General features: G+C 43.4%; 6 protein-coding genes and 1 long non-coding RNA gene across 15 annotated transcripts in view; 3 read left to right on the top strand and 4 right to left on the bottom strand.

The window, feature by feature from the left end:
- znf407 (zinc finger protein 407) overlaps positions 1 to 42632 on the bottom strand; it is a 427383-nt gene extending 384751 nt beyond the window's left edge. For both annotated transcript variants that reach the window (XM_041189572.1, XM_041189573.1), the window contains exons 1-2: positions 42539 to 42632; positions 15878 to 21363 (exon numbers count right to left, since the gene is read on the bottom strand). In XM_041189572.1, the coding sequence (XP_041045506.1) occupies positions 15878 to 21278 (5401 nt within the window). In that variant the 5' untranslated portion in view covers positions 21279 to 21363; positions 42539 to 42632. The remainder of the gene's footprint in view (positions 1 to 15877; positions 21364 to 42538) is intronic.
- Positions 42633 to 47808: 5176 nt separating this feature from the next.
- On the bottom strand, positions 47809 to 69631 carry LOC121279147 (cytosolic non-specific dipeptidase-like). 3 transcript variants are annotated; one of them, XM_041190129.1, is made up of 12 exons: positions 69468 to 69631; positions 67915 to 68022; positions 65408 to 65551; positions 62695 to 62857; positions 61694 to 61782; positions 59512 to 59709; positions 58371 to 58455; positions 55791 to 55951; positions 54314 to 54478; positions 52701 to 52842; positions 50642 to 50789; positions 47809 to 48136 (listed from the first exon to the last, which is right to left on the bottom strand). In XM_041190129.1, exons 1-12 carry the CDS (start codon positions 69468 to 69470, stop codon positions 48073 to 48075), a joined length of 1470 nt encoding a protein of 489 aa, XP_041046063.1. In that variant the 5' UTR covers positions 69471 to 69631; the 3' UTR covers positions 47809 to 48072. The 3 variants fall into 3 exon arrangements, with proteins under 3 accessions (XP_041046063.1, XP_041046064.1, XP_041046065.1); XM_041190130.1 differs by lacking the exon at positions 67915 to 68022 and having other exon boundaries at positions 69468 to 69629; XM_041190131.1 differs by lacking the exon at positions 67915 to 68022 and having other exon boundaries at positions 69526 to 69604.
- A 9187-nt stretch (positions 69632 to 78818) lies between these two features.
- Positions 78819 to 137890, bottom strand: fam91a1 (family with sequence similarity 91 member A1). Of its 4 annotated transcripts, XM_041189743.1 has the most exons (24): positions 137537 to 137883; positions 123313 to 123397; positions 121215 to 121366; positions 118579 to 118636; positions 116452 to 116519; positions 115554 to 115667; positions 113771 to 113861; positions 109339 to 109401; positions 106935 to 107041; positions 105756 to 105794; positions 104200 to 104312; positions 101560 to 101675; positions 100286 to 100398; positions 99536 to 99622; positions 96559 to 96682; positions 94808 to 94956; positions 91181 to 91315; positions 90941 to 91054; positions 90282 to 90354; positions 89955 to 90107; positions 86959 to 87066; positions 85891 to 86014; positions 83374 to 83443; positions 78819 to 81309 (listed from the first exon to the last, which is right to left on the bottom strand). In XM_041189743.1, the coding sequence occupies exons 1-24, from the start codon at positions 137606 to 137608 to the stop codon at positions 81130 to 81132; spliced, it is 2508 nt and encodes an 835-aa protein (XP_041045677.1). In that variant the 5' UTR covers positions 137609 to 137883; the 3' UTR covers positions 78819 to 81129. The 4 variants fall into 4 exon arrangements, with proteins under 4 accessions (XP_041045677.1, XP_041045678.1, XP_041045679.1 ...); XM_041189744.1 differs by lacking the exon at positions 86959 to 87066 and having other exon boundaries at positions 137537 to 137890; XM_041189745.1 differs by lacking the exons at positions 115554 to 115667; positions 116452 to 116519; positions 118579 to 118636; ... (1 more) ...; positions 123313 to 123397; positions 137537 to 137883 and adding an exon at positions 109504 to 109742 and having other exon boundaries at positions 113771 to 113866.
- A 434-nt stretch (positions 137891 to 138324) lies between these two features.
- Positions 138325 to 200112, top strand: LOC121279389 (annexin A13-like). Of its 2 annotated transcripts, none has more exons than XM_041190597.1 (11): positions 138325 to 138404; positions 164867 to 164942; positions 170251 to 170345; positions 171248 to 171418; positions 172874 to 172907; positions 178272 to 178351; positions 180399 to 180467; positions 184123 to 184224; positions 186845 to 186920; positions 194339 to 194451; positions 198036 to 200112. In XM_041190597.1, exons 4-11 carry the CDS (start codon positions 171260 to 171262, stop codon positions 198153 to 198155), a joined length of 753 nt encoding a protein of 250 aa, XP_041046531.1. In that variant the 5' UTR covers positions 138325 to 138404; positions 164867 to 164942; positions 170251 to 170345; positions 171248 to 171259; the 3' UTR covers positions 198156 to 200112. The 2 variants fall into 2 exon arrangements, with proteins under 2 accessions (XP_041046531.1, XP_041046532.1); XM_041190598.1 differs by lacking the exon at positions 138325 to 138404 and adding an exon at positions 160085 to 160413.
- A 7338-nt stretch (positions 200113 to 207450) lies between these two features.
- Positions 207451 to 221256, top strand: LOC121279023 (kelch-like protein 38). Its single transcript, XM_041189772.1, has 5 exons — positions 207451 to 207613; positions 211386 to 212751; positions 216443 to 216548; positions 217561 to 217846; positions 220286 to 221256. Exons 2-5 carry the CDS (start codon positions 211387 to 211389, stop codon positions 220287 to 220289), a joined length of 1761 nt encoding a protein of 586 aa, XP_041045706.1. The 5' UTR covers positions 207451 to 207613; position 211386; the 3' UTR covers positions 220290 to 221256.
- A 7301-nt stretch (positions 221257 to 228557) lies between these two features.
- On the bottom strand, positions 228558 to 255004 carry LOC121279025. The gene is made up of 3 exons (XR_005943315.1): positions 254899 to 255004; positions 230681 to 230911; positions 228558 to 228698 (listed from the first exon to the last, which is right to left on the bottom strand). It is a non-coding gene; the product is annotated as an uncharacterized LOC121279025 (long non-coding RNA).
- On the top strand, positions 253450 to 277589 carry fbxo32 (F-box protein 32). Of its 2 annotated transcripts, none has more exons than XM_041189773.1 (10): positions 253450 to 253557; positions 253740 to 253953; positions 258778 to 258890; positions 263793 to 263842; positions 264284 to 264376; positions 267752 to 267845; positions 271577 to 271761; positions 274689 to 274871; positions 274980 to 275123; positions 277238 to 277589. In XM_041189773.1, the coding sequence occupies exons 2-10, from the start codon at positions 253841 to 253843 to the stop codon at positions 277325 to 277327; spliced, it is 1065 nt and encodes a 354-aa protein (XP_041045707.1). In that variant the 5' UTR covers positions 253450 to 253557; positions 253740 to 253840; the 3' UTR covers positions 277328 to 277589. The 2 variants fall into 2 exon arrangements, with proteins under 2 accessions (XP_041045707.1, XP_041045708.1); XM_041189774.1 differs by having other exon boundaries at positions 253471 to 253557; positions 253800 to 253953.
- The last annotated feature ends 10769 nt before the right edge of the window (positions 277590 to 288358 follow it).

The following is a 288358-nucleotide window of genomic DNA, read 5'->3' as shown; positions in this document are numbered from 1 at the left end:
CACAAACGGTTGATGGCAGAGATATTGGACAGCACTATACACATGAGCCAGCTGAGGGATGAAAGTAAGTGAAGTGCTTAAAAAGAAGGTACAAGAAGAGATGGGGTGGTAGAAGTCGGTGATACCACTCTCACCATATTAGGGGCAAGAGATGGAATTTTCAGCCTTGCAGGGGAGGCGGGGGGTGGCTTTCCATTCCCACCTCTGAATCAGGAGGTTATGGGTTCAATTCCCATTCCAGAGACATGAGCACAAAAACCAAGACTGACTATCCCGGTGCAGTACTGAAGGATTACTGCATTGCGGAAGGTGCATCTTTCAGACGAGGCATTAAACTAAAGCCCTGTTTGCCCTCTAGGATGGACGTAAACGATCCCATGGTGTTATTTCAAAGAAGAGGAAAGGGGTTATCCCCGGTGTTCTGGCAAATATTTATTCCCTCAGCCAACACCACTGAACGGCTTTTTAGGTGATGTTCCAGCTGAGCTGTGTGCAAGCACGGCGTCACAAGAATTTGGAAGGTACCCTGCTGGCTGCTCACAAGTTGTTCCCTGTAAGATACAACACATGTACAGCCATACAAAAAATGTAAAGGCACTGTGCATGGAAGGCCATGTACAAAACTGAAATTTGGAGGGAGCATTATCACACTACTGCTGATGGAAGCTTACTGTGCACAAATTGGCTATGTTTGCTACATTGCAACTGTGACTACATGCCAAACTACTTTATTGGCTGTAAAGTGCTCTGGGATGTCCTGAGGTTAAGAAAGGCTCTATAAAAATGCATATCCTGCTTTTAGTGCAAGGATATCAATACACAGAGTCCTCCTCCCTCCCTACCACCACCCACACACACACACACACACACACACACACACACACACACACACACACACACACACACACACACACACACACACACACACACCCCCCCGCCCCCCCACCCCCCCCCCCCCCCACCCCCCACAGGGAGTCCATGCACAGTGATGGCCTAATTCGGGATGGACTAAACGTTCAGGAAAGCAACGCAAAGTGATTAATAATCTACAGTGGGGTGGGGAGAAAAAGAGAGATAACCTGAATTAATAGTTTAATCAATTATTTCACCGTTCATTTAAACTGCAGGTTTGCGACAACAGCACAATTTTAGTACACAAAATGCTGGCAAATATCCTGCTGGCCTGGAGGTAGCTTTCTAAATTTTTTATGAAGACCTTTTTTTTCCCAAATAATTAAGACTTCTTTTATGTGTTTTCAATTTAGAAAGACACAAGAGTTTTTTTTAAGCATAAGTGAATAGCACTGTGTTAATAATGAATATTACGGTTGTATTCTACACTTCTTGCACCCTTTAATGAAATGCAATATTCTTATTCCGGCAAGTGTCAAGTGCACTGTAAGTAATGATAAACTTATTCTTTTCCATAAAATGTCAGCAAAACTCAGTATTCAAAATAGTTAATCAAGAAAAGTGAAAATGGTGCAGTAGCAAAAATAAATAGGTAAATAAATAAATGACACTTATTTCACATTTAGACTGACATTGCATTGCATGTGGGGCCATTACTGACCCGTGCCTTTGCTCTTGCTCTGCCTCACGTCATTCCAAGCACAAATTATTTCATGTAGTGTGCTTAGCCGGATGGCTCCCTGGCTGATTCATGCCATGGGTAAAATGTGCTAATGATGACTCCTTGTTTTTGCCGAGGACGACGTGAGCATACAAGATCGATCATATACTTAAGCTGGGAGAAGGCTACCGAGCCAGAGTTATAGTCATTGTGCGGCCAGACCACATCTTGGTGCTCACATGAACATAAGCAGCTACCAAGTTTACCCAGATCCACAGCAGCCAGGTCTAACCAGAACATAAATTACAACAACAACAACGTGCACTTATGTAGCACTTTTAACGTAATAAAATGTACCAAGGTGCTTATCAAGAGTGTTATCAAAGAAAATCTGACACCAAGCCAAACAAGGAGATAAACAAGAACGTAAGAAATAGGAGCATGAGTAGACCATATGGCCTATCCAGCTTGCTCTACCATTCAATACAATCATGGCTGATCTTGGTCTTCAACTCCACTTTCCCACCTGCTCCTTGTATTTGATCCCCTGAGACACTATAAATTTGTCTATCACAGCCTTAAATATATTCAATTTTGGAACATCCACAACCCTCTAGAGTAGAGAATTCCAAAGATTCACTACCCTTTGAGTGAAGTAATTTCTCCTCAAGTCAGTCCTAAATGATCAGCCCCTTATACTGAGACTGTGCCTCTGTGTCTTAGGCTCCCCAACTAGCAGAAACAAATTCTCAGCATCCACCCTATCAAGCCCCTTCAGAATGTTGTAGATTTCAATTAGATCGCCTCCCATTCTTCTAAACTCCAGAGAATATAAGCCCAATTTACGCAGCCTCTCATCATAGGACAACCCCTTCATCCCAGAAACCAATTTAATGAACCTTTGCTGTACCACCTCCAATGCACGTATATTCTTTCTTAGATTTGGAGACCAAAACTGCACACACTACTCCAGACGTGGTCTCACCAAAACCCTGTAGAATTATAGCGAAGATTTTTTTTATTCCTGTGCTCCAATTCCCTTGCAATAAAGGCCAACATGCTATTTACCTTCCTTACTGTTTTCTGCACTTGCATGCAAACTTTCTGTATTCCTTGTACGAGCACACTAAAGTCTCTTTGAACGTCAACACTTACAACTTACACACCTTTTAAAAATAAAATCTGTTTTTCTATGCTTACGACTAAAGTGAATAATTTCACACTTGCCTACATTATACTCCATCTGCCATCTTGTTGCCCACTTACATAACTTGCCTATGTCTCTTTGCAGCCTCTTTGAGTCCACCCCACAGCTTACCTTTCCACTTAACTTAATATCAGCAGCAAACATAGATACATTACTCTTTGCTTCTTCATCTAAGTCATTAATATAGATCATAAATAGCTGAGGCCCCAGCACTGATCCTTGCAGTACTCCATTATTCACTGCTGCTAACATGAAAATTCTCCATTTATGCCCATTTTCTGCTTTCTATTTGTTAACCAATCATCTACCAATCCTAAAATGTTACCCAAATTTCATGAGCCCTTATCTTGCCTATTGACCTTTTGTGCGGTACCTTATGGAAATCCAAATATACTACATCTACTGGTACCCCTTTACCTACCCCTAATTACATCCTCAATAAACTCTAATAAATTTAAATCAAGGCATTGCTTCACCAGGAGCCAATGCAGGTATCAGTGAACTGGGTCTGGTATGAATTTCCTTTCAGCAAAACCGTGTTGACTTGTTCTAATCATACTATGCTTTTTAAGCGCATTGTTAAGGCTTCCTGAATAATAGATTGCATCATTTTCCCAACAATTGATGTTAGGGTAATTGGCCTGTAGTTCCCAGTTTTCTTTCACTCTCCTTTCTTGAAAAGTGGTGTAATGTTTGCCAACATCCAATCTGATGGGACCATTCTCAAAATATGACTAAAGGTTTGATCAAAGAAGTTGATTTAAAGGAATTACAGGATATAAAGAAGCAGAGAGGTTTTGGGAGTGAATTCCAGAGCTTAGGGCCCAGGCAGACGAAGGCACGGCCACCAATGGTGCAACAATTAAAACTGGGTCTGCTCAAGTGGTCAGAATTGAAGGAGCACTGATACCTTGGAGGGTTGTGGAGCTGGAGGAGGTAACAGAGATAAGAAGGGGTGAGGTCTTTGATGTATCTGAAAACAAGGAGGGTTTTTTTTTTTAAATCAAGGCATTGCGTCACCAGGAGCCAATGCAGGTATCAGTGAACTGGGTCTGGTATGAACTAAGTTATGGGTAGCACAGTTTTGGATGAGTTTCAGTTCATGGAGGATGGAAGATGAATGCCCAGCCAGAAGTGTGTTGGTGTAGTCGAGTCTTGAAGTGACAAAGGCATGGAAGAGGGTTTCAGCAGCAGACGAGCTGAGGTGGGGTGAAGCCGAGTGATGTTACAGAGGTGGAAAACGGCAGTCATAGTGATGGCACAGATATGTAAAGCACACAGGAAAAATTCTTGATGTACTGTCGGTTGTAAAGTGTAACCAGCTCTACAAACAATTCAATCAATATCAAACTTTAAACTCCAACAAAGTAGAAAGTCCATGTGTGTGCTGGCAAAGAATTATATTTATGTAGCACTAACATTTAATTGAAGTTATGTCAAATTCAAAGAGATAAGCAGTGATGTAAGATTAAAGACTGAGAATTGGTTCTCTGATATCTTCACGTTGCAAGTATTTAACAATAGTGAGCAAATAAAGAGTGGCTCTAAAATACCGCACCGTGGGGAATTGAGTCTGGGCAAACACTAAGGGAGCCAAACAATGAAAAAAACACACATCAAGGAAAAAAGAACAATTTGTAAAGAAAATAATAAATAAAATCAGACAGTGAGTCAACCCAGAATGTTCTTGTGAATCTCGTGACACAAGCCAAAGACTGGGATGCAGGAGATGGTATCTGTAAAAAAAAATCTTGCCTAAGTCACACATGGATCATTTCCCTAATTTTGTCAAAGAAGTAAAAACACAAGATAAGTTTCAAATTTGTAATTCTGGTGACCTCCATCACCTAGGTCACTTCAGTTCCATTAACTAATTTCATTAGTTTTCCCATCAAGCAAACCTTTTACATTCTCTCTTAAGCCCCAACCCAGTCCTTCCCTTGTACACTTCAATCTGTTCATCCAACCACATTTTATTTCCATCACAGAAAATGTTACTGCAATTAATCTAGTGATCAATTAGATCTCTTCATGCACAAATCCAGTGAGACCAGCTGCGGCGAACAGCTGGGTGGGGATGGGGGATAACAGCTTAAAAGGGAAACAAATAATAACAGCTGTTCTTCTTCAAAGCACTCCCTGGTTTTCAGGGAGTAGTGTTACGTAAGTCTAACGTCATAGTTATTTTTTTTCCCCAGAGCTTTTTAGTTTTAGAAACTGAATCTTAAATACAAGTTCAATGGGGAAAAACCCTAGTAAGCGACTAGATGTTGGCACATAGACTTACAATTCAAAAGGTAACTTGTGTTTACTGGATAAAATCAGATTAAAAGGGTGAAAGTCATAAAATGGCAGGTGAGTTTACTTAGCTAGAGAACTGGGGTGATGACATCCGCAGTTGTTCCAGTAAGAGGTACAAGTCAAACATGTAGTTTCCCAAAATTAAGGAAAAAGCTCAGATATGCAGTGCCAACAGAAACAGTGGAGACCATCAAGACCTTGATTCACCCCAAGAGGAGCCCATCCACAGGGCATTCGTTTGTGTGTGTGTGTGTGTGTGTGTGTGTGTGTGTGTTTTGGCGGTGGGCGGGGGGAGCTGGTGATTCAGGAGATGCAGTGCAGCTTCACCAGAATTATGCCAGGGTTTTAAGAATAAAATTACAAAGACAGATCATATAAACTTGGCCGACGCTCCCTTAGGTTGAGAAAAATGATGGGTGATATAACTTAAATGTTTAAAATGATGAACAGATTTGATAGGGTATATAAAGAGGAGATTTGTTCACTGTGCCACTTTGTTCTGGATATCCCTAGCAATTTTAAGATTAGAACTAAGCCATTTAGGGAGTACTTCAACACTCCTCCACACAAAGGGTAGTGGAAATCTGGAGAACTCTCTACCTCCTAGCATATCCTTCTATTTATTTCTCCCTCATGTGCTTATCTAGATTCTCCTTAAAAATGCATCCTCAGCCATACCTTGTGGTAAAGAGTTCTGCATTCTCACCACTTTCTGAGTAAACTAGTTTCTCCTGAATTCCTTATTAGGATTTATTAGTGATTGTCTTATATTTATGACACATTTTAATTCCCGAGCGTAACAATGAGAGCAGTATAATGAAAAATGTTCTCAAACCTTTGCAAGCTCACATCAATATCTTGGGGTAGTAGTTCCCTGTATGCCTTAAATTCCACTCAAGAACACCATAACTGCACCAATATAATATTTCCATTCCTGCAGCCGTCTTGCTGAATGAGATCATTAATTGAGTGCCTGGTGGTCCCAAATAAAGAGCAGTTCTGTGCTTTAGGCTCACACCCAGGGTTGGATTAACACAGATTTATGAAGCTTGTGTCCAGGGGGTCCCAGTCAGATATGTGACCTCTGCCAGGGGCATAATGCAAACATGTTTCATGTAAGCGCAGAACACTGTGATGCAATTTAAGTTTGCTTCAAGCATAGTATATTGTGATATGGTGTGCTTTATTAGAAATGTGGTTTGTAAACAATCTATAAGCCTATTTCTTAATCCATTTTACCACATTTTTGTGTTATGATACAGGCAGGACGCGGTTATGGAGGCTGCAGAATGGCCTCAAACATTTCATGGTTCCCAGGACCACCCTGAGAATTCTTAATCCTCTCTGCCCATACCAGTGAAGAATCAGATTGAACCTGCCCATTTGTCTTCACACACCAGGCATTTTATGCAGCAAGGAAACCTCCATCCCATCTGTCCAGGCTGGAGTCAAACCCAGGTACCAGTATTGATAAGGTTAAATATTAACCAATTCTACCTCATCCCTGCTCTCACACCACCCCCCACCACCTCCCCAAATCCCACCTCCAAAGACAATATTCCTGAAAATTGCAGTGAAACAGCTCACAGTGCTACAAATACCAATGGGTGGAGGCAGAAAGGAACTGCTGATAGCACCTGAAAGAAATGGTTTCAGAGGTACACGATTATCTAATTGATTTCCTCTTATTTTACAAGGCTCTACAGGGACAGGGACTGCACTGATTTTCCCCATTCTGGGCTTGCTGATGGTTTAGGGCGCATAAAGTTATATATAACCTGAAAACTGGATTCCAATATCTGGTTTTACAACATTATATAAGCACCAACCAAATATTCAGTGTCACTGAAGCAACGAACAGAAAATAAATGAACAGATAATATTTTGAAGAACATTTCTTCATTCAGTTATGGTTTATGTTTTGATCCATAAATAATCTCATATTCCACCTCAAAACGTTGAACTAATTAAGAGACTAATGAAGGACACGGTTTCACAGGGAAGCTAAGAGCCCTGTTATTACAATTTTTCTCCTTTCAACTAAACAATATTCGCATTTACCTCATTGCATTGTCAAAATGTCTTTCAAAAAGTGTTTTTTCCCCACAATGAATTTCAATGACTATTGTTAAGACAGCAAAAATGTTAGCAGTATCCAACAACCAATAGTAAGAGGAATAACCAGTTAATTGCACAAATTGGCTGCCATGTTTCCTAAACTACAGAAGTGTAAAAACTTCTAAATAAAGCGCTTCATTGGCTGTGAAGTACTTAGGGATGTCCTTGTGGAAGGCATTATAGAAACACAAGTTCTTTTTTCTCCCTATCTCCAACCTTTTGGCAATCATCAAGGAATTGGGAAATCATAGCCAGACACCATAACTGCTGTTATAAAAGCAAAATACTGCAGATGATGGAGATCTGAAATAAACAAAGTGCTGGAAAATCTCAGCACGTCTGGCAGTGGAGAGAGAAACAGAGTTAACTTTTCCAGTCCAATATGACTCTTCTTCGTGCAATTCTGAAGAAGATTCATATCAGACTCGAAATTAATGGGACTGAAAGCCAACAACTCCCCAGGGCCTAATAATCTACACCCTAAGGTACTAAAGGAGGTGGCCATGGAAATAGCGGATCTGTTGGTTGTCATCTTCCAAAATTCTGTAGATTCTGGTACAGTCCTGGCAGATTTGGAGGGCGGCAAATTTAACCCCACTATTTAATAAAGGAGGGAAAAAACAGGAAATTACAGACCGGTTAGCCTAACCTCAGTGGTAGGGAAAATACTAGAGTCTATTATAAAGGATGTGATAACAGGATACTTAGAAAATATCAACAGGATTAGACAAAGTCAACATGGATTTATGAAAGAGAAATCATGTTTGACAAACCTACTGGAGTTTTTCTGAGGATGTAACTAGTAGAATAGATAAGGGAGAACCAATGGATGTGGTGTATTTGGATTTTCAGAAAGCTTTTGATAAAGCCCCACATAAGAGGTTAGTGCGCAAAATTAAAGAACATGGGATTGGGGGTCATATATTGACATGGAGTGAGAATTAGTTAACAGACAGGAAACAGAGAGTAGGAATAAATGGTCTTTTTTAGGAGCGGCAGGCAGTGACTAGTGAGTTACCGCAGGAATCAGTGCTTGGGCCCCAGATATTCACAATATATATCAATGGTTTAGATGAGGGAACCAAATGTAATATTTCCAAGTTGCCTGATGGCACAAAAATAGGTGGGAATGTAAGTGATGAGGAGGTTGTTAAGAGGCTTCAAGGCGATTTAGACAAGTTGAGTAAGTGGGCAAATACATGGCAGATGCAGTATAATGTGGATAAGTGTGAAGTTACCCACTTCGGTAGGAAAAACAGAATGGCAGAGTATTATTTAAATGGTGATAGATTGGAAAATGTTGATGCAAAGGGACCTAGGTGATCTTGTACACCAATCGCTGAAAGCAGGCATGCAGGTACAGCAAGCAGTTAAGGCAACAAATGGTATGTTGACCTTCATTGCAGGAGGATTTGCGTACAGGAGCAAGGATGTCTCACTGCAGCTGTACAGGCCCTTGGTGAGACCATACCTGGAGTATTGTGTGCAGTTTTAGTCTCCTTACCTAAGAAAGGATATACTTGCCAGAGAGGGAGTGCAGCAAGGGTTCACCAGATTCCTGGGATGGCAAGATTGTTGTATGAGGAGAGATTGGGCCTACTGGGCCTATATTTCATTGGAGATTAGAAGAATGAGAGGGGATCTCATTGAAGTGTATAAAATTCTGACAGGGCAGGACAGACTGGATGCAGGGATGATGTTTCCTCTGGCTGGGGAGTCTAGAACAAGGGATGACAGTCTCAGGAGATAGGGTAGGCCATTAGGACTGAGATGAGGAGAAATTTCTTCACTCAGAGGGTGGTGAACCAGTGGAGTTCTCTACCATAGAGGGCTGTGGAGGCCAAGTCACTGAATATACTTAAGAAAGAAATAGTTAAGATTGCTAGACTCTAAAGATATCAAGGGGTATGGGGAGAGAGCTGGAGTATCGCTTGAAATAGAGGATCAGCCATGATCATATCGAATGGCGGGGCAGACTTGGAGGGCCAAATGACCTACTCCTGCTCCTATTTTCCATGTTTCTATATGTCCCTTTAAGATCATCTTTCAATTCCCTCTATCCAAGCCTTAAAAGAAATCTAAGTATCTCCAATCTTTCTTCATAATTAGGAACTCTTGCATAAGGCATAAGAAATAGGAGCAGGGGTAGGCCATTTGGCCCCTCGTGCCTACTCCGCCATTCAAATAAGGTCAGTGCTGATAGGATTGTGGCCTCAACTTCACTTTCCAGCTGACACCCCATAACGCTCGACTCATTTGTAGATCAAAAATTTGCCTTTTGCCTTTGCCTGAACTGCTTTTTGAGCTTGCCTTGGGCTCCTTTGTGTCTCACTGAATAAAGCCTGACATGACACTCTAGGTGTCACCTGACTGATATACAACTGCTATGAGGATGATTGCCTTTGACATGTATCCCATTGTTTTGGCTAAATAGGTTAGCATTAATTGAGCTTCATTGATTGCTATCTCCAGCGGTAAGACAAGTTGAGCATCAAGGCTAATACCCCAAATCAAAAGAGATTTCACTCTTAGTTATCTCAACACCACTCATAGAGCACTTGCATTATCCATTTTTAATTCTGGTAATTGTGGTACTTAACATTTGGCCTCATTAAGTTTCATTTGTCATTATTCTGTCCACTTACATATTTCGTTCAACTCACTTTGCTGTTATTGAGCTGCCTCAGAATCAACTGCCTCTCTATAATTGGGTTTTATATTCAAATTGATCAATTTGCCTCGAGCGTCTGAATCCCGTGTAAATGAGAAGGCTTTGTGGTCCCAGTACCAATTACTGGGTCACTCCACTCAGCACTCTTCTCCTGCTCCTCCTCACCCCCACTGCAAAGCAACTCCTCAAAGCCCCTACTGCTTTTTCACTCTTCAACTTCTTAGGCATTCCCAGTTATTTACCCCGAACAAGGTTCCAATAAGGGGTAAGATTATTGCAACACCAACTGCAGCCCAATTTATTTGTTTGGGTCAGTAATAACACAGACAGCTAACTTTGCATCCAGTGCCACCAAACATGTATTTTGACAGGGCTATGGAAAGTAAGATTTAAACTGAGAACCTTCCCCTGAGTGTTCCCTGGCAGCTATTGAAGAAATGATCATTTGGAACGACAGCCAGATACTTGCCTATTTAAAATGTGCATAGACTGCTGAGGACTGCAAATATTTTTCTGGGTAGCAGCAAATAAAACCATTAATCTGCCAAAGTACAAATCAATCAAAAAATAAGCTTTAGATCATTGGAAAAAAGCTGTATTTTACAGATAGTACAGCAATAACTCAATTTCCCCTACATTCTTCGCATTTCTGGGAAGCTTTCCAGAAGCTTCGAGGTGAATTTTACCAAGGCCACCGTACCAACCATGGTATCATAACAACAGAAGATATCACTCTTTCATAATTTGCAGAGATATTCTTATTGCAGAGATATTAACAGTAAATTTTTGTTCTTACATAGAGTTTATGTAGAGTTTACAACACAGAAACAGGCCAATCAGCCCAACCAGTCCATTCCTCTGTTTATGTTCCATACGAGTCTCCTCCCACCGCTTGTCTTCTATTCCTATCAACACATCTTTCTATTCCTTTCTCCCTTGTGTTTATCCAGCTTTCCCTTAAATACATCTATGCGATTCGTCTCAATTATTCCCTGTGGTAGCGAGTTCCACATTCTTACCACTCTTTGGGTCAGGAAGTTTCTTCTGAATTCTCTACTGGATTTCTTGGTGACTATCTGACATTAATGGCATCTAGTTTTGCTCTTTCCCTACAAGTGTTAACACACCAGGTCACTCTATCAAAACCTCCCATGATCTTAAAGACCTCAACTGGGCCACCCCACTCCCAGCCTTTTCATTTCAAGAGTAAAAAGAGCCAGCCTGTTCATCCTTTCCTGATAGATATAACCTCACTGTTCTGGTATAATCTTTGTAAGTCTATTTTTTTTAAAGATTCTAGATCGACATTAGCTACACATGCTGCATTTCTTTAGAGCACCAATGCACCATGCACAGAACACTGCATATTGCTCCCGATTCCCTCTGCTCCAAGCTCTTGACTTGATTATGTTGGAAGGCAATGAGTGAACAGGGGCCAGCCACTTCACATTGGGATAAGTGGGGAACTTATCATGAAAAAAAGTAGAATTGGTGAAATGAACTGAAATTCAAAGAGAACCCTGCTTAAGTCACAGCACACTGGGAATGAACTAGAAACAATTAATTTAAGATATATTCCAGATGAGTATTTAACTGCTTTTGTATATCATTTTTGCAGTGTATTTTCAGAAGTGGTTTAATTTATCTTAAATATTGCCGACAGAAGGAATGAAGAAAGGCTAAAGCATCTATTTTCCTGAGCGGGACCTTTTTGGGACCCATGTGTAGATTCCAGGAACAGCTGGAGTGAGTACCTGACTTTCCTGGAAACAATCACTTGACTGAAGATGACGTACCTCAGGCACAAGACTGGAGCAGATCACCAAGAAGGCAGGGGGGGCAGAATCTTCTTTTCGTCGTGTGGGGCCGGGCCCTGCACACCGATGTGTAAAATGACGCGCAGTCACATCAGGCGTGCGTCCCGAAGTCACCGTGCGTCATTCCGATCTTCAGTTCAGCGGACACACACCGGAGTCAGCTGTGCGCCCCCCGAACTGTCAAAGGGCTGCTAAGGCCATTAATTAACTAATTAAAGTGGTTGTCAGGGCTGCCCGTCCAACCTTAAGGTTTGCGGGGTTGGGGGGGGGCAGACGAAGAGCCCAGGCGGCCTTCGCATTTTTCATGAAACCTCATCCACAGGCAAGATGAGATCTCATGAAGTGTTTATTAATTAAATAAAATGTCTTGTGAAAATTCATAAACATGTCCCAGCTCATGTGACAATGTCATATTAGGGGAGATGCCTGAGCAATTTTATTTTTTATTTTTTCCAATGTTTTATTATTAAATTAATCTCCGAAGCAGATCCATGCCTCAGGGAGATTTTTGCACTCTTTCGCGTGTGCACGAAAGAACGCAGGCCCCCACTCTCCCTCCTCCCCCCTCCCACACAAATCGCGCTGAGTGCATCCGGGTGTGCGTCACGTTGGGCAGGCCTTAATTGGACGGTCAACATAAAATGGCGGCGCGCAGCCAATCGTGAGCAGCCATCAGCTCTGTGCCCGCCCACGCCTGCTTCCCACCAGCCCGCTCAACAGGGAGAAAATTCTCCCCCTAAGTTGGGATGCGCTGATATCCTTTTTAATGCCTCCAGATTTATTTACTCCAATGCCCATCTTCCATGAACATTAGTTCCTCCAAAACTCTGCCACCCATATTCCCAAATCCCATTCGTACACCAACACTCTGCTCCTTGACCTACATCAGTTCCCAATCCAGCAGCACACTTGATTTTAAAATTCACATCTTGTTCTTAAATCCCTCCATGGCCTCACTCTTCCCTTATCTCTATTACTTCCACCAGCACCAACAATCTTCTGGGATCTCTGCACTTCTCCAATTCTGGCCTCTTGCATCCCCCCCCATTTTCGTGTCTCCAACATTGGCGACCATGCCTTCAGTTGCCAAGTCCTAACCCTCCATTGCCACCAATTCATTCTCACAGCATAAGCACTTCCACTGCTTGAAGCTTCCAAGTTTGAATGTCTCTTTGAATGGGCTGACAAGTGGCAAATAACTTTCATGCCACACAAGTGCCAGGCAATGACCATCTCCAACAAGAGAGAATCTAACCATCGCCCCTTGACATTCAATGGCATTACCATCACTGAATCCCCCACTATCAACACCCTGGGAGGGGTTACCATTGGCCAGAAACTGACTGGGCTAGCCATATAAATACCTGGGCTACAAGAGCAGGTCAGAGGCTAGGAATAATGCGACAAGTAATTCATCTCCTGACTCCCCAAAGCCTGTCCACCACTTACAAGGCACAGATGAGGAGTGTGGTGTAATACTCTCCTCTTGCCTGAATGAGAGCAACAAAAAAAAAAACACTGAAGAAGCTTGACACCATCCAGGACAAAGCAGCCCGCTTGATTGGCACCCCATCCACAAACATTCACTCCTTCCACCACCAACGCACAGTAGCAGCAGTGTGTATTAACTACAAAACGCACTGCAGGAACTCACCAAGGGTCCTTAGACAGCACTTTCCAAACCCACGACCGCTACCGTCAAGAAGGACAAAGGAAGCAGACAAATGGGAACATCACCATCTGGAAGTTCCCCTCCAAGCCACTCGCAATCCTGACTTGGAAATATATCGCCGTTCCTTCACTGTTGCTGGGTTAAAATCCTGGAACTCCCTCCTTATCAGCATTGTGGATGTACCCACACCACATGGACTGCAGCGGTTAAAGAAGGACCCTCACTATCACCTTCTCAAGGGCAATTACAGATGAACAACAAATGCTGGCCTAGGAGGTAATGCTCACATCCCATGAATGAAAAAAAAAATCTTGAAGCTGTTCTCTTTCACTATTCCACCACCCTATCTTCTCTTGGGCAATTAGGGACGAGCAACAAATGCTGGCCTTGCCAAATATACTCATATCCCTTGCAAGAATTAAAAAAATGTGGATTTCTTCAATGTTACTTTTCAGTGTATTACAAACCTCACTTCTGTTGTAATTTTTACAAGAAAAATCGGGTAACAAAGGATAGCATTAAACAAAAAGGACGGGAAACCTTCATAAAAAGGACTGCACCCTTTCAAGAAGTTGGAGATTTCCATCAAGGAACAATGAATCCCAGAGCTTGCAGAAGGTGGAGAAGTTGGGAGCGCTAGTATCCCGAATCCATTTATAGAGCACTGCAAAATAACAGCCTAGGAGGGAAACCCCTTGCACAGTATTTCCAGCAATGCTGAAAACATATGAGATGCTTGCTTATCCAGCAGTAGTGTAACAATTCAGAATTCTTTTCTGTCCTTTCTATCCTTTCTGTGCCTTATGGAGGATCTCCTCAGACTTCCCAAGCTTGTTCTCCTAGGACCTGCCTGTACAACATCCCTAGGAGAAGTACCAGTCCTCCTGACACCCTGTCACTGCACTTATCATTCAGGTACATCCATCCTGGAGGATTTAGACAAACATATAAAACAGATTGCCAGGAAAAGAACAGCTGGTCCATCAATCCTATCGCTCAAATCACGATGGTCATAGCATCAGGACTATACACTCACCCGTCCCATTTAATTATTTTAGAGGTGACCCAATAGAGCCCTATAAGTCTACAATGCTCTGAAGTAAATAGGTGGGAGGATCAACAACTAGAGGGCACAGGTTTAAGGTAATTGGTACAAGAAGCAAAAATAATATGAGAAAAAACTTTTTCACACAGCGAGTGGTTAAGATCTGGAATGCGCTGCCTGAGAGCGTGGTGGAGGCAGATTCAATTGAGGCACTTGAGAGGGAATTAGATGATTATTTGAAAAGAAGCAATGTGCAGGGTTACAGGGAGAAGTCAGGAGAATGGCAGTAAATGAAATGCTCAGACAGCCAGTGCAGACACAATGGGGCAAATGGCCTCCATCTGCGCTGTGACAATTCTGCAATTCTGTGAAATAGGTCAAAGTGCCCAAGCCTAAACAGCAGGAGAGTAACACTAAATCTTTCCTCGTACTTGCCAAGTGCATCTGAAGCATAACTGTCATACAACACATTTTGGTAGTATTGCCTAATAATATGATGCTTTGCATAAGCACAAGTCAATATAGTTCATATTTATGCATCATTCATCAGCTTTCTATTCTCTCACTATTCTGCCCCATCCAGATCATCTTATCAAAAAGCTATAACAGCAAGTCCTATACTTGGTGCTGGGAGTGGTTACCAATGCTGCAATTCCTACACACAAAAGGTTGCGGTGTCATTTACAGGTAGTTACATTACTTTAGCTATCACATTAACTTGATCATGAATAGAATTAGCACAAATGGTCAAACAGAAGAAGTGAACTGCATTCAGCAATACTTAACCTGGTAGACATTCCCTGATCTTAAGTGTATCCACTGCAAACATATTTTATATTTTAAATGATAGAAAAAACTTAATGGATAAAGAATGATTAGCTATCAAAACACAAGGGAAATTAAGTGCCAAGAAGCCTGCATTGATTACTTTAAATTATTGGGCTTAGAACATAATGCATCTTTGACTCTCTTTCGGATTTGGTATGCTTTTAGTGAGCTTTAGCACATTTACAAGACTTATGGACCATAATTACAAGGGAATTCAGGTAATAGACACATCAGTTATAGGTAACGTGCCTCAACTGGACAATTGCATAAAGAATTGCAACATGCTCACCACTTGAGCGAACTTATCAATAAGCATCAAATCATATGAACACTTAATCCTGGGCCTCTGAGATCTAAGACTGCTAAAAGTAACTATCAATTTAAAAATGAGTGTTGTGAGAGGGAGAGAGAATTATATTGTGATCTCATTCCAAGGGTAAGTAGCTTCTTGAAGTCATGTCACATCACATACCACAGTTGAGAACCTGAACAGAACTTTTCTTGTGCACAAATGGAATCCAGATTTTTGCACAGACCATCTTTCAGAGTAGACACTTATTGCTGCGATCAATTTTCTAAAATCAACAAAAAATTAAGAGTTGGAGATACGCTTTAAGTAACTAACGTCAACGTAGATATACATACCAGTGTGCGTACGGATGTGAGCAAGAAATGCTAGCGAATTGCTGCTCTTGCAGACCTTGCCACAATACTTGCAGACGTTGCCTTGATTTTCCTGCCGCTCACAGTTTATCTGTTCTGTGTCTTCCACAATGTACTTGTTCACTTCCCTCACCATTTCTTCATGCTTCTGCTTGATGTGCACAAAGAGGTACTGCTCTGAGTCAAAGGCTGTGTTGCACTTGACGCATTTGAAGGTGGCACCGCCTTCTGGCAACTCCTCAATGCTCTCCTGTTCCATTCGCTGGTGGCCCACACTGGCCAAATGCTGGTGCAAATTACTCTCTGTGTAAAATGACTTGCCGCACAGGAAGCAGTGGAAATGCTTTTCCGCAGAAGGATGCTTCATAGCAATGTGAACATTCAACCCATTTACACCATCGGCCAGGAACCCACAGTCTTCACAGCGAATGCGTTTGGGATCCTGAGACAAAGATCCTTCGTTTTTTCTCTTCCTCACAACTTGGGAGGGATCAGTCTTGTAGACTGCAACCGCCCACTCATTTGGCGAGATTGCATCGGCTTCCTGGCTATCTTCACTGTTGTCAGTGCATTCGGATTTTTCACTCCAGGACTTTTTCTTTAACCTTACTATGGAGGCATCAAACTCAAAATGCTTTTGCAATCCCTTACTCTGGAAATCAAGCTTTGTAAAGCTGTCACTAATACTCTCGGTTACTTCTAAGGCATCACTTTCTGTTTCTTGACTCATTTCATTTGCACTTTTCGCATCCCAGTTCTTCTCCTTTAACGCTGCTTCCATTTTATTTTGGGCATCTAAAAGAGTCTCATTCGCTCCAAGATCCTGCTGGGGACCAGTGTCACTCTGCCCAGACACCTCCACTGGAGTTGCCTCCGTGATTTCTTCAAAGTTGCTGTCAATTTGTTGCACAAGGTTAACATGGACGTGTTCCGAATTCTTCCCAAGTCGTTGATGATGTCCATCTTCTCCAGCGCTACATTCAGCACCTTCTGTGGGAGCCGAATGTTCTTCTTGTACTTCTTTACCTCCTGCCAAACCACTGGTATTAGGCTGGTTTTCACCTGGGTCAACTGTTTCATTCAGTGCGCTATCCAAATTAGAGCTCGTTTCCTTTGCCACTTCAGCCGGTTGAACATCCTGTTCATCTTTCTGGCTCCCATCTTCCTGGGAAAGCTCTTGAAAATCATCCTCTTTTGTCTGAGAAGCTTCCACACATAAATCAATGTCATTGTTGTTCACGCCAGTTTTCTGTGGCGTGACAATGTTTACACACCTACTCGAATCCTCCTCAACGGGTGCCTCAGAAGTATTATTTTGGGTTGTTTCCAACACTGCTGGCTTTACTGATTCAGATTTCAACTCCGCAGAATGGCTTTCGGTGTCTAAAGATGCAGTTGAGTGCACGGTATTTGTCTCTAAAGGTCCAGAGTCAGCTTCAGAGGAAACTTCTGAATGGCACACTGCTGGCAGAGTCTGGATATCTTCCTCTTCGTTAGTCATTTCATTTTGCAAGCATTTATCCTGTTTTTCAGCCATGTCAGACGCTGCTATTGTCTGTCCAGAGCCACTGGCCAGTTCATCGCTTTCTGGTGCTTTCTCAGACTCAATGATATGTAAAACAAACTCCTGGGTGGCTTCTTGAGGAACTTTTGACGTTTCCCCCTCTTCGTGCCAGCTCCCTTTATGCATTTGATCCTCACTCCCTTCTTTCTGGTTTCCGTTCTCTGGTGCATCAATCACCGTTGTACTGGTATCATGCCCTTTATCTGGATTCAATTTGACATAGGCCTGACTTTTAAGCTTATGCTTCTCCGTGAATGCGTGTCTCATCATTTCACGTCGAGTGACAGCATAGTAATCACAAGCCATACAATAGTAGTCAAAATCTTTAGTGTGTTTACGTTTCACATGCAACTCAAGGGTAGCAAGGGAGTAAGCCACAAAGCCGCAGTACACACAAGTATTAGCATGGTTTTCTTTCAACCGCTTTGAACTGGATGAACCATCATCTTTTGCTGTATGATTTGATTCCACATCAAGAACTACCACCACTTCATTCTGATTTTCCACTTTCTGTTGATTCTGTGCTGAAAGAAGACCCTCTAAATTTAGATGAGTACAGTTCTCGGTGCTCCTGGACTGGTTCTCCACACCAGGGGTCTCTGGTTCCAACACTTCGCTGCTGTTTTCAACAGTTTCAGCCGTGGGAAGTGTAACAGCATCAGTCTCAATCACTTGTGGGTTACCCTTATCAGGAGATGTAGTAATCTTTCGGCAGACTTCAACAGTCTTGGAGACATCAGCCCGATTTTTGTGTTTCTTAGTGTTGCAGTGGCGATCCATATCCCCTTTGGTGACAGTATAGTAGTTACATGCCTTGCAGAAGTAGCTGTATTGATGACTGTGTTTCCGCCTTATGTGAATGTTCAGGTTTGTGACGCTGGAAGCCAACAGACCGCAATAAGAGCAAGTTCTAGAAATATTCCCTTTGGGGCGCCCTCTTTTACTGCTTTCTGCCGACTGAAGATCACTGCTTTTTTGAACATTTTCCACAATGTTTGCATCATCTTCTGATATTTCCCAAGTCACGACAAATTCCTCTTTGGGTTTTGATGGCTCGAGCACCTGAACACAACCTTTATCTATTTCGGTATTAACATTCCCTAAAGCCCCTGGAGCCTTCATGGTTTTTTGAACATCCTGAACTCCGACAGACACTTCTTCCACACACTCCTCCACCGAGGGACCAAGATTTCTTTTCTTGGAATTCTCAATGTGTCTACTCCGTCTAACATGCTTTTCCATGGCTTCCTTGCTAATCGTGTACAGGCTACACACTTTACAAAAAAAGCGATACTCTTGTGCATGTCTAAGTCTTATATGTTTGAACAGGACCGTGGCAGATCTGGCTTTATAAAAGCAGTTCTTACACTGTAATTGGGGTCTGCTGTGTGTTGAGCGCCTCAATATATTCCCTGCAACTACTCTTGCAATGGAAGGCTTCTGAGGGTCTTTTAACAAAGGGTTTGCTTTCGGTACAGTAGGTTCTTCGTTTGCATTGGATGAAGAGATTTTATTTAGCTCTCGCCCTCTCGGCTGCAGTCTTTCAGTTTGCTCAACCGTGGTATCGGTCTGCTGCGGGAGTATATTTCTTGTATGCTTCCCATTACCCACGTGGTCCGCTAGGTCTTCTTCTGATACAAACTGCAGTTTGCAAGGATGACTGTGAGAAGCCATTTTGTGCTCTTGGCTCACATGGTCCTTGAGAGTTTCTTCATGTGAGGTCACAAAACTGCAGAGCCAGTCCATATTGGAGAAGTTTGTTTGATGCCTGTTACTTTGACAGTGTTTTTCAAAGTCGCCTTTTGTAACACAGGCATAGCCACATGGCTGACAGTGAAACACCATTTCCTTTGTGTGACGCCTCTTGATATGCACCTCTAGGCCCTTTCGGTTCTGAAATAAATGGCCACAGTAGGAGCAAGTGCGGAGGGCTTCACGATCTGCAGGGCTTAGCTTTGATTCAGGATTCTCAACTTTGGAGGCTTTGTTATTTGTTAGATTGGCAGGCGGAGACTCAAGGTTTTGATCCCCTGAACTACTTTCAGCACTGTTTTCAACCAATGTTGTTGGATGAGGAACTTCCGATGGGGCTGATTCTCCTTCTTGATTGCCGCTTGAACAACTTATTTTAAATGCATTCTCATTCTCTAGGCTTCCATCAGTTGGTGAGTTTGCATCACTACTTCTCCCCTGGTCCTCAGGTTTGCCTTCAAGGTGGTCTGATTTCTGGGCATTCACTTTACTTATTGGTTTTACAGCATGATTCTTGCTTCCAAGAATCCTGCCTCTACCTCGCTGCACTTCAGGGAAAACTTCTCTCCTGGGAGGAAGTCGGCCTCGACTTCGACTATTATCCATTGTCAAGAGGTTAGCTCTTCCTCGAAGCTTTCTTGGGGACCTCCTGTTCCCTGCTTCTTCCTTAGAAAATCTGCTTCTTGTACTCCGACTGTGTTCAGAATCTTCCTTGCGACGTGCGCTGCGCAGTCTCAGGCTGATGACATTACCCTTTTCAGAGCACCTTAGTCTTCGATTAACTTGGGAAAGATTAGTCGGTTCCTTTAATCTTCTCAAAGCTTTTCTGGGAGATGTCTTTCCGGCGTTACTATCATTAAGCTCCGTTTGCTCATTTGCTGTTGGTATTTTAACACTGGTTACAGCTTCCGCGCAGAGGTCTTTGCCAGTTCTTGTCGACTTTTCCAAACCCTCAGCGCCTTTAGCATTCTTCTGGGCAAAAACTTTGTTCCTCGTTCTTCGCAAATTTTCTGGCCTCTTGTTTAAGTGTCTTGCGCTTTCTACTTTGTCTTTTGCATCATATTCACCAGAAAGTCCCTTTTTGGAAAGCAAATGTATGTACCCACCCCGAGCAGCAAGGTTCTTACGGCGAAGATGAGTCTTCCCACGGCAGTGGGTTTTCAGCAGGTTTTCATCGTAACATTGATAGCCACACAGGTCACAACTTAATCGTTCTTCTTGTACATGCTTGTGCTTGAGATGCGCTTGCAACGATGCTGCACTCTCAGCCTTGAATTTGCACTGAGGGCAAATGTGTGCCTTGGATCGTTTGGAATGATTCTCTTTAATGTGTTTGTCCAAGTCATAGCGCGAAGGCAATAACTGGCCACAGAGCCTGCAGTTAAATCCTTCCTTTGCACTTGTATCTTTACTTATGATTTTAGCTTGTTTTTTATGGAGAACTGAAGAGACATGCTTTCTGTAGCTCTCCTTGGATGGGCTAGTAACGTTACAAATATCACAAACAAAATGTTTGTCACTGAAGTGGTGCTGGTTTATATCAGTTTTTAGTGCAATGTCATTTTTCTCTGTAAGGTTGCAAGAAGGACATGGCAAAGCTGCTCCAACTTTGGCCTTCTTAGTTCTATGCTGACAATCTCTGGGTTGCCCTTCAGTTTGTGCATTGGCTTTCTTCAAGTCATTTTGCACTTGCCTGGTTTCTGTCCGTGCTGGCTTTTCCTTGGGGGGCAAAGCCAAGCCTTCAACAGTCCCAATATTCCTGCTACCCTGAGCTTGTTCCAAAGTGTCACGTCTCTGTCTTTTGGCTGGGGGGGGCCCACCACCTGGAGTCTTGCCACCCTCTGCTCCACCATGGGCCACCACCTTTCCTTCCAAGGCGGCACGTGCACTCAAGTCCTTGGTGTTCCCTGGCTCTGCACTTGCTTTTCGTCTGCAACGTCTGATCGACCCAGGCTGGGCATTTTGTTTAAGCGCAGGTGCCACTCCATTTCTGCCACTTTGCTCTTCATTGGCTGGCAACTTAACCAAGTCACGCTCAGAATCTATGGATTCTTCATTTAAATCCATTGTCGCGTTTTATGATCAAGGTGTTTCATGTTGTTGGCAGGGAACCATCAGTAGGACAGAACAGCTCTTTCCATTTCCTTTGACCCTAAATATAACAGAGAAAAATCAATGTTGTAATTCAAAGGTATTCAATAGAGAAAAAGTACACAATGTACAGGCCACTCTAACAAAGAAATAATAATGAAAACAGTAAATTTAAGAGAAAGTCTCTTTTTTTAAAAAAAATTGTGATGGCGGCATTTTAATGTACAGAAAAATTACCATTTTGTTCAGTAATCTTTTATCATAATTCTGCTGCTCTACATCAGATACACAGAAAAAATGCTTTAAATCATCATTATACCATATAATATTGGACGCGTACTCAAAAGAAAAATATTAATGCATTTTAGTAAAAAATGACAATAAATGGGCTCCAGTGTGTATCCTTTTACTCATGAGTGTCTTCACATATAGTGCAATAGTGTGTAATTATTGCAAAGTATATAATTGTTAAATTCTGAAGTAAAAAATTATAGGTTGTCAAAAGATTCAAAAAAGGAATCCAACAACAGAGGAGAAGGGAGCTGGTTACTCCCTGGCTACCTATATAATACAATATTTATACAAGTGAGCCCAACTGCATAACTGTGAGAATGTCCAGTATAACGCACCCTTACATTTATCAAATTGAGCTAGTCTGTATTATTACAAAAAGACAGGCAAAAGGTTGCCCCATGACCATCATGTGTGCAAGGGCACCCCATATTATCTATGGCCAATTAAAGTACTGCAAAGTGATTACTCAATCCTCTCGTGACCTTCCTTCATGGCCTCGTCCTTCCCTATCTCTTAATTTCCTCCAGACCCAGAACCCTCCAAGATAACTGAGCTCCTCTAATTCTGGTCTCCTCAGCATCCTCAATTTTAATTGTTCCACCGTTGGCGGCCGGGTCTTCAGATGCCTCAGCCCTAAGCTCTGGAATTCCCTCCCTAAACCTCAGCACCTCTCTCCTCTTTTAAGACGCTCCTTAAAACTATCTCTGTAACCAAGCTTTTGGTCACTTTATTGCCTCCTTACATGGCCCAGTGTTATATCTCGTTTAATAAGCTCTGTGAAGCGCTTTGGGGAGTTTTATTACCTTAAAGGCACAATACAAATACAAATTGCTGCTGTTGGTATGGGTTTAATGATGGAATACCTCCAGAAGCTTTGATAAATCAGACCAAAAGGATGAAATTTGTGCAAATAATTTTTCATTCCCCCATAGCAAAAGCTGGAAAGTAAAAGTAAGACTCGGGAGTCCCATGTTGTCTTTGACGACCTTGACTTTTTCCACTGGCCACTCCTGCATGACAGTATCAGGTAAATGTCAGCGCTTCCATTTTAATCAACCCAAGTCTACATCGGAAAAGGTTGCGATTAAGGGGCACGCACCAAAAGCAACAAGGATAGATAGATGGAAAAGGGTTCCTTGTAGTTGATGTGGCATATACTATTTTTAATAAAGCATCAAATGTTTGAGCTCCTCCAGTTAGGAGGCCAAACGTATACGCTACTGCTTAGAAAGGCTCTTTATAGAACACAGCAACAAGAAAGCTGCCTAAAGTGGCCTTCTATGATACATTAAGGGATCATTGGCGTCCCATCCACAATCTCTTAAAGGGACAGAAGCCCTCTCAATTGTCACAGTTGGATTGGTGAGCTATGGGGGAAGGGAATATAATCAACAATGTTGGTATGATTAAGTCGCAACAAATCAACATCAATTTTCAGACAGCAGAACATCGCTACGCAAACAGCTTAAAAATGAATGGACACTATGATTGCTGTTCATCATTCACTTTGACAAGCTTTTAACAATTTAAAATTATCAGCGACAGTTTACAATATTTTATGGAAAAATACTTTATTTAATAAATGGATTCATCAAATAAAGCAAGTTGGATGGACAGAGAAAGCAGACATCAATCTGTGTAAAAGCTTATATTTGCATGAATAAAGAGAGAGGTGCAGGGCACCACTGCTTGAATTTTATGTGGTGCCGTCTCAATAACATCTAATAGAAAGAAACACGAGGGTACCATTTCATAGTGAAATCAGATAGCCAGCAGGGCTTCCTACCATTCCAACATTAAATTTGCTGCCCATCATAACCACAACATTAGGAAATTGCTGGTCACCAACCAAAGTAGAAAAACTCAGAATTTGTTTACAACCAGCAAGTGGTTGACACATTGATAGAAACGATATGTGGCTGCACACATCAGTAATGGTAGACCCATAGGGTTCTAGGCCAATATTCATCTCTCAACCAACATAACTAAAACAGATTATCTGTTCATTTAATCTCGCTGCTGTTTGTGAGAGCTTGCTGTGCGCCAATTGGCTGCCAGATTTCCTTTATTACAAGTGGGGAGATGATGGCATTATGGTAATGTCACTGCACTAGCAATCCAGAAGCCCAGGCTAATGCTCCCAGGACATCAAATCCCACCAGGGCAGCAACAGGAATTTGGAATTCCGTTAATAAATCTGGAATATAAATCTAGATTCAGTAATGGTGGCCATGAAACTATCTTCCATTGTTGGAAAAACCCATCTGGTTCACGAATGTCCTTTAGGGAAGTTGCCAACCTTAACTGATTTGATCTACATGTCACTCCCGACCCACATCCCTGTGGTTGAGTCTTAACTGCCCTGTGCAATGGCCTAGCAAGCCACTCAATTCAAGGACAATTAGGGGTGGGCAATAAATGTTGGCCTTTCCAGTGATGCCCACTGCCCAAAGAAGAAAGTAAAAAAAGTGACCATACTTCAAAAGGACTTAATTGGCTATAAAGCACTTTGAGACATCCAGAGATCCTGAAAGCTGCCATATCAATGCAAGTTCTTTCTTGTTTAATTCTATTAAACCTCTGACAAATAAGAGCATATTGCTGAGTAGCCTGTATAGCAGGCGCCTTGGGTAAGAGAAAGACTTCCTACTTTTCAAATGGCATAAAAACTTAAGACATTTAAAAAAAAACACATGCAGGCATTTGTGATCTTAATTTCTCCCATGGCATTGTGGGGACAGAAGGAGAAGCACAGAATGGGAAGGAGAGATTGAAGCTTATGTGGCAGCAATGCATGTCCCTGAATGAAAAGGACTGACAGGCACCTTTGATTTTTCTGGTGGCCTTACCAATACGTCCCTACCGAAAAACTCAAAAATAAGGGATAAAAGGCCTAAACTGTGGAAAGCTATACTGGTATGTGTACAGTCACAAACCTCCAACTAATCAAAACAAATTTGCATTTGTATAGCGCTTTTCATGACTGCTGTCTCAAAGCACTTCACAACCAATAAAAGTACTTTTTGAAATGTGGTTAGTCACTGTTGTAATGTAGGAGACACAGCAGCCAATTTGTGCACAGCAAGCTCCCACAAAATGGCGATAATGAGCAGAGCGTCTGTTTTTGTAATGTTGATTCGGGGATAAATATCGGTCAGAACACCAAGGAGAACTCCCCTGCTCTTCTTCAAAATAGTGCCACAGGATCTTTAACATCCAACAGAGTAGGCAGATGGGGCCTCGATTTAACATCTCATCGGAGACAGCATCTCAGATAGTGCAGCACTTAGGGCAGGATTTTACGTTCATCAGGTGTAAAATCACGCGCAATGACGGCCGGCGAGCATCCCAATGTCATCGCGCACTCTCACGATCCTTCGGTCAGCGCGCACATGCGCAAGAGTCAGCAGCGCGCCCGCCAGCAATTAAGAGGCTTATTAAGGCCCTCAAGCAATTAATTAATTTGCATTTTCGCTGCCCATTCAACCGTTCCGTTAGCGGGCAAGAGAATAGGCCAGGTGGCCTTTGCATTTTTCACAATACCTCATCCACAGGTGGGATGAGGTTTCCAACGGTAAATAAAAATCCATTACATATTTTTCACCATCATTTTAAACATGTCCCTCTTCCTGTGACTGTGTCACATTTGGGGACATGTTTATATCATCTTTAAAATCTTTATTTTCGTTTCTCCAATTCTTCAGCTCCCCGAGGCAGCTCTGTCCCCTCAGGGAGCTTTCAGCACGATACCCCCGCTCCCCCCACCGCGCATGCGCAGACTTCTGCACTCACCCTCCTCCCGCCCCATCCCACCAGCCAGGGTGTATTCGCAGTCAGGGGCCGATCGCGGGCGGTGGACCTTTTCCCGGCTGCTCCTGGGGACACCCCACCACGCCTACCCAACAAATGAAAAGTCCTGCCCCTTAGTTATTGTTTTGAAGTGCTGGAGTGGGAATTGAATCCAGAACCCTGTGACTCAAAGGAGAGAGTGCTACCAACTGAGCCGCAGTTGATATAATCTAAAGATACTAATTTAATTTCCCACCTCTTTCCCAATAGCCTTGCAATTTTTTTCTTTTTCAAGTACTAATCCAATTCTGTCCCACCAGTGAAGCAGTGAGGATGAACTGATCAGTTAATCTGTGATTTTAATTGTATTGGGTAACAGAGGAAAAGAAAATTGAACAGATGTCCAAAATAAAATCCAACCAACCAGGCAATGAGACCACTTACAAGCGCTTTTATCAAAAGCAGGTCACCTGCAGACCCTTTTGGGAATCTGGTATGGCAGAGGATCTAGCATTGTGGGGCTGATGGTTAATCCCGATGAAAGATGCCACCCAGTTAACATTTCCACAGAAGCTCAAGTCTCACCAAGACAACAATGTGGCAAATCTTACTGGGGATTTAGCAGAATGCTAAGGGCGCACACCGTTATTAACGTGCAAATCAGATAGCAAATTTAAGGGATGAAGAGATTCGTCATGAGTTATGAATCTCATGGACTTGCTGGTTGACCTATGCTGCTCCACTGTTTGAAGGGACCTCGTCCTTAGCCTCCCTGTTGCTTTTAAGAATTTCCTAATACAATGCCAACTCAGCTCTTTGAACCAGAAATTGGATAATTTAAATTGCTGTTTCTCTTTCTTACATGTAGTAAATTCTTCTTAGAGATTTTTTTAAAAATTTAGTTTATAAAAATCTCACTTTTCCTAACTGACTGTTATTTTTCTCTACCTAAGCTGATCTTTCTGCCTCTCTTTATTTCTCTTTCTACCCAAGTTGGCTCCTGTTCACCTGATTTCCTTCTCCGTTGTTCCTGTTTCTTTCTTAAGTCTTTAAATCTCATTAAGGGGTAGACTGTTTGTCCTGTCATTCACTAAGATCCCAGATGTACCATTGCCCTCACCGCGCAAAAACGTACGTGCTGGGGGGGGTAACAAATCTAATTTAACACGACTCGGCTTCAACAAGATGATGACAATTATATGTTTGAATATTCATATATATGCATATTTTGAAAAATTGCATATAGCACAACATATCTTGTCTGCAAAACAATTTACATTCCCCCTTATTGTCGTGATTCTTGGTAATGCTTTTCTAGCAGCATTTCCTACTTGTATTTTCCTGAGTTAACCATTACAATTAATTTGGAAGCTCTGCCACTTGGTGGAGCTGTGCAACAAACTTCCGAAGCCTTTCACCATTATATATACATATCAATCTCTTATGTTCATCTACTGATAAAGAGCAGTTTAAAAATCTAGCACGATAGTACGACAGCTTCCCGTAAGCGTCACACACTTATTTACTCCCTGTGTCATTTTTGTTTCCTGGCACACACTTTGATAACATTCCAATGGATATGAAACTATATATCCTCCATATCAGTGACAACCCGGGACATGAGAAAGGGGGTAACAAGGAGACGAAGAGGTTGAGAGTGAGGAGATGCGACTGACCAGCATTTATAGACAAATGCCAAGGTATGTATGTAAGCATCTCTGATTCCCGTTCCGACACATCTTATAAAAAAAAATTCTGGTTTCAATCAGAATATTACAGCACAGGAGGCAGCCATTCAGCCTGCTGTATTTGTGCTAGCTCTCTGCAAGAGCATTTCTTCTGGTCCCACTCTCCCATGCTTTCCACTTCACCCTGCAAGTTTTTCACTTCACAATAATTATCCAATTTCCTTTTGAAAGCCACCATTGAATCTGCCTCCACCACAACTCTCAGACAATATTTTCCAAATCCTAACCACTCGATTTGTAAAGATTTTTTATCATGTCGCCATTGCTTCTTTTGACAAATTACCTTAAATCAGCCTCCTCTGGTTCTTGATCCTTCCACCAATGGGAACAGTTTTTCCCTACCTACTCTGCCGGACCCTTCATGATTTTGAACATATCTATCAAATCTCTTCTCCAAGGAGAACTGCCCCAGCTTCTCCAATCTACCTACAGTACTTAAGTTTCTCATCCCTAGTACCATTCTCGTGAATCAAGTGAAATAATTTCTGAAGATTAGTTAAAGTAGTTTGCATTGATGGACAGGTCAATTTCGAACACTTCTCCCTGTCATATATTCAGCAGTTTTGCTCCATTTCAATTGTGACTGCACATCAAAAATACTTCATTGGCTGTAAAGCGCTTTGGGATGTCCTGAGGTTGTGAAAGGTGTGACTGAAATTCAATTTCAATTTTGAAATGGAACAAGGATAATGCACAAGAAAGTGTCCAAATAAAAACCCTCTGAATCCATTCTGGACAAGTTTTGCAACCCACAGATTTGACAAACTTCAGGGGCATTTTAATAAATTTGGCAAAAACATTAAGTGGAAACACGAAAACTGTAGAAGCAATCCCACTATCTATCGACAAAACCAAAGCTACCCCAGTGGGAACAAAAATGTCCTGCATGTGGGAATGCATGTGTGCATGTGTGTGCGCAATGAATATGCCAGTGTCACAGAATAAGCCACACTTAACTTGAAGCGATTTTAAAATCCCAGGCAAAGATATATTTGCCAGCCTATACTTGTTATGTCTATACAGAAATTTAAGATCCAACAGTTCTACGGTACAGTAGCTCTCTGAACGCTGTGCATGTTTACAAATATGGTGCATGCCTGACACCTTGTGGCCGATAATAGATTTAATGTGGCCCACAGCCAAACCACACTTCAAAATAAATACAACATAAAGCCAGTGCTGGATAGTCTTTATTAACCTTTGTGATTTTTACAGAAGGACCTCGAAACGAGATTTATTTTCCTCTGTCGTCTGGCTCCTGTAAGTATAATAGCTCAATATAAATAGGAGAAACTATTCGCCCCAACAGTACGAAGTGAGCTCCCACATCCTCAAGCTTACATCCCCTTTGTTAGAATACTTCCAGAAGTCAGTGTGAGCCAAGATGCAATTCGAAGCGAACAAAGCAAAGCAAATATTAATGAGACAGATAGAGTACCTTCCTCCAATTCCTTGACTGCCTAGGTTTTGGCCCATTCCAACTAGTTTCACGATACCTCATGACCCCATGCCCTGCCCACACCCCCATTCCACCAGCTTGACTATTATTTCTACTGAAAACTTAAAACAAAATGCTGTTTTCACACGAGAAATAGGCAGTACTGCCAACAGATTATGAATCAAGTCAGCTGCTATTTCCTTATATCCTGGGCACGTAGACAGGACATTTCCTGGCTCCGCCAACCCAGCCTGGGAAAAAGAAGCCCAGGAGGTCGGATTTTCACTCCGGGGGAGGGACTGCAGGTTGGATTAGAAGTCAGGCCTGCTGTCCTGGAACAAGTGCAGAGGCTGCCAGAGGCTGCAGATGTGGGCTGGGAGGAAGGCCTGCATCTGTGCTCCAGCACTTTGTTGAAGTTATTGAAAAAAAACATAAAACAACCCATCAGCCCTCACTCCCACACACTCACCATCCCCCATCCATGCCAATCTATGCCACCTCATGCCCTCCATCTACCTCCTATGCCACCCTATCCCCTCTACCCATCTCCTATGGCCCCAATGCCCCCATACCACTCTTTGCCCCTCTACCCGTCCCAGACCCTTCATAACCCCGATTCCAACCCATACCCCCCACTCATCCCTTATAGCCCCATACCAATTTAGTGCCAACTCATGCCTACCACCCTTTGCCCTAACTCCTCCATGCCAACTCATCTAGTATCCACCATGGAGCCATGCTGACATAAAATAGTCTATTGATGGTGTCACTATTTTAAAAAAATCTCTGATTGATAAAAAAAATTCCTCCAACTAATCTCTTTTGAATACAAACATTTCACTCTCCTCAATCTCTTGTGAAAACAAACATTTCCATTTTATAAAAACAAAAAAACTGCGGACGCTGGAAATCCAAAACAAAAACAGAATTACCTGGAAAAACTCAGCAGATCTGGCAGCATCGGCGGAGAAAAGAGTTGACGTTTCGAGTCCTCATGAGTCCTCAAGTTCTGTCGAAGGGTCATGAGGACTTGAAACGTCAATTCTTTTCTTCTCCGCCGATGCTGCCAGACCATTTCCATTTTATATTAAGATAAAGGCAAAATGCTGCTGATGCTGGAAATCTGAAACAAAAACAAAAAATGCTGGAAAAACTCAGCAGGTCTGACAGCATCTGTGGACAGAAAGACAGAGTTAACGTTTCGAGTCCATCTGAAGAAGAGTCAGACGGACTCGAAATGTTAACTGTCTTTCTCTCCAAAGATGCTGTCAGACCTGCTGAGTTTTGCCAACATTTTTTGTTTTTATTTCTATTCTATATTAAGGCTTGGAGCTGTCAATCGAACTGCTCACTTAACAGGCACCCCACTGAGATAATGTTAGGTTGTAAAAATCAGTCATGCAGCACAAATCCTATAATGTTAGTCCTCAGGCTTATGTCAATAGGCAGAGTGAAATTGCAGGCACCAATTATTTTTAAACAGTTTATTTTAAAGTTTAAAGCCCAGCAGAGTTAAATGCTTTGACAGTTCCAATAAGTTTTGGCAGTTATTTGACCTTTCCAGTGAGTTTATGCACTTTTTACACACAATGGCCTGAACTTTTCTCAATCCCAAAGGGCACCTGACTTACCCCAAAGGGTGCCTTACTTCTCTCAAAGCTATCCAAACAAACCCACAAGGTTCAGACCTGCTCCTACCAGGTCTAATCTGCACACTTCAGGTTTAGACACCTATATCACCAACATCACATGAGTGGAGGCAGCTGTTGATTTATACTGCCAGCTGCCTCCAGAGACCACGGATGTGCAATTTAAAACCAGCCTCCATTCCCTCCCTGTGAAAATGGTGGAAGCCAGGTTCGGAGGCGGGATTTCAGATGCGGGCCTCTGCCGGCATTTTCACGTACGAAAGTTCAGGCGTTAGTTCCTCTTCTGAACTCGAGTCGATATGGAGTGGTTCAGGTGAATGGCCTCTTTCTGTGCCATTCTCATAGCACATATATGTTTAAAAGGAAGCTCGCTAAGTACACGTGGGAAAAAGGAATAGAAGGATATGCTGAGAGGATGAGATGGAAAGAGGTGGGAAGAGGCCCATGTGGTGCATAAACACCGGCATGAGGCCATATGGCCTGTTCCTGTGCAAAAAAATTCAATGTAATTCCATATTATCCCATTTCTTGTTTACACATGTCCTAAATGCCCACTCAAACATCAGATTAGGAGATTTATTTTCCCAATACTTACTCGTATTTCCACCGTTTGTATTCCAAGATTCAATTCAGGTGCAAGTAGAAAATAATTTCAGAAAACCACAGACGAATCCCAACTTGAGCATCAATAAAGTTAACAGTACATCTCCACTTTGTGACAAATGGTCCAGTTTTATTATAAAAATGAATTCTCAGGCTGTAGGCATTATTTGCAAGGCCAACATTTATTGCCCATATCCAACTGCTAATTTGAATACAAGGCTAATTCAGAGGTTAGTCAAGAGTTAACTAGGTTGTTATTGCTGGCTCCCAGTCCAACAATGCCTCAATTTTAAAATTCTCATCCTTGTTTTCAAATCGCTTCATGACCTCACCCTTCCTATTACTGTAATCTCCAGCCCCACAACCTTCCAAGATATCTGCGCTCCTCTAAATCTGGCCTCTTGGGCATCCCCAATTTTAATCACACTACCACTGACAGCATTGCCTTTAGTTGCCTGGGCCCTTGCCTCTGGAATTCCCCCCTAAAGTTCTCCACCTCTCTTTCTTTAAGATTGATATGTATCAGTAGGCAAACTTGGTTGAATAATACATGAATAAGCCCCTCCCTATCTCTGTAAAACTCTCCAGCCCTACAAGTCTTCGAGGTTTCTACGTTCTTCAAATTCTGGCCAATTGTGCAACACTCCACTATTGGAGGCTGTAACTTCAGCTGTCCGGGCCCTAAGCTCTAAAGGTCCCTCCCTAAACCTCTCCACTTCTCTGTCCTCCTTTAAGACACTCCTTAATACTTCTTTTGGTTACCTTATGTGGTTCAGTGTCTAATTTTGCTTTTATAATAGTCCTGTGGAGCGTATTGAAATGCTTTATGATGTTAAAAGGTGCCATATAAATGAAAATTGTTGTTGTGGTACTGGAATCATAGCCCAATTGGCTAAAAATGGCAGGTTTTCTCCCCTTCAAGACATTAATGAGCCAGTTGGATTTTTATGACAAACCAACAGCTTCAAGATCATGTTTATGAATAACAGCTTTTGGTTTCCAGGTTTTTATTAAAATTCAATTCAGATTCTCACACTGCCATGCTGGGATTTGTTCCCTAGAGTATTAGTCCAGGTCTCTGGATTACTAGCCCAATAACAATAACCACTAGGGTACACCACTTGCAGTCAATCAGTACCCAGACTGAGATTTCAAAACAATCACCATCCCAAAATTTGGTTATCCAGAGGAACTTTCATCAATTGTTAAAAAATCCTGACTTGAACACACCTTCTCACACCACAAACATTTAATAAAGTTTGCAAGAATCCTAAGTTTGGTAACCCCCATCTTTCAGAATCAGGATTCCATTTAAACATGAACGTCCAAAATTTAAAAGACCATTACTGAAGTGAAGGAGGAGAGAGAAAGCCACAGAACACTGGTACTATTTTCACCCCGGTACCTTTAACATAAGAAATAGGAGCAGCAGTAGGCCATATGGCCCTTTGAGTCTGCTCTGCCATTCAATAAGATCATGGCATACTTCTACCTCAACTCCACTGTTCTGCTCTATCCCTATATCCCTCGAATGCCTTAGTGTCCGAAAATCTATTGATCACTGTCTTGAATATACTCAATGACTGACTATCTAGGCGATCCCCCTCATAGGGCAGCCCCCTCATTCTAGGAATCAACCAAAGATCTATATAATTGCTGCAATACTTCCTTTACTCTTATAATCCAACACCCTTACAATAAGGGCTAACATACCATTTATGTTCTTAATTGCTTGCTGTACCAACATGCTAATTTTCTGTGATTCATGCACAAGAAAACCAAATCCCTCTGAATACCAACATTTTCCAGTCTCTCCTCTTTAAAAAAATATTCCACTTTTCTATTCTTCCTGTCAAAGTGGATAATTTCACGTTTCCCCACAATATATTCCATCTGCCACCTTCTTGCCTAATCATTTAACCAATCTATATCCTATTGCGTCCTCCTCATAGCTTACTTTCCCACCAGCTTCACAACATCAACAAACTTGGATATATTATACCCAGTCCCCTCAACTAAGTCACTGATATGGATTGTAAATAGCTGAGGACAAATACTGATCCTGGCAGGATCCCACTCATTACAACCTGCCAACCAGAAAACCATGCGTTTATTCCTACTCTTTGTTTTCTGTCTCAATCCATGCTAATATATTACCCCCCGCCCCTAATGTGCTGTAACAACCTCTAGTGTGCCACCTTATTCAGTGCTTTTCAAAAGTCCAAATATACTACAACATCTACTGGTTCCCCTTATCTATCCTACTAGTTACAACATCAAAAAACTAGTACGATGGGACCCAAAATATCCTGCTACTACATCAACCCAATCTACATTTTTGTTTTAAATCTTAAATTGTACAAGGCTAGATGGATCCAATCCCAAAATGCTTGTAAATCAACACTTTTAACACTGAACCAGCTCAGGAAAGCTGGCAAATATATAATCTAGTCTGGAATACCAATTACTCTCCTATAAGTCTTTGATAATCTCCAACAATAATCGTCTCCATACAACCAAAAAAGATGCCAAGACAACCGCTCTGAGCTGAGAGATGTAAAATTTACCATGCTATCAGGATCACTCAATGATTCAAATTTCAATCGGCTTCATTACTTCAATCCTGTATTGAGACTTTACTAAAAAGTAACACTCTCCCCAAACTCTCCAGGGCCCGAATCCCAACTCCATTTAGACACTCAAGCCTGACTCCCACTCTCTTGGGAACATCTGTAATGTTCAGATTGAATATAGCGGAATATAATATAGATGTACCTCATGAGCTCTTTTGCAAAGGAGGAGTATTCAGACACTCCATTTCAAAACAAAGTTTCCGCAAAGTGAACACTAGAATACGTTATGCTTTGTAAATAGCTACTCACTAGCTCTGGCATTCTTCCAGGGAAAGGTGTTAGTACAACAATTTGCTTTTGTGGAGCGCCTTTAACACAGTAAAATGTCCCAAGGTGCTTCACAGGTAGGTTATTGAACAAAACTTGACACCGAGTCACATAAGGAGATATTCTGGCAGGTGATCAAAAGCTTGGCCAAAGAGGTAGATTTTAAAGAATGTGTTAAAGGAGAAGAGAGGTGGAAAGGTGTAGGGAAGGAGCTCCAAAGCTTGGTGCAGATGCAGCTAAAGACACATTCGCCAATGGCGGAGCAATTAAAATCAGGGATGCACAAGAGAATTCTGATAAAAGGTCATTGACTTGAAACATTAACTCTGTTTCTCTCTCCACAGATGCTTCCTGGCCTGCTGAATATTCCCAGCATTTTGTTTTTATTTTAGATTTCCAGCATCCGCCATGTTTTGGTTAAGCATTAATTGCTCACCAGGTTATCTGTTGATGGCGTTCCAAGATTTCATTATAACATTTAAGTAGCAATTTGATTCATTCCTAACATACCACTGGTGACCATCTCTTTTTTAATCTCATCAATCCACAGTAAAATCAAACTCGGGTCCTAAAGTTGGAAATTAAAACACTCCAACCAACTTTGCAAAGTTCTCATTAAGTATAAATCATGCCTTGGAATAGAAAAAAGCCAAAGTGCCGAGGGAACTCAACTCTTAGCCAGACTTTGAATCACAATCAAATATACTTGTTTAAATCAGGTGGTTTTCTTCCCCTCCCAATTCTCAGGTGGGAGCAACAATGGAATGTACCTTTCGGGTCAGAATTGGAGAGAGCGAGCTGACCAAGACCTAAGCCCCAAGCTCTGGCATTCCCTCCCTACACCTCTCCGCCTCACTTTCCTCCTTTAAGACACTCTTTAAAACCTGCCTCTTTGACCAAGCTTTTAGTCATCTGACCCAATATCTCCCCATGTGGCTCTGTGTCATACTTTGGTTTATAATGCTCCTGTGAAGCACCCGTGGGACTTATTATGTTAAGGGCATGATATAAATATAAGTAAAAACAGAAAGTGCTGGAAAAACTCAACAGGTCTGAGAGCACCTGTGGAGAGAGAAACAGAGTTAACGTTTCGAGTCCAATATGACTCTTCTTTGTGACGGAGTTGTGGAACAGATGCTGTCAGACCTGCTGAGTTTTTCCAGCACTTTCTGTTTTTATTTCAGATCTCCAGCATCTGCAGTATTTGTGCTTTTATCTAAGTTGTTGTTGTTGTTGTTGACCTCATTACATCAATATTCATTCGTCAAAACTGACTAGTTCGAAATAGTTTGACAAAGCAATTCATTGGTCCCAAAATATTGATGCAAATTTTATATTATATTTAAATGCAGTGACTTAGATAATTCAAAGGGCAGTAAAAGAACAGGGGTGATATTCATCACTGCATTTGTCAGCATGGTTCATTTGTAGCACTCTAGGCCCAAGTCAGAAGAGCTTACATTTATATAAGTTCCCCTCGTGACCTCAGGAATGTCCCAAGCTGTTTCACAGCCAAGTAAGGTATTTCTGAAGCATGGTCCCTGCTCTAACGTGGGGAAATTCAGTTGCCAGCTCGTGCACATAAAGTTCCTATAAGCAATGGAACAAATAAACAAGATGATCTGTTCAGCGGTGTTGGTTAAGGAAATATGTTGACCCAGTATGCGCAAGAAACTCCCTTGCTCTTCTTTGAATAGTGCCATGGGACTGTTCAACAAACTTACTCTGGCAGATACAAATCACATACAAAATGATATTTGCACTTCAGCTAATTTCAAAATAGATGTGTTTTGATAACAGATGGAGGGCGAAAAAAGTACTGTCCAAATTGGCCCATCGAGCCTGCTCCGCCATTCAATGAGATCATGGCTGATCTGATACTCCTCAACTCCTTTTCCCCCATAATCCTTGATTTCCTTACTGATTAAAAATCTGTCCATCTCAGCCTTGAATATACCTAATGACCCAGCTTCTACAGTCCTATGCGGTAAAGAACTCGACAGATTGACTACCCACAGAGAAGAAATTCCTCCTCAACTCTGTTTTAAATGGACGACCCCTTACTCTGAGATTATGCTCTCTGGTCCTAGACTCTCCCACAAGGGGAAACAACCTCTCAGCATCCACCCTGTCAATCCCCTAAGAATCTTACATGTTTCAATAAGGTCGCCTCTCATTTTTCTAAACTCCAATGAGTACAGGCTCAACCTCTCCTCATAAGAAAATCCCTCCCTACCCGGAATCAACCTAGTGAACCTTCTCTGGACTGCCTCCAATGCCAGTATATCTTCCCTTAGATAAGAGGACCTAAATTGTTCACAGTATTCTAGGTGTGGTCTAATTAGTGCCTTGTATAGTTTTAGCAAGACTTCCCTATTTTTATACTCCATTCCCTTTGAAATAAAGGCCAACATTCCATTTGCCTTCCCTATTACCTGTTGAACTTGTATGTTAGCCTTTTGGGATTCATGGACAAGGACTCCCAAATCCCTCTGTGCTGTAGCCTTTCTCCATTTAAATAACATTCAGCTCCTCTATTCTTCCTGCCAAAGTGCATAACCTCATATTTTCCCACATTATGTTCCATCTGTCACTTGTTTGCCCACTCACTTAACCTGCCTGTATCCCTCTGTAGACTCCCTGCGTCATCCTCACCACTTGCCTACCCATCTATTTTTGCATCATCTGCAAATTTGGTAATAGTACATTCACTTCCCTCATCTAAGTCATTAATATATATTGTAAATAATTAAGGCCCCAGCACTGATCCTTGTGGCACTTCACTAGTTACAGGTTGCCATCCTAAAAATGCCCCCCTTATCCCAACTCTCTGTCTTCTATTAGGTAGCAAATCCTCTATCCATGCTAATATGCGACTCCCAACACCAAGTGATCTTATCCAGAGTCTTAAATCCATAATCTAGGCTGACCATCCCAGTGCTAGAACTGAAGGAGTGCTGCACTGCCAGAGGTGCAGTCTTTCAGAAGCAGTGTTAAAACATTTGACCTTCCAGGTGAACATAAGAGATCCCATGGCAATATTCCGAAGAAGAGCAGCAAGGTTCTCCCTGAAATCCTGGCCAATACATAGCCCTCAACAAACACCATTAAAACAGATGATCTGCTGATTTTTCATATTGCTGTTTATGGGAGCTTGTTGTGCATCATCCTATATTACAACAGTGGCCATATTTCAAAAAGAACTTAATTGGCTGTAAAACACTTTGGGACATCTAAAAAGTCTTTCTGTCCTCATGGTCTCTTTAAATACCTCATGCCTGACTTTAGGCCACCATTTAAAATAGTAAGTTTCATTGTCATGCTCGTACTTGATAAATCAGTTAGGCAAAAGCTGAAACGATCTCCCTGCTCATTTTTCTTTCTAACACCATCCCTTATGAAGCGAATCAGGATTTTGCAGCTGCTGTCAATTTTAAGAACAGTGCTGTTTGTGTCTACACATTGTTTACCACTTGCTTCCTGCCTGTCACTTCCTTAGCTTTAATCTCTGAGCTGCAGAAGAAACTATACTTGCAACATGGGCTGGTGTTGCAGCTCGAAGAATCAATTGTTTCAAAGACCTTCTAAATCTCCCATCAGCACAGTTCCAAGTCATGCAGCAAAACGCTACAACCATTTCAAACTGCAAGACAAATAATGAAGAATTTGCATTGAATTTATCCAAAACTTCTCAAGGAAAGTGCTGCAAACGGTGACACGCAGCCAGGATGCAGATGATTGGGTAATCCCACCAATCACCTGGAGCCTGCAATGCCATAAGGGACTGAGATTGATTTTACACATATCAATTTGCATTGCGTAACTGTCCTCCAGTCACTGAATTTTGCAGGAGAAATTACCCAGCTTTTATCGGAAGACATTGCTGTAGTTTCAGTCATGAGTTCTGGTGCTGCAGTCCATCAAGACTCATTTTAAACAGACTTTGCATGTTTCACTGTTTGCTGTAAAATAAACTGCATGTTGAGTCTGGTTGTAAATCCTGCCCCACATCCAACTCACTGACAGTGGTGTCAATAGACCGCCCCTCCCGTTATAACTTTATTATGGGGTGACCAGCACATTTTCTGTAACCTATGAGACACACTACATGCAGAAACAAGTGTGACAATACTGGCACTTAACAAGGTGGCACCAGGTTGTTTGCTTTCTTTTCGTTTAGCTAGCACAGGACCTTGTGAAGGATTCAACACTGACACAGTCATTGACATGGACATCAATAATGAGAGAATTAGCTTTCTGCCCAAGTATGAATTATTTGTCAGCCCTGGCTCCGCAGGTAGTACTCTCACCTCAGAATTAGAAAGGTTCAAGTCTTTTTAAGGGCGTGGTGGTAATGTCACTGGGGTAATAATCCAGAGACCCAGGCTAATGAACTGGGGACATGGGATCATATTCCACCATAGCAGCTGGTGCAATTTAAAATTCAATTAATAAATACGGAATTGAGTCTCGCTAACGGTGACCATGAAACTATCATTGATTGTTATAAAAACCCATCTGGTTCACTAATGTCCTTTAGGGAAGGAAATCTGCTATCCTTACCTGGTCTGGCCTACATGTGACTCCAGACCCACAGCAATGTGGTTGACTCTTAGCTGCCCTCTGAAATGGCCAAGGAAGCCGTGCAGTTCAAGAGCAATTGGGGATGGGCAACAAATGCTGGCCTTGCCAACAACACCCACACCTCACAAAAAAAAGTTTACAAATCTCCAGAGAATTTAGGCTGACATTTCTAGGGCAGTACTGACAGGATGCTGCACTGTCAAAGCTGTCAACTTTCAGATGAGACATTAAACCGAGGCTCCATCTGCCTTCTCAGGTGGTTGCATAAGAATCACATGGCACTAATTCGAAGAATAGCAGGGGAGTTCTCCCTTGTGGCCTGGCCAATATTTAACCTGTTTTTGTGATTTTGATTGAGAGACATCTGGTTATTATCACATTGCTGTTTTTGGGAGCTTGCTGTGTGCAAATTAGTTGCTGCATTTCTTGTGTTGCAACAATGACTACAATGCAAAAGTACTTCATTGGTATATAGCACTCTGGGATGTCCAGAGATCTTGAATGGTGCTATATACAAATATAATTATTGCACTGATACAAGACTAACTTTCCTTGTGAAACCTTTCCTTCAAAATGTAATATAATGTCATCTTGATGAAACCTACCTCTTTGGCCAAGCTTTTGGTCACCTGTCCTAGTAATAGCTCGCTGCTGAATCTGTCTGATGTACAATCCTGCGAAGCACCTTGGAACATTTTTACGACATAAAAGAGGTGCTATGTCAACAAAAATTGTTGTTTTTTTAACATTTTGTCAAAGGTTATATTGGCAATCAAAGCTGTTTCAAAATGTGTTCTGTGGCTGGGCATTATGCAACTGTAGCCTTAACTTCAGGACCTACAGGGTGGAGGCTAGTCTGATACATTGTTTTTTTTCTCCTTCCCCCATCTAGAAACAGGTAATTTCATGGGTAAACGGACAACAGCTTCATCCATAATATTGCAGGAAATATTCTGCAGATATGCAACATTCAAAAAATGTGACAATAGTGAAGATACATCTCATTACATCTCTCTGTAACACTATCTTACATTGTCTTAAGATCAGTTCTTCTGTGGTGCCAAAATTAACTTCCTACCTAGTTCTTAGGTCAATCATACTCTATCACTATCAGGGAAGACTGAACAGGCTGAGGCTGTTTTCTCTAAAAAAGAGAAAGTCGAGGGGATGACCTGGTAGAGGTCTTTCAAATTATGGAAGGGTTCAATAAGGTAGACGTAGAAAAGATGTTTCCACATGTGCGAGGAGTCTAAAATGAAAGGTCAAAGACAAGATAGTCACTAATGAATCCATTACGGAATTCAGGAGAAACTTCTTTACCAAGAGACGAGAATGTGGCACCCACTAGCCATAAGTGGTAGTTTTTATTTTTTATTCATTCACAGGATTTGGGTGTCAATGGCTAGGCCAGTATTTATTGCCCATCCCAAATTGCCCTTGAGAAGGTGAGCCACTTTCTTGAACTGCTGTAATCCACGTGGTGTAGGTACACCCACAGTGCTATCAGGAAGGAAGTTCTAAGATTTTGAGCCAGAGGCAGTGAAGGAACGGTGACATATTCCCAAGTCAGGACGGTGTGTGCTTTGGAGGGGAACTTCCAGGTGGTGGGGTTCCCATGCAGCTGCTGCCATTGTCCTTCTAGGTGGTAGAGGTAGGAGGTTCGGAAGGTGCTGTAGCAGGAGCCTTGGTGAGTTGCTGCACCACATCTTGTAGATGGTACACATTGCTGCCACTGTGCAGCGGTGGTGGAGGGAGTGAATGTTGAAGGTGGTAGATGTGGTGCCAATCAAGTGGGCTGCTTTGTCCTGGATGGTGTCAAGGTTGTTGGAGCTGCACTCATCCAAGCAAGTAGTTGAGGCAAATAGGGTAGATACATTGAAGGGGAAGCTAGTAAACATATGAGGGAAAAGTAGCAAAATTGAAAGCATCCATACCCTAAACTCACTATAAAGGCCTAAATATTTACTGTAAAAATTTGAATGAGATATTTTAAAAAATGAAACAAATATTTTAAACATTATGTGTTCTGACTTATTCAATTTGTTCCGCACAACCTGCAGGATTGGATATGAGACAGGTTCGACATAACCACTCAGCATTGGTCATTAAGAGTGGCCATTTTAATATTAGATTCTGCCTCTCAAAAAGGTATTAAAGAATTGAAGAATTAAAGACTGTCACAGTTTACAGGATACTTTCAAGCTACTCAACTTCTGTTCCAATTGTTTCAGCACCTGAACCCCTCAATTGCAAAGATACCTTGAAATTCTCTTCCAAGGTACTGTTCTTTCTATGACATAACCATCTGAAAATAACATCTGCAGATCCCGCACAGTTATGGTTCAGCTTTTATTCTGGTGCATTCAACATTCAGAACATTAAACATTTCTGCAAATACTATGTTCAACTGGAAAGAAACTGGAATTGATGGCTTTATATGGTAAGATTTTGATGTGTCCCTCAAATACTGGGAAAAACTTGAATTTTTAAAAAGCACAGTCTGATAAAAGCTGGCATATATATCAGCACGAGGGAATCAAGCTTTCAGAAAGAACCAAATTGGAAGACAATACATTTGCAAGTCTTACGAATGAATTTTGGATTTTTTTTTTCCCCCAAGCTTCACTATGCGCATCTTTCCACAGGTGCAAGCTTCATTCAAAAAAAATAATAGAATGACACATTCTAATATTCTATACGTTCTAATGATACAACACAGGAGGCCATTCGGCCCATTGTGCCTCTGCCAGCTCTTTGAAAGAGCTATCTAATTAGTGCCACCCCCTGCTCTTTCCTCATAGCTCTGCAAATGCAAATATTTGCCCAATTCCCTTCTGAAAGTTACTACTGAACATGCTTCCACCAGGCAGTATGTTCCAGATCATAACTCACTGCATTTAAAAAAAAACTCATCTGCTTCTTTTGCTAATTATCTTAAATGAGTTTTGTCTGGTTGCTAAATCTCCTGCCAGTGGAAAGTTACTCTACTTACTCATCTAAACCCTTATCATTTTGAACAAACTTCCTTATCTACTTTGATGAGAACAATGCCAGCTTTTCTAATCTCTCCACATAACTTAATTCCCACACCCCGACACTTACATTTATCTGTGCGAAGCAGGTTTTGAAATGCTGGGCCTGTTCACAAGAAAGTTAGAATTCCAACAAACTAGATGAAATAATTGTTTTTGTTGGTTTACTATTATTCACATCATCGGTTGCAAAAAAACCCTCACGCATTCAAACTCCAAATCTTGGAAATTTGTTTTTTCTCCCTAAAACTGGTTTCCTTGCATCACCACCCCCACATTAATTTCAAAGTATTCTGGAGGGAATTAACTTTCCGTAAAAACAAGGGCTCACAAATGAAGACTTCCCAGAAGTGTACTTATTAAGAAAGCTGCCAAACTTCTGAAAAGAGTTTACGAAAACTTTTAACAATGCAACATAAACTACCAATTTTTTCTTAAATCTTAAATCAACTTTTAGTTAAAATATTTTTTAAAATCTGACAAAAGAGAAACAGCTGTTAATTCCATCCAGAAATTTCTGGAGGCAAAACTGGTCCGTTTTTTTAAATGCAAACAAAAAAGGTTTCAATAAAAGATGCCAACAATATACTTTTATATGATGCTTGGATGCAAAATGAGCATTCTTACTGCACTCAAAATATTTTCTCTGGTAATTGCAAAAGAAAAGTTTGTATAAGTAAATTTATATAACTTGTATGGATATAAATGCTTGTATAAAAATATATTTATATAAACAGAAGTTGTGGTTTGTGGTAGCTACAAATCTGCAGCTTTTATCAGTGAGCAACGTCAAATCGCCACTACTTCCTCGTTCCGGGTCGCCTGCCAGTTTCTCACTCACCCATTGGATTGAGGGCATTGTGACGGAGACACAGAGACAGAGAGGAGAGCCAATTGGAATGCAGAGCTGCCCACACCGCGGGAGGTGCAGAGACCAATCGGGGGACATGGGGGGCGGGACCAGTGCTCCCGGCCCCGCCCACCAGCCCAGGCCGATCCCAGCAACTGCCACTCGCTTTGGCCGTTGGAACGACGGCAGCGCGGAGGCCCAAAAAGCCTCGGGACAGCGGCGCCCGCTGCGTCCTCGCTTCGCGGCCCCGCAAAGCCATAACGCGGAGGCTGCTGTGTTCCTGACCGCCTCGGGAGCCCAGCCGGGCAACGGGGGTTGGGGTCGGGTTCGTGCCGTTGGTTAGACATACCTGTGCGCGAAAACGTAGCGACCGCTCACCATGTACTTAGTCACAAGTGGCCTGCCGTAGCAGCAAGTCGGCGTCACTGAGAAGGAGGCTGATGATGCGGGTCACATGATCTGCAGAGTTCCCCCACGTGACCCGGAGCACGTGCTCCTGATGCTTGGGTTCGACTGCGAGAGTTCCAAATGGTCAATGGCCATGTCCACTGGGCAACTTTGTCCCAGTCTCGTTTAATACAATCTATTAAACTGTTGGAATAATAATATTCCCCTTGTATATTGCCATCTATTTAAGAATTGGAATAATAATATTGCTCTCTTTTATAATCTATTAAACTATTGAAATAATAATATTGCTCTCGTTTATAATCATATATTAAACTATTGAAATAATATTGTTCTAGTTTATAATCATCTAATAAACTATTGAAATAATATTCTAGTTTATAATCATCTATTAAACTATTGAAATAATAATATTGCTCTAGTTTATAATCTATTCAACTATTGAAATAATATTGTTCTAGTTTATAATCATCTATTAAACTATTGAAATAATAATATTGTTCTAGTTTCTAATCTATTAAACTATTGAAATAATAATATTCCTCTCGCTTATAATCATCTATTAAACTATTGGAATAATAATATTGCTCTTGTTTATAATCTATTAAACTATTGAAATAATATTGTTCTAGTTTATAATCATCTATTAAACTATTGAAATAATATTGTTCTAGTTTATAATCATCTATTAAACTATTGAAGTAATAATATTGTTCTAATTTATAATCAACTATTAAACTACTGAAATAATAATATTGTTCTAGTTTATAATCATCTATTAAACTATTGAAATAATATTGCTCTAGTTTATAATCTATTAAATTATTGAAATAATAATATTGCTGTAGTCTATAATAATCTATTAAACAATTGGTACTAATAAAATTGCTCTAGTTTATAATAATCTAAACTTGGAATAATAATATTCCTCTGGTTTATAATAATCTATTAAACTATTAGAATAATAATATTGCTCTAGTTTATTATAACCTATTAAACTACATCCTTTCATCCCAGGGATGTCTAGTGAACCTTCATTACACTCCTTCCAAGGCAAATATGTCCTTCCTTAGATAAGAGGACCTCTACTGTACACAGTCGTCTAGGTGTAGTCACACCAAGGCCAAATACAATAGCAGTAAAACTTTTTCACTCTTATACTCTAATTCCGTTATAATAAAGGTTGACATACCATTTGCTTTCCTAATTATTGCTGTATCTGCATATTAACTATCCACAACTTAAGTACAAAGACAACCAAGTCCCTTTGAATACCAACATTTCCCATTGGTCGTAGCTGGCCTGTATCTTAACTCAATTTAACAATTTTATTCTATAACCCAGGGCTGGCACAAGGTTATTTGCCACCCCAGGTAAACCTTCAGCCTGTGACTTCCAGTCACAGTCATTAATAGAAATAATGCGAGAATATTTTCAGTAAACCTGAAAAGCAAATCACTGACCCGATCAGCGGTAAAGTGTTTCAACGCCCCGCTCCCACCCAACACAGTCGAATGCTCCTTGTGCCAGACCCCTCAATGAAGCTCAAACCTCACCAATTCCAACGAAGACCACCGAAATCCCAGCCAATCGGAGGAGGTTTGGATTTGATTGGGCAGCGCTGCGGTCGATGTGATGCTTGGCAACACTTCATGATGAAGGGAGTTGGAGTTTCTTTCCCTTTGGTTTCTGATGATGAATTGTGGGACAGATTTGTTTAAAACGTTGGCTTTCAGTTCCGATTATTTTAAAAAGCCGGCAGTTTTTTACCATCCAGTCTTTCACAGGATGGTGGCCGGTGACTAGTGGATTTCTGCAGGGGTCAGTGTTGGGACCACAACTTTTCATTTTATACATAAATGATCAAGATGAAGGAACTGGGCATTCTGGCTAAGTTTGTAGATGATACAAAGATAGGTGGAGGGGCAGGTAGTATTGAGGAGGTGGGGAGGCTACACAAGGATTTAGACAGGTTAGGAGAATGGGCAAAGAAGTGGCAGATGGAATACAACGTGGGGACGTATGAGGTCATGCACTTTGGTAGGAAGAATAGAGGCATAGACTATTTTCTAAATGGGGAGAGAATTCAGAAATCTGGAGTGCAAAGGGACTTGGGAGTCCTAGTCCAGGATTCTCTTAAGGTTAACTTGCAGGTTGAGCTGGTAGTTAGTAACGCAAAGACAATGTTGGCATTTATTTTGAGAAGATTAGAATATAAAAGCATGGATGTGCTGCTGAGGCTTTATAAGGCTCTGGTCAGACCACATTTAGAATATTGTGAGCAATTTTGGGCCCCATATCTCAGGAAGGATGTTCTGGCCCTGGAGAGGGTCCAGAGGAGGTTCACGAGAATGATCCCAGGAATGAAAGGCTTAACATATGAGGAACGTTTGAGGACTCTGGGTCTATACTCGATGGAGTTTAGAAGGATGAGGGGGGATCTGAATGAAACTTACAGAATACTGAAAGGCCTGGATAGAGTGGACGTGGGAAGATGTTTCCGTTAGTAGGAGAGACTAGGACCCAAGGACACAGCCTCAGAGTAAAGGGAAGACCTTTTAGAACAGAGATGAGGAGAAACTTCTTTAGCCAGAGAGTGGTGAATCTATGGAATTCATTGCCACAGAAGGCTGTGGAGGCCAGGTCATTGAGTGTATTTAAGACCGAGATAGATAGGTTCTTGATTGGTAAGGGGATCAAAGGTTACGGGGAGAAGGCGGGAGAATGGGGTTGAGAAACTTATCAGCCATGATTGAATGGCAGAGCAGACTCGATGGGCCGAATGGCCTAATTTCTGCTCCTATGTCTTATGGTTTTATAGATGATAGGAACACTTTCCATGCTACCATCCTCTGACATGAACTAATAAAAGGAAAATGACTTGCATTCATATAGTGACTTTTACAACCACCAGACATCCGAATGTGCCTTACAGTCAAGGAAGTGAAGTCACTGTTGTAATGTAGGAAACACAGCGGCTAATTCTGTGCACAGCAAGCTCCCACAAACGGCAATGTGATAATGACCAGATAATGTTTTTTTGTGATGATGATTGAGGAATAAACATTGTCCAGGGCTCCCTTGCTCTTCTTCAAGATAGCACTGTGGGACCTATTACATCCAGCTGAGAGGGTGTGAGTTTAACATCTCAGCTGAAAGACAACACCTTTGTCAATGCAGCATTCCCTCAGTACAACACTGGAATGTCAGCCTTGATTTCTGTGTTCAAGTCTTGGAGTGAGACTTAACCCATGGTCTTCTGACTCAGAGGGCAAGAGTGCTACCCACTGCATCACAGCTGGCATGACAAGATAAGATGTCTCATTGTGGGGAAGTCAGCAAGGGTGCAATAACCACGCAAAGTTTAGGCAATCTTTAGCTGAATGCTATGCTGTTGTTGTTCATATTTAATGGAAAACCTTTTCTACAGGAAGCCATAAAAGCGGTTTCTTACATGGGGAATGTTTTGTGTATATCCAGCACCTTCTGCTTCTGTGTCAGATCCTCAACACTTGCAGTACTTTTCTTTTAGTTGGAACCTTCAAATACCATTAGAATGACATTAAGATAAAGGCAAAATACTGCGGACGCTGGAAATCTGAAACAAAAACAGAAAAATACTGGAAAAACTCAGCAGGTCTGATAGAATCTGTGGAGAGAAAGACGGGGTTAACGTTTTGAGTCCGTACAGTTCTGAAGAAGAGTCATACAGACTTGAAACATTAACTCTGTCTTTCTCTCCACAGATGCTATCAGACCTGCTGAGTTTTTCCTGCATTTTTTTGCCTCCTTTGATTAGAATGACATTGCCTTTCACCCACGCTGATCCACATCTCACAACTCATTTTGTTTCTTTCAAACATTCACATTCACGTTCTTAAGGCAGAGATGAGGAGAATTCATTTCTCTCAGAGGGTTGAGAGTCTTTGGAACTCTCTTCCTCAAAAGGCAGTGGAAGCAGAGTCTTTGAATGTTTTTAAGACAGAGCTAGATGGATTTTGATTAGCAAGGGGCTGAAAGGTTATTGAGGGTAGGTGGGAATGTGCAGTTGAGGTTACAGATCAGCCATGATCTTACTGAATGGTGGAGCAGGCTCGAGGGGCCGAGTGGCCTACTCCTGTTCCTAATTCGTATGTTCATATGTTTGTATTCACGATGTAGGCTGCTTTTCATTTATAAAGCTGTAGATCTCATGATCCTTCCAACTCAGCTGTACTTCCCCAGAATGTGACTGCACTGCTATTCAGTTATTTTATTCTTTAATCAAAGTTGCTGACCAGAGAGTATAGCCACACGGAATCATACAGCACAGAAGAAGGCCATTTAGCTATCATCCCTGTGTCGGCTCTTTGAAAGAACTTTCCAACTAGTCCCTTTTCCCTGTAACCCTACCAATGTTACTTTTTCATGTAGTTATCAGATTCTCTTTTGAAAGTTCCTATTGAATCTGCTTCCACCGCACTTTCAGGCAGCGCCTTCCAGATTCCAATTTGCTGCATTAAAAAGTTCTAATTGCCCCCTCTCTGGTTCTTTTGCTAATTATCTTATATCTGTATCCTCTGGTTTCTGAACCTCCTGCCAGTGGAAACAGTTTCTCCTTACTTACTCTATCAAAACCCTTCATCATTTTGAACGCCTCCATTAAATCTCCTCTTAAATCTCTTTCTTTGTTCTAATCCCAGTCCCAGCCTCTCCATTTATAAGCCCAGATCAAGCAGGTGTCCTTTCCTCAAGGACATTAGTGAACCAGTTGGGTTCTCACAACAATTCAACAGCTGTAATGGTCACTTTTACTCTTACTAGATTTTTAAAAATGTAATTGTATCTACCTGATTGTTTGAGTATGATTGAATGCTTCATCTGTTCAGGATACTTTACAATGTGGACACTGGATAGGTTTGTTCATATGGTGATGATCTTCACATAACAAAAACCAAGTCAGTCGACCAGGTGAGCAATATTTGGATTTTTGACTCTGGATTCTGGGGACAACCAAGATGCCACAGACTTGAAATGATACAATAGGACACTAGCAAACACTTACTCTACGAATCCAGTGCAAGTGATTGATTACCCGTTTAAAATAAATCGCTTAACGTTAATACAGAGAGAAGAATTTCAGATAGTGTTCAAAATCCAAGATTCCTCCTGCGTAATTGCAAAGCTTACGACTTATAAACCCCTGAAATGCTAAAGTATTGCAAATTAAAACACATATTAACATGATTTATGGACTTTTTTCCCATTACAATTGAAAAGATGCAACAGAAAATATTTGCATGGCTAATATCAGAGAATTCATTTTGCATACATGTAATTTCAATTTCTGATTTCCATTTTATTTTTAAAAAATTATCCAGAACCAACTCTAATTTTTTTCCCATGCAATCTCATGTTACTTATTACAATATGCCATATGCTTGGCTAATGAAAACAAAAATCAGTCTGGATATATTATAATGTAGACCATTCTTCTTAAAGCTGTGAAATTTCAGTCATATATGCTGCAAACAACTTTGTGCCACTTATGTAGTTATCCCTAAGAAAAAAGACAAAATAATGTTTAATTACCAGCATTGTAATTAAGTGATTAAGTGTATATCCTAACTCCCGCTCATTCATCATCACTGCACTCGCTGACCTCCATTGGCTCCTGGTCTGGTTTCGTCGGGAATTTAAAATTCTCATCCTTGTTTTCAAATCCCTCTGCGGCCTCGCCCCTCCTGAGCTTTGTCATCTCCAGCCCGACAACCCTCCTAGATATCAGCGTTCCTCCCATTCTGGTCTCTTCAGCATCCCTGATTTTCATCGCATCAGCATCGTTGAGGGAAGGTACTCCCTATGGGGGAAATTCCTACACCCTAGGCCTCAAGAAGGGACATTGGTACCTTTATGGAGGCTGGTACACCAGCTGTGCTGAAGCCCATCATCATCCTGAAAAGTGAAATTGGCTGCAATTTGAGTGTCCAACTGTCCAAGTCAGAAAAGCAGCCTGGAGCCCCTAAGGCAGGTCCAGCAAGTTTGTTCTTCTGGTATCTACCCTCTTATAAAGGGGATCAAAGAGACTAGAAGATCCTATTTCTTGGGATGGAGCATCAGGGTTTATGATTTATGCATGCTGTTGGGTATTCAACACCCAACCATGGTAATATTCTAATAAGGTAGTTCTTTACTGAAAAGAAAAGCAAGAAAGACAGAAAGAAGGATTTGCATTTATATAGCACCTCACGGCATCCCAAAGCGCTTTACAGCCATTAACCTACTTCTTTGAAGTGCAGTCACTGCTGTAATGTGAGAAATGTGACAACCAATTTGCGCATAGCAAGATCCCACGAACAGCAATGCAATAATGACCAAATAATCTGTTTTCGTGATGTTGGTTGAAGAACAAATATTGGCCAGGACACCTGGGAGAATTCCCCCACTCTTTTTTGAATAGTGTCATGGGATCTTTAGCATCCACCTGAGAGGGCAGATCTAAAAGTCTGCCCTCCAATAGGGTAGCACTCCCTCACTGGAGAGTCAACCTAGTTGAGGTGGTTAAGTATCTGGAGTGGGACTTGAACCCACAACCTTCCAACTCAAAAGTGAATGTGCTACCCACTAAGCCCCAGCCAAACCACCTAACCCATCTTATTCTATGGGCTGGAGATCACTGACAGTTATAATTCTGGAGTAATTGCTGGGAGCAAGTTCCAGTGCAATTTCATGGTTGTAATTCCTAATCATGTCACTTCATTCAAAGGTTATTAATTTTTCATTAAATTAGATGTTTACAGCCCTTTGTAATTGATACTAATCATAAAATAAAACCGTCATTGCCCCATATTTGGTTCAAAGACAATTTCATCCCAGAACAAATCATAGCACAGAAGGAGGCCATCGTGTCTGTCTTAACCTTTAGAAAGAACCATCCAATTCATCCCGCTACCCTGCTCTTTCTCCATAGCCCTACAAATGTTCCCCTTTTCAAGAGTTTATCCAAATCTCTTTTGAAAGTTACACTTGTATCTGCCCCCACCACCCTTTCAGGCAGTGCATTCCATGTGCATCTTGTTTTTAAGATTGGTTTTAAGACTTTTAGGCAGTTCAATTTTTTTTTTTAAGTACTATTTTATGAATGGTAGCAGACATCAAACTGTGTGGTAGGGCTTGGCGGTGGGGGGGAATGGTAAAAACTAACACTGAGGAAGAATGCCACATAATACATGGAGACATTAGAAAATTTACAGACTGGGTAGTTTCATGGCAAATGAATAAATTTGCAATGACAGGAAAAGTAGAGACATTACCTTCAACCTAGAGACTAAGAAACTGTATGGGTTAGAAGAAAAAAGGGATTTATAGATACAAATACATTAAAAAGCAACGTCGCAGATTACCAAAGCAATCAGAGATGCCAACAAAGCACCGGGATTTATTCCCAGTGGTGTAGAATTCAAAAGTAGTGAAGTTATTTTAAACTTGCATAGGACCTCGGTCAGGTCACACTTAGAATGCTGAGCACAACTCTGGTCTCCATGGTGTAAAAAGAACTTAGAAGTGCTGGAGAAAGTGCAAAAGAGATTTACAAGGATTGTACCAGAACTGAAAGGTTACAGCTATCGAGGAAAAATGAACAGGCTGGAGCTCATATCTTTAGAAAAGAGGAGACTTAGAGATGATCTGATTGAGGTCATGAACATCATGAATGGGGTGGATAGGGTAGATGTGGAGAGATTGTTTCTGCTTGTGGGTGAATCCAAACTTAGGGGCCATAAATACAAGAAAATTATGAATAAACCCAACAGGGAAATAAGGGGCAATTTCTTTACTCAGGGAGTGGTTAGAATGTGGAACTCAATACCACAGAAAGTGGTTGAGGCAAATAGCTTAGATGCTTTCAAGAGGAAGCTAGATGAGTACATGAGGGAAAAGGGAACAGAAAGATATGCTGGCAGACCAAGATGAGGCAGAGGGAATCAGAGGAGACTTGCTTGGAGTATAAACAAAAGCAGATACTAGTTGTGGATGAGTGGACTGTTTCTAATTCGATGTTTGTTACCTGCTGAGTTTTTCATTCTGGGAATGTGCGCCATCATCAGGGCTGCCAATTGGCAACATCATCACGCTTTTCTGCATAGTATCCTGGAGCGTTCTGATGACAGGAATCGTTCCTCCTTCTCGGATCAGTTCAGCTTCCAGTCCAAACACTTAGCAACAGCAAGAATAAGTAAGGTGCACGGTGAATAATACCATCCTGAAATGTACTTTACTTCACTCAATATCAATAAAGCATGAATTAAACAGAAAAGTTTGATGAGGACGCCGATATGTTCAAAGTCAGGCAGCATCCAGGTCTCATGACACAATAGTAGAATTGCACCCACCACTTTGATTTTATTGGTGTAACTGTGGCTCAGTCTCACCTCTGAGTCATGAAGGTTGAAGGTTCAAGTTCTGCTCCAGGGCCTTAAGCATTATATCTAGGCTGACACTCCCAGTGTAGTACTGAAGGAGAGCTGCATGGTTGCAGGCTTTTGGGTGAACCATTAAACCATGACCCTTTAACCTTAGCTACTATTTCAAAGAAGAGCTTCTGTCCAATATTTACCTCTCAAGCAACAAGATTATCTGGTCATTGCTGTTTGTGGGAGTTTGTTCTGTCCAAATTAGCTACTATGTTTCCTACATTACAACAGTAAAGGGAAGAAGGAAAGTTGCCATAGTCCCAGAGGACCATAGGCTGCTCTCTCATCAGAGAGAGGCGACTGGTGGTGAGTTTAACCTGAGGGTCACCGCACCTCAGGCGAGGGGTGAGGGGTGAGGTCGAGAAGGCAGGGCCTTCTTGGGTGACATCAGCCAGTACAGGAATTGAACCCATGCTGTTGGCATCACAAACCAGCCATCCAGCCAACTGAGCTAACTGACCCCCATTTGACTACATTTCATTGGCTGTAAGGAGGTTGGGATGACAGTCAATATACATGTTGGGATTCGTATAGCTCCATGCACTATAAGATTGGCCTTATCAGCAATCTTGTAAATAGGGCCCTAGCCATTTGTTCACCTTGCAAGCTTGATGCAGAAATAGAGCACATCAAAGCTATCCTGCAGGGCAATGGCTATCCTCATCAGATCACTGTTCACTGTGTATCACGCAAACTCGCAAAAGGGACAAAGGCTGCCACTTTCAGACCTGAAAAATCCCTGATCTACCTCAAATTAGCCTGGAAAGGCAAAGTATCTCAAAAATTTGAACAGCAGGTTAAGGAAGCTGTTTCATGTGTCTGCTACGCCATGGCTATGTGGATGGTATTTTCCACTAACAGGATGCTGCCATCAGTCCAAAAAGACCACATAATTGAGCAAAGTCGTGTAGCATTTCAGTACTGCTGTGATGTCAGGTTCCCAGGGATTGGCTGATTGAATCAAACAGCATGTTCCTTCAGTTGCTTCATAATAGGCAGAGTACAGACCATACTCAACCAGCCCGTGCTCACAAAACCCAAAATAAAATGTCCACTGTTAGATGTGATTCTGCAATTGGGCATCACTTGTTGAACAATCCTGAGTGTGCTAATCACTACACTAACAACCAATTTAAGATAATCAGTCAAGCTTGTAATGTAGCTCATTTACATTTCCTAAAAGTGACATACATTCATACACAGGGGCTTGTTCTCTGAAAACAAAAGGAATATGTTCAAGCCTTGCTTTTTTTCTGAATTACCCAGGAGCTTGGGGAGCCTATAGTTCCCTGGTGTTTTCTCCATGGAAATGCCTCGACCAATCAGAGTCAACATACCAACTAATCAGCACCCATTTCTCCTGTAGTATAAATTGTCATGATTTTTTGAAATTTGCCATTCTTGCATTGTCCTGATGAGTTCAAGACAAAAAGCTTCAGCAACGTGTCTCTCTTTTCAGCAATATTTAAGTTCTGTACTGCCAAGCGAATGTTTTCCTGCTCTTCTTTGAAATAGTGGCAATTGGATCTTTTACTTCCCCTTGGGTGAGGAGAGACATTGTTTCTGTTTTCAGGTGCTGCTTAAGGAAGCAGCAACAGATCCCTATAAGCTCTAGCCTCTTGTTACCTACAATGAACCACTACATTTGCTAACCCTTTTTGATGGCTCTTTGTCCAGCATTGTATTGCTTGTCAGTGACATTTGCAACCCAAGGTTTTGATCCAGCTTCCAAAGCCACTCGCAGTTTGTTGGAACTTCCACGTGCTGCAAAGACTCCATTGAGATACGTTGTCACCTGTAAGAACACTGAATAAATTAACAACAAAACTATGGCATAATAACGACACAATAATCTATCACAGTACATTATCTCATCTCATTTTAAAAATTAGAGATGCAAGTTAACAAGGGCACAAAAATAAAACAGTAAACTGAGCACCCTGGGGAGGGACAGAATTGGAAAGCAGAGAAATTATGTTAAACTTGCATCGAATCTTTAGTTAGACCACACTCAGAGTTTATCAAGAGGTTGGCAGGGTAGAGAAGATGTTTCTACTTATGGAGGAGTCCAAAGCTAGGGGACCATAAATATAGTTTAGTCATTAATAAGTCCAGTAGGGAATTCAGGAGAAACTTATCCAGGGAGGGTTAAGACGTGGAACTCGCCACCATGAGGAGTAGTTGAGGCAAGATGCATTTAAGGCGAAGCTGGATAATTACCTCAGGTAGAAAGGAATAGAAGGATATGCTGATGGGGTTAGATTAAGATGGGCGGGAGGACGGTGGTGTAGAGCATGGACCAGCTGCATCATGTGGCCTGTTTCTGCGCTGCACATTCTCTATAATTCTATGATATCTGAGCTCAAAGCTTGCACGGACTGTTGCAGATGAGTTGGATTTCATGCTGCTGTTTTTCGCTGTCCCAAATCCCAGGTCTGGCGAGAGGGTGGGGTGGGAGTGGCGGTGGGGGAGGGGCGGGGGTCATTAGAATATTCCAAGCAGGCAGCCATTCCTCTTGAGGTGTTGGAGGAAAGAGCTGCAACCTGTCACCCCAAAATGGAAGGATATCCAAAACCCGAACCAAGCTCCATACAAATAAGCCTTCAAACTTACAATTAAGTCCTGCCTCAGTGAACAAACTGGCAACCTTGCTAAGGTGACCAATCATCAGAGATCAACTATCAGGAGACAAGGGCAGAATTGGCGAGATATTCTGAGGAAAGGAAATAGGCACACACTCAATATTCTATTGCAATGTAATGAGGGAATCATTGTGTCCATTCTGTATGTCTTCTTGCTGGGACAAATATACATGCAGGAGAGTTGTGGATTGAAAACTTTTAATGCTTTGATTTGTGCTTTTGTTGTAGTGTTCAACTGTTTGGTCTTTGATTACAAGAGTCTGTTTACTATTGATGTTCACTGTGCTTGATTGGTTAAGCCTGGGTGTGGACTCAGAAAAAAGTAAACAAAGCTGTAGAAAGAGCTGGAAACTTGAGCTGAAGCATGGGGTAGACATTTTAAAGCACTGCGAATAAGACCTGTTACACACATAGAAACCAGCATCATCTTTGCATAGACCCAAGCTATAAAATATACAGCATTTGTTGCACCTCTCTTTTTCTCATTCCCACATCCTCCTCCTTCTCCTCTCTCTCAACTCCTCCATCTTTCTTTTTCCACCATTACTGTGCAGGTCAGTTCAATTTCCCTCTTAAAATCTTGTTGAAGATAAATCAGCATTCCCGACTGACCGAGCTGGTTACCTGACTGCTCAGCTTTTCAGGATCCATGTTGGGCACTAAGCGTATGGAGAATTTTCCTGTCACTTTGGCTGGGATAACAGTTTTAGTTCCAGGTCCTGAGAAAGCTCCTTCAATTCCGTGAATAGACAGCGATGGAAATCGCCATCGATGAAGGAGAATATCCTCCTAAATAATGTAATATAGACACAGTCATTAAAAATGTTAAAATCTAAGGAAGCACTCTCTTTGGATCCAATGGCACAGATGGCTCATGTAACAACAGCGGTACTTACAGCAACTTGCATTTACATAGCACCTTTAACACAGTGACACATCCCAAGGTGCTTCACAGGAGTGATTATCAGACAAAGTTTGATGCTGACCCATGTATGATCAAGAGAGAAAGAGGTAGCTTTTTAAGGAGCGTCGTAAAGGAGAGAGAGAGAGGTAGAGAGGTGAAGAAGTTTAACGAGGGGATTCCAGAGTCTACGGCCTCAGCAGGTGAAGGCACTGCTGCCAATGGTGGAGTGATTAAAATTCAAGAGGCCAGAATTGGTGAACACAGAAATCTCAAAGGATTATAGGCTTGGAAGAGGCTGCAGAGATAGGGAATGAGGCCATGGAGGGGTTTGAATACAAGGATGAAAGTTTCAAAATGGAGGCATCGCTGGACCAGGAGCCAATGTCGGTCAATGCTTTCATTGCTGTTTCAAAGGTACTTCGCACATTGGGGTAGAAATTGGTCTATGCTGTGCCCATTTCTCGAGTCTAAAACAAAAACAAATCTTAGCGATTTGGCAGTAAGCTGGCCTGTGCCCAATCTGCGCTGGCATTGGAGTAATTTGTCGAGTTCAGTATTTGGGTATCTTGAGCTGTCTGTGCTATATTCAATTTGAGAATATGGCCAAGATTTGAAAGAACCTGCATTTATATGGCACCTTTCATGACATTCCAAAGCACTTGACAGGCAATGAACTACTTTTAAAGTGCAGTCACTGTTGTAATGTAAGAATCATTGCAACCAATTTGCACAGAGCAAGCTCCCACGCATAGCAATGTGTTAATGACCAGATAATGTGTTCTAGTGATTTTGGTTGAGGGATAAATGTTGGCCAGGACAATGGAGAGAACTCCCATGGTCTTCTTTGAAATAGTGCCACGGGATCTTTCTCATTCACCTCAGAGGGCAGACGGGGCCTCAGTTTAACATCTCATCAAAGAGACAGCACTTCCAGCAGTGAAGCACTCCCTCAGTACTGGTATCTGGAGTGCTAACCTAGGCTTTTTTTTGCCTGGAGTGGGACCCAAACCCATGACATTTTGACTCAGAGGTGAGAGAGTGCTACTCATTGAGGCCAAATTAGAAAAAGTGTCATTGTTACCCAAAACTCACTTCCCACACTATGATGAGCAGAGGAACCCAATAAATATCCATATAATTTAATTGTTTTTGAAGACTTTATTGGCTTGACAGCTGCTATTTTTAATGTAACTATACCTCGGTTTTATGAAGGAGTTCTGTTGTACCAATGCTATGCTTGAAGGCTTCAAGATTAAATTCAATTGCTTCATACAAAACACGTTCCTCCTCTGTTAGGGGCACAATATCCGAATCAACTCCAGGAATCAGAATATGACCAGTTGAATTCACAAGGCTGTCTGAAATTGGATTATTGAATTAGAATCATAATAGTTTACAGTGCAGAAAGACTCACTTCATCATGACCGTGAAGAATCCTATCTTCAGCTGTCTAAAAATAATCCCACTGCCCTCCTTTCTACCCACAAGCTCAGTATCCTCCAAACATTATGGGAACCAAAGGAAATGGGGAGGACGGGAAAGTGCGGTTGATGTTGAAGATCAGCCATGATCTTAATGAATGGCAGAGAAGGCTCGAGGGGCTGAATGGTCTACTTCAGCTCCTAATTCTTAAGTTCCTCTGCTTCAAATATTTATCCAACTTTCTTCTTTTTACTTCTCCCGTGATCAATCTCTGTGAATAAATTGACCACTTGTCAGCAACCCTTGGATCACAAGAAATATCCATGCCTTTCTCATCGTGTCCAAGTCCTTCATAGTTTAAAACGTAGCTGTGGAAATAGCTCCAACATCTAAAGTCTCTCCTGTGGGTACTTTTCCATCTCTTGTGTCTCCCTGGTGAACTGAGGTTAAGCACTTTCTCTGGTTTCCACGTGCTTCCTCTCTGCAGCTCCCACAGCTACACATAGGACTCTAACTGTGAGCGGACCAATACTTCATAGTCATCCATTATTATCTCTTGTAGGTTTGCGTCTTGATTTTTAAACCCTAAGATGTTTTTTTTTTTAATGCCTTTGTCCAGCTGCATGTTGACTTTCAGGAAAACCTCATCCCTCTGCTCATCCAACCCCTTTCATTAAGTGTATACCCCAATTTCCCAAATTGTATTTGCTCGTAAACTAAATTAAGTCTGCAACCTGCTTTCCCATTTTCCTAACCCATCCATGAAATATTTTACCCTCTCCTTAGCCTCCAGTCTCAATTTTTGCCAGATATTTGTTTTTTTCTGTATTCGTTCACGGGATGTGGGTGTCACTGCCTAGACCAGCATTTATTGCCCATCCCTAATTGCCCTTGAGAAAGTGGCAGTGAACTGCCTTCTTGAACCGCTGCAGTGTAGGAACACCCAAAGTTACTTGGCATACAGGGTTCACTAAAGCAAAGAGATAGAATTTTCCTTCTTCCCTTCTACCACCACGAAAGCACACATTTTAAAAGTAGAGTGCAAATTCAATAGACTAATAACAACTTTGTCAGTTCTGGCAATGTAGAACCACAGAGTGGCAAAGCATGGAAGGAGGCCATTCAGCCCACTGTGCCTATCTTTGGTAGAACTAACCAATTAATCCCATTCGCCCTGCCCCCAACTCCAACATGGGGCAGCCATGGTCAGCAGGAACCAGAGATAATTGATTTTCACTTCCTTAACCAGAGCACAGGGAGGTCTCGTGGGCGGAGGGTAGTGTCCTTACCTCAGGCTTCTGGTCCCACTTCAGGACCACATGGCCACAGATGTGTTCATAACATGGCCACAAAGGTTGATTATCAGCCTGTGAATCCTTCCAATATGCCTGATGGCAGGCGGTAAGAGCAGGAGAGTTTCCTGGTTAGCCATACTGCAGAAGGCAGCAGCAAAGCACTGCAGTACTTTGTCAAGCATAATCAAAAGTGGTTGTCTACACCCTCTCAGGGCACTGGTACCTGAAGGAGGTGAAGCCAGGGCATTAAGGTGTCAAAAACACTGTTCCAACATGCTGGCTCAACATGGGGGAGAAGCTGAACTTAGGACCTCCCTAACTGATGTGATCAGCAGCATTTTGAGTAGGGCTTTTATATTCACTGAAGTATCAAAGTTTCAGAGGATGCCATTCATTGAGTCCTTGGATTTCCACCTGCATTTTGCGCTGAGAACATAGGATTATGGGGGAACAGGAGGAGTCCATTCAGTCCTTCAAACCTGTTCCGCCATTCAATTAGATCATGGTTGATCTGCCTCTTAACTCCATCTACACACCATGGTTCTGTAACCCTTTCTATCCTTCTCTAGCAAAATTCTATCAATCCCAGCTAGGAAATTTTCAATCGATCCCCAGTTTCAATGACTTGTTGGGGGATAGAGTTCCAGATTTCCACTATGCTTTGTGTTAAGAGCTGCTTCCTGGCATCACCCCTGAATGGCTTAGGTCTAATTTTAAGGTTATGACCCCTTCTTCTGAACTCCCCTCACCAGAGGAAATAGTTTCACTCTATCTACTCTTACAATTTTTTTGATGACCATAAACACTTTAATTTGGTTACCCAATTAGGGGAGATGACATGTAGTGTTAATGTCACTGGACCAGTAATCCAGAGGCCCAGGCTAATGCTTTAGGGACATGGGTTCAAGTCCCATCATGGCAGCTGGTGGAATTTAAATTCAATTAATAAATCTGGAATATAAAGCTAGTCTCAGTAATGGTGACCATAACACAACTGTAAAAGTGTCTGTCTCTGAAAATAATACACCTTCATTTTCATCACGTGTAAATTAATTCCTACCTAGGAGAGCTATCAGGTCAGTCATTGCCTCATGTACCGCACCCCCGTACAGACCAGAGTGCAAATCTTGATTTGCACCTTGTACCTAGGGACAGAAAATGCACAGATTACGTAACTGCAACAGAAACCAGCGATCTTTTTTCAAGGGAATGTAAAATTGCGCAGGGTCTACAGCACAGAAACAGGCAATTCAGCCAGCCAGACCATGCCAGCATTTACACTCCATTTGAACTTCCTCTCATCTTTACTCACCTCACACCATCATCATGACCCTCTATTCCCTTCTCCCTCGTATGCTTATCCAGCCTCCCCTTAAATGCATTGAGACAATTTTCCTCAGCATCTCTCTGTGGTAGTGAGTTCCACTTTCTCATCATTCTCTAGGTAATGAATTTTCTTCTGAATTCCTTATTGGATTTCTCAGTGACGATCTTACATTGATAGTCTCTGGTTTTGCTTTTCTTCACTAGTGAAAACATTCTCTCCATGTCTACTGTATCAAAACCTTTCATAATCTTAAAGACTTCCATGAGGTCGCAGCTTTCTCTCTTCAAGAGAAAAGAGATTCAGTCTGCTCATCCTCTCCTGATAGGTATGATGTAGTATACAGCAATAACTTGGAGGAGATGAAGGCAAGGCAGCCGAAGGAAAAGGGTGCACAGGGGAGCAAATGGAGTGGGGAATGAGGAGCAGGCTGGTGATGGTCAAATTAGTGGAGGGATATAGGAGAGAGAGGAGACCGCAGAGGTAGGGAGGGGAGTGGGAAGAGACCACGGAGGTGGGGAGAGGTGAGGCTGGGAATGGGTTTTAAGGTGAGGAAGAGAATCGTGAAGTTGATTCCCTGTTACAGGAAGTCAGTGGAGTTTGGCGCAGGCAGCAGTGATGGAGATGTGGGTTCAGGTACGTGTGAGATCTTGAGAAACATCATTCTGGATGTCTTGTAGTTTATAGGTAATGGAAGCAGAGTACCCATATATATCAAATGAGAATGTGCACAGGGGACATTTTCCCAACAGTTCCCTTGATTTCAGTGAATGCTCAAAATCCCTTTAGTTAATCCAAATTTCTTAGCATTCAATTTGTTATATGGCATCAGAAGTATGCTCCATCAGCGATTGAGATTATTAACTTCCCTTCATACCTCTACAATGAAATAGCATAATCCCCGTGTTCCGTAGGTCAGGGCTGGCTTCTTGCTTAGCCATCCGCTGTCTGATATAACAATGTAGTCTATGTTGGAAGAAAAGGTCTCACTTTTCTCTTTCAAGAATTTATTCAGTCCCTTAGATCCAGATTCCTCCATCCCTTCAAAAATAAACTTTAAATTCACTGGAAGTTCCTGAAATGAAAGCAGAATTAAATGGCTGAGCAGTGAATGTTCTAGAGCTTCCCAGCAATTTTATTCACCTCACCAATGACTCAAATGCAGCTCCAACAACACTTAAGAAGATTGACACCATCCAGGGCAAAACAGCTGCTTGATTGGTACCCCATCCATCACCGACACACAGTAGCAGCAGTGTGTACCATCTACAAGATGCATTGCAGGAATTCACCAAGACTCCTTTGACAGTACCTCCAAACCCAGGACCACCTAGAAGGACAAGGGCAGCAGACCGATGGGAACACCATCACCTGGAAGTTCCTCTCCAAGTCACTCACAATCCTTACTTGGAAATATATCACCGTTCCTTCACTGTTGCTGAGTCAAAATCCTGGAACTCCCTCCCTAACAGCACTGTGGGTGTACCTACACCACATGGACTGCAGTGGTTCAAGAAGGCGGCTCACCACCACCTGCTCAAGGACAATTAGGGATGGGCAATAAATGCTGGTCTAGCCAGCAATGCCCACATCCTGTGAAAGAATTAAAACACAGTCCTTCTCCAGGATCTTCCCCGAGTCAGGTGCAGCACCCTGGACAGCTCACCTGAAGTTTTGCTAGGTGTGATATTGGGAAAGGTAGATCACAACATTTTACACTTGACGATTTGGCCAAAACTGATGAACACCACCCTCCAAGGTATGCATGCAGATGTCGTTTTTATCAATTTGACAATCTGAACTTGGTTGCCTCTCAGCCTGTGATTGCATCATGAATGGTAAGATTCATCAATGAATTAAACTTTGTGGTATCCCAAACTTTGGGCTTATTGGCATTTGAAGCTTTAAGTGTTTTTCTGGCCTTATCTCCTCTTGAGTGTACGTGAATGTGCACATATAACCAGCCCAGGCTGAAAAGCTCTTAAATATTTTGCAGAGTCTTTTCAAATTGTTGCTCAAGGTGTAAGCGGGCCAAAGATGCCTCCAAAAGTAGAGACACGAAATCACAGAGTCTGTCATTATAAATGGTGCAGCATCCAATCCCCTGTAGGATTGCTGGGGAACTGGGCCCAACTGGACTTTAGCCCTTACTGACATTCCAGGCACTCTGAGAAATCATAGAATATTTACCACACGGAAGAAGGCCATTTGGCCCATTGTGTCCGTGCCAGTACTTCCACAAGACCACTTGCATTGTACCTGGCGTGAGGCAGTCGCCAGTCTCAACAATGCCTGCAGGGTCTGGGAACAGAATTGGAGAAAGACATCATATTTTAAAGGTCCTGAGAAGGTAGCACTGCTCAGTAGCAAGAGGATCTCTGTGCTCCTCCAACTCTGGCCTCTTGCGCATCCCCCATTTTCTTGATCTCACTCTTACAGGCAGGTCTTCCACTGCCTGGGTCCTAAGCTCTAGAATTCCCACCCTAAAACTCCCTGAGCCTCCACCTCTCTCTCTCCTCTAGTTTACTCTTTCATTGGATGTGGGCATCACTGGCAGGGCCAGTATTTGTTGCCAATCCTGAATTCCTTTTAAACTGAGTGGCTTGCTAGGCCATTTCAGGGGACAGTTAAGAGTCAATCACATTGCTGTGGGTCTGGAGTCACATGTAGGCCAGACCAGGTAAGGACGGCAGATTTCCTTCGCCAAAGGGCATAAGTGAACCAGATGGGTTCTTACATCAATCGATGATAGTTTCATGGTCGCCATTACTTTCAATTTCAGATTCATTAATTGACTTTTTAAATTCCACCAGATGCCTTGGGCATGTCCCCAGGGCATTAGCCTGGGCCTCTGGTTTACTAGTCCAGTGACATTAACGCTACAAGACGCTTCTTAAAACCTACATCTTTGACCAAGCTTTTGACTGTCTGCCCTACGACCTCCTCACAAGTCTCAGTATCAAATTTTGCCTGATAGTGCGCCTGTGAAGCATCTTGGAGTGTTTTACTACATTAAAGGTGCTGAACAAATGCAAGATGTTGTTGTAAGCAGTACCTACTTGCTTCAGTGCTTGAAAGGCTTCAACAGCATGGAGCCAAGCTAAAACAGGACCTTTGTCATCCGAGGATCCACGTCCATAAAGATTACCTTCAAGGGATTCATAGAGGAGTATTATTATTAAAGGCAGGAAAATTAATTCCACTTGGTCAACCCAATACCTGCACGACTTAATGACAGCAGAATACAACATAAATAAACCAACAACAACAACTTACATTTACAAAGCACCTTTGACGCAATGAAAGGTCTCAAGGTCCTTCACAGGAGCATTATCAAACAAAATCTGACACCAAGCCACACGGCATGATAGAATGAATCACAGAATGACCCAGCACAATAGCACAGCCATTCAGCCCATCCTTTCTGTGCTGGCTCTTTGGTGGAGCTATCTGATTAATCCCAAATAGTTGAAGGAGATATTAGGATGGGTGACCAAAAGCTTGGTCGCAGTGGCAGGTTTTGAGGAGTGTCTTAAAGGAAGAAAGAGAAGTAGTGAGGTAGGAGAGGTTTAGCGAGGGAGTTCCGGAGCTTAGGACACAGGCAGCTGAAGGCACGGCCGTCAATATTGGAGCAATGGAAATTGAGGCCACCCAAGAGGACAGATTTAAAAGAGTGCAGAGATCTAAGAGGGATGTAGGATTGGAGGGGATAGGGAGAGGCGAGGCCATGGAGGGAATTGTAAATAAGTTGAGAATTTTATAATTGAGGTGCTGGCAGACCCCTAGCTAAAGGTAGCATTACCTAAGGGGGATTCTTGTTAGAGGATGTACAAAGTGTTGTATAAGCTGAGTGATGGTGGTTTTGTAGCATCTGTTTGACTTAGTGTTAATATAGGAACAAAGGGCCTCAATACAGTGGTAATCGTGCCTAGAACAGCAAGAAGGTAATAAAATAGGCAAAGAACATTCCTCTTGAAGAAAACGGAAAATAATCATGGTGGCCCAACAACCAATGTAAGTTGAGGTATTGTAAAAATTAGTACCCAGTCACAATACTGACCATCCTTTTCTGTTAGCAGGTATGGGTCTGTAGACCATCCGTCCTCGATTTTCGCAGCTTGAACATCAACATGACCATAAATGCAGACTGTAGTTTTATTTGGATCTTTTCCCAATTCACCCAAAACCACTGGAGGTAATGAAATGATTTTTCCACAGGGAAGCTACAGAGAGCATGGGCATATCACATAAAGCAAAGCAGTAACCAGAAATTAGTCATGAGGTCATTAAGGCACAGAAGAAGGTCATTCAGCCCATCAGATCCATGCTGGCCCTCTGCAGAGCAATCCAATCAGCCCCATTCCCCCGCTCTATCCCCTTAGTCCTGCAAGTTTATATCCTTTTGAAATCATTGATCACCTCCACTTCCACCACCCTCATTGGCAGCAAGTTCCAGGTCATTACAACCCACTGAGTAACAAAGTTCTTCCTCACATACCCCCCTGCATCTCTTGCCCAAAATCTTAAATCTGTGTCCCCAGAATCCTTGCACCATCAGCTAATGGGAACAGATTTTCTTTATCTACCTTATCAAGAACTGTCATAACCCTGTACATCTCTATTAAATTATTAAATAAAATATTCATAGGTAAATGTAATGAGGGAGCAGAGGCATATCAAAGTCAAATTTCAAATTCTGAATAAAATAATTTTTTTGACTTTTTGTTGATCATCTGAGGATTGAAATATTATACCTTACATACCAAATCACAACAATGATTCAATTATTACTTACTTCCCAAGGGACTCTACTCTCAAGGGACTAAGGCTTGATGCTCTGTTATCAAGTTACACAGGATGTACAGCAAAGGCACAGGCCATTCAGCCCAACTAGTCCATGCTGGTGTTAATGCTCCACCTCTTTCCTCTTCGTCTCACCCTATCAGCATAACCTTCTGTTCTTTTCTCCGTCGTGTACTTATTGAGCTTCTACTTTTATGCTTTTCACTTAAAGCACTCCCTGAGGTATGTTATCACGTTACGTTGGTCAATCAGGACGGCTCCTGGCCATGAGTTCTGATCGCAATGTTTGGAGGAAATGCCAGCAAAATGCCAACACAGGGCCTAGAGGGTAAATCATGTGAGGCATCCCTGACCAGTTGATCATATCCCTTAGTGATAATTTGGAGCTACAATAGCAGAGATCCTGAAGGAGATTATGGGTTTGAAAGGCTGAATTTTCTGTAATGTATTTTTGATTCATTCTCAGGATGTAGGCATTGCTGGTAAGGCCAACAGTAACTGTCCATCCTTAGGCGCCCAGATGTAGCAGTTTGATACAACTGCGAGGCTTGCATTTTTTTCCTTTATTCTATCACAAGATGTGGGCATCGCTGGCAAGTCCAGCATATACCGTCCATCTCTAATTGCTCTTCAACTGAGTAACTTGCTAGGGCCATTTCAAAGGGCAGTTAATAGTCAACCACATTGCTGTGGATCTGGAGTCACATGTAGGCCAGACCGGGTATGGCTGGCAGATTTCCTTCCCTAAAGTGCATTAGTGAACCAGATGGGTTTTTACGACAATCGGATGGTTATCATTACCGACACTAATTCCAGGTTTATTAATTGAATTTAAATTCCACCAGTTGTCGTGGTGGGATTTGAATCCATCTCCCCAGAACATTAGCATTAGCCTTTCCAATTACATTACCACTATCTCGCCACCTCACAGTTGAGAGTCAACCACGTTATGGCAAAACAAAAACAGAATTACCTGGAAAAACTCAGCAGGTCTGGCAGCATCGGCGGAGAAGAAAACAGTTGACGTTTTGAGTCCTCATGACCCTTCAGCAGAACTGGGTGAAATTAGGAGAGGGGTGAGATATAAGCTGGTTTAAGGTGGGGTGGGTGGGGGGAGAGAAGTTGGGGAGGTGGTGGTGCGGGGGGGTGTGGTTGTAGGGACAAGCAAGCAGTGATAGGAGCAGATTATCAAAAGATGTCACGGACAAAAGAACAAAGAGGTGTTGAAGGTGGTGATATTATCTAAACGAACGTGCTAATTAAGAATGGATGGCAGGACACACAAGGTACAGCTCTAGTGGGGGTGGGATGGAATAAGGCTAACCGGGCATAAAAGGTATAGATTTAAAAATAATGGAAATAGGTGGGAAAAGAAAAATCTATATAAATTATTGGAAAAAACAAAAGGGAGGGGGAAGAAACGGAAAGGGGGTGGGGATGGAGGAGGGAGTTCAAGATCTAAAGTTGTTGAATTCAATATTCTCTCCCCCCACACCCACCCTAAACCAGCTTATATTTCACCCCTCTCCTAATATTATTCAGTTCTGTTGAAGGGTCATGAGGACTCAGAACGTCAACTTTTTTCTTCTCCGCCGACGCTGCCAGACCTGCTGAGTTTTTCCAGGTAATTCTGTTTTTGTTTTGAATTTCCAGCATCCGCAGTTTTTTTTTGTTTTTATCTCCATGTTATGGCAAACGTGGTCATTTTTACTGACCCCAGCTTTTCAATTTCCAAATTCTCAAACTCCAATGGTGGGATTTGAAATCACTAGATTATTAGTCCAGGCCTCTCTACTAGTCTAGGAACATAACAACTACACCGCCACCCCAGGTTTGGGACCACAGAAATACAGGAGAAAGTGATGGCTTCATATCTTTACAAATATGTAGTATTTCTAAACAGATTGAAAATCATTTCCTTGCATTTTGTTTAATGTGCAAAGGATCCATCAGGTTGAGTTATACTGTACCTCCTCATTGCCCAGATCTGTTAGCTCAATAGTTCCTCCGAGGCCTTTGATTCTCTCACCCACAACCTGCATCATTTGAATCACATCCTCTCTCTTTGTCGGATTGCCTGATTCACTCTGGATTGCTATCCATTCTTTCAGATTCTGCAAATTGAAATTGCTGCATAATTATATACTTAACACTACCAAATCTCTACACATGTGCCTCCCTAACCAGAGGCAAAACGAGCAGTTAATCATTACATCCTTGAACATAGACATTACCTGGATTGTGCTATTCTCCCAGGTAAGGGTCTTGTAGAGTGTTACATACAAACATACAAATTAGGAGTAGGCTAACTTGGCTCCTCGAGCCTGCTCCACCATTCAATAAGATCATGGCTGATCTGATTGTAACCTTTCACCCCCTTGTTAATCAAGAATCTATCTACTTCTACCTTAACAATATTCAAAGACTCTGCTTCCACTGCCTTTTGAGGAAGGGAGTTCCAAAGACTCACTGTACTCTGAGAGAAAAGAATTCTCCTCATCCCTTATTTAAATGGGCACCCTCTTATTTTTAAACACTGATGCCTAGTTCTACATTCTCCCACAAGAAGAAATATTCTCTCCACATCCACCCTGTCAAGCCCCCCACCCCCCAAACCCTGCAACCCCCCGGAAGGTTCTTAAAGGTTTCAATCAAGTCACCTCTTAGTCTTCTAAACTTCAGTGGATACAAACCTAACCTGTCCAACCTTTCCTCATAAGACAGCCCACCCATTCCTGGTATTAGTCTAGCAAACATTCTTTGAACTGCTTTTAATGCACCCTTCCTTAAATAAGGAGACCAATATTGTACTCAAGTGTTAACTTGGCTTGGGGTGGGCTGGGGGGAAATAGTCCCAATAAAACTGATAAAACAATGACAACACAACCAAGTATTAATGGGAAAAAGGTTGTTTTTTTTGTCTTTACACATATTCATAAAATCTTGGACTGTATAGCAAAGAAGGAGGCCATTCAGCCTATCATGCCAGTGCCAGCCCTTTGAAAGAGCTAGTCAATTAATCCCATTCTCCTGCTCTTTCCCCGTAAACCTTCAATTATTTTTCCTTTACAAGTATAGATCAATAGGAACAATTGCAGGCCACTCAGCCCCACAAGCCTTCTCCGCCATTTAATTAGATAATGCCTGATCATTCCTTCAACCCCCACTTTATCTGCCTTAATTTCATATCCCTTGATACCTTTTTCCAATAAGAACTTACCAATTTCAGTCTTTAAAGATTAAGCCCCTTATTCTTGATTTCCCCCATCAGAGAGAAATATTATTTCTGTATCTATTCTTTAATTCTTTTAAACACCTCGATCAGATCACCCTTCAATCGTCTATACTCGAGGGAGTACAAGCCTGATCTATGCAACTTTTCCGCATAATTTAGCCCTTTTAGCCCAGTGTCATTTTGAAGAACCTGCGCTACACCCACTCCGAGGCCAAGATATCCTTTCTGAGGCCTGGTGCCCAGAACTGAATGCAGTCACTCCACATGGAATCTGAACAAGGCCTCACTCTGGACACCTGAGCATATTGACTGGGGAGTGCCGCACTGTCTTTCAGATGTGACGTTAAACCGAGCTCCTGTCTATCCCCTCAGGTGGAAGTAAAAGATCCCATGGCCTATCTTGAAGAGGAGCGAGGGAGTTCGTCCCGGTGTCCTGGCCAATACTTATCCCTCAACCAAAATCACTAGGACACTCTACCTGGTCATTATCACAATACTGTATGTGGGAGCTTGCTGTACGCAAATTGACTGCCACATTTCTTGCCTTACAACAGTGACTGCACTTCAAAAAGTACTTCATTGGCTGTAAAATAATTTGGGATATCCTGAGGTCATGGAATGATCCGCATAAAGGCAAGTTTTGCAACTGAACCTCAATTCTAACCCAGAAGCTGGAGAACTGGAACCTATTTTGTAGAATGTTTACCATTGCAATTGTACCAGCCAGGCATCCCTTGTTCCGACCACCAGCTCCAAATGCACCCTCCTAACCAGGTGATATATTTACAGGTGTGGGCGGAGTTCACCAACCACCCATTCAATGTTAAACATTCAAGTCACTCTGGAGCAGTTGCAACATGTTCATACCCTTAGAGAAGAGGTTGTCCAAATAACACTTTATATCCAAAGCCTCCACCCCATCCAACCGGCCCTGGGTTAAATTCAACCCTGAGGAACCCCAGCACCCAGCTAACTCCTTTCTCCCCCCACCAAAAAAATAAAACAAATAAGGACTGGAACAACCTCCCACAAATATTATAAGATGCCTATGCCCGCTAACGAAAATCTGCAGAGCCTCTTAAATTGATGTGAGCATCAACTGCACTCATTGTGCACCTCCTGTGAAATTTCCCTCGCGAAAGAGTACAGAGGGGAGCTTTACCAAGTACCAAGCACCAAAAGATCACTGACATTAGCCATACCATCCCAATTTGGATAACCATTTGTGTGTGCAGACCTTACCTGGACATAGTCGTCCTGATGTTCATCAATATACTGGAACACCTGGTCCAGAGGAGACAAAGCTTGCAGCGCAAAGTGCAAAAGCAAACTGAAAATGGCAAGTGTAAGCTGTAAAGAAGGTTGCAATGGAGAATTAGGATGCTTGGGTGAGGCTGCAATGGCTATTGTACACAGTCCTTTTCTTGTCCCCCTTGTTAGAAATAATACATATTTCAATGCAGCGAATAAAATAAATCAGAAGGGAGCACAAATGGAAGCACAATTATTAGAATAAAACATATCCCGTAAAATAAGTGCCTAACAACACTGGGCTTAGTAACACAAGCAACAACATTCAATCAGGTGAAACCGGACAAATACATGGCGAATAAAAGGATACGCTGATAGGGTGAAGTGGAGTGGGAGGAGTCTCAGGTGGAGCAAAAAATATCAGCATGGACCTAAAAACAGAAAATGCTGGAAAAGCTTAGCAGGTCTGGCAGCATCTGTGGAAAGGGAAACAGTTAACGTTTGGAGTCCACATGACTCATCTTCGGAGGGTGCTGAAGAAGTCAGACCGATTTGAAGCTTTAACTTTGTTTCTTTCTCCACAGACGCTGCCAGACCTGCTGAGCTTTTCCAGCCATTTTCTATTTTTAGTTCAGATTTCCAGCATCTGCAGTATTTTACTTTTATATCAGCATAGACCAGTTGAGCTGAATGAATTTTACAGCAAGAAACAGGCCAATGTAATAAATGTCTCACAAATTGCAGATTTGCTATTGTCCAATGTTTCACTTCCAATGCTTTTCTCATCACTTTAAAACTATTTGGCCAGATGGGGCTCCTTGGAAATCGTTGCAGCACCAAAACAACGCAAGTCAACAATTGTACATCTTCTCTGGCTTATTTTGCACTTTTAATAGAATTTAATTTAAGAAAAAAATCTTAACAAATAGCTGGAAGATGTTATGAAACGCAGTCCCATCAAAAAAACTCATTCCATCAAAATAAAAGACCCTCTTTATTCCTATTTTATCTGATGTAACCTTACAATAAAGACACGACAATGAAAGCATATTTTGCATTCGAAATGTAATCAGTTAATCCTTATCCCGCAAAGATCGTCTCCAATAACAATGTCAGCCAGAAAGCAAGAAAGATATAAAACATTTGTCATAATAATTTACACAGTCGACCAAACACTGTTCCAGCATTTTGCAGACTTAAGAAACAGCCAAGAAACTGAACTGACATAAATTCAGTTTGGTAAAAATGGGTAAGTTCTCACATAATCACACAGCTGTCATAGCACAGGAGGCGGCCACTCGGCCGGTCGTGTCTGCACCGTCTCTCAAGCTGGATAGCTACACATTTAATGAAAAGCAATTGGGCTAACGTTTCTTAACTCAAGGGTTTAAGCACTGTGTAGAAAAATTGCATAGCTGCTTTGTCACAGATTGCGTTATGCACAGAATGTATCACGAAAATTGAATGCAAATGAAAAGAAAGTTCTATTAATCTTCACGGTTTAAAAAAAAATGTACTAAATGGAATATGAGCAACAGAGTTACCATGATCAGAGGCTAAGTTATTAGCAGAGTCGATCAAACAATCGTTAACGAAACCTGCCTCTCTCAGTCACGTTCGGAACTCTTTCTTTGCTCTGTTGCTTCGAACACTGGAAGTCGGTGAAGGCTAGACGTATAACTGAGCATTCAAACTTCTGCTGCCAACTGGTTTCAACTGATTTTCCCTTGAGGGGAGATCATACTAAACAGGCGGGACGTTGCCAAGGGAAAAAAAAGAAGGCGGCTTTGTGTGAAAATTGCATTTAAAGTGGCCAGAAGGGTTTCACAAAAAAACATTTTAATAGCAGAGAGAGGTCAGTTACATTGTCATAATTATCCTTGAGCGTGAGTGATAGAGTTTTATGTTTTGATGTGATTTATAGCATCACATGATGCGCTCATCGGGCAGTTTGCTAAATATTTTTCCACCCATGAACTCTGCTCCTTTATCTACCAAGAAATGTTATTTCACGAAGCATGAAATTACAAATGATTTCCAGTTGGTGTCACCGGATACCATGTAACTAGTCACATGCAGAAAAAGTTTTCATATTGCATAACAGCTTAACAGCTTTTTTTTATATAGAAATACAAGGATTAAAACGCAGTGACATTGCTGCAAATTGTCAAACCGTTTTGTACTGTTAACTTGACACCAAAATTATATTCAACCATATATTTCTCTGTGCTCGCTGAATTACATTGGCTCCTGATCGAGCAACGTCTAGATTTTAAAATTCTGACCCTTGTTTTCAAATCCCTCCATCGCCTTGCCTCTCCCAACCTATATAAGGTCCTCCAGCCCAAAGCCTCTCGGAAATCTCTGCACTCCTCCAACACTGGCCTCTTGTACATGGCAATTTTAATGGTTCCACCATTGTCAGAGATGCCAGTGCATCTTCAATTGCTTGTGCCCTAAGCTATGCAATTCCCTCCCCACCTCTCTCTCCTGCTTTAAGAACCCACCTTAAAATCTTTTGTCATCTGCCCGAATATCGCCTTGTGATTTGGTGTCTACTTTTGCCTTATAATGCTCCCGTGATGAACTTTGGGACATTTTATTATGTTAAAGGCACCACATAAATGCAAGTTGTTGTTGTTCTCAGCTTGCTTTTCCAAACTCTGGCAAGTTATGCCCCAGTCAAGGAAAGTTGATGTTGATCTCGTGGGTTCCGATATTCACAGTATCACAGAATCATTACAGTGCAGAAGGAGGCCATTCAGCCCATCAAGTCTGCACTGGCTCTGAAAGAGCATTCCACCTAGTCCCGTTCCCCTGCCTTGTCCCCATAACCCTGCACATTCTCTCATTTCAGGTAGCAATCTGATTCCCTTTTGAATACCTTGATTGAATCTGCCTCCACCACCCTCTCAGGAAGTTGTTCCAGACTCCAACCACCCTCTGGGTGAAAACATTTTTCCTCATGTCACACTTACTCCTAGTTCTTGATATTCTCTTGGGTGGGAACAGTTTCTCTCTATTTACCCTGTCCATACCCCTCAGGATCTTGAATATCTCCATCAAGTCTCCTCTCAGCCTTCTTTTCTCCAAGGAAAACAGTCCCAAACTCTCCAATCTATTCTTTATCCCAGGAATCATTCTTGTGAATCTCCTCTGTACTCTCTCCAATGCCTTTACATCCTTCCTCAAGTATGGCACCCAGAACCAGGCGCAGTACTCCAGATGAGGCCTGACTGGTGTCTTATACAAGTTCAACATGATCTCCTTACTCTTGTACTCAATGCCCATATTAATAAAGTCTAAGATACTATATGCTTGATTAACTGCTCTCTCAACATGTGCTGTCATCTTCAATGACCTATTTACATATACCCCGAGATCCTTCTGTTCCTGCACCTCCTTTAGAGGGTCTCCCTTTACTTTGTACTGTCTCGCCATTTTTTCCTGCCAAAATGAATCACCTCACATTTCTCTGCATTGAACTTTATCTGCCACTTGTCTGCCCAATCCACCAACATGTCTATGTCTTTTTGAAAGTTCAAGACTATCCCCATCATAGTTGACAACATTTCCAATCTTCGTATCATCTGAAAAATTTGAAATCATGCCCTGAACACCACAGACTAGGTCATTAATATATATCAGGAAGAACAAGGGTCCCCACACTGACCCCTGGGGAACTCCAATACAAATTTTCCTTCAATCTGAAAAACAACCATTTATCACTACTCTCTGTTTCCTGTCACTCAGCCAATTTCTTCTCTAAGTGCCTATTTTCCCTTTTATTCCATGAATTTTGCTCACAAGTTTGTTGTGTGGCACCGTATCAAATGCCTTTTGAAAATCCATATACACCACATCAATGGTGTTTCCCTTATCAAACTTCTCTGTCACCTCCTCAAAAAACTCCAGCAAGTTAGTGAAACACGATTTTCCCGTAATGAATCCATGCTGGCTTTCCTTAATTATCCTGCACTAGCCTAAGTGACTACAGATTTTATCCCATACTATGGGGCAGAATTTGACGTCCCAACAGGTGGGCATGTGCCCGACCCGATCGAGCGTAAAATAGCGGGCGATGACATTGGGCGAGTGTCCCGACGTCATCGTGCACTTGCGTGATATTTTGATCAGCGGGTGCACTCAAGAATTGGCGGCACGCCCGCCAAAAAATAAGAGGCCGATTAAGGCCATTAATGCAGGAATTGACCTGGATTTTTCGCTGCCCACCCAATGTTACGCTTGATGGGCGGGCAAATTGGCCAAGCAGCCTTTGGATTTTTGAGGAAACCTCATCCAAGGGCAGGATGAGGTTTCCGTGATTAATTTTAAAAAAACGTTTGGGCAGAATTTTTTATCATCAGTCTGTTTAGGTGATTCTTTACGTTTATGTTCAGTATGTTTAGGTGATTCTTGTGGGTGGAATGTTTTTTGGGATTTCATAATGCTTATTTTTGGCTTTAAAATTCTCTGCCTTCAGGGAGTTTTCATTGCGCGCTCCCCTGCACCCACGCTGACTTCAGCGCTCACCCCCCACCTCAGCAGCACTGTGCCTTTCAGTGTGCCTTTCACGCCACCAAACTGCCAGCCAGCATGAAATTGCAGTCGAGCCGATCGCGGGCGGTGGCCATTTCCCAGCCAGTCCCGGGCCCTGCCCACCGTGCCCGCCTGGTGACCCGAAAATCCTGCCCATAGTTTCCAGAAGTTTCCCCTGCCACTGAGGTCGAACTGACCGGTCTGTAGTTGCCAACTTTATCCTTGTACCCCTTTTTGAACAAGGGCGTAATAGTCACGATTCTCCAGTCATTCCCGGAAAACTCCTCATATTGCGGAATGACTTGCACATTCTGTTTTAATCGGGTCATGTTCATTATCCTTCCCAGGATATTGTGTCCAGGATGTCACAAGTTACATAGATGTGCACAAACAGCCGCTTGCAGCAATTTAGGCTCCGGTGTTAGAAATCTGGGAGACTGATCTTACGTTCAGCTTTCCAGGGTTCTCCTCCGTTCAAACTGCAACACTTTACTTTGTTTCTGATCATGGATACAATTACTTAATTCTTTTTGTTACTCCATTTCCTGCTTCACTGTTTTCCTCGCAACATATTAAATCTTTAATAACTTCTGACTGGAAGGGAAATAGGATGACTGAAAACATGTTCAGGTATTGCATCTTTTTTAAATTAAACAAAAGCATGGGGAAACAATAGTTCCCCAGTGCATGTGTCATGGCAACGCCTCAACCAAGAATAGTCAAGTTGCCAACCAATCAGCCCTCTTTTCTCATGCAGTATAAATTGTTGCTCCCTTTGAAATTTGGCATTCTTGTACCTATCCTGATGAGTGCAAGACAAAAAGCTTCGACAACGTCCCTCTTTTCTCAGCAGTACGCAAGCTCTGTATTACCAAGGAAATAGGATTGTGTGTTATTGAGATTTTAAACTAAATATCAGTTTGCATCTACTGAAATTATTATAATCAGTTTTGCATCTCTGGGGCTAGGGTAAATAATAATAGGCATCGACTTGACCAGTCAAGTATTCAAGATAAAAGGCAACAGCAGAAATTCAAGTCAATAATTGTTAAGTTATGTACCTGGGGCATTTCGGGACTAATTTTCCTGATCTTTCATTCTGGGGAGCTGTGGGCAGAAAGGCCGGCAAAAAGGTCAGAGATGTATTTTGTCAAGTCCTGGTCTCTCTTATGTGGCCTCAGCATTTCTGGGGCTTCCTAGCATTCTCCAGTTAGGCAGAGATATTGAGATGTACACAGAAGAGAGAGACAACGGAATGGAGAAATTAATTACTGGAAAGGTGAATGGTGAAAGGTGCAAGATAGGGAGTTGGAGATGAAGACATCATGATTTAAAGAAAAACAGAGATGGAAATGTTGCTGCCTGTAGTTACTCCTACCAGGAGATCTGCTGTCATGGTACATCATGCTCATCTATCTTGCACCATCCTCACACCTCGACTATAGCACGTCTGCAACCACTCTGTGACATCCATCATCCAACTACACCTAGATCGACCCCTCATTCTGCTGCCCTCCACTTTACCCTCTAACAGGGATCTCTGTAGTCCCTCAGCTCTGATCAAATGGCCAAAATACTGAGATTTTCTTTTCTGGATGTCACTTATTAGGGTTCTTTTTGCTCTTGAAATTTCAAGCACCTCTTCATTTGTCATACGAGAGGGAAATGAGAAAGGATTGCAAGAGGCAAGTAGAAAGAACAGAAATACAATTTCGCACTGGCAAGAGAGAAACAGTTGCAGGAAAATCACAATAAATTTACAGCCCAGAAACAGGCCATTCAGCCCAACTGGTCTATGCTGTTGTTCATGCTCCACATGAGCCTCCTCCCACCCTACCACATCAAACTCCATCAGCATATTCTTTTGTCCCCTTCTCCCTCAGACATTTATCCAACTTGACCTTAAAAGCATCCATACAATTCTAGTCAACCACTCCCTGTGGTTGCGAGTTCCACATTCTCACCACACTCTCTGGGTAAAGAAGTTTCTCCTGAATTCCTTGTTGGATTTATTGGTGACTAGCTTACACTTATGGCCCATAGAAATGGAACATTATGGAAGAAATGTTTTACATATACTGATTTGCTGGATGTTTCTAGGTTAAAGAAAAGTTCCTTTGCCATCCCAATCCTTAATGGATCCTGAGTTGTGCTTACCTTGTGTTGGTGACCTGTCAGGTATGTTATGATGTAATATGCAACTTGTGCAGTAACATTCTTATCCCATGACCCACCTTCAGCAGCAAAGTTTGGAAAGAAGATTACTTGACGGAAGTTCAACAAGCTATTGGAAGATTTTGGGAGTTAAGGTGCTGTCTCAAGTTTGCTGATGAAGGTTGTAGGCAATATTTTTATTACTGACTGCATCAGCCTCAAGTGCACCCCCTGGGAGACTCAGTTTGGCAAAGTAAGAGCACTAATGGTTTAAAGTGGAGGCGACACAAGAAAGGAATGAAGATGTATGTCTATTAAGAGCTTTTTACCCAGCGGAATGTTAAACACTGAAGCCGAGGTCCCCCTCCCACCCATACCCCTCGGAGTGACGGACTGAACCAGGAGGGAGTCGCTTTTTGCCTCAAACAAGCAGCAAAGAATTGTTAACGTGTCCAGAGAACAAGAATGTGTAGTTTCAATTCCTTTATCTGGCACACAGCCACTGAACACTGCAATATGATTAATTGCCTCAACAAGTCAGACAATGCATAATAGTTCATAGAGACCATTCAGCCCATTACATTTATGCTAGCTCTTAGGCTAGAAATATCCAAAATTAGTCACCCTGCCAACCACATCTTCCAAGAATGCACTATCAGCCTTTTTCTGCACACTAGCCTTGCCTACAAGTGTTGTTTGTCTGTGTCTGGGACGGGCCAGATTGTTCATGCTGCAGTGGAAGGGATGCAGACTACAGCGGGTCCATTTCAGGATTTAGTTGCTATGCAATGATGGCCACCATGGTCCCAAGATGCTCACAGCAGGCAGCTGTCACATGCCTTCCTGGAACTCAAGTAGCACCAAGAAAGAGAATTGGTTTACCCTTCTGGCACAAATTGGAGGCCTACTGATAGAAGGCAGGAGGCACATCCATATACTATGGAAATGGCTTTCATTGTGTTCTCAATGGGAACTGAGTCAATGCACAAAGAGAAGGGTGTACCGATGATGGGTGAGAAGTAATTTAATGGCCAGAGATAGAAGTGGTTACCTATATGAAAGTGACAACAATGTTGGCCTCCATAATCTCTCAAGGTGTTGCTGCCCCTCTCGACTTATCCCCCTTCTTCCCCTGAAGCCCCCATCATGAGACCTCTCTGTAAAGCAAAGTTGTACAGCAGGAACCCCACAACCCAAACACTCAAGACCTTAGCTGGATTACATTGTAAGGCACAATTGGAATCTTTCAAGTTCCTGCCTTTCAACAATCTAATTGTGCACTAACTGATGGTTCTAGTGGTCGCCATCTGGTGTCCTGGAAATCTCTTTTACACAACAAATGGTTAGGATCTAGAATGCACTGCCTGAGAGTCTGGTGGATGTATTCAACTACAGCTTTCAAAAGGAATTTCGATGTGCAACTGAAGGGGGAAAAAATTGCAGGACTATGGGGAAAGGATATGGAAGTAGGACTAGCTGAAATTGCTCTTGCAGTGAGCCAGTATGGGCTCAATGGGTCAAATGACCTCCTTCTGTGCTATAACCATTCTATGAGGGAGTCCAACTGGGAACACTGGAAGGGGCAGAGGGGCAATTAGACACCCATAGGATAAGACATAAAGGCAGAAAGCAAAGTAGTTATAAGCAGTATAAAAACAAAAGAAAAACTCAAACTAACTGAGAAATGAGCTTCCCATGAATGTTTGGAAAGTAGTTGCTGGGCCCTTCAAATACACGCTGGCCATTTCTACAAGCTGTACTAATTTGACTACCTGTTTTACATGGGAATGATTGCCAATGAGTGTAACTTCCTTTGAGAACTTTGCACAACCATTTGATGTTAAAAGGCGCTATATCAATGCAAGTTTTGTTGTAACAATGGATATCTTCAGACCATTACAATGTAATTTAAATGTGTGCCACAGTAGAGTCAGAGAGATCTGGCGAAATGGATTCCCGCCCCCATTTCCCACTTTCATTCAATGGCTGTTTCAACTTGACCCAACTGTTGGTCTTACTGTTCTTTTCTGTATTGATAGATTTCGAATTTATCTTGACTTTCATATACTGCTGCTTTCCTCATTCAATTTGGAGCCAGATTAACTTACCCTTCTTTCCAGTACCTTGTTAGGTGTCCCTCAGGTGACCATTGCAAACATTGATGCGCTCATTTGAACTGAAAACTCCAATGAAAACACCAGATGAAAATGATCAAACTGTGTTATTTTATGGAATTTGTAAATTGCAAGGAGAGATTACACAAACTAGGGTTGCATTCCCTGCAATTTATAAGGGATATTAAGGGGAAGAGAAGGTAGAGGGTAGATAGAGAAATAATTTCTGCTGGTTGGACTGTCTAGGGCTAGGGGACACCAGCATGAAAGTTAGAGCCAGACCTTTGAGGTGTGAAATTAGGAAGTTTGGGTCACGGGATAAGAATGTTACTGCGCAGGTTACATACTACATCATAACATACCCGACAGGTCGCCAACACGAGGTAAACACAACTTGGGATCCATTAAGGTTTATCCGCAGATCAGGATGGTGAAGGAACTTTTATTTAACCTAGAAATATGCAGCAAATCAGTATACATAAAACATTTCTCCCATAATGTTCCATTTCTATGGACCATAAATGTAAGCTAGTCACCAATAAATCCAACAGGGAATTCGGGAGAAAGTTCTTTACCCAGAGAGGGTGGTGAGAATGTGGAACTCGCTACCACAGGGAGTGGTTGACGTGAATTGTATGGATGCTTTTAAGGTGAAGTTGGACAAATGCCCAAGGGAGAAAGGGATAAAAGAATATGCTGAAGGAGTTTGATGTGGTAGGGTGGGAGGAGGCTCATGTGGTGCATGAACAGCCTGGACCAGTTGGGCCGAATGGTCTGTAAATTTAATGTGATTTTCCTACAACTTCTGTTCCTAAAACTCTTCTGCAAAAGGCAGTTGATGTTAGATGAATTGTTAATTTTAAATCTAAAATAAATATTTGCTAACCAAAGGTGTTAAGGGATAGGGGAAAAAAGGGAGGGCAAATGGAGTTAGGTCACGGATCCACCATGATCTCAATTGATTGGTGGAACAGGCTGGAAGGGCTAAATGGCCTCCTCCTATAAATCCAATGAATAGCCAGAAGATATTTAGGGCCATAATTCTTCACCCATTCCAGAGGACTCCCGCTGCAGTTTTGCAAAGGTCCACTGGAATGGTCACAAACTCCATGGGAGACCCGACTACACTGGGTCCCAACCTCCCAGTTGGAAGTTCTGAATGCCTCTTACAAGGCGATTGATATAAAGGGATATGGCGAATGGGATGGGGGAAACCCCATAGGCCAGGAGCTCCCAGTATTGACTCTCAGTCACAACCTGGCTAACCATTGGTGGAGGTATGCCTGATCTCGTGCAGCGGTACTTTGCCATGCATTTTCCCCCACTGTTTGTATCAGCAACGATTACAGATTATTGAAGTTAATCGACGTTTGGAACATACTGACTTGTATTGTTAGAAGCAGTGCAGAGAAGGTTCACTTGATTCATTCCTGGGATTAAGGGCATATTTTAAGAAGAAAGGTTGAACAGGTTATGCCTACAACCATTGTAATTTAGAAAAATGAGAGGTGATCTTAGTGAAACGTACAAGATCCTGAAGGGACTTTTCAGGGTGGAGTTTCCACTCGTGGGATAGACTAGAACTAGTGAACACAGTTTAAGAGTAAAGGGTCTCCCTTTTAAGCCTGAGATGAGGAGGAATATTTTTTTGCTCAGAGGGTCATGATTTTGTAGAATTCTCTTCCCCAGAGAGCAGTGGGGGCTGGGTCACTGAGTTAGATATATTTTTGATAGACAAGGGAGTCAAGGGTTATGGGGGTCAGACAGGAAATAGGAATTGAGACCACAGCCAGATCAGCTATGAACTCATTGAATGGTGGAGCAGGCTTGAAGGGCTGAATGGCCTACTCCTGCTCCCAAGTCCTAAATCCCCTGTTCCAATACCTTCATATCAAGGTACAAATTAAATGGATTAAAAGTAGGCAATGATGAGAGCATAGCTGGAATACTATGAAGATACAAAGCTATACTTTCAAAACAGTAACCCCGCCACAGCAATAATATTTAACCTGAGAATGCGACAAATCAGTACAGTTCTGTGAGCCACTTCAGGTACACTAGGCATGAAAATAAAGGTGGAAAAACATGAAAATCTTGTTAACATTTATTGGCTATATTCTTCCAAGATAATATGTATAATAAATGTCCAAAGATATTAGCCTTTAACATGAATCAACAGTCTCACCATTTAAAAAAGGTGCCATATTGAAGAGGTCAAATCTCACTGACTGAAGTAGCTTAACTTTTTTCTTTTGCAAAACAAGATGAAAATCTGTAGGAGTATGCAGTGTAAGAAAAAGACAAATGGTCATTGCCTAACATTACGGTCCATTATAGGCATCAATATATATATTATTCAGAGGGTTTCTATCCTTACACCTCATAAATCTTTTTGCAAAGATAATAACTCTCGCATCCATTGCACCTCAAGGCTGAAGGGCACTGCAGAATGAAAATGAGACAAGGAATACTTTTGAAATTTCACTACAAATTTCATTACAAAAAGACAACAAGTACAGAGAGTACATGGTGATTGATTTAATTGATTCACTGCCATTCAGCATCATCTGCACAGCATTGCTGCTCCCAGAACAGACCACAAAAGGCATTGGCTTGACAAATTATCCACAATCTTGGATGCAGATTATCATGACCAAGATGATGAGGGCAATATACAGTGAATGAGCCAATGACACTTGGATAATGAACCTTCCAATTGCACATCAGATACTTTAATACTTTTATAAAAATGAAATTGACTTTTAAGTAGCAGCTCAAACTGCACATAAAAGAGCAGTTTTGCAATGATTTCAAAAGAAAAAGATCTGCTGTTTGTACATTGTTTTGTTGGTTGCAAGAAAGCCTTTATTGGTCACTTCACTGCCCCAAACCATTTCCCAATTTAAAAAATGAGCAAAACTTAAAAATAAAAACTGTTAAATTCAGAATCCCTCCAAATCAATTTCAGCAATGGGATCCTGAAAAAAGGTACAAAATAATCAATGCAACTGTTATTGAAGCCAAAGTTACAACAGATCGATAGTAAAAACTATTTACTGTTATGCAAAAATAGACCCTTACATTAGACAGAATTTCTACCATTAAAAAAGGTACATTTAACTTAATTGAGACCTTTCTCCATTTATCTTCATACAATTTTACATGGGTCTGAATACAGTGAAACTGATATGTTGATACTTGATATCAGAGTCCAGTTTGTCATCTTTCAGAAATCACAAGATCAAGGCAGACTCATCAACGAATGAAGCTAGATGGTGTGGCCATTGAGTGGCTCGCATACCAGCTTAAGTCAATAAATTTGTTCTCAATTAAAGCAGCACAAAACAAAAACAATTTCCCCTTTCAACTGCATTTTTATGACAGCATGTAATAGACAATATTTGTAGCACATTATACACCAGCTAAAACTTTAACATACTGATAATCAGTACCATGAAGATCTTGCTCTCAAACTGTACCCATGCATAACACTCAAGTTTAAAGTGGTACTTGAAATGTATTTCAACATTATCCTTCAGTCACGTGCACAATTTGTTAACTTGCAATGGAGTAGTTTTCAATTTGATTTGGGATTTGAGGTATGTTAACGTATATTTTTTGTCCCCAAGCAGCTGCCACTCAGCAGCTCAAAGGGTGAACAACTAAAAATCTACCATTTCATCCATATGGTTAACACGGTGCTGATAATGGCCAACATTTATGCCTGACTAAGCGTTCACCAGTTTGTAACTGGGCTACTAAACATTGATTCCAACCATCCCTGGGCAGGAGGAAAAGCAGAAAACTGACCTAAATAGTTGCAGCAAAGGTATTGGTCACCATTCCACAGAGTTGCAGTGGATATTAAAGCTCATCTTCTCACTGTGTTGATATTATGGTTTAGGGGGCAAGTGGTTGTGCCAACCCTATTTAAAATAATGTTATTTTTCCAACACATGGGAGTTAAGGGGAAATCACCAAGATATTCTTCAAACCAAAACAAGCAACCAGTCTGTTTACAGTTATCCAAGTGATCATCTCCTTCAGCAGTTTTCACAAGAGATTTAAATCACACAAGAGTCCTTAGGCTTTTTTTATTAAAACATTATTAAGGTGCTATATAACCACATCAATTTGGATCAGCGTGTAAAACTTGGCTGTCCTGTGGGAAACGGCGAGAGTAAATGGCAAAAGAGAGAAAGAGCAAAATAGAAAGGGAAGAGGCGAGGGAGAAAGGTGAAGGCTGACAGAGAGGCAGAGAAAGGCAAGGGAGAAAGGCAAGGGAGAGAGATATAGAGAAAGGCAAAGGGCGAGAAAGAAAAAAAGGCGCAGAGACAGGCAGACACTGCTATTCTGATTCTTGCTTGAGATGAGCGGTATTTTAACAAGACAAAAGGGTTTAATTAGTTTGGTCCTTGTGCAATCTAGCAATACGTAGAGATGAGGGAGACCGTCCAATCCATTCAGACAAAACGCCATCTTTGAAGATCAGATTCTTGGCTGGAAGTGGGACTCCGACATCAGCGGATGATGATTGAGTAAATAAAGTTGTAATACTACCATCTGAGTTGCCAGTTTCCTGAACACAGATCACACAAGAAAACAGCAGTTAGGAAAAGCTAGCTTTGTAAAGCAAACAGCTTTCCAGAAACATATCAATTATAGTCAATGTTTCCTTATCTATGTCAGCTGTTACTTTCTTAATACTTAAACATATTTCAAGTGGTCGGTTTCTGCCCAAGTGCTGCCAACATTTATCGTAACGCACGACCAGCAACACAAACACACCAGCAACAACTTCTATTTATATAGTGCCTTTGATATAATGAAATACTCCAGGGAGCATTATAAAACAAAACCTGATCTCACCGAATGGCCGAACAAGCTTGAGAGGCTAAACAATCATAACATCATCTCCAAATAATAAGTAGTAATTGTCCTAACAAAGATCATCCAATAAATAAATAAAACATTCGAACATACAAGTGCACCATATATTGAAACACTCATTTGGACTTGAACTTACAAAATAAAAACATCACCTCATGTTGCCAAAATTGCTGAAACACACAATGAAATCAATTCCTGTGATTGAGTGACTGATGTTGATCGTATGTAGGTTAATTCCATTAGCCCTTTTTTCTGCCCTCTACTGTTCCTATGAAACAGCCAAGAGTAATATAGCAGAGTAGGCCAGCAATGTTTTAAAGAGCTGTGGTAAATCGGGATGCACCAATTGAATGATTGGATTTTAAAATCCTTGATTAGAGGAGGAAAGTCGAGAACTAGAATAGGAAATGATGATGGATTATCGATAGAATATAGAGGAGTCAAGGAAGACAAGAGTGTGCAGTTTGTCTAATGGATTTATAGTCATGTGGATTCATATCTTGGAGGTGAAGTTACAGACAGAGTATGTAGTATGGTACGTTACATTATACAACCTGGGGCTCTTTTCTCTAGAAAAGAGAAGGCTGAGGGGTGACCTGAAAGAAGTGTTTAAAAAAAGTTTAAGAGGGCAGATGTAGAGAAGACATTTTCACTTGTAGAGGAGACCAAAAGTAAGAGTTATAAATATAAGATAGTAACTAATAAATCAGAATTCAGGAGAAACTTCTTTAGCCAGAGAGTGGTGAGAATGTGGAACTCATTATCACAAGGAATGGTTAAGGCAAATAACATATTTGTATTTAAGGGGAAACTGAATAACTACATGAGAGAGAAAGGAATAGAGGGTTAGACAAAGTAGACGTGGAGCGGATGTTTCCCCTTGTGCGGCATTCTAGAATGAGAGGCCATAGTTTTAGGCTAAGGGGTGGTAGATTTAAATCAGAGATGAGGAGGAATTACTTTTCTCAAAGGGTCATGAGTCTGTGGAATTCACTACCTCAGAGTGCAGTGGATGCTGGGACGCTGAATAAATTTAAGGAGATAGACAGACAGATTTTTAATTAGTAACAGGTTGAAAGGTTATGGGGAGGGGGCAGGAAATTGGAGTTGAGGCCGAAATTAAATCAGCCATGATCATATTGAATGGCGGGGCAGGCTCGAGGGGCTGAATTGCCTACTCCTGCTCCTAGTTCTTACGTTCTTATATACTGATAGGGTGAGATGAAGCAAGGTGCCAGGAGGGTCATGTGGAGCATTAACACCAACACAGGCCAGTTGGGCAAAATAGCCTGTTGCTGTGCTGGTAATACTTTGTCCTACTTGTGTTACTTTTGTATGATTGATTTTGTAAGTATTGAGGTGAGGGATGTTCAGGCTGGACAATGGAACTCAACTTCATTTCAGGTACCCGGTGTCACACTCCCCAGCCCATCACAATTAAATGCAGAATAAAGCTCCCTATACTCTACCTCAGTGTGTCTCAGCCCCAATGTCCTGCACTATTTTCTACAGCCATTCTTTGATATTACCGGTTTAGTACCAATTATCACTCACGTACCAATAACAAAAGTTAGGAGCTGACTTTAGGCTGCCAAACTCAAGTGATTTAAGATTGTTGAAGCCAACAGATAGATTTCCATCCTGAATTTGAACGTTGAAGGGGTAGTGCCTCATTCTTCTCACCTAATCCCAATCATTTTTTTAAAATCAATTTTATATGCACACAACATTGAATGTTTTGGGTAGTTTATACCTGGAATGACTGTACAAAGCTGAGGACCTGCAGAGAGAGTTTCCTACTGGAATGCAAAAGTTTCTGAAGGCTGTAGAGAGAACAGGACACAGTGGATTAATTCTCTGCAAATACATCCATCACCCAATTGCACAGGAAGATCAACATGAAAGGGAATTAAATAATGTAATGCTGTGTTTACAGTGACAAAGTGGAAAACATAAACAAACCGGTTTGAGCCAAGCAAATTAACAGCATTTTGAATTTTTAACCTTTTTGCAGGTTTTGATCATTTTGAATGCTCAGGACAGGTTTCTACCAATGTGTTAACTATGAAAATAATACCGCAAATAGTTAACTTGTACAGGCCCAAAACAGTTGGCATCTCCAATGATAATTTATTTCCTTTTCGACAGTCTTAGCTGCTCTCACTTGGAACTGAACTTCATTCGTGATCACCTTAAGGTTGCATGTTCTCCTCTTCCAAACCATCTATACCCTTCTGCCCACACCAACGTTTTCTCAGGGCTAAAATGCCCAAAAGTGGATTCCAGGTAATTATATTTAAAACTGTAAGTGGAAGAATGGGATCACTGCAGATCAACAGGAGCCTGGCTAGCTTGTGATTCTAAGGTAGAGGGTGTAGTGTAAAAAGGATTGAACAGGGCCCTTCAACAACAATTTGTATTTAACTTTAGGTTAAAGGTAGTAAGTCCAATATCTAAGCTGTGCTCAAAGTCAATGCAGATTGGAGAATTCAGCCTCCAGGATTCCAGCCCCATTGCCGACCTGTGTATCTTTCTAGCAGGGGAGGACTGTATTTATCCACTTGGTCATACAGGGCTGAGAGAAGATTATACGACCATAAGACATAGGAGCAGAAATTAGGCCATTCGGCCCATCGAGTCTGCTCCGCCATTCAATCATGGCTGATAACTTTCTCAACCACATTCTCCCGCCTTCTCCCCGTAACCTTTGATCCCCTTACCAATCAAGAACCTATCTATCTCGGTCTTAAATACACTCAATGTCCTGGCCTCCACAGCCTTCTGTGGCAATGAATTCCATAGATTCACCATTATCAGTTAGTTGATTTTTTTTTTCTTCTCTTCTGTTTCATAGTGTGCAGAAGTTTAAAAAAATGGCAGAAAAATACAGAAACAATTGGATCACCATTCAAAAATCTGATGGAAACTCTGCCACAGTTAAGAACGCGCAAAGTTATTCAACGTGACGCCACTACCTGAACTCACTGCAGGTGCTGCTCGTAAGACCAACTTTATGGACGTAACAACGTAAAACGGTCATGTGCATACGTGGTTGACAAGAAATCGGAGTATACATTTTTAAAAATGGTTCCGGAGATACAGGACTTCAGTTACATAGAGGCGCTGGAGAAGCTGGGATCCTTCTCCCTAGAGCAGAAAAAGGTTAAGGGGACATTTAACAGAACTGTTCTAAGTTGTGTGCCATTTTGATAGAGGGGAGGAGGAGAAGCTATTTCCATTGGCAGGAAGGTCTGTAACCAGAGGACACATTTATTAAAAACAAAAACTGCGGATGCTGGAAATCCAAAACAAAAACAGAATTACCTGGAAAAACTCAGCAGGTCTGGCAGCATCGGTGGAGAAGAAAAGAGTTGACGTTTCGATTCACCTAGTTCTGTTGAAGGGTCATGAGGACTCGAAACGTCAACTCTTTTCTTCTCCACCGATGCTGCCAGACCTGCTGAGTTTTTCCATGTAATTCTGTTTTTGACACATTTAATAAATTGGCAAAAAAGTCAGGGTAGACGGATCTCAAGCATTTCTTCCACCACACCACCCCACCGCCCCGCCCCCCCCATCAAACTCACTGAGCTGTGGTGATAAAGAAAGATTTTCATTTTTATAGTGCAGGACCACCAGAGGGCTTTACAGCCAATTAGGTATTTTTGAAGTGTAGCCACTGTTGTAAAGTAGGAAAGGCAGCAGCCAATTTGCGCACAGCAAGTTCCCACAAACAGCAGTATGATAACGACCAGGTAATCTTTTTCTGTGATGTTAATTGAGGGATAAATATTGGCCAGGACGCCGGAGAGAACTCTTCTTAGAAATAGTGCCAAGGAATCTTTTACGCCCACTGAAAGGACTAGTAGGGCCTCAGTTTAACTTCTCATCCAAAAGACATCCCCCACATTCCAGTGTCAATTTTAACTTTTGTGCTCAAGTCCTAGAGCGGGAATTCAACCCACAACCTCCCAAGGGTGCTACCGACTGAGGCACAGATGATCTGGGAATGCTCTGCTTCATAGGGTGGTGGAAGCAGGTTCAATAGTAACTTTCAAAAGGAAATTGGATCTCAACTTCGGAAGGAAAAAAAAGATTGGAGGGCTATAGAGGAAGAGTAGGGGAGTGGGGCTAATTGGTAGGTCTTTTAGGAAGCCGGTGCAGGCATGATGGGTTGAGTGGCCTCCTCCTGTGACATAGCAACTAGAGCTGTGTTATTATTGCAAAGGCAATAATAAACTTAATGTGCAAAGCCTGAGACAATATTTACCTTTTCTTCCCACATAATTGATGTGTGGCAATTTTCTGACAGACACTCCTGTTCAGCTCTGAAACGAAGAGCGGAATCCCGAAGCAGAGCTCCAGAGGAATCCAATCCTGTTCTGTTACGGAGGCTGGAAAATTAGAACGTTGCAAAAATCAGGACACCAACATTTTCCTGTTCTCTCTTTTCCTCATCCTATGGGTGCCTTGCCCAAAAAGGCAAATTTGATACATACAAGTCACGACTATAGGTGGCAAGGGCTATTTGACCTGTGGGGCACCACAGCCAACTCACATACAACAACAACTTGCATCTTTACACCACCCTTGATGTCTTCAAACATCCCAAGGAGCTTTGCAGGAGCGATTATCGGACAAAATTTAACACCTAGCAACTTAAGATAGTAGGACAGGTTGCCAAAAACTTGGTCAAAGAGGCAAGCTTTTAAGGGCATCTTCAAACTGGAAGAGATGGAGATGAAGAGAGATGTAAGGAGGGAATTTTAAATCATGGGGTCTAGATAGCTGATGTCAATGGTGGAGCAATTAAAATAGGGGATGTGTAAAAGGCCAGAATTGGAGGAGTGCAGAAATTTCAAAGGGTTGTATGGTTGGAGGAGATTACAGAGATAGTGAGGCAGACGTTAGTCACTGGATCGCAATTAGAAGAGGCCAGCTCATTCTTCCCAACTCTAAACCAAGAGTCTGGTCCAGTGGTTGAGATCTGCTTGTGCAGCACAGACCGGGGATCAGGTGTGGGATATTTTGAAATGTATGCCTCAAGGTGATCACAGGGTTCACGTAGCCACGGAGAAACAGGAAGCCCAATTTTTTAAAATATAACATTAATTCTCATGATGTGGGTTGTCAATGGGAAGTCCAGCATTTATTGCCCATCCTTAGTTACCCTTCAGGTGGTGAGCCCCTTCCTTGAACTACTACAGCCTGTGTGGTGAAGGTGCTCCCGCAGTGCTGTAAGGTGGGGAGTTCCAGACCAAAAGCTTTGACAGCATGTCTCTTTTTTCAGAAACACTCACATTCTGTACTACCAAGCGACTACAATAATTTTATTTACCTTCGGCAATTCTTTTGGGCACAGTGTCAGCCATGGGCTCATCTGTTACCAACTCAAAGGATTCAGTACTACCTTGAGCATCAGATCCAGGTGGGGATTCAAATTCTTCTGCAAAATATTTCAATTCACACCATATGTTTGATAAGAACATTATTTATGGCAGTTTCTAGTTAATTTAGAGTGTGAAAACAGCTCCGCTAAGCAAATATCTTTCTGGAGATGAGAACATCCAGTAACGGAGTAGGGTGGGAGAGTTTTGAGGTTCCAAAGTGCATTTTGTGGGATCAAGGTAAACATTAAAAAAAAATCTAACTTAAAGAGGGAAAAAACTTTACATTTATATAGTGCCTTTTACGGCTTCCCAGGAGATCCCAAAACATTTTACAGTCAATTATTACAAAGCAAGCTCCCACAAACAGCAAATTATAATGACCAGATAGTCTGCTTTGGTGACGTTGATTGACGGAGGAGAATTCCCATCTTTTTCTTTGAAATAGTAGCTATGGGATCTTTTACATCCACCCAAGGAGACAGGCAAGATTCAATTTAGTATCTCATCTGAAATACGGCATCTCCAACAGTACCTTCAGCACTGCATTGGGAGTTCTTTATTCTTTCATGGATGTGGGGATCGCTGGCAAGGCCAGCATTTGTTGCTCATCACTAATTGCCCTTGAAATAAGTGGCTTGCTAGGTCATTTCAGAGGGCAGTTAAGAGTCCACCACATTGTTGTGGGTCTGGAGTCACATGTAGGCCAGACCAGATGAGGTTGGCAGATTTCCTTCCCTATAGGACATTAGTGAACCAGATGGGTTTTTACAATTGCTGACAGTTATCATGGTCACCATTACTGACACTAACTTTATATTCCAGATTTAGTCGTTGAATTCAAATTCTACCAGCTGCCATTTGAACCCATGTCCTGAAGGCATTAGCCTGAGCCTCTAGCTTGCTAGTGACATCACTAGACCACCGTCTCCCCATCCTCTCATTCTGTGTGTCAGCTGATATATTGTATTCAAGTCCCTGGAGTAGGACTTGACCCCTCAACTTTCTGACTCGGAGGCAAGAGTGTTACCCATTGAGCCATGGCTGACAACATTCAAGACACCTGAAGTACAACACTGCCAAAATCAGATTTCAGCAGGGCAATTTAGATAACTAAAAAAGCAGGAGATTAGTATTTAGGAAAAAGTTGCTCACCAGCAACTTCAATATATTAAGGAAAGCAACCAGACACACAGACTGCTTACAGTTCTTTGCTCAATAGGAGATCTAAAGATCTTCAAAACACCCATGCCTACATCGCACACCTTGACTCTGTTTTGGCATCAGCCGTCAATAAGCTGGTTAGTTGTGAGCCCAGCTTAACTGAGATCATAATAATGTTAAATAGTTAAGTCTGTTGTAATCCATTGAAGTAATTTAAAGGATATAAAACTCAGGTAATTCACATCATGATAATCTGAAGAGTTTTGTAATCAGGGTTTTACATTGAACTGTGAACTTCTTCAATGATTTAATTATCTGTCAGATGGATTTTGCTGGCTGTGACTGCTGCATCTGGCCACAAAGTCCATTGTTAAATCAACATACGTTAAATGACCGTCTAAAGAAGAATCAGTCGTTCTGTCCGACCATAAATCTGGATAAACTGTGGACGCTGGTCAGTGAACAGACCAGATTAAACTATGCCAAGAAACCTGAAGGGCCAGCACCTGTTACTGATGTTGTGCATGCTGGTTACTATAAAGTCCTGGGCAAAGGAAGACTGCCAAAACAGCCAGGCATCGTCAAGGCAAAGTTCTTCAGCAGGAAGGCTGAAGATAAGAGCCCGTGCATTGATGGCAGAGATTTTATAATATGGATGTGTAAATAAAATGCACAGAATTACAGCATAGTTTAGTCTGGCTGGTACACCAGAGGTTGTGCTTCACACAAGCCTACTTTAATTTATCTCATCCTATCAACACGCCCTACACAATTTCTCTCTCTCTCTCATGTACTTAACTAGATTCTTCTTAAATGCATCCAAGCTATTCACCTTGATCACTCCGCTCTTTACCAAGAAAGTGGTTATCGTGTGGAATTTGCAACCACGTGGCGGTTGTTGAGGCCGTTAGCATCAATGCCTTTAAGAAGCCTGTCAAGGCCCTGTGGGCAGCACTCTCAGTCAGAAGGTTGTGGGTTCAAGTCTCACTCCAGAGGCTTGGGCACAAACCCAGTACAGTACTGGGGGAGTGCTGCACCATCGGAGATGCCATTTTCGGATCAGATATTAACTCAACGCCCCTTTCTGCCCTATCAGGTGGGCTTAAAAATTCCCATGGCATATCTTGAAGAAAAGCATCCTCTTCAAAGAATTTTTCCCTCGTGTCCAGGGCAATATTTATCCCTCAACTAATGACTAAAAACAGGTTATCTCTGTTGTGTGTGGGAGCTTGCTAGGCACAAACTGGCTGCCACATTTCCTATGTTACAAGACTGACCATACTTTGAAAGTACTTCAGCAATTATAGAGTGCTACGGAATGTCCTGGGATCATGAAAGACCCTAAAGCAATGCAAGTCTTTCTTTAAGGGGAAGCTAAGTACCTGAGGGGGAGAAGGGAAGAGGAATATGCAGTTATGGTCAGGTGAAGAAAGAGAGGTGTGGAGTTTAAACACAGACATGGTCCAGTTAGGCCGAATGGCCTGTTTCTGTGCTGCAAATTCTATGTATGTGGCCCCGAGTTCCACATTCACATTCCGAGATGATCAGCCATGATCTTATTGCATGGCGGAGCAGGCTCGAGGGGACGAATGGTCTACTCCTGTTCCTATTTCTTATGTTCTATTCACACCAAAACATTTTATTAATGCGCTATTTTCCAACAATATCACAAAACTTTTAAAATGGATTAAACTATCTCAGTGCTTTCTCTGACTTAAAACAAATTGGTGCACAAGTTCATTTCCGATGTAGTTTTGATCATACTAAGCTGGTGATTGCGTACCTTTCTCATCCAAGTCTTCATTAGGATGCCTTCCATTGGTGCGCTGAACACGAGGGTTCAGCATATTCACAAAACCACACAAATGGTCCAGATCCACTTTCGCCTTCAACACTTTCAAAGCTCGGTGAGCACACATGTTACTCCGGGAGAATTCTGCAGCAAATCCAAGATAAAGCATTACTTGGCTAAAGTGCATCTTAAAACAGAGAGTCATGCGTAGAAGTTGATCCGAAGTAAAAAAGTTGATCAGACACCTTGCAAGTATTTTCCAGCAGTGCATGCATACTTTAATCAGAATTGATAATGGAAGGTACGAGAAATGCTCACCTCCTTTCATCTCTGCTTCATCAAAGGGAAATGGAACATAAGCAGTTTCACCATCACCGTGGATACCATAACCCTATGAACAATCACATATTAGTCCATTTTATTGAAATTATACAGTACTGGTAGCATAGCAATCCAACCTTAGTGGGAGTTAAACTGAATCACATTACAGAGGAGTTGAATCATAAAAGCTATTTCAGATGCTTGGAAAAAACTGTAGTGTGTGATCTAATTATACAATCTTGTAGGATAGAACAGCACTCTAAAAATACATCAAGTAATTTCTTAAATCTGCTTGCTTTGGAATAAAAAAAATACATAACTAAGATTATCCCTCAAGCTATCACAAACTTTGTGTCTCGACATCTAGATACCAAATTTTCTTCCAACTGGACGCAACAGTCTCAAGCCTTCTGAAGACACGCACTAAAGTCTGTTCACAAGATTAATAGAAACCCTTTGTAAAACGCCCTCTATAAAGCCACGTACTTACTGCAAGTACACATCAGTATTGTTAGATTACTGGCACCACTGTCATTAACTGAACATCAAAAAAAAAAACCCAGCACCTTTCCCTGGGTTGGATCACAAGTTTTCTAACAAAGCAGGTCAGTAGGCAAGATGCTTGATTGACGGAAGATTGAGTCAAATGTTTTTACCTGTATTAATACAGCTGAATGCGTCAGTGCATCATTCAGCATGCTGAGCACATTTGAAGTGGGAACAACACCAGGATCATGTCCCCAAGAGGTTATAAGTAATCGATCATAGCTCTGAGGAAATAACCGGAAGAAAACAACAGTGCGTTTTTAATCAATGGTTCTGACGCAGCACAGTAATGAGTGAACTTCACATACTTAAACAGGAAAAAGTTATGAAAGGTTGATTTCTCAAAATACCTGAAAAATTTCTGGAAGTTTTCTGAGCCTTGATCCTTTTGAAAGTAGCAATGATGGGGGTCCTTGTCCAGTAATATGATAGATATAAAGTTTAAACCAGATTGAACTAACCTCTGGGATGGCTGGTCCTATGTGCTAATTGTTTTGAATAACAAAAAAAAATTGATTTATTAAATGAGTGATGTACACTAAATTATTTAGTCATATAAAAAATATAAATCACATGTGGATTATTAATATATCTTTTTCTTTCAGAGGCTGAATAGCTTACTGTGTAGTTTCAGTAATATTTCATGTTACAGTTTTTATTTTACGTTCAAGGCACTGAGACGCCTGTATAAAATATCAATAGGGGCCATCTTATGGTATTCGTTTCAACTCCAGCAAGTTATAACTAATTAGACACAGCTGAATAAAACCTAACAAATCGGTAATTCGACCGTTCACAAACTCCTAGCAAAGGCATTTGCACTGACGGGCATTTAAAGACCAGATTTTTGTTAAAAGACCTACTTCCAAGAATTGATATACGTTGCATTAAAAGGCCTTTAAAAATAAGGTAGCCTGTTCAGAATCGCGCCTCATTGGATAAGATGAATAATTCAGTAGTTCCAGAGTCTGTGACTTCCTTTTGTTGACCCCACAAGATTCTCTGCCTCATTGCAGTCTGCAAGTTACATGCAATAAAAATGCTAACACTCCATTCCTTAATATGTTTATACTTTGACTCACTGGAGACATATCCAAAGAAGCTTTTAAGCTGCAAAAGAGGATTATAGCTGGATTTTGCAATGGACAAAATAAGTAATGCAGATGTTTTTATACCCTTTTGGCAGCCTATTCATCTCTTTTCAGACAAAACATAAGTGTATACTATTTGTATATTGTATCTGTAAAACATTTTTAAGTGTGCCTTAAATTATATTTACATATACAAACACTTGGGGCTGGGGAAGGAAAAAGGCGGTGGGGGGGAGAAAGAGAGAGAGGGAAAAGAGGAGAAAGGGAGGGAGAGGGAGAGAGAGAGAAACGGGGGAGGGGGCGGGGAAATGTGAGTTTGCTGCCTGCTCTCAATTATTTAAATACTTGGGGGGAGGGGGGGAGGAAAGGAGAAAAGAAAGAATTGAAAGTGTAGTTTTTGCAAAACCAATTAATGTCTGATAATTATAATCTTATACATATTGTCTGCTCATTGACACGTTTGAAAGTGATCATGTGACTTCAGCTTTCTCGAGGCTCAAAAGTCCTTGAGTGTTTCAGGAAGTTTTCAAGAAGCTAGAAAAATCCAAATAAATTTTCAAAGTTGAGAAAATGTTTAAGAATGCATGGTCAGAAAGTATAAGAATGGTTAATTTGTGTTTGATCCAGACAGAAGTAGAAACTGCAAGCCTATCACAGCTATAGTTCTAGGCACAGTATAACATCAGATTGCGAATGCAAAGTATATGCAAGGTTATCTGAAATTAAGTGATTACAGCCAAAGAAAGCTGATGACCAGTCATTGCACTGATGACAGAATCTGTTAGGTTTCAGGTATACTGTAATCACCAGTATACCTCACAATGGTACATATCGGAGAAACCTGAATCAGATTTTATAAGGACATTTTTGCCAGGCAGTTAGAAATTGGTGGAAACATAGTCAAAATTAATATGAAATCAAAGAGAGGGTTTCACTGTACATTTAGAAACATTAAATGTAAATAAATAAAAAATGATTCGTACTTAAAGCATGTCTTAAACGAACAAAACAAATTAAATCTTTCAGTCTCCCTCACTCAACTACTCATTTCTGGTTAACGTTTCAAGTACATATGAATCTTCTTCAGAGCTCTGAAGAAGTCATATGGACTCGAAACTGTTAACTCTGTCTTTTTCTCCAAGGAAGCTTTTAGATCTGCTGAGTTTTTCCAGCATTTTCTGTTTTTGTTTAAGATTTCCAGCATCCACAGTACTTTGCTTTTAATCATTTCTGGTCTTCCATTTGTTATTAATGTTTCATTGTAGCTAATCACATCTTTTCTAAACTTCAGCAGCTCCCATAGAGCAAACAAAAATGTGCATTGATAGAGAGAGAAGTGGATGGAGATTCTGGACATCATCATAAAAATATAATAATTTTCATTTCATTACTGGGATTTATTGTAAAGTAGGAATAGTGGGGTCTGGATAGTTTGTGTGTGTGTGTGTGTGTGTGTGTGTGTGTGTGTGTGGGGGGGGGACTTAATTGAATTAAAGACAGCTGGTCTGAAGGCTTTGATGTATCAGAAGAGAAGCAAGGTTTGAAATGCTAAGTAAGTAAACATGGCTGAGGTTTTAGAATGTGAAGTGTAAAGGAAAATTTAAATTTTTGGATAAACCAGAGGGGTCATTTGAATTTCAAAAGAGAGGGTGAAATGTTACACTTAGCCAGAAGCAGCCAAACTGTGTGTTTATTTTTCCCAAAACTTACTGATAAAACTGGCACTATGAAAATTTTTATTATTAGAAAGGTAAAGTCCAAAGGTATATTGAAACAATGAAATTTGCATTCAAAGGAGAACATATGTATAAAGGAGAAGAGGCTATGTATAAGCAGAAGACATTCTAAGATCTAACAAATGTGAAAACCCTCCAGCCTCTTATGTACCAAGCTGTTACCTATAGGAATCAAAGCTAAGAGAATTCACAGTGAATATCCCTATCCAGGGTTGCGAGCTTTGCCTGAATCTGTTAAAATCTATTTTGTTTTTACTGTTACCTTAACAGGGGTATAACTGGGAGTCAGAGTAATTAGGGAAGCTAGGAGTTATAGTAGTAATTTGTAGACCTATGTATGTGCTTAAAATTATTTATTTTATTAATAAATGTTTAATTTAGTTTTGTGAAGAAAACCTCTAAGACTCGGTGGACTTATTACTACTGAATTCAAGGCACATACCTCGAAATAAAAATACAAATTGCAAAATAGTTACGTCAGTTGTTTCAAGTTTCTCCCTGGGATTTGAGTAGCTTAGCATTTACCATTTGGTGTGCAACAAAAACATTCATTCTTACTGTGATGTTCAGTTTGTATTGTGGGCTGTAATTAGTCATATTTTACTGGGATACAATAGAACAAAGCAAAAATATTAGAACTCTGGTGGTGTTTTGTGCATTGTGCGTAGCTGAGCATCTGCAACCTGTATATGAGGCCACCAAATGATGCATGTTGAAGCTGTCATACGCATACACCGGCTTTCCCACCAGATCTTTAGAACTGGCACTCATCTCTGCAATCTATAGGTACGCAGCTGGCGATAGCTTCAACATGCAGTGGTTATAGATGGTTATATTTCTATATAATGGCTATATTACTATTCAGTAATTAGGCTAACAGCAGGGTTAACTAATTGACAGAATCCTAAAACCACCCAATGCTCTTCCTCCTGCAAAGCTTACTTTTGAAGTACGTATCCAATTCCCATTTGAACTCAATCTGCTTCTTCCACTATTTCAACCACACATCATGGAATTATGCAGCACAGGAGTTGGCTATTCGGCCTGTGCTGGTTCTTCTGAAAGAGCTGTCTAATTAGCGATACTCCCTAGCGGATCTAGAAGTACGAAAGGTCATATCGGAAGATCATTCCGTAACTCATGTGCTTACCTGTGGTGTACAGCTGCTTATTGGTCGGATTTCATTGCTAAGTGGTGCCATGGAGACCAACAGAGTATAATTCTTGTTCAGGACTCTGCTGCAAGTTGCAGGATCCAACCCCAACAAGCTCTCGCAACGCAATAGATCTAATGGAAAGCCTGAAACAGAACAATCTCATCAGAAAGTAAAATCTAATTCACAGAGCCACTTTTTGTGGGGGAAAAAAGGCACATTATACATTCTGTATTGGTGCCAGGGAAGATCATTTCCAAAGAATTTAATTAATGGTTGTCTTTTTTTTTAAAAATAGGATTTTTCAGTATAACAAGCATATATATACCTTGTATTTATATTACTTTTGATACTTCCAGCAAAGCTTAAAAGAATCAGAAAATATAGTGCTGAGCATTCCCAACCTCAATTTGGGAGGAATGAAAATTAGACAATCTAAAAAGTAACAACTCATTTAAACAATGTTCTTCAATCAATTAACACTTTTTATTACAATGCTCTTTTGCTTGCAGCATAAAATTGATTGGTCAAGTTTCTGCCAGTCAAAAAAGGGCCGTTTCTTCTGGGACTTCATCATATTAACTAATCTGTTAATCTATTAAACCATTAACTAATGTGGAAATAATGCTCAGTCACTTTTAATCCTCCATAAACTGCATCGCATTCAAAATACTACTGTCCATGTCCTTGTTATTAAAGCCACTCTCCTCTTCCCCCTTGTCAAGTTCCAATGGCTCAGCTTGTCACTAAGGACCAGCTTCAGCATCTTCGTTCTTATCTACAATGCTACCATATCCTCACCCCTCCTATCCTAGTGACCACCTGGAACTGTTCTCCCCCATTTGCACCCTTTGCTCCTCAGATACTCAGATAGGGGAGATGGTGGCATAAGCGGTGACATCACTGAACTCATAATCCAAACATCCAAGCTAATGCCCTGGGACAGGGGTTCAAATCCCACCAAGACAGCTGGTCGAATTTAAATTCAATTTAAAAAAACAATGTGGAATTGCAAGTTAGTCTCTGCAATGGTAACTATGAAAAAATTATCAGCTGTCAAAAAAATTTTAAAAGGGAAGGAAATCTGCTGTCCGCACCTGGTCTGGCCTACAGCAATGTGGTTGACTCTTAACTGCTCATAAAGGCAATTAGGGATGGGCAACAAATGCTGGCCTTGCCAGAGATCCCAGATCCCACATCCCAGAAACAAATATATTAAAAAAAGCTCCCGCCCCCCATCCTCTTTGTTCCATTAACAAGGGCCACTTCTTTTACCCATTATGACCCTGCTCTCAAACACCCATTCCAAACCCCTCTTCCCTGCTTTTGAAAGCCTAGTGAAAGGTTTTATTCTTCAACAGCGGTCACAACCCTGCACTACCCATTCTTTCACCCCCACCCAATACCCACGTTCGTCTCCCTGTAAAGCACTGACATGCTACCAATCTGAGCAGTGCAACTTAAACGCAAGTCTTTACTTAACAACCTACAATACTTGCCTGGCATGAATCGTACCAGTCCCTATTTTAAAGCATGCTACAATGGAATTCAATATTTGCTGATTAACTTTGTAGAGAATTACATGGCTTTTCAATCCTATCTTTCCAAAAATGATAAAGTGACAATTAAGGAAAATGAAACCTATAACAGTTATGTCTTAATGTTTAACCACAGTAAAGTGACCAAGGCATAATTTGGAAAAAAAAAATAACTTTGAGCAATTATTTTCAACAAAGTATAAATCTTACCATTGTTTGGTTGTTCATCATCTGCAACCAGCTCTTTATTATGTCGCAGGAAGAGTATAGTGTTTCTCAGAGTTAGTGCATGATCAAAGTACCTCTGGGCTTCCCCCTCACCAGTGTTTTGAACCTTTAATATTGAACACTCTGATTACTTTGAGACTCTAAACTGCATTGAAACAAAAGTATTTAAAATGAAATGCTTATACTTAAAAGTGTGGTAACAATCAGAACCTCTTGGTTTTCAGGAGTGGAATAGGGAATAGAAGTAGGCCATTCAACCCTTCAAGCCTGCTCTGCCATTCAAAAGGTTTGTGGCTGATCTGAATGTGGCCTCATCTCCACTTTCCTGCCTGCGCTGCCCCACCCTCCCCCCCATAACACACGACTCCCTTGTCAATTAAAAATCTAACTCAGCCTCGAATATATTCAGACCCAGCCTCCATTGGTGTCTGGGGAAGAGAATTCCAAACACTAAAGGCCCTCTGAGAGAGGAAATTTCTTACCTCTGTCTTAAATGGGAGTCCCCTTATTTTGAAACCATGCCCCCTAATTCTAGATTCCCCCATGAGAGGAAACATCCTCTCTGCATCTATTCTGTCGAGCCCCCTCTGAATCTTATACGTTTCAATAAAATCAAGTTCCAATATCATCACAGGAAATTACATGATTTGTTTTTAAACTGATGCTTTGAGGTTTGCAAATCATTACTCCTTCCTTGGTCGTCAATAAAAGTAAACACATCATGAAAATTCAAGTACAGTTGCTGCCGCATATATTGCCCGTGCAAGTGCTGGGCAACTGCTTACGCAAGACAATTTCCCATCACAACGGAAGTCAATTGCAAAGGCCCTATTTGTAACACATTAAACATGCCAGCTATTTCATGAAATTCAATAAGCTTCTTCACCTCCTTAAAGTGCAATTAACTGAAATACTTAAGCCACTTCGTTGACCGTATAAAAGCTCCGCTGATTTCAGGCAATGTTCTACAACTAACTGTTCACCTAGGAGCACAGTGACACAGCAATGCAGCACAATCAGACTGCACCCAGCTTGAAGGGTGGGGTGGGAAACTACTGGTTGAGATTACATTTGTTCACTAGATGTAGGGCACGGTTTTTAATGGTCCTGCCTCTCCTTTATGGTATGTTGATGGCTCTCCATGGTCTTGCTTCCTCTTCACTGTAACCTCCTCTAGCCATACAAGCCTACAGGATAGCTGCATTCCTCAGATTCGGACCCCTTGAACACCCACTTCACTCCACCACTAGCAGATGCACTTTCAGATTCTCAGCTCCAAGATTCCCTCCATAAACCTTTCCAACTCTCTCCTCCTTGAAGATGCCCCTTAGAACCTTCCTCTTTGACCAGGCTGTCCTAATGTTTCTTGATGTGGCTTAGTTTGAAATTTATGTCTGATGATGCTCCTGTGAAGCACCTTGGGATGTCTAACAATGTTGAAGGGGCTGTACAGTGGTAAGTTGTTGTTATTCAGTCTACATAAACACAGTAGAGCTGACAAAACGTGTCATACAATTTTCGGCTGAGCAGCATGGCAGGATTGAGAGTGTCTTTATTTGGCAACTCTCAATTTTGCTGCACAGCTGTGCCTATTAGATAATTTGTGTTAATGACAAAGCAGCCTTGATAAAGCAGAGGAAACTGCTTTATCATAATCAAACTTGTACAGTGTATTATAATACAGAGTTGATAATATTGAGCTCTGTATGGAGGTGCTACATCTAAAAACTTAAGAACTTTTCCAATGAAGAATTTAAGTTTTAATAGTGATTTGTAAAACCTCTCAGAAATAACATTTAACTAACTAGAAAGTCAGTTACTTCCATTTAATACTTTAGTCTCTTCTGTTCTCTACCAACCAGGAAACCAAAGTTATATTTTGTATTGCTTGTGGATCGAAATTCAGGCCACTCAGCCCACTGCATAGCTCTTTCAAAGTGCCGGCACAGGCACAATCAGTCTCATTCCTCCTTCTCTTTCTTCATAGCCTTGTAAATTTTTCAAGTATTTACCCAATTTCCTTTTTGAGTTGTCCCAAACCAGGAAAGCAGTTGAAGGATAGAACTGGATCTAATCTTTACATTATATGTACAGAGGTAAACATTACAAGCATACACCTCCTAATGCAATTCCCCATCACCATGGAAGTCAATTGCAAAGGACCTGTTTACAACACATTAAACACACCAGCTATTTCAAGAAATTCAATAAGCTTCTGCACCTCCTTAAAGTGGAATTAATTGAATTACTTAATCCACTCTGTTGACCAGTGTAAAAGCTCCACCGATTTCAAGCAATGTTCTACTACTAGCTGTTCACTTAGGAGCACAGTGACACAGTAATGCAGCATAATCAAACTGTGTCCAGCTTGTAGGGTGTATGCTACAATGAATTTCAATATTTGCTGATCAACTTTATAAAGAATTACATGGCATTTCAATCCTATCACTCCAGAATTGACAAAGCCACGTTAAGGGAAATGAAACCTATAACAATTATGTCTTAATGTTTAACCACAGTAAAGTGACCAAGACATAATTTGAAAACACAAGTTTTAATCTGTGTCAAGTGAAGCCCAGTTAGTCCCACAATAATTAATAAAATTAAACAGTTAACATAAAATTAACACAAGTTACTTATGAAGCTGCTTCCACCATCCTTTCAGATAGCACATTCCAGATTTTAACTTGTGACATAAAAATGTTGCCTCTCATCCCCAAGGCTCTTTTGCCAATTACCTTAATTCTGTGTCCTTAGAATAGAATAAAAGATTCTATGATTCTTTTATTCTAATCTGTGTCCTTTCATAACTGATTCTCCTGCTATGGGAGCCAGTTTCTCATTTGCTCTATCAAAACACCTCAGAATTTTAACGTACTTCTTCATTTTGAACATCTGGTGACCTACAGATGCTTCAAAGCTAATTGCAGCAACCTCTCCCCAATAACAGTAACCTCACCTTCTCGAGTTCGACAAGGAAGCTGTCCAGTGACTCATCTGATAACTTCCCAACTTCAAACATTGTGACAGCATGGCTCTTTAGGTTCTGTAGGGGAAAAAAACAATGAAACATGAACAAAACTGACACAAAACAGAGACAAACAATTAACATTAAAAACAAGTCAAGCGTTTGCAGTAATGCTGTATAGAAACTGGTGCAAAGTTTACCCAATGTTTCTAAAGCTGTATTAAAGGCTAGTTCATGCTATTTAGCATCTGCAACATTACTTCTGATGCAAAATTTCACATACCTAAGCAACAGTAGCACTATACAACAAATATATCATTGTTGAACTATGACACTTGGTTATTTTTCCTATCATTTTCTTAGATTTGAATTACAACTCTGCAATTTCACATGTACATTATTATGCTGTATCAAATTCTTATTCTTCTGTAAAATATCTCATGGCGCTATTTCGAAGAAGAGCAGGGGAGGTGTCCCCAGTGCCCTGGACAATATTTATCCTTCAATCAACATCATTTAGGCAGATTATCTGGTCATTATCACATTGCTGTTTGTGGGAGCTTGCTGTGTAAATTGGCTGCCACACTTCCCACATTACAAGCGACTGCACTTCAGAAGTACTTTGCTGGCTGTAAAACACTTTGAGATGCTCTGAAAGGCACTGTTAAATTGCAAGTCTTTCTTATATACAATAGTGCTAATCACAATACACTATGAAAGAAAGATGTAAGAAGCCTTTACCGGTGAAAGGTTTCCCATCATTAGGAATGCTGTAAGGGTTGAATCAAACAGGAAGGCAATTCGCTTAGTGTGTCCACTGGGCATACTCAGACTGTTGACGCTGGCAGAGTCAGCTAAAAATCAAGACAATAATGATACCTTAAATCTGAAGTTAAAGTTATAAGCAAATGAAAAAAAAGCTAGGAAAATACTAGAGTGACCTACTAGCACTGATCCACAAAGGCCACAAGCTATGGTACTTTTATTTAATTCATTCATGAAATGTGGGTGTTGCTTGCAAAGGCAGCAATTATTGTCCATCCCCAATTGCCCTTGAGAAGTTGGAGGTGAGTGGCTTTCTTGACAACTGGGTGGCTTGCTAGGCCATTTCAGAGAGCAGTTAAGTGCCAACCACATTGAAGTGGATCTGGAGTCACCTATAGGCCACTCCAGACAAGGACGGCAGATCTCCCCCCATTCCCCCCACTCCCAAACAACACGAGAGAATCATGTCATCACAACCCTAATTGGTGAAGTATGAAACTAGACACTAATACTTTTCTTGCTGATACTTGATAATAGATTTATTCACAGAATACAGTATAATTTATGCAGCTCTAAGTGATTAATTAAATAATGCCCTTCACTTGCGTACCTTAAAAACAAAATTAACATACCATTAATAAATCAGATGGTTTTTATGACAATCCATGGTTACATAGTCATCATTACTGATGTTAGCTTCTTTTTCAAAATTCCAGGTTTGTTTAATTAACTGAATTTAAATTCTTTACAGCTGCTGCAATGGGTTTTAAGCTCATGTGTCCAGATCATTAGTCCAGTAACATAACCACTACGCTAACATAGCCCAGCAATTGCCAACTGTACTACATCACAAAATTTATTTCAGACTTTTTTTGGTCTTCGCTTTAAGGTAAAGCGTTTGAAAGCTTGAAAAACCCAGAAGATTAGAAGGACACTTTGTAAAAGAAAAATTCATCTGTAGGATGTAAGTGTCACTGGCAAGGCCAGCATTTACTGCCCATCCTGAATTAGCCTTGAGAAGATGGTGGTGAGTCACCTTCTTGAACTGCTTCAGTCCATAGGGTGGGTGTAGGTAGGACTATGTGTTTACAGTGCAAACATCCTTTGTCTTTAATTGCAAAATTTTCTTTTAGGTCAAGTCACTACATACATTTTTTGACAATTATCAAATAAGTTACCTAATGAATAAACATTATTCAGTAGCACACTTTGTAAATTTGATAAAACTAACTCAAGAGTCATGCACTAACCTACATCATCTTGACTAGCTGCATCAGTGTCTGTTGTTGACGTTATATCGTGCACAGGGCTCCGGCTTTCATTCCCATCCCATGAGAGCAGCATCTTCTGTGGATCCATTGCACACCTGTATGAAGCAACAAAGTACAGCTTTGGGTGGTGTTCTACTTAAACAACCACAAAGTCGCACGTATGGAATTTGTTATATGTTCAACTTTAAAGAACGTTATTTCATTGAAGAAAGTACATGATAGAAACTGTGCAGGCTGTTTTATGGAAGTTCACTGTAGTAACTGATTATTAGAAATCTGATCCTTTTTTGCATCTCATTTCCAGTGACAATAAGAGCTAAGCACTGGTTTGAAACAATAGTTATTCATATGTGCTGCACTTCATACTCCAAAAGTACGGCTGGGAGGTGCAATACAGACACTATATTCTAACGAAGATCTGTACAAAATTTACAGGCAAAGCTGAGAAAAGCAGAATAGGAAGAGGAAGACAGGAGCAAGAGAACAGGGAAGATCCCGGGCAGGAGAAAAGAGATAGGACTTTTCAAAGATAACCAAGGCTGAGAAATGAAGAACTTTAAGTACTTTGAACACTTAAGTGTACTAAACATATCAAAAGCACTGTGAACTGGGTTCCAACAGCAATACATTAAACCCATTTCTTTCAGACACCTGAAAAACATTAGCTGATATAACATTCCATTTTCATTTATATATCAAACACACACGGATCACTTAGTTGTAAGTAGTTAATAGTATCAGCAGCTTAGAACACTCAAAGATGCAAAATAAAGCAAAGTCTGATCTGTGAACAGAACATGCCAAAAACAGCACTTACCAGGTTTTCCTTTGTCAAATCCATATTCGTGCAAGCAAAAAAATTTCATCAGAATAAACTTCAGGCGTTAAGTAGGAACATATTTTAAAACAATGTAAGCAAGCATCATCCTTACGAAGGCAAGAAAAACCAATAAAGATATTTAATGCGAAATATCCTTCACTTAACAGGCAAAGAGCATTCCAACTGCATGTCATTGATGTAAGTGTTTCTAGACTGCAGCTTTCCTTTCAGAAGCAAAGTAGTTCCTAGGTCTGGTGATAGCCATTTTAATTAAATGATGTTTCAACATGTACAATCGTAAGAGCAACTCTGTGCTCTGCAATATGTTAGTACAGCTCTTTAATGATTAGATTTATAACTAATAGGCATGAGTGAAAAGGCTGGGGCTCTTTTTGCTATAAAAAATGCAGAAGAGTAACCAGATAGAGGTCTTTGAAATTATAAAGTGATTCGAAAGGTTAGACAGAGAAAATATTTCCATTTGTGCAGGAGACCAGAACTGGGGGCCATAAATATAAGATAGTCATTAATTAATCCAATATGGAATTCAAGAAAAATGTTCTCTGTTGAAAGGGTGGCCAAAATGTGGAACTCGATGCCACAGGAAGTGGCTGAGGCAATAGCACAAATACATTTAACAGAAGGCTCGATAAATGCATGCAGGAGAAAGGAACAGATGGATATGCTGATGGGATAAGACAGAGTAAATCAAGTAAAGGGGGTTCGTGTGCAACATAAACATTGGCACAGACTGATTGGTTTGTATGATCTGTTTCAATTCTTAAATTCCGTGATAGATACTGGGCAATGCAAAGCAGTTTGAAGACAGTGAAACTAGTTAAGTGACTTATACGTAATGGCTGTAACTTTAGGAAACCTAAAAAGGGCACAAATTCTTGTATCTCCATAAATTCAATTTTTCATTTTCTCTTCATTCTGTGGCCAATGGAAAAAAGATAAATTCCCTCAAATTTACGAGAGAGAGAGTTGGGATCCCTATTCAGACCTACGTGGGTGGGAATAATTCTCAAAGACGACAGTTTTATTACTAATGCATCAGCAAAAGTAAGAGCAGTAGAGAGTGGGGAGTGGGTGCAAATTTCCGAAAAGTTTGTAACGGTATCCAATAATACTGGAGGGGTTAGACAGCTCTTTAAGATCACTTAGTAGATTAGAGAGCACGGTTTTAAACAAGGTAACCTGGCTCAGGATGGAACATCTTAGTGTTCTGAAGTGGCATTTGGCATAGCAGGTTTCCATCTGAAGCTTGATAGTTGCTTGATTCAGAGGCCTGAAAACTCAGTTATAGCATCTCACTACAGAAGGAACAATAATTTTGAACTTTTTTTTATTATTACTGCTGCACTTTTGTGGGGAAGAAAACAAACTTTTGTCCCATAAAATCTTTTATATGGGCAAATAAGGCTCGTGGAATTATATGGTTTTATAACATAAGCTGCCAGGACTATTAACGTTGTTAAAGGCAATCCCATCATCACCTACAGGTATAGCAGGTGCTGCAGATAAAGGCTGCCACTTTTAAAATGAGAGTTCCTGTTGACAAGCTACAGTTAGGAGTCTTCAGTGCCATCTGAGGTGGTATTGTAGCTCATTATTTTTAAAAGCAATAAAACATTTCTAAATTAATAACAAGTTAACAACTTTCTTTCACTGAGCCAACATGGTGCTCTGTCTCAAATATACCCAAGTTATACTTGTAAAGCAAGTTTTTATTTCTCGCCCTCCTGGTTAAAAAAATTCACAACCTATATAGATTTAGTACGAAAGCCTCCACTTACTTTAATCTGTTCACCGATGGAACATTCCTCCATGTTGGGTGAAGCTGCTCTGCATTTATCACTTGTCCTTTTCTGTGTGCAAAACCCAGTCGACAATACATTGACACTGCATTCTGAAGAGACAAAATGAACTGCAAAATTACACCCTCAAGCAATGATGTTCCACAGGGTTATCACCAAATATAACTAAAGGAAATATCTGGGCCACATAGGTCCAGATTTTGCAGTGAGCAATGAGGTGATGGTACTCGCATCTGACCCCTCAAAAACGCTGCCCACAAAGATCCAATGAGCTCTCTGACATGGACTTCACCTTTTCTGACATAAATTTAAATCTGGCACCAGCTGTAAGTGGGGGGGGGGGGGTCTCTGGTATTCAGCAACTAAGCAGGGCAAGCAGCCAATCATTCTAAAGAGTTCTCAGACAGCAAGCCAGGAAATACACTTTATAATTTTACAGAAAATGAAAATATAGTTTGGAACATACACTTAGCATTAAGGAAGAAGGTGAAATATCAGCTTTTCATTACATTTTTATCATGGACTAGAGAAATTTAACATTCCACAAATATAAAATCAGATTTTTCAGGCCAGAGAGGTTGTTCACTAGCAATTATGACCCAGTGAGCCATTAAAAACTCAAGTTACACCTCATTCAACAAGTTATTACTTTTTCCCAAGGGCTGTCACAGTGAGATAATAGGGTAAGCGGTGGAAATCCATGTCAATTCAGCGATTGCTGGATGATTCCATTTCAGCAGCATATTCTTGTGGGGGAGCAAGGAAACAGTAACAGCCTTTCCAGGTTTGATTGTGTGTGTGGACACGAGAAGTTCCTGTCAGTTTCAGAGAGTAATGGCAGAAAACAGTGACAGCTTTAATGTTATTACAACCACAAAATCCAGGGCATAGCGTCATGCATTAAATGTATGAAATTACCAATATGGATTTGCACATTGTAATTACATCCTCCTGCCAGTGACAGTGCTGCAGTCACCCACTGGTGTAATTACAGCCTGACAAGTTTTACACAAGTAGTTTCTAGTATAAATGTGGGCTCAGGGACGTATAATGGCTAATGTTGACTGGAAATGTTGCACATGTAAGATTTTTAATATATTACTAGTAAGTCTCCTATGGTTTTGCTTGGGGTGAATCAGAGTATTCAATGTTTTATAATAATACAAAGATCTGTACTATTATGTAGTGGGTAACGTCAGGGTCACTGACTCAGAGTGAATGATGAGCGACATTTCATTCAATTGCATGATATTCTGGGATTTTACTGATACTTTGGAAATTCAACCTCACAACTATGTCCATTGGTCAGTGAAAACCATAAAGACATAATCAAATTAGGTTAATCAAACTTTCTACACTTTCGTTCCTTGCAGCATTTTGAAATCTCAAGTCATATCTCTGGAAAAATAATGCAATAACTTAAAACATCACAAGCCAAAACTGGGGACAATTTTAAAAGGTTTAAGATCCACTCAACTCTACCATGCCCAGGGGTCTGAACATTATTTTGCAAATTTGTAAAGCATCATACGCACCTTCACAAGGGACAGGTCTATTTCCAGGACATTCGCCAACTGCAAAACATTAAGCAAGCCATTACATTCTTCAGAGAGATAACCTTTCTATAACACAAAATCAATAAAATATAGGCTCCTGAATTTTTCAAAAGTTTGTTACCATGCATCCTGATGACCGTTCCTCAATCTTGTCACCAACCATGGCCACTTTGCTCCCTTGATCTCTCTCAGATAATGCCATCTCCTACCATTTCCTCGTATCCATCAACACCCATGCCCTCCCCAATCCAAAACCACTCCACACTCAGCTCCAAATGTATTTGTCCTTAGAGAGAACTCTCGAAATTGCTTACAACTGCACTTCCTAAATCCCAACTGCCTAGCCCTTTATAATTTCATTAAAAAAAACCTCCGTTAAGTCTCCTAATTATTTTCCGTGCTTGAGAGGAAATAGTATCAAGTCTCTCTTCAAATTGTAATTATAATTTCCCATCCCTGCCTTTACCCATGTTAATCTGCGCTGTTCACCAACTATAGCCCTTAATGTTTCTTTGATAAGGCAAACAAAACTGCTTTTCTTTAATAAAACCAAAAACACATGGCCTGATTTCAAAGCTCGTACCAAATTTTGCTATTTTCTTCCTTTCAAATGTTACAAGTGTATTTAGTTTCTAGTGGAGGAAAAAGCTGCTCATAACACAAAAGAAACAAGTCAGATTATATGATAATTTCAGGAAAGAGAGCAAGAAATAAATTGTATTCATAAAGTGCCTTTTACAACCTCAGGGTGCCCCAAAGTACTTCACAGCCAATGAAGCATTTTTGAAATTTAGTTGTAATGCAGGAAACGCAGTGGCCAATTTTGAGTACACCAAGCTCCCACAAACAGCAATGGGATCATGACCAGGTAATCTGCTTTTTTTTAACTGAAGTGATGCCGGTCAAGGGATAAATACTCTGAGGGCCACATGGAAGCGCTTCCTTTGAATAGGACTGTGGGGGATCTTTTATGTCCACTCAATGGGGCAGACAAGGCTTCAGTTTAATGTCTCATCTGAAAGATGGCACCTTGGATAGTGCAGTGCTCTTTCATTAACGGAATCTGTCTGTATGTTTTTAAAAAACTGCTTTGTGTCTGCTTGTTTGTACTGGTTAGAAAATACATAGAACAAAGTTTCTTTTGTTTGTCCCCCCTACCTCTGCAACATTGGTATGCTCATCGATAGAAACAAAAATCTTGTAGAGAAGCGTTTCAAAGTAATCACCTTGGACCCGGTTCATCACAAAACCCTCTAATGGTGGAACTGAACATGAAAGGGAAAAAAAATTGTCAAGGTGAATTTTCCAGTACTTAAATAAAACTTAGTCATTTCATAGTACCGAACTTGAGTAACGCTGAAAAAAGAGACATGCTGTTGAAGCTTTCAGTCTTGCACGCATCAGGACAAATGCAAGAATGCCCAATTTCAGGGAGCAACAATTTATATGCATCGTTCCCTGGTGCATTCTCCAAGGCAACTCCTCAACCAGTCAGAGTCAGCTTGACAACCAAACAGCACCGTATTTTCATGCAGTATAAATTGTTGCTCCCTTTGAAGTTTGGCATTCTTGCATCTGACCTGGTAAATACAAGGCAAAAAGCTTTAACAGCATGTCTCTTCTTTTCAGCAAAGCTCAAATAGCTGAAATACTAACTTTGAGATTAGCATTACAAGAAGGATCAGATGTTTCCTCATAAAGCAACGTCATGAGTGACTGCCTAATAAGTAGTCAATTATCTGCTACAACTAATTCTTTACCTTTTCTTGCAATAATATCCCATGCCAAAAATATTTACCTGATCTTCCCATAAAGGATACAATAGTTTCTGCTGCTATCACTCCCTGTGGAAAAGCATTCAGCAATACTCCAAGTAAAGACATTTCCCTGCACCCTGTGACAACTTTAAACTGCTAAAAGTTCACTGTCATGCTTGCAGACTGAATGGAGGTGTTCAGCAAAGCAATCACCCAATCTGTGTTTTTGAGTGGAGGAGATGCATTGTGAGCAGCAAATGCACTATATTAGTATAGAAGTACCACCAAGTAAATCACCATTTCAGCAGAAAGGAGTGATTGAGGTCCGAGAGGGTGGGAAGGTAGGAGGTTAAAGGGCAGGTGTTGCATCTGCAACATGGTTGAAGGATGGGTGCACCAGTGCCACCGGGAATGAAGGAGGAGCGGAGATCTCTAATCAGCACACAGCCAGCAGGGTGGGCCACACCCTAGGAACCTACCCATATTTCTCTGACACATTTCCAGAAGCTGCCTGCTGTAACCAGCTTACACTGCCCCTGCTCTCATCTTTTGTGTCTACTTGTCCCTTTACCACTCCACTTTGCCTTGCACCGAAGCCGTTCATCTCCAACATCTTCCAGTTCTGATGAAGGCTCATCGAGCTGAAAAGCAACTCAGTTTTCCTGCCTGATGCTGCCTGACTTGCTGAATGTTTTCCAACATTTTCTGTTTTTAATAAGACAATCATCAACCTGTTTTTGGTGGTGTTCACTGAGGGATAAATTTCAGCCACTACACAGCAAACTTCAGCTCCTCTTCAAAGAGTGCCATAAGTTCTTTCACATCCACTTGAATATTTACACAGGAGCTCGGTTTAACACCGGATCGAATGAGGAACCTGGTGACCCCCACCCCCACCACAACAATGCAGCACTTCTTCAGTACTGCACTGAAGCATCAGCGCTCAGATTACGGGTTCATGTACGACAAGTGAGGGTTAAACTAACAGCCTTCTGGCTCAAGGCGAGATTGCTACAAATAAACCAAGTTGACACTTACGATCAAATAAAGACTTTGCAACCAAACCCTTTTATGCAAAATAAATAATGCATATGCTTAATGAATTTTTTTTTTAAATTTGTCAAAATAGCAACTCAAGTTGCCTATTGAGAAGATTCTAAAAGAAAGGACATCAATCTCAGGATTCCTTTGATGGATTTTACAATAAACAAAACAAACTGGGTCATGTGGCAACACAGAATGATACAGAACTGAAGGAGGAGATCATTCAGTCCACTGTGCCAGCTCTTTGAAAGAGTTATCCAATAGTTCCACTCCCACGCACTTTTGCCCATTGCCAAATCTTTTCCTTACAAGTATTTATCCAATTCCTTTTTGAAAGTTACTATTGAAACTGAATCCACCAATCTTTCAGGCAGCACATCCCAGATCACAACAACTCACTTCTTAGGCATCCCCTCACCACCACCAACCCCCCGCACCCGCCCCACACCACCCCACCCCCCACCCCCCCACCCCCCACCAACTCATGCTGCCCCTGGTTCATTTGCCAATTAAATCAGTGGCCTCTGCTCATCAACCCTTCCGCCGATGGAAAGTTTCTCCTTACTCCTTCAAAACTCAAGATTTTGAGCTCCTTTTCCAAAATTCCCCATAACCTTCCCTGCTCCAAAGGAAAACAATCCATTGCTTATACACTGCTTAAAATAAGCGATTAATTAATTCATTCACCCACTCAGAACATAAGGTCTGGTAAATTTAATCATATTAAGATGATCAAATCGAACATCAATGAAACTGCTCACCTGCTATGCAGCTGTCATCTGATATTGGTACATCAAGGTAAATGAAGCCTTTGTTATATAAACCTGCAACGCAAGAGGGAAACCAAATCAATTAAGTGCAAACAAAAAAATATGAATTCGCCTGCTTGTAAGTTTTGGCAAAACGCACACAATTTATTTACCAACCTTTTGAATTAAAAATGGCGAGGGTTTTGAATGCTGCGAAGCTGAACATAGCCCCAGCTTTGAGCATTTCAATTATGTATAGCCTGGCTACACATACAGTAGAGCACCCTCTACTCTTCCCCAACAATCTTGATTTCACCCCAATTTCAGAATAGCACTCTACTGCATCAGTGTGACAATTTTCCATCTCCATCAGTTATCCTCTGGTTTTGATAGACAGGTCAACTTAATGCCAATCACTGCTGAAAAAGAGAGACAGGTTTGCTCCATGAGCACACGGTCACCATGAAGACAAACACAGAAAAGTAAAATATTAATGGCACAGAAAGAGGCCGTTTGGCTCGTTGCGCGTGTGCTAGAAGTACATGCGTGAGAAAGGAACAGAAGGCTACGCTGATGGGGTTAGATGAAGTACGATGGGAAGAGGCTGATGAGTATAAATGCTGGTATAGTCCTGTATGGCTAAATGGCTGGTTTCTGCTCTGCAAATGTTTTGCAACTTAGCTGGAAATACCAAGTTCATTTCTCATAGGATTCTTACAGCCAACAGGTAAACAAGACCTTCACTCTACAATAAAAGCAAAATACTGCGGATGCTGGAAATCTGAAACAAAAACAAAAATAGCTGGAAAAACTCAGCAGGTCTGACAGCATCTGCGCAGAGGAACACAGTTAACGTTTCGAGTCTGTGTGACTCTTCATCGGAACTAAAGAAATACAGAAATATGGTGAAATATAAGCTGGTTGAGGGGGGTGGGACAGGTAGAGCTGGATAGAGGGCCGGTGATAAGTGGAGGCAAAGAAGAGATTGCTAAAGATGTCATAGACAAAAGGGCAAAGAGGTGTTGACGGTGGTGATATTATCTAATGAATGTGCTAATGGTGACATTAAGGGTAGAAAGCAGGACAAACAAGTGGCAGATGGCCCTAGTGGGGGTGGGGGGATAGGATCGAAATGGGCTAAAAGGTGGAGATAAAACGATAGATTTAAAAATAGGTGGGAAAAGAAAAATATAATTAATATAAATTATTGGAAAAAGGGGAATCAGAAAGGGGATGGGGATGGAAGAGAGAGTTCATGATCTGAAGTTGTTGAACTCAATGTTAAGTCCCAATGCGGTCTCCTCTACATTGGAGAGACCAAATGCAGACCAGGTGACCGCTTTGCAGAACACCTTCAGTCTGTCCGCAAGCATTACCCAGACCTCCCTGTCGCTTGCCATTTCAACACACCACCGTGCTCTCATGCCCACATGTCTGTCCTTGGCCTGCTGCAATGTTCTGGTGAAGCTCAACGCAAACTGGAGGAACAGCACCTCATCTTCCAACTAGGCCTTCTACAGCCTTCCGGACTTAACACTGAGTTCAACAACTTCAGATCATGAACTCTCTCCTCCATCCCCGCTCCCTTTCCGATACCCCTTTTTCCAATAATTTATATATTTTAAATATATTTTTCTTTTCCCACCTATTTTTAAATCTATTGTTTTATCTTTACCTTTTAGCCCATTTTGTTCCCTTCCCCCCACCCACCCCCACTAGAGCCATCTGCCACTTGTTTGTCCTGCTTACTACACTTAATGTCACCATTAGCACTTCCTTAGATAATATCACCGTCAACACCCCTTTGTACTTTTGTCCACGACATCTTTGGCAATCTTTTCTTTGCCTCCAGCTATCACTGGCCCTCTATCCAGCTCTACCTGTCCTACACCTTTCTACCAGCTTATATTTCACCCCATTTCTAAATTTCTTTAGCTCTGATGAAGAGTCATACAGACTCGAAACGTCAACTGTGTTCCTCTCCACAGATACTGTCTGACCTGCTGAGTTTTTCCAGCTATTTTTGTTTTTCCTTCACTCTACAACCTAGTTAAACAAAAAAAAGAAAAAAAATCCTACTCAGATAGATACAAGGCAAAGTTTGTGCTGGGGGAATAGTTTCCTTGCAATGCCAGCTAAATGCAAGGGTCCAGTGTACAGGGAGAGCCACCCCAGTACATAATGGAAGCAAGTTCATGGCACAAAACACCCCATAGTTCTACATAAATTTGATCTTAATCAGATTTGATACAAGGGACTATCACAAGGAAAAAAATACTGAAGATGTAGTTTTGGTTAAAGCACATTTCTTAGAAAACTGCATCTGGTACATATTGCAGGCCAATACAAGTCACATTCAGATTTCCAGGAACAGGGGACTTGACCAGGTGGATGATGAGAAGGTCTTTCCCCTTGTGGAGGAGTCTAGAGCTAGGGGACACAGTTTAAAAATTAGGGGTCCCCCATTTAAGATGAAAATGAGGAGAACTTTTTTCACTCAGAGGGTCATGAGTCTATAGAATTCTCTTTCCCAGAGAGCAGAGGGGTCAGGGTTGGTGAATCTATTCAAGGCTAAGTTGGGCAGATTTTTGATAGACAAGGGAGTCAAAGGTTATGCAGGGCAGGCAGGAAAGTGGAGTTGAGGCAACAATCAGATCAACCATGATCTTATCGAATGGCAGAGCAGGTTCGAGGCCTACTTCTGCTCCTATTCTTGTGTTCAGAGGACAAGCTACTTCCAGCTACAGAAATTTATGATTCAAGAATGCAAGAGAGGAAGAGATCTTCAGCTTTACTGCCAAAAAACAATGGGGTCTACATAGAGACTGCCAAGTCTTACTGTCCCATGATGAGCATGACAACAAAGAAGCAGAGATGTATGTTAAACATGTATTGAACCCTAGTTACACCATCTTTGGAGAACAATGCACAGTTCTGGTCTTCATGTTATTAAAAAGGGTATAGAGACACTAGAGAGGATTCACAAAATTCACAAAGCCAAAAGATTCACAAATTTGACACCAGATGAAGGGTTATAACCATCAGGAAAGATTGAAGAGAAAAGGTGGAGGTCTTCAAGGTTATGAAAACAATTGATAGGGCAGACATCGAGATGATGTTTCAACTTGCAGGTGAGACCAAAACACGGGATTATAAATATAGGATAGTCACTAACAAATGCACTAAGGGAATTCAGGAGCTATTTCTTTACCCAGAAAGTAAGGCATGCTACCAAAGGGATCTGTTGATACGTAGGTATAAAGCATAGATTTATTTAAGGGGAAGCTAGATACACATGAAGGAGAAAGGTATAGAAGGATATGTTGTTGGGTTTGGAAGATGATGACTGAATAGGGGGAAGCTTGTGTGGAGCCTAAACACTAGCAAGGACCTGTTGGACTGAATGGCTTGTTTCTGGGCCATTAATGTTTAGTGACATTCAGTGAAATAACTGTCTCACTGTTCAAAGTATTAAAAAGATTTTGCAGCATGGAGCACCTGGCCTGCAGCCACAACACCCTTTTTAAAAATTCTTTCATGGGATGTGGGGGGGTCACAGGCAAGGCCAGCATTTGTTGTTCATCTTTTATCGCCCTTGAATTGGGTGACTTGCTGGACCAAGAGTCAAGACATCTTATTTGGAAAGTCCCGGGTATCCTTTAAATATAGCCATTTATTAACACCACCTTCTTCCACCTGGTGTAACTCTTGATAACTATTCATACAACTGGGCAAAAGCAACTGCACTGTTGAATGCTGTATGTGCCAGGCAACAGCTCACAGCCTTAACCTTGCTGACAGTGATTAACAGGTTGAAAACAACAACTTTGAAAATTTTGATGAGGATGGTTCAAAGAAGACTGTTGTAAACCACTCAGGTAAATAACATTCATTTACACTTTTCCCCCCCAACATATTTGAGAATTGTATTAAAGGGGAATGACAGCAGCTGATTGCTTGCATTCCTTCCTGGGACTTTTACAGAGCACACTGCTCTGCAGGCTGAAGGGACACCAATGTTCTGGGGTGGGAGGAGAAAGAGACGAGTGAGATGATACTCATGAATGGTCTCATCTGCAATGTGCATTGAACTGCTGTCTATGAGGATGGTCTTTGTGGGAATTTCCTGATGCCATTAAGCGATGATTCAAGCAATGCCAATTCCAGTTTTATACCTGACCATTACATTTTAATTATGTGAACATGGACCCCTAAATTTCCTTGGACCACCACTTTGCTAGTTTTTTTGCCATTTAAAAAGAATACTGCAACAATCCATTCCTTTATTTGATCCAAAATGGATGACCTCACACTTGCCTGCATTGAAATCTATTTGCCCCGGTTTTGCCCAGCATGTGGATGACTGGGCCATTGGTAAAATTTAAGTTTCAGAGTTCAGCAAGACAGGTTTTACTGCAATGTCATTCCTAAAGGACATACTCACTGAGAACCACATTGTGTTCCAATATTCCAGCCAGCTGAGGTCCCAAATCAATTATTTTATCAATAGAACTCTTCTCGGGCCCTGAACAAATCTAGAGGCAAAAAGACAGCAGTTCTCAAAATGATCTCAACTGAACAAAAAAAATATTTACAATACTACAAGGTTACCAGTTAAAATGCCCCGAGTTGTCAGGTGGCAGCATTGCTAGACACCACACGGACACACTTTCAGATGTGGAAGCAGGGTCTATCTACAATCTGACTGTATGGACAGTAATGCACACCTCAATTCAGGATTAGCATTAACAGAATTAACTTATTCCCAATCTTATTAAGTCTCCTTGAAATTGCTGCATACATTATTTCAGATATGTTGCCAGTATCACATGGACATCCTTCCTTAATAAATTGGTAAAACAATATTTCCATTGATAGACTAAATAAAAGATATCTGACAGTGCTGGAAATGCTTAAAGCTTTGGGGTGGAGGTGGGAGGGCAAAGCGATCATGCAGTACCTGTGGGCCCTGTTATGCTCCGAGAACCATTTTTATCTCCTCTGCTATTTTCTTCGTACCTGTCTCCAGCTCAAACTCACTGCATATGAATTCCAGCTTAAATTTCCCCATTTTAGATCAACCCATGATCGCTGTTGTCTCTGCGATATTCAACATTCTTTCAAGCAACTATTCTCGCTGTTTTTTTTTTTAAATCCACCCCCTCCAGCAGGCTGTCAATTAGCAGCAGCGGTTCACTTTATTTCAGAGCCGGCCCATTCTCAATGGCACATCATCCTTTGTCCCATTGGGCACTTTCAACAAAAACATTTACCTTTCGGGCAGCAAAATAAGCTTCAACAACTTTTGGGTGCCAGCCTGTCGGCCCCTTCTTCACTTTCTTCCAACCTTCCCATTGGACACGTCATCGTACCTTCACTATGCCCTCTGAACTTTAACTCTCTGACCCTGAATGCTCCTCCCTTAGCATCACCTTTTCTTAACCTCCACCTCAACAAATTCCTCACTCAATGCGATGCTGAGCTTTTCTTCTACTCTCTTTCTCTCTCTTTCCCTCCATGCCTTTTTTTTTTTACAGCTGAAACATCCCATCAACAAGTCTTGGGCTTTCTGCTGTCTTCAGTTTCCTTTATCCACCTGCACCCTCCACCCTGGCCCTCCCACCCTCTTGATTTTTATTTTTAAACCGTTGAGATTAAAAGTGTCAGTCTCTCCTAACCTTCACATACTCTTAAATATCTCTCTCCAAACCTGCACCTACCCATTCTCTTAGGTCCATTCCTGGCATGTCAGCAAACCCGCTGACAAAGGAGGCCTTTTTGTTGTATGGGGGAAAAGAGCCAATTGCTTGTCACTGCTGAATGGCAATTCCCCAACAATGCCAATCACCCCTGCTCCAAGACACTACTACTAAGCATCAATCCATCACTCCCCAGTCTGCCACCGACCTAATCTCTTGAAAATCTCTCTCCACATTGCTGCCCACACCCACCACCACTCCTCCTCCCCCCACCCAAGTCACCAAACTCAGTCAACCAAATTCACACAGTGCATTTCTACCTTCTCCTCCTCAGGATAGACAAATTGGGCATCCCTGACAAACCATATGTTTCAGCCTACACCTGTTTCTTCCCTCGGCACTGCATTAGAATGTCAGCCTGGATTTTGTGCTCAAGACTTAGCGTAAATCAATTAGCCACAATAAGTAAAGCACTAGAACTCAGATTACACAATAAATATTACTTGGGTCTGTTAATTTCAACATTACCTTGATATCATCTTCTGTGATGAAACCAGCCTGCACCACCCACCATGGCTCAATAGTAATCTCCACGGGCTTCACTGGTAGCAGGTCACGAGCTGTTTTCCGCCTGAAGAATTTCTGGAATAATGGTTATTTTGCAGAATTAGTGAATACAGTTTTCTCTGCAATTAAGAAAAGCCAACATAATTTACAAACAAAGTATTTACCCACGTGTTATGCATAAATAAAAGCTAGTATCTCTTCGGTGTAGTCTAATACACATTTATAGCATATGCATTCATCGTTCAACAGCACACATAGAATTCCATTTGATATAGTGTGTGCTTGTTAAAGTAAACAATATCAGTGTACGATGGAACACTGTCCTATTTACAACATTCATTATCAGCATCATTTCATTGGATGGCAATATATAAAATGTTTACTTAGTTGAGTGAATTATGAACTAATTTTCTTAATTATTTTATAGCAAACTGTGGTCTAAAATGGGACATTTTACTATTCTCTCCCAGATTTGTTCGTATAGGACCTACTGGTATTAGGATAAGGGAACCCAAATGTGTAAATTAAGCCTAAACATTACTGTTAGTAACAGGTTATCCACATCAACCCAAATTATAGCCACCAAAAAGTTCATTTACTGTTTTTAGCTCATCGATAATGAAAATGCGGAACCTGACAATATATAGTACACTGTTCTTTCACCACGCACCTAGGTTCAAATCCCATGGAAATATTCACGCTGCTTTTAAGGAACATGGTGGGGCACAGAGTTATATTCTGCATCTGGTCAACTTAAACGCAAGAATACACACAATACTGAGACAATTTTCCAATCCAAAAATCACATCTCATCACAGAACAACTTTATATTCCTTCAAATAACAAAAAAAAGACTCACTTTTGATGATCTACATTGGTTCATGAGGTCAATGTACTGATTCCTTCCAATACCTAGAAGTCTCAGACCTTTATGTAAAAAAATTAAGATAACGCTCAAGAAAAGCTTCATTACAATGCAGTTTACAACTACTCCCAACAGGTAAGCTATACTCTCTTCCCTATAAGCCAGCTCTTTGATACTCAAGTTGCCATAGCTTTATTATTGAAATAGTCATAACATTTCACCCATGTTCCAAAAACCAAACAACATGCATTTTTATAGTGTCAGCTGTGGCTCAGTGGGTTGCACTCTCACCTCTGAGCCAGAAGATTATGGGTTCAAGTCGCACTCCATAGACTTGAGCACAAAAATCTAGGCTGACACTCCCATTGCAGTATTGAGAGACTGCTGCACTCTTAGAGATGCCGTCTTTCAGATGAGATGTTAAAATGAGGCGTTAAAATGAGGCCCCACTTTCCCTCTCTCGTGGATGTTAAAGATTCCAATTCTAATTCCAAGAGAAGCAGGGGAACCTCCCCTGTGTTCTGCCTTGTGTCTATCCCTCATCACTAAGATCAGATTACCTGGTCATTATCACATTGATATTTCTGGGATGTGGCTGTGTGCAAATTAGCTGCCATATTTCCTACATTACAACAGTGACTGAACTTCGAAAAGTACTTCACTGGCTGTAAAGTGCTTTGGGATGTCCTGAAAAGTGTTACAGAAGTGCAACTCTTTCTTTTTACCTTTTAATGCAGTAAAGTGTCCCAAGCTTCTTCACAGGAATGCCAAAACCAAGCTGCAATAGGAGATATTAAGACAGATGGCCAAAAGCTTGGCCAGAAGTGGTAGGTTTTATGGAGCATTTGAAAGGAGGGGAGAAAAGCAGAAGTTTAGCAGGGGAATTCCAGAGCTTAGGGCCCAGGCAGCTGAAGGCACGGTGGCTAATGATGCAGCAATGAAAACTGGGGATTTGCAAGAACCCAGAGTTGGAAGGGTACAGAGATCTCAAGAGGGCAATAGATCTTGGGAAATGTCAATAAAATAAATATGCATTTCAGACAAGCCAGTTCCTGAAGAAATCAACATCAACATACTTCATGGGCTTTGTTTCTGCCATTTCTTTGAAATAATAATGCTTTGCTCAGTGCACAAAAAAGTAAGTTCTGGAAGCTCACTTCTTAAAAATCAGTATTTTTTACTGATTTGAATTATTTTTCTAAGCCATTCTCTCTCCAAACAACAAAACAGGTTGATAAACACAAAATGGCATCAATCAGAGTGGACATATGATCTGATTCCAGGCCTCCATCGGTTTGTGAGGAGCCTGCTCCTAGGTCCCTGCCAACAACGGTAACAAGGGTACGTTAGAAACCTCATCCCCAAATCGTCATCAGGTTTGGAGAAAATTGGTCTTGAGTTTATTGTCCACCCCAGCTCCTCGGCATGACACCAAGCACACTATAGAAAACGATAAGCAGAAATGCCGCACTGAAATGTACACTAAAAAGAAAGACTTGCATTTATATAAGCATCTTCCACAACTTAGTTTTCAGAAGTGCAGAATTAGAATTAAATTTCATATACTAATCCAGGGGTATCAGCTTTATAATGGTAATATGAGCAGTTAGAGCAATGTAGCTTCATTATTAATAAACTTATTTATTACATGTTAAAGCTGTAGCTTTTAAAACAAAAAAATCTACCTTAATTAACACTGATTTTGAATATTCAATTGCCCAACCATTTACTAGTGTCACAGAAACCTGCGCTCCTCCAATCTGGCCCTTTTCTCATCCACAATTTGAATCGCTACACCATTGTCAGCCATCCTTTCAGCTGCACAGGCCCTTATCCCCTCCCTGGGCCATTCTGCCTCTCACTCCTTCCAGTTGCTCCTTAAAACTTAACTCTTTGACCAAGCTTTTGATCAGCTGCCCTATTGTCCCCTTAGGTGGCTCAGTATGATAGTAGCTCCTTGTGAAGCGCCTTAGGATGTTTTACTACATAAAAGGTGTGTAAATAAATGCAGGTTGTTGTCACCTGGGGGTTCAGTAGGCAATGCTTGAGGTGAAGAACCTTTGTACATATAACATAAAAGATCAGTTTTATTCAGACAGCAAAAGCGTACGAAAGACTTACAATCAGCAGCTGTGAAGTTAGGTAACGAATCGTAACTTTTTTCACTGTTCATAATATCCTAAAAAGAAAAAAAAATGTTTTTGTTTATTAAATTTGTTTATGCAAAATAAATGACAGCTCCACCGGACTCCGAAACTGAAGGGATGTTGTTGTCGAATTTGTAATTCCATCCCTCCACAGGTCTATAAATCCATTCACAGATTTCAATTAAGCAGCTCCCGAGAACTGACGCAGCTAGCAACTGCTCGTCTTGTCTTCACCAGTTTTAAAGCAGCAGCCAGGGTTTGAAGGTGCTCCAGCTGGTGTTACAGAGAACAGTTACAACTCTAGGACTAACTGTTTCTTTCTGCAGCTCTGGCTTTTGACTCCTTTTGTCAATCTCTCTGACAGCCAGAACTGAAAATCAGTAAAACGTGGCTAACACTGCTAACTAGCTTAAATTCAGAGTTCCTCTCCTTGCAATTTTGTACAAGATAGGATGAAGGCATCAAGCACTTCGAGAGACAGGAACTAATGGGAGCCAATAAACATGGATTTAGAAGATTATGCTGATGGGGTGAGGCAAAGCAGGGTAGGAGGGTGGCTCGTGTGGAGCATGGACACCTGGCATGGGCTGTTTGACTATGTGGCTTATTCCTGTGCCATAAATGCTATGTAAAATCATAGAATGGTACAGCACATAAGGTGGCCATTTGGCCCATTGTGCCTGTGCCTGCCCTTTGGTAGAACTACCAATTAACCCCAGTTACTACAGCCCTGTAAATTTTAAAGTTACATGTAATGCTGCAATTTTTAATCATCAGCATCTTTATGGTGCTAGGATATAAATGCATTAGCACAGCATGTAATGTTCTAGTTAAAGGTAGGTAACCAGAAGTAAACCATTCTTGTACGACTTAAGACTTTGTTTCAGTTGACTTGTTGAAGATGGCAAATGTGAAAGGTTATTTTGGTTTAAGTCACACATTACTATGGTCAAGAAAGCAGCAGGGAATCTGCACACAAACCTCAACAAATACTGCTCTGAATCAGAAATCAGAGTCCAATGGCAATTCTCCAAAACAATTTTCTTTCCCATGTGGTGAAAAATCTTGTCATTATTCAACAACATGCCAGCAGAGAAGTGCACAAACAAAACTAATAGCCAGCCAATTCCCGTAGTTAGAATTACTGAATGATATGGTACTTTCAGGGCATTTATGCCATGGTGCCTATATCAGCTCTTTGGTCAGGCTACTAATTCACCCCACTTGGGTGTAGCACTGTTAAAAATCTGGGCTCCAATGAATGAAACCAATAAGACAGAATTACTGACCACAGCAGAAATGACTTCGGTCAGTGGACTCATAAAAAAATGTCCCCAATTAAATTAAAAAAAACTTGCATTCATATAGCATTTTTCACAACCACTAAATGTCTCAAAGCAGTTTACTGCCTATAAAGTACTTCTGAAGTGAACTGTAAATAAGTTTCAGGTCACAAGAGTCGATGCTTATTCATCAACAAATGCTTATTTTACCTTTTGCTCTCAGGCTTATATAACAAATTTTAATTAACACAAAAAGAGCATGAAGCAGGATCCAGCGAATAAAAAGGTTCCTGCCAATTGGCTACTTTTTTTTTTGTAAAATTTCTTCTTGGAATGCAAGCATTGAAGCATTTACTGCACATTCCTGATTGACCTAGAAAAAGTTGTGAGCTGCCTCCTTTAATTGCTGAAGCCTGTGTGGTGCAAGTACACAGAGTGCTGTTAGGAAGGGAGTTCCAGGATTTTGACCCAGCGACAATGAAGGAATGGTGATATAGTTCCAAGTCAGGAAGGTGTGTGGCTTGCAGGGGAACTTGGTGGCACTCCTATGCATCTGCTGGCCTGGGTTTTCTTGGTGGTAGAGATCACAGATTTGGAAGGTGCTGTCAAAGGAAACTTGATGAGTTGTGTCCTATAGGTGGTACATACTGCAGCCACTGTGCGCTGTTGGTGGAAGCAGCAAATGTTTAAGATGGAGGATGGGGTGTCAATCAACTACTACCACATACCCAGATTATCAAGGACTTTCGTGGGTCAGCTTCAGAACAATGCCAAGGGCAAGCTCCCTGTGAAGTGAGTGGAACTGCACATCACCTACCTGTAAATACACATCGCCACTGTGACAAGGAGGAATCAATGAACCAAAATGGCATAACTCCATGAAGGAAAAGATTCAACATTGTGGCATATACTCTTTTCATCCATCCCCACTTGCTCCAAAAGGTTATTTTTTGGGTTAAAGGAAGAATCAAAGGTATGGGAATATTTCCCATTGACCTTGACAGTTAATAATCCAAGGATGAACCAGAAAGTTTTCGGGTGACAACACCGAACTCCAATTAGAGAGGCACGAATTCCAAACTCAGATGCCACTAGAACTCGTTATCCTCTAAGGGCAAGTTTGATTCTATAGCAGAAACATCTAACAAGCAATAAGGGATTTGACGCTTTGCTGTTAGCAATCTGGGCTCCAACGAATGGAAACAATATTGACTACAGCTGAAATAACTTTGGTTTGCCGTCAAATTCCTAGTGGATACAAGTTTACATCATAAAAATATTCACAAGAGAGTGCACAAATTTAAGCCTCTGAACACTTGAAACTCACCTCCATAATTCCTATATAATAGGAAAAAGGGGTAACTCGTAGTCCCTTTACCATAATGTCAGATAAATGATACGGATACAGCATGAGATGCTCTCTGCTATATTTAAACAGCTCTTCATAGTACTTGCGTTCATCTTTCTTGATGTATCTCACTGTGGGGGAAAATAAAGAGAAGGCAGTCAGCGATGCAGCAGGATTACAACAATAACCTGTATTTATATTGCACGCTTAACATAGCAAATTGCTCCAAGGCATTTTACAGGAGCATCAGCAGCCAGAATCTGACACTGAGTCACTTATTAGGACAGGTGACCAAAACTCTGGTCAAAAAGCTAGGTTTTAAGGAGCGTCTTGGAGGAGAGAGAGGTAGAGGAGCGGAGAGGTTTGGGGAAGAAATCCCAGAGCTTGAAGGCTAGGCAACTGAAGGCACGACAACCAATGGTGGAGCAGTTAAAATCACTGATGCACACGAGTGTGTGCTGGATTGGTCAATAGTCTGACCATGTTTCAGACTGGATAACGTAACACAGTTTGGAACAAGCTCATTTAAGTTTCAAAGAAGCAACCCAAGACATAAAATAGTAAGATTCCAATTGAATTTCCGGCATACATGGATTGGTATGGAAAAAAGCGATTAAGGGACATTTTGCATTCATTCTCAGATATGGACATAGCTGGTAAGGCCAACATCTATTACTCATAACAAAAACAGAATTACCTGGAAAAACTCAGCAGGTCTGGCAGCATCGGCGGAGAAGAAAAGAGTTGACGTTTCGAGTCCTCATGACCCTTCGACAGAACTTCTGTCGAAGGGTCATGAGGACTCGAAACGTCAACTCTTTTCTTCTCCGCCGATGCTGCCAGACCTGCTGAGTTTTTCCAGGTAATTCTGTTTTTGTTTTGGATTTCCAGCATCTGCAGTTTTTTTGTTTTTATCTGTTACTCATCTCTAATTGCCCTTGAGAAGGTGGTGGTGAGCCACTTTCTTGAACTGCTGCAGTTCTTGTGCTGTGTTACACCCACAGTGCTGTTAGGGAGGAGCTCCAAGATTTTGACTCAGCGACAGTGAAAGAATGTCAATATAGTTCCAAGCCAGGATGGTGTGGCTTGGAATGACAATGTAGTTCCAAGTCAGGGTGATTGTGGCTGTGGCTACAACAGCAGATCAGAGGCTAGGAATCCTGAGGCGAGTAATTCACCTCCTGACTCCCTAAAGTCTGTCCATCATCTGCAAGGAACAATTCAGGAGGATGATGGAATACTCGCCACTTGCCTGGATGAGTGCAACTCCAACAACACTCAAGAAGCTTGACACCATCCAATACAAAGCAGCCTGGTTGATTGGCACCCATTCCACAAACATTTACTCCCTCCACCACTGATGCACAGTAGCAGCAGCATGTACCATCTACAAGATGCACTGCAGGGATTCACCAAGGCTCCTTAGTCAGAGTCTTCCAAACCCACAACCACTATCACCTAGAAGGACAAGAGCAGCAGATAGATGGGAACACCAACACCTGGAAGTTCCCCTCCAAGCCATGCACCATCCTGACTTGGAAATATATCGTTGTTCCTTCACTGTCGCTGGGTCAAAATCCTGAAACTCCCTCCCTAACAGCACTGTGGGTGTAGCTGCACCACAGGAACTGCAGTGGTTCAAGAAGGCAGCTCACCACCACCTTCTCAAGGGCAATTAGGGATGGACAATAAATCTGGCCTAGCCAGTGAAGCCCACATCCCTTGCATGAATAAAAAAAGAACTTGCAGGTGATGGTGCTTCCATGCAGCTGCTGCACTTATTCTTCTGGCTGGTTGATGAGGGAACCATTGGTGAGTTGCTGCAGTGCATCTTACAGATGGTACACACTGCCAGCATAGTGCACCGGTGATAGAGGGAGTGAATGTTTAATCTGGTGGCTGGTTGGAGAAATTTGTCTTTTATTAATACAAGTTGCATACTTCCAATACACTGATGCATTGTGTAGGAGCTAGCACTTAACCTCACATGGTCTGATGGGGCAGGGTGAATTAAGTGAATACAATTGAAAGGACTATACATCAGACTTCACTGATAAAACATTATAGTTCTGCTTACCTAGGTTACTCCTATAACGCAGCTGATTGCGGATGCTGTAAAGCAGAACTTGTTTCTCATACTCGTTCTGTGAGTTGCCCAGACTCTGTAAAAGATACCAGAAAGCAGTTCTCATCTTCCTTATTAATTGTCGGAAATTCATAATAGGAATATTGATTCGAATGAAGCCACATCCTATACAGTTATAAAAAATAGGTCACAATTTTGTGTGCTTTTTTAGGTTAACAGAAATGAGATAATGACATGATAATTTGTTGAGGAATAAATATTGGCTAGGACACCGGGGTTAACTCCCCTGCTCTTTGGCAAAAAAGTGCAATGAGATCTTTTATGTCCACCTGAAAGGGCAGCTGGGGCTGCAGTTTAACACCTCACCTAAAAGGTAGCGCCTAAGGCAGTGCAGCTTTCCCTCAGTGCTGCACTGGGAATGTTAACTTAGATTATGTGCTCAACTATATGGAGTGGGGCTTGAACCCACAGCCTTCTGACTCAGAGGTAAGAGTGTGATCCACAGCTGACACTATGACAACTTTATACATATACCACATGACTTTACACATTAGTAAGCTCTTCTTCTGGGCACTCTCTGATTCAAATCAGCTCTAATATTGAAAGAACACAGCACCAAAAATATATTTCAATTTTTAAATATCAAAACATTTTAAGCATGAGCTTTCCCCATGATTGAAACTAAGATCATGATTTGATTACTGCATGTGAATACAATTTCATTTTCATATGTAGAATTGTGGTTAAAGGTTAAAAGCTTTTTGTAATATTTTAGATCCAATCATTCACATAAGTTTTATTTGTAATTGTTAACATCCCAGCTGACCTTACTACTGGACAAGTCAGATCCCAAGGTGGAACCTGGCTTGATAGATCCTAACTTTTATTTTTTGTTTAGCTATGTGCAGAGTGGCTACTGACAGAGTCACAGGAGTCAGCTGATGGTCTTTTAACAAAAGAATAAAATAGTTATAAGAAAAGATGAACTATATTACAATACTCCTTCAACCACAACTATACCTTTACAGATACATATAGAGCCGTAAAGATAAAACAAGTTACAAAAAGCTATTTTACACCCTAATGCTCACAGTAAGTACATAGCCCATGGAAACCAGTAGGCAACCTGTGGTCAGGCACACCACACTCTGAAACCAAGTGATAGATGCCACCCCAAAAAGATGCTTTGGGTCTCTTCTCAACTCCCCCCAGACACTTGTCACACCGTGAGCCAACCGGGCTCACTGAACTACATCTTTTACATGAGGGTTTCCAATCTCCACTATCCAAGAATTCACTTTGGAATCTGCTCCCAAACCGATGCTTTCTCTCAATGCCTTCCGCTAGAGTCCACCTCCAGGGTTTCAAACTCTCCTGATGTTCCTCTCACTTGGATCATCAAGCTTTCTTCCACGCACTCTCTCAGTCGTGCCAACAGAACACCACTGCTTCACATGTCCATAGTAAAGAGTTAGAGACCTTTGGCTGCCCCCTTGAATCTTCTGGCTTCTCCCGAGCCTATATTGCTTTAAATCTGCATCCACAGCTCTCTCCCTTCAAGTTTGGAGCCTTTCCCTCTGCCCCTTACTTTTAACTTCACTTAACATAGCCTTTTCCAGATTCCTGTCCTTCATTTGACTAGAAGATCTTCTTAGGATTTTTTTTTCCCTGTTAGTACCTGCTCCCTGGTTTCTGGTACCTCCTCTTAGAATTTTAATGGAAAATCTGCTCTCTCTCTAGTTCTCTCAGCTGAGTCCAGCCTCTCTGGAATCCTGGTTTCAACTGAACTTAAATTGCTTTTCTGGTTTTCTCTGTCTCTACGGGTCCCGCTCTCTGGACCCCTGTTGCTAGGCAACAGCACAGTTTTTTTTTCTACCTTGTTTTAACTTCCCTTCAAGCGCCATAAAATCTCATTAGAATGCAGGCACACAAACAAAGGCTCAGGCCTGCTGTCTCCACTCTAAAATGAAAATAGATCCCAGGTTTCACATTTTTAACCCACAAATAGAAAAATATACATTAAACTTAGAGCTAAAACTTAAACTTAAAGATATACCTTATTCCTAACCCAAATACACATACAACTTACTTAAACTATCTCTATTTCCTAACAAAATGAGACTGGCAACACCCAAATTGTCTCCTTTACCTAAAAAAAAGTATATTAGATTAATTTGCTCTCTGACTCAGAAAATTGTAGGTTCAAGTCCCACTTTAGGGACTTTTAAGCATAAAAATTCAGGCTAGCACACCCAGTGGAAATGCTGCTTTGTCAGAGATGCCATCTTTCAGCTGTGACATTAAACCGAGGCCCTATCTGCTTTCTCTGTTGACATAAAAGATGCTGTGACACTATTTCTAGAAGAGTAGGGGAGTTCTCCCCAATGTCCTGTCCAATATTTATCCCTCAGCCAACAGCATGAAAATAACAAATGAAATGAAACTGCAGCACAAGGTAGATGGACAGTGAATAAGTAAACATATAGTGTAGCAAACACCGGTGAATTAAGTGCAACCGACACTGGGGAATGAAGTAGGAGTAGGCAGCAGTTAACAGCAAAGGTACAATCAGGCATGCCTGGCACCGGAAGATCAATAAATTCATAATGCAGCAGTCATACCATCGAATTGATAAACAAAACAGAGATGGGCCGCTGGCAGAGGCATAAATATAATGGGAATGAGTCACTTAATTAAGTAGTGAGCAGGCCAGAGAAAAGTAGACAAATTAACATAGCAGCAAGGAACAGTGAAAGGACAGATCCAAAGAGCAAAGAGCAATGTCTCAATAGTTAATGGAACAGTGAGCACAAATCAAGTTAATGGTACTGTGGGTATACCAAACTAATGAAGCACATTGAATTAATAAATTCACAATAAGCACATCAAATCAACAGATTAATGGAACAGCAGTGAATTTAGTAAATTCATAAAGCAAAAAAAATCAATAAATTAGCAATGCAGTAGACACAGCAACAGAAGTTAACAGTGGAGCAGACGTCCGTGAATTAATGCAGAATCAGGCGCCAGTCAATTCCAGGGTGGGGAGGGTGCGAAGGGCTCACGTAGCTACAGGTTTCAGTTTGCGGTTTAGAGGGTGCAAGCAGCAAAGTGGATGGGTCAAGGTTAGTGACTTTATCATGCATCACCTGGGAAAGTCAATAGGGGGGGTGGGCCAGTTAGCCAAACGCCTGGCACAAGCCACTGTCCAAAATAGGCTTGTGGACCAGAAAGTACAGCTGGCAAAAGAACATGGAGGGCCAACATTGGGTGAAGACTGAGATTTAGTCAAATTATTAGATTAACAGGGAAAGAAGCTGGGGCGGGGGGAAAGAGTGTTGAGGAGAGAAATTGCTTTTAAATGGGTCAGATTTCAGTTAATTGATCCACAGTGCCACCTATAAATAAGACATATTTAGAAAGCAACCTCAAATGTAATAAAATATCCCAAGGCAGATTAACGAACAAAATTCAACACTGAGCCACAAGAGATTAGGACAGATGATCAAAAGCATGATGAGAAGTTTTAAGGAGTGTCTTATAGGAGAGAGAGGGGTACAGAGCGATCAGACCCTGCATCGAGAGTATGACTTGACATTCCAAAAATGCATTAACAATGCTAACAGATCATTTTTTACATTGTAAATATCACCACTAAAGTGTAACCAAAATAATTGAAAGAGTGGGAAGTATGGTTTGGGGACATGAAGTGCATGCCATGCACAAGACTTTCGATAATATCAGACATATGCTAGATAAGAAAATACGAGCTAGGGCATTCAGCCTATCATGTCTGGACCAGTTCTCTGAATGAGCAACGCACCAAGTGCTATGTCCCCACCTTCTGCCCGTGACCCTGCACATTCTTCCTTTTCAGATAATAACCCAATTCCCTCTTAAATACCTCAATTGACCTACCTCCATCACACACACAGGAAGTGGATTTCCGATCTTAACCACTTGCTGTGCAAAAAAGTTTCTCCTCGTGCTTCTGTTGCTTCTTTTGCCAATTACCTTAAATCTGTGTCCTCTCATTCTCAATTCTTCCACGAATGGGTACAGTTTCTCCCTACCTACGCTGTCCAGACCCCTCATGATTTTGAGCACTTCTTTTAAGTCTCCTCTCAATCTTCTCTTCACCAAGGAAAACAGTTCCAGCTTCTCCAATCTATCTGCATAAGTGAAGTTCCTCATTCCTGGAACCATTCTTGTGAATCTTTTCTGCACTTACTCTAATGCCTGATCTGCATCTCCAACTGCCCAATTTGGTTCTGTAACCCTCAATATCCTTGGCTAACAGAAATAGGCAGAAAGTCATCCATCTGAAATATTAACTTTTTCTCTTCCGACAAATGCTGCCTGACCTGCTGAACATTTCCAGCATTTTCTGATATTCATTCACTGGTCATGATAAGCAGTCACAGAAAATGGCCAGGCTGTTTTTTTCATTTCGCATTTGCATGCATTGCTCTTTAGTCCAGACCTCTGGATTACTACTCCAGTAACATAACCACTGTACTACCATACCAACATAAGTCCTGAAGTGCATAAATCTATTATTTATTACTAGCAGTGAAATATCATTCTGCACAAAACATACACAACTGATAATATAGAGTCAGAGTCATAACAGCACAGGTGGTGGTCACCTGGCCCATTGAATCCAGGCTTGTTCTGTCGAGCATTCCAGTCAGTTCCATTCCCCCACTCTATCTCCATAGCCCTGCAATTTTATTTCCCTCAAACGTCAATCCAATTTCCTTATGAAATCACTGATCATCTTTGCTTCCACCACCCTTGTGGGTAGGGAGTTCCAGGTCATTACTTCGCACTGTGTAAAAATGTTCTTCCTCATACTCCCCTGAACCTTAAATCTGTGTCACCCATATGTTACAACTGGGATGGGAGGAATGCACGAATTATCAAGCCCCACTACTCCGCAGGCCATACCATTAATTTGAATGTTTAATTTTCTCAACAAAATGGCCAATTGCTTACCTATACTTCTAGTACCCAGCAGAAAAGAGACTCTGAGCAGACTTCTTTCATTAACTCAGAACGATTGATTTATTATAAAACAGAACTCCTTTTAAACAAGTTTCAAGAACTGGTCGACTTGATTGTAATCCGGAAGTGTGACTAACTAACCCTTGTTAAATTCCCCAGTGCGCACACATACACAGACAAACAAAAGACGCACAGAGTCAGGAGGATGGAAAAAAAACATTCTTAGAAAGAAAAAAATTAAAGTTCAAGGGGGTTTGGTGCTGTCGGTCTGAAGTTCCCTCGGATGAAGTGCTGCTGGGCCCACTAGATGTTGGGAAGTTCACCAACGGTGCTTCAGTATGAAAGAGAGTACAACTGGACCAATTCTTCCTGTCTCAGCTGGTAAGACCAAAATTAGCATACAAACTACACTCGGATGAGGATTATCTGGCTACAGGTCCAACCACACACTGTTTCGCAAAGCAGAGAGGGAGAGAGAGCTCGTCAGGGTAACCTTCTGTTCTCAGCCTTTCCCCAACAAGGTTGAAAGTAAAACCACAGGTTTAAACTTAAGGCTTTTTCTTCTGCCATATGATTGCCTCTTTGTCTTCCAGCTCTTCATCAATTAAAGTTCTTTGCAGTTCAAAACAAACAAACAAAACTCCTTCTCAAGTACCATGCAGCTCAGGTGATTGCTTGGAAGAGGCCTGCTTATTGACAGCTCCAAGGTGAACTTATGACCCTTTTAAAAAAACTCGTGGGCAGCCTCCAATGTCCAAATAATGCAATGTCCTTCCATATTTAAAAAGAAAAGTCCAGTTTAAAAAATTTATGATTCCAATACTATCAGCTAATGGGAACAGCTTTTCTTTGTCTACCTTAGCTAAACCTGTCATAATCTAATACAACACTATCAAATCTCTCCTCAATCTCCTTTGCCCAGAGGAGAAAAACCCCAGCTTCTCCAATCTAAAATCTCTGATTTTTAAAAATGTATTCATCAAATGTAAGCATCATTGGCTAGGCCAGCACTTATTGCCCATCCCTAGGGGACATTTAAGAGTCAACCACATTGCTGTGGATCTGGAGTCACACGTAGGCCAGACCAGGTAAAAGCAGCAGATTTCCTTCCCTAAAGAACATTAGTGAACCAGATGGCTTTTTACAATAATCGACAATGGTTTCAGGGTCAGCAGTAGACTTTTAATTCCAGATTTTTAGCAGGATTTGAACCCAGGTTCCCAGAGCATTGCCCTGGCTCTCTGGATTACCAGTCCAGCAACATTACCACTACACCACCCATCCACCCCTCCCACCGGCTCCCCATCCCTGGGGCCATATATATTCTACAACTTCTCCCTTCAACTCTGCAACGAAAAAAAAATAACATCTCTAAACGACAGCAGCTGCCCTCTGTGACTAAGATGTTGTATTATCTAGCAAGTTTTTCCAGCATCGCATCAGGTTTCCATGTTGAATTATGTGCAACCCAACATTACTTACTTCATGCAACGCTCCTACATTCCTCTACATAAGTTTACACCATCAAATTTATTCATCCACAGATTAAATTTAAGAATATATTGTACTCCCAAGATGCAAGCAAAACTTATGTATGGCATTCAAAGCAGACTGTGCTTTTGCTTGCAAAACAGGACAAACAACTTAACTGGTAATTAAAGCAATAGCTGCACCTATTGAAAACAATTCTGCTTCACCTTTTAAAGTTTCCAATTTGCAATAAGTGGATATTGCCTCAACCCTTTTTATAAAAATATGTTCCAATTCCTTTCATCTACATATATAGTTATTGCTCAAGGAAGCAGCACATTATATTGACACTTAACACCTTCAAGCAACAAAATTTGATGTAGAGCAGCACCCCTTTTGAATGATGGAACTGCAGGGGCAGAAAGAGCTATTCTTTGGATATAGGGATACTGCAGGGTGGCTGTGGACGTGGGGAGCAGGGGCAGAGAACGATAGCTTCAGGTAACAGATGCTCTGATCCCTTCTGTTGTGAATATCTAGCTCAGGGCTCATGTGTTTTAAAATAAATTATTCATTCTTAAAACTAAAAATTTCAACTGTAGAAAATGGGCTAAACAATGTAAACAACCTGAGGGGTTATTACATTGAAAAGGTCAGAATAGAAGAGATAGAGCTACAAAACAGCACTTTATGCATAACCCTAACTGAAAACAGAAACTGAAAATGGAAACAGAAAAGGAAAAGGACCCTCCACGTTCCTAAGGAAACAAAAACTGAATCTGAGGTTTAGAAACAAAAACTTCTGGGCAGACCGGTTGAGGCGGTATAAAGGGACACAGAACCATCCAAGGTCAGTGGCAGCTTGGAACTGGTGTGTACAGTTTGCAGCTCACTGAGAAAAGATAGCCAAAGTCAATGACAGTTAGACAGACCTGCACTTAAGCAGAGTAAAAATCTAACTTCATCATTCACTGTGTAGAACGGGGGTGAGGCTTAATCTCACTTTGAATTTTGTGAAGGAACTGAAACTGCAAGATTGCCTAGTTTGAAACTAGTGAAATAATCTACAGTGGTCCTCACAGAGAAAGCAACCAGTAGATTAACTTGGAAGTAAAGGAAAAGTAACCAGAACAAGGGAATGAGTTATCCAGAGGCAAGAGTTAGTAAATAGACATCTTACCTCTGAGAACAGCAGGAACTGATGAGAATTAAAAATAGTTTCCAGAGGACTGTGGCATACTTATGGAGGGTCCCTACAGAAGTAAATAACTTTAAGATTGACGTGTCTTATAAAGAGAATTATTGGGTGCAAGTAAGAAGTAAACCTGAGTGTATAACATATAGTCATAAACCATATCGTTAAATTAATGCTGCTTATTTTGTTTAAGTCTTTTATATACAATAAAGTTTGTGCTTCTGTTTTAAAAAAGGTATAACTGTGGCGTAGTTCTATTGGTTAAAAGGTGGTTTGACGTTAACCGTCCCTAACCAGATCATAACATTATATATACCCATTCTGTGTATATATACACACACACACACACACACACACAAGTTAAGAAAGACACAAAAACTTTCATTTACATAGAACATATGGCACAGCAGGACATACAGCCCATATATCTGTGCCAGCTGAAGAGCTATCATGCCTCATCCCACTTCTATAACACTCATCACCCAAAGAGGTCAAGAAAGTGAAAGATTTTGCATTTCACGATTTCAGGACATCCCAAAGCGGTCTATGCCAATGGAGTACTTTTGGCATACATTGTAACAGTGACTAGGTTTTGATATGACAGTCAATCTGCACAGAGCAAGATACTACAAACAACAGTGTGATAATGACCAGATAACCTGCTTCTCTGACAAAGAGTCATCTGGACTTGAAACGTTAACTGTCTTTCTCTCGACAGATGCTGTCAGACCTGCTGAGTTTTTACAGCAATTTTTGTTTTTGTTTCAGATTTCCAGCATCTGCAGTATTTTGCTTTAATCTGTTTCAGTGATGTTGACTGGGGGGGGGAAGAGCTTGGCCCATCCAAAAAGACAGCACTTTTGACAGTGCAGCACTCTCTATGTATTGATCACCCACATGATGGCACAGCACTCCCTCAGTAGGGTGCTTCCTCAGCACTGACCATCCGACAGTGCGACGCTCCCTCAGTACTGACCCTCCGTCAGTGCGACGCTCCCTCAGTACTGACCCTCCGACAGTGCGGCACTCCCCCAGTACTGACCCTCCGACAGTGCGGCACTCTCTCAGCACGTCACTCCCTCAGTACTGACCCTCCGAGAGTGCGGCGCTTCCTCAGCAGTGATGCTCCGACAGTGCAGCACTCCCTCACCACTGACCCTCTGACAATGCAGCGCTCCCTCACCAATGACTCTCCGACAGTGCAGCGCTCCCTCAGCACTGACCCTCCGACAGAGCAGCGCACCCTCAGCACTGACCCTCCGACAGTGCAGCGCTCCCTCAGCACTGACCCTCCGACAGTGCAGCGCTCCCTCAGCACCGACCCTCCGACAGTGCAGCGCTCCCTCAGCACCGACCCACCGACAGCGCTGCACTTCCTCAGCACCGACCCGCCGACAGTGCGGCCCCCTCTCAGCACTGACCCTCCGACAGTGCGCCCCCCTCTCAGCACTGACCCTCCGACAGTGCGCCCCCCTCTCAGCACTGACCCTCCGACAGTGTGCCCCCCTCTCAGCACTGACCCTCCGACAGTGCACCCCCCTCTCAGCACTGACCCTCCGACAGTGCGCCCTCTCTCAGCACTGACCCTCCGACAGTGCGGCCCCCTCTCAGCACTGACCCTCCGACAGTGCGGCCCCCTCTCAGCACTGACCCTCCGACAGTGCGGCCCCCTCTCAGCACTGACCCTCCGACAGTGCGGCCCCCTCTCAGCACTGACCCTCCGACAGCGCGGCCCCCTCTCAGCACTGACCCTCCGACAGCGCGGCGCTCCCTCAGCACTGACCCTCCGACAGCGCGGCCCCCTCTCAGCACTGACCCTCCGACAGCGCGGCGCTCCCTCAGCACTGACCCTCCGAGAGTGCGGCGCTTCCTCAGCAGTGATGCTCCGACAGTGCAGCACTCCCTCACCACTGACCCTCCGACAATGCAGCGCTCCCTCACCAATGACTCTCCGACAGTGCAGCGCTCCCTCAGCACTGACCCTCCGACAGAGCAGCGCACCCTCAGCACTGACTCTCCGACAGTGCAGCGCTCCCTCAGCACTGACCCTCCGACAGTGCAGCGCTCCCTCAGCACTGACCCTCCGACAGTGCAGCGCTCCCTCAGCACTGACCCTCCGACAGTGCAGCGCTCCCTCAGCACCGACCCTCCGACAGTGCAGCGCTCCCTCAGCACCGACCCTCCGACAGTGCAGCGCTCCCTCAGCACCGACCCACCGACAGCGCTGCACTTCCTCAGCACCGACCCTCCGACAGTGCGGCCCCCACTCAGCACTGACCCTCCGACAGTGCGCCCCCCTCTCAGCACTGACCCTCCGACAGTGCGCCCCCCTCTCAGCACTGACCCTCCGACAGTGTGCCCCCCTCTCAGCACTGACCCTCCGACAGTGCGCCCCCCTCTCAGCACTGACCCTCCGACAGTGCGCCCCCTCTCAGCACTGACCCTCCGACAGTGCGGCCCCCTCTCAGCACTGACCCTCCGACAGTGCGGCCCCCTCTCAGCACTGACCCTCCGACAGTGCGGCCCCCTCTCAGCACTGACCCTCCGACAGCGCGGCCCCCTCTCAGCACTGACCCTCCGACAGCGCGGCGCTCCCTCAGCACTGACCCTCCGACAGCGCGGCCCCCTCTCAGCACTGACCCTCCGACAGCGCGGCGCAACCTCAGCACTGACCCTCCGACAGTGCAGCGCTCCCTCAGCACTGACCCTCCGACAGTGCAGCGCTTCCTCAGCACCGACCCACCGACAGCGCTGCGCTCCCTCACCAATGACTCTCCGACAGTGCAGCGCTCCCTCAGCACTGACCCTCCGACAGTGCGGTGCTCCCTCAGCGCTGACCCTCCGACAGTGCAGCGCTCCCTCAGCACTGACCCTCCGACAGTGCAGCGCTCCCTCAGCACCGACCCTCCGACAGTGCAGCGCTCCCTCAGCACCGACCCTCCGACAGTGCAGCGCTCCCTCAGCACCGACCCTCCGACAGTGCAGCGCTCCCTCAGCACCGACCCTCCGACAGTGCAGCGCTCCCTCAGCACCGACCCACCGACAGCGCTGCACTTCCTCAGCACCGACCCTCCGACAGTGCGGCCCCCTCTCAGCACTGACCCTCCGACAGTGCGCCCCCCTCTCAGCACTGACCCTCCGACAGCGCGCCCCCCTCTCAGCACTGACTCTCCGACAGTGTGCCCCCCTCTCAGCACTGACCCTCCGACAGTGCGCCCCCCTCTCAGCACTGACCCTCCGACAGTGCGGCCCCCTCTCAGCACTGACCCTCCGACAGTGCGGCCCCCTCTCAGCACTGACCCTCCGACAGTGCGGCCCCCTCTCAGCACTGACCCTCCGACAGCGCGGCGCTCCCTCAGCACTGACCCTCCGACAGCGCGGCCCCCTCTCAGCACTGACCCTCCGACAGCGCGGCGCTCCCTCAGCACTGACCCTCCGACAGCGCGGCCCCCTCTCAGCACTGACCCTCCGACAGCGCGGCCCCCTCTCAGCACTGACCCTCCGACAGCGCGGCGCTCCCTCAGCACTGACCCTCCGACAGTGCAGCGCTCCCTCAGCACTGACCCTCCGACAGTGCAGCGCTTCCTCAGCACCGACCCACCGACAGCGCTGCGCTCCCTCAGCACTGACCCTCCGACAGTGCGGCCCCCTCTCAGCACTGACCCTCCGACAGTGCGCCCCCTCTCAGCACTGACCCTCCGACAGTGCGCCCCCTCTCAGCACTGACCCTCCGACAGTGCGCCCCCTCTCAGCACTGACCCTCCGACAGTGCGCCCCCCCGCTCGGCACTGACCCTCCGACAGCGCGGCCCCCTCTCGGCACTGACTCTCCGACAGCACGGCCCCCTCTCAGCACTGACGCTCCGACAGCGCGGCGCTTCTTCAGCACCGACCCACCGACAGTGCGCCCCCCTCTCAGCACTGACCCTCCGACAGCACGGCCCCCTCTCAGCACTGACGCTCCGACAGCGCGGCGCTTCTTCAGCACCGACCCACCGACAGCGCTGCGCTCCCTCAGCACTGACCCTCCGACAGTGCGGCCCCCTCTCAGCACTGACCCTCCGACAGTGCGCCCCCTCTCAGCACTGACCCTCCGACAGTGCGCCCCCCCCCCTCTCAGCACTGACCCTCCGACAGTGCGCCCCCCCTCTCAGCACTGACCTTCCGACAGCGCGGCGCTCCCTCAGCACTGACCTTCCGACAGCGCGGCGCTCCCTCAGCACTGACCCTCCGACAGTGCGCCCCCCCTCTCGGCACTGACCCTCCGACAGCGCGGCCCCCTCTCGGCACTGACCCTCCGACAGCGCGGCCCCCTCTCAGCACTGACCCTCCGACAGCGCGGCGCTCCCTCAGCACTGACCTTCCGACAGCGCGGCGCTCCCTCAGCACTGACCCTCCGACAGCGCGGCCCCCTCTCGGCACTGACCCTCCGACAGCGCGGCCCCCTCTCGGCACTGACCCTCCGACAGCGCGGCGCTCCCTCAGCACTGACCTTCCGACAGCGCGGCCCCCTCTCAGCGCTGACCTTCCGACAGGGCGGCGCTCCCTCAGCGCTGACCTTCCGACAGCGCGGCGCTCCCTCAGCGCTGACCTTCCGACAGCGCGGCGCTCCCTCAGCGCTGACCCTCCGACAGCGCGGCGCTCCCTCAGCGCTGACCCTCCGACAGTGCGCCCCCCCTCTCAGCGCTGACCCTCCGACAGTGCGCCCCCCTCTCAGCGCTGACCCTCCGACAGTGCGCCCCCCTCTCAGCGCTGACCCTCCGACAGCTGGGCCCCCTCTCAGCGCTGACCCTCCGACAGCGCGGCGCTCCCTCAGCGCTGACCCTCCGACAGCGCGGCGCTCCCTCAGCGCTGACCCTCCGACAGCGCGGCGCTCCCTCAGCGCTGACCCTCCGACAGCGCGGCGCTCCCTCAGCGCTGACCCTCCGACAGCGCGGCGCTCCCTCAGCGCTGACCCTCCGACAGCGCGGCGCTCCCTCAGCGCTGACCCTCCGACAGCGCGGCGCTCCCTCAGCGCTGACCCTCCGACAGCGCGGCGCTCCCTCAGCGCTGACCCTCCGACAGCGCGGCGCTCCCTCAGCGCTGACCCTCCGACAGCGCGGCGCTCCCTCAGCGCTGACCCTCCGACAGCGCGGCGCTCCCTCAGCGCTGACCCTCCGACAGCGCGGCGCTCCCTCAGCGCTGACCCTCCGACAGCGCGGCGCTCCCTCAGCGCTGACCCTCCGACAGCGCGGCGCTCCCTCAGCGCTGACCCTCCGACAGCGCGGCGCTCCCTCAGCGCTGACCCTCCGACAGCGCGGCGCTCCCTCAGCGCTGACCCTCCGACAGCGCGGCGCTCCCTCAGCGCTGACCCTCCGACAGCGCGGCGCTCCCTCAGCGCTGACCCTCCGACAGCGCGGCGCTCCCTCAGCGCTGACCCTCCGACAGCGCGGCGCTCCCTCAGCGCTGACCCTCCGACAGCGCGGCGCTCCCTCAGCGCTGACCCTCCGACAGCGCGGCGCTCCCTCAGCGCTGACCCTCCGACAGCGCGGCGCTCCCTCAGCGCTGACCCTCCGACAGCGCGGCGCTCCCTCAGCGCTGACCCTCCGACAGCGCGGCGCTCCCTCAGCGCTGACCCTCCGACAGCGCGGCGCTCCCTCAGCGCTGACCCTCCGACAGCGCGGCGCTCCCTCAGCGCTGACCCTCCGACAGCGCGGCGCTCCCTCAGCGCTGACCCTCCGACAGCGCGGCGCTCCCTCAGCGCTGACCCTCCGACAGCGCGGCGCTCCCTCAGCGCTGACCCTCCGACAGCGCGGCGCTCCCTCAGCGCTGACCCTCCGACAGCGCGGCGCTCCCTCAGCGCTGACCCTCCGACAGCGCGGCGCTCCCTCAGCGCTGACCCTCCGACAGCGCGGCGCTCCCTCAGCGCTGACCCTCCGACAGCGCGGCGCTCCCTCAGCGCTGACCCTCCGACAGCGCGGCGCTCCCTCAGCGCTGACCCTCCGACAGCGCGGCGCTCCCTCAGCGCTGACCCCCCGACAGCGCGGCGCTCCCTCAGCGCTGACCCCCCGACAGCGCGGCGCTCCCTCAGCGCTGACCCCCCGACAGCGCGGCGCTCCCTCAGCGCTGACCCCCCGACAGCGCGGCGCTCCCTCAGCGCTGACCCCCCGACAGCGCGGCGCTCCCTCAGCGCTGACCCTCCGACAGCGCGGCGCTCCCTCAGCGCTGACCCTCCGACAGCGCGGCGCTCCCTCAGCGCTGACCCTCCGACAGCGCGGCGCTCCCTCAGCGCTGACCCTCCGACAGCGCGGCGCTCCCTCAGCGCTGACCCTCCGACAGCGCGGCGCTCCCTCAGCGCTGACCCTGCGACAGTGCGGCGCTCCCTCAGTACTGCATTGGGAACACCAGCCTGGATTCAGTGCTTTGGAGCCGGGTTGGGGGGCGGGGGGCAGGTACTTGAACTCTGAACTTGCTGACTGAGGGGGGGTGTGTGTGTGTGTGTGTGTTTAGCCCCTGAGGCAGGGCTCTTGTCACTGGCTGCCTCCCCCCGGGACCCCGGGCTCACCTGCCGGACATTGCCGGGGAGTTTAGACCACGGGTAGTTCTGGCGGATGTGAAACTCCACGTCGATGTTCATGGCGAGCAGTTGGGCCCGGGCCCCCGGGGTCAGTGGATTTTATCGCTTCCTCCTAATCCATGGCGGACAGCCGTAAGTGAGGGCGAGCGTGGGAGGAAGGGAGGCAGAATGAGGCCGAAGCTCGCAGCCTGCACCCTCCCACACGGGCCAGCCCCACTCGCCAGCTCTCCGCGGCCCCGGCTTCACCGCTGACCCGGCGCTCCACTGCGTGCGCGCACCCGGACGTATTGCGTGCCCGCCAGTGATGCCGAGGCACTTGCGTCCCAAGCCCGTGCCCGGAGCGTCCACACATGCGCTCTCGCTGCCCCTCCGCCGAGCGTCACTTCCGAGCATGCGCTCTAAACACCCGCCCGCTCTCATGCCCCCTGCATGTTCAAGTTCGCGCACGCGCCTTAACCACACCGCCACTCCCACCTTCCCCCCCCCAGCCGAGCCGAGCCGAGCCGAGCCGAGCCGAGCCGGCAAGTCCGCGCTTACGCCCCAACTCCCTCTCCTCTAGCCGATCGTCTGCGCATGCGACAATTCCTTCCGTGCAGCGCATTTGCGCATGCACTCAAACGCCTCCTTCGAGCCGAGAAGTTGCGCATGCGTTCCTCTCCAAGTTCTCCCCTCCACCCCCCCCCTCATATCCGTTCAGCTGATTCGACGGTTGCTTGCTTCCTGCGCATGCGCCTTCCCGGGACGGGGGCGGTTGGGGGAAGGCTGCGCGCAAGCGCACATCTTTTAAAGGGACAGGTCGCTTAGTGGCGACGATGGGAGGAGTGAGTGTGAGTTGGACAGAAAGGCTATTATCTGGGTCAGTATCACTTCGCTGTTTGTGGGAGCTTGCTGTGTGAAATTGGCTGCCATTGGTGACGGTGATAACACTTCAAGAGCCCTTTGGATCGTGCTGAGGTTGTGAAAGGGGCTATAGAAAAGCAAGGCTCAGACTCACTGCGCAGAAGGCAGACACGACATTCAATTGTGGACTGAGTTAATCATAGCTTTCAAACGGGAATTGGATACAATCATTTGCAGGGCTGTGGGGAAAGGGCAGGGGACTGGGACTAGCTGAATTGCTCTTGGAGAGAGCTGGTGCTGGCATGATGGGCTGAATGGCCTCCTGCACTTTAACCGTCCTGTAATTCTATCCTCTGATTCATTCGGCCTATTGCACCCATTTTGACTCTTTAAAAGGAATATCCAATTAGTCTCACAGGTACAACACCTGGCACAATGGAAACAGTTTATTATTAGTGGTGGTTACATATGGGTAACAAGATCTGTACCCATTCAGAATTAAAACAGTGGCTTTAAACACATTGAGCAACCAAGTGTCCCCTTATAAAGTTGAACAACTAACAATCACAGAAACCTAAAAGAAACTTATAAAATGTAAACAATAATTGTGTTGCCATTAATCACTACAAACTCCAATCCTGGTGGTGCCCATGAGTCACGCAAGGTCTTAAGCATACTAGTGGAAAATGCATGCTCCTTTTCCAGGGTCGCTTGAGCACGGTCAAGGCTGAGGGCAACAGGCAGGCAGCCAGTGACAACTACCCCCACTGGCCATGTCCAGCCTGGACCTGCGTGTGGCCACCTGGACCAGGTCCGGCTCCAGGAGCAAACCCATTCATTGGAGGGGGTCCTCCAACATCTATCTCCACACTAAGTGGCCAAAGATCAGGAGATTAGGACTGAGTTGGTGTTAGAATTTAAACAGCAGCCCCTTCAAAGATTACAAGGAACATGAAAGTTATTAAACCAACCTAAGTTCTTGTTGGAGGGTGTTTCTCCATGCAACATGCCCCAACTTAGATCCCTAATATTGCAGAGGAAATTTACCAGAATGGTGCAAAAATATGGGGCTTCGGTTGGAATAGAATTGTAGAATGACATAGCACAGAAGGAGACAATTTGCCCTATAGTACTTATGCCAGCTCTTTGAAAGATTCCACCCCCTTTCTCTTTCCCCTTAGCCCTGCTTTTTCCTTTAAGACTCTGAAGAAGAGTCATATGGACTTGAAACGTTAACTTTTTTTTCTCTCTACAGATGCTGTTAGACTTGCTGAGTTTTTACAGCATTTTCTGTCTTTGTGTCACTTTTGGAAGGTCCTGTGAATCTGCTTCTGCTGCCCTTTCAGGCAACACATTCCAGATCACAACAACTCACCGTATAAAATAATTTCTCCTCATCTCGCCTCTGGTTCTTTTGCCAATTATCTTAAACAATGTCGTTTGGTTACCGACCATCCTACAGCGGGCACAGCCCTCCCCATCTCCAATAGAGAGACTTCTCCCTGAGTCCTCTGCCCAAAGGCACGTCCAACCCACAGCGCCTCAATCTCCACCATGGGTAGGGCAAGGAGGCATGCCCTTAATTCACCCCAGCCAGAAAAGGGATCAAAACCGTTCCCGTCCCCCCACTCTGCCTCCCAAGGAGTCTCAGTCGCTGGGGCAACATACACTTTTCCATGCATGTGGTAGTCTGGGGCTAAGGATGGTGATGGTAGACGCTCCAATTTCTTTACATCACACAGCTGACCAGGAACCTCTCCCGCTCTTATTGCCTGCCATTGGTGTGTATTGGAAGGATTTACAAGCTGCTTGGTCACGTTACTTGAACAGTGGGACTTGAACCCACAACTTCTAGCTCAGAGGCCAGGGACACTACCACAAGACCTCCAGCTAATAGAGAGACTAGAGAACCTAGCAACAGAAGTAGACCACTCAGCCCTCTGAGTCTATTGTGCTATTCAGTTAAATCATGGCTTAACTGTTTCTTAGAATCATCAAAAACATTTTTTAAAAATTGATTTTTCTGACATTGAGCGACAAAAGGGATATTCCACCAGGGGATCAAAGGCTTAGTGTAAGAAGACAGATTTTAAGGAGCATCTTAAACGATGAGAGAGAAGTAGGGAGATTTAGGGAGGGACTTCCAGAAGAAATGGCAATGACAACTAAAGGCATTGCCGCCAACGGTGGGGTGATGAAAATTGGGGTTATATAAGAGGCCAGATGAGGAGTGCAAAGCTCTCAGGGGAGTTATAGGGCTGGAGGAGATACAGAGATAGGGAGAGGCGAGGCCATGGAGGAATTTGAAAACAAGTGAGAATTTTATTTTGGGCACTGCAGCTAGTATCTACGTAGAATTACATAGAATTTACAGCACAGGAACAGACCATTCAGCCCAACTGGTCTGTGCTGGTGTTTGTGCTTCACACAAAGCCATGGCATACAAGGCTATGGGCCTAGTGCTGGAAAATGGGATTAGAATAGTTAGGTACTTGTTTGATAGGTGCAGACCTGATGGGCCAAAGGGTCTTTTTCTGTACTGTAGAGCTCTGTGACTCTAAGCCTCCTCCCAACCTATTGCATCTTGCCCTACCAGCATAAACTTCTATTTATCAAGCTTTATGTAACCTAGTGAGAATGTCTGAAACAGTTTACACATCTGTATCAATACATGTGTCATGGGAATCATTAGCTGGTGCAACCGTGAGTTGGTACTGACTTTTAACCACTGATAGCAGAAATAACTTATTATGCAGATAGCAAAGGTAGTTCATGTCGGTCAGACATTCCTGGTATCTGTGCCTGTTGCTGAAAGTCAATAAGTTGCTTTTACCTCAGTTACACATTTACTAGCTCTGGAACATTTGGGGTTTCAGAATGCAAAAATACCCTACACTACTCAGTGAAAATATAGCAAATTAGCAAAAGATAAACAGGAAGGTAGTTGTACTCTTCCCTTCAGTACACACTGTAAGTATTAAAGAAAACAAAGACTTGCATTTATATGGCATCTTTTCCACCACAAAACATCTTACAGCCAATGAAGTACCTTTCAAGTGTAGCCACTGTTGTAATGTCAGTAACACAGCAAACTCCCACAGACAGCAATTTGATAATAACCAGCTGACCTGTTTTTGCAATGTTGATTGAGGCATAAAAAATGACCAGGACATGAGGGAAAAGGCTCCTGCGTCTTTTATTTGTAATGGTAGCCATGGGTTCTTTTACGTCCACCCAAGAAGGCAGACAGGGCTTTGTTTTAATGTCTCACCTGAAAGATGGCACCTCCAACAATGCAGCACTCCTACTATACTAAGAGAGTCAGTTTTGATTCTTTTCGTGCTCCAGTCTTGGACTGGAATTTGAATCCACAACCTTCCAACTTAGCAGCCAGAGTGCTACCCACTGAGCCACAGTGGACACCTCATAGGCTTGCTGTAGTGAGGAACAGGACATTTATAAGTGGACCTAGGTGATTATTTTTCAGAGATATGAGTGATAATGATGATCTGTTATTTATTATCCTGCAGCATTGTTTTAACAGCAGCAATAATTGCTCTCAAAGCAGAACTGCAACACAACAGGCTCTGAAATATATCCAGCCTGGTGACAGAATCAGCAATTTCAGAGAACTATCAGACCGCAGCTAGAAAATTCCAACCACTGCCCCTTTTCATAGCTTCCTCAGTTCTCTCCCCAACTGTCTTTGCCTCGTTACCTCTCTCTCCTTATAAGTTGCTCCTTTAAACAGACCTCTTTGTCTTAAGCTTTTGGTAACCTGCCCTAATATCTCTTTATGTGGCTCAGTGTGAAATTTTATTTGATGCCACATCTGTAGAGCGCCTTGGGACATTTTACAGAGGTAAAGGGGACATATAAATGCAAGTTGTTTTTGACACATCGCCTTTTAATAAAAAAACAGAAAAAAATGGTCATTCCTGCCGCTTGAGTTTCTTATTAAATTCGACTATTACTGGCATTTTTATATGACCTGCAAGAAGTAATTAGCTATATTTCACATGGGCTCCTGAAAGCTCCTGCTCAGACATCCTTCAGTTTGAGTCACTTAATAAAGTTAGAAAATGAATAAGTGAAATAATTATAGTTTAGAAATTATTGTTTTTATTCACTAAAAGGATTAACCAAGTAAATTGTTTAAGCACTCCCTGTGTAATTAAGCATGTTCATGAACACACAATTTTACTGTTTAGGAATATAGCTAGATAAAAAGGGCCAAGTTAGAAAGACAAACGATTATATCATGCTTTTCACAGCCTCTGGCCATGTGAAAGTGCCTTACAGTCAATGAAGTACCATTGAAATGTAGGAAATATGTCCGCCAATTTGCACACAGCAAGCTCCCACAAATAGCAACAAGATAATGACTAGCTAACCTGTTTTTATTAATGTTGGTTGAGGTCTAAGTATTCACTCAGGCAGCAGGGAGAACTCCCCTGCTTTGCTTCCATATCGTGCCATGGGATCTTTTAAATCCATTTGCGAGGGCAAGATGGCAGGGGGTGTCTTGCTACAACTGTGCAGAGTGTTAGTTAGACCACACCTGGAGTATTATGTACTGTTTTGGTCTCCTTACTTAAGGAAGGATATACTTACTTTGGGAGCAGATCAGGGAAGGTTCACCAGGCTGGTTCCTGAGTTGAAGGGATTATGAGGAAAGATTGAGCAGGTTGGGCCTATACTCATTAGAGTTTAAAAGAATGAGAGGTGACCTTATGCAAACATAAGATTCTGAGGGGGCTTTGACAGGGTACATGCTGAGAGAATGTTTCTCCTTGCAGGGAATCTAGAACTGGGGGCACATTTTCAAAATAAGGGGTCTCCCATTTAAGGCAGAGATGAGGAGGAATTTCTTCTCTCAGAGGGTTGTTAGTCTATTGAATTCTCTTCCACAGAGAGCAATGGAGGTTGGGTCATTGAATATATTCAAGGCTGAATTAGACAGATTTTTGACTGACAAGGGAGTCAGGGGTTGTGGAGGGCAGGCAGGAAAGTGAAGTTAAGGCCATACTCAGATCAGCTATGATCTTATTGAGACATGGAGAAGACTTGAGGCACCAAATGGCCTACTCCTGCTGCTATTTATTATGATCTTGCGATCTTTGATGTCTCATCAGAAAGACAACAACTCTGACTTTGCTGCACTTCCTCAGTCTCAGCTTAGGTTAAGCGCTCAGGTCTCTGGAGTGGGACTTGAACCCACGATCTTCTGATTCAGAGTCGACAGTGCTGGCAAATGAGATCCATCTAATTTGTCTTCTGCCATCCTGGTAGTCACAAGATTCAACCAACATGGAGTTGCTGACTTATCATCAGCAATCAACCTATCAATTAGACTACAAACAAACTCAAACATGACACTAGGACCCCCCCGCCCCAGTGCTGGAGAACTTTGGGAGCATGTCTGTGATATAAAAAGTGCAGCAGGTGGAATCCAGTGGATCTCGATGATCAATTATCATGACCAACACCTTGGGCTGGATTTTTTGTTTCTTGTCGAGGCAGCACTTAGCCTCAGGGAGATGAGTGCACGCTTCCGTGCATATGCGTGAAAGAGCACACTCTCGGCTCAAGGAATCCGCCCCCCCCAACATCCGCACAGGGAGCGCACAACGCTTCCTGGCGGACATCATGCCAGGCAGGCCTTAATTTGCCCGTCCACATAAAATGGCGTCACGGCCCTGATTGTGGGCGCCGATCGGAGGCGCGCGTCCATGTGCCCGCTCCTAAACTTCCCCCCACAACAGGGGAGGGGAAAATTCTGCCCAAAGTTTCTGAGACTGGTGTGATGATGTCGTATTGCCGACCCCACGTCATCACGCCCTATTTTACATTTGCACAGTGGAGGTGGGGGGTGGGGGGATGAAATGGTCTGCCTAATTGGCGGCCATAAAATCCAGCCCCTTGAATCAGGAGTAGCAGCATATTATACCCCAAAGCAATGTGTGGGATCCCAGTACACCTGTTCCCTGAGCCATCTTCCTGGAGAATGGAGGGTGAGAGGCAAAAGAAGTTAAGTTCAAAACTGAATTGTGTCTGTAGATCTTTAGTTCATTTTTAACCTGAGGACATCAGAATGCCATACTGTAAGCTGGTGTTATACAAACGTGAGGGGAATCTCCGAATCGACCTTAGCAGTTTACAGGCAGATCCAATAGACTTAAAACCCACAGGGAGTATTTAAACAATCATCTAAAAGTTAGAAACTAAACATTACAACCATATGGTAAACATGAAATAAACAACACTCGGGAGACCCATTAGTATAAGTGTATATAACCTCGCAATTAACTTTACTTATTGTTACCTTTATTATTTATGAACATAATTACTATTTCCTATTTACATTTTACAAATCCTGTGCCATAAATATAAGATAGTCTCTAATAAACCCAATAGGGAATACAGGAGAAATTTGTTTTACCCAGAGAGTGGTTAGAATGTGGAACCCGTTACCACAGGGAGTAGTTGAGGCAAATAGCATAGATGTATATAAGGGGAAGCAAGACAAATACATGAGGGAGAAAGGAATTAGAGGGATATGTTGATAGAGTGAGGTGAATTAAGGTGGGAAGAGGCTCGTGTGGAGCATAAACACAGGCACAAACCAGATAGTGCTGTTTCTGTGCTATAACTTAATGTATTATTTGGGTGAGTTATTTTCAAAAAGCTGAGTTGTAATTGCTCTTAATCTGGACTGTATCACTGTGCTGTCTCCAACCAGGGAGAAGGAGCACCAACATTGCATCAACTCCTACCCAGGGCTGGGGCTGATGTTTAAAGACCCATATTGAAAGTGCTGGGCCTGGTGAGGCTTATCTTGATGTAAAGTAGATGCAGTGGGAACTTTAAAAAGAAAGAAAATGTAGTCTTTAACAAATTGTTGAAAGCATATTTTATGATTAGTGATCTAGAACCAGGGGACATAGATTCAAGATATGTGGCAGAAAGTGTAGTGGGGACATGAGGAAGAACTTTTTTATTGGGAGGGTAGTGGGTGTCTGGAATTCGCTGCCCAAGTTGGTGGTAGAGGCAGAAACTTTAAACTCTTTTAAAAAGCACCTGGATTTGCACCTAAAGTGCTGTAAGCTGCAAGGCTATGGGCCGGGTGCAAGAAGGTGGGATTAGAAAGGGCACCTGGGTGTCCTCAGGTTGGCATGGAGAAGATGGGCCAAATGGCGTCCTTCTATGCTGTAAATTTTCTATGGTTCTAATTTTACTGCTATTAACTCCCAGCTGATGTTAAAAGTATGCTTTTTGGAGGTTGGATCCTGTTCTAACACGGTAATTCCTTCTTTTGATTTGCAGGAGTTCAAATTATCCACATTTTAAATTAATGTCTTTCTATGAAAACCACTTCACTTCCAGTGGGAGCAATGGGATCCAGAGGGGTCTTGACAGGGTGGATGTGGAGAGGAGGTTTCCTCTTGTGGGAGAATCTAGAACTAGGGGTCACTGTTTAAAAATAAGGGGTCACTCATTTAAAACAGAGAATCACTGAGAGGATCGTGAGTCTTTGGAACTCTCTTCCTGAAAAGGTGGTGGAAGCAGAGTCTTTGAATATTTTTAAGGCAGAGGCGGATAGATTCTTGGTAAGCAAAGGGGTGATAGGTTTATCAGGGGTAGGTGGGATGCAGATTTCAGGTTACTATCAGATCAGCCAAGATCTTATGAAATGGGGCAGCAGGCTTGAGGGGCTGAATGGCCTACTCCTGCTCCTTGTTCGTATGTATTTCTGAAAATCAGACTAGTACTGGGTCTTAATGAGCTTAGTGGGCGAATCTTAACAACGGCGAGGTGTTGGACGGGGAAGCATGTAGCAAATTGGAAAGATGTGTGTCGGATTAGCTCTCTGTTGTTCCCACTGCCAGGAGACTCTCCCGGAAATGGGCAGTAGCTGCCCACCCAGTAGAAACAGGTTTCCAGTCAACCCACCTAAAAAGGCAATTAACCCCTATTTTTGGACACGGTTTGAATTTTGCAAGCGGCGCGTAGGTCCCCCACTGTGTCGGTGCCCCCGGTCCAGCAGATGAGACAAGGCGGCCTCACAGCGGGGAGGTCAGAGTCTCTTTACTTCTGATAAAAGCAAAGTACTGCAGATGCAGGGAACCTGAATTACAAACAGAAAATGCTGGAAAAGCTCAGCAGGTCTGGCATCGTCCGTGGAGAGAGAAACGGAGTTAACGTTTTGAGTCCACTGTGACTCTCTCTTTCCTTTTGAGGCTTTTAAAGAGCTCATCCGCAGCAAATGGCAAGGCTGCTGTCTGCCCGTTTCACAGCCTTGCCATTGAGCGAAGAAATCCCGGACTCGGGTGTGTCTGACGGCTGTAGCAGCGGACATTGCGTCCACTCCACAGGCACAAAAGGCAGCTGCCGTGCCTCCCTGCACCTCCATCAATCCCGCCCTCAGCAGAGTTCTCACAGAGAGGTGGTGGCACGGTGGTAATGCCATTGAGTTACTAAGCCAGAGGCCACAAGCCAATGCTCTGGGATATGAGTTCAAATCCCATCTGGTGGAATTTGAATTCAATTATTAAAAATTAATTAATAAATCAGGAATTGAAAGCTAGGCTCAGTAATGGTGACTATGAAAGTACCATTGATTGTCATAAAAACATACCTGGTTTGCTTATGCCACTTTTAGGAAAGGAAAACTACTGTCCTTACCCGGTGACTCAGGACCCACAGCTATTGTAGTGGACTATCAATTCCCCTCTGAACTGGCCTACCAAACCATTCAGTTGTAGCAAGTAGGGATGCTGCCCTCACCAGCGATGCCCACATCCCATGAAAGAGTTAAAAAGAACCCAGTGGGGGCTGCTGGATTCCATTGGCGTTGGCCCGCAAATGTCCAGCGCTCCCACCTCAGAAACTCGCCTGTCTTCCTTCATTGGATGGTGAATGTGGAGAAGGCCTCCTGATTGGCTATCGCCCCATTGACACACCGCTGATCCGTGTGGGGTCAGGGCCTGGAAATAGCCCCGACACCTTAAAATTTTTAAAGAGGAGATTCCGCCCATTTTTTCAAACTCTGGTTCATAGAATCATAGGGGCCCAATCTTAGCTGTATTAGAGAATGTGTTTGGGATGAGTTAAAATCATGCCCTGTAGAGTCATACAACATAGAAGGAGGCCATTTGGCCCATCCTGCCTCTGGCAGCTCTTTGAAAGAGCTATGCAATTTGTCCCACTCCCTCCCTTCTTTCCCCATCACCCCACAAATATTCCTGTTTCAAGTATTCATCCAATTCCCTGTTGTAAGTTACTATTGAATGTACATCGACTACCTTCTCATTCCAGGTTGTAACGAGTATAATATGGGAACTTGTCCGCTTTGGCAGGGAGAATATTAAGGCAGTATATTATTTAAATGGAGCTCTGCGATACTGAGGGATTTGGGTATCCTGGTGCATGAGTCACAAAAAGTTATGCGGGTACAGCAAGTGATTAGGAAGGCAAATAGAGGCCCAGATTTTTGTCCCCCTGTCAGTTCACAGAGTCAGGAGATTTCCCAGATCTGCAAACCCAACCTATAGAAATGTCTGCCTGCGGGTCAGATTTTCAGTTTGGGGGGTGGTGGGCTGAAATATGAGTCAGGGTGGGAGACCCTGTTGCTGGGTGAGGAGGCGGGCTGGGTGCAATGCCTGCCTCAGTGCTCTGACGTTGTGTTTAAATAAATAAATAATTTTAAAAAACTAAAGTACATCCCTCCAGCCCTCACCACCCCCCCACCTCCCACACACTCCTTATGCCCCTATATATGCCACCTCATGCCTTCACCCAACCCCATTGGCCTCTCACCCAATCCATGTCCCACTACCCACCCCCCTTCCAAGGCCTCTCATACCCTCTATGCCAATCCATACTCCCCACCCACCACCCTTTGCCCTTACCCCCTCCATGCCAACTCAATAGTATCCATGGACACTTCCTGATAGCTTTGATACCTTGGACAACTTGGCAGTTCATTGACAGCGTTGACACTTCCTGGTCAGCTTGACAGCACCTTGACAGCTTGACCTTTCCTGGACAGCTAGACAGTTGTTGGGTGGCTGAACAGTTTCTTGACAGCTTTGACACTTCCTGGACAGTTCCTGGGTGGCTGGATAGTTCCTTGACAGCTTGACACATCCTGGACAGCTGGACAGTTCCTTGACAGCTTGACAGTTACAATGAGTTTGTGCATTAAAAATGCATAATCATGTTTAACTCTAGCAAACTCAAAGGATGCATTACCTCTCTCAAAGGATGCCTTACCTCTCATAAACGGTACCTTATCTCTCTCAGGTGTCCCAGGATCCTATCCAAATGGGTACCTTACCTCTCCAAAGGGTAACCTTAGCTATCCAAAGAATCCACCAAGTTCAGATCTCCTCTTACCTGATCTATTCTGCACACTCCAGGAGTGGGGAAGTTTTGTTACAGTTGTACAGTGTGTTGGTGAGACCACCCCTGGGCTACTGTGTACAGTTTTAGTCTCTTAAAGGATATAACTGCAATAGAAGCAGTTGAGAAGGTTCACTCGACTAATTCTTAGGTTGAAGGTGTTATGAGGAAAGTTTGGATGGTTGTGGACCTGTATCTACTGGAGTTTAGATTGTGAGAGGTGATCTTATTGAAACATATAAGATCCTGAGGGATGCCAAGAGGATGTTTCCCCTTGTGGGAGAAACAAGAACTAGGAGCTACAGTTTAAAAATAAGGGGTCTCCCATTAACGATGAAGATGAGAATTCTTTCTCTCACAGGGCCATTTGTCTGTGGAATTCTCTTTCCCAGAGAGCAGTGGAGGCTGGGTCATTGCATATTTCTAAGGCTGAGCTAGACAGATTTGTGATTAACAAGGGAGTCAAAAGTTATAGGGGGTAGACAAGAAAGTGGAATTGAGGCCACAATCAGATCAGCCATGATCTTATCAAATGGCAAAGCAGACTCAAGGGACTAAATGGCCTACTCCTGCTCCTAATTTGTATGTTCAAGTGTAACTCACTGTGTAAAAAAAATTCTCTTCATCTTCCCCCTTATTGCTTTTCTAATTACATAAATCGGTGTCTTCTGGCTACCGACCGCCACTGTCAGTGGGAACAATTTCTCCTTAGAAACTAAATAGATTTTCCCCAGCACCACAAAATATATAGATCCTTGACCACTGCGTGCTGTAGGCATAGGCTGAAAAAGATAATGCCCTGTCCTGCTGTTGTCACGTTTCAATTCTTTACTCACTTTGCTCCTTTGGAATGCCTCAGAGAAAAGGCCAATTTTACAAATTTAGCCTCCAAATTTAGCCTCTACATTGAAAAGAAATGCAAGAATGGTTCCAGGGATAGGAGACCTCAGTTCCGTGAATAGATTGGAGAATCTGGGGCTGTTCTCCTTAGAAAAAGGGAAGGTTGAGAGATTAGATAAAAGCGTTCAAAATCATGGGGGGGTATAGACTAGAGAGAAACTATTCCCATTAGCGGAAGAGTCAGGAACCAGAGGAGACAGATATAAAGTGATAGGCAAAAAAGCCAACAGTGACATGAGAAACCATGATTTTATGCAGCGAGTGGCTGGGATCTGGATTGCACTGCCAGAGAGTGTGGTGGAGGCAGATTCAATCGCCGCCTTCAAAAGGGAATTGGATAATTGCCTGAAGAGAATATAAATTCCAGTGCTGCGGGGAAAGGGCATGGGAGTGAGACTGACTAAATTGTTGTTGCAGAGAGCCGGCAGAGACACAATGGGCTGAATGGCCTCCTTCTGTGCTGCAACCGTTCAATATTTGAACTGTGTTGATATTTGATATTTGTTGGACTGACTCAGCAAGTTTGTACCAACCTATCGATAGTTTCACAGAAGCCCTTATTGCGGATTGGGATGCATTAAGTGAATATTATCATAACTGCTTGTTAGGTTGCTCAAAGCTGACATTTTGAATATTGATGCAAGATGGTTTATGGTGTAATTTACCCTGATAATGTAGAAACATTCCATTGTACCTTATATTTGATGAATACTTTGTATTGCCTTTTGACTTGCAATTTTTTTACTATAAACCACTGGAAGTTAAGTTATTTTGTACAAAAACAAAAATACCTGGAAAAACTCAGCAGGTCTGGCAGCATCGGTGGAGAGTTGATGTTTCGAGTCCTCATGACCCTTCAGCAGAACTAAGTAAAAATAGAAAAGGGGTGAAATATAAGCTAGTTTAAGGGGGAAGGCGGGGTTGGGACAAGAAGATTTAGGTAGAGGGCCAGTGATAGGTGGAGATTACCAAAAGATGTCACAGACAAAAGGACAAAGAGGTGTTGAAAGTGGTGATATTATCTAAAGGAATGTGCTAATTAAGGGTAGAAAGCAGGACGAGCAAGGTACCGATAGCCCTAGAACCCACGTTGACAGGGCCCTCAACTGTGTCCGGCCCATCTTCCGCGCATCCACCCTCACGCCTTCTCCTCCCTCCCAGAAACATGATAGGGTCCCCCCTGTCCTCACTTATCACCCCACCAGCCTCCGCATTCAAAGGATCATCCTCTGCCATTTCCGCCAACTCCAGCATGATGCCACCATCAAACACATCTTCCCTTCACCCCCCCCCCCCCCCCCCCCGTGGCATTCCGCGGGGATCGTTCCCTCTGGGACACCCTGGTCTACTCTTCCATCACCCCCTACTCCTCAACCCCCTCCCACGGCATCTTCCCATGCAACTGCAGAAGATGCAACACCTGCCCCTTCACTTCCCCTCTCCTCACCGTCCAAGGGCCCAAACACTCTTTTCAAGTGAAGCAGCATTTCACTTGCATTTCCCTTAACTTAGTCTACTGCATTCTTTGCTCCCAATGTGGTTTCCTCTACATTGGAGAGACCAAACGCAGACTGGGTGACCGCTCTGCAGATCACCTCTGGTCTGTCCGCAAGCATTACCCAGACCTCCCTGTCGCTTGCCATTTCAACACCACCCTGCTCTCATGCCCACATGTCTGTCCTTGGCTTGCTGCATTGTTCCGGTGAAGCTCAACACAAACTGGAGGAACAGCACCTCATCTTCCAACTAGGCACTTTACAGCCTTCCGGACTGAATATTGAGTTCAACAATTTTAGATCATGAACTCTCTCCTCCATCACCACCCCCTTTCCGTTTTTTCCCCCTCCTTTTTGTTTTTTCCAATAATTTATATACATTTTTCTTTTCCCACCTATTTCCATTATTTTTAAATGTATTTCCATCCATTGTTTTATCTCTACCTTTTATGCCTTTTTAGATTCCTTCCCCCCACCCCACCCCCACTAGGGCTATCTGTACCTTGCTCGTCTTGCTTTCTACCCTTAATTAGCACATTCCTTTAGATAATATCACCACCTTCAACACCTCTTTGTCCTTTTGTCTGTGACATCTTTTGGTTATCTCCAACTATCACTGGCCCTCTACCTAGCTATTCTTGTCCCAACTACCACCCCACCAACCCCCCCCCCCCCCCCCCCCCCCCCACCCCCCCCACCCCTTAAACCAGCTTATATTTCACCCTTTTTCTATTTTTACTTTGTTCTGTTGAAGGGTCATGAGGACTCGAAACATCAACTGTGTTCCTCTCCGCTGACGCTGCCAGACCTGCTGAGTTTTTCCAGGTATTTTTGTTTTTGTTTTTGTTTTGGATTTCCAGCATCCGCAGTTCTTTGCTTTTATCTTGAAGTTATTTTATGATCTTTAACTGGCCTTTAAGCAATTTGAGCCACTTTGAAGTCTAGTGGGTTACTAAACCCAAGTCCTGTGCAAAATTTGCCATCGGGCATGTTATACAGAGTGGTATGATTTCAGAGGGCCAATGGTTTGTAATGTTTTAATTATTTACTAGCTTATCTCCCGTGGCATGAGTCACATACAGGGACCATTTTACATGGCTCAACTGAGCGGATATACATATCAGGAAAGACTGAACAGATTGGGGCTCTTTCCTCCACAAATCACTGAATTGCTGTGGTGCAGACGGAGGCCATTTTGCCCATCATGTCTGCACTGGCAAACACTTTTTCTAACCTTCACTCATTTTCTACTTTTGACAAAATGGCACGTAGCAGCCCGTTTTTTTTAAAAAATAAGACAGCGATGTTGAAAGATCAGGAAAAGCCCCAAAGCAAGTTAACTACTTCATTACAACTGGCCCCAAGAACATTTTACAGAGATACTATTTCCTATCCCCAAACTACACAAAACATCAAGACATTGAAGTCCCATCCACCATCTCCACAGAATAGCAAGTAGCCAGAAAAGAGAAGGCTGAGGGTTGATCACATAGAGGTCTTTGAGGTTATGAAAGGGTTTGATAAGGGAGACATGGAAAAGATGTTTCCACTTGTGCAGGAGACCAGAATCAGGGCGCCATAAATATAAGGTAGTCAGTCAAAAAAAAATCAGTGAAACTTCAATAGTGAATTCAGGAGAAACTTCTTTACCAAGAGGGTGGTGAGAATATGCAACTTGCTACCACAAGGGGCAGTTGAGGTGAATTGCATAGATACATTTAAGCTCAATAAGACAGAAAGGAATAGAAGGATATGCTGATAGGGTGAGATGAATAGGGGTGGGAGAAGGCTCATGTGGAACTTAAACACCAGCATAGACCAGTTGGGCCAAATGGCCTGTTTCTGTGCTGTAAACTTTATGTAACTCTCTGGATGATGATCTGCATCATTCCACTCACAATTCCTCCACGGGTTTGTCTCTTATTTTAATATATAAATATCCCCCCCCCCCCCAACCCTGACTGTATTAAAATGCCTCTTTGCCTCGCATTTCGTTTCTGAAGAATGGTCTGAACCTGTCAATTTAACATGTTTTCTCTCCACAGGCGCTGAAAGAGCAGAAGGCCATTCAGCTCCTTGAGTCTGCTCTGTCATTCAATTAGGCCATTGCTGTGTGTTTTCAACAGTTTCTGTTTTTGGTTTGATTTCCAGCGCATGTACTGTTTTGCTCCAAGCCATTTTTTTTAATGTAAATCGCTCAGTGCATTTGAAGGTATAACTATAATCTGCCAGATCCATTAAAGCATATCTTGCATATTAATTAGGTAGTTCACAAACAGGTATACACACATTCATACAATAATTGAGGTAAGAATCCCTGATAACAAAGATTTAGTAGTTATGCCTGATCACGAGTGAAAGTGAAACTTAGCACACCCATAGAATTCACATCACAGTGTGGTGTGTTATAATTAATCATTTGTTATTCTTAAAGTTTTGAACCTATTTCGAAGAAGAGCTGGGCAGTTCTACCCAGTGTCCTGGCCAACACTCATCCCTTGCACAACTTCACTAAAAACAGATTATCTGATCGTTATCACATCGCTGTTTGTGGGAGCTTTCTATGCGCAGTTTGGCTGCCATGTTTCCTACATTGCAACAGTAATGACATTTCACAGGCTGCTTGATCGGCTGTAAAGCATTTTGGGACTTTCTGAGGGTGTGAAAGGTGCTACAGAAATGCAAGTTCTTGCCTTCTTAAGCAACTAAGGTACTGTGGTGTGACACCTGGGCGTTTAATAATTTGATGTAATTGATTGGGCGTGGGCACACATTAAAACCGTTCCTGTCTTTGGTACTTGGGCCTCAGGATTCTTTGTAAAGCCATTTATGAATCTGCTTAGCCAGCAGTCATTGGTGTAAAAGTTGGCTGACTATCTTCAGTGTTAGAGAATGTAGGATTAAGGGAGTGGTAGCTGAGGTGAACTGGGCTGTAAGTACAAAAGATATTGGTTTCAGCTTTCCTGGGAGGAGACTGCCTGACTGATTTTTGTCCAGTGCTTCAATGTTGTCCAGTCATTGATTGAAAAAAAAAGAACTTGAATTTATATAGCGCCTTTCACACCCACAGGATGTCCCAATGAGGTACTTTTGAAACATAGCCTCTGCTTGTAAAGCCGTTTAGGTACTTTTGAGATGTAGTCACTATTGTAGTGTAGGATACACTGCATACACTGCAGCCAATTTGCACAGAGCAAAGTCCCACAAACAGCAGTGCCTTTTTATCTATTTTCATGATTTTGATTGAGGAATAAGTATTGGCCAGAACACAAAACATGGTCCAAACTCCACCATTTCCTGGCTACCAGCATGGTGTTGGTGTGCATTTTATGGAACAGTTCTTTTTAGTTATTACTGGAGCCACACCTGACTGAAACCAGCCCAATTACTGTAATGGGCGCTGTTCAAACATATCTTAAAAGCCATTGTTCATCTTATCCATAATTCACATCATCATGAGTAAAACATTAACGACTAACTCAAGTTGCAGCACTTCGAAACAGCAAGTGAAAAATGTATGCACTTATTGCAGAAAATATTGATTTTTGGAGTAACGTTACTACTTAAGAGACAAAATGGGAGGTCAGATTTGAGTCAGCAGATTGTTGTATCTACAAGTGTCAGTTTTATTGTTCGTACAAAAGATTATGATTTCTTGTTATATTTTTTCTAGCCATTTGTGTTCAAGTAAATTTGAACAGTAAACTTTATGTTTAAACTGGTTGGAATGTGGAACTCACTACTGCAGACAGTGGTTGAGGTGAATAGCATAGCATATTAAGATTCTGAGGGGGCTTGACAGGATAGATGCTGAGAGAATGTTTCCCTTGTATGGGGAATCTAGAAATAGCGGGGGAACACAGTTTCAGATTAAAGGATTGCCCCATTAAAACAGAGATAAGGCAGGATTTCTTCTCTCTGTGGGTTGTTAATCTTTAGAATAATCTACCCTAGAGAACTGTGGAGGACAGTTAAAAAGATGGAAAACCTCGCATGTGCAAACACATAGGAATCTGCAGAAAACACGGAATGTAAGATCATAAGGCACATGTGCAAAGCAGAGGCCTATGGGAGACAGGAAAGAAGAACATGCATTTATATAGCGTCTTTCATGATTTCAGGACACCCAAAACGCTTGCAGTGTAATCACTGTTGTAATGTAGGAAACACAACAGCAATTTGTACACAGCAAATCCCACAAACAGCAATATGATAATGACCAGATCATTTCTTTTAGTAATGTTTCTTCAGGGATAAATATTGGCCAAGACACCGGAGAAAACTCCCCTGCTCTTCTTTCAATAGTGTGACAGGAACTATTATGTCCACTGAGAGGGCAGATAGGGCCTCAGTTCTGTCGAAGGGTCATGAGGACTCGAAACGTCAACTCTTTTCTTCTCCGCCGATGCTGCCAGACCTGCTGAGTTTTTCCAGGTAATTCTGTTTTTGTTTTGTCCTCAGTTTAACGCTTCATCTGAAAGATGGCATCTCCGACAGTGCAGCATTCCCTCAGCACTGCACCGGGAGGGTCGGCCTGGGTTTTAGAGATGTGGCCCCACTCACTGGCCAGAAAGTCAGAGGCAAGCCCGCCTCCACCGGCCCAGGAAGCCTCAACTCAATTTTACATTGTTCAGGCAATTCATTACCCGCAGCCATGGCTTCCAAAGCTCTGAGGCAGGATGTCCCATTTCCAAGAGCTGCCAGCCAATCAGCAGGCCAGCAGCTCTTCTGTCCCAGCAGTGCCACTGGGAGAAGTGGCCACTGCTGGGATTGCAGCAGTTCCCAGACCGCCGATGATGGAAGAGACCGATGATGGAGTACAGATAAGTGGGTTCAGGGGTTGACATGGCCAATTAGGCAGGTCCAAGTGATGGGGATGGATTTGGTCATGAGGGCAAGCAGGAATGTCTTCCAGCATTTTGGGCAACACAGTGCCCACTTGGGAGGACTCCCCCCACCCCCCACCCCCCCCACTCCCCCACCCCCCGCCCCTCCCCCAACCCAATCACTGAGTCCACAAAGAAGCCAGCAAGTGTTTCCCGGGTAGTCTTCGCATGTGACAGATTGCTCACCTACCTCTGATATTTTCCCAGTGGTGGTGAGAAGAGGCCCTCAATTGGACATTAATTGGCACCACTGCTTTTATGACTCCTCCCTCCATCTTTTCCCACCCTGCTTTCAGGATGGGGGGGGGGGGCGCATAAAATTCCAGCCAAAGGCCTCTTTGAACCCACAGTCTTCTCACTTAGAGGCAAGAGTGCTAACCACTGACATTGTAGGCAGCTGGAATTGCTTTGAGGTCCTATGTTGCATCATTGGACTTAATTTTCATAGATTAATGAGGCTCCTGCCTAGTGGGAGTTCAAAGGAAAAATGTTGACAGATGGGAACATGGCGCTAAACTGCCCGCTTTATTACCACTTCAGTTTTGCAGGGCAGAAAGAGTTAAAACCCTTCACTGAAGGCAATTGCATGAAGTAATAACTTAGGTGATGTGGTCTTCAAATCAGTCTTCCTTTCTTCATTTTTGGGATGCAGACGTTGCTGGCAAGGCTGGCATTTGTTGTCCATCCCTTGGTGCCCTTGGGATGGTGATGTTGAGCCAATTTCTGATGCAAATGACTGGCTTGCTTGACCTCTTCAGAGTGGCAGTTAAAAGTCAACAACATCTGAGTGGGATAGGTGTCACAAAGTGGGCAGAGAGGATAAGGACAGCAGGTTTCTATCCCATTAGTAATTCACTTGCATTTCACGACAATCGGATAGCTTCTCGGATTTGTTTTTTAAATTGCATTAAAACTCACAACCTTCCCTGGTGAGATTTGAATTCCTTGGTGTCTCTGAATTACTAGTGTAGTAACATACCAAAACCAATAAAAACAACAATCAGCATTTCTATAGCACCTTTAACATGGTAAACTGTTCCACAAGCACCACTTAGCACCAGGCCACATAAAGAAATATTGGGACAGCTGGTGACCAAACACTTGGTTGAAGAGATAGGTTTTAAGGAGAGTTTTGAAAGAGGCAGATGGGAGGAGAGGTTTAGAGAAGGAATTGCAGAGCTTGGGGCCTAAGGAGCTGAAGGTGTGGCCGCCAATAGTGGAACGATAGAAATCAGGGATGTTCAAGAGGTCAGAGTATCTTGGAGGGGTTGAAAGAGGTAGCAGAGATGTGGGGGGGTGCGGGGGCAGGGTTGGTGGTCAAGATCATGAAGGGATTCAAAAACAAAGATGGGAATTTTAAAATCCACACATTTCTGGAATGGAAGTCAATGTAGGTCTATGAGCACGGGGGTGACAGGTGAAGGGGACTTGATGCATTAAGCCATTGAGCCCTGTTAATAATAATAGGTCAGGTTTGCCACTCTTCCTCTATGAATGAAACAATGATTTATTCTTGACATTTTGAAAGCAGAACTCAATAAAAATTAACTGCGTCTCCAAGTGCCTATGCACCTCAAAGTCAGGGCAATGTATCAGGTATTACTTATTAAACCTGCAGTGAGGTCATACCCAATCAGCACACAGATAGATTTTATTGCTCCTCATATAAATATTGCGCCACCAATATCTTATAGTTGCCAGAGTTTCGGGAGAAGATACATAGCTGGGAAAATGGGCAACTCTCATGTAAGTAAGCAAGCTGATCGATCCTGTATAGAGCTCAAAATGTCTGCTGAATCAGAACTTCCTGCTCTTAAATTTACTCAGTTGATTTCTTGGCAGAAAGTTTCATACTATAAATGATGAACAAAAAATCCTAATGTCGATTTAAAATATTTTGTTGGCTCCATCTCTTGCCCTTTCATTCATTTAATTTAAAAAATCCTCTTATTGGAACTTTTAAAAATTGTATTAATTGTTGGGATGTGAGCGTGACTGGCAAGCTCAGCGTTTATTGTTCATCCTTTGAAAAGGAGGTGGTGAGCTGCCTTCTTGAACTGCTGCTGTCCATGTGGTGTAGGTACACCCACAGTGCAGTTAGGGAGGGAGTTCCAGGATTTTGATCCAGTGATTGAAGGAACCGTGATGTAGTTCCAAGTCAGGATGGTGTGTGGCTTGGAGGGGAACTGGCAGGTGATGGTGCTCCCAGGTATCTGCTGCCCTTGTCCTTCTAAACAGTAGAGGTCATGGTTTTGGAAGATGCTGTCGAAGGAGATTTGGTGAGTTACGGCAGTGCATCTTGTCGATGGTACACATTGCTGCCATTTTGCATTGGTGGTGGATGGAGTGAATGTTTAAGGTCGTGGGTGGTGTGGCAGCCAAGTACTCATTGAGAACCCTGCTCACATCTTTAGCATCAACGCACAAGTTACCATGTACATCTCCGTTAGGCCCTACCCTTTCCTTAGCTATCCTTTTGCTCTCACTTTTTGGGTTTTTGGAAACATCTTTGGGTTTCTTTTGATTTTACCCACCAATATTTTTTCATATCCTCTCTTTGTTTTCCTCATTTCCTTTTTTACTTCACCAGCGTACTTTCTATATTCCTGTAGGCTTTCTACAGTATTGTGCTTTTTGTCATAAGCTTCCTTTATCTGCTTTACCTTACCCTGTATGCTTCTGGAAACTCAAGGGGCTCTAGGTTTGGCAGTACCACCCTTTTTCTTTATGGGGACATGTCTACACTGTGCCCATAGAACCTCGCTTTTCAATACCTCTCACTGATTTGACACTGTTTTCCCTTCTAATAGCTCTATCCAGTCCACTTTTGCCAGTTCACCTTTCAACTTTGTAAAATTTTCTTCCCCCAATTTAGAACATTTACTCCTGTTCTATCTTTGTCCTTTTCCATAATGATTCTAAATCTAACTGTATTATGGTCACTATCTCAAAAATGGTCACCCACTGCTACTTCATCCACTTGCCCAGCTTCAATTCCTAAGACTAAATCTAGAATTGTGTCCCCTCTCACAACATTCTAAAAAAAAGACAATTCACCCTATCTCTAAGTGTTAACAGATCCTTTAAAAATTCCAAGATCTGGGTCCGCATCTTCACCAAAGAATAATCACTTCTTCCTTGGGCCATATCCTGTGTACCAAGTTTCGTTGAAACCTGCCCAAGAGATAAAGGCAAACAGGAGTGAAAGCATTCGCCTTCAGTGTGAGAGATGGTGAGCCAATACTCATACTGAAGGCAGTATTTCTAGCTTAATGTGAGATTCCATAAGGCCAATAACAGAAGAAATGGTACAGGTGTGGTCCCATTCTGAACTCCAATAGCCCATATGTTGGAAGATACTGGATCTGCACAATATCAACCAAGTTGGGACATATGATTCAGCCATGTCAGTACGTTTTTCTCTTTGTGTTTGACACTGAATGGTACCAAAGTATAAAGCAACTTTACAACCTAACTACCGAAAAGCCCCAGTGTAAATACTTGTCAACCAAATGTTGTAAAATAATAAAGATAAGGAGCTACCCAAGTTACTATGTAGTTAAGGGTTGTGTACACACGTTCATCTTTTAGACTTCAACTTGGAAATTTTGACATCATCTATGCAGTTGGGTTTAAAGTGGATGTCAAATTATTATCCAATCTTTCTGGACTGTGTATAGTTCCATATTATCAAAAGGATATGGAGACACTGGAGAAGTGCAAAAAAGATTTACAAGAATGTCACTAGAATGGAGGGGTATTAAGGGATGTAGGACAAAGGCACTCATATGGGGGCTGGAAATTCATGGTGCCCCTTGTTTTTGTGTGCAGGTGTCATGCTTTGTGACCTGCCTGCGCCAATCCAGAATTCAGATCGAGGTGGGCAGCACACAACCTTGGGACACCCACCTCATCTAAATGACCGTAGCCCCTGCATGAGAGGATCCCGTGCTTTGGTCTTCTTCCTAAGACTACTGACTGCCTCCATATTCAGCAGGGGAGCCCAGTAGCATTGTTCAGAGAGCATGTGTTGCAGCCAACCTTTTCTTCTTAAAGACAGGCTGTCCCTCTTAAAGGGAAGCTGTGCTGAAGAATATTTCTGCAATTTAAATGATGGCAAAGTGAACACAGGGAAAGAGAGAGATGCCCAGGGAAACAGAGGTAATGCTGGAGGCATTAATGGTGGAGGTGAACAGGAGGAGTTTCCACGGGGAGCCAGGAAGTCTTCAAGGATCACCCTCAGAAGAGAGTGGCCAGGGAGGTTAATTCCCTTTGTCTGGACTTGAGGACCTAGCAGCAGTGCCACAAGAAATCCAATGTCCTCACGTGAGCAGTCGAGGTAAGTGAACGGATCTTTGTATGGTGTCCCCAGTCCAACACCCCATGTGTGCAGGTGGCAAGTGGTGACCCCCGCTCCCAAAAGGCAGGGCACATAAAGTTCTAGCCTGATGTCTCCCCTTGTGGGAAGTCTAAAACTAGGGGCCTCTTCATCATAATCTGTTATATGTTGGGAGGAACTTGTAAAGAGAGACCAACGCTAAGATGGCCAGATCTCATGCTTAATGACATCATCAGGCACTGGGCACACTATTAACATGAAACACTTTTTAAAATTAAAAAGGGGAAGCAGTATAATGAACTATTTACAGGTACCCAACCTATGCAACTTCAAAAACAAATAAACAAATCTCTGAATATTCAGCAACTGGCTTTTTTTCTTTCAACTATATTTATAAATAAAGTCTTACGTCTGGTTAATATTCTGTATCTGATTTGCTGGGAACTTTAGCACGGTGGTTAAAACTTGGGGGTGGGGGGAGGGTCTGATTTTCTGGGGGCCTCACATATGTATAAGGTATATGTATGTAGAAGTATAAGGTTGTCACCAATAAATCGAATAGGGAACTCAGGAGAAATCTCTTTACCCAGAGAGTGGTGAGAATGTGGAACTCTCCACCACAAGGAGTGCTTGAGGCAGGTATTATAGATGCATTTAAGGGGAAGCTAGATAAACACATGAGAGGGAAGGGGATATAAGTATATGTGGAAAGGCTAAGATACAGATTTTTTATTCATTCATGGAATGTTGAAGTAACTGACAAGGCGAGCATTTACATCCTGTCCCTAATTCCCCTTCAGAAGGTGGTGGTGAGCTGCCTTCTTGAACTGCTGCAGTCCATGTGGTGTAGGTACCTACAGTGCTGTTAGGAAAGGAGTTCCAGGATTTTGACCCAGTGACAATGAAGGAATGGCGATATATTTCCAAGTCAGGATGGTGTGCATCATGGAGGAGAGCCTGCAGTTGATGTTGTTCCCATTCATTTGCTGCATTGGTCTTTTGAGGTGGTGGAGCTCATGGGTTTGGAAGGTGCTGTCGAAGGAGCCTTGGTGAGTTGCTGCAATGCATCTTGTAGATGGTACACACTGCTGCTACTGTGCATCGGTGGTGGAGAGAGTGAATGTTTAAGATGGTGGATGGGGTGTCAGTCAAGCGGGTCTACTTTGTCCTGGATGGTGTCATGCTTCTTGCATATGGTTGGAGCTACACTCACCCAGGCAAGTGGAGAGTATGCCATCACACCCCTGACTTGTGCTTTGTAGATGGTGGACAGGCTTTGGGTGTCAGGAAGGCGAGTCACTCGCTACAGGATTTCTAGTCTCTGACCTGCCCTTGCAGCCACAGTACTTATGTGGCTAGTCCAGTTCAGTTTCTGGTCCATGGTAACCCCCCGAATGTTGATGGTGGGAGATTCAGTGATAGTAATGCCATTGAACCTCAAGAGGCGATGGTTCAATTCTCTCTTGTTGGAGATGGTCATTGCCTGACACTTGTGGGGTGTGAATGTTACTTGCCTCTTGTCAGCCCAAGCCTGGATATTGTCCAGGTCTTGCTGCATTTGGGCATGGACTGTGACAGTATCTGAGGATTCGCAAATGGTGCTGAACATTGTGCAATCATCCGCGAACATCCCCACTTCTGACCTTATAATGGAAGGAAGGTCATTGGTGAAGCAGCTGAAGATGGTGGGGCCTAGGACGCTACCCTGAGGAGCTCCTGCAGTGATGCCCTGGAATTGAGATGACTGACCTCCAACAACCACAACCATCTTCCTTTGTGCTAGGTATGAGTCCAACCGGTGGAGAATTTTCCCCAATTCCCATTGACTCCAGTTTTGCTAGGGCTCCTTGATGCCACACTCGGTCAAATGCTGCCTTGGTGTCAAGAGCAGTCACTCTCACCTCACCTCTTCAGTTCAGCTAATTTGTCCAAGGTCAGGAGCTGAGTGACTCTGGCAGAACCCAAACTGAGCTCAGTGAGCAGGTTATTGCTGAGTAAGTGGCACTTGATAGCATTGCCGACAACCCCTTCCATCACTTTGCTGATGATTGCGAGTAAACTGATGAGGTAATATTCGAGAAGGTTGGATTTTGTTTTGCTTTTTGTGGACAGGACACACCTGGGCAATTTTCCACATAGCTAGGTAGATGCCAGTGTTATAGCTGTAGCTTGGCTAGGGGCCCAGCTGGTTCTGGAGCACAAGTCTTCAGTACTATTTTCAGAATAGCCTTTACGGTATCCAGTGCTTTCATCCATCTTTTGATATCATGTGGAGCAAGTCAAATTGGCTGAAGACCGGCATCTGTGATGCCGGGAACCTCTGGAGGAGGCCGAGATGGATCATCTACTCAGCACTTCTGGCTGAAGGTGGTTGTAAATATTTCAGCCTTCTCTTTTGCACTCATGTACTAGGCACCCCCATCATTGAGGGTGGGGTTATTTGTGGAACCTCCTCCTCCAATGAGTTGTTTAATTGTCCACCACCATTCATGACTGGATGTGGCAAGACGGCAGAGCTTATATCTGAGACTTTGGTTGTGGATCCACCTCACTCCATATATTGCCTGCTGCTTCTGCTGTTTGGCATGCAAGTAGCCCTGTGTTATTGCTTCACCAGGTTGACAGCTCATTTTTAGTTTTGCCAGGTGCTGCTCCTGGCATGACCTCCTGCCCTCTTCATTGAACTAATGTTGACCTCCTGGCTTGATGGTAATGGTAGAGTGAGGGGTATGATGGGCCGTGCGGTTACAGATTGTGGTTGTATACAATTCTGCTGCTGCTGATGTCCCACAGCACCTCATGGATGCCCAGTTTTGAGTTGCTAGATCTGTTCTGAATCTATCCCATTTAGCATGTTGGTAGTACCTCACAACACGATGGAGGGTATCCTTAAGGTGAAGATGGGACTTTGTCTCCACAAGGACTATGCAGTTCTCACTCCTACCAATACTGTCATGGACAGATGCATCTGTGGCAGGTGGACTGGTGAGGACGAGGTCAAATAGGTTTTTCCTCTTGTTGGTTCCCACATCTGCCACAGACCCAGTCTAGCAGCTATGTTCTTCAGGGCCTGGCCAGCTCGGTCAGTAGTGGTGCTACCGAGACATCCTTGGTGATGGACATGGAAGTTCCCCCACACAGAATACGTTCTGCGTCCTTGCCGCCCTCAGTGCTTCCTCCAAGTGGATGAACACTGATTCATCAGTTGAGGGGAGACAGCAGGAGGTTTCTTTGCCCGTGTTTGACCTGATTCCATGAGAATCCATGGGGTCCAGAGTCAATGTTGCAGACTCCCAGGGCAACTCTCTCCTGACTGTATACCACTGTGCCACCATCTTGGTAAGACAGGGCATACTCAGGGATGGTGATAGTGATGTCAGGAACATTGTCTGTAAGGTGTGATTCTGTGAGAATGGCTGTTGGTTGACTAGACAGTGCAGCAGCTCTTTCAATTTTGGCACAAACCTACAGATGTTAGTAAGGAGGATTTTGCATGGTCGACAGAGCTGGGATTGCTGTTGTCGTTTCCGGTCCCTTGGTCAATGCCGGGTGGTTGGTCAAAATTCATTCCTTTTAGACTTTGTAGCAGGTTCATACAACGAAGTGTCTTGCTCAGCCATTTCAGAGGGCATTTAAGAGTCAACCAGATAGCCGGGCGTCTGGAGTCACATGTAGGCCAGACCGGGTAAAGGTGGCAGATTTTCTTCCCTAAAGGGCATGAGTGAACCAGGTGGGTTTTTACAATGATCGACAATGTTTTCATGGTCACATTTACTTTAATTCCAGAATTTTATTAATTTAATTTAAATTCCATCAGCTGGCATTTGAATCCATGTCCCCAGAGCATTAGCTTGAGCCTCTAGATGACTAGTCCAGTGACATTACCACTGCACCACCACCTCCCCTCCAATATAATAGGGATGGGAGGAGACTCACATGGAGTATAGACTAATTGGACCAAATGGCCTGCTTCTGTGCTGTAAATTTTATGTAAAAAAAACCCTAACAGTTAATGTTATTCTGTCCTTGTTTGTTGATATTTTTCAATACTTTCCATTTGACATGCACATGCCATTACAGCAAGAAAGGGGAATGATCTGGCAGACTTACCGTGTCTAACAGTTTGTGGGAATTCAGTTGGGAGCAGCGGCAAATGAATAATATCCCGGAGGTTTCTGGGGCTGGAGACGATTACAAAGATGGGGCGAGGGGAGACGATGGAGGGGCTTGAAAACAAGGAAGAGAGTTTTAAAATCGAGGCATTGCCAGCCTGGAAGCCAATGCAGGTCAGCGAGCACAGGGTGGTGATGGGTGACGATGGTTCGAGTTAGCACATGGACAGCAGAGTTTTCGATTATTTAAAGTGGTCCTCCTTTGAGCCATATTTATACCAAGCTTTGTGTATAATTAAGCACCATGTAAGAATGCTAATCATTTATATTTTGTTTTGCAGCCTGGTATTCAATATCATGTGCATTTCAGTGAAGAGGGAGATGCCAAGAGGATAAAAAAGGCTTGCAAAGGAGCAGGTAATCAAAAAGTTCGATCTGGACATTCAGTTTTCACTTGAATTGAGCTGACATCTAATGCTTTGTGATCATGTGCGGTTATATTAGAATAAAAAAAGCATAAGAGTTTAACTGTGGAGACTTTGTCATGGTCCAATTGGGAATTGAGGAAGCATTTTCAGCTGGGAGTGCTCGGACAAAGAGATAGGACTGTTCTGATTCCAGAAAAAGAAGGAACAAACTTGCAGAATGATCTGCCCTCACCTGAAGTTTGGGAGTCCAGGACTGAGGGGGCATAGCCTAAAAATTAGACCCAGACATTTCGGGAGTGAAACTAGGAAATACTTGTACATGGGGTGGGTAGTAGAAGTACAGTGCTCTCTTCCTCAAATGACATTTGCTAATTTTAAGCCTGGGATTGATAGATCTTTGTTAGCCAAAGGTTTTAAGACATTTGGGGCAATAGTGGGTATCTGGAGTTAGGTCACAGACTAGGTATGACCTCATTGAATGAGGGAACAGGATGGAAGGGCTAAATGGCCTCCTTCTCTTCCTATGTCGCCATGTTCAGGATGGTCCAAAGCACTTTACAGCCAATGAAGTCCTTTTTTGTAATGTCTTAGTTATAATGGAGGAAAGGTAGCGGTTAGACAGGCCTCCCTAGCACTTTTATGACAATGAGAGATCACAAGCAAATAGAATGAAAGATGTCCAATAAAACAGCTCCGCAGCTGAGCAACACCATTTGGGTATTATTGTCTATCTAGCAAACAGCCCCAAATGTGTAATAAAAACAGAAGATGCTAGAAAAACCCAGCAGGTCTGGCAGCATCTGTGCAGACAAAGAATCACCAGAAATCCCATTAAGGCACATCCAGCAGGTGGCTTCTTCCATATTTCATTGTTTAAAAGCCGGATAAAGAATTTTAAAGGCACAGGCCCGCCACTCTTGGCTAACGAGAGCTCAGTGGAAGCCTGTCATTCAGGGAAGAAATGAAGATCCCTGTTGACATTTTAATGTAGGAATCAGACCCAAGGGGTTTTGATAGAGAAAATGGTGACAAGATGTTTCCTTTGACAAGTTGGTCAGCAACCAGAGGTTATGGTTTAAAATAACTGGCAAAATAACTAAAGGGGGAGCAAAGAGAAATTCCTTCATGCAGAGGGTTGCTTAGACCTGGAACGCACTACCTGAATGGGGCAATTGGACATGTACTTGAAGAGGACTAATTTGCAGAGTTATGAGGAAAGAGCAGGGGAGTGGGATTAGATGGACCAGCACGGATATAATGGGATAAGTGGCCTTCCTTTCATGGGATTCTATGATGCTATGGAAAAGCAAAGAAACTAGCCCAGTGTCTGACAGCTGAGGCTAGGTAAGGATTTATATTTTCTTTCCTGGTTGGTGATGATAAATGTCCATGTCATTCTGTTCTGGGCACAAGAATCTTCTTGTACAAGATTTCAACATGTGCTTTAAGTGAGGCGCTTATATAGGGAGTCAACATTCCCCAACACTGATGGAATAAGAGAGAGAGAGGTAGGAGAAACCCCTATACTACCAACTACCAGATGGAAACAGGAAGCCAGAGGCCCCCTGTACAAAGTTACAAGGTATTTACAGCACAGAACAGACCATTTGGCCCAATAAGTCCATACTGATGATTATTCTCCACCCAAGCCTTACCCCCACACATCTTCATCTAACCCTATAAATATGTCTTTCTATTCCTTTCTCCCTCATGTACTTATCTAGCTTCCCCTTAAATGCGTCTATTCACTCCAACCATTCTATGTAATAACGAGTTCCAAATTCTCACCACTCTCTGGGTAAAGAAGATTTTCCTGAATTCTTCTATTGGATTTATTATTACTATCTTAGATTTATGGTCCCTAGTTCTGGTCTCACCCACAAGTGGAAACATCTTCTTATGCCCACCCTCTTCATAATCTTGAAGAACTCGATTACCCTTCAGCTTCCTCCTTTGCAGGGAAAACACAGCAATAATATACCAACTGATAAACAACCACAGACCACAACCCATTTGATCAACTGCAGTATTTTATTACCATCCTCCTCTTTGTATCACACAGTGTGCACTCAAAACAAATATTTATAACATTGACCCTGAAATATCTGCAGCCATTGAAAACAAATGACGATCTGCATTGTCCTTTCACCCAATTGTCCAGGGTGAGAAATGCTCATTGTACACTCCAGTATTATCAATGGCTAGCCTGTGTCACTTACTACACAACAGGGAGGCAATAGTGTAGTGGTATTGTCATTGGACTAGTATTCCAGAGACTGAGGGTAATGCTTTGGGGACCTGGATTTGAATCCCACCACAGCAAATGGTGAAATTTGAATTAAAAAAAAATCTGGAATGATGATGACCATGAAGCCATTGTCTGGTTCTGGTTCACTAACCCCCTCAGGAAAGGAAACCTGTGGGTCTGGCCTGGCCTATGTGTGACTCCAGACCCACAGTTCTTAAATACCCCCATTGGGCATGGGCTGTAAATGACACACCATGAATGAATAAAAAAAGTAACAGCACAAAGTGAACTGGTGAATATGTGTCAGCCAAGGGGTCAGTGGGAGCACTCCTGAGTTAGAAGGTCATGGATTCATTGCCCCATTCCAGAAACTTCAGTAAATAATCAGCAGAGTGCCACAATGTCAGAGGTGCCCTCTCCATTGATAATACTGAAGTGTACAATGAGCATTGCTCACCCTGAATAATCAGGTGAAAGGACAGTGCCAAATGTAATTTGTTTTCAGCACTGTAGGTATTTCAGGGTCAATGTTATAAATGATGATGGGACATTAAACCAAAACCCACTTAGGTGGATGTAAATGATATATTTTGAAGAAGAGCAACGGAGTTCTTTGTGGTGTCCTGGGGCCAATATTTATCCCTAAACTAACATCACTAGGGGGGGATTATACTGTCAGTTATTTCAGTGCTGTTTGTGGGTCCTTCCTGCGCACAAACCTCCTCCATTATAACAGTGACTACACTTCAAAAGCAATTCACCGGCTGATCTGGGACATCCTGAGGTTGTGAAATGTGCTTTTTAATTACAAACATTTCATTTAGTTAATGGAAACAAGGACCTTACCACTCTGAACGTTAGCCAACAAACTTAACAAATCTGCATTATAAAATCACAATATTCTTAATTGTTACACAATATCAGGCTTGAGAAAGAAACTGCAGTTGTATTTTGCTTAATGAACTACAGAGGTCAGCAACTGTGCACATAGATAATGCAGTTAATGACAAATATATTTTCATATCTTCCTAAGCCATGCAAAAATTGCTTTTTAATATGCATTATCCATGACTATATATAACTCCTTTAACTAAAATAACTTAGATAAACCCTGTGGTTTATCAAAACCACAAGGCCACCAAACTAATCTCAGTTGCAGCTTTACAGTCTCTGGGCATTTGTGTTGAACAAAATTCTAAACAGAAATACACATACCTTTCCCTTCTTCAGTCAATTCCTAAAATACTCGGAAACCTGAGAACAACTATTTTAAAGGTTAAAAGTAATACTTTTGGATTAATTTCTGACCACTGCTGCCTCCTGCCAGGTCTTGCAACGGAGCTTGGTACCATTTGGAACAATAAATGTATTCTGAATCATCCCAATATTTTCTGTCTCTATCATCTTCCTTGGTGAATTCTTCCAATTCCGGCCTGTTGAGCATCCCTGACATTCATCGCTCCACAATAGGTGGCCGTGCCTTCAGCTGTCTAAGCTCTAAACTCTGCAATTCCCTCCCTAAACCTTTCCACCTAACTACCTCTCTCTCTTTTAAAATGCTTATTAAATGCTACCACTTTGACTAAGATTTCAGTCATCTGCACTAACATGTGGCTTGGTGTCACATTTTGTTTGGTAATGCTCCTGGAACTACATTAAAAGTGCTATGTAAGTACATGTTGTTGTTGGTGTTGTTGAACCTTGTTGATCCTCTCTCTCACTTTCTCACCTCCTTTAACACATTCAGTAAAACCTACCCCTTTGACCAAGCTGTTGATCACCTGCCCCTAATATCTCCTTCTTTGGCTCAGTGTTAATTTTTGTGGTCTAATTATACAGTTGCTAAGGACCTTGGGACATTTTACAATGTTAAAGGTGCTGCATAAATTCAAGTTGTTGTTGTTGGCTGTGCATTCCACAATTTACCAATCTCGACTAAAAGCTTCCTTACAAAATTTTCCAAGTTTGCCTTCCTCTAATTTCCTCTAGTTTCCTCATTCATATTATACTATAAAGTAAAATTTGGAGTTACCCATTTCATCAAGACAGTGTTCCTTTAACTAACGTATGCCAATCAGCCACAAGCAGAATATCTTCACCAATATTTAAACAGATATTTATTTTGAAAATAATTCTTGTGCATTGTTCACCACAGGGTCCCTGACAGGTTGGAAGTTGAATACTCTATTTGTAAAGTTCTAAAACATTGTGATTAGGAATATAGGGACAGGAAGAGGCTATTCAGCCCCTTAACACTGGCTGTTCCGACATTCAATTAGATTATGGCTGATCTGCATCTTAACTCCATTAACCCACCTTAGTTTTGTTACACTTAACAAAAATCTATCAATCCCAGTCTTGAATTTCTCAATTGATCCGCAGCCTTACCAGCTTTTTAGAGGAGAGAGTTCCAAATTTCTGCTACCCCTCTGAATGATTTAGCTTTAATTTTAAGGTTATGCCCCTTGTTCTTCACTCCTCCAGTAGAGGAAATAGTTTTGCTCACTCTTTGGGTAGGCTAGATCCATATTCCTTAGGGTTTAGAAGAATGAGAGGTTATCTAATCGAAACATATACAATTCTTAAGGGATTTGACAGAAATGTTTCCTGCTGACTGGGGAATCTAGAACAAGGATCAAGGGCCAATCATTTAAGACTGAGATGAGCAGAAATTTCTTCACTCAGGGGGTTGCAAATCTTTGGAATTCTCCACCCCAGAGATCTGTGGATGCTCAGTCTTTGAATATATTCAAGACAGAGATCGATAAAGTTTTAACAACCTGAAAGATCTGGGAAGAGTGCAGGAAGGTGGGGTTGAGGTACAAGATCAACCATAAACTTGTTGAATGATGGAGTGCTCGAAAGGCTGAATGGCCTACACCAGCTCCTGTTTCTTACGTTCTTACATTTTTTTTGTTCTCTACCCCATCAAATCCCTTATTCATCTTAAATACTTCAGTTGCACCATCCCTCAATCTTAGTTCTGAGATATTTTTACAATCAGTGTTGCTATTTAACATATCCACACGATTTGCTATCATATTTTTAGGAACAGATGAAGTCACTATTATCAAAATCCTTGCAAGTCGCTCGACAGAACAGAGACAGAAGATAAAAGAGAAATACAGAGCTTTGTATGGCAAAGTAAGTACAATTGTGACAAGGCTCAGATGAAATTTAGCACATTGAGAGCACAATAAACTGATCGTGGAACCAATGGAATTTCACGTTATACTGTGCACTCCTGTTTCATATGCATTTTAAAATTTATTCTTTCATGGGATGTGGGCATCGCTGGTGAGGCCAGCATTTGTTGCCCATTCCTAAGTGCCTTTGAATTGAGTGGCTTGCTCGGCCATTGCAGAGGGCAGTTAAGAGTCAATCACGTTCCTGTGGGCCTGGACTCACATGTAGACCAGACCGGGTAAGGATGGCAGATTTCCTTCCATATAGAGCCTTCGGGAAGCAGATGGGATTTTGTGACAATTGATGTTTTTTTCTTTATTGTTCTTTCACATGATGGGGTCATCACTGGCTAGGCCAGCATTTATTGCCCATCCCTAATTGCCCTTGAGAAGGTGTTGGTGAGCTGCCTTCTTGAACTGCTGCAGTCCATGTGGTATAGCTGTGCCCACAGTGCTGTTGGGAAGGGAGTCCCAGGAATTTAAACCAGTGACAGTGAAGGAACGGCCTATATATTTTCAAGTCAGGATGGTGTGTGGGGTGGATGGTCAACAATTCTGAGACTTTATAATTCCAGATTTGTTGATTGAATTTAAATTCCACCAGTTTCCAAGGTGGGAGATGGGATGTGTTCATGCACTTCAAATAAATGTTACAAAATCTAAATCTGTCTCATTCAGATTTCTTCAAGAAAATAGCCACTGTTCAGCCTTCGTCAGATACTTGTTGTTTAGCTAACGATCTACTCACAAATGTTGGGTATCCAGGGAGACTGGGAAGTATATCAAGTGATTTAATTAGCCTCAAAAAACTGAAAGGAAGAAAAACAGTGAAATATCTTTTTTTTTCCCTCTCTTTTGTAGGATTTGGTAAAAATGCTAAAAGGTGACCTCAGCGGGTGCTTAGAAAAGACAATCTTGGCCTTGCTGGACCGTCCCTGTGAATTTGATGCCAAGTTGTTAAAGGAGGCAATGAAAGGAGTTGGAACTCATGAAGATATCCTCATTGAGATTCTCTGCACTCGAGCTAATTCGGTATGCTCGAATTGAAATGATATTATTTATTTATGAATACATTGTGACTCTATTAAAAGAATACTGCCTTTGCAAGAGATTCCCTCTCTACATAGGGAATCTTGCAGCACAGAAGGAGACCATTTGGTTAACCTTGTCTGTGCCAGCTCTTTGATGAGCTATTGAATTAGTCCCACTCCCCTGCTCTTTCCCCATAGCCCTGCAAATATTTCCTTTTCAGCCCCCGTCCCTTACCCTCCGACCCGTTCTTCATTCCCCACTTCAGTGGGACCTGAAATTTCAGCCCGCTAACTATATCTCTCTCTCCACAGACGCGGCCTGACCTGTTGAGTATTTCCAGCATTTTCTGTTTTTATTCCAGATTTCCAGCGTCTGCAGTATTTTTGGTAGTCTAACGTTTCAAGTCAATGATCTCTCATCATAGCTTCAACACTTCTTCATCACTCATAAGCCCTTTGCTAAACACCACTGTTCAGTCTGAAAGCTTCCCATTGTTTGTCATTTTAAATCTCCGCTCCACTCCCACTCTGACCTCTCGGTCCTCGGCCTCCTGCATAGTTTCAATGAAGGTCAAACCAAACTCGAGGACCAGAATCTCATCTTTCAATTAGGCACTGCACAGTCTTCCAAATTTAACATTAAGTTCAACAACTTCAGGTCTTCATCAGTAGCTGCCTCTAGGCCCATCTTTTGTTTCTTTACCTGTCCCATCACCTCCTCCTTTTGCCTCGCACTGTTGGTTACAGAATGTGTCTGTTGAAGAACTCCTTGTAGTCTTCTGTAGGTTAACAGCAAGCCTTTATTAACTACTTGTAACCATATACAACTATACACTAGAGGGTACAGATATGGAGCTATCTCAATCCTAGGTCTTATCACGTTTCTGGTCAACACCACACTGACCCCAGGTCTAGGTCATGTGCCTTCTTACTTCACTGTGTGGGCAGTACTCAGTCCCACATTAAGCCTGTATATATCAGACCTTTATACCACATGCACCATCATCCCTTATGTCATTTTCTCAGGCCTACCCTTCACTCCATCACAGACCCTTTTGTACTTTACCCGCATCCCTCCTTTCCCACACTCCTCCTCCCCTCACCAATGCTCCTCCTCCCCCAACAACCTTTCGTATTAGCTTAAAAGCTCCTCATCTCTAACTTCATCCAGTTCTCGTTCAGGCATCAACCCAAAATGTTAACTTTGCTTCTCTCTCTCCACAGCGATGGTTGGATGAAGTTAAGATACAGATCAGCCATGATCTTGTTGAATGGCATGGAACAGCCTTGAGGGGCCGAATGGCCTGTTCTTGTTCCTGTCCTCCAAAATACTCTCTGACCTGCTGTGTTCCCAACAATTTAGTCATTATTTTGTAAACCATGTACTCTGCATTTGATAAAGCAGAACCTTTGATCAGCACATGTAAATATTTGCCAATTATAATTTGTTTTGCAGCAAATTGCAGCCATAAAAGAAGCGTACAAGCAAAGTAAGTGTTTCCATTACTTTAAAAAAAAAATAAATTTACGTCTACTTACGGTGGCATAGTGCTAATGTCACTGAGCTAGTAATCCAGAGGCCCGGGCTAATGCTCTCAGCGATATGGGTTCAAAGCTGGTGGAATTTAAGTGCAATTAATAAATCTGGATGTCTTGGGTACTTGTGAACCTGATGAGTTTCTACAACAATCAATGATAGCTGCATGGCTAACTATAGCTACGTGACAGTAATGGGGAAACTCAAACATCATTATTTCTGAAGAGTAACTAACCACCCCTGTGGGCTGCACAGACCAAATTCAAAGAGAGCTATACAAAGGCCGAGAGCCTGTCCTCCCTCCCTAACAGCACTGTGGGTGTACCTACACCACATGGACTGCAGCGGCTCAAGAAGGCAGCTCACCACCACCTTCTCAAGGGCAACTTAGGGTTGGACAATAAATGCTGGCCCAGCCAGCGAAGCCCACATCTCATGAATAAATAAAAAAAAGCTATACAAAGGCCATCTACATTTCATAATCCAGTAATGGTGACCATGAAACTATCATCAATTGTTGTAAAAACCCATCGGGTTCTCTAATGTCCTTTAGGGAAGGAAATTTGTCATCCTTACCTGGTCTGGCCTAATGTGACCCCCAGCCCCACAGCAATGTGGTTGACTCTTAACTACCCTCTGAAATGGCCTAGCAAGCCACTCAGTTCAAGGGCAATGAGGGATGGGCAACAAATGCTGGCCCTGCCAGCGATGCCTACATCCCATGAAAGAACAAAGTAAAATCAATAAATTAGAATGAATTATTTGTGTTAAAGTTTTATTAGAATTTCAAATTTTGTTCACTTTTCCCCTCACATTGCACTGGTGAGAAAAGCCAAGGCCAGAATTTTATGCACTCCCACCCTGGTGGGTTCTGGGGCAGAGAGGGGACCGTGAAGTTGCAGGGATGGGATCCCCCCCACCCCACCCAGGGTTCCTGTCCGCCCCAACCTCACAACGATTTTATGCTGGCACGGGACAGGGCCTCAACAGGAAGTCAGCCCTTGCCCCAGTTGAGGCCCTTAAGTGGCAAAATAAAGAAAGTTAGATCTCTGGCAGGAAGGGGTAGGGGGTGGCGCCTCCATCAGAAACTCCGTTCTAAATGCGGATACCCTCCCTTTAAGGCCCAGTGACCTCCAGTCGTCCCTCCCACCCCCGGCCTATTCCCCAAGGCCCTGATTGCCCCCCCTCACAACTCCCCAGGCCTTCCCTACCCTCCCTACCCTGGGACCCCTGACACAACTTTTTCTTCAGCCCCTGGGACTTAGTCTCAGGCTGCTCCACGCAGTGTCTCTTCTGGCCACTGCAACGCTTTTGCTGGAGGGACTGGAGAGCTACCGACTAATTGATGGACTGGCAGGTCTCCAAGGCGGGATTTCCTCCCGAGTGAGGGTTGTAAGTCTCGTCTTATGCCAACCAGTGCCAAGCCACCGCCAACATAAAAATTCAGGCCCAATAGTCTTTTCAATATACTCCAAAAAAATCCAGATTGCACGTGGCATGTAATTATACAATGGCCTGCCCTCCGTCCTGTCCCCATACACATGTATAGGTGTAGCAAATATGACCTATTTCTAAATTCCAAAGGCTTCCAATGCAAAGGCTGCCTGTGTTTTTCAGATCGCAGTTATACTGCACCAGGGGAAACAAGTTCAAATGGCTTCAAAGTTCAGATCATTAGTGGGGAGAGGCGATTTATTCTGATACTGCCAACATGTCCCTGTCTCCTCTTGTGAGGACAGCTTAGAGACACTGGGCCTGTTCTCCATGGAGAAGAGAAGGTTAAGAGGAGATTTAGCTGAGGGCTCAAAAAAGAGTAAATAGGGAGAAAGTGTTCCTATTGGCTGAAAGGTTGAAAAACAAAGGACACCGATTTAAGGTGAATGGCAAAAGAGCCAAAGGCAACCACACAGTGAGTGGTCAGGATCTGGAACATACTGCCTGAGAGTGCAGTGGAGGCAGATTCAATCATGGCTTTCAAAAGTGAATTGGATAATTATCCGCAAAGAAAAACATTGCGGGGCTACGGGGATAGGGCGGGGGAGTGGGACTAAATGAGTTGCACTTTCAGACCGTCGGAATGGCCCTGATGGGCTGAATGGCCTCCTTCTGCCTTGTAACTGTTCTACGGTTGTGTGTGCCTTAGATGCTGCCCTGTGCCCAATTTTGCAATTCCCTTTGTTGCCCAGACTCTAAGGGGGTGAAATCGATTGGCGGGGGTTGGGGTGGGTGTGGGTGGGGTGGCAAAAGAGCAAAATGAATGCTTTACACTCCTGTCCGATCATCTTTCTCATTGGCTTAAAGAAAAAGAATTCCACCCCTTTAATCTCCGCCATGTCCCTGATTTTAAGGTTGGCAGTGTCGTTCATGACCTCCTGCATTAATGTTCTGCTGGCCAACTAACCTCTGGCAAACTAGAACTAAACTGCACTCAGAGACTTCAAATGCGAAGTGTGAAAGCCTCAATTGCCTGGGGGTTTCACTGTAGTGTCTTCAGCATGCTGCAGAATTGAGTGCGGTGGCATAGTGGTTACGTTACTGGTTTAGTGATCCAGACGAATGATTTCGAGACACGAGTTTAAATCCCACCGTGGCGGTTTGATAATCAAATTCAGTTAATTGAACAATTGTGGAATTGAAAAGTTTGTATCAGTGCAGTAATGGCGACCATGAAATTATCGGGTGGTTCACTGATGCCTTTTGGGGAAGAAAATCTGCTATCGTTATCTGGTCTGACCTCTAGGTGACTCGAGACCTGCTTCAATGTGGTTGACTACTGAAAACAAAAACAAAAACAGAATTACCTGGAAAAACTCAGCAGGTCTGGCAGCATCAGCGGAGAAGAAAAGAGTTGACGTTTCGAGTCCTCATGACCCTTCGACAGAACTTGAGTTCGAGTCCAAGAAAGAGTTGAAATATAAGCTGGTTTAAGGTGTGTGTTTGGGGGGCGGAGAGAGAGAGAAGTGGAGGGGGGGTGTGGTTGTAGGGACAAACAAGCAGTGATAGAAGCAGATCATCAAAAGATGTCAACAACAATAGTACAAAAGAACACATAGGTGTTAAAGTTAAAGTTGGTGATATTATCGAAACGAATGTGCTAATTAAGAATGGATGGTAGGGCACTCAATGTATAGCTCTAGTGGGGGTGGGGAGAGCATAAAAGATTTAAAAAAAAAATTTTTTTTTAAAAATAATGGAAATAGGTGGGAAAAGGAAAATCTTTATAATTTATTGGGAAAAAAAAGGAAGGGGGAAACAGAAAGGGGGTGGGGATGGGGGAGGGAGCTCACAACCTAAAGTTGTTGAATTCAATATTCAGTCCGGAAGGCTGTAAAGTGCCTAGTCGGAAGATGACGTGTTGTTCCTCCAGTTTTTTTTTTTATTTTTTTTTTAAATCTTTTATGCTCTCCCCACCCCCACTAGAGCTATACCTTGAGTGCCCTACCATCCATTCTTAATTAGCACATTCGTTTAGATAATATCACCAACTTTAACTTTAACACCTATGTGTTCTTTTGTACTATTGTTGTTGACATCTTTTGATGATCTGCTTCTATCACTGCTTGTTTGTCCCTACAACCACACCCCCACTCCACTTCTCTCTCTCTCTCTCTCCGCCCCCCACACACACACCTTAAACCAGCTTATATTTCAACTCTTTCTTGGACTCGAACTCAAGTTCTGTCGAAGGGTCATGAGGACTCGAAACGTCAACTCTTTTCTTCTCCGCCGATGCTGCCAGACCTGCTGAGTTTTTCCAGGTAATTCTGTTTTTGTTTTTGTTTTGGATTTCCAGCATCCGCAGTTTTTTTGTTTTTATGACTACTGGAAATGTTTGAGCAAACCATTCCATTGTCAAGGAGGCAGCTCACCACCAGGGCAATGAATGTTGGCCTTGTCAGTGACACCCACATCCTGTGAATGGATAAATAAAAGAAAATGGTTGCAGCCAGTTGTCAGACTACCAAGTGGAGGCCACTTTGCTGAAGTGTTAAAGTTTATGTTTGAATCGACATCCTAATGTTCCTGGAACTTGGAGCAAGTACTTGCGATACTACAACATGACCTCCAGGTGGAGTGTGTTGGTTGAGGGATAATTATTGGCCAGAGCTGCCGGGCAAACTCCTGGAAGTTCTTCCAAAATAGACCCCACGGCCAATCGGAAAGCAAGCAGTCTCTTCACACCCCGACTGGATGATTCCTGACCGCCAGTCAAACAGCCATTTTCCCACTTTGATAATGAATCATCAAAAAAGGGTTTCAAAGGAAACGTAGGAAAAAACACGCACAACCTTTTTACTGCCTGTGTGGCTTTGCTCACAGCAGCCTGCTGGAGTTTAATCCCTGGAGACTCCAGGGCAATCCTGGAGGGCTGGTGACCTGAGAGGTGAACGGGTGAGAGCAGAATTGCAGGGAATAGGACAGATACAGTTCGAGGGCCCTGCCAATCACGGTGGGGCGAATCCTCGGTTGACGGAAAAGTCAACCACGCCAGATGCACTGGTATGGAAGATGGGTTCATCAGTTCCATTGCGACCATGGCAGAGAAACTGGGAGAATGGGATGGAGTTCTTACAGGAAACGGGATGGGAGGAAGCATAGTCTGGAAAGGTGTGGGAGTCAGTGGATCTTGATCATTGGCCTATCCCAAAAAAATGGAGACAGAGAAGTAAAGGAAGGGAAAGGGAGAGTTGGAGATGGACCATGTGAAGATAAGGAAAGGGTAAAAATTGGAAACAAAGTTGATGAAGTTTTCCAGTTCCGGGCAAGAGCAGGAAATGGCATCGATACAGTCATCAATGTACTGGAAAAAGAAATGAGGGAGGGGGCCTGAGCAGGACTGGAACAAAATATGTTTCATATATCCCTCAAAAAGGCAGCCATAGCTTGGACCTATTTGGGTTCCCATAGCAACACCACTTATTTGGAGGAAGTGAATGGAGTTAATGGGGAAGTTTTTCAATGTGAGACCAAATTCATGTAGGTGGAGAAGGGTGGTGTTTGTGGTGGGGACCGGAAGGAAAAAGCAGAGAGCCCTCAGCCCTTCCTGGTGGGGGATGGAGGTGTGGAGAGGTGGGATATCCATGGCGAAAAGAAGATGGTTAGGACCAGGAAGGGTCATGATGTAGGTGGGAAGAGATTAGACAAGGGGAGAAAAAATGGAATTACAAGAGTAAGAGATTATCCAGCTTAGGTCTAGTCTTGACTTGGGTGGACTCTATAAAGGAAAGGACATGATTTTGTAATTCACATCAACCTTCCACCTCAATTTCTACATTTAGCAACATTGCTTAAGCCTTTCTCGTTTGTTCTGGCACAGTGTTTCCAAGTGATCTGGCAATTGATGTTCAAAGTGACACCAGTGGCACGTTGAGGAAATTGCTACTCTCATTGCTTGAGGTAAGTACAAATAACACTTCCAATTGGCTCGACACAGATGTAAAAACATGTCTAAAGCCATGAGCAGTACTTGTTCCTTTCAATGTGCATACTGGGAAAAAGAAACACTTGATAAGTTAAACATCCAACTAAAAGGATAACTTATGAAGTCAACAAGCCATGTCTTTATTAAATTTGAATTTTTCAAGAAATATTCCATTTTACTGAGCATCTAAAACCTCACTGCAAAAATGCACATAGGATAGAATAATGGAATCATACAGCAGAGAAGGAGGTCATTCGGCCCATCATGCCTGTGCTGGCTCTTAGCAAAAACTATCCAATAAGTCCCATTCCCCTGCTCTATCCCTACAGCTCTGCAATTTTTTTCTTCCCTATTAAATATTCATCCAATTCCATTTTGAAAGTTGCTATTGAAGCTGCTTCTGCCACCCTTTTAGGCAGCGCATTCCAGATCACAACAACTCGCTATACAAGTTAAACATCCTCATCTCCCCCTCTGGCTCCTTTGTCACAGTGTGTACAACAGAATTGCAGAGGCTGAAAACAATGAATGGAAAAAGAGAGTGTTGGAAATGCAGAGTAGGTAGATCCTTACCTGAAAGGGCAAGATAGGTTCAGGATTCTAGTGTGAGACCATCAATGGAACTGAGCTCAGCCAAAGGACTCAGTGGCATCCAAGACAATGGGGCCAAAGGATGGAAAACAGCACCTTGGGATTAAGAGGTGAAATCGACAGAATAGTTTCACCAAGAGTCACTCGCTGGTTCTGACCACATCTTATCAGGCAGGGCATGGGAGTGAGGAGGTAGGGGAGGAGAATGGGAAGAAATACATGAGGTGGCAGGGACTGGGAAATTCAGACATTTATGACCAACATTTCATGACCACCAGAGGTCTCAAAGCACTTTACAGCTGATGAAGCACTTTTGAAATGTAGCCACCATTGTAATGTAGGAAATGTGGCAGCCATTTTGTGCACAGCAAGATCCCACATACAGCCACTTGGTTATGGCCAGATAATCTGTTTTTTCAAAATGTTGATTGAGGGATAAATATTGGCCAGGACGCCAGGGAAATGTCTGCTGTTCTTCTTCAAAATAGCACCGTGGGATCTTTTACATCCACCTGGAAGAGCAGACAGCGGCTTAGTTTAATATCTCATCAAATGCCAGTGCCTCTGACAATACAGCAGCCCCTCAGTACTGCATTAGCCTTGCCTTTCGTGCTCAATTCCTGGAGTGGGATTTGAACCTAAAACCTTGTGACTGGGAAGTAAAAGTGCTACCAACTGAGCCTTGGCCAACACTTTGAAAGAAAGAAAAGGGAAACAGAGATGAGTCCAAAATGTGGAATGTGAATAATATTTGGATGATAAGACCATAAGACATAGGAGCAGAAATTAGGCCATTCGGCCCATCGAGTGTGCTCCGCCATTCAATCATGGCTGATAAGTTTCTCAACCCCCATTCTCCCGCCTTCTCCCCGTAACCTTTGATCCCCTTGCCAACCAAGGACCTATCTATTTCAGAGCCTATCTAATCCAGCAGGTAATTAAGAGATTTGATTAAAGCCTGAATTTGTTGAAGTCAGTGTTCAGACTAGAGAGTTCATGATAACACGTGAAGAAGACAAGACACTGCTCCTGAAGCTTTGGCTGAGTTTGCCTGGACCACATGCCTCCCTATGATATTAGCAATAACACACCATGTGGAAAAACATAAGCCCAAGCTCACGTTCTACTACTCTGGGGCTATGGAGCATTGAGTTCCAATCTGTGGCACTGTCAAGTTTAGTTCCGTGCACCAACCACTCATCAAGAAAGAAAATACTTCACGAAAGAAAACTGTTGAATTTTAATCCCCCCTGGAGTTGTGGTTGTAAAGCACTTTGGGACATCCTGAAGTCATGAAAAGCGCTATCTAAATGCAGGTCCTTCATCTTCAACCCAACCCAATCATAGAGAAAAGCTGCATTGTTCATTTAGAATATAATGCTAAACATAGCAATAACCTGGCTAACATTGTTGGTAATTGTGTAAATACAGGCCGACCGAGATGAGGGATTCGAAGTCAATGAAAGCCTGGCTGAACGAGATGCCAAAGAGCTGCATGAGGTAATTAAACAGCATGTAACTTATGATTTTTTTTCTTTATTCTTTCATGGGATGTGAGTGTCACTGGCAAGGCCAGCATTTGTTGCCCATTTGTTGGATCCAGTGGCCTTGGTTTGTCGGGGCTGAAGGATCCAGGTTGCCTGCTTGTTTCAGGGTGTCTGAATTGGCACAGAGACAGAGAACATCAGGAGATCGTTGTTAGAATAAACACATGCTGTTAATTTACAAACTAAATTCAGCAGCTACACTTGTGTGCTCACAACTTAAAACACTGCCTTCACTCTTCAGTGTCTAACTCAAGACTCTCCCACAGAGGTAGCCCGCCCTACTCTGCTAATGGATATTAAGATCATGTGATCTTACATTACAACACTTGTCTTAAAAGTATATTACACATCAGATTACTACATCCCTCCCCCTTTACTGAAAAATACATTTTACAATTTTTTCAATATATCAAGTTATTTACACAGATCAATTATTTACAAAGTCAGCCTCTCTGGGGGTTTCCTTATGCTTATAGAACGTCTCCGCTCTGCAGTTTCTGAAGTTTGATTAGGAACCTCCCTTACTGTCGTCATCTGAGCATCAGGTTCTACAGCAGGTTCCTGTAAATCTCTTTCTTCGACTCTTCCAGGTACAGTTGGCCCTTCAAACACATTTATATTTGGCTGAGTTCTTTCAACAGGGGATGTCGATTCAGTCTTGAGCACTGGTGGAATCACTTCTGGGTATTTGGTTTCCCCTCTTCTTATCTGATCCACATGTCTCCTTATTAATCGATCTTCGACTATCACATGGTAGGAAAGAGGTCTCATTACAGCACTTATTTCGCCGAACAACCATGCTGGTCCTTCTCTAAAACTTTTCACAAATACTTTCTCTCCTACGTTAAATGTTCTGTCCTGACTGTGACAATCATGTCCCATTTTCTGATTTTCCTGCCTTCTTTCTGCCTTCACCCCAAGTTAGGCATCATTAAGCTCAGTCTCGATCGGAGACGGCGCTTCATCAACAATTCCGCAGGTGTGACACCTGCTGTCATATGAGGGGTGGTTCTATAATGGAAAGGAAAACGTGCTAATTTAGTCGCTATAGAATTTCCAGATAATTTCTTCATACCAGATTTAAACGTCTGAATTGCTCGCTCGATGAGTCCATTTGAAGAAGGGTGGTATGGAGATGTTTTCACATGAACAACACTGTTGAGGCTTGTAAATTAGTTAAATTCAGCACTTGTGAATACTGTTCTATTGTCTGATTATAGCACTTCAGGTAATCCATTTATAGCGAAACTTTGTCATTTGTTGTCTATTGTCGCTGAAGATGTAGCCGACCTCACTTTGTATATGTCCATCCATTTTAAATGAGCATCTACGATAAGCATAAACATTCTTCCCATAAAAGGTCCCACATAATCGATGTATACTCGCATGCATGGTCTTCCAGGCCACTCTCAGGGGTGTATCAGAGCTGTTGCAGGTAATTTTTGTACTTGTTGACACTGCACACAATTTCTCACTAAGTTTTCTATTCCTCCATCCATTCCTGGCCACCATGTACAGCTACGTGCTTTTGCTTTCATTTTGGAAATTCCAGGATGTGCACTGTGAAGTTCAGATAACAATGGTTTTCGTCCTTTTGGAGGAACAATCACTTGAGCTCCCCACAACAAAATACCTTCTTGGCTGGTTATCTCGTATCTTCTCTGAAAATACAGTTTCATTTCATCCGATTCTTGTGTTTGTGACCAACCACGAAGAACTTGATTTCTCACTTTGGATAAGACTGGGTCGCATTTGCCCAATCTTTAATTTGTTTAGCACATACTGGTGATGAGTCCAGGAATTTCAATAACAAGACATATTCCTGAGGAATTGGGACATCTTCATCTTTTACTTGCAAGGACAAATGACTGATTGCATCTGCAATTGCAATTTGACTTCCGGGTCTATGAATAAAAGCATACTCACACTGCTAAGATCTTTATAATCTTGCTGAGGCTATAGGAGGTATAGCCTTGTCTTCACCGAATAGGGCTAATAATGGCTTGTGGTCCGTTATGATAGTAAAATGACCATGTACACATTGATGAAACTTCTTAACACCGAAAATGATTGACAGACCTTCTTTTTCAATTTGAAAGTACCTTTATTCTGCAGTATTGAGTGTTCTCGACATATATCCTATAGGTCATTCTGATCCATCATCCATTTGATGGGAAAGCACTGCTCCAACTCCATAGAGTGATGCGTCACATGTTAATATCAACTCTTTCTTCAGGTCAAGATGTATTTGAAGAGTAGAAGATTATAACAACTGTTTCACTTTTGTGAAAACTTCTTCTTGTGGTGTTTGAAATGACCATCTCTGGTTTTTCTCGAGCAAGTGATACAGGGGTGCCAGTTCTACTCATCATTGAATCGCATTTTTGTTTATACCACACACTAAACGATCTCTAAGGGTATCACTGATAGATGTACCAAACTCGCAATGTACAGTTAATTGCTTCAGACTTGCCACATAACAAGCGACTCTCCCCCCACAGCTCTATTTCTTGAGTTAAATTTAAACGGTTGCCTCATCAGCAATGGCTTGGGCTGGTAATGGTTTTTTACGAGGTTCACTAAATTATATAAAACTTTTTGAGTCTGGGGCACTGGCCGCCACCAGATTTCGAATTAGTCTGTATGTCTTACTCCCACATGTGGACAGAAGGATCACGCGCCTCTTCCTCTCCCCCCAAATATCGTTCGCCTGGAAGAAGAACACGAGGTTAGATCGAAAGGCGCCACTCTTCCAAATTGCGGCATGCTCTGCGGGTATTACTTCAATGCTTAGAAGGAAATTTTCTTTTACTTGCAGCTACCGTGCGAGGTATGGCCCAATTTTGGTTCTTCTGAACTCCTTCGTTTTTTTTCCTCGCTTCTTACCTCGGTTTTTTTTTTGTGGTTTTTCACTCTCGTCGCCAGTTTGTTGGATTCAGTGCCCTTTAGTTTGTTGGGGCTAAAGGATCCGGGTTGCACGCTTGTTTCGGGATAACTGAATTGGCACAGAGACAGAGAACATCAGGAGATGGTTGTCAGAATTAACACATGCTGTTAGTTTACAAACTAAACTCAGCTGCTACACTTGTGTGCTCACAACCTAGAACTCTGTCTTCACTCTTCAGTGCCTAACTCAAGACTCTCCCACAGAGGTAGCCCATGCTACTTGGTATTAAGATCATGTGATCTTACATTACAACACTTGTCTTAAAGGTAGACTACTACACCATCCCTAGTCACCTTGAACTGAGTATCTTGCTAGGCCATTGCCAAGGGTAATTAAGAGTTAACCACATTGCTGTGCTGGGTCTGGAATTGCATGATGGAAGGTTTCCTTCCCTAAAGGGCATGCATGAACTACATGGATATTTCCAACAATCAATGATAATTATCATGATCACCATTACTGAGACTAGCTTTAGATTCATTAATTGAATTTAAATTCCACCAACACGGTGGGATTTGAACCCATGGCCCCAGAGCATTAGCCCAGGCCTCTGGATTACTAGTCTAGTGATATTACCACTATGCCACAGTTTCCATTACTATGATGTGATAAGATATGATTAGTGATCATTTTCAAATTGAAAACTTATTCCTGTTCACAGGCTGGAGAAAATCGCTGGGGTACAGATGAACTGGCATTTAATACTGTTTTAACAAAAAGAAACTGTATGCAGTTAAGGGCTACTTTTAAAGCCTATGAAATAGTAAGTATTACTCATGACTTGTGTCAGTAATTGCAAATTTGCCTTCACTTGAAATTAAAATTGTGGGACGATTCAGTAGGTGTGTGGAATTCAGTCCCCCAAAAAGCAGGAGGTGCTCATTCAATTACTCGATTAATAACTTCTAAATCTACAATTGATAGTTTTTTTTTGCTAGGCGTCGATGATGAAAGGATTTGGGGCCAAGTGGGGTAGGTGGAGTTCATATACAGATTAGCCATGATCTCATGATCTCATTAAATGGCAGAGCTGGCTTGAGGGGCTGAATGGCCTCCTCCTGTTCCTGTGTTGTTAAAATTGGCATGACATTCTTGTGACTGAGATGTGCCTACCTTACACAGTCAATTTGTACTTAACACTCAGTCCAGGTGGAAATTTTCCTTGTTACCTTAACTTTGAATTGCCAGAAAAAAAGTGAAACGCAGAAAAGGATATTGGTTAATAAATTGTTGCTGGCATCTATTCAGTTGGTGTCAGTGGTGCCTCAGTTGGTAGTATTCTTCCCTCTGACTCACACGGCCTGGGTTCAAGTCCCTCTCCAGGACTTAAGCACAAAAATTATAGACTGACACTCCAGTGCAGTACTGAGGGAGTGCTGCCCTGTCAGGGGTGCTGTATTTTGGATAAGACATTAAACTGGATCCCTGGCTGCCTGCTTGGGTGGATGTAAAGGACCTCATGGCTCTATTCTGAAGCAGAGCAGGGAAGTTCTTCCCAGTGTCCTGGCTAATATTTATCCCTCAAATCAACATCACTAAAAAAAATTACAGTAACTGGTCATGATCGCATTGCTGTTTGTGGGACCTTGCTGTGCACAAATTGACTGCTGTGCTTCCAACATCACAACAGCTGCTACGATTCAAAAAGAACTTCATTGGCTGTACTTTGAGATGTCCAGTGGTCATGAAAGGTGCTATATAAATGCAAGTCTTTTTTTTTAGTATTATCAACTATTTGACCCCAATGACTGTTGCATAAATTTATGAATCGAAGAACAAAATACTGTGGATGCTGGAAACCTGATTAAATTAAAGACAAAAAAAATGCTGGAAATGCTCAGCAGGTCGGGCAGCATCTGTGGAGAGAGAAACAGAGTTAACGTTTCAGGTCAATGATCTTGCGTCAGAACTGGGAAAAGTTAGAGAATTAAAACGTTTTGAGCAAGTGAAAGTGGGGAGGGTGGAAAAAGAACTTAAAGGGAAGGTCTGTGACAGGGTGCAAAGCAGGAGAGATTAAATGACATCAGGGATGATGGTGCTATGATGTCCATCATTGACCCTTTCCAGCTCTGGTGAAAGGTCACGATTTGGACCATGAACTCTGCTTCTTTATTCACAGATGCTGCCAGGTGTGCTGAGATTTTACAGCATTTTCTGCTTTTGTTGCATTAATTTGCTACCTGGTGCTTGTTGAGCTGTGCACACATCAGTGACTGATCCCCTGTTCTGTGCAGGGGCCATTGACTTCCGGGGTGGGAGCAATTCAATTGGCCTCGAGGTGAGGGAAGGGGATAAATTTTGCACCCTTACCATCCGGTATCATCACTCAGTGTTCCCTGCCGGAAAAAACCAGCTCACTTCCCGGACTCACACTTTGAAGGATCGCCCTTTGGCCGACGTACTGAAAGATAGAACCTGGGGCTGAAATGCCAGCAGCAGTCCCCACCCATGCCACAGGCAGCTTAGAACTCCTGCATGGCTCCCCAGTCTTTGATTTGTCCAAGTTAGGGTTTGGGTTTTCAGGAGCATGATTTGGACGTAGACGCAAAAATAGAACAAGCAGGTGCAATTTAACCAGCGGCGGCACATGTGGCCCACACTTGCGGATATAGTAGATACTTGAACAGGAAAAAGTTGCAAGGTTACGGGGAGGGAGTGGGTAGCGGGACTGGTGAGAGTTCAGTCAGAAGCATTCTTGCTTCTGAAATAGAAGGTTGTGTGTGTGTGTGGGTTTAAGTCACACTCCAGAGGTTTGAACTACAATTGGAAAACAGAGGAAATCTTTCCCTGGATCTATGATCACATGAGATGTTTTCAAGTTTCCGCCTCCCTATGAAATGGGACAACACATCAACACTAGAGATTTACATACACAATGTCTCCTCTCTGTGTGATCTCACAGCACAGAAGGAGGCCATTCAGCTCACCATGCCTATTCTGGCACTTTGAAAGAAAGACTTGTATTTCTACAGCACCTTTCATGGCATCCCAAAGCTCTTTACAGCCAATGATGGGCTTTCACTGTCACAGTGTAGCAGCCAATTTGCCAACAAAAGGCTCTCTCAGTTTAAGGAACAGGAAGAACTCTCTAGTTCATCTCCGAATAGTGCTGTGAGATCATTTGCATCCACCTGTGAGAGTAGGTAGTGCCTTTGATATTTCATTTAAGAGACAGTACCACCACCAATGCAGCACTCCCTCAGTACCGTACAAGGAGCATTGACACGGATTTTGTGATTAGGTCCTAGAGCAGAACTTGAACCCACAACCTTCTAACTCAAAGGCAAGAGAGCTAGCTGTTGAGCCACTGTTGGACCTGCAGGTACAGCTATCGATGGATCATTTAACAGAGGCTGTAACTGTACTTTCTCTTGTTAACACAGCTCCATGGTGCAGCCATCGAGGAAGTCATTAAAAAAGAAACCTCAGGTGATGTGGAGAAGGCCTATATGACAATTGGTAAGGTTTAGAGCAAATATTCATAATAATCTCAACTCAAACACCGTGGGTGGAATCATCCCAGATTTACCAGCGGGCGGGTAAAACAATGTGCAGCTGAGTTTGCAGGTTATCACGCTGTATCATCCCAAACCCGCCGCATTAGTTATGTATTCCCGGGAAACACGCCGTTTCCATGGCTGGCGGGCTCTCATTCTCCCGCTACACCATCACCTCGCCGCTTCATCACACCGGGAGCCATGTTTAAAGTCTGGCCGCACACACACATCTCAGTGTTTCCAGCCCACAGCTACTGCAGGGAAGATGTCCACAAAAGGCAAAAAGACTGCAGCCCCCAGGTTCAGTGACATGTCACTGGAATTCCATTTGGACACCGTGGGGGCCCGCTGTGATGTCCTCCACCCCCACTCTGGCTGCAGGATGGGCAGCAGCATCACCAATCCAGCATGGCAAATGGTGGCAGCAATGGTCAGCGCCAATGCCCTGCATAAGAGGACAGACACCCAGTGCTGCCACAGGATGAATGATCTCATCTGTTCCGCCAGGGTAAGTCACTCTTCTCATCACTCTCAACTCACACATTCACCAACCCATCACACGTCCAAAGGGATCTCACACCTTAAGGGACAACACCACTAACTCTCACACACACCCTCACATCTCCATCATACCCTCTGGAGCTCACATCCTCATCCTGTCCATGGTTCCGCTCACCACACAAACATCCCACACAGTGCCATGTGTCCTGCTCACACTCTCTCCATCTGTTTTCATACAGGAGAAGCTGGTTCACAGCAGCAGGGAGAGGTCTCGGGCTGGGGGTGAAGTGGCCCACATTAGGCCCCTCATGCACTTTGAGGAGCGGCCATTGCGCTGACTGGTAAAGACGTGGACCATGCCTACAGTGACAGTGAGGTCGGTGGTGAACACTGACGTGAGGATCCTGCACCACATCATCCCTCTCTTAACAACTGTGAGTGCTGTCTGTCCTCCTGCCATGCACTAATTATCTCTACTTTGGTTCACAGGGAGCTCTGCCAAGCGACCGATGCCCTCAGCCAGACAGTCCCTCAGCTCCATCCAGGTCCTCACCTCCAGCCAAGAGGACAGGTCGTCCATTGAAGAGCTGGAAATAAGCAGCCTGCAAGACCCATCACAGCGCTTACCCACACCCTCCACCAGCACAGAGACACACACCTCGGTGGGATTTAGATCTAGAGCAGGCTCGGGTTCACAATCAGGTGGTCACCCCATGGACATGTGTCTGCAGCAGGAGGAGGCAGGTTCAGCCGAACTCCTCGGCGCTGGGAGGAATGCTGATGAAGAGACATCTGTGAGGACCAAATCAGATGACGAGCCTCTAGATTTGGCCTTCCAACTCATCGTGGAGAGTCAGCAGAAGGCGGGGGAACATCACGCAGAGCTATCGGGGAGAAGGCGGGAGAATGGGGTTGAGAAACTTATCAGTCATGATTAAATGGCGGAGCAGACTCGATGGGCCAAATGGCCTAATTTCTACTCCTATGTCTTATGGTCTTATTGGAAGCCCTCAGCAGAGCGACACGCAAGTTGGAGGAGTGAGTTCGCCTGATCTCTGACGAAGTGGTGCCTACATATGTGCATACGGAGGTTTCCATGAGGAGGATGGCAGATGTCATGGAGTCCCTGGTCTAGCAGGATGTGGACACGCGCGCAGACCTGCACTCCATCATGGTAGCCATGGGTGAGTTCCTGCATTGGCAATGCCAGAGGGAAACAGAGCACCTTGACGTCTGTCCAGGCACTAATTCCCCTCAAGGAGTCAGGCTGGGGCCCTCGGGACACCCGAGGGGAGGAGGAGCAACACTGGAAACCTCTGGGTTATCCACTCAGGAATGTCAGAGGCTGTCCTCTCCCTCCAAGTCCCCTTTGCCTGTGAGCCCCCTCAACCTCATTCTCTGGCACCGCAGAGGGAGCAGCCGGCCCATGAGTGATCCTGGAGGGAGAGGTGTGTGTGTGGCAGAGCCTTTCGGAGCCTCGTGCAAGCACTGCCCCACGCACGTGGATCATTCACGTTTCACACTCACCTCACACCTCAATGACCTGACCATTTCCAACGCTGCCTGCTGGGGTTCGCTTTCAGTCGTCCACCTGAGCTGACCTGCATCTCCGTCCACCCACTGATCGCACTTCCATGCAGCATCTGATTTCGCCCACAGCGGTTCTCATTTCACTTTCGATTTAGCAAGAGTGGCCTGGTTTCACTGCATTGTGCACTCCCCTGTCTTTTTCCCTCCCCCAGTCACCCACTTCCTCTCCCCCATCACATTTCACCCTCCCCCCCCCACCCCCCAGGTATCACCTTCCAACTCCCCTCCGTGACCTATCAGCCACAACCCCTTTTCCTTTAGGGATGTCCAGCTGAACATGCAGATTCCCTTCTTCCTGTAAAATCCGACCTCCATCCACATTCACCTCCCCAAACCCCTCCTTCCCAGCTCCAGGGTCCCTGTCTGCCTCTGGATCCCCACCAACCACCTTCACCGTCCCTTCTATTATTACCGTCGAACCCTCACACTCACACCCTACCACCTCACTCTGCCCTCGGCCATTCTCATCTTCCTCCATATCACGTCCACCCTCAGTTTGTTCCCCAAGAGGCAGATATGGACCAATCCAACCCCTCCTGTGCATGTTCACCTGCACATCCCCCTGTCTGCATCCCCTTCCCCATTTCACACTCCTTACCCCTTTGCACCAATTCCCACCACACCCCTCACCCCAGAACCCCTTCCCACCAATCCTTCCAGCCCTCCCTGGACTCCCCCCTCTAATTAGCCCCTCTCCCCTTCTTGACTCCTTCCTCCACTCTACTGCTCCCTCCACCCTTACTCCCTCCCCTCGCCACACTCTTTCCTCCCTTGGCCACCCTCCCGTCTCTGCACCCCTTGCTCCACCTGGACACCCTCCCCTCTCTGCACCTTCATTCCCCCCCTCCTAACCTCACCCACCCGACATCTCTTCCTCTCCCAGCTGATCCCCTCTCATCACCCCCCCCCCCCCCCGATCATAATCCGCTGTGAGCATCAATGGCGACTTTCCAGCTTCCATGCGCTGCTTCGCAGAAGAGCCATGTCCATGAGAATCCACCCAGCATGTCATGAATGTTCTCCAGTGTGTGCCATTGCTGACGGGCTCCAGTACCTTCAGCCCCTCTGGATGTCCAGATGTGAGCAAGGCCCTGGCGGGTCAGTCCTGGCTTCAGCACGTCACACGTGTCAAGACGTGTTCTACTCCGGCTCGTTTTCTCACCAACATGGGCGGACGATCCAGCGGAGGGGAGGGTTGTGGTGGGCAGGTCTAATAATGATATGTTGATGTATTACAATGAGGTTCTTGACATCCGATGGTGGAGAACCCGGCCCACCATTGGCAGGCTGAGCGGACGATCGCAAACTGGTTTCATGCCGTCGTGAAACCGATCTAGCCGTGCAGCCTGCACATGCCACCGAACATGCCCCACGCCAGCGGGCACGGAATATCTTGGCCCACGTGTCAAGTTAGTTTTATTTCTTTATTCCTTAAAGAAGTTTTGAAATGATTGGTGCGTAGTCACAGTGAGCATCATAGCCTTAAGTATCGATGCTCAATAAATCAGGGTATCCACACTAATATTCAGCAGCACTATAGGTGCAGGAGGAGGCCATTCAGCCCTTCAAGCCTGTTCCACGATCCAATTAAATCATGACAGGTCTGTATCTCAACTCCATCTGCCTGTCTTGTTTCTCTAATCCTTAATACCCTTGCCTAACAAAAGTCTAACAATTTCTTTTTAACTGCTTGGTTCTGTTATGCTGATCAAGACCATATAAGCACCCACGAATACGGCCAAATTAAGGCAACAGCCAATAAGTTCAAGGGTGGCCTGATACAATTGTGCTTTCCTCCTGATTTCAGAATAATTTATTTTTCACCATTTAAAGAGCAGACAAGTGATCAGAGGATGCAGTTTAAAGTATCAGAATTAATTGGATATCATGTGTCGATCATTCATGGCATTGCACTTGGGAAATCAAGGTTGCTTAATAGTACAGAACCTGAGTACAACTGACAAAAGGGCTCACTTATGCTTGCTAGAAGCTATATATATTCATACACAGGCAAAAGGAATTTGTCCAGGCATTGCACCTTATATGAATTAAACAAAAACATGGGGAACAATAGCTCCCTGGTGCATTCTCCATGGCAATGCCTGGACCAATCAGAGTTGGCTTGCCAACCAATCAGCACCCTTTTCTCACGCAGTATAAATTGTTGTTCCCTTTGAAATTTGGCATTCTTGCATCTGTCCTGATGAGTACAAGACGAAAAGCTTCGACAGCATGTCTCTTTTTTCTTTTAGCAACACTAAGTGTAATCTTCAGAAGTAACCTGTTTGTCATTTTAAAGTCATAGTGGTGATTTTAACCAAACTCACTGGGCAGAAAACCCAAAGGATTGGTTGGAATGTTGATTTTATACCCTTCTAATATTTTATGTTGAAGCACAGAAACAGGCCATTCAACTCATCTGGTCTGTTATTTATTCTCCATGCGAGCCTCCTCCCATCCCGACTTCATCTCACCCTGTCACCGCCTTATCCTTCAATTCCTTCCTCCCTCGTGTGTTTATCTAGCTTCTGCTTAAATGCTTACTACTCAATTACTCCTTGTGGTGGAGAGATTCTTCCGAAGGTCATTAGTCCATGGAATTCTCTTCCCCAGAGAGCAGTGGTCATTGAATACATTCGAGACTGGGTTAGACAGATTTTTGATCAACAAGGGAGTCAAGGTTTATGGGGGGCAGGCAGGAAAGTGGAGTTGAGGCCACAATCAGATCAGCCATGAACTTACCAAATGGCAGAGCAGGCTCAAGGGGCCGAATGGCCTACTTCTGTTCCTAATTCTTGTGTTCTTGTGAGTTCCACATTCTAGCAACTCTCTGGGTAAAGATATTTCTCCTGGGAGGGAATTCCAGGTGTTGAGGTGTCTACAATTGAGGCCACAGCTACGCAATAGTAGGACAAAATGATGCGACCAAGACTAAAAATTGGGTGGTGTGTGAAACCAACTTTGCACGAAATCTCATCAGTTTCCCAATGGGCAGGTTTGACTAAAATTATCCCCAGTGCATTCAGCCTTTATCTTTATTATTAACATTGATTTTATATAATGTGTCAGGAGTGTGATGGAATATTCTCCATTTGTCTGGATGAGTGCAGTTCCAAAAACACTCAAGAAGCTCAACACTATGCATGAAAAAGCAGCCCGCTTAATTGGCACCCCATCCATCAAATTAAACGTTTGGTCCCTCCACCACAGATGCACAGTGGCAGCAGTATGTACCATCTCCAAGGTGCACAGCAGGGTTGTCAAGACTCCTTCTACAGCATCTTCCAAACCCATGACATCTACCGCCTAGATGGACAAGGGCAACAGGCACATGGGAACACCACCACCTGCAAGTTCCCCTCCAAGCCACTTACCATCCTGACTTGGAAACATATCGGCCGTTCCTTCACTGCCGCTGGGTCAAATTCTGGAACTCCCTCCCTAACAGCACTGTGGGTGTACCTACACCACATGGACTGCAGCGGTTCAAGGGGACGGCTCACCTGCACCTTCTCAAGGGCAATTAGGGCCAAATGCTGGCCTTGCCAATGACACCTATATCCCAAGAAATAATTTTTTAAAAGATCTATATTTAAAAAGGAAGCTGTTTAGTTGAAAACCTTCTGTATAATGCAGGCTGGGGAGCTGACAATTACAATACTGAGGCACAGTTGTGTCAACACTGGATGGAGGGTGTGCTGGCACAGGAAGCAGACATAGCTGCTCCACACTTATCGGCATCTATGTAATCACTGTAACAAGATTGCAGAAGAGCTTTCTATTTGGAATGGGCACAAAAAGGTGCCATAAAAAGGATATCAAGGCACTGGAGAAAGAGCAAACTGAGAGGCTATAGCTATTGGGAAACTTGAACAATCGGGGGCTCTCCTCTCTAGGAAAGAGAGGGTTGAAGGGTGACCTGATGGACGCCTTTAAAACGATGGAAGTGTTTGGTAGGGTAGACATAGAGAAGATATTTCCACTTGCTGGGGAGACCAAGACAAGGAGCCATAAATACAGTCGCTTGCTAGTATAGAACTTGAATATTACTGAAAAGAGACACAAGTTGCTGAAGCTTTTTGTCTTGAACTCAGCAGGACAAACACAAGAATACCAAATTTCAAATGTTCGAAATCTGGGTTTGAAATTTGGCATTCTTGCATTTGTCCTGATGAGTGCAAGATGAAAAGTTTCGGCAACATGTCGCACTTTTCAGTAATATTCAAGGCCATAAATATAAGACAGTCATCCATAAATTCAATAAGGCATTCAGGAGAGTAGTGAGAATGTGGAACTCGCTACCACACAGACTAGTTGAAGTAACTATTCTACTTCCATTTAAGAGGAAGCTAGATAAATACATGAGGGAGAAAGGAATAGAAGGATATACTGGTCACGTGAGATAAAGTAGCTTGAGAGGGAGAGGAAGACAAGTGGTGCAGTCAGGAAATGTGCAAGTCATACAAATCGATTAGGGGAAAAGTTAATAAAGGAAAAATTCTGATGTCACATCAATGGAAGATTAAGGGAGTTTCCAGAGAAATGGCTGCTCTTCACCCCTATCATTCCAGAAAGTCCACCAATCCTCTCCTGGATTTATGGCAGGAGATTGTGTGAGTTCCTTGCTGGTGCTCTGGGCGGATATATTTTGGTAGCAGGTTTACTGAATCATTCCCTGCTGCAGCACTGATTTGCTGAAAATACCTGCAAGCCATCAGATTCTGTCGTTCAATGGGTAGCACTCTCACCTCTGAGTCAGAAAGTTCAAACCCTAGTCCAGAGGCTCGAGCACATAGGGCTGATGTTCCCAGTGCAGTGCTGAGGGAGTGCTGCACTGTCACAGGTGCTGTCTTTTGGATGCCCTCTCAGGGGGATGTAAAAGTTTCTTATGGGATTATTTGAGGCAGCGAAGGGGTGTTATCCCTGGTGTCCTGCCTAATAGTTACTCCTCAATCAAAACCTAAAAAAAAAAGATTATCTGGACATTATCACGTTGTCATTTGTGGGACCTTGCTATGCACAAATTGACTGCCGCATTTCTTACATTACAACAGCGACTATGTACCAAATGTACTTCATTGGTTGCAAAGTGCTTTGGGATGTCCTGAGGTAATGAAAAGCACTAAATAAGTGCAAGCATTTGTCCAACCATTATTGATTCTCACGAATATCAACAGAAGGGTTAAGAAAGAATGGAGATACAGCACAGCCAATGTCTTCAGAGAATCTAATTTTTAAATATGAGCCAACAAATCCATAACTCAGCATTGTCCCATTTACATCCACCAGTTCAATGCACAAAGGATTGTCAGGCGTATTTTGCCGAGGTGTTACATGAGGCAATGAAAGGTGCAGGAACCAACGAGGACACACTGATTCGCATCGTGGTATCTCGCTCAGAGGTAATGTGGAGAAATAACTTGGCTTATTATGTCTGATTTTCCCAGCTGAAGTGAGAAGTATGCACAAGAAGAGCTTTCAATGGCCAGTTTGCAACAATCCAACCACCCACATTAAAATGTGAACCGTTACCTTGTTAAATCAGTCCATAGCAAATTGGCCAATGGAAAATCTATGTAGATGCTTCAGAAAATAATTAGTTAACCTCTGATTCTTGAAAACGAATGTTTTAACCAGCCAGCTGTCATTTTAATTCTCTGCCCCACTCCCATGCACTCTGACCTCTCTGTCCTCGGCCTCCTACACCGATCCAATGAAGCTCAACATAAACTCGAAAAACAGCACCTCATCTTTCGCTTAGACACTTTACGGCGTCTGGACTCAACGATGAGTTCAATAATTTCAGATCATTGCCTCTGCCCCCATTTTCTTTCAGGTGGCAGTAGCTGGTCGTGTTTTTGAATTTGCCATTCACACCTCCTCTAGGCCCAACTTTTGTTTCTTTACTTCTCCCATTACTTCCCACCATCTCCTTTGGCTTTGCACCATCATCCCTTTTGCCATTTAATCTCTCCTGCCTTCCACTCCATCACAGGCTTCCACCTGTGGTCTTTTCTCCCCTCCCTCTTCCCCTGCCTCTGTACTCGTTTAAAACCTGTCGCATCGCTTAACTTTTTCCAGTTCTGATGAAAGGTCGTTGACCTGAAACATTAACTCCCCATTTGTCTCTCTCCACTGAGGCTGCCTGACCTGTTAAGTATTTCCAGAAGGTTCTGTTTAATTTCAAATAATGACCATGCTGCGCTGGATAAACGTTTTAATTAAACTTGTGACGTGCAGACAGATACCTAAATGTTGGTGTATAAGTCGACCAACGAAGCCTCGAAAAATCCCTCCAGAAATGGGGTTGGGTGGTGGGGGTGCGGGGTAGACCTATACGTCGAGTACAAAAGTAAACCACCGACATGGGTGTGGGTGGTTTCCATTTTGAAATGTGAGAGAAAAAAACCCCACAACTCTGGTAATTCACACTAAATTAATGCCACTCAGTTTATTGAATAAATTAACTGTACAAAGATACTTTTAACCACAAACAAAGCAATTTGAAATCTGTCCAATTCATTGTATCAGCATCCAAATCCAAGAGTGGGGGATATCTTCAATTCCCACGCATCTTTGCAACACAACCCACATCGCCTGCTTGATCCCTCACGCACCCAGTTATAAGGTACTGGTAAGCAAAGCATGCATTTTTGAGGTTAAAAAATTCAGGCTGAAGACCAATGTAAGTATAGCACATCGTGGCTGAAAAGGGAGGGTTGACTTATACACCGAGCATGTGTAAAAACATGATTGTTGGGGCTTGAAAAATAGGGTGGTCTTATAAGCCGGGTTGATTCATGCGCCACAATTTACAACACATGAAAAACACAGGCAAGCTGGTGTTCCCTACCGTCAAGCCTTGCTAGTTCACGTATGGTTTAGTACTTGGGGCAGAGGTGAAGGCTCCTGTGGGATACAACTCATACCCCACACCTGATTTCACTTATCGCTAACCCCGGGTGACCATGAGGAGCTGCCGTGCTTTTGATGCAGTTTATCTGCCTTGAGCACCTGTCACTTATTCTCCTTAAACCTACACGTTCGTGAATAATTATAATTAAAACAAGATCTTCGGCTCAGCGAGCGGGGGAGGCGGAGCCTGCTCACCGAGGTGTAAAATGACGGATGGTGACATTGGGCATGCGTCCTGATGTCACCGCGCATCATTTAGATTTTCAGTTCAGCAGGCGCGCAGCCGAGTCGAAGGCCTATTAAGGCCATTTAAATGTCAATTAAACTAATAAAATGAGCTGCCCGTCCAACCTTAAGGTTGGTGGGCAGGAGAAGAGACCAGGCGGCCTTCGCATATTTCATGGAACCTCATTCTCCGGCAGGATGAGGTTTCATAAACGTTCTTAAAGTGTTTTTAATATAATTAATGGACACGTCCCAGCTCATGTGACAGTTTCACATGAGGGGACATGTCCTTAAAATTTTTGTGTACCTTTAGTCAATGTTTCATAACTGAGGCCCCCAACTCAGGGAGCCCCCCCTCCCCCACTGCCCGCACAGGGGGTTCTCAGTGCCTACAGGTGCGTGTCACACTGGGTGGGTTTTAATTGAACCGCCCACGTGAAATGGTGGCGTGGACACGATCGGGACACTGATCAGGTCCGCTGCCGCCTGCACCCACCCCCGCTCAACCCCCCCAACGGGGAGGGGGGGGAAATTCTACCCAAGGACTCGTGGTTACTAATATTCTTTACCATTGGATAGCAGATTAATCAGTGTAAATGCATGTAGATATTCACACAAGCCTCTCAAAATAGAGCCAGATCCTCCTGCAAAAGTAAGAGTGTGTTAACCATGTAACGACACACACCTTTATTACTGCACATACTGGCCAGCAAGTTCAGTGGATGATGACAGACACCATGAATAACGAATCCCCAGAACATGTTGCTCAGTTTAAGCAGCTCCACCACTTGCTTTCCACAAATGACGTTTCACCCCTAAGCCTCCTCGTTACTTTTTATAAACGTGCTGTGCTTGCCCATTAGTTGTCCATTGAATTTGCAGCAGAAAGTGAGGGCTGGAACTGACAGTTTTAACTACCCTTTTAACCGCATGATAATTATTAATGCACTGCTGATCAACCTCTCTGGCCCAGAATGGGAACAATTTAAACTGTTCAATCTCATTCATGCAGGTAGTCGATTCTTCTTCGGGATTTCCAAAGTATTAAAACAAAAGCAAAATACTGTAGATGCTGGAAATCTGAAATAAAAACAGAAAATGCAGGTCAGGCAGCGTCTGTAGAGAAAAACAGTGTTAACGTTTCAGGTCAATGACCCTTTATTTTCACAAATGGCATTTTCTGCTTTTATTAATAATAATACATTTTGAAGGCTTTAAATTTGTTTTTCTTACTTTTCCTCTCTGGCCTTTATTCTTTCTCTTATTCCAATCTTTCACTCTCTTTATTTCTCTTTCTGGATCTGATTTGATTCTAATTCATCCAATTCCCTTCTCTGCCATTCTGTTGTTTCTTTCTCAATCATTAGGGTCGGAATTTTTCAGCCCCTCACACTGACGGGACCTTCTAGTCCTGCTGATGTGAATAGAGATTTTAAAGCTCACTGGCCCAGCCGCAGGGAAATCCACCGCGGAGGGACTGGAAAATTCCAGCCTAAATCTCGGTGGTTAAGGAGGCAGAGTGTTGGTCCCGTTATTCACTGGTGCCCTCTCTGCTGCGTTATCTGTTCGCATTCCCAGCAAGTTACAGCACTAGGCATTTTCAAATTGAAGAGTGCAGGAAGTATTCTAAGTAACAACATACAGCACGAGATATGCCCCACTCGAGAGCAAGATCCAACCCATCTCCCCCACACACACACACACACACACACACACACACAAACACCCACCCACCCCCTGCCCCTACCTTGACGAGAAGCTACACTGCCTTTATACAAATTTGTGTTGGTGACATCCTTGGATCATATGATGTAAAGAAGCTGGATTTCATTTCTTCTGTTAACAGGTTGATCTTCCATCCATTAAGGAGAGGTATCAGGACATGTACAAGAAGTCTCTAGCAGAGGCAGTCAAATCTGAGACGTCCGGGGATTTCCAGAAAGTTCTGCTGGCCTTAATAAAATAAGAGGCAATCGAACCTGGGACACTACTTTAAGCAATGTGCCTTACAGTGTCCTGATAATATGCAATGTACAAACCCATGTTGGTTATGAGATTTGACATGGCCATGAGTATGATCCTATCATAAATTATGGCTTTTTGAAAAAAAATTATGAAGTTATTTCTTTTGGGGCGAAAGAATTTACCAATTTTGACAAATACATGAAGGGATAAAATTTTTGTGAGGTATGGGAAGAGAGCTGATGAGTGGTACTAGTTAGTAGCTCTACCAAAGAGCCAGCACAGGCCCCAATGGGCTGAACAGCCTCCTTCTGTACAGTATCATTCTATGATTAGAACCAGTGTGGTGGTGTTACAGATCACTCATGGAATCCGAGTTGCTGTAGCAACATGCACATTGTAGTCTGGAGATATAGATAGTGATGGTAGAGGCTCCAACTTTCTTTCCATCACATGGCTGACCAGGAATCTCCTCCACTCTTACCGCGTGTGTTGGAAGGATTTGCACATTGATACTAAACCTGTCTGGCCATGTCGTGAACACACCTTCCTTGGCCCTCTGATCCTGAGGTGGGACCTGAACCCAGAGCTTCTGAGGAACACACCTCATCACAAGACCTCCTTATAGGAAGCAATGTACGTTGATCCAAATGCTTTCTGTCTTAATAGCATCAGTCGTACTATTTTCTATATTTCAAACCCAAAGTTGTTCATACTTCCCAGAGAAAAAGGTATAATACTGTATATGAAGAAGAAGCAGACTGTCCAATTGGGTTCATCAGGTTAATTTGCTGGAAATTCTGGAATCTGGAGTTGTGAAAATTCAGTTCACCTCGAGGATGGATTCAAAATACTCCCAAGACTGATCAGAGGGACTCAACCTTTTGTCAGGTGTAGCTCTGTAGGTAGCACTTTCATTTCTGTATCAGAAGGTTGTGTGTTCAAGTCCCACTCTAGGATTAAGCTCCCAAATCTAGGCTGGCACTCCAGTGCAGTAAACCAAGCTCCTGTCTGTCCCCTCAATGGATACAGAAGATCCCACGCTGCTTTTTCAAAGAAGAGCAGGGGAGTTCTCCTTGGTGTCCTGGCCAATATTTATCCTTCAACCAACATTGCAAAAACAGTTTCTCTGGTCATTATCACTTTGCTTTTTGTGGGAGCTTGCTATGCACAAATTGGCTGCTGCATTTCCTATATTACAACAGTGACTGCACTTCAAAATTCATTGGTTGTAAAGCACTTTGAGATGACCTGTGGTTTTGAAAGGTGCTATAGGAATGCAAGTCTTTCTTTTAAGGGCCCAATGCAAGATATGTCCTGGGCACTCACAATGGATATGTACTCAGCACAAGCCCCAGCTTCAACCAGCTCATGATTTTCTCAAACAACTTAATCACCTCCCCTGAGAAGAGGTAAGGATGCTTGATGCGGGAAACATAAATGTCACACTGGCGCAGTAGGAGGTGTTGTTTTGAGGCTGCTAACCAATCAGCGCTCTCTTCACATACAATATAAATTGTTGTTTTCCCCTTCATATTGGTATTCATTTGAGAGTCCTGACAAGTGCAAAATGAAAAGCTCAGACATGTCTCTTTTTTCAGCAATACTTAAGGTTGATTGTAGGAGTAGTGTAAAGCGAGTGTTATTCTGAGTCCGGCCTGTTCTATCTCCGGCCCAGGAACGCAAGGATCTCATAGTGCTCGTCCAAAATGCGAAAAGGTGTACCATTCTATCACCTTAATAAGTATCAGATGCTTGGGACCAAAAAACCCAGAAAATCTAGGGGATTTTTAAGACTTGTTTGATTCATAGTTTTCCATAAAAATGACCTTTATGATCCATTGTAATTGTATGGTATAATATATTTTACCTGTATAATATAATTTTCATTTTGACACAATCAGTATAAACAGAAATGAGACCCAGGTTAATAAATTATCTTATGTTTATCATGTCAAAAATATGCTTATTCAAACTAAGTCAGAGACTCTGTTTAACATCCTTTCCAGTCAGCAGTTTATTAATATGTTGTACACACAAGGTGCCTTATTTTCCTGGATTTCACACATCAAACCATGAAAATTTCCCCTTGTCGCTGTAGTTTGAGGTACATGCAACTACAAAGTGGGCCCTTGTCAGCTCTCAGTCCCACCACAGCGCACTTAAACACTGGCCATTTGATTCCATCTCCTTAATTGTCTCAACTTGAAACACACTCCTCAAATCTTATCCTGATCCAGAAATCTTGTGATATAAACATAAGTTGGACTTGTTTAATCCAGGGAGCAATCCATGCAAGGATCGTACATCTAAATATTTATGCAAGCTTGCTTTGGAGAAATAACACACAGATCATATGAAGCAAAGCAGCAAGTTGCAAGGATTCCCCCTCGGTGATTATTCCCCGTTTGCTCTTTTGTCTTCTCCAGGATGACGAAGGGGAGCAGGGAGGAAGGGTGGAAAATTATAAATATATGAACTTTCACTCTGTACATGTATTCCACTTGTCAGCTATTTTGTGAATGAAACTTGATTAAAAAAAACTTATTTTCTGGATACAGTGAATAATATGATAGGAATATGATACAGGAATAGGAGGAGGCCATTCAGACTCTTGAGTCCAAGCCACCCATTCAATCAGATCAGATGTAGCCTTGTCTATAGCCCGCACTCAAGCAAATACTAAGCTAAAAATAATTTTGAAGGAATTCAAAGTTCAGTGCAACTGCCAATCCAGAGAAGACAGTAACAAGAGATCCCTGTAGTTTGTGCGTGAAAATCCAGGACTTCCGGAAAAAGCAGCCATCTCGTACCATGGACACCAACCCACTGAATTCCTCCGAGTAAGAGCTGGAGCTGTTTACGGCTGGAGGGGAGATCACCTTGTACAAGGGGTAGGTATTTTATAGAATGATCAAGGCTGAGGTGATGTCCAGGACTAGTCTTGACCGCCCAAGAGGGTCGAAGAGGAATTTCCCAGATTTTTCTCCCCCAAAATTCACCTGAGTCTCCTTTTAATCTGTTTTTTTTCCTCTCCCTGGAGATCACAAAGCTTTTGGGTGAAGTGGGGAGTGTCTATATTGTGATACACAGGATATGTGGACCAGAGAGTCTTTTCCTGTCCGTCATTGTTCCTATGACAGATTATGACAGCTCGTCTGATTACATATCATTCCAGAACTTACTGTTAGCACAAATATCAGGTCTTTGCCAAAACTAAAATGTCCTGAGGCTGTTCAAGGTGCCCTTTTTTTTATTTGTTCTTGGGATGTGGGTGTCACTGGTAAAGCCAACATTTATTGCCCATCCCTAATTGCCCTTGAACAGGTGGTGGTGAGCTGTTCAGAGCTGAGCAGCTTGCTAGACCATTTCAGAGATCAGTTAAGAGTCAACCATATTGCGGTGGGTCTGGAGTCACATGCAGGCCAGAGTTGATAAGGATAAACATACAAACATATGAACATACAAATTCGGAGCCAGAGTCGGCCACTCGGCCCCTCAAGCCTCTTTTGTCATTCAATGAGATCACGGCTGATCTGATTGTAACCTCAACTCCACATTCCCACCTACCCCCGATAACCTTTCATCCCCTTGTTAACCAAGAATCTATCTACCTCTGTCTTAAAAATACTCAAAGTCTCTGCTTCCATTACCTTTTGAGGAAGAGTTCCAAAGACTCATGATCCCCAGAGGGAAGAAAATTCTCCTCAACTCTGTCTTAAATGGGCGACCCTTTATTTTTAACCAGGTTGGCAGATTTCCTTCCCTATTATTTTGGCAACAATCCAATCATTTCATGATCATTATTACTGAGACTAGCATATTAATTCTAGGCCTATTAATTGAATTTAAAATCCCCCAACTGCCATGTTGGGATTTGAATTGATGTCTCCAAAGCATTAGTCTAGGCCTCTGGATTACACGTTCAGTAACATTGCCATTATGCTACCACTCCCAGCATTTAAGGTGGCTATAGAAATGCCAAGTTCTTTCTTAACAATGTGAGCCTGCTGTATCAGGCACAGCCATGGGAGAAGGGCAGAAAGGACATGCCTATCAAACGGCATGAGAGGACAAAACTCTTTCCAATCTTTCCAATTCGAGCTCTTTTCACATTGCACTTTCTATATCAACAGAGACTTTTTTTCCATTAAGGGCAATCTTGGCTGTAGCCACCAGTACAATACCCTTTCCTGTTAGATCGTAGGCTCTCATAAAGCCTTGATGTTAATGAAATCATCTGTTCAAACCTTTATTTGAAGGGGAGGAAAGAATTAAAACAAGGCACCAGGGAGACCAGGACGAGATCTACAGTTTCCATGACAAACACAGAGGGAGAGCACGGTATGCCATTACCTTCCTGCCCCTGTAACCTCCTCCAGCCTGGCAACTGTCTGGCCCCTCCGGTTGCGGCCTCTTGCGAATGCCCGAATTTCATTGCTCTACCTTCAGCTGCCTGGGCCCCCGTCTCCGGGGTTACCTTCCTAAACCTCTCCCCTCATCTAGGATGCTCCTTTAAACCTACCTCTTTGACCAGGTTTTTGGCCATCCGTCTTAATATCTCCTCACATGGCTCAGTCTCAAATTTTTGGTTGATAGTACTCCCGGAGGAAGTGCCTTTGGGACATTTTTTTTACAGTAAAGGTGCTATGCAAATGCAAGCTGATGTTGTTAAGCCAGTTCTCCACCAATGCCCAGGGATTTCCAGTGTTTCAGCCTGCTGGACAGATCTAGACAGGGCTATCCCATGTAGCGAGATACTACTTAAACTCTAATTCCTGCCAATTGGAGACGAAGCCAGAATAAGAGGCTTTAGCACTTGCATTCAGCCAACCCCCTCAGATTTGAGGAGCTAAGAGGAGGACAAGGCAAGGTCAAAAGGCAAGTGCTTTCTTTTATCAGCCTCCTCCCCCCCTTGCTCCATTAAGAATCTCCAGGAATGGGGAGCTTCTGGCCACTGCTTTCCTGGCAAGAAGCCAGGAGATTCTGCTCCAACAGTTGGATTTCTGCCCCTGTTTCCAGGCTGAAGGCCTTGGGAGTTGAGCTTTGGGTAATACCCTGCTTCCAGACATATCAAAACAAGTCAGATCATCAAATCCTAAGCACTGGGAAATGGAGGGGAATTGGCCTGACCTGGCAACAATCTCTTGGATTTCCTGAGGAGTTGCTATTATAGCTCGGCATTCAGATCAGAAATCGGGATGACCATATGACCGTTTGGGGAAGAGAGTCAAAGCAACAATTTGGATAGCTCCTGAAGAATGCAGAGAAGGGGATTGGATTACCAGGCTCCAAATCGTCTTCTGGTGAGCAGCATTATCACAAAAGATGTTTAAAAAGGACACAAAGCAGGTATAGAGAGTCATTGTCTTTAATACAGTAAAAATAACTGACATAATATGAGGTGAGATCATAACCTGAGCCTTGCTAAATCTCCCTCTGCTGGACGGAGTGTGCTGGATATACACGATAACTACAAAACATAATCAACAGATAAAAATACTGTTGCTGCAAACCAAAAGTTGTTGCTGACTATCACACTGTGATATGGACCAGGGCCATAATGTTTCTTTGCTGCCAATTTCTCTGTATGTGGGTCAACTGCAGTGCAGGTACAGAGTGACTGATGTTATTTTCCATGATGTCTCCTCTGCTATGCTAGGCCTCAGCCAAGACGAATAGTTTCCTGGCACTGGGACCACACAAATACAGTTCCGCTCCAATACTATCAGCACAAATTTTTGAGCCAGCAATCGAATTGGTCTTGCTGTGGGTTGAGGTTATTGAAAAATTAAAGGATAGCCGAAAGTGAACATGATTTTATGAGAGCAGCAAACTTAACTTTTAGTCTCCTCTTTATTACTTTCCAGCATTTATTGGTTGGAAGTTTTCCAAACATGTCATATTTTCATTGGAAGCCAAAGAGCAGAAAATTCCACCAGTTACTTGTTATAATTCTCTAGCTATCTTACTGCAAGTACTGTTCTTATGTGATTTGTTAGACTCCCTGTAACCCATCAACTCCCAACTCCATAAAGCTCCATTCCCCCTTTCTTCCACTCCTCTACATTGTACCAACCTCTGGAACTCCATCCAAACAAATCCAAGCAAACATCCAACGCATTGCGAACTGCATTAACAGAAACGTAGATTGGAATTTTCTGGCCAGGACACTATCAAGTATCATCATCAGACAGGAGAGTTTGTGGCGTCGGGGCCAGAAAGTCTGCCCATAGAATGCACAGCACAGAAACAGGCCATTCAGCCCAACTGGTCCATGCTGGTGCTCAAGCTCCACACGAGCCTCAGTCCACCCTACTTCATCTCACTCTCACACTATCCTTCCATTCCTTTCTCCTTCATATGCTTAGTGAGCTTCTCTTCAAATGCACTTATACTATTCATCTAGCCCCAGAGGTAATGAGTACCACATTCACTCTCTGGGTTAAAACATTTCTCCTGAATTCCCTGTTGAATTTATTAGTGACTGTCTTCTATTTATGACCCCTAGATTTTAACTACCCGACAAGTAGAAACATTTTTAAAAATTCCTCCATGGGATGTGGGCATCGCTGGCTAGGCCAACATTTACTATCCCATCCCTAATTGCCCTTGAGAAGATGGTGGTAAGCTGCCTTCTTGAACCGCTGCAGTCCATGTGGTGTAGGTGCACCCACAGTGCTGTCAGGAAGGGAGTTCCAGGATTTTGACCCAGCAACTTTGAAGGAACGGATATATTTCCAAGTCAGGATGGTGAGTAGTTTGGAGGGAAACTTCCAGGTGGTGATGTTCCCATGTATCTGCTGCCCTTGTCCTTCTAGATGGTAGCGGTCGAGAGCTTGAAAGGTGCTGCCTAAGGAGCCTTGGTGAGTTGCTGCAGTGTTGCTGCATCTTGTAGATGGTACACACTGCTACTACTGTGCGTTGGTGGTGAAGGGAGTGAATGTTTGTGGATGGGGTGCTGATTAAGCGGGCTGCTTTGTCCTGGATGGTGTCAAGCTTCTTGAGTGTTGTTGGAGATGCACTCATCCAGGCACGTGGACTGTATTCCATCACACTCTTGACCTGTACCTTGTAGATATAGACAGGCTTTGGGGAGTCAGGAGGTGAGTTACTTGTCGCACTATTCCTTGCCTCTGACCTGCTCTTGTAGCCACAGTATTTATATGGCTAATTCAGTTCAGTTTCTGATCAATGGTAACCCCCAGCGTGTTGAATGTGGGGAATTCAGTGATGATAATGCCATTGAACATCAAGGGGCAATGGTTGGATTCTCTCTTGTTGGAGATGGTCATTGCCTGGCACTTGTGTGGCACAAATGGCACTTGCCACTTGTCAGCCCAAGGCTGGATATTGTCCAGGTCTAGCTATATTTTGACGTGGACTGTTTGAGTATCTGAGGAGTCGCGAATGGTGCTGAACATTGTGCAATCATCAGCGAACATCCCCACTTATGACCTTAGAATTATGATGGCTGTCACACAATGGTTTTCCTAAACCTTTTAAAAAATGCCTTTCCACATTGTTTCCAATGGCCAAACTTCTGTGGGAACTATTAAAACATAATGTGGAGAGTATTTTAATGTCTCTTTTAGCCTGTGAGAAATTTCATTCACAGCACAAGCAATTCAGAAATGAAACCCACATGAAGTTTGTCAAATCCAGGCATTTGGGAGTGTTTTTCTCTGGATCCCAAAATGGGGTCCACATCACCATTATCAACACAGCAGCCAGAACTTAGTATAGTAAGTTGAATATTTACAAATAAAATATAAAGCAAGCTGCAAATAGCCAAAAGGTCCAAGTAAACATTATCAAAAAGATTAAGCGTTTTCCTGAGTCATTTTGCTGCAATATAAATTGGGAAATACTTCTGAAATAATCAGTACTGGAACTAAATGGTTGATGGAGATGAGAATCCAGTAAGCACTTTGGCCGGGGTCTTGTCACGGGTGGGATGGAAGATTTGGCTGACCAGCAAAAGGTCCGTTGACCTCGAGTGGGAATATCCGGTCCAGTGGCGGGTGGGACAGGAAAGTCTTAGCCTTTGTTCTTAAACGTGTATGCTTTGCTGCCCTCGCAAACTTATCCTAGGCCCATGTGAAAGAAATGAAACAGTGCCAGCTGGCTCAGTGGCTAACACCCTTACTTTGGAGTCAGAAGATCACAAGGTTCTAATCCCTACTCCAGAAACCTGAGCACTGAATCAAGGCTGAAACTCCCAGCGCAGTACCGAGGGAGTGCTGCACTGTCAGAGGTACACCTTCTGGATGAGATGTTAAACAGAAGCCCCCACCTGTTCTCTCAGTTGAATGTAAATGATCCCATGGTAGTTTTCTTCTGCTATCCTGGTTGATATTTAGCTCTTAGCCAATGTATCACTAAAAACAGACTGTGCAGCCATTAGCACATTGCTGTTGTGGAACTATTTCGAAGAAGAGCAGGGGAGTTTCCTCCCCTTCCCTCCCTCAATCACCTCCCCCGCTCCACCCAGTCACTTGGTCAATATTTATCCCTAAATATCCAAAAGAAAACAGATGATTTGGATATTATCTCAATGCTGTTTGTGGGAGTTTGCTGTGCACAAATTGGCTGCTGCTCTTCCGACATTGCAACAATGATCACAATTCAAAAGTACTTCATTGGCCTTTGGGACATTGCGAAAGGTGCTATAGAAATGGCAAATCGGTTGGTCTTTTTTCTTTTTATTACTCTCCTGAAGCTTTAAAAAAAATGATTTTGACAACTGTGCTTAAGAAAAGTTTGGCAGAAGTTCAATTATTCAGGGGGTAGGGGGATGGGTGGTGGCATGTGGGGATGAACTTTCAAAAAAAACTTATTTCAAATTGTAAGAACAGTGATTGCAGAAATCCCCCTCCCATCCTGCACAAATTTCTCCGAATGTTCTGCAAAGCAACAAAACTCCCCCTTAATGTGCTAATGGAAACTGGAGCTCGGAGAAATTAATCCAGGCTTAGCAACAGTTGGCGTTGGTTTCCATTGGATAAGTCGCTGGCTTAAAGTAGGTGAGGGTGCATCTTGCTGTTCATCTCTGCCTGTGCACAGAGCTAAAAAAAACAAGGCCCCCAAAGAGCTGGCATCAAAATGTTACTTGGCTTAGCTCACCCTTCAGTGCAAACAAGTAACTGAAAAGTCACATGTGCTATCAGCTGCAAGTGCACACTACCCTATTAATAGTCCTGGAATGTAGACACTGTTATGCGCCTGAGCGCTCAACTAAATACAAGTATCAAAGGAAGGTTGGCTGCTCATTAACAAATCTGGAAAATATTAATTCGGGAAAATTCACTGCCGTTGCTCAACGGAGGTCCTTCACTTTCCCTTCTCGTGTGCGTGTGTGCGTGTGTGTGTGGCATCAAGTCAGAAAAGAAGAGGGAAATTCAACGCAATACAGAAGACTGTGCTCTGAACCCCACAACCACGAGAAGAAACATCATTCAGGTAGTAGAATAATCTGTTAGAAATTTAGCTAGTGTCCACCCACTGCAAGACCGCATTGAATCTTTCCAGTAACTTGTAGTCTTTGTGTGCTTGTCACTTCCTTGCACACAAGTTTAAAAATGATATTATACTTAAATAGAATTCTTTGGCAGAGTTGGTGAAATGTCTTGTATGGATTTCATGAATAATTGCTCCTGAAATATTTACATGTAAGGTCCATTACACAGAAAGTTATTGTGCTTTGATAGAATGTCTTTCCTGCAAAATTCTGGCTTCAAATTTCCTAGAGAATGTTTGCAATGGGCGAATTATGAGGAGGAGCTGGGCAGGGGGAAAGAGGAGGAGATGGTGGAGTAGTGGTAATGTCACTGGACTAGTAATCCAGAGGCCTGGGCTAATACTTTGGGGACACAGGTTCAAATAAATAAATGCTGGTGTAGCCAGCAATGCCCACATCCCGTGAAAGAATGTGAAAGGAAAAAAACATTGATTTTCGCGATAACCCATCTGGTTCGCTAATGTTCTTTAGGGAATGAAATCCACCATCCTTACCTGGTCTGGCCTACATGTGACTCCAGACCTGCAGCAATGTGGTTGACTCTTAACTGCCTCCTGAAATGGCCTAGCAAGGCACTCAGTTCTAGGGCAGTTAGGGATGGGCAACAAGTTCTGGCCTTGCCAGCGACACCCACATCCCACGAAAGAATAACAAACAAGGCAGGAATTGGGTGACATTTAAATGGTCTTCCTGCCCACATTGCCTTTCCACTTGCCAATGCAATATAAAGAGTGGTACTGGTGTGAAGCAACCATGAAATTCCTCAATGTTGTGCCATTGGTGCTCTTGGCATTTGTGCACTCTGCCAAGTGGCCCTCAGAAGTGGCAATGCCAGCCCTCTCAACAAAACTGTAACAAAACTATCACTTGCCATGAGGCTTAATCTGAAAGCTTCTTCAGATTGACCAACTTGGCTTGAGCTCAGGAGCCAGCCAATAGTTTGAATTTCTCCCCTTCCCCACCATACCTCCCCCAACCCTGTCCACCAATCTCCCAAACAGCAGATCACCCATCTGCACCAATGCTGTCCCAATGAATTCTGAGTCAGAGGCAATGGGTGGAGGTCCTGTCTCATCATAAATATAGCAGCAGAGGAGGACCCCACATTTTCACAATCTTTTTGATGGTAACTTCTGTCCTATTATTGATATCCTGTCTTGTAAATATATCACCGTTCCTTCGCTGTCACTGGGTCAAAATCCTGGAGCCCCCTCTCTAACAGCACAGTGGGTGCACCTACATCACATGGACTGCAGCAGTTCAAGAAGGTGGTTCACGACCACCTTCTCAAGGGCAATTAGGGATCTGCAATAAATGCTGGCATAGCCAGGGATGCCCACATCCCATGAAAGGGTAAAAGAAAAATCATTGTACAGCCATGCCCAAAGTTAGTACAAATCAAATGTCGCCACTGGGGTGCCAATTCCATGATGAAGGCTGCCTTTAAGCTTGATGCAATCAAGCTTTGTCTGGATGAGTTAAGCTCAAGTTAGCACCTCTTGGGCATGAGGGGTAGGGGCCAGACTGAGGGGATGAAGGTTGTGTTGAGGGATGAGGGAGCAGTTGAACAAATCAACGGCTACAGGAGTGTTGTGCCGAAGGGCAGGCTCAAGGGTAGGTATTTGGGAGATTGAGACTGCAATCGTAAGGAAGTGACTTTCCAGGGACAGACACAGACACAATTAAGGATGAGGGTGAGTAAGAGGCTGGAATAGAACACAAGGAAATAGTCAGAGATGGTGTTGTCAGTAGAAGTTGGTGATGTTGAGGAGATAGCTGCAAGCATTTGTAGGAGCAAACCAATCAGATGCTGCAGGGAGTGATATGATGTTGGTGGTGCTGTTTCTTGAGGATGTAACTAGTAGAATAGATAAAGGGGAACCAGCAGATGTAGTATACTCCAATTTCCAAAAGGTGTTCGATAAGGTGCTTATTATGACACAGCCGATGGTAAAGGCTGAGCGGCTCAAATCCCAGAGGGAAACTTGAAACAAATGTCACAACCTATTCTTGCAATTTTTATGTTTCAAGATGTAGGCTTTGAATTCAGTAGTAATAAGACCACCGAGTCTCAAGAGGTTTTTTATAAAACTAAATTAAACATTTATTAATACAAGAAAAATTGTAAGTTCATACATATATCCATGAAATTACCTCTATAATAGCTACAAAAATCCTCTAATTAATCTGACTCTCACTTACACCCCCGATAAGGCAACAGTAAAACTCATAGATTTAAAGAGACCCCAGGCAAAGCACATTTGACCTTACAAATGCAAAATTAGGTTCCTTGCAAGTTAGTTCCTTGCATTCACAGTTGCAGGCATACAGGCTGGTTAGATTTTAAATGCTTCTGCCTTACACACACAAACTCCTTTCTGTTTATACCTGGCTTTTCCTTTGAATGTAAATTTTTTTATCATATCACTAGGCTTTTAATTTTTCCTCTTCTAACAATAACATCCCTTGATTCCGCCAATTTTATTAGTAAGTTGGAAAAAAAAACACATTGCTTGGGACCTTCTAGCTAGGTGTAAGATTTCACCCAATATGTTGAATGCTTTATCTAAAAATGCAAATTGCTCCCTTGACACCTTTGTTTCTAAACTTCCCCATGTTTATCTATTTACCATTTCAAACCTACTTCTTTCTATACATCAAAGCCTCTAGACCAGCTGGCTTTAATCCAATTAAGACACACATACATATACACACATAGACACAGACACCACTAAACTCTATTTTAAAAACTAATTTGCAATAACATTATAGACATTAATTTCTTCATGACAGTGCCACACAAAACATTAATACATGATAAAGGCTCATGGAGGTGGGGATAATATATTAGCATGGACAGGATTAGTTACAGACAAGGGGTAGGGGTAAATGAGGTATTTTCAAGTTGGCAGGCTGTAACTAGTGGAGACCCACAAGGATCACTGCTAGGGTGTCAGCTGTTTGCAATCTATATTAGTGACTTAGACACAGAGACAGAGAATAACGTATCTAAGTTTGCTAATGATACAAAGCTAGGTGGAAAGGTAAGCTGTGGGAAGGACACAAAGATGTTACAAAGTGACATGGACAGGTTAGATTTGCAGGCAACAAGATGGCAGATGGGGTGTTATTTGGGGAAGTGTGAGGTTATTCACTTTGGTCATAAGAATAGAAAAGCAGAATATTTTTTTAAAAGGTGCAACACTTGTAAACGTTGATGTTCAAAGAGACTTGGGTGTACTCATGCAAGGAACACACAGTTAATATGCAGATACAGCAGCTAATTAGGAAAGCAACTGGCATGTTGGCCTTTATTGCAAGGGGATTGAGTACAAGAATAAAGAAGTCTTGCTACAATTGTACGGGTCTTTGGAATACTGTGTGCAATTTTGGTCCCCATATTTAAGGAAGGCCTTGCCAACGATACACATCCTATGAATGAATAAAAAAAACACAGGGTTCAGGTCACAATTGAGTCACTTTTGAGGCTTGTGATAAAATGTAATCTCTGCTCATCCATGAACAACCCATATCCATGATTTTGTGTTTTTATTGCAGGATCACTTACAGAATTTTTATATCATTTGCATGTTTAATTTGCCATTCTTCCTGAGCTACCACAAACAAGCATGTAGAACTGAGTTGTAGAGTTGCAACTTCAAGAAAGAACAATCATTGTGAATTTCAGTGTTTATAAAACCTTCTGTTTTCCAGCATGAATGAAGATAGTCAAGATATGCTTCTCCACAAGTGTTTCCATTTCAAAGAAACGGACCTGTCTTATCAATTATTAAAACAGCTTAATGCCCTACGGCAAGAGGAGATATTGACCGATGTCATTCTTTGTGCTGGAGACAAGGAAGTCCCTTGTCACCGAAATGTATTGGCATCAAGTAGCCCTTATTTCAGGGCCATGTTTTGCAACAACTTCAAAGAGAGCTTCCTAACCCGTGTCCATTTGTTGGGGATCCATGTGGACATTCTAACTCAGATTGTGGATTATGTCTATACTGGAGAGATCACCATAAATGCAGCAAATGTTTTTTGTTTGATGGAGGCAGCTGGTATTTACCAGTACCCCAAAGTGCTTGAGGCGTGCTCATTATACTTGCAAAATCAATTATCGGCTGAGAACTGCCTTGGCATGGTGAGAATGGCCCAAATATTCAACTATGCAAGTTTGGAGAAAAAGGCAAAAGCAATCGCCTTGCAACGCTTCCCGGAGGTTGCATCCTCTGAGGACTTGAAAGAGCTCTCCTGCACTGAACTTGCGGACTATCTGGGAGATGATGAACTCTGTGCCGAGGAAGAGCAGGTTTTTGACACGCTCACAACCTGGATCAACCATGACCCAAAGACCAGGCAGAAACACGTGCATGAGCTCCTTGAGAAAGTTCGACTCCAGTATGTCCACCCCACCTACCTATTTCACTTCATTGCCAATAATCCCTTTGTTCAGTCATCGCCTGTTTGCAGAAGCATCTTGGAATCAGCCAGCCGACTGCTCTTTTCCTTGAGCCCTTCAAACAGCCCTGACATTATGCCCATGTGGTATGTCCCACGCAGGTACCCCTCCCAGGAGTTCCTGGTCATTATTGGAGGGAGGAAGAGTAACCAGCAGATTACAAGAGAGGCATTACTATATGATTCAAGGACGCAGCAGTGGCTGGCACTTTCTAAGCTTCCTCTAAATCTCTACAAAGCTTCTTCAGTGTGTTTACACAGTAATATATACATCCTTGGAGGACTGATCATTGATAATAAGAAGACTGTTGTAAGTGCAAGTGTTTATAGTTTCTCTTTGAAAGTGAACCGTTGGAGGTCTGAAGTAAATATGTTGGTGCCATGCTACTCTCATCAGACGATAGCGCACATGAACTATATTTTCTCCCTGGGAGGGATTGGGCCAAGTCAAGAGACACTGAATACACTACACAGATATGACAGCATTTTCAGCATCTGGGAATCAATGGCACCCATGCCCGTTGCTGTGCTCCACCCAGCTATGGCTGCCAAGAACCAAAGACTCTATGTTTTCGGTGGAGAAGACATTGTAAAGAATGCCGTTCGCCTGATACAGGTATAGCCTTCAGGCCCATCCTCCCCTGGTTGCAGTTTTTTTACATACAGATATGCACGTGTTGGAAATCCAGAGGTCATGAAAGGTGCTATATAAATGCAAGTCTTTCTTTGCTTTTTAATGTAGGAGCAAGGTAATAACCCAAAATATGCCTCTTCATATCCTCTTTCCCTGATATTATTATTTTAGATTGCTTTTGCATTTCACTATAATTGCACCTAATTCCCCTCATATGCTCCAATATTTGCTTCTCCTCATCCTAATGACTAAAATTCTTCATCACTTGCTCTAGCTACCCTCACCTCAAGACCATTGGTGTCAGTTCAGTTTAGGTGCATGAAGATCTTCCCTTGCCTCGGGAACCCTAGTGTCCAACACTAGTAAGCAAATCTGACAATATCACAGGATTGAGTGGGTTTAAGTCACAGATGGAAACACTTCAAGAGAAACTTGCTTAGCCCAGTTGTTTGCAGCAGTATTTATTCCACAGCTCCTGTTTGCTTACAACGAGATTCTTAATTATAGTTTTGATTTATTGGAAGTCACTGCGTTCAGAAAATTCTGGCAATTTGTCACCTCATCCATCAATAATGCTGCTAATCAGACTACACCGAATATAAACATCAAGAAGGTTCATCCAAGGTCAGGTCTAATGAGACTGAAATTAATCACAGATTTGTGTTTTAAACATTAGCATACATTAGGAATTAATGAGTCACTGGCAAAAAGAGGATTTGAAAAAAGAGCCTTAATTGAGACAGAGCCTACTGAGTCAGGCTGATTTGAACCTAAACTAACCGCTGGTTTCCAGAGATAGGGGTCTGAGTCCCGAACAAGTAAATACCTCGGGAGTATTCAGATTAACATTGCACTATGAATATTAGTCTCTGAGTAACACATGCATCATCATCAAGATGCAAGTTATTGGCAAGTTAGATTAAATTTAATATGAGTCGATAGGTTAATCCAAACCAGAAAATGAGACGATCAACATTGACACACTCAATAACTCGTGTACTCATATCACCTGAGAGACTGAGGTGAAATATCAACTGCTGCATCTCCTGTTGTAAAGCCACTGACACAGTGAGGACTTTATGAGAGTTGTGTAAAATACTGACCTGCAATTATTGGAAAGGGAATAGAATGTAAAAGTAGTCAAGTTTTACTGCAGCTGTAAAGGGCATTAGTTAGACAACATCTGGAATACTGTAATAAAAGCAAAATACTGCGAATGCTGGAAATCTGGAACAAAAACAGAAAATGCTGGAAAAGCTCAGTAGGTCTGACAGCACCTATGGAGAGAGAAACAGAGTTGACTTGACTCAAAACTTTAACTCTGTTTCTCTCTCCACAGGTTTGTCAGACCTGCTGAGTTTTTCCGGCATTTTCTGTTTTTGTATCTGGAATACTGTGTATGATTTTGATCTCCTTATTCAAATCCATTAGAAGCAGTACAGAGAAGGTTCACTCAAGTCATCCCTGGGAAGAAGGGCTTATCCTATGAAGAAAGGGTGAACAGAGTGGACTGTACCCATTGGAGTTTGGAAGAACAAGAGGCGATCTCATTGAAACATATAAGATCCTGAGGGGATACTGGGAGGATATTTCGACTCGTGGGGGAGACTAGAACTAGGGGAGACAGTTTAAGAATAAGAGGTCTCCCTTTTAAAACTGAATTGAGGAGGGTTTTTTCTCTCAGAGTATATGGAATTCTTTTCCCCATAGACCAATGGAGGTTGGGTCATTGAATTTATTCAAGGCAGAGTTAGACAGATTTTTGAAAGACAAGTCAAGGGTTATGGGGCGTATGACAGGAAAGTGAAGTTGAGACCACAACCAGATCAACCATGATCTTATTGAATGGTGGAGCAGGCTCGAGGGGCCAAATGGCCTACTCCTGCTCCTAAGTTCTATATTCCTATGTCCTAAGTCATTTATTTGACTTAGAATTAACTGGCACAAATTGCAGGGTATCAGTGTACTAACTCACAGCAATGGAATTGCACTCTCCTCACCAATCCACCTTCAGTTCACAGGTGTACCTGAAAACAGTGCAGCCTTTTAAGAGCCATGTAAGCAGGGGGGTGGGGTTTCACATGCTGTGACTCCCACACTGTCATAGTCCAGTAGCAAGGTCCAATCATGAAAAACAGGGCACAGGTTTCCTGCAGGTAGCATTCCTACAGTGCAATTTCTGGAATCATACAGCTCAGAATGAGGCCATTCAGCCCAGCTTTCCTATTTGAAAGAACTATCCAATTAGTCCCAATCCTCCTGCTCTTTCCCCACAGCCCTGCAAATTTTTCCTTTTCAAGTATTTATCAATTCTCTTTTGAAAGTTACTACCTGCCTACATCTCCTTTTAGGGATTGTGTACCAGATTATTAGAGAAAAAAAAATCCCCTTCACCTCCCCTCTAGACCTTTTACCAATTACGGTAAATCCATGAGCTCTGGTTAATCGTTTCCTGCCAGTAACTGGAAAACATTTTCTCTTTACTTACTTGATCAAAACCTTTCATGAACTTGAACACCTCCATTAAATCTCCCCTTAGCCTTCTCTGCTCTAAGGAGAACAATCCCTGCTTCTCCAGTCTCTCCACATAACTGAAGTCCCTGGAACCATTCTAGTACCTGCCTTGACATCCACCCTAAAGTGTTGTGTCTAGAATTGAATGCCATACTCCAGCTGTGGCCTAATCAGTGATTTGTAAACATTCACTATAACTTCTTTGCTTTTACACAGAGTTACGTAGAATTTACAGCGCACAAACAAGTCATTCAGCTCAGCTGATCGATGCCAGTCTTTACATGAGTCTCTTCCCACCCTATCTCATCTCACTCTATCAGCATATACTTCTATTCTTTCCTCCCTCAAATGAGTTTACCTATCTTCCCCTTAAATGCATCGACACTATTCAACTCACCCATTCCTCGTGGTAGCGAGTTCCACATTCTCACCCCCTCTGGGTAAAAATATTTCTCCTGAGTTCACTATTGGATTTATTAGTGACTCCCATGTACTGGCCTGGGGTGGTGGGTGGTGGGGTGTTACTAGTCAGCTGGTGTGTGGATCAGATTAGCACTCACAGCATGAGGTTTGAACCTTATTCTAGCTGAAGCAGCCTCAGGGCCTACCCCTGCCCCCTGCCCGCAGTTAAAAAAAATCATGGCATTTTACTATGTTTCGGCAACTAACTTATATTTATTTACACTTTCACGGGATGTGGGCATCGCTGGCTGTACCAGCATTTGTTGCCCATCCCTATTTGCCATCTAGAAGGCGGTGGTGAGCTGCCTCCTTGAACCGCTGCAGTCCATGTGGTGTAGGTACACCCACAACGCTGATAGGAAGGGAATTTCTAATAATCATCAAGGGAGTGCCTCCAGGCAGAAGACTGAAGATGATCTTATGTTAATGGTCCCTGGAATCTTCCTCAGAAGCAGAAACAAAATTTCCAAGTTTACCCTATCTGGCCATTTCACGACTTTAAAGACCTTTATCAGGTCACCCAACAACCTTCTCTTTTGAAGGGGAATCAGCCCCACCCAGTTCAGCCTTGATAGTTTAGCAGCAAGCATTTTTAAAAGCAGCAAAGTCAAAGCACCAGGAAGGTTTGGTCCAAAGAGTTTGAATTGTATTTTTCTGCATTACCTTTGAAGTGTTTTAATTCTGTATTGTTATTTAGGTTTACAATATATCAAGGAATATGTGGTTCAGAATGGAGACAAGGATGGTTAAAAACATCTGTGCACCTGCAGCTGTGATTGGCGACAAGATTATTATTGTTGGAGGTAAGATGGAATAGATGCAATAATAGCAACTCAGAAGATTGGCTTTAAGATAACACTTTAGCCCAGAATCTGTTAGGTTGGGCCATTACACAGTTGCTAATGGTGCAGCGAGAGGCAACAAATCATCTGAGACCTCAGTGACCAATGGGATTAACAGTCTATCTCCTTAACCAATGAAATTTAAGGATTGAGAAGGAAACCGAGGAATGATGGAGAAGGAAGTCAGATGAAATAGAGTCACATCAGGTCCAGAAATAGAAATAAACAGAGGGAAAGAAAGATTTGATTAAGAGAGAGAGAGAGCAAAGAGACAATGAGAAAAGTAGGAAAGAAATTACAATTTAAAATTTAAGAAACTTCAAAGAACAATTTACTACCTGCAGGAATGAGACTCAATAGGTTCAATTGTTCCCTTTCCGGGCTGTAGTGGTTGAGTGTCAGTGCATGGACATAAATTCCCTGATTAAAAGAGTCCTTACGTTGTTAAGTGCCAGCCTTCACATTCCGCGGCAAGTTCAATTTGTACTTACGGTGCAAATCCAGCAACTTCCTGAAACCCCACGGGGGGATTGAGGGTCACTTCCTGATTGCACAAGGTTCATGATGGAGTAGCTAAAATCATCCCGCAATTTTGTGCAAAGGTGGAGGCAAAAGAGCCAAATTGCACGATTCTGAAGAAAAGCAGAGGAGTTCTTCACGGTGTCCCAGCCAATATTTAACCCCCCCACCCCCCACCAATCAACACCACCAAAATGGATTATCTGGTCATTATCTAATCGCTGTTTGTGGGATCTTGCTGTGCGCAAATAGGCAGCTGCATGTCCTACTTTACAGCAGTGTCTACACTTCAAAAAGCACTTCATTGGCGGTAAAGCATTTTGGGATGTTCTGGGGTGATGAAAGGTACTATAGAAATACAAGCCTTTCTTTCCCAATATCTTAATTAAAAACTTTACCGTTCAAAGAATTATTGCTTTGTTACTTTTTTAAATGTGGTTTTTGCCCCCTCCAGGATATACAAGAAGAGTGATTGCCTTTGACACAAAGTCAAGCCAATTTGTAAAATGTGCCGATATGAAAGAGAGGAAGATGCATCACGGAGCTACTGTTATAAACAACAAGGTCTATGTTACTGGAGGACGTTACATCACATCAAACAACAACATTGAAGACAGTGATGCGTTTGATTGCTATGACCCGGAGACAGACAGCTGGATATCAAAAGGAAGGCTGCCACAGAAACTGTTTGACCATGGCTGTTTAACACTGCATAGCATCTTCCACAAGTCCCCTACGCTGTAAGTGTTATAACAGTCATAAAGTCATCGGGCAGAATTTTACGTGGGCGGGACTTTCCAGTCCTGCCGAAGTCAACGGACTTTTGAACGGCTCACCACATGTTATGGCCCTAACCCCACCACGACGGGGCTGTAAAATTCCACCCATAAGGTCATTACGGCACAAAAGGAGGCTATTCAGCCCATTGAGTCCACGCTGGCCCTCTGCAGAGCAATCCAGTCCCGTGCCTCCACTCTATCCCCATATCCCTGCAACTTTATTTCCCTCAAGTGTCTACCCAATTTCCTTTTGAAATCGTTGATCATTTCTGTTTCCACCACCCTCGTGGGCCGTGAGTTCTAGGTCATTACCACTTGATGCGTAAAACAGTTCCTGTATCTTTTGCCCAAAACCTTAAATCTTTGTCCCCTATTCCTTGTACCATCAGCTAATGGGAACAGCTTTTCTTTCTCGACCTTATCTAAACCTGTCATAATCTTATACATCTCTATCAGATTTCCCCTCAATCTCCTTTGCTCCAATGAGAACAACCCCAGCTTCTCCAATTCCTTGTAGCTAAAAACTCCTCATCCCTGAAGACCATTCTGGAAAATCTCCCTCCGTATCCTCTCAGGGACCCTCACATCCTTCCCAAAATGTGGTGACCGGAACTGGATGCAATACTCTAGTTGTGGCCTAACCAGATATTTATTAAGGTTCAGCCTAACTTTCCTGCATTTGAACTTGATGCCTCTATTTATAGCCAGTGAAGTAGTAACAGGTTCAGGCAGAAAATGACCTTTGCTTCATCTAGCCTCCCTATGTATAGTATTCCTTTGTTGTCTGTCTTAATAACCCTGAATCCCACTTGTTGATAAGGACCAATCTGGTCCTTTTTCACTTCTTGTTCTACCACTTGTGCCAGGAATCTACCCCACATACTAATTATACTTCGTAAAAAAAATGTTCCGCTTGCACTTACTCGTTTTTTGTGATTCATTTCTAAATATGACCCATTTTGCTTAAATTCTGTACCCAAAAGAAATGCTTAGTGGAATCTAATGTGGAGGAAATGTGTCTTGTTCGAGCTGTTTTACTCATCACTCAGTATTCACCCTCTTTGACTATCAGCCTGAATGTGCAACAAGTGATCCATGGAATATGGGCCAATATTATTTTCTGCCTCAATGTGCCTGAAACGGTCATATTTTTAAGCATGTCTGTCCCATATCCTCTCCGTCTTTCCTTCTCAAGAGAGAAAAGGCGCAAGGTCTTTGTCTTAGTTCTGGGATCAACCGTCTCTCTACCGCTTCTCATAACTGAATATTGTTTTTGAAATAGAATAAACATAGTGTGAATTTACAGAACACAGCCACTGGCAGAGGCAAGCCAGTGTTTATCGGTGCTGGTTCCCAAGCTCAGATAAATGGGGGAGGTTAGTGGCAGGAAGAGCATCGGCTGTAAAACCACCCACCAAATCCAAAAAGAAGATAGTTGATATGAAGGCGATTAACCAGCCACCAGAGAAAAGAAGAATTGAAGGAAGGATTGGGCTATAGTGGGCTTGTGTGATGGAACAGGATTTGCTCACCATACCTGATAGCTAGTATAACAGGGTAATGTTAATAAAAATTATAAAATTGCACCATTTAATTGTATCTGAAACATGTTGACATTTGACCTGATGGGCTACAAAGTGGATGCAGTTGTTCTTTTTAAGTCATTGATTAAAAATGCATTCGCAATCTGCCTTAACTCTTTGCCCAAGAGTTTGGAGCCACGGCTCAGTGGGTAGCACTCTCACCAGCATTCACAAACACAGATGACCTGGTCAGTATCACATTGATGCTTGTGGGAACTTGCTGTACGCAAATTGGCTGCTGCATTTCCTACATTACAATAATGACTACACTTCAAAAGCACTTCATTGGCTGTAAAGTGCATTGGGACATGCTCAAGTTGTGAAAGATGCTATGTGCATGTCTTCTCCTTGTGTCCAAGTGACCTACTCTTCTTGCTGTGCCTGATGTAACAAAGGTTTCTGTTTGGATGGTTGTTTGAAAAGAAAAGTCATGAAATACATTTTTGTGGCGTGGTGAAGATAAAATGACAATTGCTGCGTTATCTCTACAATATCAATACTTGTGTTTTCACTGGCTGGATAAAGACTGCAGGAGGAACTCTTTTTTAAAATAATCCCGATATAATTCTCGAAAAATAATCTAGAGGCAGTACTTAGGGAAACTTATACCTTTAAACTGTAGAAGGAATGGAAGCATAAAGAAAATGAAAGCTGCCTCAATAGAAGCTTCTTTGAATACATTCTGTGCACTTCAGCAAGGTGCGGATATGTCTTGGCCAATATTAACTAATGCCCTTTTTAAATGTGGATGTTTTAAATGGTGGGACTGTATTTCCAAAGCTGTAAGTGATTTATTTTGATGTTTATGTCTTTACAGTTGATTAACTCAAAGATGGACGAGCCGATGCCTCTTCTACTGAGGATCTATCTCTGGCTTCTGATTAGGAGAAGTCAGAGAAAACCAAACAGTTGCTAGTAAGGGTGGGCTGCAAGTTAAAAAGCTCGTCAGAGTCAGCTATTGGATCAAGCAATAGCGTGCAAGATGCAGTGCGAGGAAAATATCTTGACAGCCAGAGTCTCCAGGAGGTCTCCTGAGAAAAGGCTGACATCAGCAAGAAAGCAAGCAGACGTTTCATCCTTGACTCCGCAAAGCACCTCCCATAGTGAGGGGGGAAAATCAGTAATAGAGTTATCCCAGGCTACTGACTCAAGCTCCCCAAGCGAGTGCATCACTTGGTCATAAGGAAAAGCATTTATATAGCACCTTTCACAGACTCAGGATGTCCAAAAGTGCTTATAGTCAATTAATTACTTTTGAAATGTAGTCACTATTGTAATGTAGGAAACATGGAAGCCAATTTGTGCACAGCGAGATCCCACGAGCACATAAACTGTTTTAGAGAAGTTGGTCTTCTTTGAAAAAGTGCCATGGGATCTTTCTTAGTCCACATGAGAGGGACAATAGGGTCTCCATTTACTGCTTCATCTGAAAGATGGTGCCTCCAGCAGTTCAGCACTCCCTCAGTGCTGTACCGGGAGCGTCAGCTTGGATCTCGTGGTTAAGTCTCTGGAGTGAGTCTTGAACAGACAGTCACGTCTGACTCAGAGACTAAAAGCAGTACCCACTGAGCCAAAGCTGACAACAGACTGCCTTGTAACCACATAGAGAAAGAGAGGGGTTGATAACATCATTTAAAAAGAATCAGTATAATAAAAGTGTTGCTCATTCAAATGAGATTAATCATACTGTCTAACTGACCGATTTTTATCTAGTAGAACTGTTCATTTTAAGTTGATGATGCAAGATAGCATTAATTACAGTATAGAGTCATAGAGTTACACAGCACAGAAACAGGCCCTTCAACCCATCATGTCCGTGCCAACCATCAAGCACCTATCTATCCCCTTTTCCAGCACTTGGCCCGTAGCACTGAATGCTATGGCATTTCAAGTGCTCATCTAAATACTTCTTAAATGTTGTGAGGGTTTCTGCCTCTACCACCCCCTCAGGCAGTGTGTTCCAGATTCCAACCACCTTCTGGGTGAAAAAAGTTTTCCTCAAATCACCTCTAAACCTCCTGCCCCTTACCGTAAATCTATGCCCTTTGGTTATTGACACCACCGCTAAGGGGAAAGGTTTCTACCTATCTACCCTACCTATGATCCTCATAATTTTGTAAATCTCTATCAGGTCCCCCCTCAGCCTTCTCTGCTCTGAGGAAAACAACCCCAGTCTTTCCTGTCTCTCTTCATAGCTGAAACGCCACAGGCCAGGCAACATCCTGGTGAATCTCCTCTGCACCCTCTCCAGTGCAATCACATCCTTCCTGTTGTGTGGCGACCAGAAATGCATACAGTACTCCAGCTGTGGCCTAGATAGCATTTTATACAGCTCCAACATAACCTCCCTGCTCTTATATTCAATGTCTCGGCTAATAATGGCAAGTTGCCCATATGCCTTCTTAACCACCTTATCTACCAGTGCTGCTGCCTTCAGGGATCTATGGACATGTACACTAAGGTCCCACTGATCCTCTGTACTTCCTAGGTTCCTACCATTCATTGTGTATTCCCTTGCCATGTTAGTCCTCCCAAAATGCATCACCTCACACTTCTCAGGATTAAATTCCATTTGCCACTGCTCTGTCCGTTTTACCAGCCTATCTATATTGTCCTGTAATCTAAGGCTTTCTCCTCACTATTTACAACACCAACAATTTTCGTGTCATCTGCAAACTTAATGATCATACCCCCTATATTCTCTCCTAATTACTTTTTTAAGTACCTCCCTACACTTTCTATACTTCTCTAGGTCTTCCGCTGTTTTCAGCCCTCTGTATCTGCCATAAGCCCCCTTTTTCTTCATTACCCAATCCTCTCTATCCCTTGACATCCAGGGTTCCCTGGATTTGTTGGTCCTACCCTTCACCTTTACGGGAACACGTTGGCCCTGAACTCTCACTATTTCCTTTCTGAATGACTCCCACTGCTCTGATGTAGACTTTCCTACAAGTAGCTGTTCCCAGTCCACTTTGGCCAGATCCTGTCTTATCATATTGATATCAGCCTTCCCCCATTTCAGGACCTTTATGTCTGGTCCATGTTACTGGCGGTGGTAATGTAGCACGTTTGACAGGAAATGTGCAGTATTGTGCAGCTGCAATAATACTTAAGAAGCTTGACAATATCTAGGCCGTTTGATTGCCATCCCATTGACCACCTTAAACATTCACTCCCTCCACCACCGACGCACAGTAGCAGCAGTGTGTATCATCTACAAGATGCACTACAGCAACTCACCAAGGCTCCTTCGACAGCACCTTCCAAACCCATGACCTCTACCACCTAGGAGGACAAGGGCAGCAGACACATGGGAACACCACTACCTGCAAGCTCCCCTCCAAACCACTCACCATCCTGACTTGGAAAAATATCGCCGTTCCTGCACTGTCACTGGGTCAAAATCCTGGAACTCTCTCCCTAACAGCACCGTGGGTGTACCTACACCACATGGACTGCAGCGGTTCAAGAAGGCAGCTCACCCCCACCTTCTCAAGGGGCAATTAGGGATGGGCAACAAATGCTGGCCCCCTCCCTTATAGTTTCACTGACTAAATGGCAATTTGACAATTTATTATGTGTGCTTGAACCTATAACAACATTTTTAACAAGGAGCAGCTTTCATTTTTATTGAAAATATGTATCTAATTACTGTTTGCATTCAATTTGTTGCATTTTGAATAACTTTGGTTTTTTTTAAATTCTGTATCCAAACCACAGTTTTGGTTTTGTAAAAAATCTAGAAAATATGTTACTGTATACAAATCTGAGTTACTTTCAGGCATCTGGTGATAATAAAAATTTATTTCTTGAATTTGTATTTCCATCTCTTTTGCTAATATTAAGTACTACTTGGCAGTGGTACTGACCAGAATTGACATTCCAAACTCACTCAAACTGGGAAAGAGTTAGGTTCATTTAATAATGTCATTTATTAAAAAAAATTATTGTGCAGAAACAGGCCATTTGGGCAAACTGCTCGATGCTGGTGTTTATGCTCCACAGGAGCCTCCTCCTAACCCTAACCCCTAACCCGAAGCCCTAACCAATTTCATCTCACCCAATCAGTATGTTCTTCTATTCCTTTCTCCCTCATGTGCTTATCCAGCTTCCCCTGAAAAGCATCTGTGCTGTTCACCTCAATCATTTCCTGTGGTAACGAGCTCCATTTTCTAACCACTCTGAGTAAAGAGGTTTTTCCTGAATTGTCTATTGAATTTATTGGTGAAGCATTCGAAACCAAACAGATGAGCTGAGGGCGCACATAGGAATAAATAAATATGATTTGATGGCCATTACAGAGACATGGCTGCTGAAGAACATGGATTGGGACCTGAATATTAAAGAGTACAGGACATTTAGGAAGGACAGGAAGTGAGATGGAGGGGTGGCTCTGTTAGTTAATGATGGTATTAGCACAATAGAGAGGGATGACCTAAGTTCAGGGAACCAGGATGCGGAAATGGTTTGGATAGAGATGGGAAATGGTATAGGCAAGAAGTCACTTGTGGCAGTCATGTACAGGCCCCCTAAATAGTAGGGTGGAGCATAAAGGAAGAAATAATGGGAGTTTGTCAGAAAGGCACGGTGATAATCATGGGAGATTTTAATCCACATATAGACTGGATGGGCAAAGGTATCCTAGGTGAGGAATTCATGGAATGTTTTTGGGATAGTTTCTTCAAGCAGCATGTTCTGCAGCCAACCAGAGAGCAGGTTATACCAGAGCTAGTGTTGTGCAATGAGATGGGATTTATTAATGATCTCATAGTGAAGATGCCCCTAGGTAGCAGCGACCATTATATGATTGAATTTTACACTCAGTTTGATAGAGGAGTGGGTCCGAGACTATGTTTTTAAACTTAAATAAGGGCAATCATGAGGGCCTGAAATTGGCTGAAGTGAATTGGCAAATTAGGTTAAGGGGTAGGTCAACAGAGATGCAGTGGCAAATGTTTAAGGGGATATTTCAAAATACACAGAATAGATACATTCCAATGAGTAATGAGTCCAAGGGACAGACAAATCATCTATGGTTAACTAGAAAGGATAAAGATAATATCAAACTTAAAGAAAAAGCATATAATTATGCAAAGGTAGGTGGAAGGTCAGAAGATTGGACAGAATACAAGGAATAGCAAAGGATGACTCAAAGATTAATAAGGAGGGGAAAATTAGAGTACAAAGGAAATCTAGCCAGAAATATAAAAACAGATAGTTAGAATTTCTATAAATATTTAAAGAAGAAACGAGTTAACAAAGTGAGCGTTGGTCCTATAGAAAGTGAGTCTGGAGAATTGATAATGGAAAATAGGGAGATGGCAGATGAATTGAACACGTATTTTGCACCAGTCTTCATTATAGAGGATACAAGTAACATCCCAGAAGCAGCTATAAATCAGGAAATGGAAGGGAGAGAGGAACTCAGGAAAAGTACAATCACCAGGGAAGTGGTACTGAGTAAATTGTTGGAGCTGCGGGTTGATAAGAGCCTGGGTCCTGTTGGGCTTCATCCTAGGGTTTAAAAAGAAATGGCTAGTGATGCATTGGTTTTAATTTTCCAAAACTCCCTAGATTCGGGAAAGGTCCTATTAAATTGGAAGATAGTAGATGTAATTCCACTATTCAAAAAGGGAGGGAGACAGAAAGCAGGAGACTACAGACCAGTTAGCTTAACATCTGTCGTAGGGAAAATGTTAGAAGTTATTATTAAAGGAGCTACGGCAGGGCACTTGGATAAGTTCTAGGTAATCAGGCAGAGTCAACATGGTTTTGTGAAAGGGAAATTATGTTTGACCAACTTATTGGAGTCCTTTGAGGAAGTAACATGTGCTGTGGATAAAGGGGAACCAATGGATGTACTGTACTTAGATTTCCAGAAGGCATTTGATAAGGTGCCACATCAGAGGTTATTGCATAAAATAAATGCTCATGGCATGGAGGTAACATGTTGGCATAGATAGAAGATTGGCTAGCTAACAGGAAGGCAGAGAGTAGGCATAAATGGGTCTTTTTCAGGTTGGTAAGATGTAATGAGTGGTGTGCCACAGGGATCAGTGCTGGGCCCTCAATTGCTTATATTGTCCTGTCCCCAGAGTGGCAGGGGGGTAGGGGAGAGGGGTGGGGGCCAGCCAGAAAAATCGAGGGGAGCTGCATCGGAATGGCTCCCTGGTGCAGCCCTGCTGTTGAGAAGTTTCCAAGTGGCGGGCAGAGCGGTGAACAGAGGCAGGCGGCCAGTTTGCATATTTAAGGGCCCAATTAGGGGTTATTTAGAGGGCTCTCTGGCATCTTGCAGCCAGCAGAGCCCCCACCCCTCACCCCACTGCATGTGGAGACCACCAGCTTCACGGAGGAGTCCTCCCTGTGGCAGCCATTGAATTAAATCTTGAAGGGAGCCTCCGTGTCGAGGCTTCCTCGTGGTCTCCGACCTGCTTCAGAAGCGACCACCTCTCCTGGTGGGGCTGCCGAATCTCCAGATTTGCCAGCCCTCTTGATTGGGCGGCAGCATTGAGAGCCCGCCCGCCGTCCTTAATTAGTCAGCGAGGGCAGAGGCAGTCAATTAGGATAATAGCCTCCTGGCAAAAAAATCGTTCCCCTGCTCCGCCTCCTAACAAGGGGGGGACCATTTGGTCCCAAAACCGGGGTCCCAAAACCCGTGGGAAAATCCGGCCCAATGTGTCTCTTCCTGATTTAACTGAATCAAGGAGAGTCCCAAATACTGAAGCTTTCTAATGAGGTGAGGACATCTCCGCTATAATGGCCAGGATTTTACAGCCCTGACACGGCCTGTCTCCCCCTGGGGGATGTGGTGAGCCATTTAAATCGCCATACATTTCAGGGGGACTGTAATATCCCATCGGGCTGGAAGGCCCATAAAATCCTGCCCCGTAAGTCTAAGGACCTAATGTTTCTGCTGACATTTATAGACTGATGGGTCTAAGAGAAGAGAGGGGTGCTCAGATATTTGTACCTGACCCCTGTCAAAATAGTGTAGATTGTGCATCTATTACAATTCAATAGCCCTGCTTCATGTCCAGAATATCCAAATCCACCACTTTCAAAGCTGAACCCTAAAGATAAGGTGAATGATCGAGAAGGGAAAAGGGATAAAGCTTGCACTGTCTCAAGGCAACTTCGACCAGCATCTTATCTTTCAGCCCGGCTCTCTGCAGTCTTCTGAACTGAACATTGAGTTCAACAACTTTAGATCATAAACCCTGCCTCCATCTTGTTCTATGTTTTTTTTTTGTTTTGCTGGGTTGGTTTTGTCTTGTCTCTTTTTTTACCCCTTCAATATTGCAATCAGATGGTTTTTAGAAGCTATTCATGCCTCATTTGAGCACAGCCTTTGTCTCTTTACTAAGATAAAAGCAAAATACTGCAGATGCTGGAAATCTGAAATAAAAACTATGGGCTCTGAAGAAGAGTTCTGCTGGACTTGAAACGTTGACTCTGTTTCTCTCTCCGCAGATGCTGCCAGACCTGCTGAGTTTTTCCAGCATTTTCTGTTTTTATTTGTCTCTTTACTATACCCATTGCCATTCACTTTGGCTGTTGCATCATGAAATCTTTTGTCATTTTATCTCCCTTAACTGCCCCCCATCCTATCATGGAGCTCCTCCTCCCGTTTGTCCTGCCCCTTCCCCCTTCCACTGGTTTAAAAGCTCTTACATTTCTATCTTTCTTCAGTTCTGATGATAGGTCATTGACCTGAAAGGTTAACTTTGTTTCTCTCTCCACTTATGCGGCCAGACTTGCTAAATATTTCCAGCATTTTTCTTGTTTTTTTGTTACGCCAGAAGTCCTGCATCCACAGTATTTTGCTTTTGTGGGAGTGAAGGGAACCTGTCGTTGATTAATGAGATCTGTGTTTTCATTTCATAACCGTCGGGATATTTATAACCATCAGATTAAGCCAGGGACTATGACAGCTGATCAGTAAGATGACATCTCTCAGTTTACAAAGCAAATTATTTTTAGCAAAACGCAACAGCATCATGTGAGAAGAGGACAGGAGCTCATGCACAATTCATTGGGTCACAGAGCACAGAAGGAGGCCACTTGGCCCATCGTGCCTTTGCTAGCTCTTTGAAAAAGCTATCCAATTAGTGCCACTCTCCTGCTCTTTCCCATGGTTTTTTCCTTCTCAAGAATATATGTCATACCAGACAAGATGGAATTGAGAGTGCTGTTTGTCAGGTTGGCTGTGTGGTTTCAAAAATGGAGTTCAATAGCCCTGAGAAAGGCCAATTTTATTCCTTCTGTAAATGTATTCAGAATCCTTCTTGACCCACCCAGCCATTTTCAAACTTTTTCAGACGTGGATGCTATTTCAATTGAAATACACCCTTTGCTGAAGTATTTGCAATCTTCTAATTATTAAATCAAATGAGGATTAGCAACCAGACATTGCTACTTTAATTGCTGGTCTTGCTGACTTGCTAAGTGTAATTGTGTTGTCTGAGATTTTATGAATGGACCCATAGTTGGGGTTTACCAACCCTCCAAGTTTGGCCTGGGGTCTACAGGAATTGAAGATTAATTTATAGATCACTGCAGCAAAAAGAAAAACGTGCATTTATATAGCACCTTTCACAACATCCCAAAGCACTTTATAGCCGATGAAGTAACTTTGAAGTGCAGTCACTGTTATAAATGGAAATTCAGCAGTCAATCTGTGCACAGCAAGCTCCCACAAACAGCAGTGTGAAAATGACCAGAAAATCTGTTTGTGATATTTATTGAAGGACAAATACTGGCCAGGACGTTGGGGCAAATTCCTCTTCCTATCTTCGAAAAAGTGACATGGGATCTTTTACATCCACTTGAGAGGGTAGGCAGAGCCTTTGTTTGATCATCATCCTCCATAAGGATTCATTCTCTGATTTGTGGAATTGGAGTGTTTTCAATTAATTAGTCACAAATTAGTTCATTGATTATTATGTTAAATTTACATGTAGAAGCCAATGACCACAATGCTGCCGCATATTGTTTAATGGTCCCACCACTTCTCTGGCATCTCTGGCTTTGGCCTGAAGTATTTTTCGAGAGGACTTACCATTGTATCAAATGTAGACATGTCTTCTGAGAGCTGCTCAAATATTTGCTGGCCTTCTGCTCCAGGACAATGTACGGGTATTGCCTTCTTGTGGACTGCTGCTACGTTTGGATTGTGAGTAAATAGGTCTTGAATCCTGAAATCCACCGATCCAATGGCATGGATGAATCTCCTGGTAAAGAAAGGAAAGGTGCAGGAGCCACTAAATTTAAACTGTTCATTATCCTTGTTGCCAGTTTGTTGTATATTTTAAGTCTCAGAGCTACGTAGAGATGACACTAGTTCCTATGTGTGTAACAGGTTTTATCCACAGTGCTTTAAAATTTCTGCTCCATGCCTAGAGTTCTAGCTTCCAGCAGTTTCACCAGTTTGTTTACTTTTCTCTGACTCCACACCCAAACTTCAAAGTCAAGCACAGTGAGCATCAATAGTAAACAGACTCACATAATCAAAACATAGGCAATGGAACAATTGAACACTACACATGCCAGTGATTCTGAAAAATAACTAACAGGAGAAAATAATAAAAAGATATGTCACTGAGGTGAGTGAGCCAGAGGGCTTCGGACCAAGAGCTAGAAGGTGGGATTCAGCTGGATAACTTTCCCGGTTGGCATGGATATGTTGGGCTGAATGGCCTCCTTCTGTGCTGTGAACCTTTCTGTGTTTCTGTAGCAAGTAATTATGCCATCAGCCCACACAATAAGGGAGACTCCTATTTCAGTTGCACCTTTCAGGGCCTAAGTTGTCCCAAAGCGCTTTATAACCAGTGAAGGATTTTTGAAGTGTAGTCACTACTGTATTGTAGAATTTCAATGTATTATACAGAATGCACAGCACTGTAACAGACAATTGACCCAACTAGTCTATGCCAATCTTTATGCTGAACTTAAGTCATCCTCCTACCCTATTTCATTTAACTCTATCAGCATTACCTCCTATTATTTCTAAATGCACAGTGAATAAAGAAATCTGATCAGATTCTAGGCAAAAGTGTGGGGTCACATGACAGGTGTGCAGAAAGTGGGGTGGCATCCAGTTCTCCATGGAGGTAAAGCTCAGTCAGGACCTTCCCAATCATCTGCTGTCCACTCAGCCAAAGAGCCGTGGAAACTGCAGGAAAAGCAGTGTAGTTGCGTGTTAATTGTAGCTCTGTGGGTAGCACTCTCGTCTCTGAGACTTGCGGTCAGGGGTTCATGCCACACTCCAGAGACCTGAGCCCAAAATCCAGGCCGACACTTCCAGTGGAGTGCTGTAGTACCTATCTTTTAGATGAGATGTTAAACCAAGGCCCTCTCTGCCCTCCCAGGTGGATGTAAAAGATCCCATGCCCATTGTTTTGAAGGTGAGCAGGGGAGTTCTCCCCAGTGTCCTGGACAATATTTATCCCTCAATCAATATCACAAAAACAGATTATCTGGTCATTATTACATTGCTGTCTGTGGGATCTTGCTGTGTGTAAATTGGCCACAGCATTTTCTACATTACAACAATGTTTACAATTCAAAAGTACTTTGAGACATGGGGCCATTTACCAGTATTTCTGTGCCTCCTCTGACAACACTGATTATAGAGATTCAATGTTTGCTTCTACCATTTTCCACACAATTTTGATCTGCAGTTTTACATTGCCTCATTGTTATATTTCTATGGCATTTCTGCCAATGTTCCCCCCTTGGCCTCTTTATCTAAATTGTTATCCCCACAGTGAGCGTTAAGCATTTATTTTTCTTTTTTCCCTCTCTCTTTCATTTCATTGTTCTCTTTTATTCTTGCCTTTCTCGGTTTCTTCTTAACCTATTCTTTTAATAGGATGAAGGCGTCGCTGGCAAGGCCAGCGTTTGTTGCCCATCCCGAATTGCCCTTGAGTTGAGCAGCTTGCTGGGCCATTTCGGACGGCAGTTAAGAGCCAAACACATTGCTGTGGGTCTGGAGTCACATGACTGGTTAAGGATGGCAGATTCCCTTGCCTAAGAGGCATTAGTGAATCAGATGGGTATTTACAGCAACCGACCATGGTTTCATGGTCATCATTACTGAAACTAGCTTTCAGTTCTTCTACCTCCTCTAGCCGTCTTGCTTCCAGGCCTTGATATGGTTACAGTGATGTCTTTGCTCTCAATTGTAAAGCTACTGCAGAAGGTAGTAACTCACTGAATCACACATGTGAGTCGAGCTAGGTGCCTCCTTTAGTTCTCTACTTCAGAGGCTCTCCTGCTGTGGCTTTGTCCGTTGTTTCTGAAGAACCTGGAAATTTGATTTTTATTTATATTGTTGCATTCGAAACCCTTTTCCTTCTTGCCTTTCAGAGGGAGAGATACTTGAAGAGTGGGGTCATCTGGAAGGGAAAGTCTGATCATCGATGAAGACAAGGGAGAGTTTGACCTGAATAGGAGCAGTAGGAAGATTATTTTATTGGAAAGTCACAAATCCAATCCGACAGTACAGCAGACATGCACAGAGGTTAGACCGAAAGATATTCTTTCCAGAGATTCTTTGTGCAAGGAAGAAAGACTTGCATTTCTATTTAACGACCTCAGGGTGTCCCCAAGCGCTTTACAGCCAATGGAGGACTCTGGACTTATGGTCTTTGTTGTAACATAGGAAAGGCGGCAGCAAATTAGAGCACAGCAAGTTCCCACAATATGGTAATGACCAGATCATCTATTTTTAGCTAAAAGCAAAAAAACTGCGGATGCTGGAAATCCAAAACAAAAACAAAAATACCTGGAAAAACTCAGCAGGTCTGACAGCATCTTATCTAAGGAATGTGATAATAAAGGTACAGATAGCCCTAGTCGGGGTGGGGTGGGGGGGAAGGGATTGAAATAGTCTAAAAGGCAGAGATAAAACAATGGATGGAAATACATTTAAAAATAATTTCCTTAGATAATATCACCAGCCTCAACACCTCTTTGTCCTTTTGTCTATGACATCTTTTGGTTATCTCCACTTAACACTGGCACTCTATCCAGCTCTACCTGTTCCACCCCCCTTAAACCAGCTTATATTTCACCCCTTTTCTATTTTTCCTTAGTTCTGATGAAGAGTCATACGGACTCGAAACATTAACTGTGTTCCTCTCCGCAGATGCTGTCAGACCTGCTGAGTTTTTCCAGGTATTTTTGTTTATATTTATTTTAAACTGTTGTTTAAATGATAGATAGTGACCGGGACAATTATCTTCTTCAAAATAGAAGATTTTTCCTATTTACCCTAGAGAGGGGATGGGGCCTCAGTTGAATATCTCATCCAAATGAGACCTCAAACAGTGCTGCACTCTGCCAGCCATGCACTTGCATTATGAGCCTCAGTTATGTGCTCAGGGCTCTGGAGTGGATCTTTAACCCGCAATCTTCCAACTCAAGAGGTGGGGGTGCTACCAATTGATCCATGGCTGACACTAGGTGGGCTAATTATTCTCCTGTGCATCACTTCAGTCTCCTTGGCAAAGCTGTAATCTACAGAACGATTTCTCCTCAACACCAGAGAGGAAGAAATAGTTGTCTTGGTTGCTCCTCACCGAGCTCAGAGAGCACAAGATTGTTTGCCCAGCTTTCCCATGCTACAACTGGGTCTGACTCATGTCTGGGCTCTTGGGCTATCAGCCATTCCAATTCTATTTATCTTGAAATACCAAGATAAATAGTCTGGAGCAGCCTGCTTCTATAATGCCCTGATGGAGATGGAGGTGGTGGTAGGGCAGATAGTATAACAGGTTAACATGCAGCTAATGAGCTTCGCTTGTTATCAGACCTCCCACTATCAGCTGTCATAACTCTACCACCTGAGGACAGCTCTCCTCAATGGGAAAATAAGCTCTCAGTCTCGTTTGCACTCTTTGCGTACATATTCTCATATTGATTGTCAACAACAACACTCTTTGCTCGAGCTTGAGAAGGCCAAAAATATAAACAGAAACCGCAGCAATTGGCAGCAAATGCAGAGAGAGAAAGAGAGTTAAATTTTCAGGTCATGAGTCTTTGGTCAGAAAGGGGTGAGAGTGGGCACATTGTGCTGGTTCTCAATTCCCAAAGGGACAGAAAATATTCTACTGGCCAGACAGGTCATTGCTGAGTCCACAGGGTTTTCATTTACACCAGGAATTCTTTGTTTATAAACCAAGAATCCTTGTCAATAATTCTTCTTAAAATACAAGTACACTTGTTCATCCATTCTTTTGCAAATCTATATATATTTAATAACTTGCATGCACCCCATCCTGACAAGTAACAACATGCTTAGCATTACGGAGTATAACAGTTGGAGCATCATGTGATGTGCTCCAATACCAGCAAGTATGATTAATCAGACACAATGTCAGCAAAACATCCATAAATTACCATCCACAGAAATAAGCAGAAGGGTTGGGCATGTTGGAGAGAAGGCTGTGAGGGTTGACAGGCATATTTTCCTTTTAAGTCTGAATAGACTGGATCTGGACAGAATGCAGAAACTTACAGCGGAATCGTCCCAGATCTGCACTAAGTGCGGTAGCGGGCGGGGAGAAAGGACGTTTTATCCGCTGGCTGCAATGGTGGAGCTTCACGTCAATCCCGCCTCATTGGTCATGCGTTCCTGGGAAACACGTCGTTTTGCTAGCGGGCAGCCTCCGATTCGCCCGCCACGCCATCACCTGGCCGCCTCCTCATGTCGGGCACCATATTTAAAGTGCAGCCGCGCATATACCTCTCAGCCCAGGGCCGCTGCGCAGAAGGCGTGGCCCCGAAAGGCAAGAAGACTGCAGCTCCCCCTTCAGTGACACGTCCCTCAAAAGGCCTTTTAGATGCCGTGGATGCACCCCCCCCACCCCACATTCTTACCCCCGCCCCCCCGCCCCCACTCTGGCTGCTGGAGGGACAACAACATCACCAATCCAGCTTGGGAGACAGTGGCAATGCTGGTCAGTGTCAACGCTGTCCACAAAATGTCAGCCATCCAGTGCAGAAAGAGGATGAATGATCTCATCCGTGCTGCCAGGGTAAGGTAACCATCTCATTGCCTCAAACTCCCACACTCACAAACCCATCACACATTCACTGGCATCTCACTCACTGCCAGCTCAAGGGACATCACCACTCACTCTCTCACACACACACCCTCACATCTCCACCCGGCCTCATCTCCTCTGAAGACTGCCTCCTCAGCCCGTCCAAGGCTCCACTCAACACAGACACACACACACACATACACACACACACACACACACACCTGGCATCCTTCTCATTTGGCCGGGCATGCACCTTCCTCACACTCTCTCTCCATCTGTCTTTATGCAGGACAAGATCGCGCACAATCAACGGGAGAGGTCCCAGACTGGGGTGTAGTGCCAGACATCAAGGTCCTCACTCCCTCCGAGGACCACGCGTTAGAGCTGGCCAGAGAGGGTGTGGACCGTTCCTGCAGTGACAGTGAGGTCGGCGCCAAGCATCCAAGTGAGGATCATACACCAGATCGTCCCTCTGGCAACTCAACTATGAGTCCACTCTTCTGTGTACCACAGCGGCCATGAGTGAATAATCTCCACTTTCTCTCACAGGCACATTTGCCATGTCGCCCTCAGGCAACCTTGGCTCCGACTCCAGTGCTGACAGCACCTCGGATGAGGACCCTGACGACCCATGAGGCAGCACCCTCAAAGGCCCGACACAGCGCTCACTCACAGCCTCCACCAGCGCAGCAACACACACCTCGGTAGGGCCTACATGTACAGCAAGCTCAGGTTCACCATCTGGTGAACACAGCACACAGTCTGTTCCACAGCAGGCGGAGGCAAAGACACCCAAGGTCGCCGGCACTCAGGAGGACTGCTGGAGGCAAGGGATCTGCTGAGTCCGAGTCAGGCGATGAGCCTCTCGGCTCGGTCCTCAATTAGTTGTTGGAGCTGCAGCGACGATCACGGGAACAGCAGGAAGGGATGAGAGCTGCACTCCTCAGATTGCAAGGGACGATGGAGGAGTCCGTCCGCCTTCAATCCAAAGTGATAGCGCCGGCATGCCAACACACCGAGGTCAACACTGGCAGGATGGCGGTCACCATGATGACCTTGGTCCAGGACATCAGTCCTGTACTTCTGCGCGGGGTAAATTCCATCACTGACGCCATAATTGATCTCCAACAGTGTCAACATGAGAGGGGTCCGGGGCAGCCTGATCACACTCCAGCTTCTACTTCTCCTCAAGGGGTCAGCCAAGTGACGTTGGCCACCCATAGGGAGGAGGACCAGCAGCTCGACACCCTGGGGACATCCAGTCAGGTTACCCCAGGAGAGTCTGGCCCATCCAAATCCCCTTTTCCTGTGACCCCAGAAGCTCCAGCTCCACAAGCTGGGGAGGGTGCCACTGCCGCACGGCAGGACCCCGAAAGCAGGCCGGTGCCCTCCAAGTCTCGGCCCTCCAGGGTCATCACAGACAGGGCATCGCAGTCAGGAGGCTGCCTCCACCTCTGCTGTGGATGTTGGGGGAGCACCAAGACGTAGCAGCAGGTCAGGAAGGTTAAGAAGATGTAACTCTTTCGAGTACAAACCCGTTTCCATCTGCTCCTATTCAGATGAAGTTACATTGTTTCATAGTTTGCCATTGTGAGATTTGAACTCTTGATCTTGGGGTTACAAACCCAGTACCAGTTGCACAGCCTGGGCACTGGTGTTAAGCACTTGTACATAATATTCACTATTGTAAATAAACGCGCAAGAATGTCTCCCTGCCTATGTCTCCTTGTTCTAATGAGCAGTGTTTGTGTCACTCAGATGTGAAACCTTGGTCCCTGCAAAAGACCAAGGCAGGTGTCTCAGTCCAGGGCCTCTTCCCTGTGCTTTGTGCGACCTTCCCAGCACACTGATGATGTGCCTTCACTGACACTGGACACATCAGTCATGCCTGCACCTCGATGGGGCTTCTTGTTGCTGCCAGAATGTCCTGGACCGGTGGCACAGAGTTCCATCGTTCTCTCTGTGTGCTCCAGGCGCCTTTGAGATGCGGCTGGGCCCCTACCTCATCAGCATCTGTGTCCGGAGACAGTGTGGTCCTGAAAGGGTTCAGCTCACGAAAGATGCCATAGGGTCAGGAGAAGGTAAAGTTTCTCCATTGCATCTCCATGATATGACCCTGTTCACAAAGCGCAAGTGATCAGCCAGACAGGGGTCAGACATTCACATAAGCAATATAAGGATCTATGGAGTGTCCCCACTGCATGTTGTCATCATCCTCCTGGAATGTAGGGATCATGAGCCTCCGCTGCATCTCCATGACAGGAGCCTTATCACAGAGGGTACGTGTGCTGTCATCATCCAGACAGGAGTCAAAGGTTCACAGATATAATGTCAGGACATATGGGGTCTCCTCTCACTGCGTGTCATCATCATCTTCCACAAATCTTGAGGCTATGGGGGCCTCCCGAGCGTGCCTGCCTCGTCTGGCCAGTGCAATGGCCTCATCGCCATCAGCCTCGCCTTCGAGGGCCTCTGCACCCTCATCCCCATCGGCATCCTCCTCATTGGAGGAGACATGCAGCTCCTCCATCTTCTCCTCAGCCAGTCCCTCTTCCCGTTGCAGGTTGTAAAGGGTGTGGCAGGTGATGATGATGCGTGACACCTGCTGTGGACTGTATTGCAGGGCTCCACCAGACCGGTCCAGGCACTGGAACTCATTTTCAACATTCGGATGGTTTGCTCCACCAAAGTATGAGTTGCAGCATGAGCCTCGTTGTACCTTCACCCGGCTGCAGCCTGAAGCCACCGCATAGGTGTCATCAGCCATGTCCACTGTGGGTAGTCCTTGTCCCTGAGGAGCCATCCCTGCAGACTCCCTGGACCCTGGAAGACCTCAGGGAACTGAGGCCTACTGAGGATGTAGGAGTTCTGGACACTCACTGGGAACCGTGCGCAGGCCTGTAGGATGAGTTTGTGACAGTTGCGCACCAGCTGAACATTCAGCGAGCGCAAGGCCTTGCAGCTGACATAGTTGACCACTTGTTGCCATGGAGATCTGAATGCCAGGTGAGTGCAGTCAATGGCACTCTGCACCTGTGGGAAACGTGAGATCTGGGCAAATCCCAGCACTCTTGCTTCTGGGTTTTCTGACCTCGGGCAAAATGCACAAAGTTATGTGACTTCACCAAGATGGCGTCCATGACCTCATGAATGCATTTGTGGGTGGAGGCTTGTGATATCCCACAGAGGTCACCTGTGGAGCCCTGAAAGGAGCTGCTGGGGTAAAAATTGAACGTTGTGGTCACTTTCACGGCCACTGGCAGTGGATGCCCTCTGTGTCCCCATGGTGCAGAATCCTGAAGCAGGTGGCAGATATGACCGACCAGTTCCCTGGACATGCGCAGTCTTTGGCGACACTGGTTCTCGGTCATCTGCAGGAATGACAAGCGCCGTCTAGTAGACCCTGGGTCTAGCTGGGTGCCAACCAGCGACGGCTCACGTTGGTTCTTCAGCAGCATACACGGGAGCCCCAGCTGCCCCTTCTACCTGAGGGTGCTGCTCCTCCTCTGCCCAACCAGGTGCTTCCGTCACTCTCTGCTCCTTCATTTCCGCTCTCTGTCAGCCAAGAGGCATAAAGCTAGGACACCAAGCTCCATGCTCCTGACGTACTCCTCTTGCAGGATGAAACAGAGAGACATGTGGGTGTACTAAGAACCGAAGTGTGAAGGCCCCTTAACACATCCCAGAGAGTGCTGGCCACCACTTGGATGGCCAGAGATTAGTGCGCTGCATGGCTGCCCCAAACCCCACCCATCTCCACCCCACTCCACCAGACTGACTGGCGGCAACTTCACCCACTGGACTGCAGGCTGTGCTGTCAGCTCAGGCACAGGCATTCTCCTAACCTGCACTGCAAGGCTGCACTGTTAGCTTGAACCATGGGGGACACTGGTCCAAACTGGGATGATTACATTGTAAGGGGCTGTGAGCGCCTCCACCAGTGACCACTCCATGGCCAGTTTTAGCAAGGAGATTGCACAACGTGCTCAGTTGTCCAACTGCTCTGCAGTCCACTGAAACGCTCATTACTCTGCAGTCTGTGCCTGAGGGGTGAAAAGGTCTGGAGCCTTTGGTGGCACTTTGATGCCTCTGTGTTGCTTGAGTGGGCAGAGAAGCTAGAGACCCGACTCCAATCATATCAATGTGGCCGTGCCTGAACTGTCTCAGCGGGGGAGGAATGGTCACTCTATACGAGGTGTCCCTAATGCGTGGCCATTTCCCTCCCCCACACCCGGCACATGCTTGTGCACTACCATCAACCGCTGTGCAGCCCTTGCCCTGGCACCACACCAACAGCCAGCTGGGCAAAAGCGACTTGCCTGTGCCCTCCCCTGAGTGCGCGGCCCCTCAACCTTGAAGTCCAACAGGCGAATCTCACGAGTGCTGCGCAACGTTCCTGTGCACTCACCTCTGAGTTCCCCTCAAAGTGCAGCTCACCAGGTTCATGTCTTATAAATACAGTTGTGAAACACATCAGGGTGCCCGGATGATCCAGTGGGGGATGATTCCGGCGAGCAGGGCTTTTAAAATTATGCAGATGTATTGAAATGAAGTTCCCGATGTGCGGTGGTGGGAAACATGGCCCACCATTGACATGCGGAGCGGACGATTGCAAACTGACAGCATGAAACCAATCTTCGGCCTTCTTGCCATATTGTCCACTCACGCCTGCCATGACGTCTGACACCAAGGGGCACGGAAAATTCTGCCCTACATTTCTGTTAATCCAGTTCACAATGTGTAGCATTGGGTGTTTGCTTGGATTTGTTTGGATGGAGTTCCAGAGGTTGGTACGATGTAGAGGAGTGGAAGAAAGGGTAAGTGGAGCTTTATGGAGTTGGGAGTTGAAGGGTTACAGGGAGTCTAACAAATCACATAAGAACAGAACTTGTGATAAAATAGCTAGAGAATTATAAAAAGTAACTGGTGGAATTTTCTGTTCTTTGGCTTCCAATGAAAATTGTTTGGAAAATTTCCAACCAATAAATGTTGGAAAGTAATAAAAGGAGGCTGAAAGTTAACTTAGCTGTTTTCATATGATCATGTTCACTTTTGGCTCGCCATTAATGTTGATGTCTTTCTAATAATTTTTTTATTACATCACCCCACAGCAAGATTAATTCTAAGAAGGATAGGGTGATAGGGTTAGATTAAATAGGGTTGGAAGAAGCACGAACACCTGCATGAATCTGTGGGTCTGAATGGCCAGCTTTCTGTACTGTAAATTCAAAGTAATTCTCTGTAACTACCTACAGTAAGTACGAGAAAACCCTCAGTTTTGGGTTCTAGGCACAAGATGAGTGAAGTTTTGGTGATTTCACTTACGATATAAAACTTTCATAACAAAAATTTTGATTACAGAAATGAATAGAAATAAAATGTATGTTAGGCCCCAATGTTTGTTGCCCAGTGCTTTGTGGGTTCTGAGTTGGATTTGAATGGATCAACATTTATTGTTAAATTTAAAGGGAGGAGAGAATTTTGTGAGGGCTGTGGAATTAGGGTCTGTCTATTAATCCAATCCCAAGCCAGTTGGTGAAGCATGAAACTGCCAAGACACTAACACTTTCTTTGATAATAGGTTTATTCACAGAATGCAGCATTACATATGTCTGCTTCTTACCTACCAACCCCATGTCCCAGCAGTCTCTCTTTATAAATGCTCTAAGTACTTAATTAAACAATGCCCTTGTATCTTGACAACATAATTAACATACCATTAACATGTTCAACCTTTCTTGGCTCCAAAACAACATGAAGGGCCAGCATTCCATTGCAATCTCTGAAGCATAATTTTAACAGGGGCTATATATTCATCCTGCTGTGTGAAGTGCCTTATATGTAATAACTAAGGAAGCAAAGGGAGCATTAGGGTTAACATGAGGCTCAGCAGTCTGGTTGAAACGTGGGATGGAAGATATTGGACCTAAGCCAATTGACAGCAACATCCAAACAAAATAAGAGAGAATCATGACTCAATGCTTGAAAATCCAAAGATTCATAGCAATGTTCTTTGACCACATAATTGTTAATATGAGTGACAGTCATTTTGTTTCTTTAACTGGACAAAGAATTTCAGCTCGCAAGGATTGATCATCCAGTACCAAGTAACAGATTGCAAACAGAACTGGTTAAAGAACAAAAAATTCGAATTTGTCATGTGTAGATTAAACCTCAAACAGCAGGAATTGTAAACACACTTGACAACTAACAAAGCAGGATGGCTTCTTTCTCGGCTTCCTCCCAGCTGCCCCTCTTCTGAAACTTGCTGGATTCTAACCCACTGCACCTCCACTCCATGCTCCTCCTCCTCTTCTTCCATTATCCTCCTCCTCACCCTCCTCTACCTCCCCTGCTACTCATGCTCTTCCTCATCTTCCTCCATCTCCTCCTCTTCCCCCTCTTCCTTCTCCAGCCACACTGGCAGTACAACCCCAAACCCATTGAAACCAACGAGAAATCTGCCGAACCACCAAATTATTTGTCAGATACAGCAGCCAAAATTTCCCCAAAAAACTCAAAATCAGCTGTTATTTCTGAGTTATGGTGTTTTCCCTCAGCTATTTATTGGACCCTGTGGTTGGTCTAAGGTGTCAGCCATGAGCGAGGTTCCTGAGTGATCATTGAATTTGCTGCGCCGTAGTTGACTGACTTTCCACCAACTTGACATTAGCGATAATCACAGAGACATCAAATCCCCAATAAACAGGGTTCATCGGGCATCACACCATTCCAACAATGGCAGACTCCAATTATTAAAGCAGTCTATTTTGGTTTTGGTTTTAGTCTCAGAACTCAATCTGAATATTCTCACCTATATTACAGTGTTGAGGACTATATCAATCATCTAGCCCAGCATCTTTTAAAACTGCTACACTCGACACCAACATTGTGGATGCTCCTTTATTGCTATCTAACTTTTTTTTATTTGTTTATGGGATGTGGACAGCACTGGCTAGGCCAGCATTTATTGCCATTCCCTAATTGCCCTTGTTCAGAGGGCATTTAAAAGTTAACTACGTTGCTGTGGGTCTGGAGTCACATGTAGGCCAGACCAGGTAAGAACAGCAGATCTTCTTCCCTAAAGGACATTAGTGAACCAGAAGGGTTTTTACAACAATCATTTCATGGTTATCATTAGACTTAATTCCAGATATTTATTGAACTCAAATTCCACCACCTGCCATGGCAGGATTTGAACCCAGGTCCCCGGAGCATTACCCTGGGTCTCTAGATTACTAGTATGGTGACAATATCAGTACGCCATCTGTTATCTATAATGGCTGCTATTTAAGAATTGATTAACTTTGTCCATTGAAGTTAGGCAAGTTCAAGTTTCCGACATGAAGTCTTGGATTAGCCACAATTTCCTCCAATTAAGTATTGGGATTATTGAAGCCATTGTCTTTGGCCCCCACCACAAGCTCCGCTCCCTCATCACGGATTCCATCCCCCGCCCTGGCTGCACTCTCAGCCTGAACCAGACTGTTCTCAGTCCTGATGTCTTACTTGACCCCAAGCTGAGTATCCAACCCCATATCCTCTCCATCATCAGGACCACCTATTTCCACCTCTGTAACAGCACCTGCCTCTGCGCCTACCTCAGCTCTTTTGTTGCTGAAACCCTCATCCATGCTTTTGTTACCTCCAGACTCCACAATGTTCTGCTGGCTAGTCTCTCATCTTCCCCCCCACTCCATAGACGTGAGGTGATCCGAAACTCTGCTACCCATGATCCTAACTCACACCGTCCTTTGATCCATCACCTCTGTGTTCGCTGATCTACATTGTCTCCCAGGCCACCACCACCACAATTTTAAAATTCCCACCCCATATCCCTCCATGGCCTCACCCCTCCCTATCTCTCTTACCTCCTCCAGCCCTGCAACCCTCCAAGGTCTCTGCACTCCTCCAATTTTGCACTCTTGTGTTTCCCCCAATTTTAACCACTCCATCATTGGTGGCTGTGCCTTCAGCTGTTTGGAATTTCCTCCCTAAACCTCTCCACCTCTCGCTCCTCCTTTAAGATGCTCCTTGCCACCTACAATCCTGACCTTTATCTCTTTATGTGATTCAGTGTTAAACTTGGTCTAATATTGTACTTGTGAAGTACCTTGGGAAGGTTTTACTATTCTGTTTTCTGCCTTACACAAACACATCAGCCCCACGAAGAGGATTGTTAACTCAATTAAGAGGGTAATTTTATTTGAACGGATTAAACTATATAACAATAGTTAACATGTCTGGTCAATGGGACTGCTCCTATCTTCTGCCTGAAGATTACATGAATATATACATCACATCTTGCCTGATGAGCCACAGCAGTGTTAGATACGCCCCCTTAAAGATATACCACAGTATTTACTACATTATAGGCACTACATAAATGCCATTTGTCGCTGTATTGTTGGCTCCGACTAGTACCAGCATTTGTAGGCTAGGATGCAGGGAGCTCTGCTTGGTCTGTGTGCTGGTGTGCAAGATTTTAATGTTATCCACAACTACACAGGCAGCAGCAGCACTACACTGAAACCTTGCTGTCATGCCTGGCACAGTTCAGTTCACATGTGAGATCAGTATCTCTATTGTTTACTTCAGCACTGTTCTCAATGTTGCTGTGGAAACCAGATTATCATCAATTCCTTTTAAAGGGTATTATCGTGAGGAAAGAATTAACATAAAAGATTTTTCTTAAAGTTTCAATACTAATGGGACAATCAAATGGATAGCTCTAAGTATGTGAAAGTGTGATTTAATCATGGTATTTTTGATGAATGGGATCTCTGCACATATCTATTAATATGTTAATAATTGTACATTTTCATGGATATGATGAACAACTGGTCTCACTATTCACTGCCATTTCTGAGTGAACGTCATAAAGCATCTTCAAGTCTTGTGCCCATCTTCAAAAACTGCTCACCATTCCAGTATCATCCTAGAATGCAAAGATAACCCTCCGCTCCTTTTCTCTACCGCAAACCGTCTTCTTAAACCCCTTTTCTTGTACATTCCACCTTCACCAGCAATAAGTGTAAGGAGCTCATAAATCTCTTTGTCACTAAGATTGAGGTCATCCATTCAATTGCCTCTGCCACATTACGCCCTTCCACTAGCCACCAATCCTCCCCCCCCCCCAAAAATTTCCTCAAAAAGGACCCTCTTCCTGAACTCACATCTTTCTCTAGTTTCTTGCCTATCTTCCCCATGTTCTCCCTGATTTCATCTTGTTTGTGAGACCCAGCTCCTGTTCCCTCAATCTTATTCCCACTAAACTACTGATCACCCAACTCCCCCTCGTGGTGCCCATGTTACTCAATATTATTAATGAATGTCTCACTTCAGATGTTGTATTTCTCCCTCCTTTAAATCTGCCATTATCACTCTGCTCCAAAAGCCAACCATGGAGCCCACAATCCTTGCAAACTACCATCCCATCTCCAACCTCCCTTTCTTCTTCAAGGTCCTTGAATGTGTTGTCATCTCCAAAATCCATACTTGGTTTTCCTGGAACTCCACGGTTGAATCCCTCCAATCAGATTTCCGCCCTGCCACAGTACCGAAACAGTTCTTATCAATATCACAAAGGACATCCTATGTGACTGTGACAAAGGGAAACTTTCTCTCCTTGTCCTCCTTGATCTGACTCCAGCTTTTGACATGACTGACCACACCATCCTCCTCCAACACCTCCCCATTGTTGTCCAGGTGGATGGGACTGCTCTCACCAGGTTCCATTCTTACCTATCTAATCATAGTCAGAGAATCACTTGCAATGGCTTCTCTTCCTGCTCCCACACCATTACCTCTGGTGTCCCCCAAGGGGGAATCCTTGACTCCCACCAACATGCTGACCCTTGGCAACATCATTCGAAGGCACAGTATTAGTTTTCACATGTACGCTGACAACACCCAGCTCTACTTCACCACTACCTCTTTTGAATCCTCCACCATTGCTAAGTTACTGCACTGCTTAACCAACAACTAGTGCTGGATGAACAAAAATTTACTCATTACAAATATTGGGAAGACTGAAGCCATTGTTTTTTATCCCCACTCCAAACTCTCTTCCTCAGCTTTCTCTCAATCTGGCAATAGTCTGAGACTGAACCAGACTCTATGTAACCTTGGTGTCATATTTGACCCCAAGGTGAACTTCTGGCCACATATTCACACCATCACTGAGACCACCTATTTCCACCCGAATTGCCTGACTCCACCCCTGCATCAGTTCATTTGCTGCTGAAACTCTCATTCATGCCCTTGTTACCTTCACACTCAACTATTCCAATGCTTTCCCAGCTGGCGTCCCCTACCTTCCATACACCTGAGGTCATCCAAAACTCTGCTACTTGTGTCCTAACTTGCAGCAAGTCCCTTCCAACCATCCTCCTGTGCTGAATTATATTGGCTTCTGGTCATCTTGTTTTTAAAATTCTCATCCTCATTTTCAAATCCCATGACCTCACCTCTGTAATCTTCTTCAGCCCCACAACCCTCTTGAGATATCAGCACTCCTCCAATTCTGACCTCTTGACCATCCCCGATTTTAATAGCTCCACATTGGTGGCCATGCCTTTGGCTACCTGGGCCCCAAGCTCTGGAATTGCCTCCCTAAACCTCTCCGCCTCTCTATCTCGCTTTTCTCTTTTCAGACACTCCTTAAGACTCCTCTTTGACCAAGCTTAGATCATCTGTCCTAACATCTCCTTTTCTCTGATTTTTTTTTGTTTAATCATGCCCCTCTGAAGCAACTTGGGACATTCTATTATGTTAGAGTTGTTATATAAATATAATTTTGTCATTATTGTTGCATGCATTTCATGTGTCGTGTTTATTCCATTATGAAATCCAATGATCATGTAAAATTGTCAGGATACAATTACACCCTCCCTTCCAGCAGTGGTGCTATAGCACCTCAGATTTGCATTTTCCAGCTTGTATTAGGATAGCCAGTTCTGATTGGACCTGCCTCCAACTGCACCACGCCCAAACTCCTGCCATTGGTCATCCAAAATGTCCATCTCTTTGGAGTTTTGCCTTCCCAAGCTAATTGGCAAACAAACAGGTTCTCTGTTACCTGATTGGATGAACCTTGACTGTCAGTCAAACATCCCTTTGTCTTATCTCCAATATTTTTATAACTATGAATAAAAGTTTTTGGAGAAAAAGGGAAAACAACACTTTTTTAATCCTCCTGTAATCTTACTCCCTGGTTTTTGCTCACTGGAAATTGATCTTCAGTTTCTGGAGACTCCAAGGCAGTAGGGTTGACAACTCAGTACCATAGAGAAAGACTGAACCAATTCTTTATTTCTATTTCCTGACTGACTTAAGTTTTGCGATTTAGCCATAAATAATTTAACCGTTACATCCACACGCACCTCCTATGTTAAGTTCGTCCATTGTGATTGCCCATATCTTACTGGTGTCATCTGTGATTCCATTGGTAACACTTTCACCTCTGAGTCAGAAGGTTGTTGGCTCAGGTCCCAACTCCAGAGCGTTCATACAAAATCCAAATTGACACTCCTAGTTCAGTGTTGAGGGAATGCTGCACTGTCAGATCTGCTGTCTTTCTGATAACATGTTAAGCTGAGGCCCTTCCTGCCCCATCGGCTGAATGTAAAGATTCTATGGCACTATTTTGAAGAAGAGCAGAGGAGCTCTTCCCATGGTCCCTGGCCAATATTTATCCCTCAATCAACAGCAATAAAATAAACAGATTTCCTGGTCATTATCACATACTGCCTGTGGGATCTTGCTGTGCACAAATTGACTGTAGTGTTCCCTACACCACAACAGTGACTAAACTTCAAAAAGTACTTCATTGGCTGTAAAACGCTTTGGACCATTCTGAGGTCATGAAAGGTGCTACAGAAATGCAAGTCTTTCTTTTTTTAAGAGAGCATGTCAAAGAGTATGTTACGTCCATCAAACGTTCTAGTTTCCTACCTCCTAATATCTTGTCTTCTCTCTTATATATTATTTGTTTTGGGGGTGTGAACAAAATTGGCTAGGTCTCATTTCCCAGGGAAGGCAACAATGAGCTGTTACAAAACCAGAAAATGCTGGAAGACCTCAGCAGGTCCAACATCATCTGTGGAGAGAAAAACGTTTTGATGACTCTTCCTCAGACAATGAACTGTTGTTGGCCTTGTGGTGAAGGTGCTGTTAGGTAAAGAATTCCAGGGTACTGACCAGACGTAGATGAGGCATTACAGGCATGTTACACATCAGGCTGGAGTGTGCTGTAAGAGAACCTGGAGGTGATGCTGTTTCCCATTATGTTGCTGCTTTTTTTCTCCTTCTTTAGAATAGAGGTCACAGGGATGGGGAGATGCTCTCAAAGGTAAACATGGGTGAGTAGGTGCAATGTTTTCTGTTGTCTGTACATAACCACGCCAATAGTGGTGAAGGAAAAAGACCTCAAAATGCATTTTGCACAATAATGCTGCGGTAGGTAATAAAATGTATTTATTTATTGGACTCTACAGTAAATCATTGGGTTTATGTTTTAAATAGCATCTACAGAGCAGGTGCAGTAGGAAAAGTTCCAATGAAGTGAGTCACAGGATGGGACCATGTGTTTGTCTTGTGATTGCCTGTATAGTAATCTGATCTCAAGGAGATGGATCAATGAGTTCAGATCGATTACAAGAATCACAGCAGGATGGACCTGAATTCTGAGAAAACAAGGAAAGGGCAATTCCATTTTACTCTTTTTCCGGGGGTATTTTTAGAAGTTCGGTGATAACGTTTCACATCATGGACAGGCCTTGTGATTGGAGAAATGTTTTTGTCCCCTTTAGGCTGGCAGTACACACGAAGAGTTTTTGAGTGTACACATCCTGCAAAGCAATGATGAAATAAGTGAGATCTGCAGCAGCAGGTGGCATTGCTGACAAAGCTCGGGTGTTTTTACAGCTGCCCCTTTGCAACAAGTTGCCTCACCTAGAAACAAGATCCAAAAAAATACTTCTGGGGCTTCCGTAATAGTTCCAATAACAAGCTGATTAGCTGGGCTAATTAGAAAACAACTGAATCAACGTTCCTTCTACAGTTCAAAACCAAAAAAGTATAACCATAATTTTGGCCTTTTATCAGGGCTGATAATTGCCTGCCCTTTATTTACATTTTATTTTTAACTCAACCTGGCATCCTAGCTCTGTGCCTGAAAAGACTGACTTCAGGACCTTTGTGCGTTTGTGCTGCATATATCCTGGGAGCGGCCACATGCTACAGGGTGGACTGAGAACTATAACCTCATCCATTGTAGCGCCACTTCCAGCTGACTCCTCAACCATTGCACACACTGGTTGAAGTCCTCAGTGCCTGCACCTTACTCTACAAAGTATCCTTCCTGCAAAGGTGAAACAATAACTTACATTTATACAACACTTTTAAAATAATTAAACATTCCAAGGTGCTTCACAGGAGCATTGTCAGACCAGGATTTTGACAGCGAACCACACAAGGATATATTCGGACAGGTGGTTGTAAGGACTGACTGAAGAGAAGCGAGAGGCAGAGAGGTTTAGGAGGGGAATTCCAGAGCTTTGGGCCCAGGCAGCTGAAGACAAGGATGTCAATGATGGAGTGACAAAAATCAGGAATGCAGACAAGGCCAGAATTAGAAGAGTTCAGGGATCTCGAAGCATTCCAGGGAGGGATGGAGCGATTTGCAAACAAGAACCTCTCAGATTGGTGACCTGAGGCTTCAGGATGAACAACTCCTGGCCATCTGCACACAGACATCGGCTTTCTCATCTCTCACGCCCAGTCCGTTTGCCTGTGTGATCAGCGTGTCATACTGCGCACTTTCCCTCTGGTTTTCTGTTTATTGCATCCCAAGTAGATGCCTCTGCGTTCCAGCTTGGTAGGGAACAGGCTTGTGCCCCACAAAGCCTGGCAAAGATGCAGAGAGGTCTAGAAGCTTTGCCCTCTGTTCATTTGGTTTGGTATATCAATGCGAAGGGAGAAAGGAATAGGAGGATCTGTTGATAGGATTACATGAAGATCAAACCCGCAACCTCTACCACCTAAAAGGACACGGGCAGCAGATGCGTGGGAACACCACCACTTAAGTTTGCCTTCAAGTCGCATACCATCCTGACTTGAAAATATATCACCATTCCTTCACTGTCGCTGAATCAGAACCCTGGAGCTCCCTCTCTAACAGCACTGTGGGTGCACCCACACCACATGGACTGTAGCGGTTCAAGAAGGAATCTCACCACCACCTTCTGGAGGACAATTAAGGATGTGCAATGAATGCTGGCCTGGCTGTGAATGAATTTAAAAACAGAGGGATGGGAGGATGCTCGTGAGGAGAACAAACACCAGTATAGACCAGTTGGGCTGAATGGCCTACTTCTTGGCTCTAAATACAATGTATATGCTGTGTAACACAAGAGGTCAAGAAAAGGGATCCGAATGAATGCCTGAGGAACCAAGCTGACATGTTACTTGTGGTAGATAGACTGAAATCAGGGTTTCTTATTATCAGGTTCACATTTACATTATGTGTAGTGTAGCAGCATGAGGAGGAATACAAGTTGAACGTCATAACAAAACTTCTCTTCTTGGTACCTACATCCACTGAGTCCCATCTTCCACATTGAGATCACCAGGATAACACTAGAAGTGAGAAACCGTAGCTATAAGGAGAGATAAAAGCACTGCTTCCACTAAAAGAAAGACAAGAGAAAGTTAGCATGCCTGAGACAGCAAATGGCATGTTGTGCTTTATTGCAAGGGGATTGGAGTACAAGAATAAAGAAGACTTGTTAAATTGTGTGGGGCTTTGGTGGAACCACTCCTAGAATATTGTGTGCAATTTTGGTCTCCATATTACTGCATTGGAGGCAGTACAGTGAAGGTTCACTAGATTGGTCCCTGGGATTGAAAGAGTTGTCCAATTATGAGAGTAAATTGGATCTATATTTTCTGGATTTTAGAAGAATGAGAGGTGATTGAGATTGTGAATATCCTTCACAGGTTAGATGCTGAGAGGATTTTTTTCTCAGGTTAGGGAATCTAGAACATGGGGGCACAGTGTCAGGTTTAGGGCAATCATTGAAGTCTGAGATGAGAAATTTCTTCACTGAAAATGTTGTGAACCTTTGGAATTCTCTACCCCAGAGGGTTCTGGATGTTACATTGTTGAATATATTTAAGGCTGGGATAGACAGATTTTTGGTCTCTCAGGGAATCAAGGGATATGGGGACCAGGCAGGAAAGAGGAGTCAAAGCCCAAGATCAGCCATGATCATATTAAATGGCAGAGCAGGCTCGACAGGCCACAGGTCCTACTCCTGCTTCTATTTCTAGTATTCTGATGAATTTATATAGTGCCTTTCAAAATGTCCTGGCCATTTACTGTAAATGAAGTATTTATGAAGCGTAGTCACAGTTATAACATAGAAAATACAGTAGCCAACTTGAGCGCAGCAGGCTCCCAGTAACAGCAGTTGTGTTAACGAGCAGATAATCTGTTTTTTGATGTTGGTTGAGGGATAAATATTGGCCAGGACTCCAGGGAGAACCTCCCTGCCCTTCTTCAAATTGTGCCATGGGATCTTTCATATCTACCTGAGAGGGCAGATGGGGCCTTGGTTTAATGTCTCACCTGAAAGATGATACTTCCAACAGCGCAGATCATCAAAAAAGTGATGGAAGGGGTCATTGACAGTGCTATCCAGCGGCTTTTACTCAGCTATAACCTGCTCACTGACACTCAGCTTGGGTTCCGCAGGGTCACTCAGCCCCTGACCTCAATATAGCCTTGGTCCAATCATGGATAAAAGAGCTGAACTCCAAGGGTGAGGTCAGAGCAACTGCCCTTGACATCAAGACAGCATTTGACTGAGGGTAGCATCAAAAAGCCCTAACAAACTGGAGTCAATGGGAATCAGGGGAAAAACTCTGTACTGGCTGGAGTCATACTTAGCATAATGGAAGATGGCTGTGATTGTTGCAGGTTAATCATCTCAGTGCCAGGACATCACTGCAGAAGTTTCTCAGGGTAGTGCCCTCAGCTCAACATCTTCAGCTGCTTCATCAGTGACCTTCCCTCCATCATAAGGTCAGAAGTGGGGATGTTCGCTGATGGTTGAAAAATGTTCAGCACCATTCGCAACTCCTCCAATACTAAAGCAGTCCATGGCCATAAGCAGCAAGACCTGGACAACATTCAAGCTTAGGCTGACAAGTGACAAGTTACATTTGTGCAACACAAGTGCCAGGCAATGACCATCTCAACAAAAGGGAACCTTTTCTTGACATTCAATGGTATTACCATCCCTAAATCCTCCACTGTCAACATCTTGAGGGCTATCATTGATCAGAAACTGAACTGGACCAGCCAAATAAATACTGTGGCTACAAGAGCAGGTCAGAGGCTAGGAATCCTGCAGCAAGCAAATCACCTCCTGACTCCCCAGAGCCTGTCCACCATCTACAAGGCACAAGTCAGGAGTATGATGGAATACTCTCCGCTTTCCTGGATGAGTGCAGCTCCAACAACACTCAAGAAGCTTGACACCATTCAGGACAAAGCAGCCCATTTGATTGATACCCCATCCACCACCTTCAATATTTACTCCCTCCACCACTGATGCAGAGTGACAGCAGTGTGTACCATCTACAAGATGCACAGCAGCAACTCACCAAAGACTCCTTCAACAGCACCTTCTAAACTCATGATTTCTACTACCTAGAAAGACAAGGGAAGTAGATGCATGGGAACACCACGACCTGGAAGTTCCCCTCCAAACTACACACTATATCAGCCATTCCTTCACTGTTGCTGGGTCAAAATCCTGGAACTCCCTCCCTAACAGCACTGTGGGTGTACCTACACCACATGGACTGCAATGGTTCAAGAAGGCAGCTCACCACCACCTTCTCAAGGGCAATTAGGGATGGGCAATAAATGCTGGCCTAGCCAGCAACACTGACATCCAGTGAAAGAATGAAAATAAAAGCAGCCCCTCTGTACTGCACAAGGAGGGTTAGCCTGCAGCTTGTGCTTATATCCTGGAATGGGACTTAAACCCATAACCTTCTGATTCGGAAGCGGGGGATGCTACCCACTAAGCCACAGTTAACTGTGTGTACAAGGGAAGGCTGAGGAGATAAGGAGAGGTTTTTAAAATATAAAACATAAATAAGGGAAGATTATTTCCTCTGTTTGTGAAGTAAGGGACAAAGGCCCATTAATTTAAAATCAGCCCTAAGATAGCAAGGAGTGAAACTAGGAGAACGTTCTTTCTGTTTGGAAATGTTATAGCATGGAATGCATTACTGTGGAGAAACCATATTTTCTAAGAGTAGATTTACAGTGGAAATAATTTGTATTTATATAGATCTTTTAATATAGCAAAACATCCCAAGGTGCTTCACAGGAGCGTTGTCAGACAAAATTTGACACTGAGCCTCATAAGAAGATATTAGGACTGATGATCAAAGCTTGGTCAAAAAGGTCGGTTTTGAGGAGTGTCTAAGAAGAAGGGACTAGAGGAGAGAGGCAGAAAGACTTAGAGAGGGAATTCCAGAGCTTAGGGCCTAGACAACTCAAGGCACAGCTGCCAAATTAAAACAGAGAAATTAAAATAGGGCATGCTCAAGAGGCCAGAATTAGAGGAGTGCAGAAATCTCCTAGAGTATTGAGGCTGCAGGAGGTTCACCTTCACCTTATGCCCGAGAGTTAGTTTCAGCTGTTCCCACTGCAATATAGTCACTTTGGAGCAAGTAAGTGGAGATCCCAGATTTTCCAACCTCCTCACAGCACCAGTGAAGCAGCATCTCTGAAGCTCCGATTCAATCTGCTTCCTCTGCACTTTCAGGCAGTATATTCCAGGTCACAACAACTCACTGTGTAAAAAATATCTTCTCATCTCCTCTCTAGTTTTGTTGACAATCAATTGCTGTTTATTTTGGGCTGCAAAGCTTTATATTTTCAATTGCACACTGTTATTCAGCCACGAGCAGTGTTTCATTATTTATTTAATTGCATACTTGACATTGCCCAGAACTCTGCTGCCTGTGTTTTAACACGCACCTCGTCCTATTCGCCCATCACCTCCTGTTCTCTCTGACCTACATTGGCTCCTGGTTAAGCAATGCCTCAATTTTAAAATTCTCTTCCTTGTTTTCAAATCCCTCCAATCACCCCTCCCCACCCAATCCCTGTAATCACCTCCAGCCCTACAACCTTCTGAGATATCCAGGCTCCTTCAATTCTGGCCTCCTGAGCATCCTCGATTTTAATCACTTGGCCATGGGGTTGCCAACTCTGGCTGGACATGTTCCAGGAGATGTCAACAGATGTGACATCATTGAGCGGGTTCGAGGGAGCACAAGAGAGGAAAACACACCAACTTTATTTAGGCCAACAGGACACATTTGCAATTTTGCAGCGAGGGTGAATAACGATTAAAGTTTAGAGGGAAAAAAAGCTTGATCAACTATTGAGGGGCTTGGTGCAAGATCCAACATCATGGTTTCAAACTGGAATATTAAAAGCTGCTAAAACCGAGGAGAAAATAAATGTTTTCTTCTCTCTCTATCTCTGTTTTGAATGAAAAGATCCGAGGTGAAGTGACCTGAACCCCGCTTGCTCCGATCGCACTTGAACAAACACTTGCTGTTCGTGCCCAACCTCTCAATGAAATTCAGACCCCGCCAATCCCATCGCAGCCGGCCAAAATCCTAGCCAATCGGAGTCCTCCTGACATTTGTTTCCCAGTGTAAGGTTTGGATTTGATTGGGTGGCATTGCAGATGGTCCAGATGTGATGTCACTGCATGGCAATGCCTCATGATGGGAGTTATGGTTTCTTCTGCTTCTTGGTGGGTTGCTACCAATGACTGGTGGTCCAGCCACGGCTCAGAAGTACGAATTATGTGTCTGATTTGCTTAAAATATCATTTTAAAATCTCCCGGGTTTCTTTCCATGGCCACTGGGAGATTGATGCCAATTCTGGTAGATTCTGGCCTCTCCAGCAGGGTTGCAACCCTACTCCAACATTGGACTGCATACCAGATGAACTGCATGTGGTTCAAGAAGGGGGCTCACCACCACTTTCTCAAGGGCAAGCAGGGATGAACAACAAAGGCTTGGCCTTACCAGTGACGCTCACATCCCATGAAAGAACAAAGAAAAGGATTGGTGTCTGTGCCTTCAGATCCTAAGCTCTGGAATTTCTTGCTAAACCTCTCCTCCCCTCCTTTAAGATGCTCCTTAAAATCCACCTCCTTGGACCAAGCGTTGGGTCATCTGTCATCCCATGTTTCCTTATGTGGCTGTCTGTCAAAATTTTGCACTCTCATGCTCCTTGGGACGATTCTATTGCGTTAAAGGCGCTATGTTAACGCAAGTTGTTGCAATTCAGCCACAAAGGGCGTTCAATTATTTACTCAGCAGCTCCAAATATTCTTGCGCAGATGACACCCTGCGTCGTAAACTCCTGTCAAATTGGGAGATTCGGCTTCAAGCGGAGCTGGTGGAACATGTTTGTGAGTCCCGTGCACACACACTGACCTCTCCCTAAGCAATAACAAGTTGGTGGAAACAAACATAAAGTAAAACTAGATCTGCATAAGGAGGTGGGGTGAGCTACCAGAGAGGGGCTGGGGTGGGGTGGGGGGGGGGGGAGGAATGGATTTGTGTGGGAGCTTATGATATTGTATATGTTGCCCGAAACCCCCCCCCAACACTGATGTTGTGCAAACCGCAGCGAATCACGCTGTTCCAGAGGCCGAACAGGGGTGGGGCTGGGGGAAAAACAATGTGTCATGTGAACGAGCGGCATGATTTGGGATTGCACTGTGCAACTTGACCTGGAAAGGGGGGGGGGGGGGGGAGGGCGAAGGGAAGGGAGGCGGTGCAACGCTGTCTTCCGGCAACAAAGAGGCTGGATAAATAGCAGTCTGGAGCAACTTTGCAGCTCCCAAAGAGACAAGGAGAGGGAGAGTGAAGGAACCACGTAAACACACAGAACTACAAGGCGAGAGGGATCCAAAGCGGAAAGCAAAAGTGTGTGTGTGTGTGTGTGTGTGTGTGTGGGGTGGGGGGCGGAATAAAAGCGGAGAGCAATTTTTTTGCAGCAGAACACAAAAAGAGGAAGATCGGAGGATGCACAATTAGCATCTCTGCTTTAAAAAAAACACGCAAAAGGAGTGAATTAAATATCTCTTTTCCACCCCTTTCTGCAACAGCATCTGAAGTGGGGACTAAAGTTCCTTAAGTGACGTTATCGCTATTTTATTCTCAACAAGACGCAGCAGCAGCAGCAGCGACTTTGTTCCTTGTTCTGAAGATGCCGTTTTTGGGTCAGGACTGGAGGTCTCCCGGACAGAGTTGGATCAAGACCGACAACGGCTGGAAAAGGTCCAACGATGAAACAAATAATAATGTAACTCCACTGAACAGGTCAGTCAAACTTTCTGTGTCCCCCCCAACTCTTGTGATCGGCGAGAACTCCCTGGGATCGTTTGCATCTTGCCCTCTTTTTCTTAAAATTTTTTTTTAAAAGAAAGAAATTCCGTGTCATTTAAGCGAGGCTTAGATATTGAACGCTGACTTCGAACTTCACCTTCACCGTGAGTGGAGAGGGAACGGGCTGGGAGTTACCCTGGGCAAGAATGGGAACTAAAAGATTGAAACTAAAACGGGCGGAAGAGCTAGTTTTGAGCCGAGAGGTGTTGGAAACCGCGTAAGGAAATGGGGCGGGCGAATGAAGTTGGTCCTGTCGCCAGGGAGCAGCAGGAACATTTGTTAATGGAACAGGAATAGCCTCTGTCTGACAGTAAACGCGCAAGCAGAGTCTGCAATCTCGTGATGGGAAATAATCAACAGTGTGTCGTTTTTATTTTCAAAACTGGGGTTTCTAATTATGGGCTCCACAAAGTGGCTGTTCTTCGGCGAAAATGTGACTGGACGTTATGTCCTGTGTACTCTTGAAGGATCCTGGAAGAATTTGGCAGCAGATTAGGGGTTTGTTTTTTTTTACACGCCACTGGAGAGATGACGTTTAAAGGCCAGATTTCTGTTATATTGAGATTGTGGCTTGGGTCAGAAAGGGCAGCGAGAGCATCATTTAAAATAAAAAACCAAGCTGTCACAGTTGAACAGCTGGATAAACCAAACAGAAACCAGTGACAGCATTACATGTAAACTCGACACTGTTACAGACCAAACAATAATCAGGGGTGGAAAAGTTTTTGAAAAATATTCCTGTGAAAAGTCAGCACCTTTTTGATTTATTTACTTGAAGCCTCTGGGTATTTTTTTTAAGTGATCATACTACATCATAAATTCACCTCTGTTTGAGTTTGCTGGGAAACATGCTGAAAGTGTTGATGAAGGACAACGTACCTTCTGTTTGCTGCACTGTTCTTGTCTAGGATTCAAACAAGCAACTCTTGTCTATCATTGTGTAACCGGTTATGTTCCCTCCGCTTGCCTGGTGACCTGACGATACCTGATCTTTACAAGACCCATGTTGATGAGCTGCCAGAATAGTTGAATGACAGCTGTTCTGGCAGATATATTTTCCTTTGGTCATTCTGGGTTTCTGGGAGTAAGTTGGATTTACTGGGGTAGCAAGGTTCTTGGTGAAGGGGAAAGAGGAGTTGTCAGACAGCTAATGTTTGGCGCTGAGCCAGCATGAGCTCAGATGGCCAGTGTCAGCAGCCTCTTCCCGACGTGGGTGGCATTTTTCGGGCGAGTCGGATCCATGTCCAGACACGTTCCCACTCTGACAATGATCACAAGTCAGGGATGAGTTGGGATGCTCAAAAGCAATGCCCAGACAGGTACCAACAATCAGATCTGGAATCTTCTTGGTTTGCAAAAAGTCAGCCCTAACAACAACAACTTGCATTTGTATAGCACTTTTTGTCGTAAAGATATCCCAAGCTGCTTCACAGGAGTGCGGTCAAACGAAATATGAGCACCGAGGCATAAAAGGAGATATTAGGACAAGTGACCAAGAGCTTGGTCAAAGGGGTAGGTTTTAAGGAGCGAGAAGTGGAGAGGCTTAGGAGGGAAATTCTAGAGCTCAGGGCTCAGGGTTAAAAGCTCCATCCCCAGAAGTTGGGCAATGTAAATCAAGGATGCACAAGTAGCCAGGATTAGAGGAGTGCAGATACCTTGGAGGGATATAGAACCATAACAACCAGTGCTAAATCTTTGACACATCCATCAACTTAAATATTGATTCCTGCCACCACTAACGCACAGTGGCAGCAGTGTGTACCATCTACAATTTGCACCACAGCAACTCCCCAAGGCTCCTTCAACAGCACCTTCCAAACCCGAGACCTCTACCATCTAGAAGGACAAGGGCAGCAGACACATGAGAACACCACCACCTAGAAGTTCCCCTCCAAGCCACTCACCATCCTGACTTGGAAATATATCGCCATTCCTTCACTGTCGCTGGGTCAAAATCCTGGAATGTCCTTCTTAATAGCGCTGTGGGTGTACCTACACCACACGGACTGCAGCGGTTTAAGAAGGCTGCTCACCACCACCTTCTCAAGGGGCAATTAGGGATGGGCAATAAATGATGGCCTAGCCAGCAATGCTCACATTCCCAAGAACATATACAGTATAACACTACATGATGTCCTTTAAGGTTGGTTCAAAAGAGTTCCTAAAATATTACTTTTGAAATACGGTCGCTTTTTTGGCTTTTCCAAAGATTTCTGAATTGTTAAGATTTTATATTTGTCATGATAAAAATCATCAAATACAAGCACTGTTTACAGAACATGCTGGAGTCCACTCCTGCCTCAATGGTGAGGTAGGATTACAGGAAAGGGGTGGAAACCTCTCACTTTATATCGTGCCAAAACATTAAAATATTTTCTCAAGATGATTAATTTTTCCCCACTTTTTTCTTTGGCAAACATATAAATTTACGGAGGAAGCACATTTACTTTGATGCATTGCATGCTGGGCAATGATACTGCAAATATAAATGTTCTTGGGAAGGGTTTTTGGGGGGTGTGGGGAGGGGGTAATTCATGGCGGTGGTGGGGGGACTTTAAAATTTCTGCCAGGCCATCCAGGGGTGATGTCAAGAAGCACTTCTTCACATGAAGGGTAGTTGAAATCTGTAACCCTCTTCCTCCAAAAAGCTATTAAGGCTGCTGGTCAAGTGAAAACACCAAACCTGAGATTGATAGATCTTTTTTAGGATAAGGGTGTCAAGGGTTATGAAACCCAGATGGCCAAATGGAGTTAAGATTCAGGTCAGCCATGATCTGATTGAATGATGGAACAGGCTCGAGGGGCTGAATGGCCTCCTGTTCCTAAGACGAGGGAATACCACAGTTTTTATAATGAGTGACACGATTTACATTGACAGACGAGGACTGATAGGACATCAAATCGCACTTTGAAAGCAGTTGCTTCCTTTCAGTTTGTTTCATTCCCCCTCTCACCCCCACCACCCCCGCTCCCTCCACAGACCCACTGTATGCCAGTCTCTTTTGCATTTCTCGACGTTGGCTGGCTGACTGCCAGGGAGCCAGTTTACAGGCTGCTGGGTAACATCTTTCAAATGTCTTTTGCAGCAGCCTCCAGCTAGTTACTCTGGATAAGTATAGAATGGAAAGAGTTGGCTGGAGCCAGGAGGACCTGTGTGTGCAGTTTTATTGCATTCTCTGTTCTGCAGGGTGATGTTTGTTTTTCAAATCTTATTGAGCTCATTCTACAGACATGGGACTGTCTAAGTCAAGCCGCGGATCAATGTTATAAATAACCTGCATGTGGTTGGCTGTTCAGAACCAGCTTTTCCTGCTGAGTGGTGACTTGTGGCTACAGATTGACATGTCTGTTTAGAATCTTGTACTCCCCACCCACCCCCACCCCCACAATAATAATAACCTTTAAAAACAAAAAGTGCTAAGGATTATTCAAACTATAAGGCCATGTAATTCTTCTTCTCGTCAGAGCAACAAATGTTTTGAAGATTTGAAACTGGTTCTGCTGGTGTTTATGCTTCACACGAGTCTCCTCCCACTCCCCTCCATCTCACCCTATCAGCACATCCTTCTATTCCTTTCTGTCACGTGTTTTGCGTGACTACAGAACCCTCTTCACTTTAACCTCCATCACTTCACAGAACAATTTGTTCCAATCTATAGAGTGCGCCAGTGTGAAATTTCATCCTCTTATATTTGTGTATCAGATTCTGAAGTAAGAAAGGGTTTAACTTGTAGGAACAAAGACTTGTCGAAACAAAAGTTAATTCATCAGCACACAAAGACCTTGGAAATCTGGTGGAAATTGATACAATAGTAAAAGAAAATTCACCTTTTATTGAAACCAACTCTGAAATGGAGCTGGTTAGAGAAAAGGCTGGTCCCAAATTGAATCCACGGAGCTGACATTCAATGCCTTTTACAACTATTAAGTGGCATGGATTGGCAGTTAACTGGTTTGAAAGGGTTTATATTAGTTGGAGCAAAGTCTAGTGTTGCTACCTGAGCAAGTTGAGGCTCAGATGCCACATAAATACCAGTATAGGGTTGGGTGGGCAGTGCAACTCTAGTCACATCCTTGGAGATTTTGTCACATGCCCTCCTGCCTCTAACTACCCCACCCCTACACACCCACCATTGGTCACCCAGCCTGTTTATTATTCAAACCCCTGCTCCTTCCCCAGGCCCATTGGAAAGCAAAAAGACTTCATGTTATCTGACTGGTTAATTTCAGTCAAACAGACTTTTCTGTCATCTCCAATATTTTTGGAACCAAGAAGTGTTCAAAGAAAAAAGAATTTTGATTTTTCCCTGTCTCCCTCTCTGATGTCCCTCTGATTTCTCTCCTGGGTTGGCCTGGAGACTTATCTTCAATTCCTGGAGATTTATCTTCAATTCCTGGAGGGCTGGCAACCCTAGGTTAGGTCAGATGCCTTGTTTCTGGGCAGTGAATTCTATGCAGTTTTCTGCAATTGTGTATCTTTAGCTTAAGAAGTTTGTGAGACGTGTCCAGAATCTCCCGTTCCGTGCTCCGATCAAGCTTCTCTGCACACTCTTGTTCAGAACTGGAGAAATCAGGCTGTGGTTTTTGTATCTTGTGCACCCTTCCTCCCCCACAGAGCAATGAGAAATAAAAACATGTTGATGGGTTTTTATTTCCTCACCATGACCAGAAGCAAAACACATTTCCTCTCAACTTTAATGAGTCATGTTTTGTGCTATCTTACAGTTCAGTTCATGTGTGACCTTTGTCTTTACATAGTTTCTGTGATGAAGAGGAGTTTAATAAGGAGAACTTTTTGAACAGCGTTGGCTATGACGTGATGACAAAGAAGAGAAAGAAGGACCTCCTGAATAACAATACGAAGATCCAATGTAAGTTTTCGTCTGTCTTTGAGTACACTTCAAAATGTTAAAAATGAATGATCTCTTTAAAGCATAACTTTTATCCTCCAAACCCATCCTTTGAGAACGTGGTGTAGTTTTCTCTTTGGATAATGTTCTACCCGCTGGAATTTCCCATAATGGCAGTGGTAGTTGGGGAAGAGTTGGCTACAATGCTTATCCTCCTCCATTAGAGAAGAATTGAGCACATTAATAGGATTCTTTTTTGTTAGGTATTTCAGTTTGAAGAAGGAACCTGCATTTACACAACACCTCAGGACATATCAAAGTGCTTTGCAACCAGTGAAGTATTTTAAAGTGTGGTTGCTCGCATAACAAAGGAAATGTGCCTGCCAATTTATAAACAGCAATGTGATAATGGCCAATTAACTATCCAGATTTGCCCACCAAAATATCACCTCAAGCCATCACAACAGCGGAGGTGTTATGGCTCAGTTGGTGGCGCTCCTGCCTCTGAGCTGGGAGGCCCTAGGTTCAAATCCCATTCCAGGATTTGATGGTGAAGGAACGAGTGTTCATGATATGGCCCTTCGGGTAGTTAATCAAATCCTCCTACACTATCCTCCAAGGAAAAGGGTGTGAAGATACAGAACAAGCAAACTGAACCAGTGTTGTCCCCTCTGTTGCTTGTCTTATTGAAACATATAAGATCCTGAGGGAACTTGACAGGGTGAATGCTACAAGGATGTTTTCCCCCTGTGGAGGAGTCAAGAGCTAGGAGACACTGTCTAAAAATTAGGGGTGTCTGATTTAAGACTCAGATGAGGAGGAATTTTTTTTTTCTCTGAGTAATGTTAGTCTGTGGAATTTCTTCCCCAGAAAGTGGTGGAGGCTGGGTCATTGAATACATTCAAGACTGAGTTAGACAGATTTTTATTGACGAGGGAGTCAAGGGTTATGGGGGACAGACAAGAAAGTGGCTTGAGGCCACATTCCGATTAACCATGAGCTTATCGAATGGTGGCATAGGCTCAAAGGGCCGAATGGCCTACTGCTGCTCCTAATTCTTGTGTTCTTGTGACCTTTTCGTTAAATGACTGCTCTTGACCCCATGACAATCAGTGCCAGAAGCATTTTCATTCCCCATTTGGAGACACCTCCCTTTCAGGGCCACAGATTTGGCAGTCCAGTGCTGAGTGGAACACCAAATCTGCAGCGGAGTCCTACAACTAGAGTTGGACCCATCTGATTTACGTATTCCCACAGGCTTCTGTCTGAGTCGGATATGAGGCTCTGAGACAGAAGGTTGTGAGTTCGAGTTCCACTCCAGAGACTTGAGCACAAAGTCTTGGCTGACACTCCAGTGCAGTCCTGAGGGAATGTTGCACTGTCAGAGATGCCCATCTTTTGGCTGAGACATTAAACTGAGACCGTCTGTGCCCTCTCAGATTCCATGGGACTGTTTATGAGAAGAGCAGGGGAGTTCTTTGCAGTGCCTTGGTCAATGTTTATTCCCCAACCAATGTCACAAAAGTAAATTACCTTGTCATTATCCCTTTGCTGTTTGTGAGAGCTTGCTGTGTGCAAATTTCCTGCCACATTTCCATAGATTACAGCAGTTCTGCGCTTCAAAAAATATTTCATTGGCTGTAAAGCATAAAGTGAAGCCCTGAAAGGTGCTACACAAATGCAAGTTCTTTCTTTGCTATTTTCACTGGGGAATTGCCATGTGAAATATGTATTGTTGAAGTTTTCTTTACCTCCCAGCAGGTGGACAGTAGGGGATGGATATGGAGCTGTCCTGGGGAAGCAGTACTGATTCTGTTGACCTTATCTAAAAATGTTTCAAAGCTCCTGAGAGATTAGGCTGATGGGATTATGTCAGTGTTGTTCCGTCTTGGCTACCCTGAGATTAGATTGCTGCTGTCATGTTCGGTGTTGGGGGAGGGAGAAGATAAACAGGTTGCTGTCAGGGGGTTTAAGTGTCTGGTTTATCAGGCCTGCCACTGCCTTTTGGGTCATAGGCCTGGAACCTCCTCAGAGTTACTCCCACTCTACCACCACCATTACTTAGCCAGAAATGCAATGAGAACTCTGATTGTGTGTAAATGGGGATTGCATACACTTACACCCCAGAAACTCTAAGGATATTCCTGATGTGGCATTTTTAATATCAAGGCCATACGTGGCGTGTACAGCACAAAAACAGGCCATTCAGCCCAACAGGTCCAGACTGGTGTTTATATTCCACACGAGCCTCCTCCCCACCCCTCTGGTCTCACCCTAACAGCATATCCTCTTCCTTTCTCCCTCATGTAATTATCTAGTTTCCCCTTAAATGTATCTATGCTATTTATCTCAGTTACTTCCTGTGGTTGCAAGTTCCACATTCTCGCCACCCTCTCTGGGTAAAGAAGTTTCTCCTGAATTCCCAATTGGATTTATTTATGACTATCTTATATTTATGGCACTAAGTTCTGGTCTCCACTGCAAGTGGAAACATCTTCCCTTTGTCTACCCTATCAATCCCCTTTAAAATTTTAAAGGCCTCCATCAGGTCATCTCTTAGCCTTCACTTTTTCAGAAAAAAGCCTAGTTCTGGTATTATCCATGTAAATCTTTAAATGTACCAAAGGTAGATGGTTTGAAGGGGTTTCTGGTCAGGGCCCTTAGTTTCAAAGGGCTGGCACAGGCACAGTGGCCTAAATGTGCCGTATCATACTATGATTTTTTATTTAAGGGCCACTTTGTCTTAAAGCTTGTTTATGTGTTTTTCTGGCCTGGGTTAATCTGACCCGTGAAATCTCAGGCTGATTTGCCTACCATCCAAGCATAGCCTTATATGCTAAAATATTTGATTCAGATTTTTTTTTTTCAGGCTGTAGTGTAAGGAATGGGACTATGAATGTTGACTTTTTTTTAAAGATTAAATTGTTTTGTATTATAGTCTATAAATCCCAAGTGATAGCAGAATGTTCCCTTCTGTGCAGCGGAGCAGACATGTGATATAAACTCCCAGCAAATACAGCTACTGCTTTACTGAATAACTACTTCAAAGGAAAAATGAATAAATATGTACAAGGGGGATTGAAGATTGGATATAGTTGATCGACTATGCAATGATTCATACATATGTTGTTATAGGATGAACCACCTGAGGAATCCAGTTGGTCAGAGTTGCATTGATGGGTTGTCCTTGCTGTTTTGGAATCATGAAATGGTTGCAGCACAGAAGGAGGCCATTCAGCCCATTGAGCCAAGCCGTGGTTCCCTGCAAGAGCAACTCACCTAGTCCCACTCCCCCATCCTTTCCCTATAGCCCCGCAAAGCTTTCCTTTCAAATGCTTATCCAATTCCCTTTTGAAAGCTATGATTGAATCTTCCTCCTCCACACACACACACAGGCAGTGCACTTTTTTTATTCATTCATGGGATGTGGGCTTTGCTGGCTCAGCCAGCGTTTATTGCCCAACCCCAATTGCCCTTGTTTAGAGGGCATTTAAGAGTGGGTCTGGTCTGGAGTCACATGTAGGCCAGACCAGGTAAGGACGGCAGATTTCCTTCCCTAATGGGATGGGTTTTTACAACAATTGGCAATGGTTTCACGGTCATCGTTAGACTTTTAATTCCAGATTTTTATTGGATTCAAATTCCACCATCTACCGTGGTGGGATTCGAACCTGGGTCCCCATAGCATTTCCCCCTGGATATCCGGATTACTGATCCAGTGACAATACCACTACACCTCCACCTCCCTATACCAGATTCTAACTACTCGCTGCGTTTTTTTTAAAAAAAAAGTCTTTCCTCTTGTCGCCTTCGATTCTTTTCCCAATTACCTTATATCGGTGTCCTCAGGTTCTCGACTCTTCCACCAACGGGAACAATTTCTCCCTATCTACTCTGTCCAGACCCCTCATGATTTTGAACACTGTTATCAAATCTCCCCCCAACCTCCTCTGTTCCAAGGAGAATAGCCCTAGCTTCTCCAGTCAGTCCACATAACTGAAGTTCCTTATCCCTGGAACCACTCTCGTGAATCTTTTCTACACCCTATTTAAAGCCTTTGCATCCTTTTTCAAAGTCCAGTGCCAAGAACTGGACACAATACTTCAGTTGAAGTTGAACGCGTGTCTTATGAAGGTTCATCACAACTTCCTTGCTGTGGTACTCTTTTCCTCTATTAATAAAGTCAAGGATCCCTTGTGCCTTTTTAACTGCTTTCACAAGCCGTCCTGTATCTTCATCAATTTATGTACATATATCCTGGGTCTCTCTGTTCCTTTACCCCCTTTTAGAAATACACCCTCTATTTCCTCATTCTTCCTACCAAATTATATCATTTGCACATCTCTGCAAAGTTTAATATTTTGGGGTTGTACAAGTCTCCGGGGGAGAAGAGTGAGGAAGGTTGTGGAAATAGTTGGATAGCTTCAACAAAGAGCTGGCACAGGCATGATGGGCCGAAGGGCTTCCTTTTATTCTTTGTGATTGGTTAAGCTTGGCCATATTTGAGGGTTTACTTGTGGTCATTCACCGCCGTCAAAAAATGAATTGTTTGGATGGAATGCGGGAGCGGGGTCTGGCAGGGTGTTTGGTGTTGTGCATTGTCTGGAGGAAACGGGCTTGATAAACTGAAACATTGTAAAATAAAACGTTGACGGCAAAAGTGGGCCACTCAGCCCACTGAAACCCATGCCTTGAAAGATTTAGCTTTGTCGAGTGAATTTGTACAGAGCTACACAATAAATGTTAATTAAAATGAGGCAGAGTCAGTTGAAGCTTGTCGATAATGATGTAAAGTCACACTGCAACATTTAACAGTTGCTGGGAACAAATGTTCAGATATATGTTGCTTTAAAATCAATTGGGACTATTGCGTATTTGCTTAGGCTATTCAATAATGACTACTATTTTCACCTTTACCCTCAGATTTCCACCAAGAGACTTGGATTTCTGTTCACAAAGGAAGCACCAAGGAGGTGAGCAGTACCGGGTTGCTTTGATATTTATTCATTCATTTAATGTGGGTGTTGCTGGCAAGGCTAGCATTTATTGCCCATCTTTAATGCCCATGTTCAGGGTCAACCTCATTGCTGTGGGTCTGAAGTCACATGTAGGCCAGACCAGTTGAGGACAGCAGATTTCCTTCCCTAAAGGACATTAGTGAACCAGATGGGTTTTTATGACAATCGGCCATGGTTTTATGGTCATCGTCAGGCTTTTAATTCCAGATTTTTATTGAATTCAAAATGGTGGGATTCAATTTGAATCCCGATCCCCAGAGCATTACCCTGGGTTTCTGGAATACTAGTTTAGTGACAATACCACTATGCCACCACCATAAACAGCAGTGTATTCACCAATCCTGCATTAATCAGATCTCTACTAACAATATTGATAATCTCTTCCTTCTCTTCCAGCGCCATGGATATTGCACCTTGGGCGAAGCTTTTAACCGTTTAGACTTCTCCATTGCAATTCTTGATGCCAGACGATTTAACTACGTTGTGAGGGTAGGTGGTCTTTACAGTTCTATTGTAGTTGAGTTTCAGCTGGATGTTTTCCTTTGATAGGTTATTTCAGCCATGTCTCAATGGGCAGCATTCTTGCCTCTGAGTCAGAAGGTTGTGGGTTTGAGTCCTCACTGCGGTACTTGAGCTCAAAAATGAAGGCTGACATTCCGGCGCAGTGCCAAGGGAATGCTGCACTGCCGGAGGTGCTGCCTTTTGGATGAGACATTAAACAGAAGTCATGAATTCCCTTCTCAAGTGGATGTACAAGATCCCATGGCACTATTTCAAAAAAGAGCAGGGTTCCGGCCAATAGTTATTCCTCAATCAACATCACTAAAACAGATAGTCTGATCATTATCACATTCCTGTTTGTAGGAGCTTGCTGTGTGCAAATTGGCTGCCACATTTCCTATTTTGTAACAGTAACAACATTTCAAAAGTACTTCATTGGCTGGACAGCACTTTCATGACCGGTGGTCATGAAAGGTGCTAAATAAATGCAAGCCTTCCTTTTATTTTTGTTTTATTTCCACCTCATCTATTATTAATTTGCAATTTTACACCATCACAAGGACCACTCGCAGTTACAATGAGTCCTTCGTTGTACAGACTGGAGAAGTAATTCCATCTGATGGAAATTGTACTGATCTGAAATTGAATCGCCTTTTGAAGTGTAACACAAGGCAACAGCGGAAATTGCCTTTGTCCAGCTGCGTTCAATAGGCGAATATGTCAATGTGCTTTCTGAATCTCTAAATGGCGGGATTCAGATTTCTTCAATGCCTTTGCTGATTAATGTCGAATTTAAAGTAATACCTTTAACAAGGAAGGCTGAAAGGGATGTGGCTCTTTTCTCCATGGGTGACTTGTTAGAGATCTTTAAAATTATGAAAGGGGTTTGATAGGGTAGGTGTAGAGAAGATGTTCCCACTTGTGGGGAGAGCAGAACCAGGGGCCATAAGTATAAGATGGTCACTAATAAATCGAATAGGGGATTCAGGAGAAACTTCTTTACCCAGGGTTTAGTGAGAATGTGGAGCTCACTACCACATGGAGTAGTTGAGACAAATAGCATAGATCCATGTAGGGGAAGCTGAGTATGTACATGAGAGAGATGGGAACAGAAGGATAAGGTGATGGGATGAGATGAAGTAGGTGGGAGGAGGCTTGTTTGGAGCATAAAGACTGCATGGACCAAATGTTTGGAATGGGCTGTTTCTGTGCTGTTAATGCCATGCAATTGTATCTAAAAGGTCCTTTTCACCATCAACCAACAGCCTGTAATCCCATGAAATGCTGAATTATTTGGTGAAGGCAAGGATGGTCTCTTTTTTTTGCTATGTATCAGTTGGGAGTTTTGCCGACCTTAATGATACACAAACCTTTGAAACTGATCTGTTTTTGCTGGTCACTATCCAGTTGAAGTGGGGATCCATTACCCGGAGTCATACCAGGACACTTTGCAATAGCAGCCCTGGCTTTCAATCACAAGCCAAGTCATCATGCTGAATGACGAAGCCAGCAGCTGATACAGTATCCCAGTGTGTTGTTGCTGTGGGTTGAAAGGTGTTGATGGAAGTGGAACTGTTTGGAATTCTTGCCATGTTTTTCCCCCTCCCACACTATCTCCAGCCTGTATCTTGTGACTCGTTAACTCCGCTCATCAACAGGTGCCGCTTAGGGTCAGACAGTGAACTGAAAGTTCACTCGTCTCCAGATCCTTCCTGGTTATGAAAGAGCAACAGAGCTGGTGGTGTCATTCAGGTTAAGGGGTTATATTTTGTTTCTAAAGAAAGAACTTAGATTTATATAGCACCTTTCACAACCACATGACATCCCAAAGCACATCATAGCCATTGAAGCGCTTTTGGATTATAGTCCCTGTTGTAATGCAGCAAACATGATCGTCAATTTGTGCACAGCAAGCTCCCTCAAACAGAATCTGATAATGACCAGTTTTTTTTTGTGACAATGGTTGAAGGATAAATATTGTCCAGGGCAGTGGGGATAGCTCCCCTGCTCCTCTTCAAAATAGTGCCTTGGCATCTTTTGCATTCACCTGGCAGAATGAGTCTTGGTTTAACGTCTCATCTGAAAGATGGCATCTCTGGCAGTTACAGCACTCCTTCAGCATGGTGCTGAAGCGTCAGGCTGGCTTATGCGCTTAAGGTGATTCTTCAGTGTCTTGAAGTGTGACTCAAGGTAAGTGAACAGGAGAGTAGATTCTGCCTGTTCTGGATATGAAGAGTCCTGAAGGTTACTTGTCCTATCCTGCCACACTGTTGGAGTGATCCAGCTCTCTTGCCCGATACAGATTGCCTAGTGTTTTGCACTCCCATCAAAAGGGCCAAAAGACAGATTAAAGCAGCAAACCTTTGCCATCAGTGGCGCTCTGTACTCGAGTGACATGAGGAACAATGTAGCCTGAGTGGGGAAAATGATTGCTGATCTTTCTTCCATTACAACTCCTCTGCGTGCACTGAGAACCAGATAATGAATTTGTGCCACAATCTTGTGACTGTCACTGTAAAGTACTCTGGAATGGAGGGCTGACCCATTAGAGATAATTTAATATGAAACCTTGCTGCAGCACCCCCCCCCCCCCACCCCATGAAGGGTGCTTTTTGAAAAATGTTGTACCCTGTATTAGGCTGACCATTAATTACCTCAATCGTCCTAAAGACACATCCTGCCTGTCCATGTCTGTTAATGTGAAATTCCTGTTTTCTACTTCTGAGAAGAGAGACTTGCTGCCTTGCGCCTTTTTGAATTACCTGGGAGCTTGAGAAGCCTACAAATCCCTGTTGCTTTCTCCATGGCAACGCCTTGGCCGTTTGGAGTTGACACGCCAACCAATTGGCACCCTTTTCTCCTGTAATATAAATTGTTGTGATTGTTTGAAATTTGGCATTCTTGCATTTGTCCTGATGAGTGCAAGATGAAAATCTTCAGCCATGTGTCTCCCTTTTCAGCAAGATTCATGTTTTCCTATTTCTATAGTTTAACCATTTTCAGCAACAAACTGTGGAATAATTCGATTACTCCAAGAATTTTGAATCTTGGCTTTGCTCAATTTTCCATTGGCCCAGTACGAACTGAGAAACAGGATGAGTTAATTTTCGGTGAAATATTGCTTCATGTTGAAGAGTTCTAAGCACCCAAAGTTCATAATATTAAACTTTACTAAACAGCCCCTCCTACCATTTCCTGCTACCTAGAAACTTTGACATCTTTACACACGGAGGTCTTGATATAGGACGGATATCTGTAAATATAGAGCTACCGTGGCCTCAACTGTCACACTGAAACAGCTGAGTGACTGGAGGAATAGTTCTGTTGTGCTAGAATGACACCAATATTGTTTTCTATTTGCAGCTGCTGGAGCTCATTGCAAAATCCCAGCTCACATCCCTCAGTGGGATTGCCCAGAAAAACTACATGAACATTCTGGAGAAAGTCGTACAGAAAGGTGAGCTGTAACCACAAACAGCACTGATCTCCACAGTATAAAGCATAGAGAGCCACTGGCAAGGGCACAGAAAAGGAATTTACTAGAATGATGCCTGAACTGAGAGGTTGTGTCTATCAGGAACAATTGAATAGGGTGCAGGTTCTTTTCTCTAGTAATCGTAGAGGCCTTTCATATTATGAAATGGGCTTGATGGACATAGATATAGAGGTGTTTCCGATTGTGGGGAGACCAAAAGGAGAGGCATAAGTAAAAGATAATCACTAATAAATCTAATCGGGAAATCAGGAGAAACTTCTTTACCCAGTGAATCGTGAGAACGTGGAACTCGCTGCCACAGGAAGTGGTTGAGGTGAATAATATAGATTTGTTTAAGGGGAAACTGGATAAACACATGGGAGAAAGTAATAGAAGGATATGCTGATGGGTTTTGATGAGGAGCTGAACAATGGCAAGGACCATTTGGGCTGAATGGCCCATTTCTCTGTTTTAAATGCTTTGTGATAATAAAATGCAAGATTTACAGAGAAATAAATATTTCTAAGCACTAATCTTCTCAAATTAATTCTACTAAAACGGTGTGAAGTGATCATTGAATAAAGAACCAGAGGGGGAGATGAGAGTTATTTTTTTAAAATGCAACGATCTGGAAGGCGCTGCCTGAAAGGGCGGTGGAAGCAGATTCGACCGTAACCTTCAAAAGGGAATTGGATAAATATGCGAAAAGGAAAACATTTGCAGGGTTATGGGGAAAGAGCTGCATGGAGTAAGACTAACTGGATAGTTCTTTCAAAGAGTCAGCAAGGGCATGATGGGCTGAATAGCTTCCTTCCATGCTGTATCATGTGTTCCAGGATTGAAGCACATGAGTGATTTCAGGTTTACAGTCTGACAAAGTGTGTGGTCCTTCTTTGAATGATATGACTTTCTTGAACAGTTGTCTCACTGATGTTGCCTGCATTACCAGCTTGAGATTGGGTCAGGAAAATACTATGCTATCCTATCATGCATTTTTTGGCACATAGTAATCAATTGAAAAAGATGATTTTTTTTTATATAATATTCAAAGTCAAACACTTTGACAATTCCTTAATGTTCAGTCACCTCTTGGCACGTTTTAGGCTGGTGTCTCCTTGAGCAGTAATAGAGTCATTCAATCCCAAGGTGTTATTCCCCATTAATACAATAATTAAAATGATGAGATTGTTCACTTGATCTTTGCTGTGAATTTTATCTCTGCAGCATCTGACACAGGTAACACCTTTTGCAGATCTGTAACCACCAGGGGATCAGAATTCCTCAGGTCACTGCATAAAGGAGTTCTGCATTGTCAAAACACCTTCCAAGCATTCTTATAGTCACATTCCTTGTTTAACTGGGATCCCATTAATCTAATGATGGGAAGCAACTGGAAAATGTTCATATCCTTGCACAGTTAAGGATTCATTAAGGAGGCATTAGGAAATCAGTGAATGCTTCTGGCAAGTCCTTCTGTGCTGATCCACTTGTCAAGAGATAGGGATAAAGAGCAGACTGTAGCTTAGTCTGCATTGATAACGGAGCCATTGGTATCTGCTCAGTATGAAGCGAGTGAGTGCTTTGATAGTCAAAATGCTAAAGGTTATTTTGAGGGAGGATGGTTAGTTTTAAGAACCAATCTTTTATTTTGGTGGTATTCAGAAGTTTTATAAAACAAAAAACAGAATTACCTGGAAAAACTCAGCAGGTCTGGCAGCATTGGCAGAGAAGACAAGAGTTGACATTTTGAGTCCTCGTGACCTTTCAACAGAACTGGAACCAGTTCTGCTGAAGGGTCATGAGGACTCAAAACGTCAACTCTTTTCTTCTCCGCCGATGCTGCCAGACCTGCTGAGTTTTTCCAGGTAATTCTGTTTTTGTTTTGGATTTCCAGCATCCGCAGTTTTTTGTTTTTATTTCAGAAGTTTTATGTCAGGTGGTTGCAGCATTTATATGTCAATCATGAAGTCTTTAAGACTGAGAAGGTGATTATAAATTCCACCAGTGATTCCCATGAAGAACCTAGAACCAACTCTAGGAGGGGTTGGGAAATAAGGAACACCTCACCAGAGGAGGCTGGGGAGGGGGGATGGGTGGAGGTGTGGGTGGTGACGAATCTGAGGAGTTGGGGTGGGGGCGGCGGGGGTGGGGGGGGTGGTGGTTAGTGAGGCAGTGGTGTCTAAACCGGCAGAATGGCCTGCTCGGATCGCTTCACCAACCCACCAATCCCACCCCCTCCTCCTCAGGCCTACCCAGGCCACTCAACCTCCTCAGGCCTCCCTGGACTCACCTGGCCCCCACCCCTCCCCGACAGGCCTGCTAGACCCATCCCCGCCTTGTCGGGTCTGCTAGATACCTCCCCCCACCCCACCCCTGCCCCGGGCCTGTGCCAGACCTGCTACCCTGGACTTGGGCCTGAGAGTGCAGCCGCCTCCCCCTCTCTCCCGCAACCACTCACCTGTCAAAGCCAGAAGGAGAGTGCCGGCCAGTAGTGCTGCTGTTGCTCCCTCATGGTTGGGTCAGCGTGTGCGCAATCCCATCCAGCTCTGGACTGCCCATACACAGCAGCCTAGTGCGCACCTGGAGACACCAACAATGATTGGCCAGCGGCAAAAGGAGACAAGTTCGGGACAAGTGGCATCTCGGGAAGCTCACACTCGGGGATAGGAAGCCAAATTGCGGGACATTCCTGGATAATCTGGATGGTCGGCCACCCTGCTGGGAACCAATCGGGTGGAAATGACCCATTATTTACCACTGCCATGGTGATGCAATTAACATACTTGAATATTTGGCGTGGGTGAATTTTTCTTGAAGTTCTCCAAACTTTTGGCAAAATGACAATCTGACTAACCAATTTCAAACACCTCAGTTTTTAAATTCCCATCCTTGTTTTCAAATCCCTGGCTCTGACCTCCTCACTATCTCTGTAACCTCCTCCAGCCCCAGAACCCTCCCAGATCTCAGCGTTCCTCTAATTCTGGTTTCTTGAGCATCACCTGTCCCCCCGGCTTTGATAGGTGGGTGGTTGGGGGGAGGGGGGGTTGGTTTGCGGCTGCACTCTCAGGCCCAGATCCTGGGTGACAGGTCTGGCACAGGCCCAGGGGTGGGGGGGGAGGGGGCTGGAGGGAGTCCTAGGAAGTCTGACAGGGTGGAATGGCCTGGCTAGGCCTGAGGGGGAGTGGGTGGGGGGCAGGGTTGGTGGGGTGATCTGAGCAGACCATTCTGCTGGTCTAGGCAACACTGCTGCGGCCCCCCTCCCCCCCTCCTCAGATTCCACCATTGGCAGCCATGCCTTCAGCTGCCAGAGCCCTAAGCTCTGGGAATCCCTCGCCTCCCTCTCCGCCTCCCTCTTCTCCTTAAAAATGCTCCTTAAAACCTACCTCTGACCAAGCTTTTGTCACTTGCCCTAATGTCTCTTTATGTAGTTCAGTGTCAAATTTTGTTTTATAATCCTCCTGTAAAGCGCCTTGGGACATTTTATTGCACTGAAGGTGCTATATAAATACAAGTTGTTGTTGGAATTCAGCCATAAGGAATGTTGCATTATTTATTCAAACTTCTATTTCTGTAATCTCCTCCATCCCTACAAATTCCACATCCCCTCACCCCACCGACCACCACCAAGGTACAGTGAAACTATTTTGCTGCATCTATTTTTAATATAAAGAAAATTTTGGTCATGTATTTGTGTTTTTTTTTGTTTTGCCCAGTGCTTGAAGACCAGCAGGATATTCGACCAATTAAGGAGCTGCTGAATAGTCTCTACACGACCCTCTGTGCGCTGGTGAATGGTGTGGGTAAATGTGTACTGGTGGGAAACATTAACACCTGGGTCTACAGAATGGAGGTCATTATGCATTGGCAGCAGCAACTAAATAATATTCATATCATCAGGGTAAGTGATAGTCATAAGCAGCAACTCCAAGAGACAATAAGGAAGGCATACCTTTTCTATTTGGACCTAGATCAGAATCTGCAATTATACATGAAATAGTAATAAAGAAAGACTTGCATTTATATAACACCTTTGAAGGCCTCAGGACTTACCAAAGAGCTCTACAATTAATGAAGTACTTCCTGAAGTGTTGTCACTATTATAATGTAGCAAACGTGGCAGCTAATTTGTGCACAGTAATGTTATAATGACCCGATAATCTGTTTTAGTGATGTTGATTGAGTTTAAAGTAGTGGCCAGAACACTGGGTTAAGGGTTGGGGGAGAGCCCCTCTTGCTCTTCAATATAGTGTCGTGGGACCTTTTATGTCCAGCTGACAAGGCCCCAGTTTAATATCTCCTGTGAAAAGCAGCACCTCTGACAGCATAGCACTCCCTCAGTACCACACGAGGAGTGTTAACTTAGGTTATCAGCTCAAGGCCTGGACTGGGACTTGAACCCACAATTTTCTGCACAGGTGAGAGTGCCACCTACTGAGCCACAGCTATCAAGTGAAGCGTGGCAGAAGTTGCTAGGGCAAGAACCAATCGCTCACATTCACCCATAAGTGTTAAATTTTGTGAAGTACCTTGACCTCTGCACTCGACTTCCCCAAGAGGCGCAGCAAGGAATGCAACACATGGGCCAGGATTTTCCAGCCCTGTTGTAACGGGACCCGCCGCGGGCCATTCAGCGGCACAGCCAAAAGCCCAGTGCCTTTTGGCAGGAGCGCACGATCCCGGAGGCGGGTGGGGGCCAGAGAATCCCACCCACGGTGTGGTGGACAGAATTGGAAAGTCTCAGTCCGTGCTGAAGGAACTGACGGCAAGGCCACTTACCAACCTAGAGAGGGGAGAAAAATATTCCTGAATGCTATTCATTGACTCCCCATTGTGAATGAGCATGTGTGGATATCACGTGTGGATGTAATTGGGAGAGTGTGATGCCTTCCACATTCCACCATCCTGCCAACACCAATTTCTAATTTTCAAACCTGTGGCGATTGGTAGCCTAGAAGAAGTACTGTTTAAATGGCTGTACCTATGGAAATGTACCTCAGAGCATTATTGTTTTGACAACCAAAGGGGGATTCCCTACATCCTGTGACATTGACTCTAGAATCATAAAATGCTTACAGAGCAGGAGGAGGCCATTTGGCCCCTTGTGTCCATCCCAGCTCTCTGCAAGGGCAGCTCAGCTCGTCCCACTCCCCTGCCCTTTGCCCTTTGCCCTGCAAGCGTTTTCTCTTCAGATGTTTATTCAAATACCTTTTGGAAAACTATGATTGGCCCTGCCTCCACCACACTCTCAGGCAGTGCATTCCAGATTCTAACCACTCCCTGTGTAAGAGAAGGGTTTTCCTCATGGCTTAGGAAGGAGGCGGTGCTGCAGTGGAAATGTCACTAAACTAGTAATCCAGACGCCCAGGACATGGTTTCCAAGGCAGCTGGTGGAATTTACAGCAGCTGGAGTGCATTATCCGCCCCTAAAAAAGACATTTTTAAGGGTTATTGGGGTGGGGGTCATGGGGAAGACAGAAAAGTGGAGCTGAAACCACCACCAGGTCAACCATGGTCTTATCAAATGGCTGAGCTAGCTTGAGGGGCTGAATGGCCTACTCCTGCTCCTCAATCCTATATTGCTATGTCTCCTTTGGTAAAATCAGGGTCCTCTGGTTTCTGACCCTTCCGCCAAGGGGAAGAATTTCTCTCTATACCCCCCGTGATTTTGAACATCCCTGTCAAATCTCCTTTCAGCTTTCTCTCCTCCGCTTCTCCAATTTATCCACCTAACTGTTGTCCCTCATCCCAGGAACCATTCTCATCAGTCTTGTTGTCACCCTCCCTAAAGCCTTCAGCAGCCTTCCTAAAGTGTGGTGCCCAGAATTGAACATAATGCTCCAGAGGAGGCCAAACCAGCGTTTTATAAAGGTCTTTAAGACTATGAACTCGATTCTCCGGGGCGGGATTTTCCGCACCTGCCCGCCGCTGGGATCTTGTGGTCCCGCCGCAAGTCAACGGACTTATGGCTGGGACGTCACCTCGCCCGGGACAGGTCCCGCCTGGGACAGGGCCAGAAAATCCCGGCCTCTGTTCCAAATTCGAATGGAATACATCAAGGCAAAATTCAAAATAATACCCATGAAAGCAATGGACACAGCAAGGCAGGGGATCCCACTTTTACCAGATCCTTCCTAAAGCAGTTGATTGACTGCTGCAGCCCCTCAACCGAGGACGCTCAGCTCTGTAGGCTGTAGTCTGTCAAAATAACCTATTTCAACTGTAGCCTCTGAACCATTTGCTCATTTACACTTGCCATACTTGTAGGCCTGTTGAACAAGTTTGGCAAATTAATTCCCTGGTAATTAATGTTCTATAGCCTTATTTTATAATAATATCAATTTGTATTTCTATACCACCTTTAAACTTTGACCCTGAGCCAGATTGGGAGATATTAGGACAGGTGACAAAAAGTTTGGTCATGAGAGGTAGGTTTTAAGGAGCGCCTGGAAAGGAAGAGAGAGGGTGGCGGGAAGGAACTCCAGAGTTTAGGGCCTTGGCTGCTGAAGACATAGTCACAAATGGTGGAGTGATGGAAATCAGGGATGATCAAGCGGCCAGATCACAGCACGAGACCTTGGAAGGCTATGGGACTGGAAGGGGTTTTAGAGATGGGGAGAGGGTGTGAGGAGACCTTGGAAGGATTTGGAAACAAGGATGAGAATTTTCAGATTGAGGCGTTGCTGGATCAGGAGCCAGTGTAGGTCCATTGAGCACCATGGGGTGATGATTGAACGGGACTTGTTGCAAGTTAGGATGCGATCCTGTATTATACTATGCTTGAGATCCTTAAGGCACAATTTATGTTCAACATGTGTTGTTTTGCAGCCTTTGTCTACAGGGCTGACCCTCACAGACCTACCAATGTGTCTGCAATTGAACATCATGGAGAGGTTGTCTGATGGAAGGGACATAGTCAGTCTGGGACAGGTGTCTCCAACTCTGCAAGTGCTGAGCGAGGACCGCCTTCTCTGGAAGAGACTGTGCCGCTACCACTTCACAGAGCGTCAGGTATGTAACGCTTGAGGAAAAACCTGGTTTCAGTTTGAAACCCAATACAATGCTTCAGCATGCTTCAGAGAGACCTGCTCAGCCTTTTCCCTGCTCTGTCAATTCTAGATTCGCAAACGTCTCATTTTATCTGAGAAAGGCCACTTGGACTGGAAGAAGATGTACTTTAAGCTTGGGAGATGCTACCCAAAGAAAGAACAGTATGGGGACACACTGCAGTTCTGCCGACACTGTCACATCCTCTTCTGGAAGGTACGCTGATGGCTTTGTCAACACCTGGGGTCTGACCCTTCTGGTAAAATGTCATCCCCTCAAACTTCAAAATAACAGATCCACTCATTCCCATGGTATAGAATCATTCAACTACACAGTCACTCAAAGTCACATATTCTGATTGTACTTGATCTGTTACATTACATTATTACAGTTATGTGGAAAAGTTGGGATCGTCCTCAGTTAAAAATATCTGAGAAGGATTACTAGTCAGAAAAAGAAAGACTCACATTTCTATGGCAACTTTTAACGATCTCAGAACATCTTAAAGTGCTTCACAACCAATGAAATACCTGTGGAAGTGTAGCCACTATTGTAATGTAGGAAATGCGGCAGCCAGTTTGTGCACAGGAAGCTTCCACAAACAACAATGTGATAATGACCAGTCAATCAGTCTTTGTAGTGTCGATTGAGTGATAAATATTGGCCAGGACTCTGGGGAGAATTCTCTTGCTCTTCTTTAAAATGGTTCGCCAGAACCTCTTGTGCCCACCTTGGAAAGAAGGGGGTCCTCGGTTTAACGTCTCATCTGAAAGATGGCACCTCCGACAGTGTAGCAGTCCCTCAGTACCTCAATAGGAGTGTCAGCCTTAATTTTGTGCTCAAGCCTTAGGACTGGGGCTTAAACCACAACCTTCTGATTCAGAAACGAGAATGCTGCCCACTGAGCCACAGCTGACACTATAAAAAGGTGTTTAAGATCATGAGGGTTTACATTAGCTGGAGAGGGATCGCTAACTAAAGGGCACAGATTTAAGGTGATTGGTAAAAGAACCCAAAATGTTTCCAAATCCTATAACAGTGTCACTCAAACTTATTCCCACTGTCACCCCATTTTAATGTTTGAAAATTGGTGCCACCCCAAAGCGAGGGCCCGGGTTGGGGTGTGGGGAGTTGTTGAGCAGGGGCAAATGCTTTTGTTCACGATAGTTTTGAAGACTGAGGGGCCGCGGAGCTAAGAATAATGTGCATGTGTGTAAATAAGCCTCGGCACCAATCCCAGGACTGCCTGCCATTTGCCACTGCAGGCTTTCGAAGTAGCTCATCCATTACGTGCACGTCCAAGGAGGCCCCCGATTAGCCACTCGGAGCGCTGAATTGAATGGCCAATCAGGGCACTGAAAGAACAACCAATCAGGGCATCGAGGGGGGGGGGGGGGGGGGGGGGGGGGGGCGGTGCGGGCGGGGAGGTGGGGAGAAATTCATATCCCTGCCAGAGGGTCCACTCGACTGTCACCATTGCTGCCTGGGAGCTTGCAAATCCTGGTTTGGGAAGCCCTGCTATGACATTGCAAGTAGCACAATGAGTTCCCCAAATTCTCAGGGCAATCCCTCTCAACACTTTCTAAATCCACTGCACAATATCACTTAATAAAAACAAAGATTAGTATCTATTAACTCCATGGTCATATGATTAAAACTTTGCCAAACCAGCAGAAAAATGCCCTCAGGATAGAATATCTGAGAGTTTGTGCCGTCTCTCCAAAGTATCTGTTGAAATTATGGAGAAATTATGCAGAATTTCCACCTCCTTAGATTTTTCAACAGTAACTACACTTCAGAATTATTTCATTGGCTGTAAAGTTTGTGAAAGGCTGTATAAGAGAGGCACGAATTTATTTCCAATTGTAGCTAAGGTTACTGGGCCTAATCAACTTGCTGTTGAAACGCAGTAGTCTGTCGATGCGGAATGCACAGTGTATGCTGTCACCTTGAGGAAACCCAAGTCGAAGGTTGAAGCTCTTCAGCCGAAGGATAGCTTAAGGGCTATGTGGTTATTACTGTAAAGAGAGAGACATGTCGCTGAGGCTTTTCATCTTACACGCAGCAGGACAAATGCATGAATGTCAAACTTCAAACGATCGTGACAATTTAGACGTTTTGTTTGAAATTTGGCATTCTTGCATTTATCCTGGTGAGTGTAAGATGAAAAGCTTCATTAAAATGTGTCTCTTTTCTGCAATATTCAATTTCTGTACAAGCACGAGACTGGTTACGTGATTGTCTGTCTGTGTTCCCATTCTTGGGAATTTTTTAATTGCCCATTTCATTCATTTATAAATATTATAAAGTGTTTCTCTCTGTAATTTTAGGACACAAATCATCCTTGCACAGCCAATGACCCAGAAGGTTCTTACACTTCTGTCTCACCACTTGACTTCATCAGTCTCTTCAAGTTCTGAACACAAAGATTCCAAGAACTCCCACTGCGGAAGAGAATCCCGCTGGGAATCGAGAACTGAGCTACTGACTTTATATACTTTGCTTTTAAATGTGTAAATAATGTACAATAATATTTATACTCCCCATTGTACAGTGAAGCTGACATAGAGATGGATTAAGTCTGTTCTTTTTTAATGTAAAAGAAAAGATCTATAGTTTGTAAATATCGCGTAGGGTGATGCTGGGAGAGGAAGTTAATGAAGCAATTTTTTTTTAACCTGAGGTAGAAAGTTTGATCGTGTTGTCAAATAGGGCGTAGAACGTGATAGGGACTCTTGACATGCTCCCAAAATGGGATCGAAATGTGTCAAAGGGGAGATACACAGAGTCCAGTTTGCAGTTCATCGCTACCCGTTTGAGGTGGAACCATTTTACACTCGAACTAGTTTCTATTAATCTCACTGCTTGGGACCGCTGCTCCTTTCTCTGAATTACACATCGACAATATCCTGCTTTCCCATATGTTTTATTTAGTATGGGACATCCCTGGATAATGTGAACACATTTACAGAAAAGCTGTCCCATTTGAATATTGGCAGTGGGGGTCAGGAGGGGCAACTGCTTGAGTTGTGCTCAGTTCTGGTGTAAGAATTTCATATAGTTGGCATCGCAGCTATTCTCCCTCGACTGTTTTTTGTACTTTTTTACTATATATTATAGAAATGTTGGACTGTAGGGATTAGTGCTGAGTTGACAGTTACCTTCCCCTGCTTTACAGTGTTAAAGTTTCTGATAGAAATGCCCAACGCTGTGACATTGCGGGATGAGGGAATTATATATAGAGATGCATACCTTGCAAGAGAAAGCTGAACAATTGAGAGGTTGTGAGGGGTGGATGAGATTTTGATTGCAATGTTGGGCGGGAGGCTCAATACGTCTTCCTGGTCAGGTATTGATTTAACGCATGTGGCAAAGTCAGCATGGAATGAGGGCTGGTTGTGAGCTCGCCGAACGAGGTGTGGGGTGCCAGAATTCCTCCGCAGGAGGTGTGAGTAAAAGAGGAGGGCCAATCCCAGAGTTTGGGGAAGGCTTTGACCGAGTTTGACCTAGGGTCTGGTAGCAAGCAAAAAGAATTCTGTGGCATCAGGATTCCTGCTCCTTAAAGACTATTGGACAATGGAGCATACTGACCCCGCTCTCAAATCGTCTAGATGACCATTATCTCTCGCTCCTTGGAGAGGCCTGTGCCTGTCTCTTTAAGTGAAAGGCTAAAATGCATGGGGTGGGGATCTAAATGTGTCTTAGTACCCCCCCCCCGAATTTAAATATCCAAATGAGGCGCCCATTTGTTCTAGGTGGGTATGTGGCCCTCGAGCACAGCAATTTATCTTCATTTCCAACCTGCTACCACCTTCAGGTTGCCAACCCTCCAGGATTGTCCTGGAGTCTCCAGGAATTAAAAGGTTAAACTGCAGCAGGCTGCTGTAGGCGAAATCATAGAGGCAGTAAAAGATTGTGTGTGTTTTGTTTCTACATCTTCTATGAAACCTTTTGATAATTCATTATAAAACAACTTTGTGGCTGTTTGGATGATTATTGACCGCCAGTCAATCAGGGTACAATTGCGGTGGGGAAAATGCTGTGAGCGTGGACGGTTTGGATAACCAATGGCGTGAGTCGGGGGAGGCATTTGGTGGCAGGCAATCATGTGATGACGCCTCCAGGAATACGCCCCAAGGAGAGTTGGCAACCCGACATTCAGGCCAAAGAAATGGGGCAATGGGCGGAGATAGCTCACCAACCGCCACCCCGCCCATTCCCTGTGAATGTAGATCATAGAAACTGACTTGTTAAGTAAGGCTTTTGTCTGTTTCAGTACAGAAATGTTCTGGCCTTCATCCTCGGAACAGCATGGGCGTTGGAAGAATTTAAGAGCTTTTATGAAAAGTTATGGTCAAGAAATATGATCATTCATTTTATGTGTTCTCAGTTTGTTACACTGGCTTTACTAAAAGCAGTAATGTTAACAAGTGTACAGTTTACTATACTGTACCACTATGCTTGCTAAGCATAGATGACCACTGGTACTGCATAACCGTACCCTATTTACACAATTCACTGCGTTGAATGAAACATAGGTGTACAGCAGGTCTATAATTATCTGAAGCCTTATACAGACGATGGCCTTGTTTATATATAAACTGGTGGCAGTAAATTTAAGAGACAGATGCCCGCATGGGCTTAGGCTGAAGAGGAGAAACTTAAACTCCCTCCGTTTTCAAAGTTAACCTGATTTCAGCAATACATACGTACAGCAACCGTTTTCAACATTGACTTTTCTATCCACTGCCCATAAGCAGTTTGAGTGCAAGAGCTGTCTAAACTGTACATTTGGATGAGTTCAGTTTGTATTAAGACTGAAAATTATTATTGCAAAACCAAATACTGGAAACGAGTTCATCTTAGGATAGCAAATAGAATGTTATCATTTATTGCGAGGGGAATTGAATACAAAAGTATGGAGGTTATGCTTCCGTTGTACAGGTCACTTGTGAGACCACATTTGGAGTACTATGTACAGTAATGGTCACCTTATTTAAGGAAGGATGTAAATGCATTGGAAGCAGTTCAGAGAATGTTTACCAGACTAATACCTGGAATGGGTGGGTTGTCTTATGAGGAAAGGTTGGACAGACTAGGCTTGTATCCGCTGGAGATTAGAAGAGTTAGAGGTGACTTGATTGAAACTTATGAGATCTTGAGGAATCTTGACAGGGTAGATGTGGAGATGTTTCCTCTTGTGGGAGAATCTAGAACTAGGGGTCACTGTTTAAAACTAAAGGGTCACCCATTTAAAACAGAGATGAGGCGAAATGTTTTTGGAACTCTCTTCCTGAAAAGGTGGTGGAAGCAGAGTCATTGAATATTTTTAAGGCAGAGATGGATAGATTCTTGGTAAGCAAGGGGATGATAGGTTATCGGGGGTAGGTGGGATGCAGATTTTGGGTTACTATTGGATCAGCCATGATCTTATTAAATGGCGGAGCTGGCTAGAGGGGCTGAATGGCCTACTCCTGCTCCTTGTTCATATGTTCCCAGTTTAAGGGGTGTGTCGATCGAAGTTCTTAAGATATTAAGGGGAAAGGTAGGGTCGATAGAGAGAAACTATTTCCACTGGTTGGCGGGTCTAGGACTAGAGGGCAGAGTCTGAAAATTAATGCCAAACCTTTCAGGACTGAAATCAGGAGACACTTCTTCATACAAAGGATGGTAGACGTTCTTCCACGAATGGCAGTTAATGCTAGATCAGTTGTTCAATTTAAATCTGAGAGTTTTTGCTAGCTAAGGGTATTAAGAATTATGAGGAAAAGGTGGGAATGTGGAGTTAGGTGTCAGATCAGCCATGATCTCATTGAATGGTGGAACAGGCTCGAGGGGGCTGAATGGCCTCCTCCTGTTCCTGTGTTCTTGGAACATGGCTTCCAAAAACAGAATGCTGGAAATACTCAGCAAGTCTGGCAGCATCTGCGAAGAGAGAAACAGAGTTCAGGTCAGTGACCTCTCGTCAACAGTATTTTGGTTTTGTATTGGAATGTGGCATATTTGGTGCACACTGGCAGCAGCTGTCAGGTTTGACATCCAGCTTTAACTCCTTTAAAGCCCATGTAAAGTGAATGAGACGGAATTGATAAGCAGTGTGGCGTCGCACCTCAGTTTTGTTTCCATCAGAGTTTACCTGTTTTAAAGTCGCTTCTTGACATGAGCTTCTTATTGAGAGTGTACAACATTGTTCTCAGTCCTTAGAGTTCAGTAGATGTTCTGGAGGTTGTCTGAGCAGCAGGAGGTCACGTTAAAAAGTGAACCTGGATGAAACTCTGCAGTGGATTTGTAAAACAAAACACAGTGCGTTTGAGTAAGCAAAAAGTTGCTGCAGCACCGGCAAAACTTGAATCCCTCCTCCGGTGAAATTTTCCTGTAAAACCACTCTTTTTTTGTTTTTTTTATTTTTCACTGCAAATAATCAGATTTATTTTGGCCACGGCAAGGAACAGTTTTAATAGTGGTGATTTATCAACTGAAGGTTAAATCTATGGATTTAAAACCAGTGTTGTTACTTGATTTCAATTATTTTTTTTAAGAGAATACCGGTTCCTAACTTTCAAAGATAGCAGTTTGCTGTTTTCACCAAATTTATAGCTAATCACCGCAGTTCTGCTTTTATACTTGGGAGCTGGAGTATGCTGCTCCAGATATTAATCTTCCTGTTGTTTCTTTGAATCTCAGGAATTTTATGCCTAAAATTCTGATGCAGTTGAAACATAACCTGTCTTCTGCATGTGAAATGATAATGCCATTTGCATTGACTTTATATGTTGTCTCTGCAGAGACACATTGTAAGCTTCTGAACCTCTGTAAATTAATAACACTATACTCTGATGTAAAATACTTCTTTGTAAATTTTTAATTGATATCTTTTTAATAAATGATATCTTTAAAATTTAGGGTATCTTGGTGCATTTGAATGAATCATTTCTTTTTCATTTACATATACACCTTCTGTAAGATGTCGGTCTGGAAATTCTACTGATGTTTTCCTGATCTCCTGGTTTAATCTGAGTGAGGTACCGACAGGATCCCCAAAGAAACAGCCAAAGTGTTGAGGTTACAAGATACTTCCATTCCAGCACAGGGAACCAGCTTGTTCTGTTCTGACAAGCATGGAGGGGGTTCAGGTGGTTAAAAGTAAGGGAAAATATTTCCGCTTGTGAGGGAGACTAAAGTCTAGAGGATCGTAAATATGAGATAGTCACTAGTAAATATGATTGGGAAATTCAGGAGAAGTTTCTCCACCCAGAGGGTGGTGAGAATGTGGAACTCACTACTACGTGAGGCAAATAGTATTGATGCGTGCAACAGGAAGTTGGATAAGTACATGAAGAGAAAGAAATAGAAAGATGTGGGGTGAAAAGTCAATGGAGTGAGAGGAAGCTCGTGGAGAATAAACACCACGGGTGGATCTGTTGGTCCAAGTGACCTGTTTCTGTGCATTTTTTTGATTATTTCATGGGATGTGGGTGTCGCGGACAAAGCCAGTATTTGTTGCCCATCTCTAATTGCCCTTGAACTGAAGGGCAGTTAAAAGTCAACTACATGGCTCTGGAGTCACATGTCAGCCAGACCAGGTGAGGATGGCAGATTTCCTTCCCCGAAGGATATGAGCAAACCAGATAAATCTTTATAACAACTTCATAGCCACGATTACTGAGACTGGTTTTAGATTCCAGATGTATTAATTGAATTTAAATTCGATCAGCTGCCATGGTGGGATATGAACACACATCCCCAGAGCATTAGTCAGGGCTTTAGATTACTAGTCCAGTGACATTACCCCTACACCACCATTTCCCTGCTGTGTTAGCTATGTAATTCTAAGTAATCGTTGTAAAGTTTTCAGACTGTTCCACCTCACTAGAGCCCCCTCCCCCACCCCTGTGCAGCTTCAGTACAATCTTGCTCATGACTGTTTCATGGGTGTTTTTGTGATAGTGCATCACTGTATGGATAACGTTAAAGCATTTTGTAAACTTTTGGCTGCAGTGTAAAATATTGCAAATCACGTGATGTGACATTTTGCCATCCTGAGTTCAGATTTGATTGGGCGAACACTTGTGTTTATAACTGTGATCTAAACGAACTTCAACAATGTTTCAAAGATAAATTTTAAACACTATGCTTAACAGAGATTAATTCTGGTGATGTGAAAACCGAAAGGGGAAACTTAATTTGCAAAAACAAGTGCTATAAGTTCACTTATCTGACAGCTGCAGAAATCCTTGACTAAAATAAACAACAAACAACTTCTTTTTGATTTAGCAGGAACGCAGAGTTGGTTGCCAAAGGGTATGCAATATGTTGAAAGAACGGCAGAATCTCACTGGCATACCAGGCTGCCTGCCAAGGTCCTGCAAATTGTGGCAGAGAGTAATGGTTCTTTTAAATACGGACTGATGAGGAACTAAAGCAAAACAGGCACCAGAAATTGAAGTGAAGGCTTTGAAAAACTCTGCTGCCTATATCCTAACTTTCACCAAGTCCTGTTCATCCAACACCCCTGTGCTGGTTGACCTACGTTGATTCCTGGTCTGGCAAAGCCTCGATTTTTAAATTTCTCACTCTTGTTTTAATTCTCACTCCATGGCTTTGTCCATCTATCTCTCACTGTCCTATGAACCCTGCTGCTGAGAAACAAGTGAAAGACGCTTAACAGTTGGACCTACCAAAATATAATGTATGTGAGAAAGATTAAATAACACACACACGCTTGCAAACCTTAGTGGAGAGGTGGTGGTGAAGTGTCACGATACCAGAAATCCAGTGTCATTCTCTGGGGACCTGAGTTTGAATCCCACTATAGCAGATGGTGGAGTTTTAATTCAATTTTAAAAAAATCTGGAATTAAAAGTCTGATGACCATGAAACCATTGTCGATTGCCATAAAACTGGTTCACTAATGCCCCTTTAGAGAAGGAAGTTTGCTCCTCTTACCTGATCTGGCCTACATTTGACTTCAGACGATGTGGTTGACTCTTAAATGACTTAGCAAACCACTCAGTTCTCACGGGCAATAAATGCTGGCCCAGCCAGCAACACCTACATCCCACGAATGAATTAAAAATAAATAAATCTGTGTTCCTCTAATTCTAGTTTCTTGCACAGCCTTGATTTCCATCTATTGGCGGCTGTGTCTTCAGTTGCCTGGGCCTTAGGCCCAAGCTCTGGAATTCCCTCCCTAACCCTCTCTGCCTCGCTCTCCTCCTTTGAGATGCTCCTGAAAACCTGCCTCTTCGACCAAGCTTTCGGGCCATCTGTAGTGAAACTTTCTTGTGTGGATCACCTTTCACGGGTGTCCCCAGAGTGATTTGCAACCAACCTTTGAAGTGTAGTCACTGTTGCACTGTGGGAAATGAGTGTGCCAATTTGCACACAAGCCAGCTCCCACACACAGCAATGTGATGACGACCGGATAATCTGTTTTTGGTGATGGCAGTTGTAGGACAAATATTGGTCAGGCCGCTGGGGAGAACTCCCCCGTTCTTCAAATGGAATTTTTTTTTTACATCCACTTGAGAGAGTAGACCAGGCCTTGGTCTCATCCGAAAGACAGCACTGCCTCGGTACTGCACTTGAGAGTATCAGCTTTGAGTTTTGTGCTTAGGGGCTAGACTGGAACGTGAACCCACAACCTCCTAACTCAAAAGCAGGAATGCTACCCACTGAGCCATCACTGACACTGTTACTACATTAAAGGTGCTATATAAATGTAACTGTAAACAAAAACATCAGGAAAAAGTTATAAGGTATCCTGAGAAAGCAACAATTTTAAACACATCAGCTCAGATTTAAGAAAAAGACACCAATGAGTGAAAAGAGATCTCACTGCACAAAAATGAGAAACAATGAGACACCAAACAGTTAGAGAGGCTGAACCTACCAAAATATAATGTACATGAGAAAGATTAAATTACCCACACTTGCAAACCTTGAAGGACTTGGGGAGGAAGCAGAGAAAACATCCCTCACCAGTATCAGGAATGAGAGACTTCAGGAGAGACCAGAGAAGCTGGCATTGTTCTCCTGAGAGTAGACACAGTTAAGGGGAGATTTAAATGAGATTTTCAAAATTATAAACGATTCGGATAGAGTAAATAAGGAAAAACTGTTTCCATTAGCAGGAAAGTCAGTAATCAGAAGGACACTGATTTGAGGTAATTGGCAAAAGAGGGGAGATGATGAGATTTTGTTTTTACACAGCGAGTTGTGATCTGAAATGCATTGCCTGAAAGGGCGATGAAAGCAGATCTTGTAGCAACGTTCAAAATACATAGTTGAAAAGGAAAAGATTTGCAAGGCTATGGGGAAAGCGAAGGGGGAGTGGGATTAATTGGATGCTGATTTCAAAAGAGCTGGCACAAGCACAATGGGCAGAATGGCCTCCTGTGTTGTATGATTTGAGGACTAACAACAAACAAAACAAAATCAGGCAGAGGCTACAAAAATGTTATGGGGTGAAAAATTTCTATCTGTGTGCCAGCTTTGCCAGTGGGGAACGTGTGCGTTGTGCTGTCAATTCCACCAGAACCTCCAGGGTGAACCTAGTATTAGATTCATGGTGAATTCCTGTCCAAATAGCAGGCTGCCTGTGGGGAAGCTCATACACAATGAACAAGTCTTGCTGCAGCAATTTAAATGGCTTCAGCAGCCACTTAAAGGGCACACATTTGACACCAATGGAAGGGCAGTTGATGAAAGCTTTGAGCTATTTTTGCTCAGTGGGACAGTGTATGGGCACAGTCATGACGATGCTCTTGAGGTATTGATACATGCCATGAAGAGAGTTGCCCAGAGCACAACCTTCTGGCTTGAAATACCTGACAGAATAGTTGAGTGGGCCAAGGCTCACTCATCCCTGGTGGTGGTGTGTTACAGATTACTTAGGCAGTCCAAGTTGCTGTGGCAACACACACTTTTACGTGCATGTTGTAGTCTGGAGCAATGGTAGAAACATTCTTTCCATTGCATGGCTGATTGGGAATCTCTCCCACTTTTACCGCCTGCCATTAGCATGTGTTGGAAGGATTTGCAGGTTGATACTCAACCTGTTTGCCCATGTTACAAACACACCTTCCTTGGCCATCAAGTCCTGGGGTGGGACTCAAACCCAGAGCTTCTGGCTCAAATACAAAGATACTACCCACTGCACCACAAGACCTCCTTCTCAGCCCGGCTTATCATTCTACTAAACCTCCCAGAATAGAATCATACAGCACAAAATGATGCCATTGAATTGAAAGGAATGGTAACTTATTGTTCAAATAAGTCCCGCATTAATGTTCTAGAGTCAGGAACTACTAAGAACAAAAATGAATGAACTTTGAAACAAATATATTATGCTCAATTAATTCATCTTTTCATTACTGAAAGAAATCAACGATGATGCAAGACAGTTTAAAAAGGTAGAAACACAAAGCGTGCTGTTCTCTAGTACCATGCACGTGAGTGTGAGATCATCCAGTACAAACAACTATCACCAGTGATAGTGAATGCATAAGCTGAGGACGTGCGCCAGAAAAGAAACATCTGCATTATGTCTTCAGGAAGTGAAACATTCCAAGACTTAGCCCAAACAGATGAAAGCATTGTTGAAGGGAGCTGTGGAAATTTCGGGACCTCTAGCACAAAGCCGTTGCTCAACTATGTTTCTGTACTCCAGTTATTCTTTCCTCATTGTAAACCTGCAGCCGCAGATACCTGTAATTACATCCAGAATGATGGCGGGTTGAGTGAGTAACGGGCCTATCGGTTTATTGATTACATCAGATGATGGCAAAGGCCATTACAAAAAAGCCATTACAAGCACTCTTAAGTAGCTTGCAGACTGCGTCAAAATCCCCCAAACTAGATCCACAGAATCGTAAGGTACAGAAGGAGGTCATTCAACACTTATAGACTGTGTCAGCTTATAGCCTGTGTCAGTTATTTGAATGAGCCTTGCTTTTCCTCTGTGAACCTATCCTTTTCAATTAGTTATCTCAGTTCCTTCTAAAATTTGTTACTGAATCTGCTTCTACCACCTTGTCTGACAGTGCATTCCAGATCATAACAACTGGCTATGTGAAAAACAAAATCCTCATCTCCCCTCCAATTCTAGCCTCTTGAGCGTCTCCCACATCCTTTGGCCGAACACTGGGGTCCATGTCCTCAGATGTCTGGACCCCAAGCTCTATATCTTCCCAACCAATTTGGTTCATAATTTTAAAAACCTCTGATATGTGCCCCCTCAGCCTTCTCTTTTCTAGAGAAAAGAAACACAGCCTATTTAGCCTTTCTGAATAGTTATGGACATTGCGTTCTCATTACTCTCCTTTGAATCTCTCTTGCACCTGTTCCTGTGTCTCCATTTCCTCTTTATAATTTGGAGGCTAGAACAGTTCTCAGTGTTTCAAAGTATGGTCTAATAAAGGTTCTATACCAGTTTAAAATAACTTCTCTACTTTTCAATTTTATGCCTCTAGACTTGAACCTGTATTTTGTTTGCATTTTTAATAGCCTTATTAACTTGCATTGCTACTTTTAACAATTTGTAAATCTGTATCTCTCTGTTCCTCCACCCCATTTAGGGTATTACTTTCCAAGGATTATTATCTTATTTCTCCTATCAAAATGTACCACATTGCACTTATCTACATTAAAATTAATTTTCCATTCACACACACATTCTGCAAATACCTACCAACTAAGCCTCACTGAAAACTCAAAATGCTTTTAAAAATGATGCGGCGAAATACTTGGGGAAGACCAGATGAAAGCAGTGGTTATGTTACTGGACTAGTGTAAACCTAGTTACTCGACCAATTGTTCAAAACTCAACTGTTTCACTAATGCACCTTTAGGGAAGGAAACCTACTATCCTTGCCTGGACTGGCCTATATTTGACTCCAGTCCCACACGGAACATGCTTAATAGTCCTCTGAACTGGCCTTGCAAGCCACTCAATTGCATTTTAAGAAGGACAACTTGGGATGGACAATAAATATCAGCTTTGCCACAATGCACACATTCCAAGAATGAATCAACAATAAGGTTCAGGGGAACAGAATTCCAACTTTGGAAATATATTGCCATGCCATCATCAATGCAGGGCAAAATCCTGGACTCCCTTCCCAGCACCAATGTGGATGTACCTTGGACTGCAGAGGTTCAAGAAGATGGCTCATGACCACCTTCTCAAGGGCAACTCAGGATCAGCAATAAATGTTGGCCTTGGCAGCGACACCAACATCCCATAAATGAATAATTAAACAAAAAGGCAATTTGTTTTCTTTATTCGCTCATGGGATGCGGGTGTCGCTAGCAGGGCCAGCATTTGTTGCCTATCCCTAATTGCCCTTGAACTGAGTGATTTGCTAGGGCCTTTCAGAAGGCAGCTAAGAGTTAACCACATTGTTGTGGGTCTGGAATCACGCCAGACTGGGTAAAGACAGCAGATTTCC

The sequence above is a fragment of the Carcharodon carcharias genome, chromosome 6 (genome assembly GCF_017639515.1).
Source record: "Carcharodon carcharias isolate sCarCar2 chromosome 6, sCarCar2.pri, whole genome shotgun sequence".
NCBI lineage: Eukaryota > Metazoa > Chordata > Chondrichthyes > Lamniformes > Lamnidae > Carcharodon > Carcharodon carcharias.
Note: the sequence above shows the minus strand (reverse complement) of the source record. Positions and strands in the feature narration are given on the sequence as shown.

Coding starts and splice junctions, on each gene's coding strand:
- LOC121279147 (XM_041190129.1), bottom strand. Junction 55,952..58,370: donor TGACCTGATAGCTCTCCTAG/GTAGGAATTAAT, acceptor ATCCAATTTCAG/ACAGCCTTGTGAATTCAACT. Junction 52,843..54,313: donor CTGAAAAGCTGAGCAGTCAG/GTAACCAGCTCG, acceptor GTGTTCTTACAG/GTGACAACGTATCTCAATGG.
- fam91a1 (XM_041189743.1), bottom strand. CDS start 137,608: ATGAACATCGACGTGGAGTTTCACATCCGCCAGAACTACCCGTGGTCT. Junction 109,402..113,770: donor GGAACACAATGTGGTTCTCA/GTGAGTATGTCC, acceptor CTTGCGTTGCAG/GTTTATATAACAAAGGCTTC. Junction 101,676..104,199: donor CCATCGGTGAACAGATTAAA/GTAAGTGGAGGC, acceptor TGCTTCATACAG/GTGTGCAATGGATCCACAGA.
- LOC121279389 (XM_041190597.1), top strand. CDS start 171,260: ATGCTAAAAGGTGACCTCAGCGGGTGCTTAGAAAAGACAATCTTGGCC. Junction 180,468..184,122: donor ATGCCAAAGAGCTGCATGAG/GTAATTAAACAG, acceptor TCCTGTTCACAG/GCTGGAGAAAATCGCTGGGG. Junction 186,921..194,338: donor GAAGGCCTATATGACAATTG/GTAAGGTTTAGA, acceptor TACATCCACCAG/TTCAATGCACAAAGGATTGT.
- LOC121279023 (XM_041189772.1), top strand. CDS start 211,387: ATGAATGAAGATAGTCAAGATATGCTTCTCCACAAGTGTTTCCATTTC. Junction 212,752..216,442: donor ATGCCGTTCGCCTGATACAG/GTATAGCCTTCA, acceptor ATTGTTATTTAG/GTTTACAATATATCAAGGAA. Junction 216,549..217,560: donor CAAGATTATTATTGTTGGAG/GTAAGATGGAAT, acceptor TGCCCCCTCCAG/GATATACAAGAAGAGTGATT.
- fbxo32 (XM_041189773.1), top strand. CDS start 253,841: ATGCCGTTTTTGGGTCAGGACTGGAGGTCTCCCGGACAGAGTTGGATC. Junction 253,954..258,777: donor AATGTAACTCCACTGAACAG/GTCAGTCAAACT, acceptor GTCTTTACATAG/TTTCTGTGATGAAGAGGAGT. Junction 271,762..274,688: donor ATAATATTCATATCATCAGG/GTAAGTGATAGT, acceptor GTTGTTTTGCAG/CCTTTGTCTACAGGGCTGAC.